The following is a 279,547-nucleotide window of genomic DNA, read 5'->3' on the forward strand; positions in this document are numbered from 1 at the left end:
TCCTTGAATGTTCTTCAAGAAGGGAAAGGCACACACAGGTCTCACACATACGAGCTCTTCAAGCTTCTCCCCTTAATTCAGAACAAAGCTGATGTGGGAGTTACAGCACTGAAACTTGCTTTTGAGCTCAATTTGCTGCTGCAGGTCTCAGTGCTGTGCCCTCTGGGACCCAGCCATGGTGACCCAATGGGCTTTCTCCTGCCCTGCAAAGCACCGGGTGCCCTCTGTGCACAGATACAGAGCTGTGCCTTCCACCTGCTGGGGAACACTGACACAAACACCACGCTTGTACTCGAAATAAATCCTCCTTTAATATCTTACAGTTACTTTAAAAGTCCTTTGAACTCTATTATACAGATCAGCACAAACGTGACACGGGTTTGGTAAGGCTGCACATATATACAAGGACGGCCTGAAGGAACCTTCCACTTCCTTCTTTTCATTTCCAGTAAGCATCAGAGGTCAAGAAATGAGCCAGGATTACAAGTCCCCAGAGGGTGTGCTTGTTTTTCCTCCCTAGTGTGGAAACTCTTCTCCTGTAGTTCTATGGGGCCAGCTGAGACCAAAGAGCTTTGCACCACCGACAGCGGCAGGGATATATTTAGCCACGGATATAGGGCTCACAAATAGCACTGTTTTGACAGGATAAGGTGCTATTTTAATGAATTGAACAACAACTAAAGAAAAAGAACAGCTGTCAAATTTCAGCCCCATTTGAGACAATTGGGAAATGGGAAAAGTCAATGAGAAAACTGGTTTAAATTCTGTTCTGGCTCCTTGGAGCCTATTGGACTTAGAATGCTGAAGTGCTTCCGCCAATGGCACCACATTAGCTGTGCCCAGAGCCCTTAGGATGGAGCCCAGTCTCATTCCAAGTGCAAAGAGCTGCCCAAGCCCCATTTGCTGGAGGACCTGGGGACCCAGATGGAGCAGAGCCCTGCAGCCTCAGCAGGATGGAGGTCCTTTCCTCTTTTCCAGATGCTTCCCAGGGATCACATCCCTGGTGCTGGCATACTCCTAACCTGCAACAGGCAGCATGCTCTTCTGCCAGCTATCGTTATTGCAACCACCAGCCAATGAGAAACAACCTGAGGGCTGTGAAACCAAGCAAGGCACTTCTAGCCTCAATTATTGTTCCTGGGGTCAAAATACTTCTAAAAGCTCCCAGCTATTGCAAATTTCTGTACCTAAGGCCTCATAGAGAGAAGGAAAAGTGGGGAGGAACCTCTCTTTGCAGGGGAAAGGGGATCTCAGAACCTATCGTTGCCTGCAAGCATCACTAGTGTTATTGGTGCTGGGTCCTTCTCTACCAAAGCCACACCCTGAGGTGAGGCAAGGCCATCCTAGCACCTTACTCAGTACTTCCCTCCCTCCTATGAGTGTGAGCATGGTTTCTGCTCTAACTCAAGCACCTATAGAGCATTCAGCCTCTGGGATGTCTCTGGCACTGGTGAGCAGGATGCAAGAGCACCAGCTGAACAGCAGCTCCATCTCCCTCCTGGATGAACTCTGAAACTCTGCAGGAAATGGAAGGTTATCTCCTGCAGGTCCTGGATTTACAGCCAACACATAAGTGTGATGAGCTGCCCATGCCCTGGTATGGCCTATTGCACTGGATTTACTGGAACACAAAGAGCAGTCCATAACTTATGCTGGGCTCTTTCTGGGCCCCAGCTGGGTCATTCTGCACCGTGCTGTTTTTCTGCAAGACACCCATCTCTTATAATTTAAAGCAAACCCTGAGAAAACCCATCCCTATCCCCAGAGAAACATCCCCAGCATTGCCAGCTTGTTGCAAGTATGGCCACAGCACCATTTGCTGGCAGGAAAACATCACTGTCCTTGCCTTGTCCACTCAGTTTGTTGGCAGCCTGGTTCAGCAGGTGGAGATCTCACTTTCCTCCCAGTGAATCTTGAGCTGTACCAGAGCCTGACACTAACATCATTTCCCAAGGATTGGGCTAAGCTCACACCAGGAGCAGTTCAATCACCACACTGTGACTTCAGATCACAGGATGTCTTGGGCAAGAGTGGCTGGTTCCCAGCAGGACAGCTTCGTTTTGGTGTTGGATGCATGTCTGGTCTGATAAGGGCACAGGGTTCTTCTATGGCAGTGCTCCACTGAAGGTGGAAATGGGTAAACACAGGAGAGAATGAAACTCGGAGGGGTCCTGGGGAGTCAAAGAAGACCTTCTCAGTGCGTGGGGATCACTGTCCCTGGGTCTGTAGCACACAGAGATCTCACACCTGCGAGGGAGCGAAAAGAAACCAAGATGTATGTCGGGTGTGTGGCTGAAAATCACAGTCATGGTGTGCAGCGAACAGGAATCAGTGCAGTCTTTAACAGGACTAGAGTTTGAGTGTTAGGGTTCAGGTCCTATTAGCTGGCTTAGGTTGGGATCCATATGGAGCAGAAGGAAATCATGAGTGGGAGATGAATTGTCATGCCAAAGGTGATGGAGAACTCCAGTGAGACTAAGAAGCTGAAGGCTTTGCTCATATACACCTGGTGCTCTCCAAGTCTCCATTTACAATGCATGACTTTCCTCTGACTTATGACTGGTCTTGCTGGAAGAGCTCTTCAAGGAGCTGAACAGTTGACTAGGGGTCACCCTCTAGGCTGTGGCAGTCATAAAAGGTTAAATGCTTTGGGGATATGAGCAGAACCATCCATCCCACATGAACACAACTGCACTACAGAGCTTGAAGCCATGTCATACTTGGGCATCTGGCACAGGTACCCCATGGTGATTGGGACCTTGTCCCTCTTGGTCACCTGTACTTCATGGAGAAGTCCTTACACAAGAGGATGCACCACCCTGGGAGGTCGGTGCCACATTGCAGATCTTACCTGGTTACACTCTGCAGGATCTTCTGCTCATCCTGATCCAGGCACACAGCGAAGGAGGATTGGACACCAATAATCTGGACCTTGTCTACCTTGATCTGGGACACGCTGAGCTGCTGACAGAAAAGGAGTCCGAGTAAAGGATCTGACAGGCTCTGTGTGTTATCCCTATGCAGGGAATGGAACAGGGCATCCCAAAGCTGGGGCTGGTGGCCAACAGGAACTGGATCCCCCAGGGAATTACTGACAGCTCCACAGGTCTCATTCTCTTGCCCTGCTTCCCTCCCAGATGAGTCAGGATGAGCTCCCGTTACCAAATGTAAAAGCCCCTTGACTTAAATTACCTGATTGAAACTCTTTTTGGATTTGGAGTTTTGCCTTTTAACCACCTCTGTCATGGTCAAGTTGAGACACTCTGTCTTTGAGGCTGTAATGAAAAGGGAACTGTTATCACCTGGAGCTCCTGGTAGGAACCAAGCTGGTACCCCTGCCCAACAACACGTCCCAAAGCAAATGGGTCTCAGCAAGACTCCACTCGCAGCGAAATACAGTATAGTTGTAGCTTTCCTACTTGCATGGTAGTAAGGCAATGAATGAGACAGGTTTAATCTTCCAAACACAGCAGCAAAGAGCATTTAAGTATCTTAGCCCCTAAACAGGAGAAAAGCAATGGACCCAGTATCGTGAGCTCTCCCAGCATGGCCCTTCCTGCACTCTGCCTGGAGATGCTCCTGCTTGTCTGGAATTACAGTGACATCCTGTGGCCAAACTGCTGTGTGTGAAAACAGAGACCCCCAGGAGACCAGGTGAATGTGATGGGGTGTTGCTTCTCCATCAGCAAGCTAACAGACTAAAAGTCTTGCTGCCTTTAAAAGCTTCAAAGTCTTATTCATGCCCCCCCCCCCAGGCAACCTGAACAGGAAAAAAAAGGGTAATTTTGAAACAAACCCACATGGCAGGCAGATATCTGAGAGGGCAGGAAGGAAATGGAGCTGCAGTGAGAGCCTGCAGAAGGCTGGATATAGGGCACGGCTGCTGCGATGGCAGGACCCAGTACAAGTTCTTCTTTATTTAGCAAGGTTAACCTCTTCCTAATAGGCAACCCAATGCAATAGATTTCCCCAGCTTGAAGCTAAAGGATAATGGGAAATCAAATGTCCTACAACCCTGGCAAGGTGCTAAGGAGAGCCAAAGGGTGCCCTATCTCTTGCCCCAGGGAACAACAGGCACCTCCCAGGTGTTTTATGCAGTCACACATCCCTGCTTTGCTGTGCCTAGAGGAGCCATTCCACCATTCCCTCCCATTGCTTCCCACCCCGAGCCCCAAAGCCCAGCTGTACCCACCCAGCTCTTCGTACTTCTTGCAGGCTTTGCTGAGGTTAACAGATGTGCAGACCTTCTCAACGTCGTTCCACTGACTCCTTCCACTGATGGCTGTCTGCAGTGACAAAGTGAAGCCTGTGAGAGGCCACGCTTCAGGCTGTAACCCTGCTTCCCACTTCTACTCCATCAGTACCTGTCTCTTTTAGCCCCCTGCTGAGACAACACTGGATTTCTGCCACATCTGTGCAGTGCAATCCCCATGTGCTCACCTTGCTGTAGGCGATCTGTAGTGTTAGTGGGATTGCTTCTCTGTCTCCATCTATGCCCAGCCTTTTGCTGCCCGGACCTGTACAAAACAAGGAGCGAACATCACTGGTTGGCCTTTTCTGCCCAACCTTCAGGGCTATTAGCACAATAAGCAGCCCTGCAAAGAGCAGTGCAGCAGGGCCAGCGCTCTGGGCAGGGCACAAAGCAATAAGAGGATACATGGCTAACCCAGCTCCTGTTTTTCAGGGCATATTTGTGCCCACATCAAATTAACCTTGAAATACTGTGCCTGACACTTTTTAATGGCTTTTTTTTTTTCCTTTTCTTTTTCTGGGTAATTTTTTGCAGATGTTCAGTGTTGTTCCACCAGACAGCCCAAGGGAAGGATCAGTCAGAGAAAGATTGGTGGCTTCCTGAATTACTGGGAATAGGGCTTGGCCTCTGTGGGGGACTGGGGTGGTGGCAGCCTATAGGGGAGGGAGTGCTCTGTGAGCTCTGTTCAAATGGACAAGGAGAGATGTCAGCAAAGCTGCAGGTTAGAAACATGATGAGAAGCTTGGATGCAGTACGATGGTTGGCCAAGAGATGTCCTGCAAGCTGCAGGCTTGAAACTGATTTGCAGCTCATACACTTGGAGAGTTACAGAAGTAAAATGAGCTCTACTCCTGAAGGCGAACACAAGAACCTGAAGCCTGGCTTCAGAGCCCTCCTGCAGCCCACAATGGGGCCAAACCCCTTCCCTTCCCCACACCCTCCCTGCAGCCCTCCTTGGCAGACGTCTCCCAGCCTGGCAGTGTGTGGATGCCCACCCCAAAGCTGCAGAAATGGGGAGAAGGAAGAAGGAACAGTCACAGACCTGACGCCTTGATGGCCCGCGTGGCTGCCGAGTGGCCCAGCTCCAGGGAGTGGATGAAGACTTCAGTCATCTTCTCCCCCCCTATGAAGGTGAGCTGCCAGGAGAGGGGAGATGTGGGGATTAAATGACCTCACAGGGCCATGGAGCTGGAAGATGTAACCCGCCCCTCTCACTCCTTTCTACAGGAAATGGGGCAGTTTGGGCAAATTCAGCTTTCAAAATACACGTTTTGACCACTGCCTTGGGTGGCACTTGACTGGAGAGACTTCCAACAATGTGATCGATCTGCCAGCACTGACTGGAGTCCCTCTTGTGTGGGGCAGAAAGATATTGGGAAGGAAAACTGCTTGTGTCAGTTGACAATGCAAACCCTTGACCCCCAAGCCAGAGTGTCAGCCCAAGTGCTGTGGGTCCATATGCACAGGTCCCCAGGGGAATACAAGGAGACCAAGCTCAGCCCCACCAGCACACAGCCTCCCTGGTGGGCCCCACATTGGTGGTACAGGTAGAAGACCCCTGCTGAGCTCCTGTGCTTACCTCGGTCTGGTAGAGCTGCAGCAGGACGGGGCGCGTGGCAAAGCGGCAGTAGTAGAGGATCATGTCGGCCAGGATGGGCAGCTGCTCCTGGGAGTCCTCCTGGGGCTCAGCCTCAGGCTTGGCAGACTGCAGTGAGGAGGGGAGTCACAACACTGATGGATATGTGGACCTATAGCCCAGCACCACCAGCTCAGGGATGGAAACCCATCTCCTTATCACCAGAACCACCCATTTCCATCCCATGCCCAAGTAACACAGTGTGCTGGGCAGCTTCAGACACAGTGTTCAGCACATGTACCTCAGGGAAGGGGACACCAGGTTCTCCCAGCCAACACGTTTATACCTGACACAGGACATCCATGGGCAGGTTCATCAGCCCCAGGACGTTCCGCTCGTACCATGGGTCCAACATGCCGATGTAGTGGGAGACGTCGTTGGTGCTGCTCTCTGCCCCAGCCAAGGTGGGCTCCTGAAACCAGAGATGGTGGGGTCACCCCAGAGCCCCCAAGCTCTTTTTCCCTGCCTTAGGGCTGGTGGAAGAGACACCAGGGCTGTTGCTACCTGGACTGCTATGGGATGAGCAGGACACGTACCGCCTGCACCGAGGTGCGGAGCTGCAGGTCGCTTGGGGATGGAGGAGGATGCATCAGCAGGGCTGCTGGAAGCAGGCAGCTCCTCTTCACGGGGACATAGAAAAACTGCAGCTTGAAGTACCTTGTCAGTGTAGGGCAGGTGCTCTCCTTCAGCCTAGGAGAAGCGAGGAGAGGGCTGGGTGAGCAAAGCCCTTTGGTACATCCTGGCAAGGCAGGACATGATGTGCAGAATTAAACTCCAGTGGTAGCTGGAGGATCCTGCCTCCTCTCAGCGCAAGGCAGTGATGGAAGGAACACATGGGAAGTGGGCTGGAACACCTGTGTGCCACACTGACTTAATGACAGTGTCCCCACTGGCAGACAAGAGCAGCTGGATGTCCCCCTGCCACACCAGCAGCACTGGACAGCCCTGAAGGCAGCAGCCATCCCACACCAGGACCCTGGTGGCCACAGCAGCAGACCATCAAGGCATGAGCCCCATCACATCCCATAGCCACGTCCCCACGCTGCCCCACTCACCTCAGGTTGCTGTAGGCTCGGGCTACTTTCCCTGAGATGCGGTCGGAGCCGAAGACCACCACACGCATGGTGGCCACTTTAGCATCCTCATCGTAGCTGAGGAAGGGCCGTCGGGGCACGCTGAGCAGCTGTGGGGTCTGTGGGCTCTGCAGCCTCTGTCCCAGCCCGTGCTGGGGCAAGGAGTGAGCGCGCCGGGAGCGTGCCGGGATGCGGGGCTTGGCCTGGGGGTGACACAGGCTCTCAGCACGGCGCAGGGGGAGTGAGCCTGTATCCGGATAGTCCTTCAGGTCTCTCCTCAGGACCAGCTGGCTTTTGCTCTTGAAAAGTTTGTAGATCTTGTTGGTCAGCGTGTGTCTGTATTTGTAGTGGGTCTTCTCCACCTTCAGTTCTGGTCTCCCAACCATGTCCAGAGAGCTCTCGTCGCTGTCCTCTGCGTACCCGCTGTCCATGCAGTCCTTCAGGCTGGAGACAAAAGACCTCAAGGACTTCTTGGAGACCACAGTCAGCTCCGAGATGGAGTCCTTGGAGCTGCTGAAGAGGGACACGCGTGAGTGCTTGGGTCCCTCTTCTGACAGTGCTGAGTACACGGAGCCTTTGGAAATGGAGGAGATGGGGGACAGCAGCGAGTCCCTCTCTGGGGAACAGCCATCTGTTTCCACGTCCTCCTCCTCCTCCTCTTCTTCATCCTCCTCATTCTCTGAGGCCACAGGCTCAACAACGCTGCACTCCTTGCTGAGGACATCATTGAGGACATCTGAAAGGCACAGGAGGGAGATGAGGAATGTGAGCAGGGCACGGACATCCCAGGCAACAGCCCTATGGCAGCATGGCCAGCATTCTCTCTAACCCCACGTGGCTTCAAACAAAGAGCTAAAAACCTCTTCCTGAGCATTTTTATGTTTCCATAAGGTGCCCTGATTTGATGACAAAACAAAACTGGTTTGAGGTCACATTCTGTTTGGGTTCTCTAAAAACAAACAGTGGTTGGGGTTTTGCTTCCTTCCCATGCAGAGTTCCCAACGTACCCTGCATCCTATCTGGGTTAAATCAGAGGAGAAGAGGGATGCAAAGATACTCAAACCCTCAATGGACCATCAGGGAGGTGACAAAGCCCAAGTGAGAGAGCAGGTTCAGCACACTGCAGCCAATGAGCAACGAATGCTTAACATTCATGGAGCCAGAAGAGGTTTTCCAGGAATGGGGAAGCCAAAGAGATCAACTCAGCAAAAAGGGAAGCTGTGCTTCCCCTGAAAAACTGCTGTGGCTGGGTTGAGAGCACAGCAAAACCTGCTCAGCCAGATACTGTGGCCACTCCAGAGAGATGCAGTGTCCAAGGGGTGTTGGGATAGAAAACCCTTCTATGGGTTGGGATAGTTTTTGCTCAGTTTTTGGACAACGTTTTGGCACAGCTGGGCTGTAGCACGTGCTACGCCTTGCAGAGGAGCTTTTCACATGGGTATGGGGACCCCTCTCTACTTACCAAAGTTATCCTGGTCCCAGCTGTAAGTGTAGCAGCGTGATGTAGGGATGGGGATGGGCTGCAGCCTGCAGGGCTGTGCATCTCCTGTGGAGAGAGGAGAGGAGTCAGCTTGTGGGGACCCTCCCTGTGCTGCAATGGTCAGAGCCAGTGGGAGGTGCTGCCCACCCCATGCTGGTGATATGGGCAGTTCGTGTAATGCAGAGAAACAATGCTGTCATTAACCATGAAGTCACATGTGGCTCTCAGTGCCACTGGGTCAAGCAGCAGACATTGCTGCTACAGCTGGTTTTCTGACTGAATGTTCTTGTCTCAGCCACAAAGGCTGGAGATGGTTTATTGTTGGTTGACAAGAACAAACATCTGGCTCATCATGCAGCAATGAAAGAGAAAAAACCAAACCCAGTCCCCTTCTTATTGTGACAGGTTGAAGTTTTGCTCAAAACAGGGTTTCACACTTGCAAGCATAGCTCACAGCACAAGGGGAACCCACCCATGGCTGATGGTGGGATCAAGCTGGCACCGAACCCAGGAAGCAAGAAGAGTTCAGGGCTTCTCACCTGCAACGGTAGGAAGTGCAGCTGCCCCAGCAATGTCCTGCAGAACACTCTGCAGCCGTTCCCTGGCCAGCACAGGGTCACTGCTGGCAGCTGCGATCTCCTGCGCTTCAGCAGCGCTGGTGTAGATCTCAGAGAGCTCTTCCAATGTCTTGGCCTGGGGAGAGGTGGAAGGGAGCACAGGTCTGTAGGGGTGGTCACAAGTCTAAATCACTGCACCTCTCTCCCTCCACTACCCCTCCAAATCATACCCAAATACAACAAGAATGGAGTAGAATAAGTAGAGCCAAAGGAGTAGAGTGCAATTAATATTTTTGCTCTATTTCACATCAGGGGGCTTTCCCTCTCTCCAGTTGGGGATACAGCACCAGAACCCAGACCAGAGAACAGAAGGGAAAGGCCGTGCCTACCTTTAGGTTGTGATGCAGGCTGCCCAAGTCACAGCGGGTGCCGAAGGTGACCTGGTAGAGGTGCTCCAGCAGCAGGATGAGCGTGGCGTGCCGGGGGGGCTCGGTGCTGCTCAGCTTCTCTGCGATGGAGAGGAACTCACTCTGCACCTCAGAGCGGTTCAGCAGCAGCACAGTCCTGGGGACACGGGATGGCAATTAGAGCTGGCAGCGTGGCTGGCACGCTGGTGGACATGCAACCTTAGGTACGCTAGATGGCAGCGTCCCCTCACATGAGCTGCAGCTGTGGCTGTGCAGGAGTGCCAGAGCCATGCTGCTGGGTGTGAGCATGGGTGGGAATCCTCTGTCCTGCATCTCCATGCATCCTTGGCATCATCCCTCCTGCCATATCTGCAATATCACCAGCCCCAGAAGGGCTCCAGACTAGTAGCCATTTGTCTGAACCAGCCATTCAGCATTTATGATGAAGGAGAGGGGAATAGAAAATCAGAAAACATCTTCTTTTGTGAGGTGAACATCACAGCATTGTGGAATCACACAGAATTACAGAATGGCCTGGGTTGGAAGGGACCTCAAGGATCATGAAGGTGTTGTTGCTGGAGAGAAGAGCCACATCTTCCAGCTGGGAAGGGTTTTTGCTCTGGACCACAACATGAATATCAGCAGGCTTTAAATTCCCAAATCCTGGAGAGCATGCAGTCATGTGCTTACATTTATGGACAGTGCACATAACTGAGCAAAACCAGCTCTGAATTAAGGATGGGCCTAAGTACAGCCAGTTCTAGAAAGCTCAGGCAAAGGGCACAAGCTTACAAAAAGCCTGAGGTTCAGCTTGTGTGCAGCCTTGTGCCAAGTTTTCAGGGTTTCATGCAAATGCAGCCACCTCGCTGCAAGCCACAGGTGATTGCACTTGCACTGGCACAGAGCAGGGCAGCTGTAATAGGAAAGCAGCACAACAGCACCAGTGCAGCTGGCTGGGATACTGGTGCAGATCCCAAGCTGTGCAGCATGCATAGGGAAGCCAAAGCAATGGGACAGCCCTCCCATCCCAAGCAGGAGTGGCTGTGCAAGGACTGTCCCTGCAGCCAGGATGGGCACGTACCTCCTGGGCTCATTTCCCTATTTACAAATGAGGTGCCAGGGCAGGAAGAAACATTCAGCCCTCAAGTAAGGTGCAAGGTTTGACTGAACCAGTGAGCCCTGAAATGATGCACTGGCACGAACTTGCTCCTGTTCTGCTTTGGCCTGGTGGCTCAAGCCTTTGCCTTCCATGACTGTTTGCTCCCCACATCCCTGTTTGGGGATAACCAGCACAGGATGCCTGCAGACCCAAATACGTAGTTGCGGAAATGCCACAACCTTCCCCTCCCCTTCCACTGCCCAGCTCTGCCATCCAGCTCTTCTCCCCAGTGACCATCACTACTTTTGGGATGCTGACTGTTGCAACTCCGCTGCTGCTGCTGCAAAAGTAGCAATAGTATAGGATAGTAGAAATGCTGGAGCAAGGCCAGCAGTTCCTGCACTTACACAGTCGAGCTCTGGTAGTTCTTCACGGGCAGCCCCTGCTCCGTTCTCACCAACCTCTGGAAGGAAATCCCTGGAGGGGAGAGCAGAGGACATAAGCAATGGGGGCACCACAGGCTGCCCTGCCCCAGGTGCTGTCTCCTAATGTGTCCTGACCTGGCTGAGCTGTAGCAGGAACAGCAGCAGCAAAAGTCTTTATGGACACAAAGCACAACTTGAATGCAATGGGAATGAACACAGGAACGAGGGAGCAGTGGGAGAAGAACAAGAAGGTGGGAAGGAGGAGCAGTTCCATGTCCAGACCCTTAAAACCACCTTAAATCCACTGCTGCTGCTGTGGATTACACCAGCAGCCTCTGCCCCTTTCTTTATCCTCCCAGTCCTGGATGTCCCTATGGCCAGCAGGTGACAGCCACTGTCCCTCCTTCAGGGACAGAGCCCACTATGGCTCTGGTAGGAATGAGTCCAGTGTGGGCAGCCCATGTCCTCAAGCTGCCTCCCCCATGGTGCTATCAGGATGACATCTGCTGGACCTGAAATCATAGTCCTTGTGACTGGGAGATGACAGCAAAGCCCACCCTACCCCTAAACAGCAGAAGGGTCATACTGGGAAAGATCTTATGGCATCAACAAGATCCAGCACTCTTAGCTCCATGGGCAGCCATATCCCAAGCTTAACTGCTGCTTGACAGCCCCAGAGCTGCACCAACATGGGAGCAGCACCTACAGCCCCCTCAGCTTGCAGCCACATTCAATCCTGCAGAGACATCAGCCCCAGCTTGTAGATAAAAGAGATAAAAGCTATAGCATTCTTGGCAAATATTGACAGCAGCTTGTTCTCAGTTAATATTTACCCCATCTCAATCAAAACTGTTGCTTCAGTCTCTTGTCAGGTCACAGAGGCTGTGAGGTCCTGGCCAGTGTTCCAGCAGAGGACTCACTTCCACTGTCCCTGGCTGCTCTGTGGCAGCCAGCCCCACACACCAACACCTCCCATCAGCTGCTTTGTGCAGTGGTGGGGGAATCCCATTTGTAGGAGGGGAAAAGCCCTTGGATCAAAGTCCCCAGCTCAGCAGACCTGGGCGCTTGTGACAGCATGTTAAGGGCAGAAGGTAGCGACATCCCCAGTGCTGGGGCTTTCCCAGTGGTCTTTATAGCAGGGTCCCAAGTGATGTCACAGCAATAAGTGGCCAAGGAGGAGCTGGGAAGCCTGCAGCTGCAGCACGGGACAAGCATCCCTGTGACCACATCAGCCCTGCTGCTCCTGCTGGAAACCAGGAGCTGTGTGATGGCCCAGACACACCTCTCCAGGTGGCCAGGGTCTCCTTAGAGACTTGCAAAGGGGGTTTTAATGGTGGGCATCCATCCCTGTCTTCCCTTGGCTCATTAAAAGATTAACAATGTGCCCCTTGGGGCTTTGCATGGATGGAAACCTTGTGTTTCACATTCCATCTCCAGACCAGCTGTCTGTATCAAGGACACAGGGTGGTATCACCAGGCCCAGCTGCAGCTCCCATCCCCTTCCAAGCCTTCCCCAGCTCTGCTCAGAGCAGATCACAGCCCTGTGCAAGACAAAAACAAGGGCTGAAATCTGCTCTGTGCAATGACAGCTCTCCATGAGCCACAAAAAGATGGGGAGATTAGGAGAAAAGGCTTTTGAGAAATAATTGGAAGAGCCGCTCCATTGGGAACAACAGGATATCAGCAAAGAGTCCCTAATTAATTGGGGCGCTGCTGCTGCTGCCACTGTTCAACATGCCCAAAGCTGGATCACAAGGCAGCATCCACACCAACCCTGGGCTGAGATCAGATGCTCCCACTACTTTGCCCACAAGGCAGCATCCCAAAAACACATCCCCAAAATCCTGCCATGCTCCTCCACAGAAACCTGGTTGTACTCTCCATGCACTGGGGGGCTTTTGCTCACGACCTGTGTCACATGAGAGCCCATGGCAGGGCAGGAGTGCTCACCTGGCGCCTTGAGCTCATCACTGATGAAGGTGAGCAGCTCACGGAAGACGTTGCAGTAGGGAACAGGCCAGGTGAGGAAGCTGTGGTAGATGCTGGCAGCTTTCAGGAGCAGCTCGGAGTCTGGTGGGATGTGGGGAGCCTGCAGGTATGGGGAGGGCTGGTGAGGAAGGGAGCAAGGAGCTGGTGCTGGAACTCTGCAAAAAGCCCAGGGGGTGATGGATGGGATGGGATGGGATGGGATGGGATGGGATGGGATGGGATGGGATGGGATGGGATGGGATGGGATGGGATGGGATGGGAGGAGGAGCAGATGGGATCAGGGCTCACCCTGTGACACCCCATCCTTTTCCAAGGAAGAGCCAAAGCACCTCACTGGGCACAGCTGCAAAACAGCTTCCTCCCCTGTGCCTCCCCAGGCTCACATGCCACAGCCTATATATAAATTCCCTTTTAACAGCCACAGATCCATGCAGATGAATCACATTGAAAGTCTGTGCTTTTTTCAAGACCTGGCAGCAATGATTTCCTCGGGATAATGATGCATTGTGCTAATAATAATGATAATAAAAAATACTTCCTGTGAATGCTCTGCTCCTTTTCATTAGCATTGTCTGCACAACTCTACGGTGTAAGGAAAAGAATCTGCCTTCTCTGCAGATACTGCCTCCCTTTCTGAATGACCCATCTTTAAATGCAAAGATTAAAAGCGCCAAAGTGCATCTTTGTTTCATCTCCCACAGCTCATGCAACCATTCCTTGCCCTTCATCCCTGCAGATTCGTATGGGATCTTCAGAGAGGAACGGATGGGAGCAGAGTGGGACCTTGCAGATGGCAGCTATTGGGGGGTGGGGAGTGCTGAGTGCAGACTTACATAGAGGACTGCGTAGTAGAAAAGCAGAGCCAGGGGCATCACCAGGTCGTAGTCACACTTCTCCTGCACCTGTAGGAAACAGCAAAAGGGAGAAGGATGAGCATTACCATGGGGGTGCCAAATGTTCCCCCACGAGTGTATATGCTGCCATCCGCAGCAGGTGGGGACGGCTCATCTCCATGGGAAAACCCCCCTAAGACACCCACAGAAGCAGCAGGTAGTGACACACGCTGCCTTTGAGAAGCTGCATTCAACTGAGCTCCTGACCCACTGATGTTCTCGATCCTTGCAAAGCTGCATGAAGTTTTATGCAGGCAGCACAGCCCTGCTTAGGGATTGCAAACGGCAAAGCACAGTGCAAAGCACGCACTTCTGTCCCAACCTCAGCAGGATTATTTCAGCAAGGGATGTAGGGAGGGCTCAAGAACAGGCTTGCAGACACTGCCTCCCTTTGCTTACAAGCATGGCATAAAGTGCAAGAAAAATTTACATACAGCATAACATAATACAACATCATTGTAATGAGATCAGTCCCAGCCACTGAAAACAACTTGTCAATTAAACGGAGTAGCAGCAATCAGGTTAATGTAATAGCAAGGCAGCCTTTCTTCCCTCAGAAATGAAAGGCAGCATTTACCCCATCACATGAACCCCAGGCTTCCTCCCACATCAAGGCATTCCCCAAAGTCCTGCAGCCCCGGGCGGCCCTGAGCGCTCCCACACAGGGCTGGGCATGGCAGCCAATACAATGAGCCCCACTGATGCTTCAGCTGCCCCAGCTCCATCCCTTGCACTGCAGGAAGCTGGGAAGAGCCTCAACAAAATCTCCATCACTTTGGAGCTGCTGGACCAGCACTGCCCACCCTGCATTCCAATGGGGTTTGAACACAACCCTGAGTTGCCCACCAGGACCTGCAAAGCTCCTCCCCACAACCAGCAGACCCCACTCACCTCCCTGGCCTTGCCGAGGATTTTCTCCACCAGGATGAGGTAGTTGCCAGCATCCCTGCTCACCAGCTCCTGCAGGCTCCAGCAGTTCAGGCACAGCCCTGCTGAAAGGGAGACAGAGTACCATGACCAAATGATGCTCACAGGAGGGATGAGCAGCAGGAAGGGGTCAGGGGGAGGTGTTTGACGTCTGGGTCATATTACTATGGGAGAAAAATAATCACAGCCCAAATCTGGACAGATTTAAGCTTTCCAAACAGTGCTTGTCACAGCAGCATCACTTATTACCAAGCTTCTCAGCACTCATGTTGCAGCACGGTGCACCAGAGGCAAAGCTCAGATCCCAGTCTCTCTGAAGCCAAGGGATGATGCTCACTCCCTGAACAGCTTCCCAGGCCCCAAAGCTGCATGGTCAGAGCTCATAGCAGCATCACTGCAGATGGTGAACACATCAGCATCACTGCTAAGCCTACCCAGCATTTATCCCGCCTCCTCAGCACCTACAAACTGTCACAAAATACACATAATCCCATCCAGAGTAGCCAGATATTGAAAGAGAAGTGCAGAAGGAGTTGTAGTTCCTTCTGTCCCTCATGGACAGGTGCTGGGACACCCATGGTTTTCCTGGCTTCATGCCCTGTTTGTAGCTGAATGAACAGGGCAGTTGCCCATTGCAAAGCTTCCCTGCTGCCATGTATCTTTTATTTTCCATAAATCAGTGTTCTCCAATGCAACCTCTTGTTGTGGCACATGACCAGTGAAGGCGTAGCCATAATGGACAGCAATTCAGCTCTGAGTTTTTCTTTCAGACAAGTCAGTACAATGGCACGAAGCCATGTCTCTGCTCCGGAGGACCCCAGCAGACCAAACAATGGTGTCCTAGAGCACAGCATCCTCCAAGGGAACACCCAGCATCTGAGAGATGCAACGTGCCCAGCAGAGCTGAGCAGTGCAGCACCAGCCATGGGGCAAGTGGTTTCCTGCATGAACACGGCTGTGAGCACGAAGGGCAGTGCCAGGCCTGAACCTTTTACTTCCTAGCACAGAGGAGGAAGCAGCAGTGGCTCAGCAGAGAGGTACTGGGATGAGACCCTGGAGATGTGCTGGGCTGAATGCACAGCGAGCTGGGAGCAGCAGAAGGAGGCAGGGACAAGAGCAGGGCTGGAGGGAAGCACCGTGCCAACACAACTTGGGGCTGAGGGCTCTGACCCATTTCTGTGCGCTCTACAGGAAATCTGAGCTAAAGCACAAGGATGCAGCAAGGCTGAGTTAACACTGCTCTGAGCAGAGGAACTCCTGTGAGACTCACAGCCACAGCAAGGTGCTGGGGTGACCCACAGCAAAGCAAACAGAGCCGGGAAGCAGCAAGCTGCAGGGGCTGGGCTCCTCAATTTGGCAACACAGCGGTAACCAAAAACACACCAAAACAGCTGCATCCTTGTTAACAATATTCTCCAGCAGAAAAAGCAGCTCGGAAATCCTGGACACAATAAACAAAGACTGTGCAGCAGAGCATCGGTCAGGACACTGGGTGGGAATTCCCTTTGGTCCGTGCACGCTCCTGGTCACAAGCAGCACCTTTCTGAGCACTGGGAGCAGAGTTCAACCCTGTATGCAGGGAAAAATAAAGGCTCTTTGAGCACTGAAGGTGATGCTCCTCACATGCACAGGTCATGAACAAGAGCCCCAGATGGCATGAATAGCACATGAGCCACCTGCTCTGCAAGTGTCACCTCCATCCCTCAGCAGGTGCCCTGTGGGCAGCCAGGACACAGCTGGGCAATGCGGTGGCATCAGGGAGCTTTTATGAACTGCAGAACAGCACTCGGTTTATGAGCAGAACAGGGACAGGCTGCAGCCAGGTGGGAAACCACATCCAGAAGTTTATTTGCAGCTGCTCGTCCGTCTCAGTGCAGCTCAGCAAATGGACAAGGGGAGGGTGCACATTGAGTGCCCACCGAAAGCTCCAACCAGGCTGTCCTGCACACTGCACATGCTCTTTGACTCACTAGAAGCACATTGCTTGCTATGAGATGCAAAGGAGGCCGGCTATCTGCAGGGAGGGTGCAGCTTGGGGGCACCCTTGTATGATCCTGGAGTCTTGTTCCCCATTATCTCTTTCCCAGTGGAGCTGTGCAAGCACTGGTGGGGGGAGGTAGGAATATATGCCCATAGGAAGTGCTGCAAGCAGAGACCCGGGAGGCTTCGATCTCTATCGAGTTCTGGCCCCGTGGGCGGCCTCGGAAGGATGAGGCTCTATGAGCAGCACTGTCAGCCGCCTCCTCCTGCAGCATCTCCTTCCTGACCTCAGCTGCTGTGGCTTCTGCTTCCCCTGCGTTACTCATAGATGGGGAGAGCATCAAATGGGAATAAATAGATAAATAGGAAAAGAAGAACTTTTGCCCACGGTGGTCAGCACAAGCATCCCGGTGCTGTCAGAACTGATGCAGTTGGAGGGAGAGAAAAGCAGAACCTTGCAGCCCCATTTCCAGGCTCAGAGCCACACAAGTGGAGCCCCACAGCACATCCTGCACTGGGTCCAGCCGTGGTGCTCCCACCCAACCAGGGGGTGAGGAAGGCAGTGATCCCAGCCATGAAACACCATACCAGGCTGTGAGATCAGCTCCAGGGTTACAACCTGTGAGGCTGATAAGCCCACAGTGAGAGCTGGTATTAGTTCAGTTATTAAACCGGAGCACCCCAACAACACGCTGCTCGTCTCTCCCCATGCTGATATTTAGATGACTGCATTCAAGCAGTGCTTTCAGTCTCCCTTCATTAGAGCTGAGCACACCAAAGTGAGCCCTGCTATTGCATCACTGGACACTCATCAGGCTCTCCAGTGACCTCCATCCTTCCTGGCATCAAGCAACCCCACAATAGAGACACAGCACCCACCTCTCCCTGGGACCTTTGGGGCACAGGGTTGCCCTACAGCTTCCCCAGCATCTCCCCACCCATTGCGGTCCTCATCCTCCCTGCAGCCCTTCTCACACCTCTGATTCCCGCAGCAGCCAGACCCAATGCACTCCTCCACCAAACCCTTTTTTGCTCTGCCATTTTGCTCCCTGTAGCACACCAGGACTTTCCTATCATCCCCATCAATGAGGGAAGAAGGCAACCAAGCTGCGTCCAAATGTATCTCCATGAAGGAAAGCACATCACATTTGCTAGCATTTTCCCTCTTGGTTCCCCCCATAAATGCAGCAGTTCAGGAGGGATGCTCAGTTTAGGCCCCTGAGCCCAGCATGTGCTCTGGGATGTAGATCTGCGATGCCAAAGCACTCTCACTTCTGCCCTTTGCTGATTCCACAAACCTCAGCAGCTCAGTCACGAGGGTGAAAACGTCACGTCGGAAGTGATTATTCATCCTCTCCAGAGCAACCTCCTGCAAAGTTACTGTGCAGACATTAACCCCCCAATAATTTAAAGCCGAACAGAACCCCAGCAGTGCTTCAACTCCAATGAGCTGCAGAGTGGAACACCTTATTTTGGTGTATTGCACTGGGGAAAAGGAGGGGAGAGCAAGTCAACTGGGAAACAAAAGTGATATAAGAAGTTGAAAATGAGAAAGGAGAAGGATGCTGCCTGGCTAAGAATGAGACAGAGATTCAAGGAAAATAGGAGGAACAGAGCCCTGCCATAAATAGCAGCACAGCCCTGACACGGGGCAACCATAATAAAATCGGCACTTGTTGCACAACAAAGGCAGGAGAACATGAAAAAATCCCCACTCTGTTTGTGAAAATGAATAGGATATGTTCTATTATGCCCTGTTTTCCCTAAACCACCTTATTGCAATAACAAAGTACTTCCTATTCCGACCGCAAGCGGGTAGGACACGAAGGGGGCAGCACCCAAGTCGGCCTTATCTTTGCTAACGAGCTGGAAACATTACAAAGTGGTTTTTAAAAGGCTGCATCATGCAACCACCAGCGCTGAGGAGCAGGGATTAGTGAGTGACACAGGGACTGATGAGTTGTAATGATGGGAAGAGGTAAGCTCTGCGTGGCACAAAGAGTTGCCCGGGGAAGAGGCATTGCTAAGGGCACAGCCACACTTCCAGGAACCAGGAATGTAGGTCATAATTCAGGGACTGGTGCCCAGAATGTGTGGAGGCCCAAAGGGCTCCTGTGATGGTGATAACTGCATGAAGCAGGCCCTGCAGTGATGCTACAGCTGCAGAGCCAGCATTGCTCCTGTGAGTCCAGCACTCAGCATCAGACAGCAGATGGTTTGCAGCTCCTTCTTGACCCGTGATGGAAAAGCAGAGGGGTGTGCAGAAGAATTGCACAGACACAAAGAAACAACCACTCATGTTCATTTCTTTCATCCCCAGGTGGATACAAGAGTGATTTAATTGCAGCCTGGAAGTGCAAGTAATGAGGATGGGAATTCAAAATGTGATATATAAGAATGGCTTCTGCTCATTGCTGCTCTTCCCTCACCTTTGCCACCTGGAATCCTGTCCCAGTGCTCTGAATGAGGCTCCCATCTTTATGGCCAGCAAGGCATCTGAATCAGATTAAACAGCTGATAGCAGTATCTCAACAGTTGCTTCTGACAATGCAGCAGGGATACGCCCAGAGGTTCTGAGTTCTTTATGCCCCAAAGCATGGTATTCCTGGCCGATTACATAAATGGGCCTTTACTCAGAGTGAATAAAGAACCCTCCTCTTGCCAGTTCATGCATGGGCACCTGGCAGAACACATGGCTGCTCTGCTCAGGGTGCATCTCTGTATGACCTAACCTGACTTGTTCAGCCACTGAGTACAACTTCCTATTGCTATAAGAAGCTCGGAAAGATGGACTGGGTTGGATCCCACCTCTAACTTTGAATGTTGGAAGGGAGAAAAGGACACTCAAACCCCCAGGAGCACCAGCAGGTCTGTCCTGTCCAGGTAGGTCAGCAACAAGAGGGTAAAGCACACAGACACAAAAGAGTCTTTCCCTGTCAAGGCTGCCATGGGACTCACAATCAACAGGTCACCTACCAGCCCATCTGCTGGAGACAGCATCTCTGCTAAGCCCGTGCAGACATCTCTCCAGTGCATGGTAGATCCTGTCCTCTGTGCACGTGGTGTGCTGCATTTTAATTCATCTCCTAAGGGAAGAGAAGGAAGAAGGTTAGCCATTAACTGAGAACAAAGAAGACAGCACGGTGACACTTCTGTAGCCCCTGGTAGAACATCCTGCTGTTACTGCCTCCTGGCACCTTTTCCAACCCCAAAGCCAATGACATTCACTTTTCGTTGTCCTCTTCTCTCCCAGTCCCTTCCAACCATGGCAAAGAAAAGGAGATGCACACATCCATGACCAACCACGAGTGGCTGTAGCACCAAGGCACCCAGCCCAACCCACTGCAGGCGTATCTGCTGCCTCATTGCTTCCGTCTATGGGATAGATAGAGTCTCACTTAATTATTTGTGGGTTAGCCTCCACCAGAGATTGCACTGCAGGGGCTCACAGCTGCAGCACCTTGCAGGGGAAAAGCAATGGCAGACTTCGAGATTCCATTCCTGGCCAGGACAGTCAGACATTTCCCAAAGCTACCCCAACACGTCTGATTTCCTGCTATATGGTCAATACTCGATGCTCAGCAGCCACCTCCCCAACAGCAGGAGCAAAAACTGAGGGATCTCAGCAGAGGGTCCCCCAGTCTGCTAATAAATAGCCCCTCATTGCCACCAATTAGTTCCCCCAGGGCCGAGGCTCTGGTCTCACCACTCACTCATCCCTCAGCACCAAGCAGATGAAAGTGAAGCCATAGGGAAGGACTGACCTTCTGCACGGGAGATCTCTCCTTTGCCCTGAGGAGGCTCCTGCCTTGCCTGCCACTGCCACGGTTTGTTATTACATCTACTAAAGCTTTGCACATCCACAGTGTGAGGAACGCCCGCGAATCGCGCTGCTGCGGTGCTGGGGACTGAATGAGAGCGGAGCAGCACAGCACCTTAGTCATGACTTGTGGTGAAAGCAGTGACTAAGAGCACGGCGTGACTCACCAGCACCGTTCCAACACCCAGCTTGCAGAAATACACCTCCTGCACGTCAGTTTGCTCCAGAGCACAGCTTGGCTCTCAAAGGGAAAGAGCAATGAGGTGAGCCCTGTGCCAGCCCAGCTGCCTCTTCCCAATGCCTCAGCACAGAGCAGGCAGGGAATGTAAGGATGAAAGATGACAAAGATATTATCATTACGTTTTAAACCAGAGAAAACACAGAGCCTTTGTTTTCTTCTCTCTGGTGTGCTATGGACCACACAAGGATTCAACCCAAGGGGTGCTTACAGAGGCATCTTTCATGGGAGAGCACTGCGTGTTCACCACAAGCAAGAGGGAACTTTTCAACCTCTTCTGCTGTTTATTCCCCAAACTCTCCCTTCCTTTCCACCCACACTGGGCAAAATGACACAAGGCAGGGGACAGTTCTGGATGTAATCGGACTTCCCACAGAGCTGGGAAGAAAGCAGGGTTAAGGTCAAGGGTTCAGATCGGTGGGAGGGTGGGTAAGCATTGATTAAAAAAGAAAACTAACAGAAATCTGTCCTCTTCCCCCCACCCCCTCCAGCAGGTCTCCTAGCAGCAGAGCTGGGATCTTGATCTTGATCTCGCTGCAGGCCAGCCAGTCAATGTGAAGTGCTTAGAAGGGATGGCACAGACACTGAAAGCTGTGGTCATGTTTTACAGCACGCCCAGGGTGTCCCAAAACTCTCATCACCAAGGCTGGCCGCTGCCTGGCTCACATCTAAGCAGAGCAGCATGTTGCAGAAGCAGTGGGTTTCCCTGCCTTCTTGCCCTGTGCTCACAGGTTGGAGCCCTGCCCTACAGCATCAACTACAATGGGACTTCAATGAGATGTCCTTAAGACAAGATTGCTTTCCCTTCTCCAGTAGTAAGAGTGAAAGCAGCCTCCCAGCACTGGGCAAGCCGTCATCACTGCTTAAGAGAGAAGTCAATGCTTGGAAACGCTGAGCAGTTTTTCTGCTGTTCCACAGTGACTTGTGGCACAGCTGGGAGGAGAAGGCAAACCTTCAGCTCTCCAACCACACCCCTTATCCTCCATTATGTCCCCCCCAACATCAGCAGTCAGAAGGGGCTGGAATTTTTCACAGCACTTCTAGACCTCATCCAATTGGTGCCCTCTCTGCCTCCCATCACCCTGTCCATGGCTGCTCAGCAGAGACAAACATCTGCCCATAGAAACACCTCCTCCATCATTGCCCCAGCAGAGTGGCAGGAGGAACTGACACAGACCAAGAGCAGAACCAGGAACCACAGCTTGGATCTGGGCACAGGACCTCGCAACAAGAGTACAGTTGGCTCTGTCAGCCTTGCATCACACCAGCAACATTACCACTGTGACAACACTGAAGCCCTCTGGTTTCCTTCAGAACACAGCATTCTTGCCTCATGGCTTTGTTGTGCTTTGGAGAAATGAACAACAGTTTAAGCAATGTCACGAGCACGGGGCAAAGGATCCTGGGGCGCTATGCCAGAGAAAGCCCCTGGGTACCTTCACAGCAGGATAACTCCCTTTCCTGCCCTGATTGCTTTGAGGCTGTTGGCCAAGCATCCCAAGCAGGAAACAGGAAGGAAAAACAAGCGCTTGACCTACGGGAGCAGGTCATGAATACACTGCTCAGGTCCATGGGCAGTGGCAGCGAGTGGAAGGACAGATGTGGACCACCTTGCAAAGCTGCTGACCCATGGGTTAGCACAGTGAGGGACCTCAGCACTTGGCTTGTTGCTGCTGCATGGCTTAGGGCAACTGGGGACAAAAGGGCATCAATTCTGGTGAGGATAAAGGGAAAAAGAGCTTGGGCTGATGCTGTAATAGAAGGAAAAGCACTTAATTGGGAATTAAAGCGGCTGGATTTTAAGCAGAGCTGTTTTTCAGGGCAAGGCCCTCATACTGGCACATTGGCAGGGACCTTGGGCAAGGTCACATCCCTCAAGCAACACTTCAGCCTGCTGCCTCCTTGGAGGGTGCAACAGGAGCAGAGCCACACTGGAGCCATGGGAGTTGTATCCCCATTGCACTGCAGCAGCCGGTGCCCGCATGGTATCTGCTCCACCACCAACAACGTCTGCTTTTCTTAGATTACACTGAGCTTTTGGTTTTAACTATCCTTAGCTTGCAAGATTTTATTGCCACCTCTACCCCGTGCACAGGAACCAAAGATAGAAACTCAGAGCCGAGAGAGGGAGCAGCTGGAGGAAGTCTCTGTAGAAATCAGGGCAAAGGGGGGAGGAACCTGCGAGTCTGAAGGTTCAAACTTCAACCATCATGTATTTACAGCTCAAGTGAGCGCTGTGCATCAAAGAGCAGCAAGATGGAGGTGATAAGATGCTTGTTCGAACCGCACAGAGATGGCATATCAGAAGATCCTGGAGGCAACTGGTTTGACAAACATCCTTTTGGGGTGCTTGTAAAGGACGGCGTACCATGCAAACACCCTGACACCACATTATTTCCTTACAGATCCACAGGTTCCTGTCCTGCTGAGCAAGCACAAAAGCTGCTTTTAGCCCAAGAAGCAACAGCACTCCATGCCACAGTGGGGATGATGACTGACCTTCACTCCTTGGGCTGCAAAACCTCACCTGCAGGGAGCCTCGCTAGCAGAGAAGCAATGGAAGGGCAGTGAAGCTGTGGTTACAGGCTACTCATAGAAGCTGTGGATGCCTCATCCCTGGAAGTGCCCAAGACCAGGCTGCCTGCCCAGAGGGATGGTACTGAGTGCGTTTAAGGTTCCTTCCAAACCAAACCATTCTGTGATGCAATGACATGGAGAATCTTGTCAAAAAACTGGCTGACAACACCCAAACCGAGATCTTACTGAATCCTGGCATAGAAGAACCAATAAAACCAACCACTGATGAGGCCACAGAAGGCAAACGCAAGTGAGATCTGCTTGGGTGTCAGCACCCACATCCCTTCAAACCACCCACACACTCACCCATTACATGTTGGCTTGCCCAGAGCACCACCTCTACTGCTGCCAAGTAAAAGCACAGGCTTGAGAATGATCCCTTGGGTTACTTGAGAAGTGCACCCTGCAGGACTGCCCACCCTCACCCATCAAGCACAGAACTGAACTACTCAGGGCAGCCTACAAACATGAATGACACCAAGGTCCCCATGAAGCAAGGAGCTGAATTACTTAGGGCAGATGACAAACATGAATCACACCAAGCCACCCCCCCCCCCCCCCCCCCCGATGCTATCTGCTGTACTTACACATAGTGAAAGACAACCAACAGGCAAACAAAAAAACAACAGGAAAAAGGATGTACTGCTATCCTCTCCCTCCTTTTCAGGGCTGGAAAGGCAGGCTGAGGAGTGACCAAATGCAAGTGGGGCCACTGATGTGAATACTTGCTGCCATCAGGGTACCAGAGGATGAACCAGAGCAGAAACAGCTTCAAGGAGCAATGCAGACTTGGGGATTTGGTGCTGAGGAAGTAGGATGCACAAAGCAAAGGAGAAAAATCCAGACAGAGCGGTGAACTTGTGATAGAGACATCGAGATAAGGGAGTTTTTGAGACAGCCAAAACCACATAAAGATGAAATAGCTATTGTATTAAACAAGCAACACAGGAAAACATGGAGGCAAGGAGTGTGCAGAACTGCAGCCAGGAATAAACATCCCTCCATCACTGACAAACTCCACCTTTGAGGTTTCTAGATACTGGGATATCACTGGGAAGGACAGGATAGTGCTGAGAGCCCATCAACATCTGGAGCAGCCCATGTCTGAAGGACAGTGATGTCCTGCTGAGCTGCAAAGGCTCATTTCCATCAGCAGTCATGAGAACTGGAAAGCTTACTAAGACATAGAGCTCACAACTTGCTTTCACTGTGCCTGAGAACGGGGCTGAATGAGAGACTCCCACCACAGACAGGGGAAGCACCTAACGTGCAACAGTGGTTTCAGAGACCTTTTAATATTAAAGAGCACCTTCAGAAGGTAGCTAAGCAGATCTGGACTGGATGAGGCAAACCATAGACCCAGACATTAAGTGTTTGCAGAACACTTTGGCTTCTTTACAGAAAGAAGTCCAGACAAGGACACAGATTTGCACAAGGAAATGGCTCAGTGGGTATCTCATAAACCCACAGCTGGGACTCAGCATCCTTAAGCAGCAAACTGCAGGATGGTTCAGGTTCTAAGCAGCTCCCAGCAGCTGCATGGTCAGCACTTCTGCTGCTCTCTTGGCCCAGGGGCACAGCACAACACGGTGCAGTAAAAGAAAACATCTCTGGTCAGAGTGGGGAGGTCCTCAGCCCAGAAAGGAGATAGGAAGAGCAAGACAGCCAAGGGCTGAAGCATCATCCTCACTGGGGGTGAGAAAAAGTCATTCAGGAGGGGCAGAATGAAGGCAGAGCCACTTTCCCATCACAAGCAGCTTCTGGTTTCGCATCCAGTCTTCTGTCTGCAACAGCAAGCCCACCAAGAGAGCATCCCAGATGTCATCAAACAGCCAAAACCTGGAGATAGGGAGCATCTCATGCCCAGAGCCGGGCAGGGGAACTAAGGCCAGGGAGGAATTAAGGTCCAGGGCTGTTGCTCAGTGCTGAGTACAGAGGCTGCACTGAGACCAAGCAAGAGCAGGGAGGGGTAGAAGTGGAAGGGAACATCCCAACCACGAAGCTCCCACACGTGCGGTGTGTGATGTCGGAGCCAGCAGCGCTCAGCATCACGTAGCCCCGAGCGACAGCACCAAATAAAGAAACGCAGCGCCCGTCCCGTCCCCGTGCATAGAAAGCACAAGCGGTGCAGCCGTGGGTAGCGGCGTACTCGAAGTGCGGCTCTGCACAGCCGCAGCCCGCAGAGCGAGCCGGGCAGGGGACGGGCTGCTGTCTGCTGGATGGGGAGGAGCATTCTGAGCCTCTGCTGACAACTGGGTTCGGGGCTGTGGCTGTTAATGCAGCTCCCTGCAGCAGTTTTGCCCTGCTCGGCCGTCACTAAGCTCGCCCAGTTCAGGTGATGAGGAGGGAAAGCCAAGAGGAAGCTGAGGAATGCCTGACACGTCAGCTCAGTGCTAATGCCTCCATCTGAGCCATTCGCCTTGCTGCAAAGGGGAATTATTTAATGGGATTTCCCAAATTCCATCCCTAAGATTACCGTATTAGCAGCCGGAGCTTAAGGCTGAGGCTCATGGGGTGAAGAGGCTGAAAACACCAGGAAAGTAAAATCCAGAGAGGCAAAAAACCTCCATCAAACTGCCATTGCTTTGCATTTCAGACTCAAAGATAAATAAAAATGCTCAGCCCTAATACTGCACACCTCTTCTGTCTTTGCCCTGGGACAGGCTGCCTTAGAGCTGATGGAACCTCAGCTGTGTTTCACAACACTGGGAACCAGAATCACATTGACAGAACCAAGTCCATCGCCCCAGTGATGATGGAGATGCTGCCTAGGGTCAAGCTTTCAGAGGGCTGTGGGTTTAACAAGCTAAATGCCAGTAGCAGCAATAAGAGGACTGCAGGAAACTTGGCAAAAAGAATAAAGGAATCAGATAAACTGCTTTAGAGTGAGCCAGCTTCTCAGTGAGTTGGTCTGAACCTCAGCAAAATGAATCTGCTTGGAGGGTGCATAAGGGGAGGAGTGGTGGTGGTGTGGGGGGGTTGTCTCAAGGGCTCAGAATGAAACTTGCCAGCCCATCATTTTGAAAGAGCATTCACACTCATCTGACTGCGACTCTGAAAGTAAAAATTGAGCCTCAAGTAGATGAAAGTTCAAACTTCAGATCAAATAAAACATTTTCCTCCATGCACGGGTATTTTGGTTCTCACTGCTAAGAGACCCCACTGAGTCAGCTCTCCTGGGCCCAGTCTGACACCAGTTTGCCACAGCACTGGGTAGGGACACCGGTACCCAAACAGGCACCTGCCACCAGGGATGCTGCCCCATCCCATCAGCCCCAGGCAGCTGCATCCCCAAGTGCTGACCACACTTGTGCTCTCAGTGGCTCACAAGCATCCCTTCTATTGAAACACTGGCAACATTCAGCTTCCTCAGGGCTGGAGCCAGATACCAACCTGACAACACAGCCAGGAGAAACATCTCACCCAGGTCAGAGTGGTGAACTTGTGGCATCCCTCCCAGAAACACATAGAAGAGGAGAGCCAGGTGCTCTGCTCACAACACAGACCATTTCCCAGCTGGCTTCTCCACTGGGAAGAGCCAAGCAGGACAACCAGGCTCTGCTGGCCCAGTGAACCCCATAGTGAACTCCCACACTGACCTGCCAGATGGCTGAGAGCAGGAAGGAGCTCGGCGCGGCACAGCAGCACCAGCGGATTGTTTATCTGCTGGTTCCTGTTTTTAGTTTTGTCTCTGTTTTCTTTCTTTGTTCTAAAATTGTGTTGCAATGCTGATACCTGCTCTGAATGACACAGGCTCGCTTTGTAGCAGGAACCAGCTCAATACCTCGTGTTGTTCATTTTCTTATCTAATAAAAGAACAGAGACCCCAGCCGTAAAGTAAGGACTTTAACCCTTCAGCTTTTAAGTTGAATTTGGAGCAGAGATTAACTCAGGATTTAACTCAGGCACACAGGAGCCCTGGTGAGAAGGCACAGCCCTGGGCACATACCATCCTCCCAGACCCAAAGCTCTCACCCACCTGTCTTGAGATGAAGCCACCAGCTCCCCATACTGGGAGACCAGTTTGACTGATGATGGGATTTGTCACCAGCACCTATTCAGAGGAATCAATCCACAAAGTGCTGTCCAAATCCTCATTGCAGATAGCAACTACAAGGACACTGCTGGAGTTGGCACAGCATCTGCTGCTGATGGGCAACCAGATCCACCTGGTCCCAGGCAGGAGGTGGGTAGGAATGGTGATACCAGGAGGATGCTGCCAGAAAAGACCTCTCACTCACATCACTGGGAGCTCGTGGTCTAGGTCTTTAGCTCCCATCTGGTATGGGAGCCAAGCTCAAACTTGCTCATTCCCATCACCTTTTGCTCCATTCTCACCTCTGTACCCAGTCACTACAGCCACCCACTGGATTCTGCACCCAAGCCAGGCAGTGCTGAGATGGGCACATAGATATCTAGTAGGACTCTGGACTCAGCACCCCAGAACCACAGTATCTGGTAATTATTCACTCCCTTCACTTCCTCGGCCCAGACTTGTATGTTACTAAATGCCCTGGTTCTCATAACCATATATAACGTATTGTTGGAATATATGAAATACTATCTTGGAAACAGATACTACTAATAGAAATAAAACAGCAGAGGCTCAGTAAAGTGAGATCCCTGCTCTGCTGGCTCACAGCTCAGCGCAGACCTTTCAGATTCCCCTTTAGTGCTTCCCCACCTGTCAGCGACCCATTCCCTTTCCCTCTGACCTCCAGGGAAACCCCAAGAGGTCTGTTTGTTTTTGGCTTCATTGGCTCCAAATAGGTGTGTCTCCAGGTCTGACACTTGGAGCTCACATCTCAAGCCTGCCAGACACCAGAGGGATCAAACGACACAGCAATCTGATCCGGGGAAGTTCCTGACCCTTTGGCAATGGGCTCCACTGGCCAGACCAGTCGGGAAGGTGTAATGAGCTGACTAATTGGTTAGCTAGAGCAGAAATTAGCAGGCAATTTGCCCCAACAGCAAACTGCCGCCAGTGGGACCTCTCTGTAGATAAGCATCGCATCATTTCTGGGAGGGCAAATCTCAAGTGGGTTAAGTGCAAATTGCTTTCCCTCACAGCTATTTTTTCTTCTTCTTCTTTGACATTTTGCAGCTTTTTCTGCCCCCCTCCCTCAGCTCTTACGAGCAAATGCAGCTCTCCAGCTCTAAAGGCTGCCATCGTTGAGAATCCTCCTCTCTTCATAGCCTTCAAATAGTCACCATGGGGAATTAACTTCAAGCAGCAGTGTGGTCGCACCGCCCTCAGAGCATCCCAGTTGCCTGTTTGTAAATAGGCTGAAAGTGATGGCAGCATGGAGTGGTACCACAGCTTGAGCTGACAATGGAGCTGTCTAGTGGTTACAAAAGGAACCGAAAGCCCACAATAGAAACCAAGAGTCCAATGCCATGGCATGGTGAGTGACCTCTCCGTGCCTCAGTTTCCTCCTCCCAGAGCAGAAGCAAGGCCCTGCTTGCAGCACACCCCAGCAACCCCACCTGGGATCCATTGGCAGAGGAATGAGATTGGCACCGTGGTTCTTCTATGCCCTTATTTCTAATTCCTGATGTAGCCTTCCCAATCCCATTTATAACTTTGGCAGGTAGAGCTGGCAAAGCAGAACATGCTGAAATGCATCATTAAATGAGAAAAGAAACAGAGATCTGTCACAGAGGTTATTTGCAACCCACAAAACCACTTGCCTTAACCAAGATATCCTGCTGCGGGCACCTCAGGAGCGCAGCACCCAGACACCCATCCTCGAGCAGCAAGAAACGATGGGAGAGGGATGAGAACAGCTCAGGCAGCAGCGGATGGAAGGAATGAAGCTGTGTGTGAGTGGACACGTGAGCCCAACAGCATCACAAGCACCGGAGCTGCAGATCTGATCGTCGGCACCAGAACCAACACAAAGCTATGGGGAGGTTTAAAAACCCAAATTCCTAAGAAACAAAACACAGAACTGCCTTGCTCAGTCTTGCAGCAGCCGCTCGGTTCTGCAAACCTAATTAATGAGCCAGGGGGGAGGAAAAAAAAGTGTCATTCGTTAGTTAACGACTTCACCAGGGGCTGCCAAATAGACAGATAAAGGATTGAGCTGGGGCCCTATTCCAGCCAAAGGAGCTGGGAACCTGGCAGGGACTGCAGAAGATTAGAGAGGGGTGAAAGGAGAAAAGAGGGGGGAAAAAAAAGAGAGAAATATCTAAACAGATTAGCACTTTCCAAATGCAAGCATGTAAATCAGCTTACGCTCTGTATAATGGCACTGTTGTGAGTTGCCCGGATCGGGGTCTGCTCGTGGCACAGCAGCACAAAGTCCCGGCTGAGCTGCGCTGTGTTTGGGCTCAGCAATCTCACACCACCTCCTCCCTCACCAAAGCAGAGGGTTTTGTTTTTACCAGCTTTGTAAATTCTCACAGGAAGCCAATTAGGGGAAAGCTGGGAACAGAGGAAGATTCATAATTGCAATTAAGGCTTCAAAGCACTTATCCCAAGTGAGGCTGTTAAAATTAGAGCTGGGGGAAGAAAACGGCTTTGAAACCTTGAGCTTTCAGACACCCCCAAGCTGGAAGTGCTCTCTACTCCCATAGCAGCCCATCTCCTGGCACAGCTCACCCAGCACAGACCCAGGCTCCAGACGGGCACCTTCCCCCACCTTCCTCCTGCCCTTGGGAACAGAGTTCAGCCCTGTGCATGCAAAACCCCCCACTCCGACACTGGAAGCCTTTGCTTCACCTCTGATGGCCTCAACTTGCAGGGTTGCTCCTCACCGCTGTAGCATCCCCAGCGAGGTCAGCAGATTAATAGCTCTGCAGATTAAGCTGCCCACTGGGACACAAAAGATCAGCATCCAGTGCTACAGACCAGCACCCTTCATGCTGTCATAAGTGAAAACATCCTCTGAGAGGGTCAGCAGTCTCAGCAGTGAGCTGGATGCTGAGAGGCAATGGCTAAGCAATCCAAATAGCCGTGTTTATTTGGACTGCTCTGCCTGATTGCAATCCTGCATCCACCCCAGCAGCTTGGTGTGAACACCTCCTCTGGGCTCAACCACTTCCATTTGGAGTAGAGCAGACCAGCCCTATGAGTAGCTCAGCCATCCACTTGTAGAAGAACTAGATCAGAGTCTTTGGCATGTTGGAAAACACCAGCAAGCACATGCAGGCAGGACACTTCTAACCAAGGCTATGAACATTCTATATCTAGCATATTTGTATACATACATATGTAAATACACATATATATACACATAGATATGTTCCATAATCTTATATCCAGGCCAGTCCTTCCCCTGGAGAAATACTCACATGGGGAAAGCACAAGTTACAGAAATACCACATCTGCACAGGGACACTTTGGTTGCAGCCTGGCCCACAACAATGTGTTAGAACTGAATATTCTTATAAGTCCCTTCCAGACCAAGCCATCCTATAGTTCTGTGCCACTCTGTGGCTGTACATGGGACTATGGAGCCCACAGCAGCTCAGTGAATTACCCTTCAGCCATAACATCCCTTAAACACACCCACTGTCCCCATCCTGACTTTCTCCCAATGGTTTCAATTCCTCCATCAGCTGCCTCATGCCATGGCTGAGTTGTGCTCAAGGATTTTGCAGATGTGTCTCAGAGACTAATGTAGAACCTGCCATGTGACCTTGGAAAGTCATCTTTGAATCTGGAAATGCACTGGCTTTAGGTGTTTTTGCATAAGATACTTTCCCCATTGTCATTCTCTCCCTACTTCTGAGTGCACAGGGCTCAGTAACCAAATGAGGTCAAAAAAAAACTCCAGCCAAAACCCTGACAGCCTCTGTCCTTCCCCATCAGCTGATGGCATCTGAATGCCCCCCCACCTCACTGCGCACTGAGCATCCTTCCTTCCCACCTGAGGTAGAAGCCATGAGCCCCCCCAGAAGCACTCCCCCCATACACACACACTGGCTGCATCTCAGATCTCGCCCCTTGAGATGGTTTCCAAGAGCAACCTGCACTTCTGCATTTTCTACGGAGCTCTTCTTACCTCACCTTCCCGCACACGCTGCTGCCAAAAGGAGAAGTGCCCTGGAGCTGGGGGGGAAGTTGTGCCACCATTTCCTATTTGGGACAATGATTTCACGCTCCTGCCACATCCGAGGGCCACACGTGGCACCCACAGCACTGTGCAAAGGGCTTTGGTTTGGGCTCGGAGTTCCAGGAAACCTAACAGTCGCATTTAAGCAAGTGCAAAGCAAAGCAGCTTAAGCAGAGGGGTGGAAACCATGTGCAAAAGCTGCAGCCCAGATCTCAGCAGCGACTTTTAGTGCTGCTCCTAAAATGCAGCTTGGTTGGTCTCACACAGCCCTCAGAAGAGCTACAAACCAACCAGGCACTGGGGGAAAGTCTCCTTCAATCCCTTCACTCCTTGGTTTCCATTTTCTTTCCCAGTGCATTTCAAGGCCAGGAATCACACACCCCACCCACTGAGTTTGGGTCTTGCTTTCAACCTGGACAGCAGCTCCAAGGATCGCTCTAACAGTTATACACTGTTCTCATTACAGCTGCAATAACTCGGCTTTCCCCTGACAACAACAGAGATGTCATCTTTAAAGAACAAAATCTCCCATCTCCCTCCCCATAAGGATCTCGCTAAGCCCCACTACAAGAAGCTTCTTCCTACAGTACAGCCAGAAAGTGTTCAGCATATTGCCTGCTTAAAACCTACTGCTGTAACCTCCTTAACCAGAGAGGCACCTCCAGATATTTTTAGAGGCAATATCTACTAGCACAGGAATTACAGTGCATTAATTAGCAGCAAAGCACACACTGACAGTCACAAGGTCATAACGCAACATCCATAATTTACACCTCATTGGGAGTTACTCAGAACACAGGACATGGAGGAGCCAGCACGAGGTGGGATGTCTTGAAGGGCTCTGGGCACACAGGATCCCATCAGCCAAAAACAAACATCAGAAACATCCAGAGTGGATGGAGCAGGATAATCAATGCTCAACTTGTGCTTGTTTGTAAGCAAAACAGTTCTGTTCGATGCCCTTTCTGCTTGAGTGGTTTCCACCCTCTTCTCTGCCCACCAGCAGCCCTGCTGGCATCCCCATGAAGGCTCTTTCCAACACAGTGAATGAGAGAAGTCCTTTACACCACGAATTCGTCTGTGAATCTGCTGTACAACCAATGACGTTTTAAGGCAAGGAATACCAGCCAAAAATCAGCATCTTGTTTCTTACATCAAGGTGTTTAAGGCTGGTGACTTCAGGGTTATCATCCAGTTAAAAAGCAATGGGATTCAAGGCATGAAGCAAGGCAACTGAGCAACAAACTCATCTGGTGACTTTAGAGAATTCACGTCTACTCCATCACAAAGCTCTGCAGTGACACTGGGTCCATCCCAGAGATAGAATTCATCTCCTGTAACTTTACTTGTACAAAAATGAGGTGAATTTCCAAGGAGGCCAACAGCTACAGACAAACAGAACACCTTCACAGCAGTCATCCCATCCCATCCCATCCCATCCCATCCCATCCCATCCCATCCCATCCCATCCCATCCCATCCCATCCCATCCTCTCCAAACTGAACCCATCCATGAGCAGCCATCACGCTTAGTGACTTTAGAGGCCCCAGTTTTTAGGCAGACATCCTTGTGCAAGACAGCTCCCATTCTTATCCCCCAAAGCTGCTTCCCACATGCAAAGCAGGGATAACAACATTTCCTTCCTTACCCAGCAGTTGCATGACCAAACGTTTCAGAGCCTGCAACAAGCTCAGAAAGTGCAATAATGGGAACATGGATATTGCAATACACTCAGCTTAGCTTACACTTCTTTCACCCTCAGACTTGATTCATAACAAACAAAAGCAGAAGTCAACATTTCTGCAAACTTTATCCTCTTGAGATCTCCTGGCTGCTGGGGAGGAGGGCTGGAAGGAGCAGCTCTCAGTAAGTCAATGACCCAAGAAATCCTCACCAGCACGTCACTTGGCCTTCTGCTTTTACAGCAGAGACCTCTGAAAACAAAGTATGTGCTTTAATAAGGTCAATTTCATGGAGCCATTCACAGATGAAATGCATTAGTACGTGTACAGAAGTCAACCACAGTGAAATTGTAGTGACTTCAGAGTAAAACCACCATGTCTGCTGGTAATGAGCTTCTCATTCTCATCACAGTGTTACTGACAAACCTCCAGCTCCAGGGAGCTGCAGCAGAAGATCATTTCCATGTTATGGAGAAGAGAAAAAGCTCCTCCTAAGCCTGAGCAGATATACCAAGGCAAAGCAGAGCACAGTGCTGGAGCTGGAAATGAGTTGAGTTTGCAGCCGTGCTTGACTAGAGGCCACAGCTGGCTGCATGCAGAGCAACAGGCTGCTCCCAGCTGCAGGGAGACAGTCACACAGATACCCAAACCTGAATGGCCTCAGAGGTGGCAGAGCTGATGGCATTGCCAACAGCTTCTGTGCAGTTCTCAGCCATTTAAGAGGAAGATGATCCCAGAAGCAAAATGATGAGCAGCTGTCCTGATTTGAATCAAAGAATCACAGTTACAGGGACTGAATGGGACCTCTGGAGGACCCCCACCACAGTGGGTTCCCCAGAGCACGTTGCACATGAAAGTATCCGGGAGGACTTTAAATATCTGCAGAGAAGGAGGCTCCATCACCTCTCGGAACAGCCTATCCCAATGCCTTTGTCATCTTCCAAGTAATCATCAGCATCAGACCCCAACAACAATGGTGATGGGAAACTGAAACCACAGCAGTGTGAGTGTCCCACATAGAGCTGTCTGCAGAGCTCCCCACTGACTGCCCAGTCTGCAGGCTGAGACTTCCTCACCACTTATGATTAAAATGTTCTTTTTTGCAGTCACCACTACTCAGGACAGGACCTGGTGTACTCGTGGCAAACAGACAGCAGGGGAATTCCACTCACTGCCCCTTTAAAGCCATGATGCAAGAAATAAGAATCTCTGAATTAGTCCCACCAAGCCATCACCGAGAAAAGCTGTGATGGTGCCTTCCTTCTTTCTCCAAAGACATTTCTCTTTTTGCTCACTGCAGTTCCTTTCAAACACAGTTGTTCTAACCATTGGCAAGACCTTGCCTTAGCAAGCTCCAAGCGTGGCCTGTACCCTTTGTAACATTTAGGTGTGATGAGATCTCTAAGGCCATGCTGAAAGACAAGCTTCAAACTCCCTTGCACTCATACCTGCTCCTAGCTGGTCTTCGAGGGCTTCAGAAGGCATCAGCACCCCCAGCACCATCCATCAGCACTCAAAGGACTGCATGGGTTGGCCAAAACTCAGCCAGTGTAAGAAAAGCCTCTGTTTTTCTTATCAAAACCCAGCAGAAATGACACACATCTGAACTGAGTAAGAAAAGACCAGTTAGGCATACTCACTTTTCAGAGAGGAAACGTGCTTGTTCCTGGCATCGATTATGAAAACCCCTCACCACATGATGCAAGAGTTAATTTTAGCTCCTATCAGCCTTTATCAAGAGAGCAAAGGTTGAAGTTTCACCCAGAGCCACAGCTGATGACAGGCAGAGCCAAGTGAAGCCCCAGAAAGATGCAGGTTGGAGATAGCACCGGGCTCTGGCACAGCCCAGCTGAGCTCTGTCATCAGCACAGCAGGGAAGGTAGAAGCTCAGCAGAGAAGCGGCTGGTCGAGTGGTTCCTCCCAATGCTCCCCAGGCTGACTTCAGCCCAGGGGAGCGGATCATAATCTGTCCCTTTGGGTGGCTTCCAAGGATCATTCCATGGGCCAGAGGGGACAAGACTCCAAATATTTCCATGTTCAGCAGGAAGAACCTCCCAAAGACATACAGTTATTTTTTCTTCTTGGGAGGGAGCCCAGCACTGTGGGCATGGATCTCAACTCAGGGGAATCCCAGGGCAGCCATTGGGTACGTGGGGCTCCTTTGGGCATGACCCTCAGGGAAATACCACATATTTACAGTGGAAGGTCACACGTGGTGTATTTAGGACAGCATCAAACATGTGGAAGTGGCAGTACCACAATGTAACAGAGAAAATTCCATTGGCTCTTCTTCATCCCACCAACTCAGCACTTTCTTCTGCCTCTCCAACCTCTCCCTAAGACTTCTTGTTTCTCTCACAGGAACACATCATGTTTCTCCCTACTCTGCTTCACTATTTCTCAGGGTTCCCTTTTATGCCTTATTTTTAATGCTGCAAAACCATTTGTCATCCCTGGTGGGGCCAAAAAACACCCCTGTGCCCCAGCTGAGCAGAGGAACGCAGAGCCCACCCACCCAAGGGTCCCTCTGGGTGCAGACCCCAATCTCTTCCCCTCACTACCTTTCCTCCAACCCCCTCGGGATGAAGGGCAATAAGAGCCCACACTATTTCCTCCAGCCTATTCAGAAAAAACAAGTTTACATGTGAGATTTCCCATTGGCTCCACCTCCGCTTGATTACTCCAGCTGTGAAACAAAGCAAGTGAGAGACAAAGCACTGCACACAGGCAGCGTGATCATTCCAGAGGGCTTTATGTGAGCCTTATGCCAAGCCCACTAAATAGATTAACTTACAGCATAAACAAGCAAGTAAATCTTTCCCCCAAAGCCCCGTGTATCCAAAGGAAGCTTTAGAAGTTACTTCCTGCCATTGTGGAGGCCCTGCTGGGAACCCAGAAGTATTTTCAGTCCCTAGCATGGTTGCCCAAAAAACGTCAGTTCCCTTCCAGCACCGCTGGCAACATCACATGCGACAGATGATGGTGAGGATGGTTTTGACCGTTCCCCATCACACTTGGGCCAATGGCAAGTGAGGCAGTGACTGGCACCCGCTTCCAAAGCTCACCAAGACATGGAGCTTGCTTTGGGCAGAGGGGCTGGTACCACCCTAACCAGCTCCCAAACAAAGCAGAAGTCACCAAGCCCTCCTGGTGTGTCACAGGAGCAAAGGGTGTACAACCCCATGCAGCAAATACATCCTGAGCTCCTTCCAGTCCTTGATTCCTCTCATGATGAGCAATGCCCTCATCCCAACTCATCGCAAGAGCCAAGCCTCCAGGAACTAAATTGCACCAGGGGATGTTCAGGTTGGATATTAGGAACAATTTATACTCTGAAAGAGTGGTCAGGTGCTGGCACAGACTGCACAGGGAGGTGGGGTGTCACCATCCCTGGAGGTGCTCAAGCACCATGGAGATGTAGCACTGAGGGATCAACCCCAGAGTAATTTGCACCTGGAGAGCAGTCGGGTGGGAACATGAAGCTTGTTTGGTTTGCTTGCCATCCAACTGATCAATCCAATGAGGCAAACCTCAAACAGGAGCCTTTTAGATGAGCAGGATCCATGCCCAGGAAGAGGCAGCAGCAGCAGCGTTACCCAGGCTGGACATCATTCAATCACACACAAAGCATCCATAGCCAAGTGCTACTGAAACTTCTTTGCACAGCCCCACATGTACCAACGTGCAAAAGCTGATCAACACAAAGGCACCGAGAACAAGGAAACATTTGTCAAGTTTCACGTGGAGAGACTGCCAGAAACAATGAGAAAAGGGAAATGCCACCTGAAAGGATGAGTGCTGCTTTGCAGAGAAGCCTCAGAGCTGAAGGGGGAGTTAAATAGACACAGAGCAAGGGGGGAAGCAGCTGAAAGGGGAAGCGCTTCATCCTAATTTGAGACCAAACAAGAACGGGTTGTGTGGAAGGGTGAAAAACTCTTTTGCAAGTTTGAGACAGCCACAGTCCTTCCTAAGGGAGTCCATGCAGCACTGCATTTGAACACGGACACGGCTTTAATCCTAAGGCTGAGTACCAGGTATTTCAAACACTTTGATGTCACAGTACAAAAAACTCTAATAGCGAAAGAAAAAAGAGACAGATTCCCCACTGCAGCACTGCTGGGGACAGTCACAAGATCAGGCTCAGAGCTGACACTGTGACCACAGCAGGACAACACTCCTGCATACCCTGTATCCTCATCACGTGTGCTGCTCACTTCTGCTTCAAGCCACCCCAAACAGGGACAAGCAGCATCTCAGGAGCTGCCCTCACCTCAAGCTCTGTGGGAATTTGGGGCAATAAAATGAGGCATTGGAGGGAAAATCAGGCCCTATTCCCATCAAACAGGTCACCAGTGATTGTCTCAGCACCACGGGATGCATCGCTCAGTCAGAGAGTGTTTTCTAATTCCACTTTTAACTCAGCCATGGGGTGAGCGCTCACATCTGTCAGCCAAAAACATCTGCAGCACTTTCCACTGCCCAGCACAGCTGGGAGGCAGCTCTGGAGCTCACTCAGCACCCAGGGGCTGCCCGGCCCCGTTCCGGGAACAGCAGAGTGCAGGTGGGAGCACTGAGCCACGCAGCTGCCTGGCAAGCTGTGACTGCTGGGCTGCTTCTTACCAGCAGGACACTGGAAGCCGGGTGAGCTCTCAGCAGGTGAAGCACAGCTAAATACAGCAGTCCCACTTGCAAAGGGAGCACATCTGAGCAAGAAAGCACAACACACCACGCTGTGCTGCTCCAGGCAGGAGAGCATCCCGCAGCACTGTGCCACCTTCTCTTCCTGCTTCACATCTGCACAGGCAGCCGAACACGGAGCAGATCACCCAGCCCTGAGCCAAAGTGGCTTTTCTGCTGTTCTTTTCCAACGTCAGAGCTTGAAATCAGAGATGAAGAAGTCTGAAGCAGCTCAGCCTGTCCACTCCTGTATTCCAGATGCACGCGCTGTAGTCACTTGCTTGCCAAACAGGATACAAGACCGTAAGAAAATAAAGCATTTTATCTTCAAGCTTTTCCAAGAGGGTATTAGAAACAATAGGGAGGAAATACAAAATTAACACTAGAGAAGAGCAATTGGCAGAGCCCCGTGAGCCTGCTCTTCATTACAAGGCTGCCTATTCAATAGCATTCATTAGGAAAATCTCATCTCGGAGCCATTCCCAACAGTGTCCCTATTTCCTAATTAAGCTTCGCCAAAGAGCCACGTCTTTTAGCTACTGCACAGCACACAATCACAACAATTACCATTTCATCACGATCTGGCTGCTGAAAGCCCTGCAATTAAAGCATCCGAGGAGTCCTACAGACGTGTCACTGGGGAGACAAATTCTCTCACTGCGTTAATTGGCAGCAAAAAGCACGATCCTAAAGAGGAGAAGGCTGTTCTGGGAGGGGGAATTTAGGTATCTGTGCTAAGAAATGCACTAGGGAGCAGCAGCTCCCCAGGCTCCCAGCCTGGGTGCTGTGCAGGTCCTGACCACAGCCCTGTGGGCATCATCAGCTCCACAACCAGCTGTGCCTTCAAGGAGATAAGAGAGGTACACACAGCAAGACAGACAGAGTGCTGGGGGGTGTGGGGGTCACCTGGAGACCTCCAGAGATGGCTTGGAGTGGGTGGGGACCTCACAAGGAAGCGGCTGGCAATGGGGTTGGTGACAGATGTCCACACATCAGTTCCAGTCCTGCAATACTGATCCACTTAAAGAAGCAGAAGGGAAGTCTTGTAGAGAGGACTGAGCAGCAGAGCCCGATCACATCCACATCTCTTTTTCCTTCACTGCATTTCCAGCCCCAAACACCTCCCCAGCTGAGCATAGCTGCAAAGCTGCAGCAAGGGAAGATGCGTCAGGCTGCAATGCAGTGCCTGTGCAGACACATGGTTTCCACAGGAAACTTACATATCCTAACTTACCGCTCAGCACAAGCTTGAAGCAAGGATGGGAAAGGAGTTTAGAAGCAGCAGGAGGCTCGCACAGCTCAAAAACATCAGGGCACTCACGTGAGCAGCTCTCCCCCAGCAAACTCATGCACATTTTCCCCTTGCAAAACGATCATGCAAAAACTGGCAGCTCCAGCACACCCACAACAGCTCAGTGGTCACCCAAAAAAAGAGAAGTTGAAACTGCCCCAGGTGAGCTGCAGGATAACAAGACAGCAGCAGTCCTTGCATTGCTGTACAGGTGTCATAGCCTGGTCCTCACCATGGCTGGAGCATCACATGGATGGCAGTCACTGCCACATCCCTCAGCCCCGAAGGCTGCAGCAGCGTTTTGTCTGGATTCAGTTCTTCTTTCTCGGTTCAAAACTCACATCTTTGCTTTCACGTTCAACAAAAGGCACAAGGTGACAGTTTTGGTTTGCTTTTCTTTAAATGAGGGTGGCCTGATCTAGGAGGGAGGAGGAGGGTCTGGCCAGCTGCACCCTCCTGCAGCAGTGGCAATGAGCCCCTGTCCCAAACCCACCTTGCCACACTACAGCTGCCCCTCCTGCAGAAACACCCCCAGCACTTTTGCCATCCCCTTTCCTCCACCCTGACCTGCAGAGCTGCAGGAGAGCCCCAGAAATGAGTGACAGAGAAGCACATCCCTACTGCCAGCCAGGATCATGGTGCAAGGCTGAAGCACACCTCCAGCTCACAGCATAGCAAACCCAGCTCTGCACCATCCCCAAACCTGCAGAGCACCACCCAGCCCTGCTCCAGGGGATGCCAGCACCTTTCAGCCTCCTGCAGTCACTGCAACCAAGGGATGCACCCTCTGCTGCAGGGCTCTCTTTCTTTATTGTCTCATCGTTCCAGGATTAAGCTTTAACCTGAGCAACACTCACAGCTCCAAAACACTTTGCAGCCGTGTTACAGAAACCAATTGCAACTCCATCCAAGTTTCTTTGCTGCGACCATGGATCAGCCAAACACCAGAGCCCTCCCCAGCATGCACAAAGTGCTGACATTTTGCACATCCCTGGAGCTTGCAACCCCTGCATCTAACCAAGATGTAGAAAATCACTGCAAATCAAGCAACTAAATAAACTGCAGCTGCTCAGCATCAGCCCCACCAGCCACAGGATGAGCAGCACCAGCCTGCAGCTGCCTGAGCATGTTTTCTCTGCACTGAGAGTAACAGCAGCAGCACCGAAAACAACCTGCTCACAAAGTTAATGAGTGCAGAGGGCGAGCAGTGAGATTTTAATAAACATGAAAACAAAGGTCTGAAATCTCTTTTCTCCCACTTTCGTTAGTGATTTGAGTCACCCTGAGCCCTTTCCTCCTATAGGGCTTGCGCCATCCAAAGCAGCTAACCATGTTTTCGGGTTGGCATCTGCAGCGGTGAGCAGAACACGAGGCCGGGCTGTGTCCGTGTGCCCCCCGGGCAGCTCAGCCCACCGAATGGAGCCACCGGGGGCACCGCACCAAGATGCTCCTTCACAATCACGAGCATCAGCACGGGGACATCTCGGGGGCTGATGCGTGTGCGGACACCGACGCCGAAGGGATGACACGCGGCTGGGCTTGTCACATCCCAAACCACATCCTGTTGCCACAGCAGAGCGCTGCCAAGGGCGCACCTCCGCCCTGCCCGGCTGCGGGGCCGGGGGTAGCGGCGTCCCTGCGGGGGGAGCTCCGCGGTGGTGACACCGGGCGGTGGTGACTCAGTGCCACCCCCGGCAGCGACGCAGCCAAAACTCCAACCGGGTGTCGGAGAGCCCCCGGGATTTCCCGGGGAGCCGTGTGTACTGCGGGGGTCCCCTGGGGCCGGGCCCCACACCTGGGCCCCAGGCAGCATCTCGGTGGGGCGGCGGGAGGCAAACAAGCACGCGGTCCTGAAATGAGTCAATGGCAGTGCGGGCCGTCCCCACCCGCGGGTTCAGATGGGGGATCCCGAGGGGCGCGGGGGGTGCGCTTCGCAGGAGGCGGAGATTGGGGCTGCCGGGTGACCCCACCACTGCTCGGGGGCTGCATGGAGCCGCGGGGATCGGTTCCAAGGGCTCAGCCAGCGCACACCGCTCCCGGTTGATCACGGAGCCCTCGATTCTGTGGTCCCCCCTCATCACACAGCGATTATCACCCCCACAAAGCATTTTACAAGGCCATCACACCCCACCAGCTCCTCGTTTACAAGGACGCTCCCGCTATAAGGAGCCCTCCCAGGGGCACCAGGAGTACAGAGCACCCCGGTTACAAGCTGCTCCCGGCTACACCGCCCCCCAGCCACACCGAACCTCCCTCCCCCAGCCCGGGCTTAGGGAGGAGGTGGAATCGCAGCACCCCCGTTCACGAGGTTCCCCACCTGGAGGGCGGCAGCCGCCGGGGCCCCCTGCCCATCCTCGCCGCGCCCCGTCGGGCTCCGCTCCGCGCCGCTCCCCGCCGGGCGGCACCGGCAGCACCGAGGCGGGCTCGGCGGGCGGGAGGGGCCAGAGGCGGGGCCCACCCTCCACGTGTGGTCCGACCGGACCCGCCCAGCCCGCACCTCCGCCCCGCCCGGCTGCTCATTCCTCCAGCAGGGTAGCTTTGTCCTTCTGGACTTTACCAACCACCCGTCCTTCCTTCCATCCATCCATCCATCCATCCATCCATCCATCCATCCATCCATCCATCCATCCATCCATCCATCCATCCATCCATCCATCCCTTCATCCATCCATCCCTTCATCCATCCATCCATCCATCCATCCATCCATCCATCCATCCATCCATCCATCCATCCCTTCACCCACCCACCTACTCCTCCATCCACCCATCCATCCTCCCACCTCCAGCCCCTCTATGCACTTACCCACACATCCTTCTCTCCTAATACCCCATCATTTATCCAACCATCTATCCATCCATCAGTTCATCCAACCATCTGCCCTTCTCACACTTTCCATTCCTCCAAGTATGTTATTCCACACATTGACCTCTCCCTTCAGAGCTTTCTCTAGTAATCCTTCCTTTCACATGTCTACCCATCTCCTAACCTGTCCAACACTGTCTCATCATCCACCCATCTGTTCATCCATCCATCTGTTCATCCACCCATCCACTGCTGGCTCTTCATCCATCCATCCATCCATCCATCCATCCATCCATCCATCATCCATCCATCCATCCATCCATCCATCCATCCATCCATCCATCCATTCATCTATCCATCCACCCAACCATCCATCCATCCATCCACCCAACTATCCATCCATCCATCCATCCATCCATCCATCCATCATCCATCCATCCATCATCCATCCATCCATCCATCCATCCATCCATCCATCCATCTATCCATCCATCCATCCATCCATCCATCCATCCATCCATCCATCCATTCATCTATCCATCCACCCAACCATCCATCCATCCATCCATCCATCCATCCATCCATCCATCATCCATCCATCCATCCATCCATCCATCCATCCATCCATCCATCATCCATCCATCCACCCATCCATCCACTGCTCTGTCTCTTTATTCACACATCCATCCATCCACCCACCTATCCATCCAACTCTGCTGCTTTCTGCTCTGCTGGCACCTGGTAATGTCCTTCCTTGCTGCCCTTGGGAGATCTCCAGCACAATGGCCTGTACCATATCAATTTTGACCAACACTCTCCACATTTTCCTAGCAGTCCATCTGCCTCACAGGGCCAGATTGGGCCCAGCTGATGTCTCACGCAGTCCCAGCAATCTGGCTTTGGGTTCCTTTGCGGGTTTTCATATATCAGATGAGAGTGACCGCTGCTGCCGGCGTTCCGAGACTCGAAAGCCGCTTCAGGCACTGAAATAGTTGTGGGTTTCACTGTGAGATTCCAGTGAATTTCAAAAAAAGAAAACATGCTCAGAGCCAAAATCCCCCATGGGGTGCTGACCCCTGGGACCACCTGTGGTGCGTGTCACCTGCCTCGAGCTCTGCTGCCACCCACCCTATGGCTGCCCCAATGCTCACAGCAGGTGAAATCCCAGTATATCTCCCTTTGCCAGCTGAGCGGATGCATTTTGGAAGAAGACGGGGTGGAGAAAGTCTGGTTTTGGTCATGGTGCCACCTGCCTTACAAAATAGTGCAGCAGCCAGCAGAGCAGCAGGAGGGTGGGAGGGATGCTGTGTCCTGCACTGCCGGGAAGAGCAATGATGGCATGGGGAAAGGATGGTGGGTACCAGCCCAGGTTCAGCTGTTGGGATGCTGATCTGATCTCTCCCAGCCCTTCTTCCAGTTTCCCTCCCAGCCCTTTGTGTTTATCCCTAAAGCAAAGGAACCAGGACACATCAGCAGAGGCCAAACTCTTTGGGGTGCCTGAGCAGCTCATTTTCTGTCCCTCCAGATCCCACCTGTGCATGCTGCCCTGTGTTTGTTTTCCTCCTTGGGGCACAGAGCAGCCTGAGGAAGTTGCCAAAAATGGTGAACGAAGGGGCTGGGGGGGGCGGAAGGAAGCGGGGCAGTGCAGGGAGGTGCCGTGCCACAGCATGCAGGGATGAGGTGACAAACAGCAACACAGTGTGACCCAGCCGGATGAAGCCCACAGGGTGCAGCTCAGCCTTGCAGCTCAGCCCTTCCCCAGCACTGCCCAACACTCCCTGTGCTGGGAGGCTGCAGTAGAACACCAAACCACGGATGGGGAAGCTGGGGTTGTGCCCTGCTGATACATATATTGGAGCTTTGGGTTCTTAGTATTGCGAGTTCCAGAGAACTCAGCTGGAAACCCCACACTGACACACACCAGGTGTGGGGGCGGCTCAGGGAGCAGAGGTCTGAGGTTTGCAAGCACTGTGATGGGATGCTTTCATCAGCAAAGTAATTGTTGCACGAAGCCGCTTTTGCTGTTAGAAAGTCATTTCCATGATGAACATTTCTAAGCAAATCAGGTTCCTGCTGCATGCAAAGGGGCTGTGGTGTGTGGGGCAGCGGGCTGCAAGCACTCCCTGAAAGAGCAGACAATTTGCTTCCACCAAATCCTTTCTCATTTCCAGGAATATGAACTCTCTGACCCACACCTCCTTCTCCCATCTCCTGTTCTCATTCCTCGTCCTCCAAATCAGCACCAAACAACAGCTGGCCAAGGCCCAACCTGGCACTCACTGCCATCTCATGGGGGTGCTTGGAAATCCATTTTGGCCACAATTCCACCTCTCAGTGCCCAACACATTCCCACCAGGCATTGCTTCCCTAACTGAGTCAGACCGAGTTCCCAGAGTGCTCCCAGATGTGTGTGATAAACCCCTGGAAGGTCGTTGTTCTGCTTTAAATATTGCAGCATGGATTTCTTGGAACGCAGTGGTGATCAGCCCAACCTAAGTGTATTTATTATTCACTGTGTGATAGCCATCAAAATTCTGAGCTCACCTGGGGGCATCCTATTGACTACAATGCTGCACATTTAGCTGTGGGAAGGGCTCATGGCTGAGCTCAGAGCTGGAGGGTTCCTGGGGATCTCCTGGTGTGCAGCAGTGCAGGCCTCAGCTGGGTGTCAACCAGGGAACAGGCAGGATGAGGAGCAAACCAGCTATGGGGTGGGATGTTCTCATAGCTAGAGAGCTGCTGGGTGTGCATGAGGGATTCCATAGCCACAGACTGAAAGCAGAATAACTGAGCTGCAAAGGATGCCAGATATCATCAGCTCCTGGTGTGGTGAATCCTGGATGGTGAATGCTGCCCTCCCATGAGCACCCAGGCTGCGTCTGTGGCTCTGTTCAAGACTGCAGAGGCTCTCGATGGACTCATTACTTCCTTCTCTTCACATCACGCAATGATGGAGTTTGCAGCCCCACTCCCTCAGCCTCCGAGGGAAGGGGAAGCAGGATCCACCAAAAAGGGAACCTGCCTCTTCTCTCTGGTTCCTCCCGCCACTCGTGTTTTTCATTTCTCTGGTGCAGTTTAAAGGATACTGAAAGTTTGCTCAGTGCCACCTGAACCTGACCCTTGAGAAATGAGAATGGGACATAAGCTTTGGTAGTAGCATCTCTGACCCCAGATCTTTCCCTTCCGCCTTCCACACAGGAGGTGAAAACACGACCTCAGATGACCCAGCTCAGCTGAGCATCTCATTCTTTGTCTCTGTTTTCTGTACACTCAGAGCTGCATGGGGGCTGGTTGGAAGGTCTCTGTGCTTTGGGCTTCCAGGTGAGCTGAGCACTGCAGTGGGAAGGGGGAGAGGAGAGGAGAGGAGAGGAGAGGAGAGGAGAGGAGAGGAGAGGAGAGGAGAGGAGAGGAGAGGAGAGGAGAGGAGAGGAGAGGAGAGGAGAGGAGAGGAGAGGAGAGGAGAGGAGAGGAGAGGAGAGGAGAGGAGAGGAGAGGAGAGGAGAGGAGAGGAGAGGAGAGGAGAGGAGAGGAGAGGAGAGGAGAGGAGAGGAGAGGAGAGGAGAGGAGAGGAGAGGAGAGGAGAGGAGAGGAGAGGAGAGGAGAGAGTGCTGCTGCCTCCTCTCCTACAAGAGCTGCACCCAGGATTTACTCCGTGTCCTCCTGCTGCAAGGTGCGGCCCCGGGAAGCGGCAGAGCCCTGCGAGGAGCGGGGAGCGCAGCTCCGTGGGCTGAGGCCCCCACCCCGTGTCCTGGTGCGGAACTGCAGCTCGGATGAGGAGCGACATCCGTGAGAGCGATCGTGCACCCAGCAAGCAACCAGCCATGGGCTGCACGGCAGCTTCACGGGATGGGAGCAAAGAAGAGCTGCTGCGAGAGCCGCGGGTGCCGCCGTGAGCCCGTAAGGACTTTTAGCACAGCCCCCCCGAGCCCCCATCATCCTCCGTGTCCCAGATCCCCCAGGTTCTCGATGTGTCCCCTCAGCTGCAGGATGCCCTGAGCCTTCGTGCAAGGAGAGCTGCAGCCGGAGGGTGCTCCGAGCCTTGAGCTCGTTGTGCAAGAACAGCTGCAGCTCTCTGCACCAGCTCATGGGATCACTGATTTCCCATCAGTGCCCCCCCTGCCTGGCCCCCAGCCCCGCGCAGTCACCAGGGACAGGTGTCTGGATGCTGCCGTCATTTCTTTACCCCTAAAGAAGAACGTTCGGGATGCACATTTTAAGACGGATGGACCGGCAGATGGCAGCAGGGGACAGAGGGACAGCGGGTCCGCACCGCGCTGCTGGGGGCGCGGCAGAGCGATGTCACCTGAGGTCTCTGCTGCGATGGGAAAGGTTTGGGGCCATCCCGCTGCCGGCACCAGACACGGATGGTTCCGGCAAAGGAGCCGAACTGGGCCACCAGAGTCTGCTCATCTCCATCAGATCCAGCGGCTCCTGGAGAAGGAGGGGAAGAAGAGAAGGGCAGGGAATGGGGATGGGAATGGGAACGGGAATGGAGATGATGAGAAAGATAGAGATGGGGATGAGATGGGCTGACACAGGGAATGGCAGGCAGCCAACATGACTCCTAAGGATGTAGATGGGGAAAGGTAGATGTGCTGAGCTGGGAAGGCATTGCTACCTACTGTCCTCTTGCAGGAAGTGTGGCAGGGAGATGGAACCATCCCTGGAGGAGTTCAAGAGGAGTTTAGATTTTGTACTGAGGGCTGTGGTTTAGTTGGAAATGGTAGAGGTTGGAGTGGGTGACTCTGGAGCTCTTTCCCAACCCTGGTGATTCTATGATCCTGTGATTCCCTTTCAGGTTCCAGGGCAGGTTGCAAAACAAGCCAGGAAGGTGGGGAGGTGCCATATGAGCCTTTTGTGGCCCAAACTGGGAAGGAACAAAAGAGTTGGATTTTTTTTTTCTTCTGGCAGAGGAAATACTATTCAACATTTCTTGCAGGCTACAAAAATAGACTGTAAGGGATCACACAGCACTGGGAGCTTTTGTAGCTGAAAGCTGTCTGTGCTAAACGATGTGCAGGTGACCCAGCACAGCACCAGGAGCAGCTCCTGAGCCATGCAAGGGGGGACAGGGCAGGAGGGGAAGGGTGAGGGGCAAACAGGGCAGCGCTGGGTGAGGATCAGAGCAAACATGAGACCTCCAGGCAGGAGAACCCCCTGGCTGTTCTGCCCTACATAAATCCTTAAATGTTGCTTTACTCCACCTCCCCCAGGGATAAGTTTCACTCTGGTGCTCTAATTCCCATTTATTTTAAAGCCGTTCTGTGTTTGGAAAATCCTCCCAGGTCCCATCAGCATTTGTAGGCTTGGATTTGCAAATCTACATCTTTAAATGTGATGATAACAGAAGAGAGAATTAAAAGGGGGAGGGGAAAGGAAGAGAAGGGGAAGAGAAAAATTGAAGGGGAAGGGGAAAAGGGAGGGGGAAAGAGAGAGGGAGAGGAGAAAGAAAGGAAGAAAGTGAGGAAGGCAAAAAGTAGGTAGGATAGAGTGTGGTAGGTATAGATTAAATGAGGAGTGTGGCCCCCACCTGCCATATGCCTGTCACAGACTTTCCTGCTGCAGACACCAGAGAATCTTGCCCAGGGTACAAGCAGCATTGCCCTGCTGAGCATCTGGGGAATTCAGTCCCTTACCTGCCTTAAGGTAGGGGGAACATGGCTGGGTTTGGGGGCTGCAGCCCCTTGGAGCAAAGCAGGTGTCTCTGAAAGATGCTCCCAGCCATGCCCAGGGCTGACCCAGCACCTCACTGCTCAGCCAGAGCGCATTCCTACTGCCCTCCCACAGGTTCCCCTATTAAAAGGTTATAGCCACTTGAAGGCCACTTCAACCCGCTTAATACATACTTAATTATAATTAGGCTAGGATGGCTGCCAAAAAGAGAGTGACTGCTGTAAAGCACTGCAAAAACCCATGTCCTGCTGTCCTGTGGGTCATCTGGCCTTGTCACCCCTAGCCCTGTGCATGGGGACATTGCCACCCTCAGCAGCGTCACTCTGCAAACTGGGCACAAATGCTGGAGGGAGCTGTGGGGATGCACACTGCCATAACCCCGCTCCATGAACCACTCTGCTCCTCCTGTCCGGCCCCACACAGCCCCCTCCCACCCAGAGCTCTGCCCAGGGCTGATCTCTGCCTGACATCGGCTTAAAGAGATCAAATTCCTTTTCACGACTCTATTCTGACTCAACGGGGAGGAAAATCCCCATCCAGAACTGTGTGTCAGCTCCCTGGCCTTTCCTGGGTCCCATAAGAAATCGTGGCCTCAGGGTCTCCTGGATGGCCCCTGCTGCACTCAGAAGCCCCTATGTGGGCCACCTCCTTACACCAGAGCCAAAGACACACACACTGAGCTGCTACCAGCCTCATAGTACCCAGAGATCATCCTGCAACACCAGTGAGGAGCTGTATCCACCCCAATGGGCTATTTTAAGGGAGCATTGGGAAGTTCTGGTGTGATGCAGGGCTCCAAGCAGCACCAAGCAGCAAGTCCAAAGCCTGCAAAATCCTTTGCCAAGGGTGGGCTTGCACCCAGCTCCCTGAGATCCAGGTATTCCCAGCAGGCTGAGCTCCCAGTTGCTTTTTCAACCTGACAGCACCTCAGTGACATGCCCAATGTGCAGAAGACAGCCACGATTTCCAGGCTATTCTGCATTATTTTTTGCTCTGCTGCACCTGCAACCACCCAAATGGATTAATTGCATCTGCTGGGGAGCACACAGCTAAATCACAGGGCTTAGCAGTTTTACCACCTCCTGCTGTTCCCATGGGTCCATTTGGTGCCTGCACTGTGGCAGTACCTATAGGGACCAAACCCACCTGCCAGTCCCTGGGCTCAGCCATAGGGTTCAGCTACTGCATGTCAGCCTGTTCAGTCCCAAATAAATCACGTATAGCACACAGAGCTTTCCAGTCTGAAGAGAAAATATAGTATTCCAGGGGCTTATCTCACTTGGTGGCAATTCTGGGTGTATAATTGAAATCCAAGTTGGTCATTAGAGGTTCACAGCGATGCTGAATAGCCCAGTGTTCAGTGGGCTCTGCCAGCCACGGCCAATTTACATTAAAGGCTTGATTCCTTCTACAGCCCACTTCTCAGCCCATGGGAAATCTCTCTGCTGCTTATTCCCCATTTGCAAGGACTGTGTAGGTTAGGGATAAGCCTTGCCTGGCTCTGCTTTCCCTGCTGCCAGCACTCTGCTAAGGGTCTCAGCAGGCTGACCCGGGATGTGCCAGCCGTGTGCCCTTGGCTTAGTGTCAGCCATACCCCCATCTCTGCCTGCAGTCAAGGTGGACGCACTGTTCCCTAAATAGAGTGATTTCTGCTTAAGTGAGAGGAACTAAAGGTGTGCTTTCCTGGGAACCGAAGAGAAAAGTGGATTATGGGATGAGAACCTGTAATGTGATCGAGGGCTTATGTGCAAATGATATTTGCTTGGGAGAGAAGCGTAAATATCAGAGCAGTAGTAATAACAATAACTGCCAAAGAGCTTTCATTGGAGGGATCTAAATGCCACGAGCAGACTGTGCTGGCAGGGCCACAAGGAAGCACCTTATTGCCACATCTCCAGGTGAGCCCACCTGGCAGCGCTGCAGGAGGATCTCCACACCTCTACAAGGGCACGGCTCGGAGTGTGAACACCTGGGCCAGAGTGGGACGGGACGGGATGGATGGGATGGGATGGATGGGACGGGATGGATGGGACAGGCAGCTCCGGCTCTACTCTCCCCCGGGAGCAGCGGAGGTGAAGGAGACCGGGCCAGATGGAGTGGCCGGAGGCACAGATGAGCCCACCAGGGTCACTCCCGGTGCAGCAGCTTCGGTGTAACGCAGGGCGGGGTGTCCCGGTACCCGGCATTCAAAGATCGTTGAGATATTTTCACACCTCAAATCGACGCTCCCCCCCCCCATCGCCCCCCCCCCACCCCCTCCCACACACACACCCCTCCCCTCCAGCCCCCAGGGCCTTGATTTAGCCCTTGGTAATTAATTTGGCATTTCAGAATAGCTACTGGGCTGGATAATGGCCTCATTCATCTCCCCAGCCTAATCTGAACAGAATCTGGAAGAAAAGCTTTCAGAAAGACAGAAACTGCCATTCGGCAACCGCTCAAAAGAACTGTCACTCCGGGGGAATAAATCGCTCCTGATTATTTCAACCCGGGTCTTCTCTGCCTTTCCAGCCGCTCCCGATCCCGCCGGGGGGACGGACCCAGATATTGGGGAGGGGAAGAAGAACCGCTCGGCTTCCACCTCCCCTCCCCTCCTCCAGCCGAGGGCCGGGCGGCGGCAGGGGGAGTGGGCTCGGGGCAGCGCATTGTTCCCGAGGATGTGGACGAGCTCAGGGATCCGAAGCGATTTGACTTTTAAAACAGGCTCCAATCTCCACATTTCCTGGCCGAAATAAAACCATTGGCCCCACTTTTTCATCAGGTTTCTCCCAGATAAACCCAGAGGAAAAGGCCTCTTAGCCCTGACCGTCCCGTCGGGGCTCCCGGTCCTGAAGCTCCGCGTTCCCCGCACTGGTGCTTAACGATGGGAAGAGCCAATCCCAAACTGGGTTTTGGGGCACGGCTCGCCCCTCCCGAGCATCGCTCGGTGGGTTCGGCCCCGGCTTCCCTGCCCCGAGGGTGCTGCAGCATCAGAAGCGGCCCCAGGGAACGTGCTTCGATCTCCGCCGCGCTGCTTACCCGTATTTAATAGCTCGAGGGAGAGGTAATTAGAAGAAAGCCTCTTTAAATCACGTTAATGACCTCAAGAGCCATTAGAAACGCCGGTGGTTGTGAAACGCTGAATACACGCGGAGGGACGGGCAGGATGGGGACGGGCAGGATGGCGCTTCGCGACCGGGGACATCGGCTCGGCAACGATTTAATGTTAAATGAACAGCCCGGAAATGGGACTGGAAAGCACCGCGGGCCGTGGGGGTCGGACAGCCGTCGGAGGGGCACCTGCTGTGCTCTCAGGCCGCTCCCGGGTCCGCCAGGGTGTAGGACACACAGCGCACAGCGTGCCGGGGCGGAGGGGAAGGTCTCAGATACGCGTGGATGGAGAAGCTCCGGGCACGAAACACAGGCACGACGCCCATAGAGTGCAGACAGGGGGAGGTGGGAAACCTCGGCTCTGGCGGGGGCAGCCGGGCAGCGCCTCCCGAGGGTGCCCCGACGGCTCCGGAACCCCGGTGGGTTCGAGGGGTCCGGAGCAGAGAGAGGGAGTCGGGAGCAGAGGGGCCGCTTTCCGAGGAAGAGTTAACAAATCCCAGCAGCAGCGGGGCTGCCGGGGGGGGGACGCGGGGAGCGATGGGGGCAGGGAGGCTGCGGAGCCCCGCTGCCCTGCAGGGAAGGCGGTTGCATTGCCAAAGACGCCCCGCTGGGCTAGCAGGCCCGGGAGCAGATTAATCAGGCACTAATTCAATTTACAACAACCACTTTTATTCAGCTCGGTGGCAAGGAATTCAAAGCGGAGAGAGGGGCGGGCGGAGGGGAGGGGGCGGAGGCCGGCGTGGGGTTCACCGCTGCTCGGGCAGTCCCGTCCCCTCAGGCCGCCCCGTCGGGGCTGGCAGCGGAGGGACCGCGTCGCCGTGCCAGGACTCGGCCGCTTGAGTGACACGACGTGGGCAGCGCTCCGAGAAAGGGCACCTCCGTTGGAAAAATAAAAGTGCCCTTTTAATGAAGGGGAGCGGCTGCGGGAGGCAGGGGGCCGAGCAGGGCGGCCGCTCTCAGGGATGCTCTGCTGCTCCCGGAGCTCCGCGTCGGCCCGTCAGGGCGGCGGGGGGCTACGAGCTTGTTGGGGGCGGGGGGCTCGGGGTCTCCCAGCACCCGGGGTCGAGTTGGGAAGGTCGGTAAGTGTTTTATTTCCCAGACTCTGGGCAGGGACCCGCCGGGACGGGAGTCCCCCGAGAGCAGCTCTGGGCACCTGCAAGGGGAGGGCTTCGGCAGCGCTCAGTCTGTTCATGAGTAGACCCCGCCGTGCTGAGAGGTCTCAGGTTCGTTGTGTCTCGGGGTCGGGGAGAAGTGAGGAACTTGCTGAGCGTGAGGGGCAGAAGGCCCCGTCCCGTCCCTCCCGGCGTCCCTCCCAAATCCTTTCCAGCTGCCGGAGCGTGCAGCCCCGGACTTTCCCCGCACCGTCGGGGTTCAGGATGAACCGTGGAGCGGGGGGACCCGCGGCGAGAGAGAAGCCGGGCCCATCCCCGCTCCCTCGGGGCGCCCATCGCCGTGGAGTCGAGGAGGCCCCCCGGGCTGCGTCTCACTCCCATTCCTCCCCCCTTCTCCCCCTTCCCCCCCCCCGTACACACACCCCGACGCCTGTGCGTGTCTCTGGCTGAGCCGCCAGTGGATGTCGTTGTTCTGTTCCTTGAGCGCAATGTCACTCCTTTAGCATGACCTCAAACGCGGCGGGGGCTGGGACCGCCAGTCATTCTCCGTGCGAGAGCCGGGGCGGGAGGCAGGCGGGACCCAGCCCCGCCGCCAGCGGCACTTTTGTGGGGCCGTCGCCTCTCCGCTCTCCCTTTCTCCGCGGGGTTTGGCCGCGGGGCGGGCGATGCTCCGCGCTCCGTGAGCCGCGCACCGCGCACCGCCTCCGCCGGCCGAGCCGCCCCGCTCAGAGCCCCGCACGATGCCGCGGAGGGGCGCGGAGGGGCCGCTCGCTCTGCTGCTGGCGGCCGCGTGGCTGGCACAGCCGCTGCGAGGCGGCTACCCCGGGCTGAACATGTTCGCCGTGCAGACGGCGCAGCCCGACCCCTGCTACGACGAGCACGGGCTGCCCCGCCGCTGCATCCCCGACTTCGTCAACTCGGCCTTCGGCAAAGAGGTGAAGGTGTCGAGCACCTGCGGGAAGCCGCCGTCGAGGTACTGCGTGGTGACGGAGAAGGGCGACGAGCAGGTCCGCTCGTGCCACCTCTGCAACGCCTCCGACCCCAAGCGCGCCCACCCGCCCTCCTTCCTCACCGACCTCAACAACCCGCACAACCTGACGTGCTGGCAGTCCGACAGCTACGTGCAGTACCCGCACAACGTCACCCTCACGCTGTCCCTCGGCAAGAAGTTCGAGGTGACCTACGTGAGCCTGCAGTTCTGCTCGCCGCGCCCCGAGTCCATGGCCATCTACAAGTCCATGGACTACGGCAAGACGTGGGTGCCCTTCCAGTTCTACTCCACGCAGTGCCGCAAGATGTACAACAAGCCGAGCCGCGCCGCCATCACCAAGCAGAACGAGCAGGAGGCCATCTGCACCGACTCGCACACCGACGTGCGGCCCCTCTCCGGCGGCCTCATCGCCTTCAGCACCCTGGACGGCCGCCCCACCGCCCACGACTTCGACAACTCGCCCGTGCTGCAGGACTGGGTGACGGCCACCGACATCAAGGTGACCTTCAGCCGCCTGCACACCTTCGGCGACGAGAACGAGGACGACTCCGAGCTCGCCCGCGACTCCTACTTCTACGCCGTGTCCGACCTGCAGGTCGGCGGGCGCTGCAAGTGCAACGGGCACGCGTCCCGCTGCGTCCGCGACCGAGACGACAACCTGGTGTGCGACTGCAAACACAACACGGCCGGGCCCGAGTGCGATCGCTGCAAACCCTTCCACTACGACCGGCCCTGGCAGAGGGCGACCGCCCGAGAGGCCAACGAATGCGTGGGTGAGTGGCGGCCGGGAGCGCGGGGACGGAGACCGGGACGGGGTCGGGGACGGGGCGCGGGGCTTCCCAGGACGGAGGGAGGGAGGGGAGGACCCAGCGTGGATCCGCCGGGCAAAGGGAGCGGGAGGCGTGGGGACAACCAGGGACACGAGCAGCGGAAGTGCGGGGCAAAGGAGGGGACGCCGAGGGGCCGCTCGGGGACACGCGAGAGGAGCGGGGGATCGGGAGCGCAGGGATGGAAGCACCGCAACCGGGAGCGGAATGGTGAGGAACTGCGGGACCAGGGGTGTAGAGCGGGGACCTCGGGAGAACGTGGATGGACGGCGGGGGAAGGGAATGTGGGACGGTGTGGGACAAGAGACAGCGACGGTCCCTCAGTGTGAGGCGGGGGGTATGGAAGGACCCGGGAGCGCCGGGTCGAGGGCACCGGGCGGCCGGGAGGTAGCACGGCTGGCGGCACTTGGGGAGCAGAGCAAGGGACAGCGGGCGGAGGGAGGAGCAGGGCAGGGGACTCGGGAAGGATCAGCGCAGGGAGCGGGGAGACGGAGGACAGCGGTCAAAAACCCGTTCGTGAGCAAAGCGGCCCGGAGAGGCGCCGGCTGGACCGGGGGATACGAGGATCCGCAGCTCGGCACGGAGCGGGGAGCGGCTCCTGTCGCTGCGAGAAGCGGAAGGTGCCCGCAAGCCCCGGCGCGGCTCCGCAGAGACTCCGCGGCCCCGAGCCCGGTACAGCCGCCCACCCGGGTGCGGGAGGCGGCGGTGGGACGGGAACCGGCCCTGGGGCCAACGGACAGCGCCGAGCCGAGAGGGTGCGCTCCGTTTCGGGAGAAGAATCTGCTCCGTCCGGGCTGAGAGCGAACTCCGGGTCTGTCCCCGAAAGGAGGCGGCGTGTCCCTGGGCAGGGCTGGGGATTGGGGCTGTTTCTCTGCATCCCCGATTGCCGGCTCCCCGCCGTTCCTCGTATTATGGGGCCGTGGCGGTCCCTGCGTGTCCCGTGGGCTCGGGGTGACCCACTGCGGCTCTGGGCAGCGGCTCGGGCTCGTCTCGGCTCGTCTCGGTTCTCCCCTCCGCGTCCCCCGCATCCCGCCGCCCGCAGCCGCCTTGTTAACGCGGAACACACGGCTCCGTCTCCCCAAACATTCGCAGTTCCGACGATAGGGAGCAAAAAGTCCACACACACACACATACAAAACCAACACAAAACAAAAAAGAGAAACCAAGAAATCCCCAAACCGAGCGGCCGAATTACTTGGACTTTTTTTTTTTTTTTTCCTCTTTATTTTATTGTTTTTTATTTCTCCAAATCACAATCAGATGTGTCCCTTGCACAGAGGGTAATTTCTTCGCCGGCGCCTTCAACGCGGAGGCTCGGCCAAAGCTGGCAGCGACCTCGGGTTACCGGGATCGGGTGGGGATGAGTCCGCCCGGCCGTGTCCCGGTGCCCGGCAGTGCCCGGCTGCGGCTCACGTCGGGGCGCTCCGGGGAGCGGCCGTTTCGCAGCGGCCGGGGTAGGGAAGGTGTGGGGCGTAGAGAGGTGTCCGGGTGTGCAAACAGCGCTGAGCCACGTTTGTCTCCGGGTTTGCTTTCCTCTGTCCGGCAGCCGACAGAGCAGTTTCGCACCGTTCTCACCTCCTGTCTCACAGCCCGGGGCAGGTTCTTTGGTTGCAGAAAACATGCTGTAAAATTCAGTGTCCCGTGGGCACTGTTGGGTCCCTGGGTTACCCCGCAGTGCCCCAAAATGATCCCCGGAATGTATCTGTTCAGTCACTGTGCCGGCCCTGCACACCTACCATGTCCCACACTTCCACTTGATTTCCAGTCTGGTTCCCAGTTTCCAGTTAAGCAGGACTTTGTGCCAGGTTCTGCCGTGCATTCCATGCACAGGTCAGACTTTTGCAAACGAAAATCACTGACTTTGCTTCCCTTTCCTCACGTTTTGTTGGGATACGGATGTTTTACAATGGCAAGACTACGGTAAAACCATTTTCCATCACCCATTTCTGCTGCAGATTCCTTGGGGCCGTACCTATCAGTCTGCAACACCAACAGCAGCCAAACAACTGCATGGCCCTGCCAAGCCCACACTGCCTGGAATAATCCTCCTAGATAAAGATCACAATAAACCCATTCAGCTCCCACCCACTTGCTCATGACCATCGGCCCACCCTGGTTTCTCTCCCGAACCCAGAGGGAAATCAGCCTTCGTTGACCCTCGGGTGTCAGGCAGGGACTGGGGCTGGTGGTGATCTTCACAGTGGGGGAATCTTCAGCCCACAAAGGGAGCACGGACAGAGGAGCCCCGTGCTGAAGGAGGAGGTGAATTCACCAAACGTGCTGAATTTGTCCCCAGCCCATTGAGTGAGAACTGGTTACGGTGTTACCTTTCATTTTGCTCTTTTTTGGGGGGCACAAATTGAGTTTCCAAGCAAAGAGAACGATGGCAGAATGTGTCTGCTTTGCTTGAAGATTGGGGTGTTAACTTCAGTGAGCCCCTTTCCCTGCCAAAATGGAACCTTTGTTCCCATTCATGCTTTTTTGGGGGCTGAAACAGAAACACGCTGCAGTTTGTGACGAGAAGTCAAAATTTCCCACGGGAACACTTCTCGACAGCCTGACTGAATTCTCCTGTATCACCTCTTGCTGCCCACAAGAGCCCCATGCAGGGCAAGGGTTGGCCCAAGGAGATGTCCGCCATGGGCAGAAGGAGCCCTGCCTGCAGTGCTCTGTACCATGGCAGGTTCCCATCAGCATTACCTGGCAAATAGCTGCTCCATGAAGAGCTTGGCCTCTGAGCACAGCTTTGGCTGGGTGCCTGGCAGCCAGCGGGCTCCAGAGAGGACACGGCTTGGAGAGAAGCTGCTGCAATCACTGTCAGGCAGGGAGCTCTGCTCTGTGTCCTCCCTCTCCCCTGCACAGTGCTCAGCCCAAAGCCCAGGTTGCGGCCAACACTTTGTGTCCCCCATGAGAGGAGCCTGCAGCTGGGAAAGGCTTGAGCTGAAATGCCTTCAGAGCTCGGTTGCTGGTGAGCTGGCGCAGATGCACAGAAGTGCAGCCAGGGATGCAGACTTCAACCAGATTTAGGGAAATCCATGCAATGCAATCAACACCTCCCCACAATTTCTCACGGGCCGCTCATGATGCAGATGAGAACTGCCATGAAACCCTTCAGAACTCCCCCTTTCGCTTACACAAAGTGCCACTAGTGCATTTTCCAGCCGGCACAGGCTGAAGGAGCTTTGGGAACCACCTCCCAACGCTGTTCCCAGTGCCGCCCCGAGCACTTCGTGGGGAGATGCACCGGCACCTGCACATGGCTCTGACGTCAATGGGGTCTGCAGGTGCTGGGCTCATCTCGGATTTTGGCCCTGTGTTATGCCTGGAGAGCACTGAGTAATAATGAGTGTGGCTGCAGTGAGAAAAAGGAAACATATTGTGTGTTCAGATATGGGATTTGGCACCCGGCACACGGAGCTGGTGTCAGGCTGTGCTCTGTGGTGTGCACGGTGGTGGGATCCCAGGCTGTGATGTGTCTGTGTCAGAGTGGTTTGTGAGCCAGCCTCTCCTCCTGCTGAAGGGAAACATCATCTCCAGGACTGGGAATTGCCAGGGACCAGGCTGCTGTATTCCCAGTGGGAAACTCTAGGCAGACCTGGGGTGGACCGTTCTCATTTCAGTGGTAGCTCAGGGAGAGATTTGTGGGCAGTCCTACCTATAGAAACCTCTGGGCTCCCCTCCATCCTCACTACAGCCAGGGAAATCAGACCCTCCAAGGCCTTCCTATTCCCACTGGCTGCTCAATGGGATGAGTAGACAACTGGTGCTGACAGACGTTCCCTGGGGATGCCGGGGCAGTCCTGTGCTGTGCTCAGCCCTAATGGTCTTAGTAAACTGCAGGCTGGTTTAGAGGATACAATGGATGCCCAGCATTCCTCATATCCATTTGTCTCATTCCCCCTTGCCTCAGTTTCCCCTGGCCATGAGACCGAAGCACGGCTGTGTGTGCAGGAAAGGTGTGAAGCAGCAGCACAGCATCCCTGCACTCCCCAGCAGCTGGAACGCAGCCTCCATGGTCTGCACCCTGCTCCCATCCCAGTGCCCAGCTCTCATGGGTCATTCTGCATGGGGAATCACACTGGGTGCCGTAGCCATAGAAATATGAGCCCATAAGCAACCAAGACTCCCATTGTAGCCTCCCAAGCAAGCCAGGCATGGGCAGAGCTTTCTCACAGGCTTTTCTTCTCAGGAAGCTTAAAGTTAAACTGATTTCCAACAGAAAGGTTTTTACACCAACAAACAAACAAACAAAAAAGCGCAGTTAAGGCTAAAACAAAACCAGGCTTGGCACTCAGGGTTGGACACTTGCCTTCCCTTGAGCTTGTCCACGGCTAATCTCTGCCCTTCTCTTTCTGGGCCAACGCATGTCATCCTCATTCAGCCAGCAGTGTCCTCACAGTGCAGACTCCCTGTGACCGCCTGGAGGGACGCGCTCCCAGCCCTGCAGGGCGAGAAGCACACAGCCCTATGGAAAGCTCTCCCAGGCTCACACCTTCCTGCTGGGCTGTGAGTGCTTAGGATGTTTGTGTTGCAAATGTATCATAGAGTCACAGGACGGCTGGAGTTGGAAGGGACCCTTAGAGGCCATCTGGTCACACTCCTTGCACTGAATGAGGACACCACAGATCTGTCAGCACTCAGAGCCCATCCCCTGGCCTTGGGTTTGGGGCTGTGATGGGTTTTTGCAGCCAGCTTTGCAGGGTGGAGGAGGTGCAGGTCAGGGTGAGCCCCATATTGCTGTCAAACTGCAGAAATAACCCCAAACCATCCCCAGGACCACAAGGTAGCACAGTGAACCTCTCCTAGCGAGCACTGACAGCTCTGCCTGCAGAGTCAAGCTCTTAGCAAGCAAGGGAGCTTCACCATCCCCAGGCTCGACCCCATCTGTCTCTGCCATCTTCCTGACTGCACCGAACAAGCACACAAGGGATGGACACACAGCCTGAGCACACAACAATTCTCCCTTCCAACCATGCACCAAGACATCTCCCAATGGAGAGGTGACAGGCAGGCTCTTAAGGAGATCTCTCTGTAATAGCTTTCATTTATAGGGGGATTAGGATGCCCTGGGGACTGATAAGGAAGCAGTGAGGCTGTTCCTGTGTCAGCTTGCAGCTTGCTGGGGATGGAGCTGTGCAGCTCTGCCACACACACCCTCAGCTCTGCGCTCCTGCAGGGAGGGAATGTAGTATTGTACAGAATATCAGTTGAGGGAAAGGGTTCTGAGCTGGGAAGGCATGAGGATCTGTGTTGGAAGGGGGCAGGGATGGGGGAGGCACGCAGCTCTATAGATCTGTGGATTTATGGATTTGTTCCATCGGTGTCCAGAATTTAAGAACTGATGGAGTGACCTGGAGATTGCTGTGTGCTGGGGATGGTGCTCAGCTCCCAGTGTCTCCTCTGGCACAGGCAGTCCTGCTGCACTGAAAGGCACCAGCAGAGCCTAAACTGCTGCTGTGCCCTTCCTGTGCAAAGTTACCTTCCCACTGCCCTTGGAGATACATCACTCCGGAGTGCAGTGAGCAGAAAAGCAGGGGAAAAGCCCATTGCCACATCCTGCACACAGCTCCATAGGCAGAGACAGTGCAGGTGAGAACTTCAGTTTCACCTGGAAATGGCAAATGCAGTGTGAGGAGCAGCAGAGCCTTGCAGTGAGGCAGGCTGTGAGCAGCTGAGCTCTGCAGGGTGGAGTGGCACGAATCCATCCTGACCTGCGGCAGGAAAGTGCTGGGATGGAAAGTGCTGGGATGGAAAGTGCTTTCTGGTTGCAGAGAAACTGAGCTGCTGCCCATCTGCTCTGCCCCATCCCTGCCCTTATACCAACCCCCCCCAACACACACACATTTGAACACTGGGCTCATGGATTTGGGTGGAAAGATGCAGAGCTTGTACCACCTTCCCTGTGTCGCTTCAACAGCTGATCCCTATTGGGCTGTGTGCTGCAGGACCACAAGAACCATCACCATCCCTGCTTTATTTCAACCAAATATGACTTGATTTTCATGGCAGCAGTGAGGGAAGAATTAGTGTCCCGTAATGCCGGCCACCTGGATGTTTAGAGTCCAAACTGGATGTAGTGGGTGCAGGGATTGGACACAATTCTTCTGATGGGAAAAGGGGATTTTTGACACCCAGCAGCCCAGTACAGCACCTTGGTTCGCTCCTGCAGGAAGATAGTGGGGAAATGGGAAGATGGGAGGAATGGGGTGCTTTTATAAACCTCCCTTTGCAGTGCTGAGCTGCAGAAGAGCATCCTCGGGATGCGGGACCCCCCAGCTCGGCTGTTTCCCCATCAACCCTCCCATCCTCTTGCAACAGGGAGTTGGTTCTGCTTAATGTTGGAGATCGTACCGCGATTAACAAAAGCCTGATGAAATGAAATCACTTTGCTTCAAAGCATCCCGGGGAGGGGGAGCGTCCCTCTGGCAGCAGGGACAGCCGAGCGGATATTGCAGGCAGCCTGCTAGCCAGCACTGCAACGCGCACAATTGGGCTCTGACAGTGTGAAGGCAAATACAAACAGCAGCTTGTGTTTGCACACAAAGGCTCTGTGCACCAGGATCCCCAGTACTGTGCTTTACACCCTCGGCTCTCGGGCAGAAAGTCCTGGGAGGGTTGAAGGGAGGGAAACACTGCTGAATATTTAGAAATGAATTGAACTGTGCAAACATGCCGCGGGGAAGCTCGCGGTGCAGCGCTTTGGATCAGCTGCTCACTGGGATTGGAACACAACCGCTGGGATTGAAAGGGCGACTTTCACGCTGAAGCAAAGCTGGACAAAAGAAGATAAATGAAACGGGCTCCCGGTGGGGTTTGGTTTGTTTGTTTTTGTAACTCAGCTGATATTCCTGCATGGTTCAGCCCAGCAGCCTGTTGTGTCCTTTGCACGCTGCTCGTAAATTGGGGTGGGCAGCAGTGTGGGGCAGGAGGGGCTGTGAGGTTATCGGGGGTGTTATGAGGCAGGGAGTGGGGAGTGATATCGATTCATCACGCAGCCAAGTGTTGCATATCCCAATTGTTTCTGTGGAGCTGTGGGTGCTGGCAGCAAGTCTGGGGGATGACCACTGGGATAAACTGTGGGTACCTGTGGGGATGGCTCCACCCTGAGCCCCAGCACTGGGTGAGGAGCTGGACTTAGCTGCTGCACACTGTGATGGACTGCAGTCCGGTATCACCAGGCCATCGGATGGCCCAGGTATGCAGAGCAGGGCTAACAGCGCACCTGATGCTCACTTGTTTTCTAAGGCAAAGCCATGCTCAGTGCAAGCCTGTTAAAAACCCATCTATTCCCAGTGCAGTTAGCACTGTGGAAGCTTAGCAATCCACTGCATCATAGTTTTGATCAAATCAAGCTTCTAAAACATTACACAGTGCTTAACCGTAGCATTCATTCCTCCCAAGCCTCCATAGAGCCACCATCGCTCATGGCGATTTGGCAAACCCATCCCTGCAGCAATGAGGCCTCCCCCCATTGAGGCTCCACTTCAGTACGTTCCACCCAATCAATAAAGAAACCCCATTGCCACAAAACCCCAGACAGGCCATCACGTGTGTGGGGCGGCCAAAGAAATCCCCATTGGTGACCAATGGACGTCCCCAGGAATGAAAGGCAAACAATTTGTCGGCAGCCCACGCACTTGAAAACGAATGATCCAAATTATTCAGCGAGTCTCCCCGGATAGTGAATCCATTGAAAAGGGGATGGAGACGGAGCCATAAATTATTCATTACTGAGTAGAGAACGAAATGCATATAATCATAACAATAATAATAACAACAACGCCAATAGCGGCAGCTCAGCTAAGGGAAGCGGGGAGGCATGAAGGCACGCAGGCTTTGTTTTTCCTTTATTCCAGCAGCCCCTTGGAGCAGCTGTCTGATATAAAGGGATACAAAGTGGGTGTACATTTGGAATTAATGCACCTATTGCCAGTTAGTGGGCTGGCTTGCCTTGACCGGGGTGATGCTGTTTGTGCTCAGGTCCTGGGCAGTGAGCAGGTCCCATTCACTCACATCCACCTCCAGGTGCCGTGTGCTGAGATCTGTCCTTTTTCCACCCCTGGGACCTGAGGTCTCTTTATGTCACCTGCTACATGGGGTCCCCCCTTTTCCTGGTGTGCTCCCCATGGGGATCTGGGCCGTACATAAGCCCGAGAGGCATTGACATGCTCCCACCGTGTCTCACAGCACCCAGCTACCACGCTGGCATGACAATGAGTTCCCGAGGGGCTCGGCCGTGGCACGCGGCCATCTCCTGCTGCTTTCCCACCGGTGGCCCTGTGTTGGCAAGGAGGGGCCGTGGGGTCCCTGTGCTACCAGTTGGCTTCCTGCACCTGCTCACTTCAGATGCGTCCCACTGCCGTGTGTCCATTCATATGCTGGGACACAGCAGGTCCGAGCAGGAAGGAGTATCCTCAGAAGTGGGGTTGGATCCCACTGGGAGCATCACTGTGGTTGGATCATGGAGCACAAGGATCCCCACTCACAGGGTGGGGTTCCTGGGGTGCAGTGCAGTGAAGCTATCAGCACCAGCCACGCTTTGGTGCAATAAACCACTGAGAAGTCACAGTTTTGGCTTTGATTCTGCCCTCGGCTATGAGTGTCGGCAACCAGAGGCAAAACCAGTTGCAACCCATATGTTCACCTTTTGGAATTAATTTCTCTTGGTAGTTTCTGTGTAATTACACAGGCTGATTATATGCTTCCTCTTGTGGGCTGCTAATACCGCCGCTCCAGCACTAGAGGTGTGCTTTGCAGCCTGCAAACCTAAAGCCTCCAGCACAATGGGACAGCCTGGGATTCACCCTCTGTCCAGTGTCTCTGGTCCCCTGCTGTGTCCTTGGGTGCAGGTCCCAGCCAACAGCAGGGCACAGTGGGTGCAGGACATGGAGCACTTAAAGGAGCCACCAAAATATGTGGGATGTCACTTGTGCTGAGTGGGGCCAGAACTACCCACTATTGCAATTGCAACAGATGCTCTCCAACAGCAGCTGAGCAGAGCGTCTCATCTCCTGAGCAATAACCTAATTTATATCTCATAAGACAGTTTTATTCTCTGAATTAGCGATGCTGCTGGCCGTGCAAGCAGCGGCTCTGTGTTGCATTGAAGATGCAGCCGTGCTCCAGCTCGAGTCAGGGGGAGTTGGAGGGTCGTAAAGCAGATTCTCACGGCGGGTTATGGTGCCTATAAAATTAGTCCCGTTAGCAGCCGGCTGCCCATTGAAACGAGCAATTTAAGTGGATCACAACAGCATCCCCTGCCCTGACCCCACTGCAGCTTCTGTGAAATAACAGAGTTGGGCTGGATGAAAAGAGTAGAGAAACAGCAATGGCTTTGCTTGTGTCCGGATCAGAGCTTTCTGCTGCGGTGTTCGGGTTTGTTTAGTTATTTCTGCCTCTCCAGTGTCTCAATTCAAACTTAAGGGAGAGAGAAAGCAAGAAGGAGGAGGAGAAATGATTTCCAGCTCCTCTGCTTTGGATGAAGCCCTGCTTTCCCCCTGTGTCATTTGTTCTCCCATTGGGGTTTCGGTGAACCGCCAGCAGCTGCTCCGTGCTCAGATCCACTTGGCTGGGGGAGCGCAGCCCCGCCGCGTGCACATTCCCCCTCTGCGGGAAGCACTTTGTGTGTCACTCCATCACGTCTGAGCTCGGGAGCTTAACACAAATCCTCATGCTCAGACCCAGCTTGAGCCCTTTCTGCCGCAAAGCGCTGGCCAAGGCACCGGTCGTTGTTAGGTTTCAGAGTGAACACTCCCTCACAGTGCAGGAGCAGCTTGTCCTGTGTGCCAGTGCCACCCCATCACTATTGCAGTGCTGCTTAATGTCACCTGGCATCCCCAAACCTCTGTTTTTAGGAGCAGGGAGACAGCACGAGGTCTGTCTGAACAGACCCGTGGGTTCCCTCCTGTGAGACAGCACCCTGAGAGCTTCATTTTTGGGAAGTCTTAACATCCCCGGCTTACCAACCGCTGAAAGAAAGGTCAGCTAATCCTCTGCAGAGTCTGAATGAATGCGGGCCCAGAAGTGAGATTACTAAAAGGGGACTGGGAGGGTGCATGGATACAGGGACCCTTCCCATAGTCAGGCATTGCTTTCTAAAGAAATGCAGCTTTTCTTTCAGTCCCCTTCCCCTGGGAGGAGGGGGTGTGTGCCCAGGTCCCCTCCCCCAGCTGCAGCCATTGCCTTTGGGAATACCCCAGCACAGCACAGGGAGCCTCAGAGAGCTGAGTGCAGCCTGAGGATCCCCACTGAGTACCCTGCCTTGGTTTGGGAAGAAAACCCCCAAAAGCAGGAAACCTGCACTCACACACAACCCCATACACCTCCTTGTGGTACCTGTGCTCTGGGTGTGGGGTGATACTGCTGACCCATGCGTATCAGGCAGTACGGCCATATCTGTAACCTCACCACCCATAGCCATCCTCACCATTCAGCACCCACTGTGCCTCAGGTCCCAGCCCTGCAGGAGGGTGGGCTCTGTGCCCAGGGCCATGTGCTCAGCTCCCTCCTGGGCTTCACCCCTCTGGTCCTTTGTGGACCCCCGGGGTGATGACATGACAGGACCACTAAGGGTTGTTTTTTCTCCTGCAAATCAACTGTCCTCCTCAATGCTGGAGGAGCTGAATGCAGGCAAGGAGCAGCCCCCCAGGGTGTGGATGCACTGCGATGAGCCATGGTAACCTGGCTACAAGTGTGACAGCGCAGACACCCAGACCCCAAGCCTCCCTGCCAGCCTCCCCAGATTGGGTATTCAGCCCACAGGGTTTTCTCTATTGACCTTGAAACACTGTTCTGCATGGGAGAATTTTCTTTCTTTCTCTCTTGGTAATGCAGAATCAAGTGTTTCTGTCGGATCCTTTCGCTACCCCAGCGGCAAGCTGGTGGTGCAGCAGGGGGCTGCTCGCCCAATGGTGGGACTTCATTCAAGCAGAGGGGACCCTTTTTCCAGATGTGGCAGATCCAGGGAGCTGCTCCATGTCCACACACAGTGAACCTGGTGCTGTCACCTTCTGCACAGCCACCAGGTCCTGCTCCGGTGCCTTGCTGGGGACAGCTGATGGAAAACATCCATCCTGACAAAGTCCTTTGGGGCTGGGTTGAAGACTGTGTGTGATTTGGTGTTGTAATAGCAACCATGGGCACAGCTGTACCCATCTGTTACAGGAGACTCCTGGAAAGCCAGGAATTACTTGAAGTCACCCCCAGCAGGTGACATTAGCAGGCAGGGGAAGGTGTGGAGGTGACCTGCAGGGCTCAGCGTGGTGCTGCAGCCACCAGGCAGGGGGAGCACAGACAATCCTTCCCATAAGCAAGGCAGGGGAAGAGGAGCAGGGCATGGCTGTGCCCACGGTCCCTCCCACCCCAGCCCTGCTGTGAGCACATCCCAGCATCCCCATCCGTCCCTCCATCCCTTCACAGCTCCCGCTCTGCAGACGTTGCCCCCAGCTATTCAGCCGCTCTCCGGATCATTAAGCATATTGAGCCATACTGGTCCTGTGACTGGTTAATTAGTAAAGAGTTGACTAATTAGTTAATCATGTTTACCGAGCGCTTTGAAAATGCTCACTGTTATTATTTTTAATTATGAGGATGCCCCGGGCACCGTTCACCTCCCTGCATGCCAAGTCCTGCAGGGCTTGAACCCTTTGTCTCTGCCACCCAAGCCTGGTTTTAAGATGGGAATTTGCCTCTTATCCCCTGGTTACCAGGTTTCTTTAGCAGCCTCTTGTGTGGGATTTTAGAAAAGCCCCTGACAAAGTCTCCGTATACCCTGGCACACTTAACTTGCTCTTTCAAAGCCATCTTATCCACTAAGGAGGCAGGACTGGCTCTTGCAGAGCCATACACAGTGATGGCTTTGTGCACACCTCACCCTGTATCCCTCTCCTGAACTTAAGGAAAAATCAACCAACAGCCAGATCTGTGCCCCATCTCAGGTCATGGGCACCCCGGTCCCATACAATGTGTGATGGATGAGCCAAAAAAAAGGGAGCTGCTCGGGAAGGGACAATTTGCTGGAGGGAAGGAAGAGGAAATGTGCTGCAAAGATTTCATCTGTGGAGAAGAATGTGAGCAGGGTTTGTTAGTCAGGGACGAGTCTTGGCATCACTGAAGAATCAACAGGTCTAATCATCTTGGGGCTTTCTTCATTCGTAAAAATGTCATCAGCTCATTAAGCAATGTCATAAAGAGCCCCAGTCACCCCTTATCGCTGTTCAATCTGAAGAGGAGGCTTCTGGCCCCAGCTGCAGCAATAAGACCCACCTCCACTGCATTCACAGGGTGTCTGGATCTGAAGCAGACAATAAGCTATAAAAATCAGATGGGGATGCCACAGGAGCAGGGCTGGGGAATGCTTCTATCCTCATGAGTTGATCAGGAGGGCACATGGCCATCCAAGGTTTGCTGTATGGGCATGACATACTGTAGCTGCTCAGTGCTGCTCCTTCACCCAGGAGCCTGCAGTCCCCTTCCTGCAGCTGGGGGATCTCCTGTTTCGTTATCCTAGAATGCTTGCAGGGTATGAGTTTTCCAATTAACCCTTGCTTTTGAATGGCTTCTGCCATCCTTGCTCCCCATCCCAAGCTGATGTGGTTATGGAGTCATGGACACAAAGGTTGGGAAGGAGCTCTGAGGTCTCTTGTCTGGACTGTGGGTTCAGCTCAATGCTGCTGCAGGTGGAATAATTCAGTCATCTCCTGGTCGTGTGTGCCCTTTAAGAGAAGTGGGTTCTTCCAGAGGTAATTCAGAAGCATGTGTTTTCCCCACATGCTCTGAATGCCCACCTTGTAAATTCTTGCCTTCATGGCCAAGCAGCTGGGAATGATTCTATTATCTCCTTCTATGGAGCACATATCTGGGACGTTTTCAAGTTGTTTTCATGAACTAACTGGTGTTGACAAGGGGACTACAAGTGGTAGGGATGGTTTGGAGCCCAAACCTTTGATCCTCCATTGTGCAGCACCTTGTCTACCCACTCACAAGAAGGCTCTAAGTTCCCCCTGGCCCTATTTACACTATGGGTCCATTATGCTGATCTTCAGTCCTCACTGTCCTCTGGGAGCTTTTCCTACAGCTGTGGAGCCCCAGGCAGCCTTCCCTGAGCTCCCTATGTTCCTGGCACTGGGATGGGGACAGCTCGCTTCCTCCAAGCCCTCCTGGGGCACAGCTCAGCCTGGCCAGCTGCTGCCTCACCATTTCCACCCAGCCTGCTAAATTTCTCCCTCATCAAAAAGAAAGAGGAGCCAAGGAAGTTTGGAAGGGAGGGGAGACAAACACATCTGCACCTGGGAAATGTCATGTTTGGTTTTTCAACTCCAAATGGGCAGCGACAGCAGCTCCGTGGGGGTGTGAGCAGGGGGAGCAGTGCAGATTTATGGCTGTGGGTCATGCTTGAGCTGAGCCAAGTATTCTGCCTAGCATCAGTTTTATGAAGGAGATGAAGTGCAGAACCTCAAGTGCAGGCATCCTATTAGAGAAGAAACACTGGGTGAGCAGGAACAGGGAGTGCATGATGAGAGGCCATCCTGCCCCAGCTGCAGACTGGGTTTCTCTTCCAAGCCTGCATTTGGGCAGGTTGGGGATTGCAGCCACCAAGCTTGTCCAGGCTTCAGCTGGTCCACGGTTTGGTGCCACAAGCCCATAGAAGCCAATGTCCCAAAAGCTTCAAGCAAAGCGCCTGGGTGCTGAAGTGGACAGAAGTCAAGAACTACCCTCTTTCAAAACAAAATAAAATCCGCAGCAATTCACAGCTCTGCAGGAGGGAGTAATGTGAGATGGAGAACAGAAACCGCTTAGACAACTCCAAATTCAACACCCTTTTGGGCATTGAAATTACCACTCAGAGGGGATGTTGTAGAGATTGTCACAACAGTGCAGAGCATAAGGACCCAGATGATGCCAGGGCTTCCTTTTCTGGCTGGAACCCAGACTAAATTTCTTGTGAATTCAAACCCTTGTATAAAAGATTAAGCAAATTTACCAGAAAGTCACAGTTCTCAATGAGATAAATGCAATGCAGAACTTTCTCATAGGCATGGGTGGATTATCACTTCATCGCAGTCTCGTACTGAAAGCCATGTTTCAGCTGGGCTTTGACATAATTGATGAGTGATGCAATGGTGCATTGTGACTGTAAGGCCCCAAATTGCCTTCTTTGGCAACGCTTTTTGATGTACCTCTTCAAGGATGGGAGGCGTGTCCTTTCCTTTCCCATATGTTGCAGTCATCAGCAATGTCTTTGCAAATAGTAAGAGACTGTCTTTAGTATTTTGGTTGATTCTCCTCCATCCACGGCTTTCAAATTGAGGCATGTGATATTCTTGACTGACAGCTTTGCTGCTGCTCCATTAGACACTGTGGGTTTGATGTAGGTACTGGAGTGGGGGAGTTTCTTCCCTTTGATTCAGTCCTCACGTCCACTTTGGCAGTTATCAGCTTGTGAATCTCTGCAAGAGGCCCCGGGGAGTGGAAAGGATGAGGTTCAGTGGAATACACTCTGGTTCTGGGTTTCAAAAGCTGGTTCTGCAGTTTCTGCCACAAGAGCAATATGTTGGCACTACCATGTCAAAGTGTCTAGAGAGAGCTGTAGAGCTTTACCATTCACCCTTGGAGATGGAAAGAGGAAAAATATCCTTCTTTTGTGTTGTGTTTTGTGGGGTTCAGTTGGTCGGCATTTTTTTCTTGTGAGACAAGGTGAAAACTTCTACTGGGGTTGGAGGAAAGCAGTAGTTGGCAGGGCAGAAGAAGGCAATCCCATCAGCATTGCTGCTTGTTGGTCACTAATGGGGTGACATGTCTGTAGCTGTTTCCCAGTTCTCTCTGGACCAGAGAGAATAATGGTCATATCCTGAGCAAACCAAAGCCTGGACCTAAGAGCTGCCTGGGCTGTGCGTTCTGATCACCAAGAACACATAGTAGAGGCTGAAAATTCATTCTGAAGTCTATTTTTCCTGTAGGTGCCCCTAACCCCTGCTCTCCTACCAACTTTGATACTAAGATATATAAAATCCCGTTATTTATTTATGGGCTTCTAAGGCCTTGCTCCAAGCTGATGGAGGTGGCAGTCTCTTCTCCAGAGTTAACTGAAGCATTCCATTGATCACAGAGGGAGCAGGGCAGATCAGTAAATACATTTATTCAGAGCCTGTCAAGGGCCTTCAAGGATGGCCGAGAAAGGTGGTTATGCTCCACCAATGCAACTGGAATGGGCAGTGATTCTTCGCCAGCCTGGTCAAGGCAGTGATGGTCTTCTAATCCAAGCAGGGTGGGCTGTGATGCTCCTCCAACCCAACCAGGGTCAGCAGTGATGTTCCTCCAACCAGGCAAAGGTGGGCAGTGATGAAGCTGAGAGGAACTCAGTCCAAATCATATGAAAGGAGTTGATTCGTCCAGCACTTGGAGCTTGCCTTGGATATGGAGATGACGGAGTTTTGTTTGGCTTCAAGGGGAAGCAGCAGGGAAAAAGAGATAGGTTTTAGCATGAGGTAGAATGAGACTGGACCAGAGAACTGCTCTAATGACATCAAGGGCTTACCTGACTCTCATTGTGTTTGTGCTACTAGGAGAAAATTGAGCATTGTCCAGACACCTTGGGAACAGAGAGGGGCCAACAACCCAGCCTTATTCCTTGGGAGCAAAGAACAGCGAGCACCTTCAGGCCAAAGGGAGCTCTCTTAAGGAGGACTATCATGGCAGATCACAGGGAGTCCCTGGGTGGTGCTGAGCCTTCTTTGTGCCTCTGGTCCCCTCGGCCTCTGCTGTGCAGGAAACCAGAGCTCCCCTTCCCCGTAGTGCTGACATGGAGTCATTGACAGGTTGCTCTTTCATCCACACCATCCGCTCCCCAGGACCCTTTCCATAGGCATTCTGAATCCCACAGCTTGTCAATGATGGCCCGGAAAAGGACAGATCCCCTCTCAGGGTACGCAGGGTGTGGGGAAGCTGAAGGTCTATTCAGCAGATGAATGCCTCAAGCCAGCAGGTGGGACACAGGAACTCCTAATCCCAAATCATTTTTTTTCCCATCGGCATCCTTTATTTTATATTTTTTTTGGTTGTTATTTTGTTTGGAATTATTATTATTACGGCCAGCAGTGAGGCGTGGGCTCGCCGCCGAGGAGAGTGATATTATTCGCCTCCTTTTGTGCATGTCACCATGTTTGAATTGAGAAACAAAGGCAAGCAGCTTGTGCCTCCTGTTGGAAGCCTTCCTACCCCGCTGGGGATCCGGGACCTTTTCATCTCAGCCCATACACTGTGTAGGCTTCTGCTTCTTCCCATCTTTAAGTCTTTAGTAAATATCATAAAAGAGAAAAGAAAGGCGATCTGCGGGGCTCGGGAGTCCTACCTTCCCTGCTTTAAAGAGAGGGGAAAAAAAATAGAAAGCGGAGATTTAGCTTCATTTCATTATTTTTCATTCAGAGACTGCAAAGAGTAAATATTATTTAGGCCCGTTTTGCAGGCTGGGGGCTCTTTGGAATGGGGTTTTGTGTTTTTTTTCTGCATATACCCAAATTCTGGGGAGATCCGGAGCCATCAGGAGCAAAACCCCACACACCCCACAGTGGAGCAGCACCAGGATGACCAGGGCAGGCTTTGCACCAGTGCTGGCCCAGAGGAACACACCTCATTGCTAATAAAGGAGCTGTCTGAAAACATCCAACTTCTTCTAATTTACTGTTTCAAATTGGATACGAGTGCTTGGAGAAAACTCTTCCCTTCGCATGAAGGTTTTGATTATCTGATGGAAGGCAATTCAAAACAGGACAGAAATATTTCCCTATTTATTTTTTTATTATTTTTTTTTGTTTTAAATCCAAACTTGGGGCTTGGCTCGGCTCGCTAAACCCCAAACAAAATCATCTCCATCTGAAATAAATCCAGAAGTGCTTCTATTGCGTTTCGGTTGGAAAATGGAAACGCTTCCCCAGGAGCCTCCGAGGAAGGGCTCAGCCCCGTGATTTCTGTCTGTGGCACATATACTGTGTGACTGCTTGTAGGTCTGACACCCAGGGAGGTTGGCAGAGCTGCGGTGTAACTTCCTCACTCTTCTCTCGGGATCCAACAGCAACCACAGTTGCACAATCCCTTGTTGTTTCCTATGCAGAGGAACTTCATGGCAGTAGGTTTCTTGGCACGGATTTGGGGGATGGCACTTCTTTGTATGAATAATGATACTCACATGCGGTCATTGCTCGCTTGTTGCTCTTTAATGCTTCCTTTTCCCTTGAAGACCTTTCCAGGCCAGGAATTTGGTTATGTTTGTGTGAGGTGGAGGGAGGCTGTCTGCATCCCCCCAGTGGAGGAATGGAGGGTGGAAGAAGGGCTGGGTGGCTTCAGGTGGCCCAGGAGACCACTGCAAGTGTGGTGATTCTGCAGTGATGGGGTCACCGTCCCACCCTCACCAAACCCAAACCTCAAAGCAGGCACAGGGGGAACAACACAGAAGCCAACATTTGCCCAAGCAAATAGCTGTGTAATTAGGAGCTCAAGGAACAACAGCCGGTTCCTAAGAGCCCTTGGAGCAGGAGGGCTTCGGCTCCCTGTGACTCTCATTTTCAGCCCCTTGTTCAGCTGGCGTAAGCCCAGCTCCCTGCTGGTGCAAACAGCCAGGAAAGAAACAAATTTGCTGCCCCGAGTGCTTTGAACAGTTGCAACGTTTTGCTCCACAAGAGCTCAGGAGGAGATCGGTGCTCGCTCTGCCATCACCTGGCCGCGGCCACCGAGCAATGGGCACCATCCTGCAGGAGATCCACACTGCTGGGAACAAGGCAAACCATGCTGACTGCAGCTGAAATAAGTTTGCCTGGTGTCAATGGGGTGACTTCGAGCTGGGTGTGTGGGCGAGGGATCGTGCGTGCATGCTTGCCAGGCACGAGGAGCTCTGAATGGCTGCTCTGAAGGCTTGGATGCGGCTCGCCGAGCTCTGCAGGTTCCCCAAGGACTCCAATAATTGGTACATTTGGTTTGCTGCTCCTCATTATTTCTAAGTTTTCCAGCTCTAACGCCAAAGGAGTCTGTATTCTATGTAATTATTACTCAAAACTTTGAAAACATTAAGTAGGAAAAATAGGCCATTAAACAACTGAGGAGCAAAGTAACAAGTGTGAATTATGGCTCTGCCCCATGGTTTGACTGTGATGGGTTTGTTCCACCCATGGAGAGATGCTGGAGAAGGGTAGGTTGAGTGGGTTGTTTTGCTTAATCTCTCTGCTGTCAGAGCTGCCGTCCCCAGAGAATGCAGATCTATAGAGAAATGTGCCTGCCCTTTGAAACGCAGCGCACATGCCCAGCTCCCAGCAAAGGACTTTTGTTCCGCTCTGATTTATACAGTTCTCTGGGGCAAAGAGAAGTGGCTGTCATGGTTGCAGGGATTACTCGCTACTGGAGGGAAGGGTGGGCTGCACAGGAATAATTTGTTCTCTTGACAGGGCATGGAAAGCTGCTCCAACCCCCCCGTCCTTCCTCATACAGGATGCCGGGCACCCTTTCTGGGCACACTGCAAGCTCCCCCATGGCAAGCATCTCTTCATGGGGATGAGGTTCCTCGGTGCTGCCTGAGTGCCAGCACTGCCCACAGCTCTGTCCTGTGCCCAATCACATCCTAGTGCTGCCATCCCAGAGCAGTGCTGGCGGGCTCAGGGATGAGGCAGAGCACTTGGTTTGCCCATCCCTGTGTCACTCGCCAACAAAGGCAGCTCACTGAGGACATGCCTCCTCTTATCTGCTCCTTGCATTTCCCGGCTTGTTTGTTTTGTTTTCACCCTCCAAAGAGGAGGAGGGTGGTGCTGCTTGTGCGAGGCCAGCCACCTCTGAACCCCAGCGCCAGAAGCCCTTTTCATGCTCTATAAATTTTATTGGAAAATCTGTTTCGCTCGAGGGGGGTTATTTTTTTTCCTCCCTCGGTAACGCACCATGAAAAGGCTCATTAAAAAGTGAGCTCCTTGTTCTGATTAATCCTTCCAAGCAGGCAGAGGTGACACATGCTAATGACATTTCCAGCCGGGCTGGTCCCCTGGGACACCAGCTCGAAGGAGCGCCGTGTTGGACGTTGGGAAGGTTGCTCTTGGCTGCAGCACACGTTTGTAGTGGAGAAATGCCGGCAGGAGCCAGGCGGCCGCTGTTTGTTGGGCAGGACGAGGAGGCTTTGTTCTCCAGATGCATCTCCCAGCGTGTCTTCCCACGGACACGGGCTGTTCCCAGCATCCAGAAGGGTTTGGGAAGAGGTGGAATGCACATCCCTGGCGTGAGCACGCGTCCCCACAGCACGTCCGAGGGCTGCTGGGATGCACCAGTGCCTGTCTGCACCGGGCTGTTTTGCTAACCCCAGCCTGCTGCTCGGCCCTGCCAAGGCTCTGATGTTCTTGGAGAACACGGAGCTAATGAGGCACCTTTCCCAAACAACCACTGACCTGACGAACCGGGCTGCTGTGGGCTCAGCAGGCTGAGACCTGCAGCAAACGGGAGTGGAGCGATCCTCGTGGACCTTGTGTCACTCCCTGTCTTCATCATCACCTGTGTCTGGTGTTAGGGAGATCCATCTTCAGCCTAACCCTTCTCCACTGCTTTCCTTAAAAGCTAAGAGTGACCTCCAGTCCAGGGATGGGGGTTCAGTTTTAATGTGGTAGGACCCAAAGCTAAAATTTCACTCTTCCCTCTCCTGCTGGAAACCAGGATTCCTATGGCTGGAGAAAGGAAGAGCCAAAACAAGGTATCTACAGTTGGAGAAAGGAAGAACCAAATCAAGATCTCCAAGGCTGGAGGAAGGAAGAACTAAACCAAGATCCCTATGCCTGGAGAAGGAAACAAGCCAAGATCCCTGCAGCTGGTGTGAGGAAGAACCAAACCAAGATCTCAATGGCTGGAGGAAGGAAGAAGAAGTGAAGATCCCAGACTGGGTCAAGGATATGCCCAGGGGCACCCCAAACAGGAAAGAGATGTTGAGAAACCTGAGCTGTACTGATACTTCTCTACTTGGACCCAACTCAGCATGACACAAGGCAGAAAGCCACCAGAACAAAGCCTGTGCACTCTGCCCCTAGAAAGCACCCAGTCCTTAGCACACTGAGTGCCCCACATGGATGAGCACCAGCAAGATGTGACGGCACTGAATCAACTTTGGTTTTCTTGGAGAGTCCTGGCCACTGTGGCCAAGAAACATAGGGGCTCTGTAGTGCTTTGTTGGGCCAGGAATACAGTGAATGTTAAAAGAAGGTTACTGTGTTATATAAGTAAGAAAAGGGGAATTGTATTTAGCCTGGCACGGGGCAGTTGTTTTCACTGACATAGAGCTATGTGTGGAGCACAGCTCACGGCTTCTTCCTGGGTGAGGTTTTGTTCATTTTGGCCTGAGCAGCCCCAGGTCAGGGAGGTAAAGCTGTGGTCAGCCTGTGGGTGCAAGGGAAGGTCAGGGATGCTAAAGGCAGGGCAGGTGAGAACCCCAGTCCAGGGCTGGGGATCTTCTGGACATCTCCCTCATCTCCTGGCTGTGAGATCTTCCCTGCTTTATCTTGGGTGGTGGAAACAGTTGTGTTAAAAGCAGATGAACACAATGCAATGGAATTCGATTCTGTTTCATGGCTGCATGGTTTATTGAGAGGAATCACAGGCGATTTTCAGCCCATTGCCACCTGGAGAGACAAATAGAAGGGAGTGCTTCTTCCAATGGACAACCCATTGAGTGGCCTTGGCTTTGCCAAAGCCTAAGTAGTGTAAGGTTGAAAATGATTTGGGCAGGATTGGAACTGAACAATTGCCCAGAGCAGGGGATGTGTTGGGTGCACTCACTGCAGTCAGCATTGCCCAGCCGTGTTAGCAAAGGCAGGGTGCAGCCCAGACAGACATGCAGGAATGAAACATTAGCTCCTGTTGTCATTGGTGTGGATGGAGAACACTGCAAAGGGCTGTGGCAAGGTGCAGACTTGAAGCTCCCTCTCTCATAGACCCACTGAGTATCCAGGGCTCCTGCTTTAGAAGGCGAATTAGACTTCCAGCCCTTACAATTCTGTGATTCTATGTGTGATTCTCACCTCCAACTGTTCTGGAAGCTATGGTTTTCCCTTCCAGGTGCATTTCCTGCCTTTTGGTCTGATAGATATTGATTCAGGACTGTATTTACCCAAAATAAGAGGCTTTTGGGTTTGTTAAATAAATATATGAGACAAGTAGCAGTGAGCACGGAAGTTGTTCTCCAGGGCTTGTTGTTGATGAAGCCTCACTACAAATTGCATCCTTGGTGTGCCATGCCTGGAATCCTACAGCTCTGCTGCCATGGGCAGATGGGATGGAAGCAGGGCAAGCAGCACCACCTCTCTGGGCTGATGCTACCAAGTCCCAGATCCTCTCAAGCCCAATGGAAATGATCCATTTGGGGCACCACCTCTAGATGGAATCTGGTGGTGAATGAGTGGTGATGGAGGGAGCTGCCCCTGTGCCCAAAGCCACAGCCACGTGCCCACTGCACCCAGCCAAACCCCAGCTGCCCCAGCTCTGCTCTTAAGGCAGATACTCCAGATTACAACTGTCAGTTTAGTTTAGTTTGTCAACAAAAGCAATAAATAAACCCCTCTCACTGCAGCTGGGAAGAATCTGCTCTGCTTGTTTTCAAAGGGAGAAGGGTTTTGTCCATCTGGGAAACGTGCTTGGCCAAAGGTGAAGGAGATTTCAGCTCTGGAGGGGACATCAGAAAGAGCTTTGGGCTGACTGTCCAAGTTTGGCTTGAAAAGGAGAAATAATGTTTGTCCTGGTGGAGATTTGTTTGATTCTTTGCTTGAGAGTTGAGGTTACCAAGGCTGAGGTGAAAAGGGCATGGATGCAGCAGTCATCCCACCTCGGTCAGATTCAAGTCCATAAGAACCTCAGAAGGCTTCAGACTCCACCACAAGGCTGAGAGTTGAGCCACCTTTGCCTCACCTGTGTTGTGCCATTGGCCTCCCCATGGCACACTGCCCGGTGACTGCTCTCCCAGACCCTATGGCAAGGTGATGCTCCATGGGTTCATTTTCCTCACTGGAGCCTCTGTTTTTGTGGCTTTCAAAGGCATTTTTTCCTAATGCAGGAACATCCCTGGAGGCCCTGAGCGTTCCCTGACATCCGCGTGAGGGGAGCAGCCCTTTGCTGTGCAAACATCTGGGCTCCTCGGAAATGCCGCGTGTTCCTGCCGGTGCTCTGCTGCGTGTTAATGCTTACAAAATTATGTTTATTTCCTGCCACAGGGATCAGCCTTCAGCCCGGGGTTATTTCCAGGGCTGCAGCAAGCTTTGTGCCAGAGATGCAAACCATGGCAAACAAGCACTTAAAAGTCCTTATAAGCAACAGCAGCAGAGAAACCACAGACATTGCGAGGTTTGGTTTGGGAAGGCGAGAGGGAATGGTGTGCCTGGGAGCTGCTCAGTGCTGAGTGAGGGATGTGACAGCGGGTGGCACCTGGATGGTGGCTGCCATCACCTGTGGGGACACAGCTGGCCTTCCCCAGGGCTGGTGGTCCATGGCCAGAAATCCTCCATGGGAGGGATTGTGCATGTTGCCCTGCAGTGCTGTGGTTGGAGCTGATGAGTCTCTGGGTCTCCCAGTGGATTCAGGCTTGCTGTGGGGCTAACAGGTTGCTGGTAGGCATAGTGCGGGGCTCTCCCAGCCCTGCAGGCTTTGACCTGTGTTGTTCCCATCCTGGGGATGGGGTGAGCACTGGTGTCTCTGGTCAAACTGGAACTGCAAAAGCTGTTCTGTCCAAAGGTGGGCTGAGCTGCAGCTTGTCTCCTCGTTCATGCCAAAGCATCTGCCACCCTGCACACTTCCCTTCCTCCAGCCTACCAGCTGTTCAGGCCATAGAAATGCTTTACTCGATCCCCCCCCAACTCCCATTTGGTTGGATTTCTTGCTGCTCAGTGTCCCTCCTCCTGCTGCTTTGAGGTGGCTGTGGCTTTCAGCGCCCTTTTGCAGCAGAAAACCAACACGCTGCACTTCCAAAATGCCCAGATGGGTATTTCCAATGACCTAACAGGAAAATCAGCTCCTCTTTACAGCTCAGGACTCAAGAGAGCAGCTCCAGCTGGTCCCAAGATGCTGCAACCAATGGACTGGAAAATGTCTCACAGCCGAGGTGGGATGCCACAGGCTCTGGGTCCGGGTCCTGAGAGCATCGCTGCGGTGAATGTGCAAATTGGGCTCTTAAGGACCTTAATGCAAGAGTAGGGTGCATTGGGCTGCGTTCATGTCTGTGAAACCTCTGGCATCCCATGGAGCTGGCACCATCAGGAGCAGCTCCAGCATCTCAAGGACAACAGACAGGGCTGTCCCCAAGGAGGAGAGGAAGGGCTGGGGGAGCAGAGGGCAGAAGCATCATAGAAATCACTGACACAGCATCCACAGCCCCAGCACAGCCCAGGTCCCACCGCCACCATCTCCCCCTTGCTGTGTATCACTATAGGAAGCCTCAGTGAAGTCATCCCAGCTCGCGGTGCAGCCACGCAGGAATGCACTAACCAGGAGTTGTTCTGAGGTCAGAAAGGAATAAGTCTTCTGCAGACAATTGATGTTGTTATTAAAAACATCCATGCGAGAGAGGGGGGGGGGGGAAGGGAGGTCCTCTCTCTTTCCTGTTTGGGAAATAGTTTCTCACTGCATCCATCAAGAGAAAGAATTCTGTATGAAAAATTCATTTAGGGGAAAAAAAAAGAAAAAGAAAAAAAAAGAAAAAAAAGAAAGTTTCTGGGGCACACGAGCCTGAAAATGAGCAGTAACAGGATCAGAGGTTTGGCTCCAAGCAGCAGCCAAAATGCAAAAGCAGAGGCCAGAGAGAAATACAGAGTGAAACACAGGAGCTCTGCTCCTGGCCGGGTGCTGGAAGTGGAGGAAACGCAGCTTCCTTGGGAGAAATGCAATCCTCTCTCTGCAGCACTTGGGCAAAATTCATGAGCTTCAGCTGAAGCCCGGAGCAGCTCTCCCACCGAGAGGCTCCACGTGAACCTCAGCTCTTGGTGAGGGCTGTGGGGGGGAGGGAAGGAGTCAAGAAAAGGGGGAGCAACCTCTATGCCCAGTGATGGTGAGACCCCGGCACTGCTGCCCCAAGCTGTGGGTGCTCCATCCCTGGCTATGGTAGGCACTGCACAGTGGAGCTGGGGAGGGCAGGGTTTGGAATGGTGTGGTCTTTTAAGGTCCCTTCCAACCCAAACATGTTGCTGTTCTATGAATGCATGTTTGAAACCATTCAGGTCTGCGGACTGCTCTCCAGGGAGCAGTGAAGTTAATTGCCCGTGATAAACTAATTAATGGGGTCTGATAACACCTGCCTAGTGTGCAGTGTCCTGACAGCAGGGGATAAAGTGTTGGCTGAGGGCCTGGAGCCCTGTGGCACCATGGCTGATGCCACATCCCAACCCTTCCATAGCACCTGTGTGAGCTGAGCACATGAAGGCTGCAGGGTTGCAAAAGGAGCACTGGGAGTACATAGAAAGCACTGGGGTTGCATTGGGGGCACTGGGGTTGCAGGAGGAGCAGGTGACAGTGCCTTGCTCCCAGCACAGGTTCTTCATGCTCCCAGCACACCAGCATGTAGCAGCCAATGGCCATATATTAACGGTAGCACTGATAAGAGGGATTAGCTTGCCTGCTTTGATAAAGCCCCAATCTCCAGGAAATCCAAACACAGCAGAGCTGTGCAGGGCAGTCGTGGCACCCACCTGGGTTCTGGGAGCACAACGAGCAGCATCTCCTCGAAGAGCATCCCTGTCCACAGCAGTGATAGTGGTGATGGGGAGGTCAGGCACACAGGGTGGAGTTTTCCTCCTGTCTGAGCTCCCTGATAACCTCCCCTGAGATAAGCCAGCTCTGTTTGCCCAGGCTTAGCCGCACCACAAAGGAGAGCTTTGCACAGCCCTGGAGGTGCAAATAGTGCTGAGCACACAGGGGCATCACGGCCCTTCACACCTGCACTGGGTTTTAAGGCCAGAACAGCACCGGTGCAGGGCTCAGGTTAACACCTCAGAGAGTAAGGAGTGAAAGGAGATGAAGGAGAAAGGGAAAAGGGTTTCCTGCAGCCAGAACATCCCAGGTCCATCACCTGAAAGGGAAACTGAGGCACAGCACTGTTAGATCACTCTGGGACCTGTAGCAGTGCCATGACAGCACCTTCCCTGTGCCTGCTGGAACCTGGGGAGCTCAGGAGCACAGATTTTGGGGGCTGTTTGCTGCTGAGCTGAACCAGTTGGCTGCGGGCTTGGGCTGCTGCTGCACTGATCTGCAGTGACACTGTGACACGGTGACACAGTGCAATGCTACTGGCTCCATGTCACTATGGAGGGGCACAGCGCTGAGCACAGCGGTGACAACCAGCCACGCTCAGAGGCTGCAGGACTGAAGCTCCAGTGGCGGATCTGCCCGGCTCTGGTTTAACAATCCCCCTGGCCCTGCTCCAGATGGGATTGGGAAATGAGCTGGGGTTAAAACAACACAACACGCTCCTCAGCATGCTCTGCTAGTGCTTCAACCCCAGCTCAGCACAACCTGACCTCACAGGCAGAGGGGTAGGGGCTGCCCCAATGGCATCGCAGCTCCGGGGGTGGGGTAAAGCCGCTCAGCATCCATCACCCCCCGGCATCACTGTCACCCTCTTGGCACTGTCATCACCCCACTTGTCTGTCAGTCCATGGCTGCTGGTTCCCAGTGTCTCTGCTCCCCAGGGTGGTGCAGGGGTGCAGCTGGGGCTGTCTGTGTCTCTGTAGGCTGAGCAGATTTCATACAGATTCTTCAGTCTCTGCTGGGTTGGTTGCATCGTTGCGCCTTTTGCATTTCAAGTAAACTTTGCTCCGAATGTGCAAATTCTTTCAATATCTGTTTCTGCTGTGGCTTTAACCCTTATGTGTCCAACACAATCCCTCACTGGGAGTGCAGGAAGCCTTGTGGGACAGTGACTTGGTGCAGGAACAGTGCTGGGACAGCGGTGGCCCCATGTGCTGTGTGTGCTGGGTCCTGGCTCTGTGCTGGGGCACCTCGGGGTCATCCCATGGCCGGGGCTCCCTGCTGGATGAATTATGGGATGCAAACAATGCATTTCCAAGCATTTATGACCGTAGGAGGCCAGATACGGATGGTGCAATTACATGAAAAAAAGGCTGATGACAGCCTGGCATCATCTCCCCAACTGAAATAGAGAGCTCATTTCTTGACTTTTCCTTTCTAAAACAATAAGTTAGTTGGGTTCCTTCCAGGCTGGAGCTTATCTGCAGCCTTTCTCCATCATACCTGGCATAAAGAGAAAACTTCCTGCTTCTGCTGCAGGAAAGGAGCTCCTGGGTATCAGAGAGCCTTGATCCCCACTCCATGGTGGGCTCAGGATCTGGGCTATGGGGCTCAAGCTTCCATCTCTGGCAGCCTTGTTTGTGAGTGCCTCAGCTGAAGAGCAGCCAACCCCAGGCTGGAGAAAGCAGGGGTGATTTGCAGCCCACCTCCAGGCACACTGTGCACTGTGTGCTGCACCAGGGCTCGGCTCACTGTCATCTGCATCCTGTGTTGAGTAAGAGCGCTTTTGTCTTGGGCTAAAAACGCTGTGGGTGAGGAGCTGCCACACATCTCAACATGTCAGTACCACACGGCAGGCCCACAGGTTTCTATCCATCCTCGCTGCTCTGAAGGGGCTGCTGGAGGTCACTGGGGATGTCCCTGAGGGTTCGGGCAGGAAGACACAGAGTAGTGGGATGCATCACGGCCAGCAGCTGCTCACCACGTGTGCAGTGGGGAGACCTCTGCTGCTCACAGCCTGGGCAGATCTGGCTCCTAACCCAGCAGCGTGGCTCCCTGGGGTAAGTCTAGCTCAGCTTGTGGTGCTTTGTAGGGGGGGAACACGAGCAGCAGGAAATACCTGCCGAGACTCTGGTGCTTCAGGTCGGCCTGGAAAGAATCAGTGTGGGAGCAGTTATGAACAAATGTCCTTGCCTGAAATGAGGAAGGATGGGGTCACGCTGCAGTCAAGTCACAGCAGTGCCCGGTGCTGCCAGGATGGGCTCTGTGCCTCGTGGCACTGCAAGAAGGTGATAATGCTGAGTGCTGGCAAAGCAACCTACAGCAGCTGATCTGATGGGATGGGTCTTTCTCATTCTGGGCTTTGAGCAGCTTCGGAGTTTCTCTATTTAACTCCCAAAAGGACATGCCCAGTGACCACAGCCATTTTGGGTGTTGTTTCGGGATTGCTGGGCTTTGCCAAGACTTCTGATGCTCCCCTTGGCAACTGGTGTGTTAACTGGGTGCTGGAGTTCAGGTCCTTGCTCCTGAGCTTGTGTTGACCACTGCAAGAGAGATCTTCAGTGCAGCCTGCCAACCTCTATGCCATTTCAGACCAAACATTTCCCCCCATTTTTCAATGACTTACTCACATTCGAATTGGACTCACTCCATTTTCAGTGACTTAAAATTCAACTAAGTTTGCGCAGTTCTTCCTAGAGACAGCACAAGACCCATCCCTACCAGGGAGCGATGTTTTTCTTTTTAAGCCTTGGCCTCAACCATAAGGGCAACAGATTTTCTTTAAGGAAAGAAATCCCCAAACTTGTTAGCGTTGGCACGGCGCTGTATTTTTCGCTCACTTCTCCTTAGCAGCTGAATCATTTTAGCAGGAACCCTTCCAAAAACATTCAGCCTGAGTCAGACACCCAGTCTCAAATATTTAAGCCCAAACAGTGAGTTTGGCATTTTCTTAATGTGAGAGCAAACAAAGCTCTTATCGGTGGGGATGTGGGGTAGGGACACGTTGCTGTGACCAAGCTCCAGCTGCCGGCTGTGTTTGTGGCTGTGTGTTTTGTGGTACTTTTATCCATCTCCTTGGGTTGAGCATCAGGATAACCTGGGATCTGTCACAGACCTCATGTCTCCCTCGTGGCCACAGCATCCCGTGGGTTTCCCCTTCATTGGGTCATCCCTAGCCAACCAAAGTGAGTTCCCACCCTCCTCCTCACTCAGGCATAGCACACACATATGGTGCCACAGGGGACCAGGAACCCTCCCATTCCACCCCACACCACTGGCTCCAAGTGCTCCATCCCCATCATCCCTGCTCTTAGATTCGAGTGTGGCTGCTTCTTCTACCCATCAACTCATAGAACCACCAGGGTTGGAAAAGACCTCTAAGATCCCCAAGTCAAACCCCAACCCACCCTCACCATGCCCATTAAACCACATTCCTGTGTGCCACATCTCCACGGTTGTCAAACAGAAGATGACTCCCCCATCTTCCTGGGCAGACTGTGCCAGTGCTCAACCAAATATGGACCCAAAAATAAAAGGATCCCCCAAACGCCTGCAGGTCTCCAGGGGCTTAAAACATGGACAGCATGGCCCTGGTTGCATGAGGTATGTGAGCCTTGATCCTGCAGGAGAGAAATAATGGCTCAGACTGAACTAACAGATTCCTTTGTGAAAATAAAATAAAATAAACTTGTCTGGGAAAAGGATAATTTTGAGGAGTCTGAGACTGTTCATAAAATTGAGTCAAATTTAGAGATTGTTTTCAGCCCCTGGCTCCTTCTATCCTCTCCCATCCCTCCCCCCCCCCCCCCCCCCCCTTAAATTATTGTTCACAAAAATTAAAACAAAATGTTGTGGGGTTTTCGTTTGCTTAAAAAGCAATTTTCATCTTGAAGATGGCCAAAATATAAGTTTGGAAGGGTGGGGTGATTTGGAAGGGCCACATTGTCATTGCTGAATGAAAACCACAGGGAGGAATGCGTCCAGGGGGACATGGGCATGGGACTATGGTGGCAACACAAAGGACACTGCCAGCCTGCATCTCCAACCACAAATCTTCCATTGCCCCAGTAAGAACATCCTGCCCACCTTGGCCATCTGCTATATAGAGCAGTTTGTCCTTAAGTTGTGTTTTTGTAGAATGATAGAGTCATTGAAAGGTGTAGGTTGGAAGGAACCTTATAGAGATCATGGAGCTCCATCTCCCTGCCATGGGCTGGCTGCCCCCATAGCTCAGGATACCCAGGGCCCATCCATGTCCTTCAGAGCCTCCAGGGGTAGAGCTCACAAAGCTTTGACCAGCTCCATACCACAGGTTTTCCATCCCAATTTCCTCCAGGCTTGTGAATATCTGTTTCATTTTACTGGGTTCAGCAGCAGGGAGGGCCATCTGATGGCCTGTGTGCATCTGTGCTCAACGAAGGCAGGGGAGAGCCTTTGCAAATGAAGGGAAAGAAGGGAAAGGAGGGAGCAGGAGAAAGGAGCGCTGAGTTCAGCTGAGCAGCAGGAGCTAAAACCTTGCACTGGGAGCTCGCAGCACTGGGCATTTGCTCCCCAGCAGATCTGGAGCACCTCCTCTGTGGGGTGAGGAGCAGGGGTGATGCCGATGCTGGGAGGTGACTCCTTGCAGCCATCAAAGTCGTTCATAGAAAGAGAAGATGGATTGCCAAAGAATCACTTACTGTGGTGGGGAAACAAACCCAGAAGCAGTGGCTGGGAACGAATGCCAGGCCAGTGGGTGTCTGAAAGAAGATAAGAGGCTTTAGCAGAGCGGGCAATGAACCCTCAGCAAGGGGAGACCTATGGTGTCTTCTTTCCCCAGTGCCTTCATCCCAGCTCTGCACCCCATATCCCCATCACCAGCTCTCACCGTGATGTACCCAGGCCTCATCCCCAGCAAGGTCTTGCTAATGGAAAGCATCCAAGTGTGTGGGGTTAGGAGGTGACCGGTAACCAGCAAATGCCTCTGCTGGAACTCTGACAGCCCAGGCGGTGCTGTTGGTGTCACAGTTCACTGACAAATCATATTGGAGAGATGGCCCTGCAGCCTCTTGTGAGGTCCGGCTTCTTCTCTCCTCCACATATGACGTCCTTGGTAGCTTAAACACTGCCCTGGGCTGGGAGCAGCTCCATGCACCCCACTTGCTCTTCCCATGCAGCTCTGCCCACTGGACCAGCAGAAATGTTTGCAAAGACCCTGAGAAACCCCTGGGAGCGTTGAGTCCCAGCTTTGCAAACACATCTCTGTTTATCGAGCAACCCAAAGAAATGCAAAGATTTTCACTCGCTCTCCGGGTGGGCTCAACTTTGAGTCATTCAAAGGGACATGCCAATGCAAAATACTGGAGAACCAGCTCCAACTTTCCTCCAACACAAGTGGCGTGGAGAAGAGCTCCTTCTTCCCCAAATCCAGCCAACGTGCATATTTTCCATGAAGTGTGAAAGCTCTTTGGACACAATACAACTTGTTGGAGGAGGTGAGCATTCATGCTTCTTTGGAGAATATTCATGTCTTCTGGCTTTGGGGAAGAAGGAGCTCTTCTCCATGCCACCACTTGGAGAAATATTTCCGTGTTGTTCAGCTGGGACCAAGCACAGAGTTGGCTGAGTGCTCATCCAAGCGGGTGCAAGCCACAATTCAGAGCTGCGGCATCAGGAATCGTGTTTTAACACCGCTCTGCATCATTAGGGTCTGTGGGAGGTGAGGTCGGGCCCTGGTGTGTTCCCTGCAGCAATTGGGGTCGCATGGGGGAAGCAGGGGAGCGGCTCTGCGTCCTGCTGGGCGGACGTGGCTGTGGGACTGTGCTCCCCATGATGGCTTTGCACTGAGAGCGAGCCGGGGATTGTTCCCGATAAGTAACCCGGAACTGCACTGTAAATTTCGAGGCTGAAATTTGATAATTAAGCAAATATCGCATGCCTTTGTCTTGGGCAAGCACCATAAGGTAAACAGGAAGGAATGAGGGATTAAGACATCTCCGTTCAAAAGGAAGGTGACAAGCGCAGAGCCGTGACACCTTCGTGCCGCGTGGGGGGCCCAGCTGCGGGCTGGCATTGCACAGCTGCATTGTTCAGGGGCAAAGAGCAAACAAAAGCAACGGGGAAGGAAAACAAGCTGTAAAACCCTGCAAAGCGCACAGCAACCGCCTCCTGACGGCCTCGTGACAGCCCCGGGGTCGCGCTTTTGAAGTCTTCCCTTTGCCTTTTGCCAAAGCCCCGTGTTAAAGTGGTGTGGTGGTGACACTGGGGTGTGCAGGGGGGACACGGGACACCTCCCAGAGGGCTGGCAACAGTGCATTTCAGTTGGTCAGAGCAGGCTTTGGTGCTGGGTTGGCTGAGTTGGAGACAGAGAGGTGAGGGCTGTGGGCTGCATAGCAAAGAATGCCAGGAAAGGAGAGGATAGGAAAGGTTTTGTAATGGTTCATAGGACTCAAATGTGTGTTTTGGGACTCGTGCAATGGGAACTATGGGATGGGATGGGAGGTGGTGCTGGAAGCTCTGGGGCAGGTGGGTTGGGTGGAATTGGCAGTGGGGTGTCCTCAAAGCCCCACAGTGCCCAGGGATGGATGCGGGTTGGCAGCTGCCACCATGGGGTAACACTGCATTGATGCTCTGTGCTCTGTGCCTCCCACAGCCTGCAACTGCAACCTGCACGCACGGCGCTGCCGCTTCAACATGGAGCTGTACAAGCTGTCGGGCAGAAAGAGCGGCGGGGTCTGCCTCAACTGCAGGCACAACACGGCCGGGCGGCACTGCCACTACTGCAAGGAGGGCTTCTACCGTGACCTCAGCAAGCCCATCTCCCACCGCAAGGCCTGCAAAGGTACCTCTATGGAGCCCCTAAAGGCACGGGATGGCACTTCAGCATGGTTGGGTGCCTACAGCCCAAGCTCTGCTGTTTTAAATAAGAGCAAACCCTGCAGACGCAATGCCATAAGCCCACGCTTCCCAGATGCGGGCTCATCCATCCTCTCAAACAATTGTTCTTTCCTCTTCCCCCTGCCTTCTCACACCGCTCTTGAAACTTGAGCTTTGCTGCATTGAAACGCTTCTCCAAACCCCCCACAGGTTGTGACAAAATGTGGCCGTTGGTGCTCCCAGATACAAAGCACTGCAATAAATATGCCGGTGCGCCGGCGGCTCCCCGACTCGCGGGCTATTAGCACAATTTCACACTTGTTGCAATGGGTTATTGTTGGTGTAATCCACCATCCTACACAACAGCGGGTGAAATGGAGTTTCCTCCAGCAAAGGCATCCCTTTGAACGCCGGCTTTTCCCGAGCCCTGGTTATGTCACTGTGTTTTGTGTAAACCCCTGTTATACGGCCCCGATTCAGGGCCTGCTCTGAAATAACTGTTGCGAATATGATTTTTTCACATGTACCCTGTTTAACCCAATACATACCGGGCAGGGACCCACTGAGGGGTCCCAAAGCACCAAGGCTATGCTTCCATTTGTTGTGCTTTCTTCTTTTTCCCATTGGTGCTCATGGTGGAACCCCACATTTGGCTCTTTCCAACCTCCACCTGCTCCTCCCACTGCAGATCAGTGCTGTATCAGCTCATGGTATTAAACTCAGCTCTGGTAACTGACGGGCTATTGGCACTGATGTCATCTTCTTGGAACAGAACTCCATGTGGTTGTACAGCCTGGCCATAAAACAGCCCCATATTTTTGAGGATGGGTGTGCATGAGTTTTGAAGACAAATGATGGTAAATGATAGACATTATGGGCACACCTGGGAGGAAAGCAGGATTTGGTTTCTAAAGGAGGGGGAACAGAGCTCTTGGCAGGGACAGTGGGCCATGTGCCCCGTCCCTCTCCATCAACTATAGAGGGAGCTGCGGGACCAGCTTTGAGTTCAGTGAGCATCTCTTGGGGTCAAACTGGAGGAGATGAGCCCTTGCAGACCTCCGCCCCCCACCCCCCTAGGGATGCTGGGTGCTCTGATGCCCGCAGCACTGTAGGGTTAGGGTTACAGTTAGGGTTAGGGTTGAGGTTGGAGTTAAAGTCAGGAATAGTGTTAGGGTTGGGGTTGGATTTAGGATTAGGGTTAGGATGCTGGATGGCAGTGCAAGAGATCTGTCCTTGCTGCCCACATTAGAGGGAGGTGAGGTGCATCCTAAGAGAGATGCTTCCTTTCCCCCAGCCACTTCTCATCAATGCTCATGTCTAGCCCAGCCCATTCATGGCTTCACAAGGCTGTGTCCAATGCAAGACTTTCTACAGATTTCCTCCAAGGGAAGGAAGGAATCTGTGGTTTTCCAGCTTCCTTCTCTTCAACTTTTTTCTTCCTTGAAGACCAGTTGTTGTCCCTTTGCTATGTGAGATGAGCCAACCCCTGGTGCTGGTGGGCTGGGGTCAAATTCTTGCATCAGGGCTGGGTTGATTCTGAGTGATCACATCTCTGGAGAAACCCTGAACTTCCACAGTATTGATCTGCCCAACACAGGGCTTGGTTTGTCCATGGGTTTACTCTTCCCTGTGGAACTGCATGTGAATCATCACAATCGCCTCCCACCATGGCTGTCCCATTGACCTCCCATTCCTGTGCTGAGCTCCTTGCTCACCTGCTGCCTGCGCCTTGGGTTTGTGGTAAGATCATCAGCTCTGAGGCATTGGCTTCACTGACAGATTTGATGGAAGTATTATTAGTGGTAGAATCCACCCGCAGGAGCCTCATTTCCCAGGGACCAAGCTAAAAACACATCAGGAGGAGAGACTGTTTGAGTTTATTTCCTCAATGAAAGTACTTTCCAATCTGCTCTCCCTCCTGTTACCAACCCTTGAACTTTGGAAAAAGCAATTTCTCCCACAGGAGCAGGCTCAGCTCTACATTGCTTCAGTGACATGAGGTCCCGTGCCTGCTCCTCTCTGCCTGCCCACACCTTCCCCTTGGTGTCTTTGATCAAAACTGATATTTTTCAATGAAAAAAAAAATAATAATAAACCAGGTTTGCCAGCAAAGTCAGCAGAAGGAGGCAGCGATGCTCTGGTCCTGCAGGTCTCAGCATCCCCAGCAGCTCTCTGCAGTCACTTCAAGATGTACTCAAACAGCAGAGCTCATAGACAAGGAGGGAATTCCAGCAGCTCTTACCAGGAGGAGAGCACTTGGCTTCTCCAGGTGCCAGCTCAGGAGGAGGAAATGGGAGAGCCCTGAGAAGCAGTGCAGGAAGGCAGAAGCTGAAATGCCAGGAGATTATTTGTCTTTGCCTGATAAAAGAGGGAATTCATGTGCTGCTGGTGAGAAAGGCTTTAAATCTCCAGGAGAATGTGATGAGGAACACTCTGCGCGAACATGATCCCTAGGCAAAGTAAATCCAGTTCACAATATTGCAGGCAGGGCAGCGATCTCATGGCAAAACTCTGCACAGCACATCTTGAAAGCCATCATTAGGGTTCAGAGTTAATGGAGGAAATGTTTCAACCTCTGCTTATAGTCAGCAATTGGGGTGGGTAGGGCCAAGCCAGGCTGGCTGGAGGCACATCAGGTGCACAGCTTTTTCTTCCCCATGGCGTAAGTAAGTGTGACACGAGCTGAGATCACACCTTCTGTTGTTCACTCAAATGGGATTTCATTGTTCTGAAAGCTTGTCCAGGATGGAGCTGCCCAGAAAGCAGGAAGATGCTAATTCTCCATCAGGGCGGTCCTTTCAGATCACCTCGGTCACACCTGAGGGAAGCTAAACCCGGAGCTTTGTGCCTCTGTTTGCCTTTCAGCACACGTGTGTGGGGAAGATTAGCAGCTGGCAGTGCCTCTGACCAGCATTCCAGGCTGGGAAAATGTTTGCATTTTTGTCATGCTACACCGTCTGCCTTTGGTGGGACAGAGATACCCCAACAAGTTCCAACATTTTGCCAGGTTATTTTACATCATTTCATGCACAGTCTGAAGACTTCCTGCAGATTTTCTCAGTCCCAACCCCCATATCCTGATATTGCTGATGCTCTGGTGGATGTTGGTGTGTCTCAGCAGCTCTACACAAGGGGCAGTGATTAGTCCTGCAGCCCAAGACAAGGACACAGACCCCCAGTTCTGCACTAGCACATCCCCAGGGGAAATCTCCTCCTAGCTGCAGGCAGAGAGGAGCTGGCCAGGAGTGCCTATATCTGTATAGATATTAATCCCAGCTAATGTAACTACAGATGTTCTCATTCACGGGCCCATCTAATCCTGTTGGGTCTTTGCCATGGTGTCTCGTAGCACGAGGCTCTACGAGTTAATTATGTGCGGTGCAAGGAAGCGTTTCCTTTGATCGCTGGAATAGGTTCCTCTTTGAGAGCACTGAATGTCCCTTTGTGCCTTCCTGGAGGAGCAGCACCTGTCTGACCCGGGCATGGCGCACGCCTTGGCACCCCTCCACCATCTCTTGGCACCGCTGCCGCCTCCTGGGTGCTCCTCCTGCCTTTCACTCAGGCTGAGGGCCCGACGCTGATTTCTATAGCGTCCTGATGTGCTATTCAACGTGGCTCTACCCCTCTCCAAGCACAACCTGCTATCTCCTGGCTCTTCTGTGCTCGGCTGCAATCAGCCAGATGTTCGCAGGCGGCTGGAGCTGAAGTGCTTGCAGCTGGCGGGGACCCTCCAGTGCTCCTCCCACCCGTGCATCCCTCAGGCTTTCAGCTGCCAGCCCAAAAATCCTCTGGCCACATTGGGCAGGTTCCACACTTGGGGCAGGGCCTGTGCACGCTGTGGAAGGTCCCACATGTTGGGCAGTTTCCATGCACTTTATTTTAAGGCCCTTTCCAAGTCATCCAAGGCATTGAGTCAGGGGGAAGCCATTATCTGATGTTGTCCTCAACCACATCTCAGGCACCTGCTGCAGTGTGCTGCCTTTCCCTTCCCTTCCCTTCCCTTCCCTTCCCTTCCCTTCCCTTCCCTTCCCTTCCCTTCCCTTCCCTTCCCTTCCCTTCCCTTCCCTTCCCTTCCCTTCCCTTCCCTTCCCTTCCCTTCCCTTCCCTTCCCTTCCCTTCCCTTCCCTTCCCTTCCCTTCCCTTCCCTTCCCTTCCCTTCCCTTCCCTTCCCTTCCCTTCCCTTCCCTTCCCTTCCCTTCCCTTCCCTTCCCCCTTTTCTCTTTCCTCCTTTTCACCCCCCTCTTTCCCCCCTTTTTCCCCCCCTCTATTTTTTCCTTTTTTTCTTCCTTCCTTTCTTTCCCCCCATCTCATTTCCCTGCCCTCTTTTTGATTTCTTCCTTTCTTCCTCTTTTTTCATTTTTTTCTTTTCCTTCCTTCTCATTTCTCTTCTTCCTTTTTCCATTTCCATTTTTTCTCTTTTCCTTGCCTTTTATTCCTATTTTTCCTTTCCCATCCATTTCTTTCTTTTCCCCACCCCCTCATTCCTCCTTTTTTCCCCCCTTTTCCTCATTTCCTTTCTTCCTTTTTTCCCCCTTTTCCTTCCTTTTGCTTTTTCCCCCACTTTCCTTATACCTTTCTTTAATCTTTCCCCTTTTCCACCCCCCACCCCCACATTTTGCTCACAGTGTCCCCCCCACCCCAGAGGTCTCAGCCGTGCTCCCCAAAGCCCTGCCTGCTTCCTGTGCTCCCGGTGCCCTTTCCCTCTCCTTGTGTAACCCTGCCCTCATATGCTCACTTTTGCATTAACTGCTGTGCTGCTGCTCTGCTCACACACTCTGCCACCAGCCCACTCCCTTTGCAGCCCTGCTAACTCCCCTCTCCACCTACCCTGTGTGTATTTTTCCTCCTGACCCCCCTCCTGTTGTGTTCCCCCTGCAGAGTGTGATTGCCATCCCGTGGGCGCTGCCGGCCAAACCTGCAACCAGACCACAGGGCAATGTCCATGCAAGGACGGCGTCACCGGCATCACCTGCAACCGCTGCGCCAAGGGCTACCAGCAGAGCCGCTCACCCATCGCGCCCTGCATAAGTAGGTGCAGAGAGGGAACCCTGAGCACACTGAGCAGCTCACACTGTAGGGTGCATTGGCCAACAGCCTGTGTCGGATCTCACCAACAAATTATGGAGCAGGAATCCTTTCTTCACTTTCTGATGTAGAAAATCCATGTTCCAGGCTGGTTTTTGGTCACTTCTCCTTCCCCGTGCTGCAGTGGGGTGGCATGAGCCCAGCCCAAACGCTGCTTTCCCTCAGTGCCGTGCTGTGCCCTGCAGACACTGTGAGCAAAGGGCTGTCCTCCCCCAGAGCCCGCGACCGTGGTGAACCAGAGGGTAAATTCCCCTTGCGTCACCCCCTGGGGATGCGCTGCGCTAAGCAAAGACAGACACAGCATTTCAGCACAGCCATGAGCTCACCTCCCTTCCTCCAACACCCTCCCAACCACCAGCAGTGATCCCAGGGATGCTCCAAAAGTGCCAGGAGCGATGCTGGGGGGCAGGCAGGGCTCAGCTGCTCTGCACTGGGACTAACCCTGCATCTCTAACATCTAACCTCTGTCCCCTCTTGTCCTGCAGAGATCCCCGCCGCGCCGCCCCCCACAGCTGCCAGCAGCACAGAGGAGCCCGCAGGTACGTGTGTCCCCCTCCACAGCCCCTCAGTGCCACCATCTTTTCTTGCCTTAACATGACAAATAGACCAAATTATTGCGCTGACCTGAGAGACTCAGATAACTTCTGTGCCCCCGATATTGGAGTTTTCCAACCCAGGCTGGGCTTATGGGAGCACATGGGGTGATCAGGGGTAACCCCAAGAGCCCATTCCCCTGCCATGTCTCTGCACCAGCATCACTGTGGTCCCCTCCATCCCTATGGTTACCCAGAGTGACCCCCTGCTGCCCCACATCCCAGTGAGGGATCCAACCCGACCCCTCTAACTGAGCACGAAGGCAGAGCTGGGGTGGAAGCATCGAACTTTTGGGGGCCCTGCCTGGTTCTGCTTCATCCCAATGGGAGAAAATGGTTTACAGAGCTGCCAGTCACCGCTGTCTGATCTGCTTTAACCCATACCGGGGTGGGAGTGATTACCGGAGGTGGATGATTTCAGCAGGAGGGTTTAAATAGAACCAGGTGATGGGATCGGTGCAGCTCCGTCTGGGTCTGCAGCGCTGCGAATGAGGAGGGGGTGTCAGGTTGGGATGTTATTGGGCAGCCAACACTGCCGAGCACCCGTCCCTGCTTTCCATCCCCAGCGCTGCGGGGAGAGGCTTTAATCTAATTACATGCTTTATTTGCGCCAATTTGTTTTCCAATCAATCTTGCTCAGCCAGAAGAAAAGGAGGTTTCCACGGGGCTCGTTCACACTCCTTGTTCCAAGGGAGAGATTCAGGCAGTTCTCCTGGGTGGGAGTGAATCCTGCTGCCCCTCGCGTGGGGCAGATGGCCCCATGGCGCGGCCATAAGGCAGCTCTGGGGCATCCCAGGCACTGTGCTTTGGGAAGAGGCTGTGGGGTGGAGATCCTGTGTGGGGTTGGATGTGGGGCAGGGCTGTGGGGCAGAGGGTGCTCCATGAGCTTTGGCACCCCCGTGCTGGCTGTCAGCCCACAGCGGCATTTAGGGCCTGACCTGGGGGAAATCAATGGGAATTCAGCTGTATAAATCAGGATTAGAAATGTAAATCCCATGGGGATTCGAAGCCTCAAACCTGCAGTTTGAGTTACACACCCCAGCCAAGAAATGAGGCTGTAATTGCTCTGTCATGTCAGGATTGAGGACCATTCATTTCCGTTCCCGACATGTGGCTTTGGTGGAGTATTAGAGACCCTTTAGGAACTGCGAGCACTGCAATTTGCAGCCCCGAGCCCACAGCCTGCATCCCATCCATCCCACATCCATCCTATATCCAACCTACATCCATTCCATATCCATTCCACATCCATCCCAAATCCAACCTACATCCATCCCATATCCATCCTATATCTAACCTATATGTCTCTGTGCCATATGAGAGACAGAACTGCTGTCAGCCCCGGCCCCACAGAGGGGTGTCTGGGTACATCCCCCCACAGCTCCTCTTCATGTTCTGGCCCATTAATGGTGTTTCCCTGCCCCTCCTCTGCCCCACAGACTGTGATTCGTACTGCAAAGCCTCCAAGGGGAAGTTAAAGATCAACATGAAGAAGTACTGCAAGAAGGACTATGGTGAGTGCAGCTACCCCAAAGCCAGCTGTGCTGTGGGGCGGGCAGTGCTGTGGGATTAGTGTTATGGGATAAGAGATGTTATGGGATAAGAGATACTATGGGAAAGTGATGCTGTGGGATAGAAGATGTTATGGAATAAAGGATACTATGGGATAAGAGATGTTATGGGTTAAGAGATGCCGTGGAATAAGTGATGTTGTGGGATAAGAGATGCTATGGGACATGAGGTGTTATGGGATATGAGATGCTATGGGATCAGAGATGCTATGGGAGAAGTGATGCTGAGGAATAAGAGATGCTGTGGGAGAAGTGATGCTGTGGGATGGGATAGGCAATGCTGCAGGGTAGATGATGCTGTGGGGTAGGCAGTGCCATGGGATGAGTGATGCTACAGAGTCAGCAGTGCTTTGAGATAAGGAATGCTTTGGGATCAGTGATGCTCCAGGACAGCAATGCTTTGGGATAGGGGATGAGCGATGCTGTGGGACTGGCAATGGGGCGGCTCAGTGCTGGGACAGCTCACATTTCCAGTAGAGCTGAGAGGGAAGAAAGGGCTGAAGAGTTGCAGGGGGGTAACGTAGCCCCTCTGAGTGACACCACAGCGGGACGCCAATTAGGAGACTCTTTTCCTCACTGTTCCATGGCACCACTACACTGAATGTCCTAAAAGGCCCTAATGAGCTGAACGGAGCTGCTGCTCCTGCAGGCTCTGCTGGCTGCTATCACCCCACGCTCCTCAATGGGGCCTTTGAGCTGCCCGCCCCATTCACGGACTGAAAGGGGATGTTGTCCCCGATTCACTTCCCCTATCTCTCCTCTTTGGGTCCCGTGGCGGTGGGTTTTTTGTTGGTTTTCCTTTTGATAAATCGGGCTCTTTCCCACAAGTGCAAATATTTGCAGTGCAGCAGTGATGGGGAGGGAGGGGGGAGTGGGAAGGGGGGGGTCCTGCAGCACTGTGCCCACTGCCCCACTACAGGGAGAGAGAGCCCCAGCAGAGGTGTGGGGCTGGGATGGCCCTGTGCCCCACCAGGCTTAGGGGCTGTAAATCCCTGATACTGAGGCAGTAGGAAACTGGCGGCTGGAGAGGCAAAGCTCAGTCAGTGCCTTTGCCAACTATGTTAAAAGAAATAATAATAGTAAAAAGGAAATATATATATATATATCCCATATGAACGTTTTGCTCCAGCGGGGGAGGATGCAGCGCTTTCCATTCCCAGTGTCATCACTGCGGTCCCAAAGGCTCTGCCCTATATCCTCTGCGTGTGGGATGCAGTGGGGCTGAGCATGGGATGCTGTGGGGCTGAGCATGGGATGCTGTGGGTCTTCATGTGGGATGCAGTGGGGCTGAGCATGGGATGTAATGGGGCTAAGAATAGGACACCATTGATCTCCATGTGGGATGTAGTAGGACTTTGCATGGGATGCAGTGTAGATCTGCATGGGGTGCAGTGGGGATCTGCATGGGGTGCAGTGGGGCTGCACATGGAATGCAGCAGGGCTTCATGTGGGGCTATGAATGGGCTGCTGTGGGTCTCCACGTGGGATGCAGTGGGGCCACATATGGGATTCAGCACAGCAGTGGCAGTGCCAACCTGCCCCTCAGCTTCACTCCCTCCACCCCACAGGCAGAGGCAGTTCTCCCCACACCATGGGTCAGTATGGGGTGCCCTGTGAGCTCCTCCTGGTTCCTTCCCAGTCACTCTCTCCATGCTGTCAGCGTAGAGCCGGGCAGGTCAAAGGTTTAATCTCTTTTGGAAAGATTTTGTTTCCAAAAACTGAAATTTGGCCGATGTTCACATTTTGTTACCTTCACACCAGGCTGGGAAATACGCGGTCAGAGCTTTCGGGTGTTTGTTTAATTCTTCTTCTTCTTTTTTTTTTTTGCTTTAATGAAAGCAGCTGGTGTTCATGCCATGCTTAGCAGGAAAAGTACCGATACTCTGTAGTGTGCAATGGAGGGGTGTGCAATGTGGAGTGAAGGGGTGCACAGTGTGCGTGCAAGGGTGGAGGGGTGAGGCTGAGCTCCTCTTTAAGCTCACACACGTCACAACCTTTCTCCTCTCCCTCCTCCTTTTCCAGCTGTGCAGATCCACATCCTGAAAGCGGAAAAAAATGCCGACTGGTGGAAGTTCACCGTCAACATCATCTCCGTCTACAAACAAGGCAGCAACCGGCTGCGGCGCGGGGACCAGACCCTGTGGGTGCACGCCAAGGACATCGCCTGCAAGTGCCCCAAGGTGAAGCCCATGAAGAAGTACCTCCTGCTGGGCAGCACTGAGGACTCTCCAGACCAGAGCGGCATCATCGCGGATAAGAGCAGCCTGGTGATCCAATGGCGGGACACATGGGCACGGCGGCTGAGGAAGTTCCAGCAGAGGGAGAAGAAGGGGAAGTGTAGGAAGGCGTAGGGAGGAGAGGTGATGGACTGAGAGCTGCTGGGGGTGGGTGGGGGGGTGGGAGCGGGGGGCTCATGGCGTGTTGTATTGAGGAAATGGTAACAAAAATACATGAAACCCAACGATGGAACTGCAGATGTGGCGATAAAAGCGCCGGGTGGAGGAGGGGGTGTGGAGCAGTGGGGTGAAGGGGGTAGTGGGGGCACCCAGGGGCACTGAGATGGCACCGAATGGACAGCTGGACATTGAAAGGACAGACAGCACTGTGCTGCTGCCAGGCACCAAACCTGCACCGAACCGACACTGATGGCACCGGAGTGGCTCAGAACCGATGTGGAGCTGATAACAAACAGGCACCAAACTGATACCCAACATCAAACCAACGCTGAACCAGCACCAAACCAACAGTGAAACAACCCGACACCAAACTGCCAGTGCTGCACCCACACCAGGTATCCAGGAGCACAGATGCTGAAGGAGCCCTACCCAGAACATGGACCCCAGCTTACAGCAGCAGCCCAGCACAGGAGCTGGCACAGCCATCCTGGGCCCCTCGGTGCTGCAGTGGGTCCAGGGCAGGACAAGGTGCAGGCTGCACTTTCACCCCATGGAAACACCCGACCATGGCTGCCCCATGACTTCCATGGGCTCATTCCTGTGCCAGGACAGCAAACACAGCCCCCAGAACAAGGCCAGATGCCGTGGCACTACTCAGCCCCATGGCACAGCCCCATGGCACAGCCCCATGGCACATTAAGGGCTCCTGGGGTCCCTGGTCCATGGCTGTGAGGGCAGCGCGGTACCTGGGGGGGAAGCAAACATTCAGTCGCTACGCAAAGCAAAACCTCCCTGCTCTTTTTCCTTTCAGGAAACTTGGAAACATCCATTTTATGACATTTTCCAGCCGTTTTTGCCTTGTTTTATAGCAATCGACAATATTTATGTAATGACATAAACCACCATAAAGCGAGGCAGCCGTGTAAATAGGTGCAATGCAGAGGGCTCCAGGGCAGCAGCCGCCACGGAGGGAGGGAGGGGGGGAGGGAGGGAGCTCTGCGGAACCCCCAGCCCCATAGGAAGGGGTCTGGTGGAAAAGCAGCCCCTCAGCCCAGCTCTACTCATCCCCTCACCCAGCATGGAGCTCAGTTTCCCCACTGCAGTGCCCAATGTGAGCCAGCAGCCATGCATCCAAAGGGACTGTGACCACCAAGAATCCATCCCCAAGTCCTTTTCTGTCCTGCACAGCAGGGAAGTGAGCACAGGGCACACAAGGATACCCACAGGGATACCCTGTGCCCCCTGAGCACCTTCCCCAGCCCCCAGCACAGCCACAGTGCTCCCAGCTCTGCTCCACCACCAGCCAGCTCCCATATGGCTACCAGGGCTTGGTGGCCCTGGGGTTCCAGCCCCATTCATGGCCCTGTAAGCACGACTGGGGGAGCAACTGGTGCCACTGGTGTCACTGGTACAATTCATGCCCTTGGTGCAAATGGTGCCACTGCTGCCACTGGTGCCCATCCCTTGGGACATCCCCCAGCATTAAGGTGCCCATGGGTGCAGCCCTTCCCTGCATCCCCCACAGCCCCAGCATCACCCCAGGGGAACCCATGGCCATCACCCAGCAGGGCAAAGCTTCAACCCCAAACATCACCAGCACGGCCAGAGCTCTGCCGTGTCACCATTACACACCAATCGCACACTCACCCCATGAGCCTGGCACCCCTCGGGGCACCAACCCACAGCGCTGGGATATGGGGACAACCCTGGGGGCATCAGCAGAGGTTGGGATGGGGCCGAGGAGCCGCACAAACACCAAAACCACCATTAAAACCACCACCAAAACCACCACCACCACCTCCTGCATCACATCCGTCCCCGTGCAGCCGCCTCCTCTCGGTCCCGGAGCTGTCACAAACCTGTGTTCATTTTTTTTTTATTGTTTCATTTCGATTATTTCTGTTAATATCTTGGAATTGTAAATGTTGTTTAGTTACGACCATCGCATACGGCTTTGGGCAACGTCTCTTTACGATGCATACTAATATATTATGGTTATTATATATGAATATATTTAATGACACGTGGAAAAAAAAAAAAAGAGAACAAAGTTGTGGATTTTCTTCTTGTTTTTGTTACTGTCGGGGTTTCTTTATTTTAGTCCCTTTTTGGGGGTTATTTTTTTCTTCCTTCTTTAGACTGGCTGTAACTGAACCCAAAGGAGCCTGTAACTGCCCATTGCCCACTGCTAGAACTGAAGTCAGAAACACATTGAATAAACTCTTACAAACCGTCCCGGTGTGAGAGCAGCTCTGCTTCCCATTGCCCCCATGCTGTGGGGACACCTCTGGGCGCCAACCCATGGCTGGGATGGGGCACAGCAGAGCCCCACAGTGCTCCTCATCCCTACATGGATTGGGGATTTCAGCCCTAGAGGACGAAAAACCCCCAAGCAAACGGTGCTGTTAATGGTGCTGCAGGCGGCCCCGGGGTCAGCCCGTGTGACCCACGCTCTTGGTGGCTCCATTGATTTATTCATTCCAAAACATCACAGAGGGCAGAAATCTCAGATCTTTACTGCGGGGACAAATGGTGCAGTGGGGTCCCATCCCACCCCACATTCCCCCAACCCCCCAGTTCCTGAGATCTCAGCGCGGTGTGAAGCAGCAAATGGGCTCCTGGGTTGACCCCCATGGCCACAGCCAGGGACGGCAATGTCAGATGTCACAAAGCTGGGGGGTCTCTCTGGGAGGCAGCAGAACCCCCTCCCCAAAGTCAGCCCCCAGGTGCTGTGTGCCATGGGGTGAATGCGAGCACTGACAGCAGGCAGACAAGTCGTATAGAAATGGACCAGCTTTTATTCTGTAGTTATTGCTTGCTCTACCAAGTCTGAAATCAAATTGGCAAAGATAACAAAATAACAACGTTTTATTTTCTCCTTGTTTGGCCACGTGTGAGTGTCCAGGATCGCTTTTGTAATAAGTCATCCTTCCCTTCAGTTTAAAGGTATAAAAGAAGGAGGCAGATCTCGGCCCCGAGATGGGAGCACAGACACCAGCACACGTCCCAGGGCACAGCAGAGCAGCAGTGGGTGTGCTTTGGGCACGGCCATGCACACTGTGCACCCAGGGGCCCAGCAGCAGCGGGCAGACAGGGAACACATCACCCATTGCATGGCTGTGTCCTCCTACTGTATGAAATCCAGGCAGGGAGAGTGTGCTCAGCCGTGTGCCGAGTGGAGGGACATCTGATGGACACGGCTTCATGCTGACGCTGTGGGGCTCACTGGAAGCACAGGGGGCTTTGTGCAGCACAGGGCTCTCTGCAGAGCTCAGCTGCAGCTCCCACCGGGCCCCCCCTACTTGGTGGGCCAGACAGCGACCACGGCGATGGCAATCAACAGCAGCACGATCACCACCAGCATTCCTGGAAGAGATGAGACCAGGCGGTAAGGTGGCTGCCTTCATCTTCTACAATTGCTCTTTTGCAATTACACCCTCTCCCTCCTCCCCCCCAACACCCCGCTGCCCCCCCCCGGCACGTCTCCATTCTCATGAGCCCCCGACTCACGTCGCTTTTCTCTCACTGACCCCTCAAATTAATTCTTTAGCTGTGCCTGCGGAGTATCGTCCTGCTCTGACATCTGCCTCACAAAGATTACAGGGGATACGTTCAGCTCATTGCGAGGGCTGCTCTGGAATCCCTCTGTACCGTCCCGCCGGGGGAAAGGATTATTGGGGAGGAAACCCAAATTGCATCAGGAAATTGTTTCCAATGCAAACTACTCCCACTTCCAGGGAACTCTGCAGAGTGCGAGCAGAGCTGTTGGCGCTGTACCTGCCTTTGGAAAGCAAACATGGAGCAATGCTGGTGGGCACAGCACAGCTCTGCCCCACGGTGAGGACACTGCCCCACATCCTTGAGCACAGCCCCACTCTGGGCCCTCCAGCATTGGGCTCCAGGTCGGTGTCTGCCCGCAGTAATCCCAGCAGAGCTGTGGGAACACACTGGGGCTCCAAGAGCGGAAAATAACCCATCCCCGCTCTCAGTCCGCGAGCAGATGACGATTACTCAACCACTTACAATATTTACAAGTCCAGCTCATGGCAATTAAAAAAGGATGTATTAAAATAAACTCCTCTTTCCAAGCTGGAAAAGGATATTAGAGACGGCTCTTTGTCAATAGTGTCATGTTTTCTGTGCAGGAACCATCCCAGCGCCAGACCCGACGTGTTTTTCCAGCAGTGCAGTTACCACCAGAGCTCCTCCAGCTCTGCTCAGCCCCATTCGGATCCGCTCTGCCCCCCCAGGCTGTGCTCACAGGGCTCAGCCCTGCACGGGCTGTGTGCTGTGTGTTGTGTGCAGACCCCCCCCTGCCACGCTTTGCACTGGGGGGGGAGGAAGGAGTTTAGAGGGTGCAAATCCTTTGCACGGTTTCAGTGCAATGGGAGTTTATGGACTTGAGTAATTAATTAGACGACCCGAGATGGAACACGCCCTGTTAAGTGTGAGCTATTAACGATACTGGGTTAATGGGGCATAATTATTCCTTGACAGCTCCCAAGAAGTAGTGCACGTAAACGCGGCAGTGCTGCACACGTTGGGGACACACAGACTGAGGCTGACGGGCAACAGCAGGAAGCTGCAGAGCAATGCAGGGCAGCAGCAGAAGGAAACATGCTGCATTTCCTCCTGGACAGAAATTGTTATTAAACCCAGAGCTGCTGCCCTGTCCCCAAAAGCATTGCATGAGGATTTTCTCCCATAGGGGATGGAGGGGATGGGATGGGTCAGTGCAGCATGAGCTGGTGCTCAGAGCCCGTGTGTGCTCTGTGCTCCCTCGCAGAGCCCTTTGGTGTCAGTGCTAACAACAGCCATAGCCCAGCACTGATTGCTGCTCCTCAGCTGACACCGATGCCTTCACAGCCCGCTGCTGCTCGTGCCAGCTTTGTGACAAGGCAATATTTACCGTGAAATATTCATTATTGTGCTGAATGCATCTCCTGGGGATGTGAATGCATTGAAGATCTGGCAGGGACTCGAGTGCCTTTGAAAAAGCAGGCAGGAACTCCGTCATAAATACATCTTGTTTTGACAACTCAACCCCAGCTCAGGTTGCCCTGGGCCATCCATTGCCCATCACCAGCAATGGGGCACCCCAACTGTGGGCAGCAGCGCTGGGCTCTCTGGGTGCAGCCCAATGGAGCTGGCAATGGAAAGAGGTGAACAATGGGGAGAAGGTCCAGAATGGTTTTGCAGTATCATGGGAAAGCTGATTAAAGCAAATGCGGGGTGAGTTTGCTTGTGACAGCTGAGCTCTGGACTCAGTGAGCAAGGAAATCTCTTCCAGTCCTCACTGAAGTGAATGGGCCTTATAAATAGGAGAAGTAAATCCGAGCATATGCAGAGGGATGGCTTCTCTCCTTCCATTTCCAATTCGGTGTAGTGCCATCCTCAGCACTGGCGTCTTTTATAGATAATATAAAAATAATAAATAGCATGTGAGGACTTTAAAGAGCCCGGTATAGCATTACATTTTCTGGAAAAAGCCAAGTTTTGTGCCAAGGAAGTGAAATTCCCACCAAACTGTCCCTCCCGAAGTTTATGAACAAGTCTTCTTTTATACCAGACACGGAGTGCTAACTTATAAACACATAATGGCTGTTTTATAGGGCGGGGGGGAAGCAGGGAGAGGATGGAGCTGCAACCAGAGGCCAGGCTGCTTTCTTTATGGACACTGTAACCTCACAGCGTTAGAAAAAAGCAAAAGCCAACACCTTTACCTGCATTTTCATTGAGTTAATTCATTGCCCTGACTGTCAGGGCAGCAGAGCTCCACTCCTGCCCATGACACACTCATCCAGCACAGCAAGAACTCAGCACATTCATCCTGCTCCCCTTCACCTTCCCTAAAAGAAGCCACTTTCTCCCCCAAAAGCTATAAAACCTCTCCCCCTAACATCCTCCTGCCTTCAAGCGAGACGGGGCATGCAATTTGTATTGCATTAAGAACCACTTTAGCACAAATCCCACGCTATTAAGCCGGCTTGTATGTAAATACACTCCCCAATCCCTACACCTGCATCACTGAAGCCATCTCCCCGGAGGCCCCGTTCTTTATTAGCTCTGTGACAGCCAAACCTGTGCTGGGGCCTTGCAAAGCGCCGTGGCTGTGTGCTGTCCCACGCCTGTGGGAGCCCGGCATTATTGCTTCTGACCTCCTCTGGTCAGCCCAGAAATTCAACGCTGCATTCATACCTCTCAGCTCTGACATGGAAATCATTGGCAACGCTCACACAAATCAAGACCAGGCTCCAAGATGGGTTATTAAAGGCTCCAACGCCCATGTGCTTCATTGGGTCTGAGGGAAAAAAGGAGACACTGCTCATGAAAGCTAAGCTCTTTGGAAACAACAACTATTGCATTATTAATTCCTTGTTTGGAAGAGAGACAGAGCTAGGTCATTCCTGTGTAGGACGAAAAGCTCAGGAGTCATTCTGACTTGGTCTTACCCATCCAGCCATAGGTCATTGTGAACAGAACCACAAAGTGCTGCAGAGGTGCCCCAGAACAGTGGAGATGTGACCCTGAGTGGGCATGGTGGGGTGGGTTGGGATGATCTTAAAGGCCATTTCCAACCTTAATGACTCTGCTGTGCTATGAGAAGCTGCATTTTGCTGCCGTGCCCCTCTCTCTGCAGTGTGATGCTGTTAGCACAAGCTTTCCATTGGGGCACAAGGCACCTCCCCGCATTGACAGCAGCACCTGCTGGCAAACAACAGCGAGATAGAAACAAATGGCAAAGCCAGCCCCAGAAGAAAGGCAAAGTGGGTTTAAATCCAAACCTTTTATTGCTTCGGTGATCAAATGATCCCCAGCGTTCGGGTCCCAAACCACGTGCACAGCCCAATGGAACGACAGGAAGTGAGATAAGTGTTTCCCTTAATCCATTATTGTCAGACCTCAATTTGCTTCTCTTCTAATCTATTTTTCAAATTACAAACGCATGCCAGATAACACATTGAACTACTTCCAAGAGCTTTTGCAATGAAATCCCATCTTCTTTCAAGAGAGAAATGTATATTTTGTATAAGCCCAACCTCAAATGAACTGCCACGTCTGGAGGAGCAGCAGAGCTGAGTGCAGCCCCCCCACCTGTGGGCTCCCACCATTGCTCACATCTCCAGCACAGCCACTGCTCACTCTGCACCAAGGGAATCTGTGCTTCTGGCACTGCTTGAAGGTTGCAATGCAAAGCTCAAGCTGCCACGTAAATGCAAACGTGATAATTCTGTGGGTCTCCTTAAGATACAGATGATCCAGCTCCTGCATCAAGGGGAGACACAGGCAAAAGCAGGCACAAATGAAGGTTTCTGCTGGAGCTGAGGACCAACCTGCTGCTGCTCTCCCTGATGCTATTTTACTTCCACTCAAACCTGGCAGCTTCCACTGAGCTCTGCTTCCCTGCTCTGTGTGCACACAGTGCAGGACATCACCCAGACCCCAGCATGCACGAAGCTGGAACCATGCTCATGTTTATTCCTTTTGCTCTTGCTCGAGTGACTTCACAGACTTTCCTTGCCTGTCCTCACACTGCTATTATCAAACTATTTCCAAACCCAAAGGTCATCAACAGACACGGTTACTGGATTTTTTTGCACGCAGCTTATTTTTCTTCCTTTTTCTTAACATTAAGTAAGCACGCACACTTTCCAACGTTCCCTTCTCCAAACTCTCTAGCATCCTTTCCCTTACATAAGCAATGCCAAGAAACAAGATCAGTCAAGAACCAGGCTGCATTTCTGAACAACTGTGTTACAGCTTGGAATGGGACTTGTGAAAGCCTGACAACCAGCAGCGTGCACCGAGCCTTCCCAGAAAAAGGAAACAAGACAAGCCTGGGTGGGATCCTACAAGTCCCTGCCCTTAGACAAGGTTCACCCATGGGAGTCCAACCTATACATGGGTGGCACCTGAACTCTTCTGGTATATGCTGTGTGAAAACCAGAGGGAATCATACAATGGTTGAGTTGGAAGGTTGTTAGGGTTGGGTTAGGAAGGGCCTTGGTTGGGTTGGGTTGGATTGGAAGGGACCTGGGTTGTGTTGTGTTGGGTTAGAAGGGACTTGAGTTGAGTTGGTTTGGGTTGGGTTGGAAGGGGCTGGTACCCCCCACCCCAAGCTCAGGCTGCCCAGGGCCCATCCGTGCCTTTGGGGACCTCCAGGGATGGGGCACCCACAGTTCTGGGCAGCAGTGCCAGGGTCTCACTGCCCTCTAAGTAAAGAATTTCTGCCTCACATCCAACCTAAATCTCCCCTCATTTCACTTAAAAACTTTCCCCAACCTTAACCAACCTGCACAGACAGCAGGGCTAAGACGGGTTACATCCTGGAGCTGCAGCTCCTCCTCAAATCCATCCATCCTTTGCTCCTTCCCCAGCAGCCTGCATGCTGGCACAGGGCTGTAGCCCAGCTGGCAGCCCCCAATGGATCCCAAAAGGAACCGCCACCCCAAGCCGCTACCTGGGGCAGCACTATGCAGGGACACGACAGATGATCCCAGTGGGGGGCTGTTGTTCCTCCAGTAAAAACAAATGGGAGAAAAAATAAATAAAATGAAAGGACTGCTCTGCTGGCCTGGCACAGAAGGGACATCTGCCTGTGTCCATCTGCCACTGTGCTGACACCCCGGCTTTGTTTTTGGTAGGGTCAGTTTTCTGCCATTATAGCTCCCTGAACCGGCTCACCAGGACGCTCTGCCAGCACAAGGAAAGAGATGGGAGCGTGGGGAGAGGGAGCAGGTAGCCCCAGATCTGCTCAGACACATCAGTAAATCGTCCCATAAGGCTCTTAAATCACTGGAGGAGGTATTATCTTTTGCCTCCTCCTTTGTTTTTCACTCAACCAAATGCTGTGATTACTGGGTGAGATGGATGTAATATAGTGCCAGGATGCTTCTGAAATGTTTAAAGCATCAACAACTACTGTTACGCGTGAAGGCAAGAGTAAAACAAGTAAAACAAAGAAATCACAGCCCAAGTCAGCCCAATGAAAGGAACAAGAAACAGAACTGCAGTTTTAATGCTCTATCTGAACCTGCAAGAGGAACTTTACCAGCAAGGCACTGACCAAGGAGGGTGTTATAGCACAGACATAATATAGTGCTCATACCAAGTCATTTCAGGTCAGATTAAGTGTTCTTGAAGTCTGGTCCATGTGTCTTTTATTTTATAAAGTGCCCTACTTGCACAGGAATTGTAAGAACTCCTGAAAATGGGATGCTGGCTCCTAAGTCACTTGGATACTTAACTGCGTGGTCAGAAGGGCTGAGATTTACATACAAATTGCAAAGCTTCTAAATGGCTTCCTCAGAGCAAGAAACGGGGGTGGAAACGAGAGAGTATTTAATGATTAGTTCCTTATGGGTCCGACATTCTTGAAGCATATTTCTTGCAGTCCCTGGAACACTCCTGCATTCTTGATTGCAAAATGGCAATAAGTGATTTCCTTTGAAAGCCTTGTCTTTTATTGGAATACTAAAAATACCCCACCAGCCCCACTCTACGCCACTCTCTCTCTTTCCTGGACAGGCACCATCAACCCTGATGTATTCTATTTTGAAGAAGGCAATAAACATTTCAGCATGGTCTGTTCAATCCCACTTCGTAATAGATCTTGCATTTCCAGTGGAGCCCCTAGTAGCGCCATAAATCATCTTTACATAGACTGAAGTATGAGAAACTCAAGCTCAAAGGCAGCATGGATTTTTTTCTTTTCTCTTAAAAAAATAAAATGAAATAAAAATTACAAATGGGCACAAAAGAGTCGAGAATGAAATGGGAACCCACTGGGATGCCCCCATCAGACAGAACTGCTGCCGTGGTTAACAAACCTGCACTGTGCAGCTCTGCTCCAGCCCATTCACTTGATGTAAACCTACCTGGAAAGATGATGCTTTGTCGGGTGAGGCTTGGAAAGAATTTCCCCCCGCATCCATTACATCTGAACAAACACGGGTTTCAAATCTGGGATACTCTGGCTGTTGCTTATTTAAAAAGCCGCAGATGAAGATTAATTGCGTACCGTGTCTGAACTGGTGACACACATCCACCTCTCCTTTGTTTGGTTTCTTCATTCCATATTGACTTAAAGTCTGAACCATTCTTCCAACTGCTTCACTCCTTGTGTCCGTCTCCATTTGCTACAGGCCTTGGAGAAGAATCTCAAAGTACATTCAGGTACACGACCAGGTGACTACCACGTTAGCTAGTTTTATCACTGATGTTCTTGGCTGAAGCCAGGAGCTCCTCCAGAAACAGCAGAGTGCCAGGAGGCTCAAGAACTAAGGCCAGCTAAGGGCAGGATGCTACCAGCCTTCCTCAAGCCCTCAGCATTAAAGTCTTATGCAGTCAAGTGCCAGCAAGGACGTAATTCAGAGTGATGGCACAGACTGCAAACACAAGTCAATGGTGGACAACAAAAACTGCTTCCCAAGTATGAATCTGCCCACCAGGAGCTTGGTTACACAAGGAGAGCTGGGTGAATCCAGCACTCAAACAGCAAGATCTGGTCAATCCAAAGAGAAGACAATAAGTCCTAAATCATAAAACCTTCAAGAGGAAAAGCAACATTGGTTTCCAGTGCGACGCAATGCTCAAAGTGCGGTCAACATCAACTCAGACCAAGTTGCTCATGGCTTTGATAATATAAGGCTGGTAAACCTCCATGAATGCTCCTGGCTCCTTCTGGATGAAGCCACAGCAGCAGATACTCTCAGCTTTGCAAACAGGCCGTGCTGCTCTGAGAAAGGTTCTCACTAATGACTGTAAGAGCCTCCTCTAAAGGCCAAGGGAAACAGGCCAGGTGAAGCAGCCTCTGTCAAAGCACAAAGCCAACAAATACAGAGCCACGATAAGAAATCAGAGCTGACTTGTATAATCACTTCTAGAAGTTTGCGGTAAATGGAGCCTGAAGAGCAGAAGGCTGATAGAACAACGTCGTTCGGAAGCAGCATGAAAGTTTCACGTCGATGAAGGAGGGAATTCAATCTGCGCCGAATTCTTGAAATTATTTAGATGCTAAATGAAGTTCCTCCTCCAAAAAAAGAAAGGAAGGCATTTCTTAAAGCCCACACACAGATCTGTGACTGCCGCATGTTAGGGGCTGACATAGAACTATTCTGGTTTTGGAAGGCTGCATTGTCTCCTGTGTCAGTGTGGCTGGTTTCCTTCATTTCGTATTTTGAACTTATCCCAGTGCAGCACACGAGGTTGTCTTTCATTTTGGGTAAAACTGAAAGGAAGGGGGAAAACTCTGATATCACTTTATCTCAGTACCTTCTTAAACGTGAGGAGTTTGTAAGCTCTTGGCTCCAGTTCTTTCCCTTTGCCTGCCCATACAACAAGGAGGAGCTGTGCTCCCAGCAGGGAATGGCAGCAGGACCCAAGAGCACCTGCACAGGGCAGGATGGTTTCCTCCTGATGTTTTGCATCATTTGTTACCACTGGAGAACAATTCCCTTTTAGAGCTCCTTAAGGCATTGCTAGATACAGGACAGGTCTGTGTGAGGACTGTGCCCCTGTTACCAAACCATCAGCGAGGACAAAAACACCACGGAACAAAAAGAAGCTGCCTGATTTACTAATGACTCCTTCTCCTTCAGACTGATCCACTCAGCCCGGTGATCCCCTCACACTTGGAGGTGGAGAAGAAGCACGCGCTGCAGAGGGGCCCATAAATCGCCGCGGTCATTTGTCTGAGCCCCAGCGAGGGACGCTCCAGATGCTTTTGCAATAGTGCTGTTTTGATAGCATTACCAGCAGCGTCCCTTATTAATCATGTTGCCACTAAACGTCCCTGTGGACTATTTGCTGATGCTGAGTTTTTCCAAACCATCCCAGTTTCCTCTGAATTTACGGAAAGCTCAGTGAAGATGTCTGCAATGAAAACGAACCTCACAACCGGGGAAAGGAGGGGAAACAAACTCACTTTTAACCATGGCTCGTCCTCTGCTTAATCCTTTCCCAAGGTAAGCATTTGGCTTTTGGGGAGGCACATCAAAAACGGAGATGAAAGGAAACGTACCCTTCTATTTCTTAGCACAATGATGTTTTGGTGCAAGATGATCCTAAATACAACACAAGAATCAATGCTGCTGACGGGACACCCTTATTTGCCTTCCATATGGAAGCCTGGATGTTGTGTTTTCCTGCTGGCATTCATGGCTCTTTCTTTTAGCATCGTCCATTGGAGTTTTAAGGACTTTGAAGGAGATTTTCAGCATGGTCAACTGCCAAGAGCCATCTCCCAGCTAGCTGCTTCGCTCATAAGTCAGTAGCTGACATTACAACAGCAGATTCTATCTGCAAATCCAATAATCCTCCAACTACCAAACATCGCTTTCCCCTGAGATTACTTTTGATGGGGAAGAACATCCTTTGCGAGGCAAAACATTTTATTTAGCATTTTAGCTAACAAAACACATGGCAAAGATACAGCCCTCCCCACAAAATCCATTTTCCAGCTCCCCTCCTCACTCAGCCCTCCTGTGAACATGGGAAACCATTAACACAAGCTGCCACAATTAACTCCCAGCATCTTCTTCAGCACCTCAGACAATCCCGAGCTACTTGTCATGCAAACAACCTGCGAGATTCATTCTCCTAGCAGGGAAAGGAGGGGTAAATTACAGAGTTAAGTAGATTACTGGGCAAGGAGTCACACTCTGCAGCCTTATGAGATGATTAGACCCTGGGAAATCCATACACCAAATCCCCCGGCTCCATAGTGCACATTCACTACCAGATTCTGGATAAATCGCAATCAAGAACCTTCCCTGGCAGCACTGAGTATTCCCATTCCAATGAGCTTTCATAGAGCTATCCCCCAAAAAGGAGACTGTATTTAAGATGTTAGAGAAAAAGGATCTCACGGCTGCATTTAGCAGCTCGGGTGTGAGATGCCTGTTTCTCTTTCTAGTCTTTGTGTAGCAATGCTACCAGTATCACCATCAGCACTGATACTAAAGAAGAACCGTTGTTGCTCTGTGGGTGTGTGAGCAGCACCGCCAGCAACAGGACCCAGGGACTACAGAGGGCTGTTGGCAAATGAGACAGAGAGAAGCAGTTCTCTGCCACGTGCATTCAATAACTTTGGCCTGACACCTCAACTTTTTCAACCCAAAAGAGGAAAGAAATGTAAGATTTGCAGTAAGAAAGCCAGCTGCTCTAACAGCAGTGGGGAATGGCCCATAGGGAGCTCCAAAGAACAAGCTCCCAGTGAAGGTCCATTTGCTCCATAGTAGATGGGTGATCCCATCTCAGGACTCTCCCAGGAATACCTGGACTGACATTATGGTAACCCATATGGTGACATAAATGGGCAGCATTTGTCCCCTGCTAACATCTTCTTGCAATGAGCACCAGCTGCAGCAGCAGTCCAGGGAGAGGCTGTTCCACAGATGTTCCAGACTTCACTTTATAACACACTTCATTTTCTTTTTAAAAGACTCCTATGCAGCATTATTCAGCAACCCTCCATTATCTAAAGAATTACAAATTCCCTATTTTCTTGATCTATATAAAGCAAAGGGCGTAACCCCATCAAGCACATGAAGGTGAGAGTTTGCTGCAAGCTCTCCCTCCCACCTGGGGTATTTTTACCAAAGCCACGTCTTTAAAAATAGCTCTCAGAGAAAGTCTCTTATGCAAGAAGTTAGTTCAGGACTGTGAACTGCAGCCTGCCCCCATCCACAGAAACTCCACCACAAGGACTATTTTGTGCCCTGGGAGCTCAGTGGAGGCAGTGAGAATGGGAAAAAAAGCCAGCAAAGTGGATTCAGCAGTCAACCTGATGCAGGGGTCTCATCTCATGGATGGTATGCTAAGCTCAGGTGGGGATAGCAGCATCGCAAGCATTAGGGAGCTACCAGGTAGGGCAGCTGCTGCAGGACAGAGCCAGCAAAGCAGAGCGATTCCTTGCTACGATCACTGCACCACTTCCTACCTCCACCTCTCATGACCACGTGGGTTTTTTTTAGCTCTCACCTTCCAAGAACCTTGGCAGAAGAGCACAAACCCCAGAGGGAAAACAGAACCGGCCACGTGAGCCCACAGAGATGGGAAGCCTGCCTAGAAGTTACACGTTTCCTGCCTTCCTGACGTCCCACTTTTTTCTCAGCTAATGCTGAATGATGGCTCCAGAAAGGTGTCCTCCCCTCAGCTCAGCCATTCTGTGTCTCAGGTGAGCTGGACCACCACTGCACCCAGTCCCTATGCAGAGCCGAGCCAAAACTACCCCTTACCTCACGCTCGGTCCTCCCACAAACCTTGCCAAATTAAGCAAGGAAGCAGACGACTGGAGCTCGTATGTTGTAAAACTTGTTCAGTCATAACCCATAAAAATACCTGAATGCCCACCTACGGACATGTGCTGCTGCCACCGAGGGCCCCACGCCTCCCATTGGGTGCTGCTCAGGCTGGGATGCCATTCCATGTCCAGATATGCCCAACTGCAAATGCTGATGAGAATCATTCTGCTTTGTGCTAGAACTTGCAGGACTAAAGATGAACACCTCTTGACCTTCTCACTCAGCAGCAAAGGAAAATCAGTTCTGATGAACCCCTCCTCCCTTAGAAGATGAGCCCCAGCATCTGGATCCTCTGGTCATGAAAAATAAGGATCTTTCAAAAGGAAGCAAGCCACCCAGCCAGCATGAGCAGAGAACCCAGCATTCCTTATCTCAGCTCCCATAAAGCAATCCCCTCTCCTGCAGGACTCCAGATCCACCAGCTCCCCATTCACTTCAAGCAATCAGCAGTGCGATCCTCCGCCTGCAGCCCAGGCTGGAGCAGACCCAGGCACAGCATCCCAACACAGGAACAGCTTTTCATCGCCATGCAACGCTGGCTGAACTAAATCCAAGATATTCCACGATATGGTTTCTCTCCCAGAGCATTAACCACTAAGATGTGTGCACAAATATGTTATGAATGCCTAAATGCAAGCAGCTATGTACACAGGAAAGGAACTTATTCTGCTCTCACCTACATCACTGCATTCAGCCACCAAAGCAATGAATGCTTGTGAAGTGCTGTAGGTGATGGCAAACAAATGAAGCACTCCAGAGCTGTTAGGAGCAGCACAGGACACAGCAAAACTGTGCACCAAGTGGGAATATTTGTAATAAGCAAAACAAACAGCAGAGCTGCAAATAGTGACACTGGGAAGGAGGTGCAATGAGGAAGAGATGGAGAACAGAGTGTGCAGGCCATGCAGCAGTCCATGCAATAGTAACTGCGGCCATGGTGGGGATGGACAAGAGAGGAAAGGGAGCTCTCAATGAGGCGAGGCAAAAGGCATTCAGCATTTCATAAATTCACTGGCAACAACGACGGCAGCAAAACAACAAGACGCAAAAAGCCGTTTCCAGTCACACCAAAACTATTTACAAATCGAGGTCAGATTCGTCAAATAGTTCCAGGGTAAGAAAGCAAAACAGAATGAGGTTTGTAAAATGCAATGAGGGAGGGGCAGAGGAGTAACCACCACATCCTTCTTGCACTGTGTACTGCAGGAACGCATCCAGGCTTCAGAAAAGAGGGTTCCAATGCCTCAATGTGAAGGGCAGGGAGCACTGGGTGTGAAGTCTGGCCTGGTTTGGGCAGCAGGCTGAGGAACGTGGGAAGCTGAGCAGGGCAACACGCAGCCCAGCACGGCGCGCCCCAACCTCACGCTCCAGCAAGAGCTGGGGATCAACTTTAATTAAACACTGATCCAGCTCCCACGCCACCGCAGCGTGCTCTCAAACACTGCCCCTGAGTGAAGCCGTTCTGAATCAGAAAGCACAAAGATCAGACAAAAAGCTCTAAATTCACAAATAGGAACCCAGAGCCCCTTCTCAGGACATTGGAAACGTCAGTGTTTACAGTGCTGAGCTGACAGCCTGCCCCAAACCATCCCCTCCGAACCACTTGGCACCGCTGCTGTTACCCAAACGTCGGCCTTTTCCCCCTTGCTTTGGAGCCTTCAAGTATTGAGGAGGGAAATAAACAAAATGCAAAAAAAACCCATGAAAATGCCAGAAAAACATTTGCTGCTCCTCGAGTGGGAATGAGTCACTTTGGCTCTGAAAAGGTGCTTTTCCAAAACTTTCTAGCAGCGCCGTCGCCTCGCTAATGCTCCAGAGCTGAACACAAAGCTCTGCCTGCTGGGATCCCCACAGACATTATAAACGCTGCAGCACTACAACAGGCAGCCCTGCAGGAGCTGGAAGCCTGGCTGTGTTACACACAGCCCATGAATGCAGCCAGAAACCTCTGGTTGTGCAGGGTTTATGCTTTCCAGACTCTCTGAACCTGGTGGCTCTTCTCTTGCTGATTCAGGAGAGTTATACAAAGACGTGTATAAAGGGACTGTGCTAAAATCCTGACCCTTGTGCTGCGCAAAGCACTCACCTGGTGGGTTGCTCTTGTGGGCAGCACAAGCACATGATGAAGCACTGCAAAGAACAGCAGCACCACGGGCTCCTGAGTGCAGGTGAGCAGGGCAGGAGGGAGCAGTTATCACCTGCAACCATTTCCCATTATCTACATCACACCTGAACTTGAGCCACAACGTGGGAATTGCTCAGCTGAGGAAGTAAAATGAGTTTATAGAAGTTCCTGATATGAGAATGTTATTCCCACTCTGCTCTGCCCAATAAACCCCCTCAGTGTGCAGCTGGCAAAGCCTCAGCTCAGCACCTGCCAAGCTGACAGCATCGCTGGGTGCTCTCCAGTGGGTGTGAGGCTGCACAGCATCCAGCACCAAGCCCTGAACAGGCTCACTTCAGTTCTGTGTGCTCTGCTCCAGGTGAGCTTATTCTGCTCTCCTGCACAGGGATCTGGACAGGCTGATCACTGGGCTGAGGACAATGAGATGAGCTTCAACAAGACCAAGTGCTGCATCCTGCATGTTGGCCACCACAACCCCATGCATTGCTGCAGGCTTGGGGCAGAGTGGCTGGAAGATTTCTAAAGCTGTAACAACCAGCTGCCTCGTGAGCCATTTCCCTGGCATCTCATTGCCCAGCCAGCCCATGGCATTTTACACCTATATCCCTCCCTGTGTGCACACCCATAGCATAGGCAGAAAGAACCAGAGATCACCTTCTGCTTCAACCTCTGCTCCCTGCAGGGCTGAGGATGGCGGCTCTGTGCCACCCATGCTGGGTTCCCAGTCACAGCTCCCCATGGGCTGACCCAATGCACCCAACCCACACTGCTGCAGACACAGTTTGCCTACACAGCCAGGCCCATTCACACACAGAGGGCCTCCCAGGGACAAAGCCCACTGTTCCTTAATTAAGCCTAAGCGAAAGGCAGCCTAACAGCATCCCATTTCCATCTGTGGGTACCTCAGCCTGCACTTCAAGTGCACCACTGGCAGAGCCAGGCTGAGCTGCACGACAGCTTTCCCTTGTAGGCACAGCCCTGCAGCCCAGCCTGCTGTAGCCCTGCCTGTTATGCTGGATGTCCTTACAAACAAAGGGGCTGCTGTGCTGAGCACTTCTGCCCCAGCCTGGAGAGCTCTTCAGAGCTTCTCATCTCATTAACGTTGCCCTAAATGCAATCCCTGCAGCAGAACAAGGGTACACATAGAAGCAGGGCCCGTTGCATGCCTGCAAGGAGCTCTGCTCAGCCCCTGCACATCTGCACGTGGATGGCTGTGCACCTGCCTGGTGCAACAACTTCACCTCGAGTGGGACCTGGAGCTGCAATTCCTCCCTGCTCATTAGCAATGCCCGGCAACACACAGCAGACAAAGCTCTGCAAACAAAGTGCAGGGGGAAGGGGAGAGAGAGGAGGATTTTTTGTTGTTTTCCCTTCTCTTTTTTTTTTCTTTTTCTTTATAAAAAAAGAAAGCAGTGCAGAGGAATTCTCCATTCACTGATCTGTAGAATGCATTAATATCCTGAGCTGTTGGCACAGCCTCCCGCGCTCGGGGGGACCAACAATGAGAGCAATGACTCCGAGTCTGGGATCCTCAAATAAACCACCCCTGCTGTCATGGCCACCGGGAAGGAGAATAACAGCCATAGGAGCTGACCTTCATTTCGTTGTTTCTCCAGCCCCGACTGCTAGACCTCTGTTTGCCTGTTACTAGGATCTCCTGGCTGAAAAATGTAAGCATTTCCTACATGATACAAGAGGCAGTTTATTAGGTAAATAAACCAGGCCCCGAGCGGTCGCTTCTGCTTGGTAATGAGGAGGGCAGGGAAGGAGCAGACCTCCCCGCGCCACCTAGAATAACCCCAATCAATGCTCTATAACTAACACCACATGCATATTTTTAAACAGACAGTTAATGAACAAGAGAAGGTCACCGCAGCCCGGCCAACTTGTGAGCAAAGCCATTTGCCTCAGAAAACTCCAGGCCATAAAAATCACAGCAGGCACAGCCGGCATCATATCAAACCGTCCATCCATGGAAGCAGAAAGCAGGTTAAAAGAACCATTTTCCTGGGGCTGTTTACAGAGCCAACCTCTGCCAAGGGCACAAAGAAGCAGCAAAGGGCACCCATGGGGGCAGCCCACACTGCTCCTCCTCAGCCCATCCCCAGGAGCCCAGTGATAAAGAGTGATTTAATCAGCAGGCAATGGCCCAGGTACAACAATTAAGGCCATTAAGACACCCACACACACACAGGCACACACAGCTTCACACCTGCAGCTGCTGGGCCAGCCCCAGTGCTCAGCAGAACCATACAGCAAAGCCAGAGCACAAACTGCAAACAAAAGCCCTTCTTCCTTCCAGCCCCAAAGCAAAAGTTACAGATGCATTTTAGCTGCAGGCGGGTTCCACTCTGCACAGGATGCTGCTGCTGCTGCTGCATGGTCTGTGGGGCATCCAGCTTGGGTTGTAGAGCAATAAGGTGCCCCTGCTACACAGTGACACCGTACTGACATGGCCACACTGATGTCACCATGAGGGTTTAGGAAGTGGTACAAACCTGAGCTGCAGCGCAGGTCCTATAGAGCAGCAGCACACTGTGCCCATCGCTGCAGGGCAGGGGGACACCCAGCAGCACCATGTTCATCACAGGGTGCAAAGCACGCCTGCAGCCTTGGGCTGCTGCTGGCCCTCAGCAACTATACAAACACTGCCTTGAAGGCTCCATTCAGCTCAGTCCCACCTTCCAGCTGTGTCAGATCGGTGTCAAAGCCATGGACTGCAATCTGCAAAACCTGCACTTGAATACAGCATTCAATGGGGCTCTGACCCCTCCATGCATACAGCCCTGTGCACGGCTCCCCGTGCCTTCCCAAACCACCCAGCCCAGATGTGCAACATGCTTTAACTAACACTCTTCTGGATTTATATACTCCTCTTGATTTATATACCCCACTTCTGGTGGCACCAACATCCTCTATGCATCTCAGAAAGCCCTAAAGAGACAACATAACCGCTCTGCCCCTCGCAGGCCCACTACTCCACTGACCACATCCTTTGTATTGTTGTGTGCCACCAATGCCTGGGGCAGGCAGTGCTGTGCTCCAGATGCAGCCCCGCTCCCTGCCTGGTGCTCTGGGTACAGCTGCACATGTGGGTCCCCCCAGTTTTGCTTTATGGCAGCACAAAGTCCCCAACCCAGAACTCCGCTGTATTCCATCCCCAGTTCAGACATTGCAATTATCAGTCGCTAAGTGTAGCTGGGATGGAACAGGCAGGAGGAGGCGAGTTTAGCTGTACAAATTATCACATTTCAGCACCGTTTTCAGAAATACAAATTTATGATTTAATTCTGCAACATGTATCCTTGGAAACCTCGCTGTAAAGCAGTCGCCCTGGGATATTTCACACAATTCTTAGGGTTGGTTTTTTTTTACTCTCCATACTCAAACACAACTAATTGCTAGGCCTTTTGGTGTGATGGACAGCCCGGGCACACAGCCTGCCCAGGGGCTCATTTCACCACCAGCCTGGTGCAATATTGCTACATGGGCTGACAGCAGCTGCTCTAAATCTCCTGATAGGTATGAACAAGCACTGATGAAGTTGGAGCTGTTTGAACAGCTGCATATGCAAATGTAATTAAGAAGATGTCTGCTGCTGTTGGCTCTCCTCTTCATGCCCCCCCCCCCTTCTCCCTCTCTGGCACATTAGGTGCTTCCCAACGGGGGGGCATTCAAACTGGTTGCTACCTCCCAGCTTCAGGCTTGAACCTGTGCCTGATTTGTGTGCTGCAAATGAGCCCCAGAAGTGCCACCCTCCGGCTTCCTCTCCCATCTTTATGGTGTCTTACACGCGGGGATCAGCTCCCAAAGAGCAGATGATTTGGGGGTATTAACGGGGTCTGAGCATTGAGACGACACTGCTGTATTTTCAGCACGTTGAGCTGGGCTGGGTGTCACAGGGAACCAGGTGGTTGGTGAGGCCAGGAGGAATGATGCTTCAAGTCACTCCATTCCAAGTGAGCACCTCCAAACCTATGTGGGTACAAACCCCAACGCAGAGCAGCATGGAAAGCAGTGGCTCCTGCTGCACCCAAACCAGGGTGCCTGCCCAGCAGTGGGGAGCAGAGCAGATCTGGCACCGTGGAAGAAGAGAAAAAGTGATGCGAGCATTTAGAGCCTCCTTGATTAACCCCAGCAGGATGAGGGCTGCAGAGCAAACTGCAGAAAGACTAATTAGAGCATGAAGCTAAATGGTAAACAGGGTAGAAAACAATGGGAATGTTCAGAAGGGAAATCAGATCAAACAGAGCTAATCAGGTTAGGCCGGTAAGATAATGAATTTTCTAGACAAAGGAAGTGTGATGGATCCTATCCACGCAGACTTTGGCTGAGGGTGTGATGCAGAGCCATGTGGGAAATGATGACATGAAAAAAAGCAGGGATTAGCAGAACTGTAAGGGCAGGAAGTGGTGAAAGGCAAAGCGGCGTTGAAAGAGGGATTGGGATGGATGGAGGTCACTGGCTGAGCTCCTCGAGGAACGGACCGGAGGCTGATCTTATTAAATGGTTTTATTAATGACCTTGGCACAGAAAGTAAGTGTGCTAATGAAACGTGTTGATGACACAAAGCTGGAAAGAGCTGTCGGTACGGAGGAGAGCTGGGAGACCAAAAATGGGTGACTATGAAGATAAATAGAGAAAGCTGAACCTGACAGGACAGGAGGGGAAGGCACACGAGTGAGACAACCACCTATGTTTTGTCATGAGCTGGAATGACAGTGAACTCAGGTGGAAAATGCTTATGAATGAGAAAGGTGCAGGGAGATCTCCAGCACAACCAGAGCGCTGCTGGGACACGTCGGGCATAGTGTAAGAGAGGTAAAAATTCAAGTAGGAAGAAGCACAAAAGAAGGGCTTGTCAGAACAGAGGTTATTTTAGTAGATTTAAATGTAATGATGCTTGTCCAGCCCCAGAAACAAAGCAAAGGGGGAATGCTGAGTGATCTTTACACACACATCTGGGGGAGTAATATAAAAAAGAGGAAAGGACTATTCAAGGCACAACAGAACAAGGGCTGCACGAGGGCTAAATGAAGTAGCCCTGACAAGTTTAGGCTGCGGATAAGTTTATGACCACAGTGAGTTCCCAATAGGAGTAATGGGGGGGAAGAAACAAGCTTGTTCTGGGAAATCTATCTTGAAGTGATGCTATGACCCAGAAGGCTCCTCCCGTCCTTCAGTGCTCAATGCAGTTACAACAGCAGGGAGTGCTGAGCCCCTCACCTGGGCAGCAGGGCAGCAGCTCCAACCCCTGGTGTTGCTCTAAGGCTGTTGTTGTGTGTTTAGATCCAGCACCTCCAATCAGCTGATCCACCTCAATGTCTCAACACGAGCAGATTTAAGCCGAATGCTTCAATGAACGACACTGAACGCATGAGGACGTGGCTCCTCTGGGCCTCTGAGCTACTGAAGGAGGGAGAGGCCGTTCATCTTTTGGGAAAACAAGATGGTAAGACAGCAAACAGGAGTCTCAGAATAGCTCAGCACCAAAACCGCCAGGCCTGTTTCAAAAGCTGCCCTATTAACATAATTAACGAGCCCCACTTCTGCCACATCCCTAAGCTCTTCTGCTTTGAGGTTTCCTCTACGTCTAATGAACGCAGCTCCCCCTGCGTTCTCCTCCTCATTGGAACCCTTAATTGGGTCTCTCTGCTAACGAGGAGACATGGCCAGGTGGACCTGGAGGAAGAGCCTATCTCTGTGACCTCCACCTCCTGCTAATGTCAGCCCTGCTCAGCTGTGGGCACAGCGGGGTGAGGGGGAGCACAGCAGCATGTCCCCCCACAGCACACACAGCATGCTGCTGGCACAGCCCTTCTCCAGGCTGTGTTATCACATGGAGCAAATAGGAGCTAGGGGAGAGGAAGAAATCACTCCTTTGCAAAGTTTTCTCACAGCAGCAACAGCCCAGAACAAGCTTGTCAACACATCAGTGCTTTACGGGAGAAAATGAAGAAAGGGGGAAAATATAAAGCAGGAAAATAGAGCTGCCAGGGCAGGGGTTTGTCCCATCCAGGAGGCTCTGAGCAAATACAGAGGGGAGGAATCCCAGAAAGCAGCAGGCAGGAAAGGCTGACCTCATGACTGCACTGCTCCAAAGAAAGGACAGCACTTGTTCCTGTGAGCACACAGTGTGTGTCAGGGGAACAAACCCCAGCGACTGCTTCCACAGCCCTGACTGCAAATTAAACCCATGGCAAAAAGCAGTCATTAAAACAGGGCGGCAGGAGAGGCCTGGCATGCATGAATCACTGTTCTCTAGAGGAAACCCTGTACGGTTCGGATACCCTGCTTTCAAACTATGAGACCTCCTGAGAACTCGCACTGAGTTCACTCAGGTATTGGGGTGATGTGGGATAAGGTCAGGGCCAGGCACTGCCACGGCACTGCAGGAGATGTGGGATGGGGGCACGGGGAGCAGGAGGCAGCTGGATTGCATTGCCATCTGGTGGAGCAGGGGAAAAGGGGATGGATGGGAGCTGTAAACTGCGTGCTGTGTACAGATATGGGTAGTGCTGAGGTACCACGCTGCAGGTGGGAGCTGATGTTGGAGCCAAGGGAGGCTCAACACTGCACAGGATGCAGCCCGGGGCTGGGAGCACTGACAGCAGCAGTCGGGGCGGTCCTTTTCCTCTCCACACATTTCCTTTCCACACATTTTTTCCTCCTAGGAACAGGAATGGATGAGATCACAGCTGGGCTACCTCTACCAAGAACAAACCAGAACTACGGAGGGATATGAGTGGATTGTATTGTGAAGGGACAACGCCGTGTGCCACGTCATTGGTTTCCTATGGGGCACGTTTGTTTTTCCCCCAGCACCTCAATTGGAATCCCACTCCCAGTTGTTTGTTATTATATTTGTATTTGTTTATTTTTCAATGCAGTTCTTCAGAGGACATCCTGAGGGTTGGAGGCTTCTAATAAAAGAGGTTATTGAGAAATGATTAACGAGCGTTGTTCTGCACAACAAACCCCCAAAGGTACATGAACTGGGAGAACACGGGGACAGGCAGACAAACCCCAAAGAGCCGCTGGCAAAACAGCCGTGCCCGAATGGCACAGCCAGGCCTGGAGAAGGCAGCCCAGCATCTGATGGATGACTTGTGTGTATGGTTTGGTGAAAGCTGCAGATGAATTTCGGAAATCTCAGCAATATGTAGGCCCTCAGATCCCATCTCAATGCCCGGCAGACGCTGAAAGGAAATCAAACAATGCCAAGCAGGGTGTAAGCATTTGCCTGCAGATGACTGATGATTTTCAGCAATAATTTCATAAATACGGCACATAAACTATTCCATGGCCATTCTTGCACTGCAATCAATGGGACTTCCACTGCCACCAGAGCGGGGCCGCCCGGGGCCACCAAGGGAGACCGGCCCACACTCCATGGGCAGCGTCCCGGGGTGAGACTGTCAACAGCTGGCAGGGAAATGTCACTGCAAACAAGCTGCAAATGCAACAAGGCATCCGACACAACCTGCAGGCAACGGCCAGGAGTGTGGGGCTGGGCTGCAGCTCCAGGTCTGTGCTCCCTGCTCTGGGATGTGGGGCTGTAAGATGTCACACCCATCCCTGAATCTGCCCCAAAGCCTCAAGTGGTGTTTGCATGAGAGCGAGCCATTGAAATATTGATGGGAATTGGATTTCATCAGTAATACTTTGATTTTATTATTATACTGGCTGCTAACAAAGAACGCCCATTAATGTGTTACATTCCTGCTCATAAAAGGGTGATTATTCCACTGCTCATGCCAGGGTGCTCTGCTTGGATCCGCAGCCCATTGCTCCAACACATCCACTACTGGGGGAAAAATAAAAGATGAAGATTTCAAGTGAGGAAACACAGGAACAGACACTGGAGCAACACAGATCCAGGTCCGGACTGACGTGGGGTGCAGGGCTGAGCATATTACTGATGTGCAGTGCAGAAAACCAACAGTTACTGATGGTTTCATCAATTTAAACAGTGTTAGTGGAAAAATGCACTCTGAGAAGTCACCCAGCTGATGCTCGTCTTCCTGCTGCTTTGCTCAAGACATGATCTTACATATGGGGAGGGTTTTACTGGACCTCATAGGCCTGGCACTGAAAATTGCTGGTTTAAGGTTGGAAAAGGGATGGGAATGGTGCCATCAGAGCCTTCCAGTATCACTGTTCTGAAACTCAGGATTAGGCGGGGTAAAACAGCTATCTGAGGCAATGCAGCGTTCATGGATATCCAAATTGTTATGCAAACACAGGAAGATCCATTGCAGCACACAGAGCAGGCACTGAGAGGCATCGCTTCTCACCACCCCTTAAAGAAAAATGTTTTTCAATGCTGAAAGGGTGAGAGAGGTCACCCCCAAGGCATCCAGCCTGGGATCCTCCCAGCTTTCCCCTCTCCCATCCTCCTCCTCCTCTTGAATTCCCCAATGCAGCCAGCACGGCCTTTAGAGTTAAAGAGACAGGCTCATTATCTAGCAGCATTGTTGGGCTCTGCATTTGCATTAAGAGCACAGAAAGGGTTAGAAACACCCAACACACAGAAGCCATTCCCAGCAGACATCCTCTTGTCCCACCGTGGGTGCAGGTGCAGGAATGGAGGGGCTGCACAGGGCGCCTGACATCATCCAAGCACATCTATTTTTAAATCAAATCGATCTCGAGTCAGCATTAGAGATCTGAAATAAATGATCAGTCACGAACCCTGCAGTCACATCTTCAGCTCTGTCTGTACTTGGAATACGAGAAATTGGTGACAATTGTCACTCATGAGTTTGCTTTAACCTCTAGAAGAGACCACAGACCTCAATTTGCACCAGCCAGGCTTACAACAAGCTAAATGTGATGGAGAAGCAAATCGATCCCTCAAATATACCCTCAGTGCCTGAGGGACACCTCCGTGCTGCTGAGCTGGTGCCCTCACTGCTGCCTCTGCATTGTCACAGCACAGAACAGAAGCTGCCACAGGCAGAAAGCTCCGCTTCACCCAGCTGGTGGACAAGCCAGTGTGTTTTCTGCCATCACCCCCAGCGCCCTCCCAAAGGCAAACCCAGCACTGCAACCCGTGCACAGAACAAGCTCTCACTGATGGGAGCACAGCCTTGCTTTGGCTATGGAACAGGCAGCCTGGTGGAGCTCTGCTCGCCTGCATGCAACTTGGAAGTGTCAATGTGAAGATTTCACGTCTGGCAGCTCCGAGTGCCATTGGGTTGGGACACATTCCTGCAGGACACCACCAGGAACGCCCTGCGACACCATTCCCTGCTGTGACTGTTTCTTCTTTCTGGTAGCTAGCAAGTTTTTAAACCTCATTAACACGGACCACACTAATTTCACACAGTCCTACAATTTCCCATCAGAACATTGTGCAACACCAGAGTGAAATGGCACAGGGAAGCTAACAGTACCAACACGCAGCGAGCCTGCAGCACTGGCTGAAGGCACATGGAGGTTGGAGAGGTGGCTTCCTCCCTTCATAGGGACTGTACATATGGACTTCTGCCATTGCCATTTAGTAACAGCATGTGTTTTGTGCTCATTTCCTACCGCAGGACGTTGACTTTCTGTCCACCATCTTCACGTGCCGTGTCTGAGTGCGAAGTCTGCTGTCCGTGTTCTCCACCAGATTCGTGAGGTCATCGATAATCTCTGGGGAAAGAGAAACACAACATTAACCTGAGTCCCTCAGGCCTGAGGATCCAGCAGGGAAAGCAGCTGGAGAAAGTCCTTAGGGGAAAGGGAAGCGAGCAAAACTTCCCCTACATCTATTTCTAAGCGAGGGGAAAGGAAACTTCAAGGCAACCCACCCTCAGCCTCACACACCAAACGACATTATTTGTGTCACAGAAATAGGACTGGGTAAAGGCTCAGACCAAGAGCCTGGTGGGCTGATTGACTGGGGTTTTCTGAACTCATAAAATGAAAAACCACATTAGGGCACCAGATTTCCTTCTTGCTGACTGCGATGCTTAAATCAAGTTGCAATATGCAGACGGTGCTTGTTCCTGGGAGCACAAACCCACAGCGTTTGGGTGGTTTCCTATCTGCAGGTAGGAATGATTTTGTGTGCCTGAGAAATGGAGAGGAGGACAGCAGCCAAAAGCTGAACGCTATTGCCAAATGCTTTCCTCTGGTTCCACTGCCAGCACCTATTGATCACTGTCCTGGTAAATCTTTTTGGAGGAGGTTATTCTGTGCTCCTTCAAGCCTGACTTTGCAGACCTCTATGCCAGGAGCAAGGTGATGGCACTGATGGGACCCCCCTCATGCTTCCAAACCCTGCTGGCAGCTCCAGGTGGGGAACTCATGTCTGCAAGGGATGCATCCATAATGCAGCACTGACTTTGCAGCATCAGCTCGTGCTCCAACAGCTGCACATTGTGCCAAAGTCAGAGGAGATTTCAATGATGTTTTACCCTCCTGGAGATTTAAGAGAATTAAGCATGGTCCTCCTAAGAACACCCCTCCATCCTGCCCCACAGCGCTGCAGCATCTCCTGTGCCCAGTTCCCAGTTCAGGTGTTTCATCCCACCCCACTTTCCCAGGTCCCACATCCGCAGGGCAGCAGCACTTTGAGGAATCGTTATCTGTTCCGTGTGATTCAGCACATGGGAAAACCAGCTCAGCTCTGCCTGTGAGGGCGGGCTGCCGGGGCTGCCTCTAAGTGAAAAGAAGTGCCGAAAGTTCCCATCGCCGTCAAGGACAGTGTGATAAGCACGCCTGGGAAATGAGAGCCTTTCCCTTGCCAGCGCTGATCAGACCCTCCTTGGAAAACATCCTGGTGCACACACAGCTAAATGAGCACAGATGCGCACAGGAACACTTCCTATCATTTCCTAGCCCAAAGGGTCTCAGCAGGGATCGTGCCTGAAGCAGACCCACCTGCATACAGCTCCTGCCCCAGGCACAGCACCCAGCAGCACAGCATCGGCACCATGGCCAGCCCTGCTCTGCCACGCTCCATCTGCATGGAGATTCTTCTCTGCTACAAAGCTAAAGGAAGGCAACGGGAATGCAGGATGTGCAAAAGCAGTGATGTGGATTCTCAGGTAGGCAGAGCTGCTGCCAGAGCAAACCCCCACATAGGAAAGTCATAAGAGCACTGAAGACCTTTGGTGGCTCTCAGTATTGCTCCTTGGCATGACATGCCAATGTCCAGGCTGCCAATGACCTGGAGAACCAGGTTCCCTTCCTTCCCACCCTCACACATGGCTTTACACTGATATTCTGCTTTATCTAATACACCTAAAAAGCTTCATTTTGGTTTTGGTAACCCCTCCTTTGGGTCACACTCGCTGTCTGTTGTAGGGAACCCAAAAGCCAGGCACCAAAGGAGCACAGAGGGAAACCCACTCAGCCTGGGGTCTGTGCTCTGTGGAGCAGCACGAATTGACCAAACACCTCCTTCCCAGAGCTTTCTTGAGTGAGTTCACAATTACAGACTGTTCAATAGCATTTATCAGTGTGTAACCCATCTCCATGGTAGATTCCCACTGTGAGTGTTGGAAGACTGCAGTCAGCCTCAAGAAAAACACAGAGAGAGCTGAAGCCATAACATTTTATGCTATGCAAAGGAAAAAAAATAATACCCTACAATAAGGCTGGAATTCAACACAGCAGCCAAGCAGCCTTCCTCCCTCCGTCAGGTCTCAGTGCTTCAGGAGGAGGTAAATACCAAAGAAATGAATCATATATCAAACGCCAACCTCTATACGTCCAAACCCTGTAGTTACATGGTAATAGGAAAGTGAGCATTGTTCAAGATGCCAGCGGTATGAAGACTGCAGCTAATGTACGCACATCGGAAAGCCAAAGCACCTTGGTGCAATGTGGCAGCTGCAAGGAGAGAAACAGTGACAACCACAGCACCAAGAATGGGAATCTCTCTGCACCTCTGTGGACAGCACCTGGTTTTTGAGGTCTGCAATGCAGCAGCTCTCAGCTCAGCTCCAGGAACCCCACATCACTGCCCTCACACCAACCTCTGCCCTGCACTGCTCCAGGACATTGTTGCTTCCCTTGGAGTCTGCTTCCAGGATGAGCCCTTCCCCATCTTTCCCAGCTCAACCGATGCTGTTTCATCTGTGTTTTGGCAGAACTTCATAAAACACTTCCCAAAGTGGAGCAAACCATCGTGTTCCTCTTTACATTTCTGCTGCTCTGCTAATTTCCAGGGGTTTGATGGTGTCTGGGGCCAACTGGGTTCCAAAGGGATCTTCATCCCAGGAAGGATGGGTTTGTAATGAGCCACGGGGAAGAGGGGAAGGGAAGAAGGGGAAGAGAAGGAGAAGGGAGGGGGAAGGAAAGAGGGAATAAAGGGGAAGAGAAGGGGAGGAAAGGAGAAGGGGTGGAGGGGAAGGAGAAGGAGAGGGGAAGGGAGGGGAAGAAGAAGAGGAGGGAAGGGGAATGGGAAGGGGAATGGGAAGGGTAAGGGTAAGGGAAAGGGGAAGGGAAAGGGGAAGGGAAAGAGGAAGGGGAATGGGAAGGTGAAGGGGAAGGGGAAGGGGAAAGGAAAGGGGAAAGTTGTCTCTGTGTCCAGCTCTGACACTGCCATGCCAAACACAGCACCTCATCCTCTCGAAGGCAGCTGTGGTTTGGAATCGCACACTGGTGAGCAGGAGCAGCTCCAGGCCATCAGCTGCAGAACTGCTCACCGGGTTTTTCACATAGAGCAGCACAGAAAACAAACAGCAGCACCGATCCCAGCAAACAGTTATTAGCGAGAGTTGTTTTAAAAGCACACACTGAGAAGTTTTCCCTTTTCCAGCTGCTTATTTTTGTTTTATTAGAACAAAACCCACGGACATTAATTTTAGTTGTACTTAATTGAATAATTTCTCTGGGGAATAGTTTGGGGCGAGTTTGCGAGCAGCCCCTTTCCAAGAGCCATTACTAATTGGCATATACCACCGTGTCAGTGTGCCAACCAAAACAGCGTGCTTTAATGTTACTGGAAGCACTCTCAGCCCAGATGTGTTGAGAACTCGCGGTGATATAAGGCAGGCAGTAACTGTGCATGTGATAGAGCTCTTGCAGCATCCTCTGCCAGTTATCTGGAAGGAGATAAGTCTCCTTCAGCAAAAGGAGACGCAAAGCCAGGTTATCTGTTCCTCCCCTTTGCTCCCAGCAAGTTGTATGGCCTCAAGTTGCACCGGGGGAGGTTTTAGGTTGGATATCAGCAACAATTTCTATTCAGAAAGAGTGGTGATGCACTGGCACAGGCTGCACAGGGAGGTGGTGGGGTCACTGTCCCTGGGGGTGTTCATGAAGCTTGGACAAGTGGCACTGAGGGATGTGGGCAATACTGGTGCTAGGTGGACAGTTGGACTGGCTGATCTTGGAGATCTTTCCCAATCTCTGTGATTCTCTAAGATACAAATCCCTTTACTCACTGTGTTCAAGGCTGACTGACGCGGCCACCCAGTGCAGCACTGCTGAACGCTGCCTCCTGTCCCTGTAGTATGCACTGCCCCCAGGGAATTGCCATCATCCTGTGGTTCACCTGTATTCTAATCTGGAATCTGAGCACTCCAGCTATACGGAGGTGAAAATGTATAGGCCACACTGTGAGCACTTCCAGCAAAGGAAGGAAGGGACAACACCACGTAACTGCTTTTTGACAGACTGAGCTTTGAGCAGAAAGTCAGACTGCTGGGGGACAGAACAACAGCCATAAATCAAGCACCTCTAGCAAAGCCCTGAGCACAACAGCACTGGAAGCTGCTCACATTCATACAACAACAGGCTGCCAATCAAAACACATCTCCTGTTGCGGCAGGTTTGTTTTGTGGAAGCCTGCGGCATGGAATGAAAGGACAGAAGCTCATTCCAGCTCTGCTCTTGTTTGTTTTCCCCTGATCCAAAACCTAAGCTTGGTCTTTGAAATACTGCATTCAGGACTTCTGCATGGCAGCCACTCTCTGCTGTGCTGCCTGGAGGTAACACTGCAGAGCAATGGGGCAACAGGAGAAGCCCACAATAGCCATCCCTGTGCAGGTGGATGACCCCAAGCAGAGGGGTGTCCTGAGTTACTCAAAGCTCATTTCTCACAGCATTCCTGTAGGACAGCCCCAGCTCTAACACAGCTTTGAGCAGTGATTATCAATGGATGGAGCCAGCATTCCTGGGGGAAAAGCAGGGAATTGCTTTTTCACCCAGAGGGTGGTGACACACTGGAACAGGTTGCCCAAGGAGGCTGTGGATGCCCCATCCCTGCAGGCATTCAAGGCCAGGCTGGATGTGGCTCTGGGCAGCCTGGGCTGCTGGTTGGTGACCCTGCACACAGCAGGGGGTTGGAACTGGATGATCATTGTGGTCTTTTTCAACCCAGTCCATTCTAGGAGCCATTCACAGGCCGTGGTGCCCAGCAGGATGCAGGCTCAAGGAGGCTCTGTCCAAAAGGCACAGCTGAACCGTTCCCCAAGTGTTAACTCCAGCACTGCTTCCAACCCGCCACAGTTTTCAAGGCTTAAAAGTTAGTGAAACACTTCATTGCTGCCACAGTCCCAAAAATGAGAGTTCTTTCATAACTGGATATGAAGTGCTCTGCATTTTGAAACAGATTAAGGGAGACTGGAAAAAATGACCAGCGGTGTACGAGAGACCAAAAACCTATTACACGGTGTGCAACTTGAGGAGCAAAAAGGGAATACCGCTCAACGTGCTGATGTGATGCTGACTTTAGGGATGGGGTTAAACACTGCAGGTTCCTTCCCTTCCAATTCCTTTTCTAAGCACAGGGCAGTGAGCTCAAGGCATCCAGCGTGAAGGACACGGCTGTACCACAGCTTGTGCACAGCCACTTGTCCTCACCCCCAGAGGAAGGAAGGCTCTGTTTGCTTCTTTACACTAAAATATGCTATAAAACAAATCTGCCTTTTTAGCAGCCATTGGCGCTGGGTCCAAGCCAACTGAGCATCACGGCATCCAGCACAAGAGCATCATGCTGCGGCCAGCTGCATGGCATTATCCTCTCGGATCACTAACAAGGAGGAAAGACACTTCAGAATCGGTCTATCAATCACAGGAGGAACCAGCAGACTTGCAAGTGCTTCATGGCCACACTATTGGAGGCAGCTGATGGAGCTCAGGTCAGCTCAGGCACCTGGGACTCATCTCCTGCTGACACACTTCATTGGGCTCCTCTGGAATCAGTGCTGAATGGAATCAATTAGCAATGGGGACGGTGTGCTCAGAGCGGGCACCAGGAACCAGCTGAGCTGCAGGGAGGAATATTCAGTGTAGTGTTGCTGCAGCATTCCTACCTGCTCCTCCTCACCTGAGGCACAACGCAAACAAAAAGGTTCAAAACCTTCATGTCTGCAGCCACAGAAGTTCTGCTTGCTTTGAGAAGTGCTTAAAATTAAAACAACAAGGAGGGGGGAAGAACAACTTCCACAGATAAAATGCCGCGTCCTGGGCAGCCCCAGCTCAAGTTTTGCTTCCTTCCCCCTTCCTTGCAGCCAACACTGGGCCAACCTTTCCCATCCCTCCCATGGATTCCTGCAGATGTGGCTGTGACTGAACAGCGTGTTTGGTGTGGCTGCATGCCCACGGCTCTGTGCTGAGCTAGGGGAGGCTGCTGCTCAGAGGAGCCCTCACCCAGCTACTCCTCCACGGCCTTCTCCATCCCCCAGTTCATCCATTACAAGGAGCAGGAGTGATTAATCGGTACAAGCTGCAGAAAGCAAAGGGCTTGGTGCCACCGCGCAGCGTGCCCAGAGGACACTTCACACCACCGTGGCTAAACGCTGCTTTCATCTCCGTGCACGACTTTGGAATTCCTGCGTGACAAACTCCAGCACAGGAAGGAAACCTTAAGCCTCCACTTTATCAAACTGCACAAATACACAGTTTATCAAACCAGAGAGATTAGTGCTGCTCACTGTGCTTCTGCTGCAGCTGGTTGCAGGGCTGGCTGTTTGCGGGCCGGCACAGCACCTTCCATTATACTCCTCCTGCAGCCAAGCAAGCTCTGCCCTGTAGGATCTGCCCTTTCTGACTCGGGAGGCGAGGAGCTCTGCTTTAGGACATCTGGTAGTAGGGGCTCCTAAGGTCTGATCTTTCCATATGGGCTGGGAGAAAGTGATAGATGTTTTCATCTTTTCTTTAAAAGGACAATGAACGCTTGCTGGATCATTTCCAACCCAAATAATTCCGAAACCCAAAAGGATATTAATTGATAGATGCATTGTACAAATCTTCCTCAGCACAAAGGATCAGATTCAATAGCCTGGCCGAGGCCATTGTGCCTCGCTCTAAAAAAAAATGTTTTGCACCCCATTATACCCTCTCCCAATTCATTCATGCTTTAAAGATTCCCTATACCCTGTGCTGTGGATGCTGATGAACAGCCGCTGCAGTCGCCTTGCACCACCTGGACCTTCCTGTGAGCAGGAGAGCCCTGGGAACAAGGAAAAGCCCATCTGCAGGTCCGCTCTGAAGACCGTGCAGGGGTCAGTTTGTCAAATCAGAAAGAATGGGGCAGCACAATCAGCACCTTCATCAATTAATATGGGAAATTGGGACTTGGATCCAAGCGAGCCCTCACCATTCTCTACCCATCACTGCAAAGCTGCATGCACCGTTTGAGCAGAAACAACACCACAACCATCCCTTTCCTGCACTATTTATGCAAAGATTTGATTACTTGATATTTCCAAAGAGTTGATGAAGCGTTTGCTATGTGCAGAAACAGGTGCACCGAACACCAAAATGCTCCCTGCACCCTGGCCAAGGATGATATGCTTTCAAGTTCCCAGCTCCTGAAGCTGAGCCTGGCTGCTAGCAGCAGTATTTTAAGACCTCAGATGTGAGGCTCCAGGCCTCAATCTTAAATGATTTTTTTCAAACCCTTTTAAAACACATTTAATCCTTTGTTTTCTTTCGAAGGAGAAAGGTTTCACATCTGGACTGTCAACCTGCATTCCAAAGCATTAGCTTGGTGAATTAAAGCGGCCGAGCTGTAAATCTCTGAGAAGAGGACTTGTCGGGGCAACAGCAACTCAGCATTAACCCCGGGCCCAGTTCAGAAGGAAAGCAAACAACAAAAGCCCAAACAATGCAGAGAGTCCCAATATCACTTGGGAAATGAATCCCATTGCCCAACAGAGCCAGGCGCTCTTACCTGTCTCTTCCTATGAAGCACAAAAGCCCACCAAGAGCTACCCCTGGTTCCATGGTCCTCTACAGCCACCATCAAATGTCTTGAGAAAACTGCAGCCTTCTTAGAGCCGGCCTTTGGAAGGGTCAGTGCCTCCATCCCTTCAAACTCCAATAGAGCCAAAGTCCTTGAGCTGCCATTTCTCATGGCTTTGACAAGGAAAGCTGTCACAAAGCAGATGGAAAGCTACAAGATGGGCTCCAGAGAATGAAACTCTTCAAGCCACATCTCAATGGAAAGCAAAATTTCATAAACACAGATGGAACCTATGGCAAAAGGGTGCAGAATGGTAAAAACATAAGCAGAAGTATCAGTCCTGCCAGTGCCCCCAGGATAACCACACACCATTGAAGCATCTCAGCTAATGTAACCAGTGTAACACTGAACATCGTATTTATTCATTCAGATTTGTAGATGAGCTGCTAAAAAGCAATTTCCATTTTTGCTATTATATATATATATATTTCCATTTTAGAGTGAAAAAGGCTGACCTGGGCTCCAGAGGAGCCTGCAGTCAGAGCAGCCCATTCCCAGCAGACAGCTGGGTGACCACGGCTGGCTGGTTAACTCTCATGTCAGCGCCCCATTCACAAAACACCCTGCAGTCCAACTCAATTACTTCTTACCCTTTCTACTGAAGCACTTTATTAAATCTCTCTTCCTACCAACCGCACAATTCAGAGCTTTGTGTTGGGCTCTTGCAGATTACTTCGTACTTTCAGCTCCGGTTTCCTGACCCCTGCACCGTGAGCTCGGCTGCACCCTCACTCTGAGCACCTCGGCAGATCCCTCCTCCTCCTTCCTGTCTGGTTCCTAAATGAACAAGAACACACACAAGTTTTGCTCCAAACTAAAGCAAGCCCAAGGAGAAAACACGAGGTCGGAGCACTGCTGCTATCAGCACTGTGGGTACCTCTGTGCTGCTGTCCCACCACCTCCTGAGCATCCATGCAGCAGATTGAGCCTCTATCTGCAGGACCTTTCAACAAAAGACACTATTATAAGATTAAAACCTAGTTGAAGTAATTGTGCATGGAAATGCCTGTTCTTAGGGCTGCAGACCGGCTCTTATCAGGTTTCATGGCTCAGAGCACAGCAGCCTGGCAGCAGGCTGGTTGCTAATCACTATCCCAGCTGCAGTGCAGTGTTTCTGCTCACCTGCTTCTTGTCACACTGAAATGAGACACACAGCAACACTTTGTGACAGATATTTTCATCATAGTGACACATTGCTCCTCCACCACCTAAGCTGGGCAACACAGCACCTCTGCCATCCAGCACTGCAGATAAACCACTCACCACTCGTGGCAATCAGCTTGCATACTCCTACCACAGACCTCAAAATTGAGGTGGAAAGCCCCCCAAAAGGCTTGGATGGAGCCCTGGGCAACCTGGTCTAGTACCTGATCTGGCGTTTGACGGCCCTGCCTGTGGCAGGGGGCTGGAACTTTATGATCCTTGGGGTCCATGGCCTTCAAAGCAGTCTGGGTCCTGGTGTTATCATGGTGTAAGAGAAAGGCCGCCTTCTCCTCTGGCCTGACTCTGGAAGTTGGAGCCATCAGCCATCACGATGCAAGGGTCAGAGCTGATGGTTTGTGTGGGTTCCAGGAAATCCAGAAGGATCACCCCTTTTCTATCCCACAAGACACCGCACGTCACTTTACCTGCTGACAAAGTCTTGAGCTCTTTCTTCAATGGGCAATCTCCATGTCACCACTCCATGGGCTGCCATTTTCACTCCGACTCTCATCACCACAGGAATTGCTTCTTTATTTTCTTGTCCTCACCCCACTTACAAAGTCCAGTGCAGCTTTGCAGGGGCTGTTGCCCCCATCAGCTGTGGGTATGGCTGCTTTAAACATCTTCCAAGTTGGGTGTTTGCACCTCCAGCAACTTCCTCACCCTCCTGCCTTTGGGTTTGGAAGGACAGCACACAACCCCCACAGCACTGCTATGACATGGCAGATGACACTTGGCTATGAACAACCCTGAGCAGCCCCAAAGCACCACAAAGGCCATACCTGAGCTGTGCTACTGGAGCTGGATGCCATTAACTAGTGTTTCAAGCTTGGAGACTTCCATACCATGCAGCCTCAGCTAACCATATGCACAGCCTTGGAGGCCCTCAGAACCTTATTACCCACGCACAGCTGCAGTTTCTACAATGGTTAACCTAGAGATGCTCTTTCTTGCTTCAATTTTCCCCATTTTCTTGGCCAAAGGAGGACTAGGAACACACCTGGGGATGTAGAGCAAAGACCAGCACAGCCCCAGCCCCACAGGGCCCTGCTGTGCACTCACTGGTGTGCCCCAGCCCTGCACTAAATGAAAGCCAAACCCCAGTGCGAGGGGTTTCTGATGTGTGCAAAACATGTCTCTTTCACAGGGCAGAGCACAGTGCTTACAATGAGAGCTTCTGAAGTCCGCTAAGAATTAGAATAAATGCTAATAATTAAAGAGAGTTTTGTCTCGCTGTTTTTTTTTTTTCCCCTTTCACTTCTGAACAACGATACACAAATGGGAGGTGATCTCATCAGCCCATTGGCCCTACTGAAGCAAGGCCATCGCTCGGGAGAGATGTGCTGAGTGTGAGCAGCATGAATACAGGGGTACAGACGCAGCCCTCATTACCAGGCAGGGCATGGCTCCCAGCTCTCAACCCGCCACACACATGTGCTGTATTAGAAGCAGGGCTCTAAGAGCTGAGCAGGCAGAGCACAGCCGGGCTCACACCTCTATGACAGAAGGGAGTGACCAAGAAACACCCCATGCATCGCCAGCTCACACGGCACAGCCGCCCTGCACAGGTGAAAGGAGGGAGGAAAAGCACTTGAAAATGCAGGAAGAACAGTAAAATGTGGGTTCAAAAGCTTTCGCCTTTCATTTCTCATAAACCAGATCGCATCTTTCCCCTAAGTTCCTTTTGATTTCTTTGTTGCCGAAGGAACAATGCTTGAAAGCAAAGAACGCCTCATTGCTGAGATGCTGCTGTTTCCAATCGAGCAGCAGAGCTATTTATTTTCCTAGCTGGCGAAGGAATTAAACAATTTGTCTTTGCAAACCCTGCAAGCCTTCACCCTGACAACCCCCCATCTGCTTTTCAGATTAAGGTACTTTGATTTTTACCAGCTAAAGGTTTATGAACTGCCGTATAAACCCAATTACTCTCATAGTAAATTATTTAAAGCTTACACGTTACACTGTAAATTTCTCCCCACGGAGCAACTCTGGAGATTCGTTAGAGGAAAGGGTGAGCTGTGCTCAAATGAGCAGCACTGAAATGCATGGGGCTTCCAGGAACTCCGAGCAAGGAAACTTCAATGCACCGACCTGAGGATGGGATGCTGCAGGAGAGCCATGACCCCAGGTAGGGGATGGAGGGCACTGGCTAAGGCATGGCATTATTTAGTCATCACAAGTGATGCACCTTTCTCTTCAGCCTGTACATAAAGAGAAGAAACATCCCCAGATCCCATCCTTAATGACTATTTCAGGACACTGAGCCATTGTTCACATAACATCAGCACCCGCCACACGCAAACCACTGCAGTTACAGCCCCAAGCACGTTGCAGCAGTGAGGAGCATGCAAGGAATGTCCCCAGGGATGCACCCAGGGCAGGGCACACAAAGGCAGCACACTGAAACACACTGAAACACACTGAAACACCCACTGCTGCAGCGCTGGCATTCAGCGATTCGTTCTGCGCGGCACTTTCCCTGCTATGTTTTGTCACTGATGCACTCAAGCACAAAAATAGTGTGTTCCAACAGCGTGGCAGCAACACTGAGCAATTCACTTGGGACGTCTGGGCTGCGTGTGCCCACCGTGCCAAAGCCCACAGCGGGACAGCAGTGCTGCCTGCACTGAGTGCTGTGGGCTGAGTCAGAGCGAAGAGCTGATGCTGTCTCCAAACTGCTGCATCTTTTCCTCAGTTAACAAGCTTTGTGTTTGTTTGCTTGTTTTATAATGGTGTTCTTTGGTGCATTTTGTCCTTCAGTTCATTTAAGACAACGCATCCCTCTGGCTGAGCCCTGACATCCACCAGTGGGATCCAGGCCCCATGAATCCAGGACATGCAGAACACAGCACTTGTCCTGTTCAGGAGAGGAGTACATGGCACGTTATTGCCCATCCCCAGCACAGATCCACTCAAGATGATATGGGTGTTGTTGCCTGGCTCACTTCCCAGCTCCTACAGCAGTGTTCTTTAGACCATGGACATCAACACTGCTCCCATCCTTTTGAGACCAGTATCCATTGGTCAGCCTTCAACATTTCTGCAGAACACTGTGCATGCTCATCACACTTCTAATAAAAGCCATGACATCCTGCTCCTCGGAGCAGTTGCACACCTCCTGCTGGGGACCTGATGAGAACCAACCTCCACTTGTTCCATTTAAACCCTCTTAACGTCATATTTTCAGCAGTGCAAAGTCCATAAGAGTTCCTATCATGAGATTCTTCCTCAGCTCTCATCATCACTGCAGTCCTTGAAACTTTGTTCCAACAGAAGCTCATCTCCTGCCCCGGCTCATCAGCATCTCCTCCATTACCAACAAAATGCTGACAATCTGCATCACGAAGGTTGTTCTGTTTGATTTTAATTAAAGGTTGAGATGCCCGTTGGTTCCATCTCTATCAGCCACCCGGCATTCAGGGATTTATCAGCCTCTCCAGCCACATCTGCAAAGCACGGCTGTGTGCCAGCATCCTGCAGGCTCATACCTCCTCCTGCTGCTCCCTAGATTGGGCAGAGCCATCGCTCTTGGTTCCTTTCCATCATGTTTGTGAGACCAAACTGCACCTCTAACTTTTGGGATGTGCAATGAGCCTTCTTTATCACCTGAACCCCCAGATTAGTTGCAGAAGGTGCTGCTCAGCCCCCCCACCCCCCCTTTGCTAACAGGAGTGGTATTAAAACAACATTTAGGAAGTGTTAAACACATCGGTGCCATGGCAGCACCAAAACTCTCGCCTGCACTGTTTACCAAAAGGATGCGCTGTAAAACATAATGTAACATAGAGCCGCATTTGCTGAGCAAAACTCTGTATGCAATGCAGGACACAGAGCTTCCCAGGAGCTCAGCAGCAGGACTGACAGCAGCAGGTCCTGGTTATAAAGCCCAACCTATTAAGAAACCTGTCAGACTATGAGAAAACAAACAAGCAAGCAAATAAAAGTTGCTCTCAACTGGGGGATGTTGGGAACTGGAGTCTCTACAATAGGTTGGTTTAACCACCATCGTAACAGAACATTTTCATTATGCTCTCTTGCAGCCAATATCAGTGAGGACAGCACCCATCCCACCCTGCAGAGCCAGAGTTATTGGATATGAAGGTCCCTCCCTGCAGCCCAACACACTGCCTGAAACCCTCTAACAGGCAGAGGTACAGCAGACAGAAACCCTTTAACACACAGAAGTAGTTCTATTGATCTGGGGAGCTGACTTGCATGGCAAACATGGAGTGAACAAAAATAACTCCCACTTCTTGGAGGAGCACAAAGACACCAAGTACCCAGCCATGCCCTGAGCTGCCATCAATGAGCTGCGGTCGTTAATTCATTAAGACAGATTAATGCACCCACGATTCCTACAGCACGTGACCTCCCCAGATCGGCTGCCAATATGATATAGATCCAAAAGAAATGGCCCCTTTTCTGCTGCCACGGAACAATAAATTGGCTTCTCTGAATACAGTGGTTAAAGAATCCGAGTTCCTGACCCTGAATGTTTTACTAGTAGTGTGCAGTGCTGTAGGGAACAATCAGGATGACATCTGCTGAAATGTGTGGGATTTATGATATAATAGGTTGTACATATGTGCCAAAAGAGAGAGAAAAAAAAAATAACCCACCACCCTCTTAAATCCAACTAAATCAAGATTAATTAGCTATTAAAATAGCTGAGAGAACACAGCGCAACACAGGTGGTACAACAAACCATCCCACCTTCTGAACACGGCGGCTGGGATCGTTCTGCACACACATCTCCTGTCTCACTCTTGCTGGGAGAAGCACAAATAGCTGCTCCTTCGTAAGCTTCTGCTCCTTGTAATTCTCATAGCTTTGCACTTTCATAAACCAGCATTACATAGGAAGCCTCACTAAGCCCACAGGAAAACCCTGTGCAGCCTGGCTTTGATCACCAAGGTACTGGAGGTGCCATCCCTCTGCCCCACGCTTTGCCCTCACTGCATCCCTCCAGCAGCAGCACGCAGGATCACAAAGCAAACACTCTTCCCACAGCATGCCCAGAGAGAAAGCACAGAAGCCTCACTTTGCCTTTTTCCTCCTGTCCCAGCACTGCGAGCGAGCCGCTAATACCCTGCAATCTGCTCACTTTCCCTCTTAATCCCCATTTGAAGCAACCTCTCCTCGCAGGAGATCATATCAATATGTCACTAGCAGGAGCACAATGCAGCCAAGAGCCAATGTTATTGTGTGCCTGAGGTGGAGTGGCTCGAGCCCCAGCAGGAGAGCAATTTGTACGGGGAGTCAGTGAGTTCTTCTGGAGCAGGGGGAACCACTTCACACAGCCGGGCTCCCTGCAGCAGCAAGCAGTATTGTGGACATAGGGGCAATGAGTGGGCACTGGTGTGCAAAGCAGCACTTGGGTCTGCCCAGCAGCAGCACGAGGCACACAGCTCCTCCTTCTGCCCAGGTCATCACAGAATGGCCTGAGTTGAAAAAGACCACAGTGCTCAGCCAGTTCCAACCCTCTGCTGTGTGCAGGGTCACCAACCAGCAGCCCAGGCTGCCCAGAGCCACATCCAGCCTGGCCTTGAATGCCTGCAGGGATGAGGCATCCACAGCCTCCTTGGGCAACCTGTTCCAGTGCATCACCACCCTCTGTGTGCAAAGCCTCCTTCTAATATTGAGTAGTCAGTAATCTTCAACTACAACAGGCTGCAGCACACCACAGGCATCCCAACACTCAGAGCATGGGGCCACAGGGCACAAAAGCAGAGCTACAGCTTTGGCTTTGGTCCATATCAACTCACAATCCTGAAATCCAAACTGCAGACCTCTCCTTCCAGGTACCCCCACTGTAAGCTCGTTATTGTGCAGCATAGCAAACCATTCTTTAGGTTTACCAGCTCTGCTTTGTTTTGCTCACACACACACTGTGTTGGCAGACCTCAGTTCCCCATGGATGACGTGGTTCAGTTCAAACCCAGAGTGCAGCATTGCACCCACCCTTTGTTCATCGTATACAGCAGAACTCTGACAGTGACCAGCCCACTGACACAGCTCTCACATGTCCATGTGTGCCTTTTGTTACGTTGGTTTCCCATCCTGGAAAAGTGGAGTTACTTACAGGTGAAATAATTAACATGGAATGAATGCAACGCAGAGCAGATTCACCACCTGGAGGGGGAAGGAAGGAGAGCAGCTGGGGCAGGACAGCCTGGTACCCATCAGCACCGCCTAAGAGAGAGAAAGTCACTCCAATTCAGGCTGTTGAAAGTCCCCTTTGATACTTACTTCACTCAGCTGTTTACAGGATATTTGAGCTATTTGTTAAAGCCTCAACATCTTCCGCCACTTAACTGGAGAGTGGAAAAACTGCCTAATCCACTCCTGTAGGTACCAAAGGACCCAGAGCAGACGCCGGCTTCATTTACACAGGAAAGGAGCTGCTCAGCAAAAGCCTCCCACATGAACAGCACTTATCCTGGCTAAGAACATTGTCAGGCAGAATGAGCATGGAAAAGCTTTACATTCACCCCAGAACATCCTTCTGTAAAGCTTCCCTGCCTGGCCCAGAGCGGAATGGATGCAGTGACAGCAGCCACAGCTCTGCGACCTGCATCCCAAACGCTGTGTGAAGATGAACAAGGAAACATTTGGTCGCTGCTTTTTGATTCCCAAGGACATAAAAAGGGACCAAGGATTCCCTATGACTCCACTGCTGAGCAGACAGAAGGACAACAGCTACAGCAGCACCAACACGCTGGGGCTGCCATGTTCTTAACTCCCTCGATTGACAGACATATTAATTGGAGACAGCTGCAAGGAAAAACATCCTAACGCCGTGATTCATTAGTTTTCATAGATAATTACATCTGCTCATGGCCTCGCAGTGAATCATTCAGTGAGGGAATTTTGGGGGGTATTAAATTTAAAGGCAGTAATCAGATTTGTTAAGCTGCAGGACGAGGCAAACCAAACAGAATTTTACTCCAGGAATTGTTTATACTTCCAACGTTGCCATTAATTGAGCAGCAGGAATAGATTAGCAGCGTGGTGTACGTCCATGTAGCTTGAAGCTCACTGTGTGCAATGCCCTCTGCTCACAAGGCTGCTGCACACAGTGCTTTGAGGCTGCGAGTTTGCTCCCTTGGATGCAACCTTAAGCACTACACAACCCTGCAGCCTGTTAAAAATATATAAATCAATACTTCTTTGCATCTGAGATGATGAGATTGGAAATAACATCAGGTTTTGCCACTCTCCAAACTGAAGATAGAGCTCTATTCGCTGCTAATGGATTACACACCTTACAAAATACTGTTTTTAATGGGGTTTGTTACTCCATGTCCTAGATGGGAACCCCAAGCACGCTCCCAGGCCCAGCCCCATTCCCTTCCCATCAGCTCACAAACTCTTCAGCAAACCGAGCTCCTCATTAAAAAACAAAGAGTTTCTGCCTCCTGGAAGCTACTCTGGAATTTCCTATTTCTCAGTTCAAACAAAAAGGTCTTCTGACCTTAAATAGCACAGGCCTGAAATTTATTCCCGTTCTTATTGAAGCAACGTTGCTCTTCAGCTGCAATGCTTTTTTATTCCCTCCTTGATCGCTCAGTGCCAAACACGAGCAGGAAGCACACAGCCCTCCTACAGGGCTGCACTTGGCCAGGCTGCACATCCAGCATCACCCTCCTGCTCTGCCCTGCTCTGCCCGCTGCTCCTCCATGCCCAGCTCTCGCTCTTTGGGACCAAGGACCTGAAAACCGAGCCCAGGATAAAAGGCACAGACTCCCACATCAACCACAACTATTTCATAGCGGCCACAAACAAAGCTTGTCCTACGTGTATGGCGGAGAGCACCTTTGATATCACAGCTTGGGTTTCTCTGAAGCCACATGCTGCTGCTGAGAATCACAAATTACAGTGCAATCCGATAGCTCCCGCTCTGAGAGGTTGCACCTACGCAGTCGTATTTTTCCTCACCAAGCTTTGTGGGACAAGGGCTTGCTCCATGGAAGCTGGAACAAATTAATATTTCCCTGAGAATTATTATTTTAAGAGAAAGACCCGGCAGGACTTGAAAAGGCAAGCCAACATCTTCTATTTACTTTGAGCGAAGCTTGTGACAACACACAGCATGTCTGATTTGGGATGAGGACGGCGAGCTGCTCTTTGGGCACACAGCTGTTGTCCTGTACACTGCAGAGAGCTCAGATTGCTCCAGCAGCAGCAGCGTGATGCCCATGCAACAGCCATGCCTTGGAGATGGACCTTCCTTAAGAACAGCATGTGAGGTCTCCACTCACCTCTCCCAAAAACACTGTGTTGGGTTCCAGTGAGTGCAGCGCTGTGTGTTTGTGTAATGGGAGACACGTCAGGCCCTTTCTTGCAGTGATTTAAATTTCCCCCTGTCTTAGAAGGAAAACAAAGAACAAAGATGCTAAAGTATTAATCACTGTGCTCAGCACCCACGGGGAGTAGCTGGAGGAATGCAGTGCGTGGTGATCTGCCAGCCCTGCTTACAGGATGACGCCTGCAGACCCCATCCCAGTACCCTGCCCAAGCACAGGACAGCCCTGGGTGCACAGCCATATTGGTCCTGGGAAGAATGCAACTCCCAGTCATTGCAACCTGCAAGCCCGAAAGCCAGAGCTGTTCACTACAAAGGTCTTTGGCTACATAGTGCAGAAACCCCTATCATAGAATCATAGAATGACCTGGGTTGAAAAGGCCCACAGTGCTCATCCAGTCCCAACCCCCTGCTGTGTGCAGGGTCACCAACCAGCAGCCCAGGCTGCCCAGAGCCACATCCAGCCTGGCCTTGAATGCCTGCAGGGATGGGGCATCCACAGCCTCCTTGGGCAACCTGTTCCAGTGCGTCACCACCCTCTGGGTGAAAAACTTCCTCCTAAGATCCAACCTAAAACTCCCCTGTCTCAGTTTAAAACCATTCCCCCTTGTCCTATAACTGTCCACCCTTGTAACAGCTGTTCCCCCTCCTGTTTATACGCTCCTTTCAACTACTGGAAGGCCACAATGAGGTCTACCCTGAACCTTCTCTTCTCCAAGCTAAACAAGCCCATATATTTCCCTTTTGCTCCCCACATGAGCACGTCAAGCAGGATCCTGTTCATCACTGGCAAAAATGCATAGCAACAATGGTCACCATGTGGAAAAATAGTGTTTTGTAGCTGAGAACTTGCTCCATCAAACAGCATTACGGGGCTCTTTGTATCTGTTGTCATTTCCATGGAAATAAATAAGATGCACTACTTTCGGAGTGACCTGTGTAGATGTGGCTCAAGACAACTCCCCTTCACTCAGTGAAACATGTGATGCACTGGAACAGGTTGCCCAAGGAGGCTGTGGATGCCCCATCCCTGCAGGCATTCAAGGCCAGGCTGGATGTGGCTCTGGGCAGCCTGGTCTGCTGGTTGGTGACCCTGCACACAGCAGGGGGTTGGAGCTGGATGAGCACTGTGGTCTTTTACAACCCAGGCCATTCTATGGTTCTATGTTCCTCTGACACAGGTTCACTGCCAGACTAAGGACTGTGGGGTCACCAGACCCAGAGCCACGTGCTGAACCTGTGCTTACAAAGCACCTCCAATAACACATACCGCTCAGCTCAGGCAACGTTTAAAGCCAAAAGAAAAGCGGTGGCTTCTTTCTACAAGGGATAAAATACACCTCTTGATTTCCAGCTCTCCTCTCTAAATGGTTTTATCCTATGCTTCTCTCCCACGTGGAAGGATGAAGAATTATCAGGGAGGGTGGTGGTTCAGGACAGTTTAAGTGTGCATGAAACGGCTGTTCACTCTCAACACACCGTTTGTGCTCTGGAGAGACCACCACAAAACCATGACACCACTCATTTATTCAATAAAGTTTCATGAATTCCAGCTGGAGACTCCTTTTTTCTTCCCCCGAGGCCAAAGGGAAGCTTACTGTTATTTTTCATGTTTAGGATGTGGGGAAAGACACACGGGGACATTGAAACATATTAAACTGTTGGTTTTCTCTACCCCCGCTCCTCCCCCTCTTATCCAGAAGAAGGGAGGCTTCCAATCCTCAAACATATTAAACAAGTGGACTGAGTCTGAACAGCAACAGCCAGCGCCGAACTCATTTATCTCCCCCAACCCCATTCAACATATAACAGTTACCATACAGCAGCAGCCACAGGAACAGCTCCCAGCTCCTTTAGCCAGCATTAAACAAGGTTTTGTTTGGGAGCACAAGAGCACCCACACCACTGCGGGGAGAAACATGAAAGGACACTGACACAACATAGCGGTCAATCCAATGCTTGCAAACAGCTTCAGGCTGTCTGTATTAGCAGCTCATCCGTCTTCAGCTTCAGGCAGAAGGAGAAGTGCTCACCAGCCACTGCCAGCAAGGAGAGTGAGCAAGGAACTCCTATGCAAAGTTGGGCTTGGAAAGGATAGCAGTCACCATTGTCCATCCAGAAATACCTGAGGATCTGATGGGAACTCCAGCAGAGCAGCAATCAGCACCATGAGTTATCAAGGACTACAACTCCTCAGTGTCCACAGCTTGTTCTCATATAAGAACTAAGAGTAAGAGCTATTGGAAAGCTTCATCCCTTTCAAGAACACAAACCTCTTGCTAAAGCCAATAGTGCCACTCAGCTTATGAAATGTTTTTATACCACAACTGAAGAATGGCTTTTCTGCTGCATTTGTTTTTGGTGACGTCACCACCCCCAGATGACTTTAGGCAGACAGTCTCTGCTGCTTTAATGCCCAGCTGCTCCATTTAATCCCCGCTAAGACTGTTTTTCCTCTTCAAACATCTCCAGGCATTGTGCTGGGAGACTCGTTTAAAACATATCCCCATACAAAGGCTCCTGGCAACTCCGAAATGAAAGTGGTTCTCAAGTCTTCCTACTGACTTCAGAGGACAAATGGTTCAGCTGCAGCATGGAAAACATTCAGGAGATGGAGGAGAAACCAGGCCACAGAGCTCCTGCACCCCACAAAACACAGACAGGGGAAGTTCTCCCTCCTCCATGGTCAGCATCACTGAATACCAAGTCTCTGCCTGGAAAATCAGCACAGCCGGCTTGAAGGAAGGCTTCTCCTTTAAGCAAAAGGAGGAAGGTGCTGATGGTGCACACAAACCTTCAGAGCTTCCCTTAGAAAAGTCCTGTGGTCTCCTGCTATGAAAGCCGCCTTCCTTCCATTGAAAAGACACCACCCACATTACCCGTAAGAAAAACGACTGCAGCTTCTATTGTAATACAGCATCAAATGGAGTTTTTCCGTTAAGAAGTGAAGTCACAACAGTTTAACCAGAGGGAAGGACTACAGTTAAGCTAAATGGGCTCCAGTGAAGCACCCCTATAATTACATATGAGTAAGGAATAGTTAAGCAGTGGGAAAAACCCAAGTGGTCTCACACCAACCCCAGGTGCACATAGACACCAAGGTCTGATCCTCAGCACAGGAACACCCCACACACTCCATCCCTGGGCTGCTGCTCGGAGGCAGCTTAGTCCCAATAATAGTTTCCAAGGAAAACTACTTATTTATAACGGGAACTATTACATAAAAACCAGTCTATGTCATAAGCTCGACCAGAAGGAAGCTTTCCTCCCAGCTTATCTGATTTTCTATTCATTTTAAATACCACGTTTCGGAAGGCCACTTCAGAGTTCAATTCACACTGCTAATTTTCTTTGGCAAAAACCCACATTATCTACAAACCTGGGCTGTAAACCCAATTACAGTAACGTGATATCCACACCCTGTTGCACAGCAACGGGATAACAGGGGGATACGGAAAATGCCCATGTTCCAAACTAACAGCAGGTAGCAGAGCTGCTTGCTAGTCACGAGCACAGCTACATCTGGGAAGGTGCCCAAGTGGGATGAAAGACACCAGAAGAAGGAACATCCACACTGCTTGGGGCACTGTGCTGAGCCCCCCCAGCACCGCTGCTCTGCAGTCACTTGTTGCAGGTACCCCCGAGCTCCTCACTAACTTGGCCAACATCAGGCCCAGATGTTTCTGACTGAAGGCTCTGGATTCAAACCAGCATATTTTTTTTCAACAAAACTTGGTTGCATGAGAAAACTTCCAACAAAACGCTGAGATCAAATACTGGAGTTATTTCAAAACAATGCGACTCGTGCAGCCAAAAGACACAGCTGATAATGCCCCCCACTTTGATGCCAGCCGGTTCCTATTACAGTATCTGTTTTGAAGTATGTGATTTACTCCCTTGTGCTACATTGGCCATAGTAGTGTTGGGAGAGCCTTCTCTGCTTGCATCTCCAGGACCCCAACCAGCACAGTGAGAACCACACTGGTTCTTGATGGATTCCCTCCATCCCAGCCCCAGCAGCACCTTGCCAGGGTAGAAGGCACATCATAGGGCAGCCAGGCCAAGAGCTTCCCAGTGTGTGGCTCAAACAGCACTGATCTTATTTAGGTTGGGCTGCACAGGGCCAAAATAACACATCATGAATTCACAAAGGTTATGCTAATATAACTTATTCCACCTCAAACACCAGCTTGCAAGGAAGTCATCTTATTATTCACAATAATAATTACAGTACAATTATTTTACCTGTTTTTTAAGCAATCTCAGGATGCTTTCAGATATTAACTTCAGCAGCTTAAAAGCATCCCATGCCACGTTTATGTCACATTAACTTTAATTATGTTTGACTGAAACATAGTTCTGTGCAAGCGATTGTTCGCAGCGCTCAGTTCTGCTGTCATCCCATTGCAGTGACTGTGTTATGCCCATTGTACAAGCAGACAGCTGTGGGGCTGATTTCAATGCTCCAGCATCACCAACTGCTACCTGCCACTTCCAGGATGCACCTAGCAGCAGACTTTACAAATATCAAAGTAGTATTTAACCAAGCCAGAAAGCCCCACTTGCTATTCAAACACAGCACAATAGAACTCCGTCTGCACATACACAGGCAGCACAGCAACCAGCCCCAGCCTGCTGCCTGCCCCCCACAATGCTCAGAGCATTACAGGATTCTCCACTTCATTCTCTGCTCTGCAAGGTGCTGACCACCGAAGTGACTCCATACGTTACGTTTGTTTATCACAAAACAGATCAGCAAACCTGAGGCTGCCTGGCCAGTGCACAGCAAGCTCAGCCAAGAATCCAGCACAAGCTTTGCAGACAGATTATGTTCTGCTTTGTATCCAGGAGAACAGAGGGAAACAGTGAGGGAAGTCCTCCGTTCAGACAGGAGAAGTGAGCTAGAATCTGCTTGAGATAATGGGAAATGCAGGACAATCTGCAAGAGGGAACTCACAAACTGACTCAGTGGTGAGTAAATTAACTTCAAAGCACTCTTCGGATTCCAGCAGGACAACGTGCCCAAAAACGTGGTTTTCCTGCTCTCTCTTGTGTTGTAACCATTCAGGCTTTGACCCTAAATGTTTTCTGGGAAATCTATTACGAGGCCATTTAGCATCCAGCAGCCCATTCACCAAATCACCGTGACGCAAGAGCATATGGTTCCTCCCAAGCATGACTCCCTCTGAAGCCCAGCACTGCCTTCCCCCCAGCAGCACTGAGGCACACGAGGGTTTACCACTGCTTCCCCACAGACCCCCAACAAACCCGCTCTGAAAGGAAAGGGATGGAGGAAGCACTAAAGCTAAAGTCTATTCAAGTACAAACTCTCATGCTGCATTTCACTGCCGCAATGAAGAACACTGGCTAAAAATGATGTTTGGTTTTATGAAGAAGTAGAAGGTTTGAGACTGAAATACTGCCCAGGGAAGGTGATCTACCATTGAAAATGCTGAAGCAGAACATGCCATCCTGCTCACTGTGACCACAAGCTCATGGAGAACAGGCCAAAGAGAGTCTAAGACCCAGTACCTATCATGCAATTAAATCCTTCATTGATTCAGCCAAAAACAAGAGTGACAGCACTCAATGGACCAGATAGGTAACACCAAAGCTATGCGGGTAAACTAAGCAGAACTATACAAGAAGTTCATGGCAGCCCCCTAGGTCCCTCACCACAGGCATTCTGCAGCAGGCAGCAGCTTATTGCCTTTCTTTCCTCCAAGCAGACAAGGTGCAGGCAGGAGTCACACCTTCTGGTGCCCACTGCAGGTACAGCATTCACCTGCAGGAGCTGCGATGGATACAGGCTGGGGCTGTGCCTCTATGTGATGAATGGCAGTAACAGAGCAAAAAGCAGGTGAGGAAAATCAATCTCCTTTCTATGGTCTCAGTTTGAGATTCTGAACAGAGGAAAAGCTGAATTAACAGGGGAAAAAAAAAACCCATCATCAGAGCATTGAAATACCTACAATTACAGTCAGGTTTTGTTTTCTTTTCAAACAGCTTAAATCAAACGACCGAAGGAGCAGACAGGGGAAAAGAAGTCTCTCCTGCTACAAGCTGAGGTTTAGATCCCTATTAGAGCTCTCCTTAAGCCCTGCTTAAAATTAACGACGAGACTTCACAATTGAGACGGTTCAGATCATAATTCTTATCAAGAAATCCGGCGAGGTTTCACAAGAGTTCCGAACTCATTTTCCCCCCCCCGCAGCACTTTCCCAGCACTCCAATGGCCGTGAGGACAGCTGAAGGAAGGCAGCCTCCCCCCACACGGCGTATGGGTGAGGTAGGGGCTGAGTAACCGTGGAAAAATCCACATAATTGAGAAGACAAATGTTGAGCAGTTATTTTACGGCTTGAACTATTCAAGGAAAAAGGCGGTGCGTGCCAAGAGGCCAGACAGGCTCAACGGTGCGTGTGTGTCAGCGCCGAGCTGCCTTTCATCCCCATCCAGGTTGTGCTGCGCTGCTTTATCTGGTTCTGCGAGCGCTGCAGAAAGCTATCAAAGATACCAAGGGAAAAAGGAGCATCTCCCGTTATTACGTGTATATAGAGAGCAATACAAAAGCACACGCAGCCTCAGCCGTACGACCGCTATTGAGGCCATTTGTTGCTTCCCAGGAGAAGGCCCTATTTTCAGTTGTTTAAAATGATGAAACACGTTAAGGATTCAAGCTTAAGATTCCTGACTCGGATGCTCCCTTCCAGATGAATGTTATAAAAAAGAATATCTTAAAGTTTCAGCCAAAACATCTCAGCCATTTTCAGAACGCTTTTTTCCCCCTATGAAGGCTCTCCAGTGGCCTCAGGAGCTGCAGTCCCCCAATGCTTTCCCATTAACACAAGTTAGAGGGAGAAGGAAAAGGATGCAGACAGAGCCATTTCAGCAGTGAGGATGAGGGCATACAGAAGGGGAGATCAGCTCAATAAAAGCAGGAGAATGAGAAGTTTGAAGGAAGCTAAGCTGCAAAGAAGAGAGAAGGTAATACCAAGGTGACCAGCCCACCTCCTGCTCCAGCACAGCCCAGCAATGCAACCAACAGGAACAACACCTCACCCCTGCTTCACCTGCCCACAACTCACCCCATTGCTTCTGCCCTCCCCAGGGGCTCATTCCCTCCTGCAGAAATCCTCTGCTCCTGTCTCATCATGCTCTTCTTCCAGCCAGACTGTCCCAGCACTCCCATGGTAAGACCTGTGTGCTTTAAGGCTCACCTTGCCTACACCCTGGCTGCCCTACCTGCTCCCCATGACCTTGATGAGCTGCTAGCCAAGCTGCTGTCCCTTCTCCACACCAAGCTTAATAAAGGACTGCCCAAACAACAGTGGTTTGTCAGAGCCTTTCACTATATTACACTGTTCAACCTGTTAAAGTTGTGACCTGGACACTGTGCTCCCCAAGCCCTTCTGCTAAGGGTTAGTTGCTCATCTTGAATCAGCTTAATCCTCACACCAGTGTGACCCTTTGCTTGTAGCCAGGCTGAATTTCACTCTCATTTGTAAAGGTCATTGGGAGGAATTCTAGTGTTACTCCCAGCGTAGCTGCAGCTTTCTCTGCCTTTTATGTTATACAAGAGTTGAGTAAGCACACCATGCACTTCATCCTCTGTGCCTTCAGCAAAAATGCTGAGGAGAACCAAAAAGAACAATGCAGCCCAACTCAATTCAGCCTTGTAATCTAATTATGAATCACCAGTCCTTAATTTCTGAGCATAATTATCCAATCAACTTCACATCTATTGAAGATGACTCACTTGAACCCATGCGGCCATGGACAGCTCACAAGAACATCCTGTGAGACAGAATCAAAACCATTCTTACACCAAGATGGCATTGAGTTGTTTTTCTCCCTACTCATGAAGCTCTTCCATGGAATGAATTCAAACTCATTCGACACAACAGATTCTTAACGGGGACTTCACAGAGAGCCACAACAGCTCCTGCATCCCACCACTGCTCCCAACAGTCTGACTACCATAAGCATCCCCCCCACCCCTCCAGCAGAGCCCAAAAGGGATCACAGATGCTTACGCCTCACTCTTACTGCTGCTGTCAGCAACTGTCCACGAAGCCCACAGGCAGGACATCTCACACCTCTCACATGCTGCTCCCCATCAGCCAACACCAGCAAAATTGCGCTGTCAGCCCGAGCTGCACAGGGCCCTGCGGAGGTGTTCTCATCTGGCCGCTGACCCGCGCTGGGCGGTGGATCCATTCTGCACTTTCCAGGCCTTTTATTTATTTATTCTTTTTTATTCCAGTTTTCTTTTTAAAGATACCAGGAAATTTTACATACACACAAATACTGGAAAGACTGAAGCAGCGAAGCGATGTGTTTAAAAGGTTGGGAAATGCTACAAATAACGCTGTTTTGTGTGGACACACTTGTTCGATCCAACATAAACTCAACGTAACCTAAGTTCTCATTACATACATCCTCCAGCAGTCAGCAGGGCAGGGCTCACTTCCTCGACAGATACGGAATAGTTTGTTTTACCCTCCTCACCCAGCACAAGGCTGTGTCCCTCACAGGCCACGCGCTGCTCCAGCTCCGCATCTTCCTCCTTAGCCCTCCTGATGGTAATAACAAGTGTGTTGTGACTTGAGATGAAACACTGCCAACTTCAGCTCGGAAGGGAAAATAAGAGAATTAATCATTACATTTTATTTGGGGTGCTCAGTAAATGAGGATTTGAACCTCTTTGGAAAGAGGCAATATGCCAAAGCTTCCTAAAAGCAGGGCTCACACCACCTTCTGTTCAGCTCCAATGCCCAAAGCTCATCAAACAGACCCTACAACACCTGGATGGATGCACAGAAGGGAAATTCTTTGGACAAAGCTTGGCCAAGGAGTCTTAACCAGCATCACATGGCTCCCAGGAAGGAGCCATTAAAAGACACTTTACAAATAACTTTGCCACTACATACAGTTATTGCCAACCTAACCCGAGCCCAGATGAGATCAAATCCTGTGCACTCAATGAGGCGCAGCCTGTAGAAAACACTGTGTGATTGCTTTTAACCATAGAAATACACACAAGCAGTGCCATCTCACCTCAGATTTGGCATTCCCTTATATCTAGGTGCTCACACCGAGACTGAGTATTCCCCCATTTAGATGGCTGACAACAAAAAGCAACATTTAACACGGGTGTTAATTTTTCCCCTAAGAAGGGTTAACTCTGACTAAGCAGCGCGCAATAAAGCCGGAACGTTTCACCAATAAAACTGAAGTCATTCCTACTCCACACAATAAGCTCAGGAAGCAAAATAAAAAACCTATCTGCATAGCATGAGGTCAGTCAAGCTATGGATGGTTATTTCAAATCTAAATATTAAGAACAGATGCTTCTTTTTGGGTGTGTTTTAAGAACCTGGAACCTGCCGGTGCTCAAGGAATGCTGCTTCAAACCCACAGCAGAGCCATCTCAGCTGGGCTAAGAGCACTGTGCTCCACACAAGATGAACGTTCTTTCACACGGAATCTTCAATCTTTTCTTATTTACAAGCTAATCCTAACAATGAGGTAATATATCCACAGCCCTGTCGGTTTTTAGCCTCATAACTCATACATATTCCATACACAATACTAATTAGTTTGTATTATAGCAAAATGTTCCTAATAAACAGAAATGTGAAACTATGTCGTATTCCAGGGCTCCTTTTTGATGCTGGCTATACAATAGACATGTAGAAGAATCTTTAGGAGAAGCACATTACTGTCTGCATACCAACCAGGCTGCACCAGGAACTATGGACTTGACTTGCTGGGACTGCTGGGCTGGCACCAAAGGAAGGGCTGAGCTGAGCCCTCTGTTCCATGGAGGGACCACGGTGATGCTGCAAACTACTGCAAAGCTATCAAAGAGACAACGAGTGCTTGAAAGTTGGGTTGGTTTTGGGAATCTGGCTGACAAGAAAGAAAATATATTGCATAACCAGGTTGTCAAAACATCACTCTGATGGATCGTTTAGTTAAAAAGAGCCATCTTGACTGGATGTTTGCCCTGCATCCAGCATCTCCTTGACCAGTAAAAGGACCAATGGTGGTCTTTCCATTGCAGCTCATCATTTATGAACGTGTTTATGCTCTGATGTATTTGCAGTGGGCAGGAAGCAGAAGGATCCATCCTGGATGGTCTGCACCAAATGGGAAGTAACCTGCTATAAACATCCAACGCTGTGAATTTTGCAGGCGATTTCACTGAGAGCTGTAATGGCCTCATGAGAGCGTGCTGCAGCGAGAAGGCAGCATCTCTATAGGGGTAAAACAAACAGCATCCAGAACGTCTGACAGCATTCCTCCAAAATTATTGCACTAGATTAGATTGCCTCATCAGCAGGGCCAGAGGACATTTGCACTATTTTCCTGCTTTTTCATAGAACAGATGAAAAGAATACAGCAAGCTTTCTGGGGCCAAGATTGGAATTAACAATGGGAAAATTCTTTTGCTAATCCCCCCCATCTCTCCCACTGCTAGCAGGCTCCCAGGGCTGGAAAAACACAATGTCTCCCTGTACCCTGCTTCTCATTGGTGCAGCATGCCGTGCTCAGGATGTTGGGATGGACCCACGGCTCAGCTCAGGGCCCATAAAACCTCCAGGACGGAGCCCTAGGGAAAGTCTGAGTACAGAATGACATGAGACTCCAATTAAAACCTGGAAGCCCCCGGTGGGCCCGAGGAGGCCCAGCTCTTCCCAGAGCCCACGGCTCACAGCAGCCACCCCACGCTGCTCATCCACACTGTGGCACAGCCCCATGCCATGCCTGCCAGCCCACCAGCGAGGGAAGAGCAGACACAGCCAAGCAGCCGACCCACTCGCAGCGGCGTTTAATCATTGTGCAGTCATTTAACAAACACAAAAGAATTCACACGTACCGACTCGACTCGAGAAGTAAACTTTGCATAATGAATCCGGACGCCTCCAGTGCGGGCTGCGCTCAGAGCATCCGCAGCAGCACAGCTACACCCACTGGCACATGGGGGAAGTGCCCGATGATGGGAGGTCACCGATTGCAGCAGAGCAGGGAAGGAAAAGAGCCGCTGCCTGGGATATAAATGCACTTATCCAGCTCTTTAAGTGGCTGCAATAACTACAAGGCATCATCGGCTATTTCTGAAGCAAGCCGTGCTTTATCAGAGGGTCAAGCTCCAAGGCAGAACAAGGCACTGCTCACCTGCAGGAGGTGGCAATGGCAGGTGAGCAGTCAGGCTGGTGGGAAACTGGAATAAAAAGAAGTATTGATGCAGCGCTTAATGAAGATGAACTTCCACTGCCTTTCCCTAAACAGACGATGCCATTCTCACTCACCACTAAGAAGGAAAGAGAGTCTGAGTAAGGGGAAATTACAGGGCAGTTACACTCGTCAGCCTGACAGTGTAATAACAACGCGATGTTGGCAAGGCGCCGGAGCAAAGCCTGCAGACAATTAAGCACAGGGCATAAAATAAGGTGGGTAAAGTAGCCCATTGGAAAATATTGCTCGGGATTTCAGCTTTTCCAGCATGAAGCACGCCACCATATCCCCTGTCATCTTAGGGCAGGGAGAAGCACAGGCAGCTCCGTGGCCCCAGCAGCCAGTCTGCTGTCAGCTGCAGCAATCCTCACTTGGGAAAGCTTTGGTTTTGAGGAAGAAGTTGCCCGTAGCTCACAAAGAGCTCACAGGGAAACATGAATTTTGCTCCAGGCTTTGTAAATTATCTGCAGGACAAGAACGTCAAACAAAACAGGCATTATTTGCATTATCTGTAAGAAGGAGAGCCAAACGCATTCCTGGTTTCAGAGATGTTTCAAGGCTTGGTTGCTACTAAAAGCTCAGCATGGTCACGCAGCACTGCAACGGCACAATACACAGAACCTGCAGTCCCAGGAGCATAAGGATCTGGGGAGCTTCCCCTGCCCCCAAGAGAGGAAAATGGGACACAGATTCTATATTATCCTCATGAGAAACCAAGGTTTCACTGAGGATTAGTAAACACAATCACGAGTCCCACCTGTTTTCTATTTAAAGGGGAAAAATAAGCAATTAATGTGACTTTTTAAACAACAGTTAATAGAAGAAACTTATGAAACTGAGGTTTCTCATTGAAAGTGTCTTTGCTCAGATGAGGCAGAGGATCACAACACGACCAGAGCCCTGCAATTAGTTTCTCCCAGCTGTGCAAAGCATTTTCTAACGACCTTAAGATGAACAAAGACACCTTCAAGTCGTTCCTCATCCCTCCAGAGCATGGCAAGCATGAGAAGGACATCCCATCTCCCAGCAGTCAGAGCGGAGCTCCCAAGCAGATTATGTTGTGCAGTTATTAGGATGGAACCCCTTGCTCCGAGCAGCATGCAGAGGCATACAAGGGAAAAATATCAGCCCGGGAAGAAGTTGATTTCAGCATATCGTTTATTAGCAAGTGAAAGGACGTTTACCTTCTCAGTGGTTAAGTACAACACAACCCAAAGACAAACCATATGGCTCAAGTCTTTGTGCAAGGGAGACAACTGGCAGGGCTCCAAGGCTCTAATTGAACTATTACCATATTGTAAGAAAGGAAGAAGTCAGAAAGACTGGAGGATCTGCTCTCCTAGGGACAGCTGATGTCAGGCAGGCGATTCAGGCGGTAACAAAGCATATTTATCAGGAGAGCAATTCCACCATTTGGATACTGGCTCAGTTTAAAGGAAGAAAAAAGTGCTCTTCTATTTCAATATTGCACTTAATTTGATCCTACATTCAATTCATGAAACCTTCAAAATCCAAATCGTTTGTAGCAAACAATACGCTTCTCTTTTAATTGCTGGCTCAAGGTTTTCCATTTACTTAATAACTAAAGAAGCAAAGCAAGAATGTTCAAATGAAATCCAGCAACAAATAAAAGATTACCATTAAAAAAAAGAAAAGGGGGGGTCATTAGAACAGAACCACTAAAAAGGGCAGAAGATCCAAGCACAGAATGGTTTTGTACTGCATACAATTTCCCATCTTTTCTTTCAAAGGCAGCCTTCATGAAAACATCCCAAGTGTTACACGTTTCACACACAGCTGGGTTATGCAGTAAGACAAAATACAACAGCAAGCTCGTGAGCAGACAGAGCTGCTACAGAAACCTTTGCAGTGTTGTTGACTGTGGGCAAAAAGGAATGTAGAAAGACAACAATCTTACATTAAAATGAGTGAGATGAGTCTTTGTGGCTCTTGTTCTTACCGTTCTGCTCGTCCAGTTCATTCCCAATCTCCTGTCCCATTTGCTTTTGCCGTGATATGATTGAAGAAAGAGCATCAAGTCCGGCATCTTGCTCTGCACCAGAAAATACATCAAGTTACGTTAAGTCAAATTGACAGCATGCCAGATTGCGTGCAATAGGAAATGCAGAAGCAGAGAGAAAAGAGTGCTTTAAGAGTTAAAACATACTCAGAAAAGGACATCAACACAACAGGAAAATGAATCCTTATGGCAACAGTACTCCTAAAACAATGTGAATGATGGGTAATTAATTTGTCTGCTCTGGCTGGGACATTAGCTGAAGGTCCCAAAAAAACCCAAGAATTCAACCTCCAGCTGTTCCTCAATCATAAATGCGGGAGATTCCTGGCACACACACACATCTCTGATTAGCCTTTTTACGTTTTCCAAGAAGCCTTGAACACAAATACAAGGCAAACAGGTGATGCAAGCACCAAAGAATTCAAATAGGTTTTTAAAGCTGCAAGAGGACACGAAGCGCATGGGAGGCAGCCTGCAAGGAGGGGACCACAGCTCACAGTGCTCCACCAGCCCTGCAAGCACTCCTCTAGAAAGACACATGTTGTCTCTGCTACATACAGGCCGTGCACGTCCTCAGCAAGCACCTAACAGACACAGCTCTTCCACTTCGTGACGTGCTCAGCTTCACTAAAACATGGGCAAAAGGCAATCCCTAAATTACTTGCATCTGACTGTGAAGAAGCCCCACAAGTTTACACGGTCACAAACAAGGTATGCTAACTGTTTCATAGGTCTTTCCTCCCCTGCCACGGGAAAAATTACTTGCTTCAATCAGCATGGAGATTATTTGGAAAAGCTGCTTTGAGAAGATGTTCCCAGTAAGGAATACTACAAGCACAACAATGCTCCTGCTCAGACAGAAGTCACCCACAGCTCGGACTGACAGCCCGAGCTAAAAGGGTTTCAGCACAGCTTACTGCACTGACGTTCTCATGAGGACTCATGCCTATAACACACAGACAGGCTCTTCTACCTTCTATGATCCTCCGCTGCTGCTGTCTGATTTCATCGAAGCCAAGCCCCCTGGTTTCCTCAGACTCCTCCAGGAGCCACGGGTTGGTCACTCCTCGTTTGACACCTCCTGCCATTAGGCTGGATCTGAAAAGAAGTTCAGGAAACAAATTTCAAGCTTTAGACATAAAATCTACTGTAATTTGTGCACGCGAGGCTGGCTGGCATCACGTTCCACACAATTCCCTGCAAACACTGAAGAAGTGAGCCAAAAAGAATCCAATTTTCTCCAGTAATATTTTGCAAGGTCCATCCCACTGCCTAAAAGCAGCGAAGTGGGGAGATTACTTTGCACTGAACAATTAAGCTGCATGTGAAACACACACCGCACTTGTGTTCTTCAGCATCCAGACCTGTCGCAATGAAAAATAAAGGTTTGCGTGAATACATAAAACCCCTCATGGCTTTGCTCTGGGATCGAGACACAACGCACACAGCCCCACTCCTGCATTCCTGCTTTGCCATGGACACGAAGCAGCCACACATGCATTTCCCAAGAAAAAGCCGTCAAGTTACAGGTTTCCTTTGAAAAGAATTATGACCCAAGGCTGCTCACACAACACTGCACCGTTTACAATATAAAGCAAGTTTGCCATGTCCAAGGAACATAAATTCCAGTTGTAAAGTGAAATGCCACTGCAATATCTTCTCTCCATACTAGATTCCTGCTTTCCTCCTTGCAGCTCTTCACTGGTTTCTGGTATGAGATAAGTATGACATGGCAGCTTGAAGGACATTCAGGCCCCAAGCTGCAAAGCTGCCCCAGTGTAGGAGACACTGTGAGACCAGGTCCTCAACTGCAGCTCAGCTGTAGGAGTTTCTCATGTCCACTTGTCTTTTTCAACTCCATCTTTTATTCCCATTTTATCTTTGCCCTCTTTTTTTTTTTTTTCCCCAAACCACTTTCAGAAACAAAATGAGAACAAGGAGGATTTTTGGTACCTCATGAAAACTTTATTAAACCAAGACTTGTTTTTTATCTTTTTAATTGACTCTATGTTCCTCCATTCCAACATAAACTGAAATGCTCCACAGCAGTAATATAAGTCCCATATTTCGGGTAATGATGCAGTAGTATCAATGTAAGCAGTTCTACAACAGAAGGATGGCTGAGGATTTAGAGCAAAGGTACAGAAGCAAAGGGCTGAACTTGAGCTTGGAGAGGAGCTGTGGTGTGTGGAGACACCTCCTGGCCGTGCCATGAACCAGCACTGCTGGGAGGGATTCCTCTCCAGCACATGAACTTTGTGCTGCCCATGAAACAGATGCATCCACACACAGAGCATTACATGTTCTATGAAGCAAATGGGGCAGTTCTACAGTTCAGCCCTTTGCACCTCCATTAAAATCTCAATATATTTATCAAGCTCGTGGAGCAGCTTTGCTTAAATAAAGACAGACCCGCAGTGCTGTTTTACACATTAGCAAGACTTCTTCATTGCTTGGGAGGTTGAAATCCCCTCCTGTATCCCCCTGGGCTCACATAACAGGAGCACGATGCACCTGAAGACACAAAGATCATTACAGCAGCTCAATTAGCAAGCACTCAAAACCCAGTTCTAACAACAGCTGACCAAATCACTGCAATGGAGCAAAAGGAACATAAAGCTCCTTGCTTGCCAGGGAAAAACAACTATTTCTGCCTGCTAAAAAAGCCAAGGCAAGCAAATGTAACATAATTTGCACCGCTCTCCCCCTCCCATGATAATCTGCCCTATTCTTTTAGGTTGGGTCATGACAACAGGCCCACTCGTTACAATAATCTTTTTGACATGTTTGGTAACTGCCTCCCCACACAACACAGCCCGACTTCCTCCTTCCTCTGATCTTACCACGTTTCGCTTTGGCGGTGTGAAGATTAAAGCTTATCCAATTAGCCACCCACGGCCTCCGCCAAGTTAATCACGTAAATCTTTCAAACCATCACAGAGCAGTGGAGTGTGTGGATCGCTTTTGATTATAGGAGCAGATTTAACTAATTACGAGGCTTAGCGAAGTGCCCAAGTATAAAAGATGATGGGGTTTAAAATCGGGGAGCTATGTCCTTGCCTAACAAGGGAGGGCTTATCTTTCTGAAGGCATTGTTTCCCTGATAATTCTCATACAACTTCCCCAGTAACTTAGATTAGTCACCCAACGCTTACTTGAGACCAAGGCCACACATCAAGGCTTTCGGCTTTAGGGGAGCGATCAGCAAGACCAGCATTTTGAACAAAACCTGGGTCATATGACAATTAGTTGCATGAGCACTCGAACGTCCCCTTAACGATACGGTTATACAGTAGGTCCCTTTGAAGTGCTCACAGCACCTCAGCTTGGCTCCACAGGTCAACCTCTGCGGCGATGGCCAAAACCAGGGCATTCTCTCACTTACGGTTTAATGGCTCGCAGAGGTGGGCGGTGGATTTGGGGAAGATCTGAGCTAGGAAATGAAACAACATGAATTGTGTTAACATATGAAAGCTGTCTCTTGCCCCAGAATGGGAGAAATACACATTGAGATGGCACCGCAGCCCTGACCTCAGTGAGGTCGTTAGGAAATGCTCTCCAAGAAGGGAGATGCACCTTGAGCACAGAGCCCTACGTTTGGTGCCATGACTCAAGCATGCCGCTCCCGATGGATGACTTCCTCCTCCTTCCAGCTCTCTCAGAAACCTGATTGGCACATCTCTGCACACTAAGACCTCACAAAATTCTGGAACTGGAGGGTTGGAAAGGCTCTCAGGAGACCCCACAGTGCAGCCCCACTAACACAGGTTCCCTACTGCAGGTTGTACAGGAAGACATGAGCAAACAGCCTGCTGTGCTGTGAGCTGCTGGGACAGAAAGGAACCCGGACAAAGACACTGCCACCAATTGGTATTGAATGAGAACCAGAACAGGACAAAACACGTGTCACAAAAGTAAATACAGAGAAGAAGGATCTGTGTGGAGATAGGAAATGTGTGCAACCTTTATTTTCACAAATCTATCAGCTGCACAAAGAACAGTCACTGAAGGATGGAGAGCAATGTAGGCCCAGCCTGGTGCCCAAATACACACAGCCCTGTGCTGCCAGGTCACCGACCAAGGAACTGTGACAGCAGCGGGAGATGGCTGTGACCTCACCGACCCCCCCTGCAGAAGCTGGGGCGCAGCAGAGCCCGGCATCACTCGTGCCTGGACTCCGGTTGAGCGCAGTAGCGAGACTTGGAGCCGCCAACGAGATTTTGTTTGGGCCGTGCTGTGGGGCTGCCGGCAGCAGTTCCTGGTGCTCAGCCCACAGCATCGCCAACGTTCCCCCGGCCCTGCCTGGCTCAGGCAGCCGGGGCCCCGCGGTGTGCGCTCGCAGCAGCAGAGGTGAGCGGTGTGGGGACACGGGGCTTTGTGCTGAGGGACTGGGGCATCGCTGCTGCTGCTGCTGCTGCTGCTGCCCCGGGGACGGTGAGTGACCGCAGCCTCTTCTCTTTTGCAGTTGCTGACAGCTCCTGCCCGCTGCAGCGCCAGCCAAGGGAGCAGCTTTCCCACCTCGGCTCTCCCCAGCCCACCGCACAGCCCGGGGCCATGGAGCTGCCCTCGGAATGGACCTGCCCCATCTGCGGGCAGAGCCGGGACGAGGCGGCCTACGTGATGCCCTGCCTGCACCAGCTGTGCTTGGGCTGTGCGCTGCGGTGGGCAAAGCAGCAGCCCACCTGTGCTGTGTGCAAGGAGAGCATCGAGACCATCCGGTTCTCGGTGCGCTCGGAGGACGATTACCTCGAGTGCCCCATCCCGCAGCCTGCACAGCACTCCGAGGACGAGCAGGAGGACGAGCAGGGCTCTGCACAGCCGCAGCTCGTGGCTGCCGAGCACGGCTTCCCAGCCGAGGTCTGGGCGGACTTCTTCCGAGGAGATCCGGGAGACCTCGGCCCACTGCTCCAGTGGATCCAGCAGGAGCTGCAGAGGATCACCGAGGATGAGTGGTGGGAGGTGGCTGCAGCACGGACTGCCATCATGAACTTCCTGTGCGCATATGGGCTGGACGAGGTTGCCCTGATCCTGACTATGGAGACCCACCTTCGAGAACACACGGAGCAGTTTGTGGCAGGGCTCATCGACACCGTGACAGCCCTGTATGGCCCAGAGCTCCGCCGGCAGCAGCACAGCCAGGCTGCCCGTGAAGCAGGAGGGCAGGACGGCCCCGCAGACACCCCCAGCCCTGCCACCTCCCAGCAGGAGCCTCCTGCCTCCGTCCCGGGCCGCTCCGCCAGCCCTGCAGGCCCCGGCGCTGAGCAGCTCCCCGGCGTCCCTCATGGGGGGCCCGAGCCCCAGCCCGCCACCCCCGTGTCCCCGCAGGAGCCGCAGGAGGAGCAGGGGCAGGCGGCGGCAGCGGGCCCCTCCACCCAGGGCACGGACCGCTCGCCTGGGGGGCCCCAACGCCCCCCGAAGAGGAGGGCCAGCAGCTGCCCCCCGGATTCGTCCCCATCCCCCAAGAGGCGGCGCTAGGCTGGCACCCACTGCGGGGATGAGCAGGTTCCCCAGAGAGGCTGTTTAAGTGCACGCCGTGTACTGATGCAGCAGTGACCTGCACCCTCTTCTAAATGCTGACTACTGGAGGAGACGGGAGGAGCAACACTCTTGATTCCTTTGTTGCCACAAACCGAAGACTCAGAAGTTTGATACTATTTCACTTCCAGATTTCCATATGCCCACAAAGTGGACATTTCTAGTCGCTTTTAACGCATGAAATCACAGGACTTACTACTTCATTTAAGTCTCTCTTTTAACAACCTGCACAGATGTCTTTCCAAGGCAAATGGAGGAGAGAAGATACTAGAATTGCCAATTATAGAACATTTAAGTAACCCTGCACAGGCGGAGTCATGTAAACATCATAATCTTTCCCCTGGAAAATTCCAGTTGCATCTTAATTAAGGCCGACAACGCCGGAAGGTAAACCAATGTTATACCAAAGTAATGTAGTGTCCTGCCCTGTGTTCCGGCCCAAGTTGTCAGTTAGGATAAATACCAAGAGCATTAAGGCCACTGTACTTCACAATCAGAAATAGCTTTACAGCAGTTTTCAAAGGATGTAAAACTCACTGAATGGTGACCAAATATAAACGAAGATTAATTCTAGCGAAACCTTCACAATTACAGGCCGTGGGGACAATAAATATGTGATCAGTGGTGCAAGAAGGTTAATGAAAGGAATGACTGCTGGAAAGAAAAAGACTTCTGAAAATACGTGCTGTCACATCAGAGATGGATTAGATACAGAAAACCAATACAAAAGCAGAGAAAAGTGTCACTGCTAGAAATTAATCAAACAACGCGTGCTGATTTTTCTAATGCGGTGGGTAAAGCTGACTTTGAGACTCCAGACACACTGAAGAGTGGCCTTTCCAACCTACTAAACCCACAGCAGGTTGCTCCGCAAGTCTAACGGCTTCAGAGCAACTCAGTGCTGTAAACAGCAGCTTAACCCTACCAAGCAGCGCTGTCTTCTGGCCCCCAGGAACAGCAGGTTGGTGAGGAAGGCACCCATCTCCCCTGCACACCCTACATGCAGCCAGTTCCAAGCAAGGAAGGTTGGAACAGGCACTCACTACACCTCTGCCTGTGCCATGAAGAGCAAGAGCTGCGAGGGAGAGCATGGAAGGGGTGTGAGTTCACCAGCCAGCGAGGAGTTTACAGGATTTTGTCCCTTTTTCATTAAAGAGAACTAATAAACTTTAAGCCTTGCAACACAAGAAAATAAGCACTGTGTCTCTGATGTTATCTCCTGCTGGAAACTACTGGTTTCCCTGATCATTCCTAATGGAGCATGAAATTATCATGGGATTTTGATATTTTCTTCCTGTTGGCTTCAGTACCCCATGCCAGGGCAGCTGTAGGCCAGGCTCTGACTCGCTACAGCACGGATGGGCTCCTCTCACTCCAGGCCAGTTTTCAGGCAGACACACTCACCCACATACCGGTCTGAGCAGGCCCCAGCCTCCTGGCATCACCAGGCCCTGCAAAGCAGTGCCTAGCTGCTATTTTAAGGCCCCAGTTGACTCAGCATTGGACATAAAACCTATAACTGACGTAGTGAGCAGCTTGGCACCACAATGCAGGGGAAGTCAAGGAACAAGGAGTGGATGAGACCAAAGCCTGCAGCTTCACCCCCGTGAAGTCAGACACGACACTCACCCTGGCACCCCAATTTTTACCCTAGAACAGCATCAGAGCACCTCTGCTTATTTCAAAAGCAAAAAGCACAGGGCTGAAAAGCAAGGAAGGGCATAAAGCCCAAACAGCTGTATTTCAGGAACAGTTCCCTAAGAAGGATGTGCACCTTTTAAAAAGCAATGCTTAGAAATGGTGCTGCCATTTATAGGCTATGCTCAAGTAATTTAACTGATGATGGGAATACAGCAAGCACTGCAAATGCAGTCTGCAGCTCTGCTTCTGTCCTAAGCTGCTCTGAAGGCAGAGCATTACCTGAATCCACAAAGGAAAACTTAAGGAGATAAGTGCAGCTCTCTATGCTGGAATCTAGCCATAACAGCAGCACACAGGGCACACATGGAGTCAGCACAATGGCAAGCCAGGCTTTTTGTTTTGTTTTAATAGAGCCTTTTCCTTTTTCTTTTTGCATGAATGCCAGCTCAAGGCTCATAGAGATCAAAGCATGTGAAGCTTTCAACCTGTCTTAAAAGATGCCTTATGGACAGTTCTAAGGACATATCAAGTCTGTGCCTAACATGGCGTGTTACAATACACACAGCACCTGCAAAGCTCCCACTTACACTGACCCACAGGATGCTAACAGTTACCCTGGGCAAGAGGCCCAGATCTCACTCTCCAAGGTAAAGCTCTCCCTTTTTTCCTGATCAGAGATGGCCAGGGATGGATTATTTCTAAGAACACATTAAAGATGACAACTATCAGCCATAATTATTTCTTCCCCACCACGAAGGAGCTCATATGAGGCATGAAAATAACTCAGACTGCCCTTCCCACTCAAAGACAAGCTCTTAGATATTCAGAATTTAAAGCCCCATCCTGAAAGCCTTCCTTCCAACAATTCACCACAATTAGTGGCACCTAATAGGCCACCTCTGTGACAGGCTCTGCCAGATCATGGGCAGCTATCATTTCCAAGCAACTCTCCCTTGTTCCTCCAGCTCTGGAAAACATTAACGACATTATCATTAAAATAAAGTACGATTCCTAAGCAAATCCAAGTGCACTTGGATACATGTAGAGGTAAGTCTATGGATGCATTTAACATCAAGTTCAGCCAACCCCAAAGCACAAGTCACACCGCTCACAAAGGCAGCAGCATCATACCTGATCACGTCTGGTTCTGTGCCTTCGTTCTTGTAAGATGCCTGAAGTTGCTTCTGCCGTGTGAGAAGGTCATCCACTAAGTTCTGCCTCCTGTCTCCCTCCAGCCGAGTGCTAAATGACTCAGTTAAGGAGAACATTTCAAAGCATGGAAAATCTTAACGTTGAGTATAAAATAAAACCTGTTATATGTTCTTATAATAAACCAGATCTCCCGATCAGGAAAATAGCAAGAGCAACTGTAACTGTAAGAAAAGGCTGTAACACCTAACAGAGGAATAAGCCACGTCCCTCAATGACACCTATTTTCATTCAGAACACTTCTCCAACACTCTTAAATTTCAAACACTAGGATTCATAGTGACTGCAGAGTGATCTCCTGGTCATCATCTCAATGCAAGCTGTAAAACCAAGAGGTTCTTTACTGCCACGTTAGTGTAGGCATTACAAATTCTACCTCCAGCACAACTCCCCTATCAGTAACCACTCAGAAGTGCTCTGCAACAGATCGGTTCTGTCACACTGACAGCACACAGTGTGCTCAGGGAAGGGTTAACCCTGTCCTGTTGTGATTGAACCTGGGCAAGCTCCAAAAGAACGGAGCTCTGAGGTCAGCAGGGCACAGTGCATCTTATTTGCCAGGAGCTGAGGCTCAAACATGATCCAGATCAGCAGCTCCCTACTAAATCATCAGCAAAACATCAAGTTTTCTTCAAGCAGCTGTTTCCATTTGCAACTCATCAATGGGACACCCTGAGAGCCACTGGGACAGAAGGAAAACAATTTCTTCAACATGTCTGAAACAGAAGATACTCAAAGCTGTGAAGTTTTAATAGGTGACATACCTATCTATACTTATTTATACTTAATTCATCTTCGAGACATTCCAAAGGACTGTCTTCCAAGCACTGGTGCACAGATGATAAACTAGCCATGCTGATTTCTGTATGTTTCTGCTACAGCAGTAGCCTCCATTTGCCCTGAAGCACTCCCTTGATGTGAAAGTTTTACCCAGGGCCATCAGCTCAGCATTCAGAGGCCTCACACTTTGAAAGGATTTCTTCTACTGTAAGCTTGAAATTAAACATCCATCCACTCAATCAGTAGACACACCTCTGGGGGGATGGATGTGCTTCCAAATCCGTACACCTCACCATGTAACAAGAAGAGCAAATCCAAGCTAGGCCACAGGGCAGCATTCTTACAAAAGCAGTTGGGATTCATATGTTATATTTTAAGGCATATCAACAATGTTTTGCAGAGGCTTTGCTCCTTCTGCCAATACAAGTTGGGGCTGGCATTTCCCTGCCCAAACACAGCTTCACCCCTTAAGGGCTAAAGTCAGCCAACACCAAAGTCAAGAGAAAATAGTTATTTATAACAGGGTTTTCTGCTAGGTGAGTGAATGTGGCTCATGATCGAGCTGTGCCATCTGCAACTGCCTGCCACAACTCAGAGAAACCAAGTCAGGCTTGTGCCCACTACACTAGAAGTGCCCAGGCTCTCAATTCTTCCCATAATACAGCTGCAATAAAAATATTACCCATCATCACTAACAAAATTATAGTGGAAAAAAATACCTTCACAAAATCGAACAAGAAAAAAAAGCCTCCTTGCAATTACAGCATGTTTCCAGACCCTCTCCTACAACAGGAGCAATGAGACGGTGTTTGTGCAGATACATCTGGTGCGTTGACACAGCCCGGAGCAGGGAGTCCTTCAGCTGATCAATCTTCTCCTTGAGATTCTGCAGTGACGATCTGATAATCACATTGAGCTGCAAGAAAAGAAACAGATTCTTTGTCTCAATTGTATTTGCATCACATTAAATGCTACTGCATGCAGGTAACAATGCATTCACTTTCAGCTATACTGGTGGGAGGGACCCTATACTCAACCAGCCCACCTCAGAGCTCCAAAGGGATCACCACAGTTAATCATTCTAGATGCTTACAACCCCAGATAAGTACAACTAGTTTCACAAACACTGTTCTAATGCACTGATGCTGTTTAATATGGAGAGCTTTCTTTCAAGTCTTTCTAAACAGATCCCTTTAATATGGGCAAAGTATTTCAGCACATTTTAATATTTTCCAGCTCCTTTTCCAGCCCTTTCCTCTGATCTCCAGTACAAATAAAGGCGCCAGCTCCCGCTGCCACTGGGTTTCTTTCCCAGCTCCCACAAGGGAGGGAAGTTGACTACAGGTTCAGACATTCCCTCTGCTGAGCTCTTCCAGACTTTGAGGATCCCACAGGCATTCAGCTTCCCCCAGTGCCACCTCTCAGCACCATCTATGACACCTGCCCATCTCCCTGCCCAAGGCTGGGGTGCATCTGTTCCTACTAGAAGTTCAGTTAAGCTGTTTGCATTTTTCCCTGCTCCGAGCAAGCTGAGGATTGCAGGAACTCTCCTCCTCTTTCCTCCACACTTTCCCTAATTAAACCTGCAATGTCTTGGGCATTTTTCCTCTTTAATTCTATTTCTTTTCATTCTAGTTATCTAGCATACACTAGGAAAGAACACTAACTGCATTTAGCTATGCAGGTCACCCTTATTAAGGCAGCAGACCTGCAGTGGGTTACAACAGCCAGCAATCCCAGCAGCACCGTGCAGTGCTGTGGTGGCAGAGCAGGGGAGCTGCCTTGACTCTCATTCTCAAAAGCACAGAGGCAGCAGCCAAGCAGCACATCCCACTGAGCAGACCTGCCCACAGAGAAAGGCATCAGAACAGCAACAGAGCAGCCTGAGCAAAAGCATCAGACTCCATCAGAACTCTCAGAGCCTCGAGCTCATTGGGACTCACTCTCCAACACCTCTAAACGCAGTGATGGAAAGCACAGCCACGTTGGTGCAGTTTGAGAGCACACAGCCAGAGAGCTACAAAGCCAACACTCCAACGCAGCCAGGCACTAATGCAGCATTCCCGAAGCCACAACAGGGCACGAGTGCTTCAGGAAATCCAGAGTGCAGTGTACCCTCCTGCTCTGCAACATGGTAATGAAACAGCTTTTCATTCCACACCTCCCTTTCCTGCACTCGGAGAATGCTGCATATAGTGAGAACAACAAAGTAACAAAGGAATATGCATCCAAGAATGTTGCCCAACACACAGATTGCTGCTATTCTGGCCAGAAACTGTGCTACAAATGATTCCACTTTCATTAAAGATAAAAAAGGGGAAAAAAAGAGGGGAAAAAAAGGAAGTTTTAAGATCAGCTCAACTGAGCAGAGCTCACAGACCATAAGGGCAAGAGAAACCATGTAGGTTTCTCTTCCCCTTTTCAAGTTTCCTGCTCGATGTTTACTTAGCAATTAGCAATGGGGCTTTTTTTAGCCACGTTAATGGCAAAACAGGATGAAAATAAGAGCTTGGTCACGTTCTCCCTGCCAGGCAAATACTGCACACGTAGTTTCACGCTGTTGAAGCTCTCAGGTGTCACGGAATGCAGCACTGCTCAGCCGTGTGTTATGAAAACAACTCCTCATTCTGGGACACTTGTTTGTAGTTGAACCAAACGCTGCCAAATATTCACCTTTAACTGCTAATGGATTAAGTGAAACTGCACTCAGAGAACACCGGGCATGGAAGGAATGACGCTGTGAAGAAATAAGCAAACCACGTCATGTTTCCATAACACACAACCCGGAGGAGCTGCGTTACCAGAAGGGTTTCAAGCAGCACCAATACAACTCGTGTGTGCTTTTATTCCTCCTGGAACATCGCAGACCACAACGACACAAACCAAAGCACTTTGTCCTCTATAAACACAGCGCAATTAAGCGGCGCTCTGACTGCCAGCCCCCTACTGCTCCAACACAGCAGTTCAAACGTCTCCCTTTAGAAAGCGGAGTTCAATCGCCACCATCAGGCGCTGCTCCCTTCCAGCCCTACAGCTGCAGAGATCGCTCCCAAAGCCTCATTTCAATCCGTGCCAAACCCGAGTCCCTTCCACAGAAGAATCGTTGCGCAAAGCCCCACAACAGCGCTGCAACTTCAAAGCAAGTTCAAAACGCCGCTTTGTAACAACAGCCGGCAGCAAAGAGACCATCTCGCGTCCTATTACAGCCCTACCATAAAGATGGGCCTCTAAGGGAGCCGGGCGCCGGGCCGTACCTTAGCCGAGCTCTCCCCGTTGCGCCGGTGCCGGCTGCGCTCCTGGATCCGCTCGGCCACCTCTTGGGCCAGCTGGCAGGCGGCGTCGTACTGCGACAGCCTGAGGGACGGGAGGGGAACGGAGTCAGTGCGGCTGGGCCCGGAACCGACACCGGGCAGGCCTCGGAACCCCAGCCCTCCAGGCCTAGCCCCAGGTCCAGGCCCAGGCCCAGGCCTAGCCCCAGTCCAGGTCCAGCGCTCCAGCCCGCCCCCCGCCCCGCCGCGGCCTGCCCTCACCAGGGGTCCGGAGCCATCACAGCCACCCGGAAGTATCACTAACCCGGAAGTATCCGCGTCCCCCCTCTGTGTCGCGTGACGACGGTGGCCGTCAAGGTTCAATCCGCGCCGGCGCGCGCGGTCCGCGGTGGAAGTGAGCGCAGTAGTGCTGGCAGTAGGAGGGCTGGATGCAATGCAGTGCGGTGGTACCAAACCCCAGCCCCTGTCCTGTACATCCCCACGGCATGGGATCCCTATGGCTGGATGTTGGCGTTGCTATTCCTATGGTGTTAGTGTGGCCATGGGATAAAGAGCAGCACAACCCCTGGGTGCCTTATGGCAGGTATGGGGACAGCAATAGGGAATGGACAGGGCAGGGATAGAAGGCAGAGAAGGGGTGAGGATATCCCTTGGGATCCCAGGCCATACAGAGCAATGGAGAGGGCTGGGCAGTGACATAGGCTGAGTCCATGTGCTTCTTCCCCATCTTCCAATGGGCAGAGATTTGCTGGCATTGAATTTTGCAGGCAGGGTGTGATGCTGGGAAGCCGTGATGCTGCCGTGTTGACACTGTCAATATTTGGGCTGTGGATGGCTCGTGAGCGCCCTGCAGTAAAACCAACAGCCCTGGCATTTATAGCAGCCCTCTGCCAATGCATGCGGGCACTGGGGCTTGGTGTCCCATTGGCCACAGTTTTATGATGCATATCACTGCCGATATGGGCAGGTGCCCTAAAAGCAGTGACAGTGTGATAGTGATGTTTTATTGGCCTCATTATATGGGATTATTGCTTCATTTAGCCCAGTGTGACACACCTTGCATCACTGCCATGGACCCAGCAGGTCCTGCTGTGGTCATCCTACCCTGCTGAAGTACAGAAACATGCCTGGAATTGTGGTATTTGGGGCTCTACGAAGCAGCTGCTGAGCTGGGAGGTCCAGCAGGGGATGTTCGAATGTGCTTTGCCATCCCTTCACCATTCTTTGCCCACAGCAGTGGTGCCCCATCCATGGAGGTGCCCCAGGCTGTGGATGGGCCCTGGGCAGCCTGAGCTGGAGGGTTGGTGAGCCCCCACATTGGGATGGGGGGCTGTGAGGACCCTTCCAACCCAACCATGCAGCGGGGTCTCTGGTTTTGCTTTGTCCCCAGATGCCCCCAGTGCTTTCACCCACTGACACCCCCCAGTGCTGCTTGTGGCACTGCCCAGCTGAGTGCACCGTGCTGCCAGAAGGGCATCGTTTTGTCCTCACAGCCCCAACCCCTCTCAGCAGCTGGCTCCCAGCCCTTACCATTCACATGCTCCAATTCCCCACTCCCTGAGACCCGCACCATCCAGCAGGAAGCGGTTCCCAAACTGTTTACCATGTTTATGCTTCCTCTGCTCAAGGACGGTCCTCCCTCACCCCCTCACACCTGGGAGTGAACGTGAAATAAAGGTTATCCTTGGGGAGAAAAACAAGCCATGTGGCTCAACGGCTGTGTTGCTGTTTTGATGCCTATCTCATTACCTCCCCGGTCTCAGAGCTGTGTTGGGCACAAAGGGGTGACCGAGGCGTGGGAGCTGCTCCACCCCTCGTGCTATTTACACCAAACACGTGCCCTGCATGCAGAAGGTGCATTAAAGGCAGGGCAGCAGCTGCAGCGAGGCAGCAGCACTGGGGCTGTGTGCAGTGTGTGCATGCTGCAGGTGGGGCTCAGCCTGCCCCATGCCCCTGAAGGGGCGGCCAGAGCCTTCCCTGCAGAGCTGGATGGGGATGGTGGAGATGGCAGCAGCGCTGAGCAAGGTGAGTGAGCACCATACTGGGGATGGGGCCTGGGCTGGGGATATCTCCTAGGCCAGGTGCCTGCAGCCAGGTGGGCTCAGTGTGGTGGTACTTGTGGCTTCTCTCCTACAGCAAGTACAGGGGCAATTTGTGAATCACGACAGTACTCAGGCGTATGAATAACCCTGCTCCATCCCCTCTGTTTTATCCTGTTTTTTTATGGCCATGTGGCTGTGCTGAGTGTTCCTGTGTGACCCCCCGTGTTTTCAGCCTGGTGTTCTGCCTGAGTCCCAGCCCGGCTGCTCAGAGCAGGATGGGATGCCCTGCAGAGCTGAGCTGGCTGGGCTGAGCCTGAGCAGGAGCCGAACTGAGCCAGCACGGTGCAAGCAGACCCGGACCCAGCCACCTGCGTGTGGCTCTGTGGCTGTGGCCAGGCTGTCCCTGGGTGTCCCCCTCGATCCAGAGCAGAGAGGTGCACAATCCCAGTACCACAGGTGGGAGCTGAATCCCCCTCACATCTGAGTGAGCACATCTAACATGATACACCAGAGAATTAAGGTGTGTGCTAACTGGCTGTATCCTGTTGGCTATTAGGTTCCTGGCACAACTCCGATGGAAACAAGTGGGATGCAGGGCTGAACCCAGCATTAACCCCAAGGAAAATACCTCTGCTTTCTCCCTAGGAGGAGCTCAAACCCTGCTCACAGCGCTGCTCTGTGTGAAGCCATTCCCACCGCCAGAGGCTTCGCACAAGACCGTGCTGGGCAACCTGGCTGGGTTCATGGGGCACACGGGGACATGGAGAACATGGACCTGCTGAGCCCTCAAGGGATGGGGGCCATTCTGTCCTATCTCTTAGCAGGGAGGAGGTGGGTGCAGTGTCAGATTAAAGCTCTTTGTCCCACAGTGCTGCTCAGCTCCTCTCCCATCACCGTGGTGGTCACACCAGAGGATGACTCATGGCATATTAGTGGCTCCTGTGCAGGCAATGGGCAGTTTGTGGACTGGGACCAGATGCCAGAGGTGGAGCAGCAGGCAGATCCACCCGAGGACACGCTCAGCCGACCCCTCAAGGAGCTGAAGAAGCTGGCGAGGGAGGGCTGCTGGGCCACCAGCCGCACACTGAGAGCTGCAGCTTATCAGCAGCTGTGCCAGCGTGTCGCCTGCCGCCTTGTCACCCCTGATGCCCTGGTGTATGGGGATGTGGCCATGCGGCTCTTTGGAAAGCACAGCTCCAGCTCCCACCCGCTGCCCGATTTCCTTGGGGGGTGCCCCCTGCCCACGTACTGCCTTAACATGGATGGGGTCGTGGCGCTGAAGAAGATCCTCATCTGCATCGGCAACTTGTTCCCTGACATCACCTACAGCCCCGCGCTGCCTTCACTGGTGGCTCTGCTGCTGCACTACAGTGAGGACGAGGCTCAGTGCTTCGAGAACATCTCCCGCCTCATTGCCAGCAATGCCCCTCACACCAGCTACATTGACCAGTCCTTCCTGGCCCACCAGGCTTCCTGCATGACGTTTGGGGACCTGGCCAACAAGCACTGCCCAGCAGCGCACAAGCTGATAGCCAGCGTGTCCGAGAACGTCTTTGAGGTGTACTCTGAGTGGCTGTCCTGGCTCTTCCGTGACCTCCCCTTCAGCTATGCCATCCGTGTGTTTGATGTCTTCCTGCTGGAGGGGCAGAAGGTGCTGTACCGCATCGCCCTGGCCCTGCTGAAGCAGTACAGGGTGTCAGTGAGCTCTGCAGAGCAGGAGGGGACCGACACCAAGGCAGAACTGCAGGCCTTTGTGCAGAACATTGCCCAGCACATCACTGTTGACAAGCTCTTGGAGAGAGCGTTTGGCATCCGGCTGTTCTCCCGCAAGGAAATTTGGTTGCTGCAGATGGCCAACAGGAAAGCACTGATGGAGAGGGGCATCACCATGGTGCAGGGCAGGTAGGAAGCTGGCCTGTTTGCCTGCAGCGCCAATGATGCTTTTGGGGTGAAGTGGGCAAGCAATGGGTTCCAGTAGGAATGGAGCACAGGGGAGCTCCAGTGGGATCATGGTGCATAACAGCACATTAGGGGTATGCCAGCTGAGCACTGACCCACTCCTCCCTCCCACAGGCAGTCCTTCCACCTGGCTGTGGACATGCAGAGCTTCAGCTCCAGCATTGTATCAGCTCAGGAGATGCGCATCATCTGGTCCTGGATCCCCGAGCGCTTCTCCCTCTTCCCCCCACTGCTGCTCTTCACCACCTCAGAAGATGGGTACAGCCTGCAGAGGTGAGCACCATCTGCCTGGGGGGCTGGGTCAGACAGACAGACATAACACTGGGTAAGGGGCTGCTCTAATGCTTGGCATAGTGGCCATGCTTGCACTATAAGCATGCCCTCAGCTCAGGGGAGATGAGCAAGAGCCCCACATCTAAATGTCCCAGCCCCATAGAGGGAAGCCCTGCAGTATTTCACCTTACCACAGCAGCACTGGGGCTCACAGGGTGGGTGTCAGGCAGGAGCCTGGGCTCCAGGTGGATGAGAAGCACATAAAGAATAAATGCAAGCTTGCTCCATGGGGCATCCCCCCGAGCCTGGTGCTGAGAGTACGTGGGTGGATTTAATGTTTGGATTTATGTGAGCCATTACCCGCACTGCTGAGCAAAACCGATGCCTTGAGAAATCCCAAAGCCAACTCCCCAATGCTGGCACCAACAGAGGAGCTGCCTCAGCTCAGTCCCTGGTCTCAGCCCTGCACCAACGCAGCTTCCTTGTGCACCCCCAGGTTTTACTCATGCTGTGAAGGTTATGAACCGACGGTGCTGCTCCTAAAAACAACAGAGGGGGAGGTAAGTATTTCCTGTGCATTGAGGTGGGCTGTGCTGTGTGACAGGGGAAGGTGCCCCCTGCCACCAATGCTGGCTCCACCACAGTGCTGCAGGGACACCAAGAGGCGCCTCAGACACTGGCTTAAGTGGGGGCTGCAAGTTAAAGAGGAGTATGTGAGATGCAGAGAGGCTGTGAGAGAGGCTTTATTCAACATGGAGACTAAACCATGAAGCCTTTGCTAAGCAGACTGCTCTGAAGTCAGCAGATGCTTTGCCTTAGCCAGGACTTCCTTTTAGTGCATTAAATGCAACAATCGCTCCTTGACTGTGAGAGTAGCTACATGAGGGAAATGGAGTGAAGTAAATACAGCCCTTAAAACATTTGAAAGTCGTGGAATAGCTGCAGAATTACCTGAGCCAGGCGTCTTCCCAGGGACTTTGAGAGTGGCTCATAAACCTATATTTTATGTCTGCACTCTCCATCAACCAGCTGAGCTGAGCTCTGTAAATAGTTCAGGCATCCTAGAGATTTATTGGCCAAGTCCCGACCTCCCACACCCAGCACTCGAGTGCAGTGAAGAGAGAAACACTGCTGCCCCCAGGGCCTTGTGCAGACAATGAGAAGCGACTTATAAAACCTTGTCTCCTGCACATTTTAGCTCGTTTTCTCCCCTATATTGTCCCAGGGAGAGGCAGAGCCTTTGCTGTGCTGAGCTCCCTGTGCTCTCTCCCACAGGTGTGTGGGGCTTTCCTCTCCTCTGATTGGAGTGAAAGGAAGAAGAACGGGCTGACATCGGGCTTTTTTGGGACAGGGGAATGCTTCGTGTTCACTGTAAGTCAATTTTATGCTTATGGGCTCGTCTTTCATTGCTATGTTGTTCCTCTAACTCCAGGCATGGTGGCACAACCATCTTTTAGGATGTTCTGTTGGAGCAGAAAAAATATCAATAAATGGAGAACCATCTCCCAGAGCATCCTAAAGGGATGGCAGTGGGACAGCATGTGCTGCAGGGAGGGGATCCTTAAGCTGTCCCTTCCCTGCTGCAGGTCTGGCACACACCACTGTGGTCCCCAGGCAGCCATGCAGTGATACCTCCAAGGATGGGGCTCACTGTCTTTCTCTTGCTTTCCAGGTGCGCCCTGAGATGGAGAGGTACGAGTGGGTGTTCATCAAGAAGCCAGAGCTGGCCAAAGCCATGCCACGCTCACGCCAGCGGTCACCATCACCCATTCCCACACCCCCGCTCAGCTCCTCCCCGCACAGCCGCAGTGCCAGCCCCAACCTCCTCACTGTGCCTGCACCGCAGAGGAAGGGCCGCCTGTCCCCATTCCTGGCCATCAGGCATTTCCTCCTGCCATCCAAAACAGCCTCCATGTTCATGTCTGGCTCTCGGGATGGGATCGTTATTGGTAATTATCTAAAGGCAGGTGCCTGTGTCCAGCAGGCAGCTGCTATGACTGAAAAGAGCCCCCCTCCAGGTTAAAATCCATAAGGCAGAGACCTCCTGTCTTTGCACTCAAAGTCAGGGGAGATGAAGTCAGTCCCCTCTTCCTCAGATCAGCAGGAGAATGAAGGGCTGCATAAGGGCTCACATGTCCCTTTTGGGAGCTCCAGAGCAGCTCCCAGCTGAGCAGGAGCCCTGCATCCCAAACCTCCCAGCCAGATGTGGACCCTTCCTGGCCCTTTCCTCTGCATCTTGCAATGACTGAGAGGAGATGTGGGTGGGGAACAGCTTGCAGAAGAGCCAGGCACGATCCCCTGGGGCAGATGCACCAGCTGGATGTGACAGCTCTGCAGTGCAGCCACAAGAAACATTGCTGAGAGATGGGCAGCGTCTGCTGGGGCAGCAAAGGGTGACCACAGATCCCAACACCTGATGTGCTTTTGCAGGTGGAGGTGGAGGCCAAGCACTGTCCCTGGACGCCAACCTGCTCTGGGGACGCACAGAACCCTGCGAGACCTTTGACAACCCTCCGCTCTGCCAGGAGAACTTCAAGGTGCAGCTCCTGGAGGTGTGGGGCTTTCAAAACACTTAGGGCCCATGAGGTCGGCTCCTCACTGTGCTGCTCACCAGGATAGGAACAACTCAGCACCAGTCATGGCTGCAGCATGACTGCTACCATCCCTGCCAGCAGCTCTGTGTGTGTCTGTGCTCAATGTCCTCCCTCTCCGTTGTCACCATCCAGGTTTGCACAAGGAGGGCTGTAAGTGTCCCAAACAAGGCTCCTCTCACAGCTCAGATATGGCTCCACCTGCTCTGCTCCCATTCAGGATGCTGGAGGGGGCCTCAGTGGGAGTCTTGAGTCTAGACAACACCCAAGGTGCAAAGTTCACCCTCAGAGCTTTGCACATCTCGCTTCTCACCCCAGCCCAAGTGCCCCTTTGAGATGTGGGTGGGCTCTGAGGTTAGCAGGACTCACCTGGGTCAGGCACTGACTGCCATCCAACGTGCTGCAAAAGGCTTCTTGTTTGTTCTTGTTCCAGCCTGCAGCAAGGCACTGCCTGGCATTTATACCTCTGCAGCCCACACAGCCTTCTCAATTTAGCATTACACCAGAGACCCATAAGCACAACAAGTAGCCTGTGTAAAACTGCGAGCTGTTAATAGCCTTAATTAGCACAACCCTGATTACCTGGCTCCAGGTTCCTCAGTATTTTCTGCTGCCTGACCCCTGCAGGATATTCCATCCAGCTCCACATCCCTCACAACTCCCTCTTTCCTCCCATAAAGCTGCTTTCCCTTCTGCAGTGAAGTGATGCACAGCCCTCCATCGGCCATCCAGTCTAACCTGCCCCCATCAGCAGCTGCTTTGGGCTCCAGCACAGATACAAGGGCTGCTCTGGGGTGCCCTGGGGGCAGTGCAGAATCCTGCAGGTCAATTCAGTGCTGCTGCCTGCAGGTCGGAGCTGTAAATCACAGTCAATGCTGAGACGCTGGTTGCACACGCTGCCTGTATTGCCGCTTCTAAAGAGATACTGCAGTCCTTTCCTCCCTGTGCTTTATTCCGTTACTGCATAAAGCTCTAAATTCTCGGAGAATAAAAGAAATAGCAGAGACCTGGAGGTTCCAAATGGGTACAAACATCCCCGTCGGGTCCCTCGAACCCGGCACTATAAGAGGCGGAGCGCGCAGGCTCCGTTACCATAGAGCTCGAGACGCCGTCGGGAAGCGGTGGCGATGGCGACCGCGACGCCGGAGGAGGGGGAGGCGGGGAGGTTGGAGCTGAGGGCGGCCATCGGCTTTAACGGTACCGGCATTACATGGGGTGGGGGGCAGTTAGGGGGGTATGGAGCAGATTGGGGCAGCTGGAGGGGGAATGAGGCACCCTGGGGGTGGGGGGGGCGGGGGGGGCAGTTGGGGGCCACGGTGGGGCAGGTTGGGGGGCAGGTTGGGGGGCAGTGGCTGGATTTATGCTTGTCCAGGAGCAGAGCTGTGCACCACGTCCCCATATGGGGGCAGGAGCTCAGGGAGAAGAGATAGAGGCTTCAGAGCAAGCAAATTCAAACTGAATAGAGGGATTCGCTGCTTATGTATGTCTAATTGCCCAGCTCAGTGGAATGAGAGAAGCTTCGTTTCAAAATAAAACCAAATCCTCCGGCACAAAGCACAGCTGAGAACAGCCCCATGGCCTGGCAGTGAATGGGGGCAATGATCGTGCTTTGCAGCCACCCAACTTGCTGGGAGATGTGCAGCTGCTTTGGGGCAACACAAAGTGCAGATGCAGCCTTCACAAACCAACACTGCTCATGCAGGACCTGCAGGGATGAAGGGTTCAGTCCTTAGGGCTGGGTGGATCTTCTGTAAAGGGCACCCTTGAATTGCACATGGGATTGTGCTGCTCTGGGTGGGAGCTGGGAGCTGGTTTTGCCTTCATTGAGTATGAGGAACTGTGATCAGGTCTGCCTGCAGTGCCAGGGTGCTGACAGTCACCATGCCTTGTGCTTTGCCCCTCTGGTAGGACACGTTCCCTCAGGCCTGATCTGTCACCCTGACAACAAGCACCTTCTCTACCCGCTGGGATGCACTGTGGTTATCCAGGACCTGGCCAGCAAGAAGCAAACCTTCCTGCACGGCCACACCAACAACGTCTCCTGCGTTGTCGTGTCAAGCAGTGGGAACTACGTTGCCTCTGGACAAGTCACCTTCATGGGCTTCAAGGTGGATAACCCTCAATGTTTAACCACTGAGCAGAAACATGGAGTTCTCACCAAGCAGCATCAGTCATTTTCACTTGTTTTTAATCTGCTGGAAAACAAATGCCTGTAGTGGGAGGGCAATGCAAAGAATGGAAGACTGTGTCTGCACCTTCATATTAGAGATATTAGGATCAGGGTAACCAGATTGGGGGATCTCTTAGTCCTTCTTATTGAAAGTGCTGTGGACATGTGGCAGCCTAAATCCCATTAGATCACATTTAAAGTTGTTAATGGTTTAATAGTTTAATGCTTATTGAGCTGAGGCAGTGGGGAGACATCAGTTATGGCCATGGGGAGGCATCAGCTATTTGCTTTATCAGCACTTTAAAATGTCAGTCAAATACTCTTCCAACACTGGTGTCTCATAGTAAACTTTGATTCTGGAAGGAATCAGATCCTCATGGCTGGCAATTGGAATAATGCTTTATACAGCATCTAATGTGAAGCACATCCCTATTGCAGTGCACTGGGCTGAAATAAACTAACCTTCTGCTGGGCTGCTTCTGAGAAACTCCCTTCCTATCAGAGCTCTTAGTGTGTCTCAGCTAGCGCTCTGACTTGTGCTTTGCGCTGCAGGCAGACATCATCCTGTGGGACTTTCAGAAGAAGGAGCTGCTCGCTCGGCTGTCCCTTCACAAGGGTAAAATTGAAGGACTGGCATTCTCTCCAAATGACCTTTATCTCGTGTCACTGGGAGGCCGGGATGATGGCAGGTAAAGCTTTCCCATTCTTAGGCACAACTCCTGCCACGTTGCGGGGCACTGAATGATGTGCTAAGGGGAAAATCCTTCCTCCTCCTTCAGGCACTTTGATGGCATCTCTTTAGAGCATCCCATCTGGGTTGGCACACCAGTGTGCAGGGCAGGGGAAGATGAGGGGAGAAGCTAATTCTGAAGTTGGTTTTGTCACCCAGAAATGAGATGACAGCTGCGTTGTTCTGAAGGTCAACAAGTGGAATAAAGGATATTTTAGACTAGATTCTATGGGAGATAAGATTCGACTTATGCTCAGGAGGGGGAATACAACAAATACACATCCCCACCTCCTTAACAAGAGACATAATCCTCGATTCCATGCCTTAATGTGAAGGCTTTTCTTGGATAAACTGTCTGCAAGGTGACTTTTAGTGCTTATCTTTTGGGAACAAACAGCAGGCAAACAGTCTTTAGTGCTCATCCTTTTGGGAACAGACTGCAGGAAGAAAAGTTTGGGGGTTGTTTTGTGTTGTTTTCTTTCTGGTAAGTTTTTAAGCAGCATTAAAAAAGCAAAGTATTTTAACACCCTTCCTTCCCTCTGCAGCGTGGTGGTGTGGAACATCTCACAAAGGGAGGCTGTCTGTGGGAGCCCTGCCGCAGCTCGGAGTGCAGGCGCTGTGACTGTCGTGCAGTGCTCAGCATGCAGAGATGAGATGTTTGTTACTGCTGGATGGTAAGGCTGTGTTGACTACAAGAACCCCTACGAGGAAAAATCCCCCAGACCCATCTCCTTTTTCAGAGCCTTGACTTAAATAGGAGGCTTCTTCTCAATGGGCTCGTGAATAACCAGCAGCTTGTCTCTTTAAAGCATATGTTCTACACATAAGAGCATGCTTTCAAAGCAGCACGCATGGACCTGAGTGTTTCATTTCTGTTCTTTATAGCAGGATTTTTGCTCAACATTCCCTCTGCAGTCCTTAAAACATTTAGTTCCCAGTGTCTGCACAAGAAAAGCAGCCAACGAGCAGCTCAGTGCCTTATTAATGTAAGGAGAATGATATCTGATGGACTGTTGGATCTTCTCCTACCCTTGGCAGATGCAATGCACAATTGGCCTCTGGCCTGGATCACAAGTTGTTACAAAAAGCCACATTTCCCATGGATTTGAGACAGCCCCCATGGATCTAACCTGGCTTTTAAACTTGCCAAGATCCTGCAGCTCCCTTTAAATCAAGGAAAGGCTTGGATGCCCTTGTGCTTGTAAGTGCTGGTCTTTGCAGCTGTAACACTCTGTGAAATATAAGGGTGTTAAGGCACTGTATTGCTTCTTAGCTGTCAATCAGACTGTGCTAGCAAATAGTGTCTGGTGCTGCTCATTTCCTGTTCTAAAAAGCAGGGCTCCTACAGTGCATGTCTCCATTGGGAATGAATATCCAGGTTGTTACACGCCTTCCCTATCATTCTAGAGTGAATTTTTGCTGAGCCTTGAAGATTTTTTACTTATATGGGAAAAAAAATCTTCCATAAGAGACAGCCAGGATTGCTTCTGGCCTCTCTGGTATTGTTCTTTCTCCTCCTGATCAAGATTTCAGGGTAATATAACCTTATAAAGGTTGTCTCATTCTCCTAATAACGATTGAGTTATTTCCAGCATCCATTCCATACACGGATTGTGTTTTCCTCTGTGTTTTTCTGCAGTGAGACCATTCGAGTGTGGGAATTGGATCTACCAAACAGAAAACTGCGACCAACTGATTGCCAGGTGGGGCAGCTGAGAAGAGTGGTCACAAGCCTTAAGGTGAGTGTCAGCCAAAGCAACTGGGCTGAACTAAGCAGCTCCCACAGGGTAGAGAAAGGCTCCGAGCTTTTATAGTGATGCTAAAGATGGTAATTAGAACTGCATGATGGCACCGTGGTCGCTGCATCTTGGCTGATGGCAGATGGTCCTCCACAGGTTCTTTATGCTGGGAAAGTCTTTTGAATGGTGCACTTTGTTCCAGAGAATTCACCTTTTTGCTTCCAAGTATTTGCTTGGAAAACCTTTTACACAGAGCAGCATTACAGATCCTGGTGAATGCTGATGTGAGAGCACTGGCTGTGTACCCTCAGGGTAAATCCTGGCAATGGAATAAAGCTATTTAGGCAGCAGACAGCAAGGTGTTGGGACAAGAGCATCAGTATCTGGGCCACAATCTCGTTTTCCACTCTTTCTTATAGATAACAGATGATGACAGTTATTTCTATGCTGGCACATCAACTGGTGACATCCTGAAAGTGAACACAAAGAACAAGCTGATGACTGAATATGGGCCTCAAAAGAAGTTTTCGTTGGTGAGTAGAAGCTCCGTCACTCCTTTCTTTTTCCTCTTTATTAGTGACTGAAATTAGGACAATCTCCAGGAGAACCATTAGAAAGCTGATGCATGAAGCCCACCACAAGTGGAATGGGAGTCAGCGTGGGTGTGTGTGATATAGTGGATATCCAGGTGAATGGAGCACTGTGAGTCATTGAGAACAACACAGGATGGGAACATGGCTGCAGAGGAGCAAGGACCAGAGTAAGGGCAAACTGAAGAGAGAAAAGATGAGGGGAGAGAACAGCCTGTGTCCTGTTTGTGTGGTTCTGTAGTGCAACCGGAGAGTCTTGGGATCATAGCTGTGCCAGCACAGTCACCTGTGGGTTAGGGTTGGGTCAAGAATGGATTCAGCTGAATTTAGTTGTTTTGCTCCTCTCTGAGGTCTTGTCTCCATCAGGACACTTAGTTGATATCCAGCTATCCAATACTTAATTTAAAGCAATGTGACTAAGATACACCAAGCTTGCTGTGCTGAGTGCTAACATCACGACTCAGCTTGAATGGTTACGCTTGGTGGGTCCCACCAGGCTTTGCTGGGATTTCTGTGGCACTACAGAGAAATTAAAGTGTAAAAATGGCTTATTTTTGGCTCCTGTTTTGAGGGAGGTTTGGTCTTTACCCTTTTCCCACAGCACTTGACATGACGTGGCTCTCACAGGCAAGGCTCCAATTGACGTTATTCACAGATTTCAGTGTTCCCTACTTTTGAAAGTCAGTCCCCAGAGTCTGTGTTGGCACCTGTGGAATCCACAATTAGGTTCTGCTTGGAAGAATCTATTTCAATGACTTGCTCAGCATCGCAAAGAGTTCAGGCAGAGGCTGCTATCTCCAATTCAGTTCTTCTGGACCACGTTAAGGTTTCTCATCTGAAATGTGATCTGTGCTCTTCCCTTCTTCATTGCAATTATTCTCCCATCACACGTTACTACATTATACCCCTTATGACCAACCTCTGTAACAGCTTCATCTTCCCCACTCATGAGGTCAGTGCAAATAGCACTGTAGGTAATAGAACCAAAGAGTTTATTATGGTGCTTATGCACAGCTGGGACAAACATAAAAGCATTGTGCAGCGTCCATTGGCTCTATTGCTTTATGAGCCTCCTCACCTCAAGGTCCCTTCAACAAAGTTTCTTTGTTTGCTTGCAGTTGAGCCTTGCAGGTCTCTGTGCAATGATCCACAGGCAGGAATGCTTCTGGAGGAGGAGCTTTTTGTTGGCAGGGAGTTGTAATGAAAAGCAATTGGCAACTGTTAGAATGCTTGTTCTTGCTTTCTCTTTATTTGTTGCTGTATTTGTGGCTGTTTGGTGGAGGGGGTGATACCTTAGGAATTCAAACACTTTCCTGATGGTGTCACAACAGTTTTCCAGCAGTCATCCTGCAGTGTTTTGCATCCATGATGTTCCCATGTCCTGGCCAAGGTCTTGATGATTGAATATCCCTTCCCTTTTCAAACGCTGGCATGATTTCACTCCTATATCTAACATTTCACGTACAGCCTGGAGCACCTGGCTGCAGCCGCACAGCGTTCTGAACTCCCTTGCCTTCTGGAGTGAGGGAAAGGTGCCAAATGCCTTTGAAACAAACCCTCACAGAAGATGTACCTTCGAGTCCATCACTGAAGCAGCAATCAGCTGGGGTTGTTAGCAGGAGGCTGTGCAGTTTGGAAGTCAAAAGACAGCTCAGGGCCCCTTAGTGAAAAGCAGAGGCTCAAGGCCAGACCATATCCCCATCCTTATTAAGAAGAACTTTGGTGTATCACTAGCTTCAGCTGGCATTGCTTCTAATAGTGAAAACCTGAAGAAAAACAAGCATGCAAGAGGCTGACAGGATGCTAGGGAGAAGGTAAGATCCCAAAGTGGATGTCACAGCTGTCAGCCAGCCCTGTGGATGAGACCTGAGCTACCAGGCAATAACCCAGCTTACATTTTGTTTTATTCATGGTTGGTTGAGGCAGCTGGGTGAGAGATACCGTGTGTGTTTTGGCAGGGGGAGAGGCAGGAAGGCATTCACATTGCAGGGCTATTTGTTGTTTCCATCCAGCATCCTCCTCTACCATGTTACTCAAAATGAAGGTGAGTTTTTTGACACTCATAGGCTCTTCAGGTGCTCCCTTCCTTGTTTCCTTTCTGCTCTCTTCCATGGCTCTTACCAATTTAATCCAATTCCCATTTTAGAGTGGGAAGTTCATCAGGATCCCAGAGCAATACAGTGTTGTATCAGTCAATGAGGGTGTGCTGGTGCATTTTTATCTCCAGCTGCTCTCAGACTCACCCTCGTACTTCCAGTTCTCCCTTTCTGGCTGCATGCTGTGATCCCCCCTTGTACCCACCCAGTGCACATCCCTGCACACAAATTGCACGCTGTCACTGCACTGTCAGCAAGCCCTCTTGGTACACAAGTCAGTTCTAATGTTATATGACAGACATTTCCAATTGTAGCACAGCCTTCAACATCAGAAGAGCAAAAATTCATAGCTCCTTGCTATACCTCCTTGCTTTGGAACCGCCCTGGTGGCTTTGCTGCAGTTCCCCCTTAAAAGCTGTATGTATGTGGACGTGTGCATCCCTGCAAGCCTTGGCAGCAGTGTCAGCAGGGAACCACAAGACCCTGAAACTCCATCCCACAATGAAGATGCCTTTAAAGAGGGAGTTTAGCTGCTGCCTAATTGAGGGGGAGGTGTTTATTGAAAACAGCTTTGGTAGATCTTAGAGGGATGTTTCCTTTAGATCTGTAATGATGTGTTTACTCTTTAGACGTGATCTGAAGTTGTCTTTGTTTGTGTTTGGAAGAGGAGTGGCACTTTTAAACAACTTGTTTCACATCTCAGTGGAGTTCAGTGCATTCCTGTCTGTAAAGAGAGTTTCACCATTTACCCCATTATCCCCACTGCAGCCTCGAGGAGCTGTAGGGTAACCAGTCAGACATGGAGTGGGATGTGGAACTGCAAATGGATGTTCAGCAATAGACAGACATATTGCACTGTAAACAGAATATTGAACTAAGGTGCAATGGGTTTCACAGGGCACCAGAGAACTCTGCAAGAGATCAGAATGGGACAAAGAGCAAATATCCCTGCAGGGAGGGAACACACAGGCTGCGTTTGTGCTGGTATCTTTATTTATCATCACACTTCAAAGCAGTGGTTGCTTTTCCTAAGAGGTAAATAATGAATGGGGATATTTTTAACCTACGTTTCACCTACAAGAGGACTGCCAGTGTTATAAAACAGAGCTCTTGCTGCATCCTTAATGTGAACTGCTTGACATGGTGAGTAACAAGAGCAACTCCCAGAGCTGTGTGCACTTGTGGGGATTCCAAGAGCAGCCTGGATGAGGAAGAAGCACTAAACCCAGGCTGAACTAAACTCTGATTGTGAGAACTTTGCAATGAATCCTGGTCAGTTTGGGATTTTGCTCCCTGCAATGCACGTGGGATTGATCCCAATGTTACTCAGTCCTTAACACAGTGCAGGCACAAGGCTGATGGAATGCCAGGCAGAAACAACCAAAAAGCCTTGGTGATATTATGGAGGATAAGGAATTAATCTGTTTTAAGCAGCTATCCACATATAAGTGTAATTTATCTTTTTTTTCCACCGAAAAAGAATAGAAAGAAGAAAACATCACTTTGCTTCTGCTTGTTTGGGCAACAGAACCAAAGTAATTGGCCTTTCTCTGTAGCTTTCAGAGCATCTTTTCCAATAGCACTGACCTCTCAATAGCTCAAATGTCACTTCTGTTTTCTCCTCTGCCTTGATTTCTTTCTCACATTCCTTAGAGCTTCATTCCTTTCCGCAGAGAAAATGGACACTTTCTGGCTTTGATTCTTTTTACCACTCCTGCAGTCTGTAATCCTGAAATACCCCAGGGATGGGCCAGATTAATGATTGAAGAGAACAGAAGTGCTGGATGCTACTGCTTAGATTTCAAATGCTGGCTCCTATGTACATTCAAAATTCAGAGGTCGAGTGCATGGCAATGATTCCTTCCTAAAGTATAAATGTATCATTATTCTGATTTACTTGTCGGTTCTGCTTTGAGAATCCATTTCTTTTTGCTGTGACAACATGAAGCACAGGGATTCTTTGTCCAGGACAAACCCCACTAGTCAGAAGTTGTGTTCACAGAGCAATGGGAGCTCAGTCTTAAAGGAAAACATCACAACAAGGCTGTGAAACTGCATCCAGTACGAGTTGCTTTGTGATAGAACTTAAGTTTCAGTCCAAGTTGGCATGAGCCTTATGGCATAAGGCTCCTCTGTTTTCTTTCAGTTCCACCCCCATTACCCCCCAGAGTGTTTTGTTGAGTGAGAACAAGATCTGACCCTAGACAAGCACTTTCACCCCTTTTGCAACCAGTTTTCAACTGTCAGAAATGGTCAGCAATGGGTCTGTTGTATGTGTATGAAAGACCAGCACTACTTGAGGCGGAGCAGAACAGCAGCAGGATGACTTTGTGAGGCTGGAAATGTTGTGGTAACACTGGGGATTGATTTCTTTCTGACCATAGCGTGGTGGTACTTTAGCTGTTGGAAAAGCATTTCTGCTTTTCCTAATGGCTGACCCCCTGTTGGTTTACTCAGCTAATAGCAGAAACCTGTTTTGATGGGCTGATTGATTTCCGAAGCCTTACTGCCACCAGTGTGTTTTATTGGTGGTTTCTGTGAGGTGGCATGGGGTACTTCAGACAGCGAGAGGAGCCTGGAATGCAGGGGGTGCATCCTAAGAGCAGCTTTGCCAAAGGGTGCTTAGGCCGAGTTTCATCTGCTGTTTTCATCCTTCTGTTCTATATCTATAAAGCACCAGTGGAAGGAAAAGTGGAGGTGCTGATGTATATTGTATATTGTATATTGCATATTGTATATTGTATATTGTATATTGCATATTGCTTGCTGGAGCAAGGTAAGGATGTGTAAGTTCCTATGTGATCCCAGCTGCACAGAGGGCTTTGTGCTGGTGCAGTTCCTTAAACTCTCCCACTGTAGACATCCACACATATCTGTAATTAATAACTCTTTTCTTCCCATTCCATCCATAAAACCACTTTTTAGCCTAAGTCGGTCAAAGAGTACTGCTAAAGCCATATCTGAGTGATGTGGACAACACCATAGGGAGCATCATTAATACCCCATTGTGTTATTCAGTGTGGCTGTGCTTGCAACTGCTTCCATCCGGTTGTGCTTTAATTCCCTTCTCTCTTAGGGAATCACGGCATTGCTTTTGCTGAAGACAGGAGATGTGATAATCGGCACAGGAGAAGGGACTGTAGCACTGTGTAAAGGCTCAAGCTACAAAGTGATCAAGTGAGTCTGCAGATGGGGGGATCAGAAGGGTGGAGGTGAAGGCTCCCCAAAGGCTGGTGGACTAAGGACCAGTCCTTCCTTTGGAATGGCACAATCCAAATCAACCTCAGGTGTTCTGAAAATGGATCTTATGTTTGCAGCATAAGGAATGTGAAGTAAATTCTGTGTGCTTCTGCATCAGATGGCCCTACTCATAGGTCACTTCAAATGGCCATTTTCAAACGGCATTAAGAGTCAGATCTCAAAGTGATGTAAAGTGGGACAGGTCTGTTGAGGTCAGTGAAGCCACGTTCCCTTACACCACCTGAGGGAGATGAGGATTTGCCATTTAAAAAGTGTTTGCTGAAGAAAGTGCTCTCACTGATTTCACAGGCGTGTCTTAAAGTGCTGGAGTGCTCGCAGGGCTTCTTTCCGTATATGAGATTGTATATGAGATATATGAGATAGCTGCAGGCTTCACTTTCCAGTAGTTGATTTGGAAATCAGGCTTGCAGCTCATTGTTTTACACTGTTTGTACAGCCAACTCCAGCACTCAGCTCAGTAAAGGCAAAGCTCTGTATGAGTTTAACCACTCCAGAAGTTCTAAGCTGAACGGGAATGTTGCTCAATACGTGATATTTAAGTGCACTTAAGCAAAAGAGGTTTTTCCATTCTCTTCCCAGGAGTTTTCAGGTTCAAGGCGATGTCACTTCCCTGACACGCAGAGGTCATGGCCACCAGTTCTTTGTGGGGACCAAAGCCTGCCAGATCTATCGGGTGAACTTCACGGCGTTTAAAGAGGAGCTGATCACCACCTGCCACAGCGATGCTGTGAACGACATCGTGTTTCCTTTGTGAGTACAGCTGGCTGCGATGCTTTGGGCTGCCAGGGGAGCTGCAAGGAAGGTCAGGAGCTGGTTGTTTCCTCTCCCCACACAGAGAATGGCAGCTTGATCCCAAAGAGAGCATTGATTTTGGGCATGGTGTTGTTGCATTGCTTCTTTATCAGATCAGATCTCATCAAGGTGTAACACAGCATACAGGGAAGGTGCAAAATGCTCCTCCTCCTTTGTCACCAGCCTGAAAAATCCACTTACTTCTCATTCAATGAGTAAATCATTTGGAGCTTTAGGGTAATCTGATGCTAATATTCCCAACTGGCACATCTGTGTCACAGAGGTATTTGGATGAGCAGGCTTTAGTGTGAGGACTGCAGTTCCACATCTTTACATGCCTGTTTTAAACATCTTATTTGCTAACTGCTCTCGAGCAGTGCCTGGCACTGAGCAGGAATTACAGGCTTAATTTCCCTGTTCTGGTGTATTTCAGGATGCTTAAATCACTGACGTTGTTCTGCTGTGTGAAGCACCTGCGCAAAGCTTGGCCTGAAAGAGGCTGCACTTTTGCTGGGCCGATTTTCCTTGGCCTGATTTGCTTTGCTGGTGACTCTGAACAAAAGCATGCGGTGCTCTCTAAATTTCACTCTCTGTCATATCCAGAGGATATGTGGTTTGGTTGTCTTTGTGCATAATTGATGTATCGCTTTATGCCAAAGTGAGTTAATCTCATCCTGCAGAAAGCAGTGGTGGTGGCATAAAGCCATGCCCACATATGCCCACATCTCCTTTTGTTTGTTGCTTATTTTAAGAGCTTATTTCAAAGAATTCAGCCCCATGGTCTTTGAAACATTGCAAGTCTTCTTAATTCAAACTTCTATACCGACTGTACTATGAACAGGCTTTTACTGCTTCCCCCATTGCCTTCAGCAACATTAAACAGGATTCATCCAGTAAGCAAGATAAAAAATGACATCTTCACAATGTGAGGCTGCTGTTGGTTGTTGATGTCAAACCTGGGCAGCCAGCACCTCTACCTCCTCTTTTCTCTCTACTGTATACAACACCTGAAGGTTATTAGAGGTTCCATCTTGGAAGTCAGCATCCCAACATCAATAAAGTTCTTTATGCCCCATTTGAAATTCACTGTACCAAACCAGGGGAGATCTTTGTGATAAAGGTCTTTCAGCCTTAACTACATTGATCCCTATGGTGAGGATTACAGCTGAACACCACCAGCTGAGCTTTAAGGGATGAATTACGATCCCATGTAGAAGCTGCGTTCTCCTCTCATTAGCTCTTCTCTCTGATCACCCCAGTGGAACTTCGGATTTGTTTGCAACCTGCTCCAAAGATGACATTCGGGTATGGCACACCCCAGAGAACAGGGAGCTCCTCCGAATCGTCATCCCCAACATGACCTGCTACGCCATCGAGTTCATGAGGGATGGCAAGAGTATCATTTCAGGTAACGTGCAGCCCCAGCCCATGGGTGAGTCCAGTCTGTAAGTGCTACCCGGTGTAATAAGCATCATCAGTATGTAAGAATGAAGTAAGACAAAAGCTGGGGGCTGTTGCAGGTGATTGCTGTGACCCTCCTCTATCACCAAACCAGTTTGCCCACAACCATAACCAAGAAAAAGTATTAAATTTTAACACTTTATGTGAGGCTACACAGTATAAAGGAATGTAAGAAGGGTTTGTTTGTAATGGAAAGTAACGAAGGCATGAGGAACGTCTCTTGTGCCTGGATAATCTGTTTCTTTTTGTTCATCAGGTTGGAACGATGGAAAAATCCGTGCCTTCTTGCCAGAGAGTGGCCGGGAAATGTATGTCATTAACAATGCCCACAGCATGGGAGTGAGAGCCATCGCTGCTACAAGTGACTGCCGGAGGATCATTAGTGGAGGAGGTAAAGGGCAGGTAAATTCTTGCTTTGAAAACCTGGCGCAGCTTTGTGCCTCATCACAGGACCTGGGAATTGTCTGAAACTGCTCAGTCAGAAAGGGAGCTATTCTGAGCTTACACGGGAGCAGAGAACCGAGTTTGAAAGTATTAGCCTTTGATATGTGCAAATCTCTTGTTCTCAGAGGGCTTCATGTGAAACAATGCCCCGATTTCTTCTGGCATGTTGGTCTTGAAAAATCATTCTAACGTAGAACGTGCTCTTAATCCTTTCTGTTCATTTGTCTCTCCCCCCTGTTTGGCTTATCTGCATTAGTCATTGCTTGCAAGCCTGTGTCTCACTGTGCTCTAGCACAGATTTGCTTCCTGGCATTGCTCTGATCCAGTCAAATACAACCTGTATGAACTCAGTTAACAGCACAACATTTGCTTCCTGTGGCTGTATTGTCTATGGGCAACTCCCTGATCCTTTGGGTTCAGTATTACCTGATTTAGGTGGTAACGCTTATAGAAGACTCCGATAACTTGACTTCCAACACAGTTATGAGAACACCCCAACATGAAGAACAGAACTCAGAAGGCATCATACCCGTGCACTCCAACACTGTTATTCCAGCTGTATATTAAGTATATTAAAATGGACTTGGGAGGTTCATATTCAGTTTCTTGCTTCACTTTGCTCTTCCTCCCTGCAGTCTGGTGTGCTCTCAGAACCAGATGTTTAAGTGCATCCTGATGGATTTAACTGCTCACAATGCTCAGTTTCTGTACCCTGATCACTGTGCATGCTGAAGATTGCACAGGAAGTCTTGAACAACGAGGCACTGAAATCTGGTCTTGCAAGTCTCAGGCAAATATCCCCATCTTTCAAAATCAGCTTGTGCCTCAGCTCTCCTGCAGAGTGATAGAGAGTGGTAGCAGCAGCGCTGCCTTGTCTCACTGCATAAAGACATTAGAGATGATGAGCCACTTCAACCCTTCACTAATAAAAGCACAGTGAAGTACCTTGGATGATTAGTGCTGGAGGATGCAGGAGATGGAAGACCTAGATTCTGTATGAAGGCACAGAGTGGCACAGGCTGTGGTTAGTTGCTCTCTGAATTGAAAAAGACAGCTGGGACAGAATTAAAGCTAGAAGGTTGGTTAAGTAGAAATGAGAACTGCAGGGGGGCATTTGCTGCATTCATTCAAAAGGGAAAGGAGTGCTCTGAAATGCTAATGGTTCTGTCAAAATCAATCATCTGAAAGCTCTGACGGCCGGGGTTGCTTGAGGTATCTGAATGCTCTGATCATTTAGGCAGCAGGAATTGGCCGTACAGATCCCATAGGTAACTCAGCATCAGACTTGAAAACACGGAAGGTTAACATTCTCTGCTTTGGATCTCAGTGCGCAATACTAAATTCGCACTAGCGTTTGACCTTAGTGAAATGTAAAAGCAAATTGATATCACGGAGCTTGGCACTTATGGGACAGCAAATGCAAGGTGTGAAGGATCAAGTCCTCGAAGCAGAAAGATTGCTGCCCTTACCTCCCCTGGGAGAAGAGACGCTTTCAAGGCATGTATTCCACATCAAAGATTTAAAGAGCTGTTTTGTATTTACTTACTAGCATTATAGATGTACCACAAGTACCAGGTAGCTTTCCAAACTCAGTTTCAGAAGCCTTGCTCTTCGATCTGTAGAACACTGCTGGAAATACATCATGTGTTAGGAGCTTATTCTCAATGGAGAAACAATGAACTGAAATTTGTGTGAATGGGGTTCACCAAAACATTCATTTAGAGCTGGAGAAATAGAGAGCAGCCTGTTGAGATTCCATTGCCGTGTGAGTTATAAAGGGGATGGAGGGTTTGGGGGGGTTCTGAGGTCAAACAGAACTGGATGGGACAGAGCTGATGTTTGCTGCTGATTTGCAGGTGAGGGTCTGGGCAATTGGTGAGAAAACTTACAAACTGGAAGGAGTTCTGAAGGAGCACACTTCTGCTGTGTCTTGTATTAAGATTAAGAAGAATGACAAAGAGTGTGCCACAGCCAGCCTTGATGGGACCTGCATCATCTGGGATATTGGGTAAGGAGATGGGTTGGTATTGCGAGGTACTTAAAGTGTCTGCGCTGGGTCACTGTGTCCTACTTGGGACACCACGTGGTGAGAATAAGGGGGAAAGGAGTTTAGACAAGCATTGGTCCCGAGCTGTTCTGTTGTATCAGATCCTGTTTAGCCGAGGGGATGGAGCAGACAGTGATTCCTGCTGGCTGTTTTCCAGCACGGTGTGATTCTTCACAAGCTATTGCAGATCTCCAGTTGTTGTGTACTGTGATAGGGACAAGGACACTTTTTGCATAGCACCAAGATTCTGGATTCAAAACCTTTGTTTAGTGTGACAACAGATCAAAAGTCCTGTGATACAGCTGTGGTGGGGAACAGAACTGATGACCCCAATAGGTATCATGAAGCCCTGAACTCATGCTAACACCTGTTAATGATCAAGTAGAAAGATATCTGGAAAGAGAGAGAGTTCATGCAATCAAAGTTTGGGCTTTGACCTTATTGCTTTCTCCTATTTTGGGGTGTTTTGCAGACGTTTTACAAGAAAACAAATGATTCTGGCCAACACATTGTTCAAATGCGTGTGTTACCATCCTGAAGAGTATCAGCTGATCACCAGTGGGACAGACAGGAAGGTAAGCTGAACTAGAGCAATTCTGTTGGTAGTCATTGCAGAACACAACATCTGGTTATGGGCATTTCACAGTCACACAAGGCTGTCATCAGACCAGGCTGTGCCAGCTTGGGAAGCTTTCCTAGGGAAGCAGAGGCTCATGATGAAGCTCCTGTACGTCTGCAGTAGTTCATAGTGCAGGACAGAGCTGACATCTTTGTGCTCTTTATGCACAACTGAACTTCTGTCTCTTCTCTGCTCTCCAGATTGCATACTGGGAGGTGTATGATGGCTCTGCAATCAGAGATTTTGAAGGCTCGCTATCAGGTTCCATCAATGGGATGGACATCACATCAGATGGGGCATACTTTGTCACAGGTGAGTGAGTGGATGAAACTAGAAAAGAGGAGGCCATGTTAGGGCCAGGAAAAGCAAGACAATGAAACAGAAGTCTCAGTAGAGCAAGAAAAAAATGAACAAAGAAAACACAGAATAAAACAAATCACTGCAGAAAAATACTCAGGAAGATGCTGTGATACAGACCTGGATGATATTACGGTTCAGTCTTGCAAGATGTAATTTAGAGGTGAAGATGAGGTTTGAATGTTCCCAAGGGAACACAAGGCTGCACCTCGCCCTGCTCCTCATTTGTTTTCATCATGTTTGCAATGCACTTGACTGCTTCTTTTCAGGTGTCCTGCTGTCATTTTCCTGGTTACACACGGCTCCAGGCTCCATCCAGCCTCAGGCTCACATGTTCCCAACTGTGGTGACATCTCTTCTGGGAGCCTGCTGCTATTGTGCATACCAAGCTAAGCCAGCAGGCTTTGTGCCAGCACCAGTTCCTTTAGGTTAACCCTATAGCAGTGCTGGTGTAGGGCGTTTGGAAGGCCTGCCATACTGGTAGCAATTGCTGTTCAGAGCTTACTGTGAGCTTCTGGTTCAGGTCCTGAGCAGCCTCATGGCCACCACCTCTCTGCTGCAGCTGAACAGAAGTAGGCTTTGCTATAACACTCAATACAGCACATCCCACCCTTCCTCAATTAAAGAATGCCCGAGTACTCTCTGCCTATCAGCTGGGAACAAACAGCAGCAGGACTCCGTGTAATCCTTCATTCTTCCTTCATGCCCAATGCAGGAGGTGACGACCACCTGGTGAAAATGTGGGACTACAACGAGGGGACGGTGACTCACATTGGAGTTGGCCATAGTGGCAACATCACCCGTCTGAAGATCTGCCCTGGGAAAAAGTACATTGTGAGTGTGAGCGCAGATGGTGCCATCCTGCTCTGGAAGTACCCAGGCTGTCCTTAACACAGGAGCTGCTGTGCTGCTGCTTCCTCAGCCAGCCCTGAAAGTCCTTTCTTCTCAGAGCTGAGGTTTTCAAAGCACTTTTATTATTAGAGGAGATACTATTTTTCTACTCTCCGGTATGAATTTATTGGATCCTCCGGATATCGTTTCTAGCACTGAACACACAGGCCTGATTTTTAGCAGGGAGGCTGATTTCATATTCCACTTAGTTTGGAATGGAAGTATTCACCACTTCTGACAATCCTGGGCTGTTTGGTTACTGCCACCTTCCCTGGCAGCCCCCCATTCTGCCCTTGTTCATGTGGCCTCTCATTTGTGTGTGTTCTCTCTCTCCTTTCCTCCCTATCCCTTTCTGTCCCTTTCCTTAATGAATAACTTGTTGTGTCAATTCAGTCTTCTGTGTCCGTTTTAATTTCTCTGGTCCTGATTAAGGAGAAAAGCCCTCAGCTCCAGCTCAGCTGTTTGACTATGAAACTCTTTTGAGTCAAGCATTGAAACCAAGGTCGTTCTCAAAGGAATTTGGGGTCTTTGGGGCTTCTTCATTTGCACTTCCCAATTTAAAGCTCTCTTCAGAGGCCTGATTTCCAAGACTGAGAGCACAGCTATTACTAGTAATGCCAGCTGGATGCATGTAAATTCCTGGTCATTGCCCTAATTTTCTAAATGGGCTCCAAATATGCATGAAATATGTGTTTTGTCCCAGGATGAGTATCTGGGATCACATCTAGTGCTGTAAGTGACAGCTCTGATGGTACAGCCTGCTCCAAGATCAGTGCAGGCAGCCGGTCTGTGAAATGATGCCAGCAGAGTGAATGTTTCTATTGCAGGCACTGATGGCCTGAGGGAGTTGGTTCATAAATGAAAACTGGTCACAGTGTTGGATTCTTAATGTAAAGACTTACAGAGACTGAAGTTAAATGATATTTCAGTTGGGTACCATCATGCCCAGGTTGACTTTATTAGCTGTTTTGATATGCAGAGGGGGATAGGGACTGAAAAGTAGAGTTGCTCATCATTCTTTCTATGCCACGACCGATGTTTGCTGCTCATAGCACATCCCTCTGCTCTGGCTCTGGTGGTATCTGTGCACCATGATGTTGCCCATCAACCACCACGCAGCTCATCTTCCTTCTGCTTGAAATATCCCTGCTAATAAGTAACAGAATCTTGAGCAAAGGAATCAAGTCATTCCTTCCCCTTTCTCTCTGGATTCGAGGCTGGTTGCTATGCAGCTGTAAACACTCCAGCAGGTTTTACAAGCTCTGCAGCAGCACTCAGTGTGGCTTGGAAGGCGGGATCAAACCACTGGAATGTGGGATGGACAGGCAAAACATTTGTGCTTGTGTAGGAGAATGAAAACAAAGCTGTGAGTGGGAGCCAGGCAGGCAGCCCAGCGACCCATGTCCTCCCTACCCAGCCAGGAGCAGCCCAGGTTACAGCTGTGCCAGCCCCAGCTCACACCAGTAGATGTGGAGCCCAGCAGAGCTTGGCCATGCCATGCCAACACGCCAAGAGCCCCAGCTCACTCTCACTTCAGCAAAGCAATTCTATTCCATTCATTCCACTCTCATCAGTGATGAAGGACAGCCCTGTGAACGATGGAGATCTCTGATGCTTGGGGTGTTGGCGCTGTTACCCAGCAGCGTGGCGGAGGCAAGCAGAGCTGCTCCCATCACATCAGCAAAGCCCAGAGGTGTCGGTGCCAGCAGCTGTGTTTGCACACACGCTGCATATGCTGCTGACATCTCTCCCCTGCACCGCTGTGTTCCCGGCAGGAGGAGCAGCAGCAGCAGCAAGGCAGAGCAGCAGCAAAGCGTGGGCATGCGGTCGTGTTGTGATAGAGCCCTGTGATGTTAAAATGGAGCGAAGGTGAGGTCCCTGGAGGGGAGAAGGGTAGGCAGGGAACGGCAGTGAAAATGAAACACACACCGGGGTTTGGAAATGGCTTTTCTTTCATCCAGAACAAAGTGAGAGTTGTGTTAAGCAGACCCAGCACTGCCCAGCAGCAGGTTGTTGTGGACTGGTGCCATCAGCACTGAGCCAGGAGGAGCTGGCTGTGGGGCTCCGATGGTGCAGCAGTGGGATGCCGCAATCACAGCCTTGTACCACCCCGAATTTTGCCATTGCCTCTGCACAGTGGGCCTTCAGTCCTAAAGAAGAGCTCCCATCACCATCCTTGCCTCGCTCTACCCCAGCACAGCAGCTCCTCAGCGTGTGTTTTCAGCACCTGAAATAACCTCGCAGCGTTTGCTGAGCTGCAGATCCCTCGGAGCCTCGGGGTGCTGCAGGTGCACGGCGAGCACCCCGCTGCTGGAGCACAGCAAAACTGCCGCGAGCAAAGAGCAGCTCGGGGGCAACACGAAGCTCTTTGCTCAGCTCTTATGCTGGGATCCAACGGAGCATGAAGCGGCGTGGTGCTCCCCGGCACAGCAGCACTTGCTCGCCTGCCTCGTTCCCAAAAAGGCAGCGCCCATCCATCTTTAATGCGGGCACTAAATAACTCAGCGTGCTATCTATAATTTAATTAGATGGATGAGAGCGAGCGAGGTGTCTCCTACAGGAGGATATCGCACCCTCCCCGGGCAGCTGTGCCAACGCATCGCCACTCAACACTCCTTTGGAGTAGAAGTTTCCCCCCTCCCGGTGCCCTCGCTTTCCCCCTGCGCTTCCCTCCCACCCACGCCCACAGCAGCGGGGATCACGCAGGTCCGGCCCACCCCGCACGAGCCGATCGATGCGCTGAGGCCAATTGCATGAGGTCCAACAGGAGCCCCACGCTCCTCCCTCTCCTCCTCCTCCTCCTTCTCCTCCTCGCCGCTTTCCCCGTCCCTTCCTCGGGTCCAGCCCGGCCCGGGGGGAGGAGCCGCCCGCGCTCACAAAACCTCCGGCCCCGCACCAGCCCCGCACCGGCGGGGGGCACCCAGCGGGCACCTGGAGCCCACCCGGAGCCCACCCGGAGCCATGCATAGCGCTGCGGGGCCGGGTTGGGGCGGGGGCCGCCCGTGGCCATGAGCGCGGCGTGGGGCGGCCCCGGGCGGCGGCGGCGCGGGGTCGGGGGGCGGCGGCGGGCGCTGCGGGGGCTGGGGGGGCTGGCGGGGCGGCTGATGCGCGTCTGGACGCGGCTGGCCGGGGGTCGAGGGGGTCGGAACGGCCGGCGGCAGCCGCAGCACGAGGACGACGAGGGCGGCTTCGGGAGCGCGGGGAGAAGGGAGACGGCGCGGGGCGTTGGGGTCGGGGCTGCGGGGTGCGGGGCGCGGCCGCCCGGAGCTCAGGGGCTGCGGAACCACGGCAACACGTGCTTTATGAACGCCGTGGTGCAGTGCCTCAGCAACACCGCCCCACTCGCCGAGTTCCTGGCGCTCGGCCGCTACCGCACCCGCGGGGCCCGCGCGGAGGTCACGCACCGCCTGGCGGCTTTGGTCCGAGCCCTCTGGAGCCTGGAGTACACCCCGCGGCTCTCCGCTGAGTTCCAGGTACGGCCGCTCCGGGATCCGAGTTAACCCGGGGTGGGGTCGGGGCGCTCCACGGGCGGTTCCGCGACGGGGCGGGCGGCGGCGGCTCCTCCCGGGGGCAGCTGCGCTTTGCACCGAGCTGGATGCGATGGGGAGGGATCGTGGGGACCCCCCGCTGAGCACGGGATGGGAATCTCCTCTTGCCCCGCAGAGCATCGTGGCCAAACACGGCGCGCAGTTCCGCGGCAACGCGCAGCACGACGCCCTCGAGTTCCTGCTGTGGCTGCTGGACCGAATGCACGAGGACCTGGGCAGCGCCTCGCCCACAGCGGGACCCCGCGCTGCCCACCAGGTGGGTGTCCCCGGGGGAGGGGGCAGAGCACCCAGATCCCTCCACACTGAGCTGGGGCAGCCCTGGGAGCACCGTGCCCGCCTGGTCAGCTCCTGCACCGTGAAAGCAGCGATTCCCCCCCTCCATCCATTCTGTGTCCTGGGAGGACAGATCTGCGCACTGAGGGCCATAGGTTGGATCTGCTGGGGACAATACAGGAGGAGGAGCCCATGGGGAGTGTGGGGAGGTTTGGGGTCCTGCAGGGTGCACAGGCACTGGGTACATTGAGTTCCTTCCCCCGGCTCCCCTCTGACACAGCAGATGGGCCCTGGCCCCCAGTGGACTGCAAGGATGTGTCAGGCTCAGCGGGACCCATTGCCAGCAGATGGCTCTGGGAGAATCATTGTCCCTTCCAAATATATTCAGGCTTATTCACTGCATCACCACAATGTCCTGCCTCCAAAAGCAGCCTGGTCCTTCTGACAGCACCTCCTGGTGCTCCTCATCCCATTGCTGCTGTGTGTTGGGTACCTTTGCCCCAGGTGCACCCATTTCACAGGACAGCAGACTGAACACAGTGGGACTGGGTTGGGTCCCCATGCCACGCAGCCTGCGGGGACCCCACAGCAATGCCTGAGGATGGTGGGGACCACGAGGGCCATGCTGGTGTTGGGCTTACCCCATTTGTTCTGTGTCCCCGCAGCAGAGCAGTGCAGAGCAGAGCAGTGGGGAGAGCTTTGTGCAGAGCCACTTCCAGGCACAATACAGGTGAGCTGTGTGGGCAGGATGTGGCCCTGTGGTGTTGGGAGGGGGGCTGAGCTGCACCTGGTTTTGCTGTGGCCAACACAGCACTGAGCCACGTCCCTGTATGACTGTGCAGTAGGGCTGACAGTGCACAGCTTCTGGCTGTGCCTCATGCCAGGCGCACACTGCAGGATGTGGCTGTGCCTTGTGGCCACCCAGCCCCCAGGGTTATGCCCCCATGGCCCACAATGGTACTCAGAGATGTGCCCATACGTGCAGGTCCTCCTTGACATGCCCGCACTGCCGGAAGCAGAGCAATACCTTCGACCCATTCCTGTGCATCTCTCTACCCATCCCCGTGCGCCAGACCAGGTGAGCGCATGAGTGTCCAGCTCCAAAAAGGGCCATCTGTGCCATCTGGGGAGAACTCAGAGCATAGGAGGTGGCGGTGTTCAGCAAGGAGGGATGGATGCTGGCACTGCCACACCTGGGGCACGTGTGATATCCCCACTGTGGTGTCCCCAGGGCGCTGAATGTGACGTTGGTGCTGCAGCGTGATGGCGGGCGCTCGCTGCGCGTGGGGCTGGCGGTGCCACTGCTGGGCACGGCTGCGGAGCTGCGGGAGATGGTGGCACAGGAGGGGGATGTGCCCCCACAGCAGGTAACGGGGCAGCCCACAGAGCCCCTGTGTGCTGGGCCGGGTGCCGTGTTGGGCTGTGTTATGTGCCTTGTGCTGCACTGTGTGCTATGCCGTGTGCTGCGCCTTATGTGCTGTCATGTGCTGTGTACTGCACCATGTGCTTCGTGCCATGTATTTGCACTTAGTGCCATGTCCAGTGCCCTGTACTGCCTGCTGCCCACAGGTCATCCTGGCCGAGGTGTCCCCTCAGGGCTTCCTGCACTCATTGGATGACACCAAGGAGCTGAGCATGGCTGGGCAAGGGGCACCCCTGTATGCCCTGCAGGCCCCCCCCGAAGCCCCCCCAGGTACTGGATACCACATGGTGGCATTGGTGGCATCCTACCAGTGTCCCCATGTCATTGGTGGGAGGCAGGTGTGCCGTGCTGGGATTGGTGGGATGCTGGTGTTTGCTGTGCTGGGATTGGTGGCATCTGTGCTCACCTCCCAATGACTGGTGGGAGCTGGGATTGATGGGAGGGAGGTGTGTTTTGTCGCGATTGGTTGGAGGCAGGTGCATGTTCTGCTGCAATTGGTGGCACCTTTCTCCCCTTCTGCTGCGATTGGTAGGAGCCTGTCATGGTTCCCGTTAGCGGGAGTTTTCCCACACCCTCCTTGTCACCCCAGTGTCCCCATCCGTCCCCCCGGGGGGTTCCCACGGGCACGGCCGCACCGCGCTCACCCTCTGCCCGCAGGCGCCCACCCCGTGCTGCTGCTGCTGTGCCACGTGGCGGGCACCGGCCCACACCGTGCCAGGTACCGCCATGCCCTGCCCCACATACAGCCCCCCTGCATGTCCCTGTGCCCCCCAACCACGTCCCCATATCCCCAGGTTCGGCCCACCGCTGGTGCTGCAGGTGGAGCGCGGTGCCTCCTGGGCACAGCTGCAGCGCGACGTGCTGGCCCCGCTGCGCGGTATGATGAGGAGCACCGTGCAGGTGGGTGTCCTATGGGGGGCCCTGTTGTCCTATGGGGGGCTGTGGTGACCCCACCAGTGGCCGTGGTGTCCCTGTGAGCCATGTCCCTGTTGCCCTGGGTGGCTGTTGTGTCACTGGATGCCACAGGTATCCACAGGGTTGAATGGAGCCCATGGCAAGTCACTGCAGCTGTCCATGGGGCCCAGTGCCAGTCCCCGTGGTGTCCCATTCATGGGTGCAAGAGCAGAACTGGGGCCACTCGGGGACACCGAGGTGTGGGGTGGTGCTCCGGCCCCACTGGCACCCCGATGCTCCTTGTGGCTGCTGATGTGTCCTCATGTCACCTCACTGTGCTGCCCTGCAGGGCACAGCACCGCAGTTCCGCATCCACGTGGCTGGGGAGCCTGGCACCTACCTGTCCCCTCAGGACCCACACCCACTGTACCACGCAGCCATTGACAGGTGAGGGGGGGCCATCCCAAAGCCCTGCAGGGACAGGGTGGCCCCATTCCACACCTTTCCCTTTGGGATGCTCCATTCAGGGTGCTGCAGCAGAGCCCTGCCGGTGGGCCCCCCCATGTGGTGCTGACAGTGGAGTGGGACATTGGCACCAAGGAGCGGTGAGTGCAGCACTGGGGGGCACCACAGCCCCGTGCTCCATCCCTGACCCCCTCCTCACCTCCCACCCTTCAGGCTTTTTGGCAGCGTGCAGCAGGAGGAGGTTGAGGACGCAGACAGTGTGCGGCTGCAGCAGGTGGCACACCAGCAGCACAGCTGCACACTGGATGAGTGCTTCCAGCTCTACACCAAGGAGGAGCAGGTGGGGGCACCCAAAAAGCTGTGCTGGGGTCGGGATGGGGGGGATACACACTCATTTTGGGGTGCTCACAGTATGTGCCCCCAGCTGGCTCCGGATGACGCGTGGCGCTGCCCGCACTGCCGGGTGCCGCAGCAGGGCACGGTGCAGCTCCGCCTCTGGACGCTGCCAGACATCCTCATCATCCACCTGAAGCGCTTCCGACAGGTGGCCCAACGCCGACACAAGCTGAGCACGTTGGTCCGCTTCCCCCTGCGTGGTCTGGACATGGCCCCACACCTGGCTCCGGGAGGGGGACGATGGCAGCACTCCTTGCGCCCACCCCGGAGCTGCCCCCCGGATGCTCTGTATGACCTTTATGCTGTCTGCAACCACCACGGCAGCATGCAGGGCGGGCACTACACCGGTGAGCAGAGGGTGCTGTGGGGCAGGGAGAAAGGCACAGCCCTGGGGTGGGGGGCTGGGAGTGCTGCATGGGGTGTGCAGCTGCATGGGGTGTGCAGTGGGGTATGGCGTGGGATTGGGGGTTGCCGTAAGGAGTATGACTTGGGCATGGTGTGGGGCTGGGATTGTGCTGCATAAGAACAGCCAGTGGGGGAAGGGTGTGGGGCTGGGGTGCATGGTGTGGGGTCACGGGCATTGCAGGGGGTGTGCAGTGGGGCAGAGCAGCGTGATGGGCTCCATCTCTGCTGCGGGGAGGGGTGGCCAGGGGGGGCCCTGCCCCCTGCTCCCCCCTCCCTCACCCCTGCCCCAGCGTATTGCTGCAACTCCATGGACGGGCGCTGGTACAGCTACGATGACAGCACGGTGGAGGGGGTGCGGGAGGACGAGGTGAGCACCCGCAGTGCCTACATCCTCTTCTACCAGCGCCGTAACGCCATCCCTGCCTGGTCGGCCAGCAGCGCTGCTAGAGGTGAGCGGTGTCACCCTGCTGTCAGCACCTTGGCAGCACCCCCAGCCAAATGCACGTGCACACACAGCACGATGTGCCTGCACACAGCACTGCTGGATGCACATGCATGTGCACTCAAAGTGTGTGCATGAGCTGTGTGCAGGTATGTGTGCACCTGGACACCTGTGCATTGCCACACATGGGCAGTGCAGCAGGCAAGCATGCATTCACATGCAGCACAGCTCCATGCACACACATGCTTGCATGCACAGCATTATGCAGACACTGCACACATCCCTATGCTTCCGTGCACACTCCCTGCATGCCCACATATGCACATTGCTCACTGCAGCTCCCACGTTGCTGCAGCCCCCAGCAGCCCCCAGCCCCACCCCCTGGCACTGTGCCCCCCTTGCAGCCCCTGCTCCCCGCAGGCAGTAACAGCTCAGCCCCATTGAACCACTGGGCGGCCCGGCTGGGGGGCACCAAGCAGCACAGCGCAGAATCGCAGCCTGCAGCTCCCCGCCCATCCCCAACCTGCAGCCCGGACCTTAACATCGCACAGGAGCAAGGTGAGCCCCCCCTGCTGCCCTGAACCCCGCAGCCCCCGTGCAACCACCCGCACCTCCCTCATGCTCCCTCTCCTTGCAGGCGGCTTCGAGGCCCGGCCCCCGGTGCGGGGGGTGCAGAGCCGCAGCCTCAGCGTCAAGCTGCCGCCCCCCACCCGCTGCAGGGTCCCCCCCAGGGCTGTGCCCATGCGGTGGTCTTTCGCCTCTCGCCCTCGGGCGGCCCCTGGGCAGCTGCTGCCGTACATCGCAATGGGGCCGGTAGGTGGGGGCGGTCCCCGTGTGCCCCATGCGGAGCAGAACGCCGTGCTGAGCGATGCGGTGGGCAGCACACAGAGCACGGAGCCCCCCCACCGCACACCAGCACCACGCCGGGCACACAGCGCCGGCCCCACTGGGATCTCGTGCCCCAAAAGCCCCACACGGAGCGGAGAGCAGGAGACGGGACCCCCCCGGCTGCGACAGGAGGGCACCCCTCAGTCACGGTACGGACCCGGCAGCCCCGACGGGACCATCCGGCGCTCACAGAGCTCGGCCTGCCTCCCCCCGCGGCTCCCACACCCCATGCGGCGCTCAGCATCGCTGGGCCGGGCCACTGCGGGGACACGGGGCAGGGAGCGGGCAGCGACCCTACGGCACGGGGCTGTGCCTGAGTCCAGCTTCTGAGGAGGGGCGGGGATGGTTGTGGGGCTGAGCTGGCAGCGGGTGGGACCCGGAGCATCGTGCTGTGGGGTCAGGGCATCCCTGTGCCATTGGTGTCCAACACCTGGCTACCCAGAGCCTGGAGCATCCTGCAGCTGCATGTATGGCTTTAGGAGCATCCAGCACCGAGAGCATTGTGCAATGGGGTATCTGCAAACAGGGCATCTCTGTGCTGGGAGCATCCTGCACCTGGGTACCCAGCACTGGGAGCATTGTGCCATTGGCCATATGCAGTCAGGGCATCCCCACATCATCAGCATCCTGGGGCTGGGTGCACGGTGCTGGGGGCATCCAGCAATGGGAGCACTGAGCTCTGGGCTATCTGACAGCAGGGCATCCCTGTGCCAGCAGCATCCTGCATCAGGGAATCCATCACCACCTGCACTGGGATCATCATGCAACGGGGTGCCCAAAGTCGGGGTGTGCCTGCACTGTGAGCATCCTGCACCTGGGTACCAGCCCTGGGTGCGTTGCACTCAGGGATCACTTTGCACCAGGCTGTGCTGTGCTGTGCTGAGCCTCAGCATCCCTGCACCCTTCCCATGCCTTACTGGGAGCAAGCAGGGGGTTTGTGTGTGTGCAGAGGGGCTGTTGGGAGGGAGAGTATTTATTCTATACAGAGAGTTTTATGCAGAGATGCCGTTTTCTACAAGCTGCTGGCAGTGAGGGCTGGGCTGCGGGGCTGCTGGCACACTCAGGGCTATGCATCGTGTGGTTCCCCCCGCTGCCGTTTCTGTTAAAGACAGGAAAGGAGCGCGGTGTGCGCCGGGGGGGGGGCAGCACTGGGTGTTTCTTGGTGCTTTTTAATGACCTTTTTGGGACCTTCCAGTGCGGGTGCTTTGAGGTTTGGGGGTGTCTGTGGGCTGAGCAGCCCCTGTGCTGCCTCAGTTTCCCTCTCTGAGTGGGTGAGGCACATGGAGATGGGGGTTGGGGGCACGTTCTGTCCCCCAACCCTCACTGACCCCGTCCTGGAGCAGCCCCTTCCCAAGTGCTTGCAGAGCCGCGGGAGGCGTCGAATGAAGGCAGGCTGGGGGCTGAGTTCCACAGCGATGTGCACGTTTATTCCAGCTGCTCCTGCCCCCCCTGCCCGGCCCCGTGCTGCGGGTGATGGGTCACATCGTGGTGGTGCAGAAGCAGTGGGGATGGGGGGGATGGAGGGGGGGGGGTCGGGGCAGTGCAGCACACGGGGACAGAGCTGGGCCACGAAGCGTTCCCATGGACGTGGTCCATTTGTACACCAGATTGGATGGAATGGCTCAAAATAAAACAAATATATATATATATATTTCTATATATACAAATATATAATATATATATATATCTATGCCCACCAGATATATATATATGTCATCTCTCTGAAAAGGATAAAAGGTGACTTTGTCTTTGCATGCACAACCAAAGCCTCTGCTCCACGCCACCAACCCACGACTACAGCAAACGGGGGGCAGGGCCGTGCCCCACGCCTTCCTTATTGCTATGGGGCCGTCCTCATATCCCAGCCCTGGGGGGTACGGAGCGGGGAGACGAGACCCTGGGCTGCTGCCCCAAATCGGGGTGGGGGGGAAAGGGGGGGGAATGGGGCACCGGTGCCTCTCCAGCCCCGCTGCCACCACGAGGACGTGCCGGGGGGGGACATAGGCACCGAGTCACAAGGCAAAGTCTGGATAAGGCGAACCGAACCCAACTACAGAGCGACAGCGCCCGGGTTGTGGGGCTGGGGGCCGCAGGGACGGGCGGAGGGGACGCCGTCATAGGGCCGTGCTCTCCGAGTCCTCCTCCTCCTCCGCGGGGCCCTTCAGCTGCACTCTCTGCGCGGCGTCCAGCGGGTCCCGGCGCAAAGCGGCCTCAACGCCCCCCAGGTGGATGGACGGCAGCTCGAAGTGCAGCAAACCTGCGGCGGGCACAGACAGCGGCGTGAGGGGCGGCGGGGAGCGGCGTTGGGGAGGGGGGGAGACGTGCCATCGTGTGCCATGAGCCTGGAGAAAGCCACCCCATGGACAGCTGCTGCTCCTGCCTGCCTCCACCAGCTGCTGCTGGCTCCAAGGCAATGCCTGCACGCAGTGCTGGGGTGCAGTGCCTGAGTGCTCCAATATGGGAATATAGCACTGGGGAAGCACTGGGTGCAATGCACTGGGGATGCACCAGGCACACAAGAATAAAATGCTGGGTTGCAATGCTGGGGTTGCATCAATGCTTGGATGCAATGCCGGTGTGCAGTGCCTGGCTGCACCAATGTGTGGATGTAATGCTGGGATTGCACCAGTGCCTGGGTGCGCTGATGTGTGGATGGATACAAAGCTCAGATGCAACGCTGAGATTGCACCCATGCTTGGATGTACTCCATGGGGTGTGCTGATAGAGTGCAATGCCACCCATGTCTGTGTGCAACACTGAGATGCAGTGCCAGGGCTGCATTTGTACATGAGTGTGCTGATGTTTGGGCACAGTGTCTGGGTGCACCCACACCTGGACAACACCAGGGATGCACCAGTGCTGGGGTGTGATGCCCAGCAAAGCCCAGCCTGTCTCCACACAGCTCCCCTGTTCCATCCACCCTCACAGGCAGAGCCACATGCAGTGGGCACCACAGTCAGCCCAGCTGCCAGCCAGGTGACTGGGACAGCATTCCCACTGCCAAAGCATCCCCATGGACAAGGCAGCACTGCGTGGCCCTTGGGGACAGTGCTGCTTAGGAGATGGGGCTACTCCTGCTGACCCTGGTGCTGCCCCCCACGCTCTGCAGCCCTGCATGGCACTGCTGCATGGACAGCACAGGAGATGGGCACAAAACCCAGCACCACCAGGTTGGCACACGGTGGTGTGGCATCGTTGCTGTCCTTGCCACCTTCCCCAGATGCTGCCATCCTGCTGGGGACACTGCCACCTTCATGGAGGCATTGCCACCTTCCTAGGGGACACTGCCATCTTTCTTGGGTCACTGCCATCCATTCCCAGGCACATGGCAACCTTCTGTGAGGACACTGCCTTCTTGTTTGGGAACACTGCCACCCTCCCAGCAATGTCACAGCCTTCCTGAGGACACCACCACCTTCCCAAGGATGCTGCTACCTTTCCAGAGTCATTACCACCTTCCTGAGCACACTGTCACTTTCCTGGGCACACCGCCACCTTCTTTTGGCACTGCCACCTTCCTGAGCGCACTGCCACCTTCCCAGGGATCTTGTCACCTTCCCAAGGACACTGTCACCTTACCAAGAACTGTGCTGTCCTCCTAAAGACATTGCCCTCTTATTTGGGCACACTTGCCGCTCTTCCAGGGGACAATGCTGCCTTCTTGAGGACACTGTCATCATCCCATCTGCATTGCCACCTTCCCAAGGTCACTGTCACCATCCTGGACACACTGTCACCTTCCTCAAGGATGCTGCCACTTTTCCAAGCTCATTGTTGCCTCCCCGGGTAACACTGTTTGGCACACTGTCACCTTTCAGGGCACAATGTCACCTTCACATGGATCCTGTCACCTTCCCAATGTCACTGTCACCTTCCCAAGGATGCTGCCACCTTCCTAATGTTGCTGTCACTTTCCTGGGCATAACATCACCTTCCCAGGGTTCTTGCCACCTTCCAAAGCCTTGGCCACTGCCCAAGGATGCTGCCATCTTCCTAAGGTCACCATTACCTTCCTGGGCACATTGCATCCTTCCCAAGGACCTTGTGACCTTCCCAAGGTGGCTGGCACCTTTCTAGACACACTGTTACCTTCCTAGGGACCCTGATACCTTCCCAAGGATGCCGCCACCTTTCTGAGTACATTTCCACCTCCCTAGGGACCCTGTGACCATGCCAGGAGCTTTGCCACCTTCCCAAGTGCACTGCCCCACTCCTGAGAACACCATCCCTTTCTCAAGGAGACCATCACCTTCCTGGACACATCGCCACCTTCCCAAGGACTCTTCCACCTTTCCAAGGTGACCTTCCTGGACACAACATCACCTTCCCACAGACGCTGCCATCTTCCCAGCCACGCTGCCACAAAACCCCAGGGCACAAGCAGCCATCCCGCTGACTCGGCGGTGCCGCAGGGTCCCCACGGTGTCCCTGGGCAGCAGCCGTGCCCAAGAGCGCTCTGAGCTCCCGGCGCAGCCCGGCTGCGTCCCGCGGCGGCTGGGTTACCTGTGGGCACGCTCTCCCCGGGGGCCACGGCGTCGAGCAGGGGGGGCTCCGTGGGCTGGGGGCTACAGCCGGACGCGCTGGCCGTGGGGGGCTGCGGCGGCGGCAGCGAGGGCCTCTGCCTCGGCTTGGGGACGGGTCGAGATTTGGTTACAGAGCTGCCCAGGGGAGGAAGAGGAGGAGGAGGAGGAGACGGGGAAGGTGCGGCGGCTGGGGACAGCTGACCTGAGGCCAGGCAGTAGCCTTGCGGGTATGCGAGTCCATAGGGAGCGGGGGTGCCCGGCGGGGTAGGGGACAGGCTGCCGGGGGACGGCTGGCCCGCCGGCGGCTCCGATGCGCCCCCCGAGGAAGGTGCCTTGGGTGGGATGGGCGCCAGCTTCTTGGAGGCTGTGGGAGAGACAGACAGACAGGAGGATGGAGAGATGGACACACAGCAGTCAGGGGGCCAGGGGGTGACACACAGCTGGGTACCCACCTTTGCGTGGGGCACGCGGGCTCTGCTCAGCGGGGGATGGTGGTGTGCCCATGGGCTGCTGCCCGCCGCCCTTCTGCGCCGTGGAGATGGGGGACAGCTCTTTGGGCTTTAGTGTACTGCAGGGACAAGGGATAGCAGTGAGAAGCTCTGCTCCCAGTGCCCTATGCCCAAAGACCAGCAATGGCAGCATCCTTGTGCAAAGCACACAGCCTTGCGTGCCATGGGGCCATGGTGCTCAAGGGCACCCATTGATCTACTGTGCTTTAACTGCAATTTAAAGCAATTTCTTAGCACAAAGGCCATGCTGCAGCCAAGCCAACACATGGCCAGCAGCCATATCCCTGGAGACAGCGGGGACAAGGGACAGCCACGGTGGCAGGGGTAGTTACCTGGCCAGGTTGGCTCCCGCAGGCATGCGGCCGCCCCCAGGGGGAGAGGGCAGTGTGTGGGGCCGGGGGGTGGGGAGGAGCAGAGGGGCAGCGATGGGGAGCGGGCAGTGCCATGGGGCAAGAGAGCGTGGTGTGGGGACCAGCAGGGAGCAAGGCTTGGGGAGAGGGTGGGGGGCAAGTGGCTGAGGGGAGCAGGAGGAAGAGGAGGAGGAGCGGGAGGGAGGAAGGCTCTGGCTGCAGCCTGGCCAGAGGCGCAGTGCAGGCTGTGTCCAGGGCAGGGGACAGGGATGGGGACCAGGGGCCAGGGACCCCCGCTTGTCCTTGGGGCAGGGGAGGCTGTAGCAGCAATCCGGCCAGGCGGGCGGCACACCACGAGTGCTGCAAAATGTCCAAAAAGATCACAGAACAGCAAAATGATAGAACAACAAACTAAAAAGAGACGTGAGCAGAAGCATCAGCAGGAGGGGGAAGCGAGAGCAGCAGCAAGGCAGCAGCACCAGGGGAACAAGTCCTGGGACTGCTCAGAGGGGAGGACAACATCAAAACAGGGGGAGCTTGAGGGACAGCCCCTTCCCCACGGCTGCAGAACTGCTTGGGGTGGGAGCTCCATTACTGGGATCGAGCTCCTGGCATGTCCCCCTGCTCTGTGGGTGCCAATGGCAGCCCAGCACAGGGATGGAGAAGGACAGATGAGGGGAAGGCAGCAGCACCAGCATGGGTCACCATGTTACAGATGACAAGAGCAGTGCAGAAGCAGATTGGCACAAAGGACATTGAAGCGAGGCATCAGCGGCACAGTGGAGGGGTCCTGACAGGCACCCCTACTGCAGGGAGAGGCTGCGGGGTACCCAGAGCTACAGGTGGGATTGCTATAAGCACGGCCCTGCACCAGAACACAGCTCTTGGGTGCTCGGCCAGCACTCTGCCATGGCACACTGCAGCCCTGCAGGGTGGCAGGAGAAGAAGGCTCCCCATTTTGAGGCAGGATGGCACAACTTCGGTGCTTCCTTCCATATGACCTACGTGAACTGCAGGAGGACATGGATCTTGGGTGAAGAGCTTGGGGAATGCTAGACTCCTTTAGGATTTCACTCTGATCACTGCCAGCCCAGCAGCTTACAGCTCACCACTGTGAGCAGTGCAATAGTCCCACGAGGAAACCCAGTTCAGCTTGGTCCCAACGGGGACACCAGAGGGACACCATGGGGACAAGCCACAGACATATAGGGACATGGGTCCATACCTTGCCCGCTCGGCTGTGGGTGGGAAGCCGAAGCTGGTGGCAGGAGATGAGGGGCTTGCTGACACATCAGGAACCTGCTCAGGGATGGGAGAGTGCGGCGTGGCGGGCAGCTCGGCGGGTGGTGCGGGGGGCTGCGTGGCCGGGGGGGTGGCGGGTGTCTTGCGTGCCCCTGAGGTGCCTCTACGTGCCACCCACGAGGTGTCCATCACCCTGACGCCCATGCTGGGGACAAAGATGGGGCCTCAGCACCCTCATGGCAAGATGGGACCACGCTGAGGCACTGCTGGTGTCCCCCACCCAATGCTGCTCCCATTGAGCCCCTGCAAATGTCTCCTCCACTGCGAAGCTGCTGGGAATAAACCCCCATGGCAACAGGGTGGGATGGCTTTGCATGACATGGTGTCACCAGCCGTATCACCCATTGCCTTGGTATGAGGGCACCAGCATCCTCCCAGCACCCGCCTGGAACTGCCGCAGAGAACATCATACCTTTGGATTTTCCTAAGGCTGCATGGACAGAAACAGATGGTTATTAGTGGTAAATAAGCTAAAGCCTGACATGGGGTGCAAAGCTTGGAAAAGGAGCTGAGAAGACTTGGGGCACTGGTAGGAGGAACATGTACTGGAGATGGGGAAGCCTCAGAACTGGGTCCATAGCACCAAGAAGGGCACAGGAGGTGACACAGAGGCCAGCCTGCTCCCACTACCAGCAATGGGGGCTGCGACAAGCCCAGGTCTCATCCAAGCACCCTTAGATCTCATCCAAGTGCCCTCATATCTCATCTCAGCATCCCTGGGGGAAGAGCGCATCCCCAGCACGGGCAACAGAGTCCTCCCATTGGAACCACCCAACCTCCAGCTCGCACACAACTCCAACCCTGGGGAGGAATCCCAGCTCCCCATCCCACAGCCCCAAACAGGCCCTACCCATCCTTCTTGTAAAACTCCAGCATCATGTTATCCGTGGCCACGCTGAGCGGCCGCCGTGCCTGGTCGTGCTGCTTGCGATCGGCATGGTCCATGTCTGGGGAGGGCATGGAGCTGTAGTTGGCGTTGTGGTTCACATGCATGGGGCTGCCATAATTGCCAGTGATGTTGAATTCAATGTCTGGGTAGGAAAGTGAGAGAGGGACATCAGTCTGTGTGTCCCCAGCAAGGGGCTGGGATGCAGGGTGGAGGTGCTCCTGGTGCTATCTAAACCACAGGATTGCCCACAACAAAGCCATGGAGTAGCTGGATGCATCCCACTGCTGGCGTAAGTTATGTTGGTCCTCTCACCCACCCAGGATACATGATGCTCATCCAGTCCTATCCCACCTCATTGCATCTCATTGCATCCCATCCAATCCCATCCCATCCCATCCCATCCCATCCCATCCCATCCCATCCCATCCCATCCCATCTCATTCCATCCTATCCCAACCCACCTCATCCCATCCATTCTATATCATTGCATCCCACCTCATCCCATTCCGCCCCACCCCATCCCATCTCACCCCAACCCATTCTGCCCCATCCCAATGCAGCACGGGACCCAGCCTACCTCCAGGGAAGAACCAGTCAGCATGCTGGATGAGCGGCTCAATGATGCCCACAATCTGCAGAGAGACGGTCGTCATCATCTCCGTGATATTCCTGCAACACAGCAGGGAGTGGCTCGACAGCTTGCCATCCCACCATGCCCCAACCCCACTTCCTACTGGGATTTGCAGCCCCCCATCCCTTGGCTCTACCACCCACATCATGGGAACCAACCTCCTGTGGTTTCACCCCCCATCACCCCCTTGCACCCTCACATCATGCATGCCCATGACCATACGCTACCCTTCTGCCTGTGGCCACAGAAGGTTGGGACCCAGCACAATGGCCACATTGCTTGGTGTCATTTTGTTCATGTCCTGGTACTCGGTCAGCTTGGCCAGGAATTTGATCAGGTACCTGGAGGGGTGAGCACAGACATGGTGAGGTGGGATGTGCCCTCTGCAGCCCCAGCACAGCCCCTCACTGCCCCGCACTCACCTGATGTTGTTATAGTTGGCCTTGGGCAGCTTCTCGCAGGCGTTCCACAGGGCCTGCAGCCTCTTCTCCTGCTCTGGGATGCTACGGGAGGGGAAAAGCTGTGTGTCCCCAACTCCCCAAAACACCAACCCACTGTGCTTCACATCAGGGCATTCATTCCTTTACCACTGTATAGGAGAGCTTATACATCAAGGCCATTCTTGCTGCTAGGGCATGCCATGCCCAAGGAACATCACACAGAGCCCTTGGACCCAAACACAGGCCACTGGGTCAGAAATAACTCAAGGAAAGTGCCCAGATGGGTGCACAGGAGTGCCAGCAGCCTCTGCACGTGGGCTGCAAGCCCTTGTGCTCAGCACCCTCACCCCAGGGGAACTACCATGGGTCAAAAATCTGCTTGTTAGGACCCTCCTGAAATTCAGTCCCAAGACCACTTCCCATCCTGGACTCACTTGGAGGCCTGGATCCACTCCTCGTACAGCTCGAACGTCATCAGCGGCTCTGGCAGCTCACGCAGGTAGGACTTGAGTGCTCCTGCAGCACATTAGGTTTCATGGAGGCTCCTTGAAACCCAGCACCCACTGAATTTCCACCCCACCGCTCCCCATGTAGCTTTCCCCTCTCACTTGTACCTCCCCCAGCGCCTCTGTCTCCCTTTTGCCAGGCACATGCCCATCACTGCCCCATGCTCTGGGCACCCCATGCCCTCCAGCTCAGCACAGCCCCATAGAGGCCCTTGGTGCCTTCCCTGATAGGGAACCAGAGCCCACACCTTGCAGCACAGCAGGGAAGTGAAAACCTCATTTGCATTTAAACCAAACCAATACTTAACAGCACAGCAGGCTGGGCTCTGCATGCAGGGAGCATCCTGCACCACTGCAGAAGCAGCAGAGACAAGACTGCAAACTCCATTAGGACTCATGTGCATCCCTGACCACCCCTTGCTCCTGCAGAGCATTTCCTGCTCAGTGTGGGGAGGGAGACCTGAGCCACTTGAGGTGCATGCACCCGGTGAGATTTGGGCTTGAAAGCAGCCTCTGGGTGCAAGGCAGCACCCTTTGGGGCCCAGGGCACCCCCCATGCAGCAGCCCCCACATTCCCCACCTGCAATAGCATGTGGATCGGCCGAGTACTCCTGCACATCCACCACACAGCAGTCCAGGGCAGCCTTCAGCTTCTTCAGCTTGGATGCAGAGGGAGCCACACGGAACAGGCCCTTGGCACAGCACACGGGACAGCGTCGGCACCAGGGAACAACCCCATGGTCCCCCCTGGCCACTCATCCCCGTGCCATGGGAGGCAGCTGGGGCTGTCCCTATGGGCACCCACCTCCTCCTGCATGCCACACTCCAGCAGCATGGTGACACAGGCCTCCACTGGGAAGGCGATCTCACGCCCGCTGACAGACAGATGCTCCTCCAGCGGCTTCCCAAAGGATGGCTTCTCCATCCACGCTTCTGTGAGGGCACAGGGCTGACAGGATGCACCCTGCGTCCTCCCCACCCTGCCCTGGGCTTCAGCTCAGGGGTTCAGCAGGTCTTGAAGTGTTGTTGCAACACCGCAACCCTGAGTTTCCAGCCCAGACAACTCAAAAGTGCCTTATAAAGGTGTAGTCCATGCAAAATGGGATCACATTTCCTGATCCTAATGCATAGGATCAAAAGGGAAGAACACAAAGATGACCTGGGTGGCTGCAGGGGGGACAGTGTGGTGACCCCAAGGGATGGGGACATTCCCCCAGCTCAGGGACAAGGGGGATGCATTGCTGCGCACTGTGGGGTGATGCCTCAGCCTGCTTGCAAAATCATCCTGCAAGGTGAGGTGATGGGCTCTGCACCCCCAGCTCACACCTTGCCACCACCTGCCTTGAGCTCTGCGTGCACTCACCCTGCTGGGCCTTGATCTGAGGCAGCACATTCTGCAAAAGTGCCAGTGACTTCCTGTGGTACTCAGCTTGCACCTCGATCAGCTGCAGAGAGATGGCACAGACTGCACCCAGTGTCACCACCATGGCAAGGGCACGGGGTAGGGCAGCAGCAGTGAGCAAGGGGATGGGGAACCAGCACAGTGCTCACCGTTTGGAAGTAGTTTGCATAGTCTATTTCTTTGGCCACGAAGCTGTACATGTCAGCCGAGAGCTGGTCCTGTGGGAGCACGGAGGCAGGAGCTCACATCAAGCACTACAGTGGCCACCACAGCCCAAAGGCTCCATCCTTAGATGTGCAGCACAGAGGCGTGCCCAGATGCCACATAACCAGCAGCATTGCTCAGCTCTGCCTTCTGCTGCACTTCATCCTCCCATCCTTTGGTCTTTGCAAAGACTCCTGCCCTCGTGCCTTCTCAATACAGCTCCTTCATAGAGCCACAGAACATCCCATGTTGGAAGGGACCCACAAGGATCAAGCCCAGCTTCTGGCTCCTTGCAGGACCACAGCCAGCACAGGGATAGAGGAGATTTCTGAGGCCACTCCAGTCCTGGCTGTGTCCCTGCTGGAGGAGATCTGTCCCCACAGGGCTCAGTGTAAGCAATGAGGAACTCCCTGACCCCCAGGGACGGGATTCTCTCAGGCTCCTGAGGACCATAGGATGCAGGTGACAGAGGAGCCACGAGTGGCAAGCATCACCCAGATCTGGGATGGCACCTACTTTTGAGGGTGGCACATGCTGTGTACAAGCACCTTACAATGCCCAGTGAGTGCAGGAAGAAGGTGGGGCTGTGACGGGGCTGCTCTGGGCAGGGAATGAGCAAGGGGAGGGGTTTCTGGTGGGCAATGGGGTTGGCAGAGGCAGTGGGGTGATGCTGCAGGCTTCCCACTGGGCTGCAAGGGGATGCTGCAGCCCTGGCTGTCCCCAAACCACACTGCCCCAACACTGCCCCCTGACCCCCCCACACCCCCACCACAACCCAGGCTGATCCCATCCCAAGCCCTGGCCAGCAGTACCCTGCAGATCTCCACTCTGTTTGCTGCCTCCTCCATCTCCTCCCTGAGAGCATCGGCTTTGGCACCCGATGGCTGCAGGTTACTCGACAGCCCCGAAGACTTTGCAGACTGCTGCCACCTGTGGACACAGAACTGTGTCAGTGGGACACACAGAGCTCGTGGGCAGCCCCGGGACCCCCTGCCAGACTGTGGTTTTCCCCAGGGCTGAGAACCAGGGTCTCAACCTGTGCTGGATGCATGAGCTAATCCCAGACACAAATATCTCCAGCTCCAATTCAGCAATCATTTCCAGAAGGAGCCTCAGGCAGGTGGGATGAGAAAGGGAAGTAACAGGGCAGCAATGAGGCATCGATAACCCAGCCCTGCAGACACCCCTGCCCTTGTTTCCTTGTGCAGGAATGGGCAAACTCAACAGTTTTCCAAGTGTTTGCAAACTGCCTCAGAACAGCCCCCAGGTCCCACCACAGCATCACCTGGGACATGGGGTGACACCAAAGGACATCCCACGGCCCCAGCAGAGCTCTGCCTACCCAGCGCTGCTCTACAACAGGAGGAGCAACCGGCTCTTTGCCTCCATGCAACAATTCAATTCCAATGCTGCAGGGGCAGCACTGGAGGAGCCCCACACAAGGAGTGATGCCAACCCTGCAGCCAGCCCAGCAGCAGTTCCCACCTCGTCCTTGAGGAGTCCATGTCCAGCACCAGCTTTGCTAAGTGCTTCCTCTGCTTCTGGATATTTGGGATTTCCACCTGCAGCAACACAGGGGTGGGGGAGGATGAAAAAAGCCATTGACTCACTGCAGCGTTAGGAAGGCAATGCAGCTCATCCCTCCAACAACTTGTTTGGAAATGTGTTTCAGCAACACAAGTGCTGACTCCTCTCTGCATTCAGGAAAGCAGAAAAGAGCAGCACAAGGAGGCCAGGAGAGCCCATAGTGGGGCCAGCTGGCCGTGCCCACCTCAGCCAGCATGAAGAGCGGCTCGATGACGTCCCTCTCCACCTGCAGCTCAAATTGGATGAGCTCCTGTGCCAGCTTGTCCTCCGCCTCCCCGCACAGCCGCAGCATCTTCCTGCAAGGCACAATGGCTGGGGCAGGGTGGGCAGCCATCCTGACCACAGGCAGCGGGATGTGGGATGGGGATGGTGGTGCTGTAGGGACACGGTGACACCAGCACCTCTTACCCCAGCAGGGAGTCATCACCCAGCACAGCTGAGCCCTCTGTCAGACACTGCGCCAGCGTCGTCAGCGGCAGCTTCTTCTGCAAAGGGAGCATGGTGCCATCAGGCCCTGCACACTGCAGGGCAGCCCATGTGCTCGGGCATGGCACACGGGTGTGCACCCATCCACACAGCTCACCGAGCGCTTGTCGGCATCCACACCCTGCTGGCCCTGCAGACATGCTGTCAGCTTCTTGTGGGTGCTGTGGGAGACCTGCTTCACCAGCTCCAGACGCTTCTCCACCTGTGGGCACATCACTGTCACCGCCCTGTCCCGTCCTGTGGGACTCTTCCAACCAAAGGGAGTTTGGCTGAGAGCTCCTCTCCCCAAGGACGGCTTTGCTTAATCCAATCTGGTGAACCCCCACACCCAGGGCTGAGAGCTGCCTGGTTTGTGGCACGGCCTTGGCTGAGCTGTGAAGATGATCCCAAAGCTCAGTGAGATGAGTCACCGAGCGTCAGCATCTGCCCAAAAATGAAGCCGGGAGCATCAGGGAGGCGGGGGGGAAACACACAGTGAAGCAGAAAGCACAACATCTGGAGGATCAACTGGGAGAGCAACCAACCCACACAGTGCCAATGTCTGCCAGCATCCTCCTCCCCTCCCCAGGTGTGACCACCCCCCCCAGGGGACAGCCATGAGGCAGCCCAAGAACTCCACCCAAAGCTGATACAGTCATATCCCACACCCAGCACCAGGCAGCAGCAATTCACCTGCAGGAGATCTTCGCTCAGCACCTCTGTCTTCTCAGCCCTGTGGGAAAAGGTAGAAATTAGAGGTTGGTGATGGGATGGCCAGGTGTTCCTAAAGGAGGGGACTGTCCCCCTCTGCTCCAGATGTGGCACTGTGCCCAGCCCCGGTGCTGTGCTGAGCTCCCCTGGGGATGGGGCTGTTTTGCTGCAGAGAGACAGATGTGCACAATTTACCTGCAGACCCAGGAGGTCCTGCATGCAGTGATGCTGCACCACTGGCATGAGGGGAACAGTTACACCATGGCACAGTGTAATCTGCATTCATAACCTGAGGGGCTTCTTGCAGCTTTGGTAATGTGCTTGGATAGAGCACGGAACTGAGCTGAAATGCAAAGGTAGGTTGTGCTCTCCATGTTCAGCACTGGTTAACAACAAGCTGCAGCACAGCCACATCCTCTGACCTTACAAACAGCACCCAACCTGCCCCAGCTCTCCTTGCCTTCCAATAGCCAAGACTGTTTTCTAAGCAGCGAGAAACTGAGCTGCAGAGATGAAGTGCTGAAAAGGTGGAAGCAGAGCGAGAAAGAGGAAATAAAGAATGTGAAAGTGGAAGTGAACCATAGAATCACAGAATGGCCTGGGTTGAAAAGGACCACAGTGATCATCTCATTCCAACCCCCTATGTATAGGGTCACCAACCAGCAGACCAGGCTGCCCAGAGCCACATCCATCCCTGAATGCCTGCAGGGATGGGGCATCCACAGCTTCCTTGGGCAACCTGTTCCAGTGCAGTGAAGAATAATGGAGAGAAAGCTGCAAGGCCGTGGCAGCAGCACAGCTCCCAGCAGGGCAGGGATGTCTGTGAGGTCGCTGGCGAGCACGCTGAGCTCAAAGCCTTTCTGAACTAACGGTGCTAAATCTGGCTTGCATACGAAACTTGTCATAACGTCCGATTTAAGGCAGTTTATTTGAAAGAGGCACAGAGAGCCCATCTGGTTCCATTCAAAAAGAATTGGATTTAAATGTATGAATCACTATCTCCTGTACTTGGAAAGCAATGGAACAGCTCTTCACCTGCAGGGGGTACAGCCACAGGGGTCTGGATGCTCCTTTGGGACACCCCCAAACCCTTTCATGGAGCTGTCACTCTGCCTTCCAGAGCAAAATCCCATCGGTCATCCACACCTTGCATTATTTAAGCACCTCCAAGGCACCGTGCTAACACCTGTGCCCACCTGTGTGCAGATGGAGATGGGTGAAGGCAGCAAAGATTTTTATGCCCAGCCGTGATGGTAGGTGAGAAATGAGACTCTGGGGAAGGCGGTTGCTTTGGATCCCTTGCATTTAAAAACAAAACAAAAGCAAGAGCTAGTTGGATTTTACTCCTCTCCTGCAGATCACCTTCGGCTCTTTTGGGCAGGCTTGGAAATGGTGCAAAGTTATCCCAAACGTGGGAGAAAGCAGCAAAAAACCAAAGGCAACAGAGAGCAAACCCACACACAGCACCCACACAGTGCTCCCCATCCCAGGCACCAGGAGCAGAACACGTTCAGCACTGTGTATCTGCTGTACAGAAGCAGATCGAGCAGACGTGGTGCTCCATCTATTCAGCATCCATGGAGAGGAAGGAGGGAGCAGAGAGACGTGAGAGCATCGTGCACATTCACATTCACATTCACACATGCACAGCTCCGGGAGCAAAGCATCTCTGCCACCTCCTCTGTGCTCCATCCCCACTGCAGCCCTGGGGTGCACTGAGAACCCTGCTCCTCACTCACATCCATACAAACAGCCCATCACCATTCAGAAAATGCTCCAAACATTTTTGTGTGTGCTTTCTCCTTTTCTGGACAGCCAAATGGTGGTTAGCACGCCTGGGGCTGTCCAGCTTGGGCAGATCTCTCCCAGCCGTCACAAAACAACCACGTGTTATAATGCATGTGCAGGAAGCAGAAAACAACACTGCACACGGGCTAACAAAATCTGGCCTCGTTCTGCTTTCAAGCACATGCAGCACAAGAAAACCTCCCTTAACACTCAGCACAGCACCCACACCTTGCCCTACCACAGGGCATTGGGTGGGTTGGGAGCCCACCAGCAAACAGCCCGGCTCTGCAGAAGGGGAAGAAAAGAAGCTCCTCTGTCTGAAGGAAACAGAAACTGTTCCAGAACACTGAGAGAAACCCACAACCAATTCATCTCATCCCTGTGTTTGCTCCAACATGTGGAGATGACACCCAGGGGTGTGAGAACCAAGCAGCATCTCCAAACGCACATCAGCCTCCCAGAACAAGCCGTTCCAGATTGCTGTTTTACACATAAAGACTATAAGGGGGAAGGAGGGGGGAAATCACATCGTCTTACTCCACTGCCATCAGATTGCATGGCAGCTCTGTGCTGGAAAAATCCCATTCAACCTGTGATGTTTCCAGCACCTCAGTCTATAATGAACACGGCTTTGGAAGGGCTGCTGTGCCACCTCCTTGTGGCTTTACTGTCCCCCACGGGTGCCTCCAATGCTTCCCTACAACAACTCACTCACACCCAAAGAAACCCATTGGGAAAGCAGCCTGGCAGCAGCGCTGCCGTCTTGCAGCCGAACCCTGTGCCCTAGGAATGCCCCCCCCCTGCAGTGCCCAGACTCTGCTCTGTGTTGGGCAGGGGGGATTAGCAGCTCTGTGCACTCTCCCATCTTTCCGCCAGGCACAGATCACGCTCCTCCCCTTCCCCTCCACACTCCCACCCCAGAGCTGTTTTTCTCAGCACAAATCCAGGCAATTCTCAGCCTCGGTCACCGTGCAGACCCTGAGAGCATCTGGGAGGAAGGGGACAATTAGTCCATGGAATTGGAAGCAAACGAGCGGGGGATACAGCTACAATTTGCTTGGCTTCGGTGCAAACCAATTGTTGCCACTGGAAATCAACACCAATGGAGCAAATTAATTTGATTTAGTGATAAACACTGCGTAATCTTCCAACATGAAATTGCGCGCTGACCCCGGAGCTGCAGTGAGCGTCTGCTTCCCCATGAGCATCCCAGCCCAGCAGCAGGAGGCAGAATCCAGGCTTCCACATCACAGTGTGTTCCCAAAGCAAAGTGAGATGGCTTCCCCAGGGCTGAGCAATGGGAGGGGTGGAGGAACGCCCCATATCCTGCTATGATGCCCCCACGCATGGATATCCCCATGTATGGGCATCAGTACACAGCTCCAGCTATGCTTTCACAACAGAGTGAGCTCTGGGGATGCACCAACCCACCAACACAAGAAGCACAGCCTCGATTTTTGACCATTTCAAATCTCATTCAGCATTTTGCTGCAATATTCTCCCCAAATGGGAAAACCATCCCCCAGAGTCGATGCAGCTGGGACGTGGTCTATCAGCTGTGGGGGCTGTGCTGCATCCCACAAACAGCCTGGAGTGCCAAGGACGGGTTCCCAAGGACAGGAAGGAGCATCCCGAGGGCAGAGCTGAGCAGCTCCCTGCCCCACATCAGCCCCCAGCAGCTCCACCTGCACCCCTGGGTGCCAGCACCCCTGAGTGGGGTTTTGCCATGCACAGATCAGCGTGCAGCTCGGGTACCCCAGGGCACTGCTCGGCTTTGCTGATGGGGAGTGAGTCAGAAGGAGGCTTTAATTAAGGCACAGCCCTGCGTGCAGAGCTGCTGCCAGGAGCACACAGAACCAGGGCTGGACCTTGCGTGAATCTCCTGCCCCCACCCCACAGCACATGGATTTGGCAGATCCCTGTGGGTTCAGGGAGCCGGGAGGAGTGACGGTGATTTATGTGCAATTTGGGGACAAAACATTCAGACTGCTCCATTAATATTTCATTGCTCCATTCGCCAGCGCTGCTGGCTGAGGAGGATAAAAATACCCGGCTGGCTGCCTGCGCCCGCTGCCACCACATCTCTGCTCCCTGAGCCCAATGAGCCCAGGGTCTGCCTGGGGTGGGCAATGGGATTGGGGGCTGCAGGCTGACAGTGAGCTGCACCCCACAACACACATCACGCTGTGCCCTGCTGCAAACCCCATCAGAAAATCCCCGGCGATGCAGCTCATCCTTCCTCCCCCCATCCTTGCTTCTTCCAAGGCTGCATGCAGAAAAAAGCCTCTCTATTTAAAGCCTGTAGCTTGAAGCGTAGGCATCCCGATGCTTGAGGAAAAGGCTCTGCCTAGGAATAGAGCTTGTTGCCTCCCAAAGCCACCCCAAAACGATGCCAAGGAGGACACATCCCCCTGCTCCCCCCCCATCCCTTCCCATGACTGCATTCCCAGCTGCCTGCTGTGCCTTCAGGCACCCAGGAGTGTCACTTTGCATGAGGCTGCCGCTGCCCGTTCCCTTCCTGACAGAGAGAAATCGGCACTCAGACAGTTCTGGAAACCAGGCGGGTGCTGTATGTGCAGGAGCAGCATCACAGCTGCTCCCCACGGCCTTGGCAGCCCCACACATGGAATGGGGAAGCACAGGAATAAAGCAGGAGCACTCAGCGAGCATCACAGCCATGCACTAATCTCTATTCCTTCTTTCAATCCCATGGAGATGTATATTACATCCCCCACAGACCAGATGCATCCAGGCTGGGTGATGCTCCAGGCTGGGCACCAACTGTGTCCCAGGGATGAGCACCTCTGGTTCTCCACCTCCTTTAAGCAAAGCCAGGATTCCCACAGCCCCGTGTGTGATTGTGAGGGCTGGGAAAAGGGCTGCGAGGGGCAGCAGGGACAGAGCCAGCCCTGGGACTGGGCACAGTGGGGCACAGAGGGGAGGTAGCAGAGGACAGCAGGAGGGGATGGCAGAGTAGTACAGCGCTGTACCAAGTGGCCATTTCCTTCCTCCCTTCTGCCCTCTCTTCTTGCCCTTCTCCTTTTTCTATCGTGGTAAACAAAAGGAGTAAATGGCACAGAGCAGCCTTTGGCCCCCACCCAAAGTTCGAGGTGCTGAGGAAAGGGCAGCTGTATGGGGAAGGGGCAGCGCTGCTCCTCTGGGTGCTGCTGCTTCCTGGAGTGGGGACTGGAGGGGTTTCCCCGAGGCATGGCACTATTCAAAACATGATTTTAATACAGGTGCGTGGCTCAGGGGCTGGCCAGACAATGGGGACAAGTGTGGGAGTGGCAGGATGGATCAGCCCGTCGGCCCAGGCTGTGAGTCTAACACAAGCCATGGCAGTGATGTCCTTAAGAGGGGCACAGCCCCCAGCTGCCCCCTGGGCACACCCTGGCGCAGGAGCACGGAGCTGGGGATGGCAGCTCTGGTCCCCTGTCCCCAACCCCAACCCACACTCACTTGGGGAGAAGACAACTACACCCACAGGGCTTGTTGGGAGGAGTGGGATCAGCTGGGAACCCCCTCCCATCTTCACGGCACAGCGCAAACTGCCTCCAGCATCCCCAGTGTCCCTTACAGCAACTTGAGGGATGGCCTCCAGACCCTCCAGCACCCATCCAGGACACTGTCCCCATCCCCAGGGTGCCAGCACCGCAGGGCTGCCAGCCCCGCACCCACGGACCCAGCCGGTCACAAGGCAGTGCTGCAGCAGAGCACGGCAAAGGATTACTTATTTATTTGCCTGCTGAGAAACCCGTGCATGAACGGGAGCGTTGCAAACATGGGCGACAGGCTGGCTGCCTTACTGAGCCCTACGGAGCAGAGCTTCCCCCTGCCCGGTCCCCAGCCTGGGGAGCAGAACACAAACAGCCCCGCAACACTCCGAGCTGTGAATTCACGCTCCTGCCTGCGTCACCTGCCGCGAGCATCTCCCACACGGCCGATACCCGGAGCTCCGCACCCGCCCCGAGCTCAGCAGCGAGGCAGGAGGGCTCTGGGGCTGGCGGTGACCCCATTTTGAAGGCTGACGCGTGGGGCACACACGGGGCTGGCAGCAGCTGTGTCCCTCCAGCCCAATCCCTGCTCCTCTTGATGGATCCGAGCCCGGCGCAGCCCCCTCCATCCATCCCCGTGCTCCGGCTGCTCGGTGCCGGTGGGGACCTGCAGCCATCTGCGGCCGTGCTGTGGGATGGATGAGGCACCGGGCTGCAGCCACTCGTCCCCATCGCTCATCTCAGGAAGGAGGAAGATGGAGGGATGATGGATGGAGGGATGGAGGAGTGGATGCGGGGAGCGATGCAAGGAGAGAAGGAAGGATGCACGGAGGGATATAATCACAGCCATGGGAGCACGGTGGCAGCCCCATAGAGGACACAAGGAGCAGCCCCCAGTAACGGGGTGACCGCACACAGCCCTGCCCCAGCCCTGGCGCCGTGCTGGAGTCGCAAAGGAAGAAAAGGAGAAATCCTTCCACCCTCCCCCCCCCAAACCGCTGCAAAATCTCAGGAATTACACAACAACCGCCGGCAAAGCCGCGGGTCTGGCTATGGGCCCGGACAGCACCACGGCACCCACACACCCCCACAGACACCCCAACGTGTGCCACCCCGCACCACGCCGGCCCCACAGCCCCGAGCTTCAGCCGGGGGGAGCCCTCGAGGGATGGGTGCGGCTGCACGCAGTGATGCTGGGGGAGCACCCGAGGGTGATGGAGAGCTGGGGTTGGGGAGCATTGGGGAGCGATGTGCTCCGGTGCTGGGGGGCAGGGCAGGGTGCAAGCAGGGCGCAGGTGGGGAGCGAGCAGGGTGTAAGTATAGAGCGGGCTGGGTGCGGGGCAGGTGCGGGGCAGGTGCAGGCGGGGCGCACGGCCCGTCCCCGTCCCTACCTGCCCACGGTCTGGTTGGCGAGCTGGCGCATGCGGTTGAATTGCTTCTTCATGGTGGCGGCGGAGCGGACGCCCCTTTACGCGGCCGCGGGCGGGCAGAGGGGAACCGCTCCCGGCGCCCCTCCCGCATCCCCGCCCGGTGCGCACCGGGCCGAGCCGAACCGAACCGGGCCGACAGGGCCCCGCCGCCCCCGCGCCTCCCTCCGCCTGCGCGGGCCCCGCCGCCGCTCTCCGCGCCCCCCGCTCCGCGCTGCCCGCCCCGCGCTGCACCGCCCCGACCGCGGCGGAGCTGGGAAATGTAGTCCCGGAGGGATCGGATGGGAGAAGGGAAAGCAGCCGCCTGGGCTGCCCCCCGTGTCCCTACGGAACCTTGCGGCGTTCCTACAGCATCACACCGCAACCCCGGCACCGCCCCGCGCTCAGGTCTCACGAGGAGCGGCGGAGGGAGCTGAGGTTATTTAACCTGGGGAAAAGGAGGCTCAGGGGGCACCTTATTGCTCCCTACAACGACATCAGGAGGTTGTGGCAAGGTGGGGTCGATCTCCGCTCCCAAGAAACGAGTGACGGGGCAAAAGGGAATAGCCTGACATTGCATCAGTGTAGGCTGTGCATTGGGTAATGTTTCTTCATGGAGATGGTTGTGAAGCGATGGAACAGGCTGCCCGGGGACACAGCTGGGTCCTCGGGATCCCTGCAGGGATCTAAAAGCTGTACAGACGTGGTGCCTGGGGACTTGGTTGAGTGGTGCACTTGGCAGTGCCAGCTTAATGGTGGGACTTCATGTTGGAAGCCTTTTTCAACCCAAATGGTTCTATGACTCTATGGATCCATTCCCCTGCAGCCCCCAGCATCCCACCAGCATCTCTCAGCATCCCCCACTTCCACTGTCGGAGCCCCACAGGTTGGAGTCCTTGGGATGACCCAGAGCTCTTGTCCCCGCATAGTGCAGGGTGAGCTGGGCATTTCCCCTTGTTGGGACACACAATCTGTGCAGGAGGGTGGTTGGGTAGCACAGTTCCTAAGTGATGATCAATCCCAGCCCTGCTCCTTCCAGCTTCTGGAAACCCAAGGAAAAATCAGTGTTCATCCAGTGGGAATAGATGAGAACTGCAGTGCTAATGGGCAGCATACACATCTTGGCACAGCTCAGTGTGGGCAGCACCAGCCCTGGGAGCCCCACGCTGTGCACTCTGCCATCCTCCCCTGTGTCAGGTGCCATCTGAGGACATTTCCAGGTGGGGGGCTGAGCATGTTTGCCAAGTAACTGTTGTCCCTCCACCCTGTCAGCCCCTGCCCCTGTTTTTGGTTTCAGGAGGCAGAGATAGAGGTGGTGAGAGGAAGCAGTGCCCTGCGGTCCTGCAGCAGAAGGGTGGGAGGACAGAGAGGGTGGTGGGGAGCATGGGCAGCAGAGCTTGCAATAAGGCTTCCCACTGTGTCAGCATGCAGTGTGACCTGCGTGCTGCAGTGAGACCTGGACAGGCCTGTCTGCATCCATTGTGCAGTCAGATAACAGACCCTGCATTGCCCTGGTCTGGGAGCAAAGCCTCTGCCTGCTGCAGGGCACTGCTCTCCCATACCAGGGGCACTGGGCTCATCTTTCTGCTTCACTCCCATGCAGTTTAAATAACCATCAGACCTGTGGCCGTGAGCAAGCACTGTCAAGGCATGTTCCCAGCCTGCAGCAAGCATCCCTTCCTTTCCTGTATGCCTGGCCCTGCTGTGCCCAGGGCTTGGCCCTGCCATCTGCTGTCCTGGCTGGAGATGCCCTCCCCACTGTGCAGCACATGGCACTGCAGCCATCACCCTATGGGCATGTGTGCAGGAACACAGCCCCTCTGTAGGAATCCCACCCACCCCACGTGTCACCAGCAGCCACACAGGAGCCAGGACCAAACCCCTGGCAGAGGGCTGCTCCAGGAGCCCCATTCCCAGGATGTTTTCTATTACAGAAGTGCAGAGGAGGGTGTTTGTGTTTCCAGCCAAGGCTGCAAAGCCTCATTTAGCACTGCCCTGCTCCCAGCACCTGCATTGTGCCCTGCCACAGCTGGGCAGCACAGCTCACAAGCGCACACAGGGCTGCACGCTGCACCCTGCTGCTTGCAGAGGGGCAGGGAGGCATTAAGGTGCTTTGCAGTTGGTTTTGTTTTTGCTCTGCTCTGCACAGCCAAAGCCCCAAGCAGAGCATCTCCAGCGTGCCCTGGCTGTGGGCAGCTGGAAGGGGAAAATTGCATTAGAATGGTATTAATTGCCTTAGTGCAGCATGACAGCTCACTCAGAGCCTGCAGAGCCAAAGCGATGCATGAGGTCAGGGGAAGCCAAAGCTCTGCTTTGCACCAAGGCTTTGCACCAGCATTGGAAACAGGTTGTCCTGGAGTCCATCCAGACCCCATCCTTGGAGATATCAAAGCCCAACCAGGTGCAGCTGAGAGCTGCATCACTACAACCATGTACTCTGAGGTTCATATAATGTGGATGGCTCACTTCAGGTCCCAGTCCTGCCAAGTGCTGAAGCAAAAACGCAACGAGTGTGAGCTCTGCCTGCAGAGAAGCGTTTCCCACTGCATATAAACTTTGCTGCCCACAGTAATCCCCTTCCCCAGGGCTGTTCTTGTCTGATTCTTGGGCTGCTGTGGGAAAAGCTGTGCCAGGCACTGAGCAGCTGCTCACCCTGTGCCAAAACCCGGATCATGGCATCAGCTCCCTGAGCAAAGTCCCCACTGCAGGCACTGGAGCCAGCAAAGCAGGACGTTCTGTGGGGCTGTGCAGATGGATGGGATGGGGTAAATCAGTAACTGCTGGTGACTTGTAGCGCAAGAGAGCACAACCTGTACTGCTCTCTGGCTTCCTCCTCCTGCAGCAGGATCAAATGAAGCCAGTGCTTCCATAACTTGTGCAAGCTTTGTGGGGTGAGCAGTAGGTCCTGACGGCAGCTGTGCCTCAAATACCCAGTTCTCACACAGTGAGCCCCTCCATCTGTGACATCTCTTGTCTGAGAACAACATGAATTCCTGTTAGCCATCAGGACAGGCTTCCAGTTTTGTTCTGATCTCCACTAGAGCCCCTCAGCCCTTCAAGGATGCTGCACACACATCACGGATGTCCCACTGTAGCACATGCCATTGGGTGCATGAGAGGTCCTACCACCTCCCTCAAGGCTTTATCTCTCACAGTGAGACCCTGCCAGCACATCCATTAGTCCCTGGTGTAGGTATTGGTGGAGGGCAGTGAGAAACCTGCACAGAAAACACAGCCTCCTCCACGTGCCGGAGTCCTGCAGCCAACGGGAAGCACATCAGAGCCCTGGCCGTGCCTTTGCCCAGCACACACGGGGCAGCCGTCCGTCCTGTTGGGGCCGCCTCCGCCCCGCACGGATGATGCTCACCGGACCGGACCGACGCGTCGCGGTTCCCCGGCAGCGCACAGCGGTGTCCCGGCAGCGCGGGGCGGGGCGGCTCCGGATGGCGGCGGAGCGGGACCGCCGGGTCGGTCCGAGGCTCGGCACGGAGCGGGGCCGGGGGGAAGCGGGGACAGGCAGCACCGAGCTCCTCCTCCGGGCAGGTGGGAGGATGGGGCTGTGGTTTACCCGCTGTGTTTGACTTAACGTTATATGGGGGATGGCGGGGAGGTCTGTCGTGCTCTTTCCTCTCCTACCAAATGCTGCTAATTGGGAAACATCCCATTTGCAAGGAGAAAACTGTAGGACTGCACTCCCACCAAGCTCAGCTCTGGCTGCACTGACCGCAGGTCCATCACTGCCTGTCCCTTCCAATGTCTTATAGGTGGGCAAGCACCAGCAGTGCGCTTCTGCTCCCCAGCTGCCAGCTGCTTCATCCTAGAGGGTCCCAGTGCAGATTCTGCCTCACCTACTGCATCCTCAGCCCATGCAGATGTCCCTTCATATCCTACATCTCCCCTGTTGCATTCTCTTGTCACATACCAGGACTTCATTCGTTGCCTGCCGGTTCACCTCTCTGAGCACATCCTCGGTAAGGCGACCCTCATTTTCCAAGTGTGGTTTCCCCTGAGGATAACAGGTGGCTTCTCATGGGGTTGTTGTTCTCTGCTCTGTCCTCTTTGTTCCTCAGGGCTTTTGGATACCAAATCCCTTAAAACATGTGCCAATGTGAATGAATACTGGGGTTTTCTGGCCAAAGAAGTTGAGAAGGAACTTGTGTGCCAAAAAGCAAAACAGAAGATGATCCTGTATTTGCAGGTACGGTGCCTGGACTTCTGCCATCACTGTGCCCTTATTTGGTTCTTTTCCCTGTTGTTGCCCAAACCATGAGATGGAGGTGCCTTCCTGGTGGTTGGGATGCAGTACATCAGAGCTTGGAGGAGAGATTCACCCTGGTTAGTACAGACCAAGCTCCGCTGTGACTGTGTTGCCTCTGTTGGTTTATTCCAGGGGTTGTGCCCTCGAGGAGCAGCTTCCAACTATGCTAAAATAGTCGACGTGACAATTCCACTGTTAGATGAGAAGGGATGTGTCATCAAAGTGAGAGACCAAAGCTCTGAAAGTGAAAAGAAGGTATGTTGTTTGCGTTCTGTATCTCTTCCATCTCAGGGAGAAGGGCAGACATGGTTGGCTTGGAAAACAGAATCTGGACTTGCTTTGCTTTTCTGCTGCTGGTTTGTGCCATCACAAGCAGCTTGTAAGGACCAGTGCATGCTCAGGCATTTGTTGCACAGAAAGCAGCCAGCATCCGTGCCCAGATGGATGCCTTGTCCTAATGCTTCCCTGCAGACACAGGAGCAGCTTTGAGGCCGTGGCACTGCCAAGGCTGGGCATCATCATGGGGGCATGGCCTTTATTCCAGTAGGTAAAGAGTGGCTGCTGCCACTGAGTGAGGCAGAGGGGAAGAAGCCTTGTTTCTGTGCTAACCAGGGAGTTACTGATTGCTTTACTGGTACTTTCTATTTTGTTCCTTTTGGAGAGTGAGCTGATATGGCTAATGCCAGGGACTAACAGTGTGTTCCCCCCATGCTTCCCTATTTCTTTCCACCAGCAGGCCAAGAAGGAGGAGGAAAAAAACCAGCAGGCAGCCTATTGTGATCTGCAAACTGACACAATCCGGATGGAAGAGAGGAATGTATTCTGTGGCTCCTACAATATCCGTGTCCTCACTAACCGGTACATGGGCTGCACCTGTTTCCTGCATTACTTCTGTAAGGCCAAACAGGGCTTTTGAAACCTGTCCCCTTCCATGCAATCCTTCTGTGGGCATCTACGGCTGGAGAAGGGTCTTAGTGTCAGTGATAAGCATCCCACACTATCAAATATTTCTTTTCTTTAATAAAGATGCCAAATGGAATCACTCTTGAAGACACAAGAGTTAGGACCCATGGTCTATTGTAAGGGATATGGAGCTGGAAGGAGCCATCTCCCCTTTTCAAAGCTCATCATCCAGATATGAACCTGGGAATGCAGAACAAGGACCATGGTTATGGTGCTCTGCAGAGGATCCACATCCTAAGCAGGCTGCCCATCAGGTTGCTCTTTGAGGATCACACAGCATCGAGTACTGCTAGAGCTTGTTAATCATCTCAGTCTCATCTCAATCACTCTTCCTTATCCAGATCAGACCCAAACAGAGTATTCCACTATGCTGGGGGAAATTTAGTAGCCATTGGCTCTGAAGACCGAAAAGTGAGGATCTTTGATGTGTTGACAAAGAGAGAAGAGCCACCTCTGCTCTCTGGGCATGTTGGGAGCATCAAAGCACTGCATCTTGATGAGAAGAAAGGGCTCGTTCTTAGCGCGAGCTGCGATCTCACCATCAGGTGAGCAGCCCTGGCTCCCACCTCCATGGAAGATCTAAAACATTAAAGCTTAAATCCTTCCACCCCAATCTTTCTGAATCCTCCTGACCATCACTTTCACCACAGAGAAAGTAAAGCCAATAAACTAAACATATCCACCATAGGACTGCTTCTGTTTGCCAGTTTCACCCATGGTAAAGTAGGAAGATGCTTTCAGATAACCCGTGCATCACTGTACCTTAAAGCACCAGGGATGTGTGTGGTAGGTGCCAGCAATGAGCTTCTGTGTCTGCTGAGGTCAGCTCTAAGTTCCTCCCTGATGCTGCAGGTTTGTTGTACTGAGCAAACCCTGCAGCCTCCTGCTGGTGTGCAGCTGCTCCTGCCCAGGTCCTGTATGTTGACACAAGGGGGTGGAGATGAGCAGCTGCTTCATCTTATTTACCACTGAATGTCAGGAGTGTCACCACGAGGAGTGAAAAGCTCGACAGCTCTGGCATGGCACAACACACACAAAGACAGCATTTAACAAGAAGGGAAGAGTGATTCAGGCTCTCCTGGCTACCCCCCCCCCACCCCCTCAGGAGTGTTATTTGTTGAGTTCTCAAGGCAAAGTCAACAGGAATCAAACGGCAAAGAAATAACCTTATCTGTAAAGCTCTCCATCTGAAGGTCAATCCAATGTAGCCACGCCACAGCTGAAATCCAACCACACATTTCTGGGCAGCTTGGAGTTGAAATTCAATATTAAGCCTGATTTGATTGTACTGAATCCCTCGTTAACTCACTGGGATGTCTCCTGATCTTAATGTAGCGTGGATTTGAGAAGAGCTGGACCTGTTAAGTAGGAAGTAATGAATCATCCATAAATTACATCATTAATCACTGTATCTCCTTTACCATATAGATGCTGGAATATACACAGTGGTGCTTGCATGAAAATCTTTACTGGTCACAGTGGGATCATCACCTGCTTGGATTTACACAACAAGAAGTTTGTGTCGGGAGGCACAGATGGGATGGTGAAAGGTGAGAGCCAAAGTTAGGAGCTGTACAGCCAAGGGGGAGCAGCAGAGTGCCTGGGGAGTTCTGGAGTGATATATATGGTGATAGCCTGAAGACAAGTGTATAAGGGTGGATTTTTATTCTTATTGTTGCTTTTGTTTCTTTAATGTCTATGTGGCTACAAGGCCAGAGCAAATCTTATGAGTGGCACATCTAACAGCTCTGCCTTGTTCTTCACTTGCAGATTAAGTAATGAAAGGATGTGCCACAGTCAGGGCTTTGCATGTAAGAAGTTTGCCATGTAGTCACACTCTTTATGTCAACACCTGGCTCCAGGCAGAGCTGCAGGTACAAGGGGCAAATCCTGCTTCAGAAGCATCATTAATTCATGCTGCACTCAGGAAAAAAATCAAAACCATACAACAGGGACAGCTTATTTTCAGCATATCTCCTCTTTAACCCTAACAGTGTGGAACTTGGATAGCAGGTTATGTCTCAGGACCCTGAAACACAGCAATATTGTTTATGCTGTTAAAATGGATGGAACCCATGTTGTCAGTGGGTGTGACAGAGGGCTGGTGAAAGTCTGGCATGCTGGCACAGGCACTCTGCTCAAAGTAAGTTTCTTAGGTGGATAATCCTGTGCTAGTTTACTGTAGTACTCTACCATAGCCCCCTTGTTATTTAATCTCTGTAGGTACGTTTATCTCTGCTCTTGTAGAAGCATTCAGAACCTGAGAGGGGTGTGGGAGGGCTGGACTAACAGCTTCCAGGGTTGGAGGTGTCGTGGGTTAGCCTAGAATGGGAAGTTTGTTGCTGTCAGATGCAGCAGCAGTTTATAAGAAGCCGGATGGCTGCTCTGCAGTGTAAAGGTTGAGGTCAGAGACTGATAGTTGGCTTTGCATGTGTCCAGAAGCAGCATGAATCCAGGCTTCTGAGAGGAATGGCATTGAGATGCATATTGAGGTACATCTTGGGAGCCAGATAACCTAAGCTAAGACTTAGAGCTAAGACTGTAATTGCCCCTTCCTACCACAGTCAGTTTCTCACCTGTTTCTTTTACTCTCAGGTACTAGAAGGGCACCTAGGCCCGGTGAGGTGCTTGTCCTTTGATCAGTGGCACCTTGTCTCGGGAAGCAGTGATGGATATGTCTTGGGATGGAGCATGGTGGGAGACCTTAAGAGGTGCCTAATAGCATTCCGCCACCCGAAGTAAGTGTCAGTGCGATTCAAGGTGTATTCTACAGCATGCTGTAAAAACAAAAGATAGCTGTAATCACAGTGGTTACTCTGAGGATGAGCATCAGCTTTGTTTGTTGGGATGGTCACAAGGGTGGTTATAAAGAACTTCTGCAGGTCTTCCAAATATCTTGATTGCTCCCGCTGTGTTTTTAAGTCTGTTGGTAGAGGCAGGCCATTGCATCCCCTGCAAAACAGGAGGCAGTTTCTTGTCTCCTTGTGAAGGCACGGTGACCATACCAATGTTTGCATGTTGTGTTTTCAGGGATGTTCTGTCTCTGGAGTTGCTGCATCTCAGAGTTGTCAGCGGTTGTGCTGATGGGAAGATCCGTGTGTTTAACTACCTGACTGGGAGCTGCCTGAGAGTGCTGGTAGGCAGCAGCAGTGGGGACCCCATATCTTTCTGTGTTGCCAAAAACAGGTTGGTGATAACAGCTGCAGTCAGACCCTTCCAAATTAGGCAGGTTAGGTTAAGAAATCATGTATTCATCAGGCCTTTGCTTGCCCCCTGACCTGCCACGGTAGAAAAACCAACAATGGAATGCTTCTAGGTTCCTTCATATCCACACCTCTAAAGGTGGTTTCCATCTTCTGGATAAGTGGGAGCTAAAATACCATTGTGTTGTGAACACTCTGTTGATCATGACCCTAAAATGCAGCACTGGGTGAGCTACTAGGAAGAAAACTAACTCCATCCCAGCCAGTCTCAGGATACCCCTCTGCTTGAGGTTTAAAGCCACTGATAATATGGCATCTCCAATTCCTTGTGGCATTACATTGAATTCAGTCCATTGTTGGGGCATTTTCATTTTGTTTCATTAACTTTCATCCTTCGTGGCAATGAATTTACCATAGAGTGGGATGAGAAGAGCTGCACAGAGCTCAGGCAGACTGTGTGCATTAGAAGTACAGTATCTGATTGATGGGACTAATTGCTCCTGCTTTCTTCTTTCTCCAAGAAGTGATCATTTTCTCAGTTCTGTTTAATTACCCTCAGGGTTTGTATTCCACAGAAGCAAATGGAGCCGTTAGGCATTACCTGCTGCGTTAATGATATTCTTGCTTTTAAGAGCTTCCCCTTTCCTTCCCCAGGATGGTGATCAATGCACCAGGCAGCCTGCTGATGTTCCAGTTTGAGGACGTCAGGTGGGACTACACACTAAGTGCTGAGAGAGAGACGGTGTGGAAGGAGAAGCAGGAGAGATGCCCTTTGGGCACTCCCTCCCAACAAGCCAAGAGCCACACTGCCAGCCAGATGTGTCGCCTCAATTTGGAGACACGAGGTGCTGACCTGCTCACACTGTCTTTGCTTGATCCACTTGCCAAAACATTCTGGAGTGCCCCCAAAGCATTAGATACGGCCATTGCAATGCTCCGGCATGGTTTGCTAAAGTGGGTTAGAAATAGCATCAGGTACCTGCTGTCTTCATATACAGACTCTTCACTTTGTGAAGTGCAGCCGGGTAGACATACTGCTGCATTTCAATGGGTCTGTCATCTCCAGGCTTTTGTAAAACCTCTGCACCTTTTTGGAAAGGTTTGATATAAATTCAGCACGTTTAAGACAGTTGCAGTCATTTTCCAGCTGAGTAATCCATCAGTGATATTATTCATGTCCTGACAGCTGGTGTGCATTGGAAACACGCTGCTGATTCAGAGCTTGAATTATTAAAACCCCCAGAAAATCATAGGACACCTGCATCCAGAATTTGCCATTGCAATTGCACATAAATAGGCACCTTATAATCATCATATTGTGGTGTGATGTTTTGTACATCAGCAGTTATTTAATACAGTACCACAATCTCTAACTCTATGATCCAACCACACAGAAGCAGATGGGTTAGGTAAGGAAGTTTTCATAGCATGGATTGCTAACTTGCAGCTGTGCTTGGTGCAGGACGTGCAGTGGGCAGAAACAGGAAGCAAACTGATCATTTTAACTGTAGTGGCAAAAATCTGGGTGCTATACATGTACACTTCATTTTACAAGTCAGCATTTACTGTCACCTTTGGCTTCTGTGATGTTTTCTGTTAATCAAATACATGTGGGTTGTTTCTAACACCCAGACTTCAAAAGCTGTGATACGAGGCAAAGCAGTGGCCAGAGGCTTCAAATCTCATAATTTTCAAAGATCTTTGTTTCAAATGGAAGTTTAACACCAATTAGAGATGATGTATTCTTCTGCAATGTCTTCTAGATGTCTGCAATGAACTGATAAAACCATCAGCTTCTCAGCAACAGGAGCATTTGCTTGGGAGTAGGAGGTCTCTTCGTATCCAGGCAGAAGAGCAAGAGCTACTTGCTCCAGGTAACCACCAGCCCCATCCTTTTGCTTTGGGACAGCCAGCAAAGTCATCTTCTGTAATGAACCTGGTAGATACTGGTGAGAACTTGTCATAGCATGGTAAGGTGTTGGTACTTTGAATGAGAACATCTAAGATAAATGAATGGATTAAACAAGAAGTCATTATCTGTAGGAGATAGATATTCTGGATGAGAGGTTTGCAGTGGCAAAATGGATCCTTGCAGAGGGTGCAGTGGTTAAAGAAGCTGCATAAGATCAGTCAAATAGGGAAGGCAGTCCAGTCCAGGACCAAGGTGGTCCTTGTGGGTCCCTTCTGACTCAAGATGCTCTGATTCTGTAATTAGTCTGTTCTGCTGTGTTCTGCCTTTGCAAACGAAGCTTAATATTCTCTGAAATATCTTTCCAGAAGGCAGAAGTATCAGTTAACCAGTTTGAAGAACAAAAAGCAGCCAAGCAATGATATGCAAATGGCATGACATTGCTTTGCAAGGTGACAAATGAAGTGTTACAGTGAGGCCACAGCACTCAGTGTTATACGGTCTTTGCTGAAATCCTAATTTAGCTCTCAATTAAGGGTGCAGCAGCAAATCCATCCCGATGTGTCAGTTCAACACGCAAGTCACCCTTGACATCACTTCAGACATCAAAGCTAGAATGCAAAATGTGTCCTGTGATTTCCAGGTCAAATGCAGGTCTGGGTAGAAGTAGTTCATAGTGGTTCTCAGATGTTGATTTCTGCTGGGAACTGACTTCTCCTAAAGCCATTTCCCAATACACAAACCAGGACAAGAAAGGGGTGCATGAGAAGCCAAGTTGGGTACCAGGCCACCCCCAGACGAATATGATGTATATTATAGAATTTGGCAATTCATTTGACTGGTACGGACTATGGCAGTGATCGCTCCTCAGGTCACCCGTACAGAATTATCTCTGATACTGGCAGACTTGCTAGCAAGGCTAAGAATGAACAAGCTGAAATGGGAATTAGTGGCACATTGCTGCCTGTGTTGCCTGTTGCATAGATGAACTTATACTGTCCATATTCCTACCAACCCAGCACCTGTCCCTGCTCTTACCTCAGGTACTACCATGCAGTTAATGACCTCAGACAACATTCTTGACTCCATTTATGCTCGCTGTTGTTTTGTTTTTAAAAGCAGATGGCACATCTGAATATGGCACTTCTGTACGTGCACGTGCTAGCAGAGAGCTGGGAGAGAAGAAGGACTCGCTGTCCTCTTACAAGTTCCTTTTGACTGTCAGCATGCTGCAGAGGAGTAGTAAGCCGTCCTTTGTCCGCTCCAGTACAAAGCAGTCTGTAATAAGTGGGGAAGCATTGGAATACCTGCTTCATCAGCAACAAAAGAGACGAATACGCATAACCTCTCTGCAACAAAAAAAGGATATGATGGCCCGGCTCCAACGTGTGAGATCTTGCAGCGATTCTCTGGCTATGAAAAGGATTTCCGTCCCCTTTGAAACTAAAATGCTGCATCTCAAGCTGAAAAATTCTTTGCATGGGCCCACTGTGAAATCCTCCATTCCTGCTCCATGTGTCGTACGTCTCAAGGCTGATGGTGCTTTGCTACGAGGGAAGAAAGCTCATGGTGCTCGCAGTAAAGGCACTTCTCTCCCTGAGGACAGAGTTCAGCACAGCGGTTGCTGTACAGCTTCTAAACTGATCAAATCAACACGTGAAATGATGCCACAAGTGAAACATGAAGCAGTTTCCAGGGAGAAAAAACCCTTTTGGCCACAGACTGAAGATCCTTCCCAGCCTGAATGTGGGTTCAGGCTTCTGACAGGACAGCAGGAGGAGGCACGTAATGTAACTCAGTGTCAGGCAAATCAGGCAAACCAGGCAAAGCTCATAGAAGATCATGAAAGAGCACGCAAGAAGGCCTGGTTAAGGAAAACTAAAGGCCTATCTACAGTCTCTTTCACTAAGGAGGGGAAGACATTTGCTCCTGAACTTAGACCTAATACATTTATATGACATAACCCATTAGTACAATAAATCACCAGCATCTGAGGACTCTGGGACTATTCAAGATCCCTATGGTTTCCATGGGGCTACTCAAGATCCCTATGGGTTCTATGGGGCTACTCAAGATCACTATGGGTTCTATGGGGCTACTCAAGATCCCTATGGGTTCTATGGGACTACTCAATATCCCTATGGGTTCTATGGGGCGACTCAAGATCCCTATGGTTTCTATGGGGCTACTCAAGATCCCTGTGGTTTCTATGGGGCTACTCAAGATCCCTATGGGTTCTATGGGGCTACCCAAGATCCCTATGGTTTCCATGGGGCTACTCAAGATCCCTATGGGTTCTATGGGGTACTCAAGATCCCTATGGTTTCCATGGGGCTACTCAAGATCCCTATGGTTTCTATGGGGTACTCAAGATCCCTGTGGGTTCTATGGGGCTACTCAAGATCCCTATGGTTTCTATGGGGCTACCCAAGATCCCTATGGTTTCTATGGGGCTATTCAAGGTCCCTATGGTTTCCATGGGGTACTCAAGATCCCTATGGGTTCTATGGGGCTACTCAAGATCCCTACGGTTTCCATGGGGCTACTCAAGATCCCTATGTTTTCCAAGCATGAAAGGCCTCTCTGCTGCTCTACTTCCAATGGGATATTATTGGTACTATCAACCCCTTTTCAACACAGCCAATGGAGTGACTCCTCTCCTGGCTTTTAAATCGCTATATCTGTCCTTGAACTATAGACACAGCACATTCAAGGGCAACAGAACACAGATATGCCTCAATTCTTGGAATAAAAACACTTATTAATACAGTTTGTACAGACTGAATTGAGTTTATAAGCTAAACACCCCCCCACCATCACGGCCTACATCTGACGTCAGAGCCTTATCCCACTGCGCATGCGCGGCGCGGCGCCTCTCGCGAGATCGGCCGCAGCGGTGACGTGGCGCTGTACCCGGAAGTGGCGCTGCGGCCATGCTGCGGCAGGTGAGGGCTGGGGGCTGGGGGGGGGCTCTGAGTTATCAGTGTAAATTGCGTTTGTTTTAATCTCAAGGTGCTGTCCCGGTACTTCAGTGTCATCAAGTGACCAGGCTTGAAGTCCAAAAGCGATTCTCTTCCTCTTCTAACTCTGTTTGTTCCTCTCGTCAGGGCAGCAGTGATGACATTGAGGATGTGTCTCTGTTTGATGCTGATGATGAAGTATCCAGGAGATCCAAAAAGTCAAAGATAAGGTCAGTGATGTGGAGAGATGGAGTTCTGTGCAGGGTTATGGAGAAGGGGGGGCTGCCGTGTGCTGTTGTTGTGTTGCTGGATACCACCAAAATGAGCCTGGCCCCGTTTTCTTGGCTGCCATATTATGTTAAAATACGTAGCACCAAATACCTTTATTTTGTTAGAAATAACACAGAGTAACTTCTGCTGAGAGCAGCAGTTGTAGAAGCTCAGCTGGAATCATCTATCTGTGCCTTTGTGCTTCTGGGTGTCCCCGTGTTAAATGTGTGTACACGTTACTGACACAGTGTCTGTGAGAGATCTCTATAGCACAGAATCACAAAATGACCCGGGTTGGAAGGGACCTCAAGGATCATGTAGTTCCAACCCCCTGCCTGGCAGGGCCACCAAACATACACCTTTACTAGATCAGGTTGCCCAGGGCCCCGTCCAACCTGGCCTTGAACACCTCCAAGGACGGGGCATCCACAACCTCCCTGGGCAGCCTGTTCCAGGGCCTAACCACTCTCCTAGTGAAGAACTTCCCCCTAACATCCAACCTAAATCTTCCCTCTTTTAATTTAAAACCATTTCCCTGTGTCCTGCTATTATCAGCCCTTTCCAAGAGTTTACTCCCCTCCTGGGAGTAAGTTCCCTTCAGGTATTGAAAGGCTGCAATGAGGTCACCCCGCAACCTTCTCTTTTTGGGCTGGACTGTTATCTCTTTGCCAGTCTCTGTTCCCTAGTGTGAGTGGCCCTGCTCTGCTGCCTGCCACATCCTGATATGGTCACACCAGTGTTAGGCAGAAGCAGCAGCACTTCTGCATAAGGCTTACCAAGCCTGAAAGACAGTACGTGAAGGTGAGCTCACCACGTTCATTGATTTAATAGGGAGGTACTTGTTACTGGCAGCAGCTGACAGTCAGTGTCCGCAAAGCCCTTAGTACCAACCACTGTTGTGTCTGCCCTGGGATTTCCCCTGGCACATAGTGGTAGTGGCAGGCTGGCAAAATGTCCATCGTGACCCCTTAGTACTGTGTCCATGTATATAACAGCCAGAGACCAAAAAGCATCAAGTATCAGGATAAGCAAGCATTCATAGAAAGCAAGGAGAATAATTTACAGCTACTGAGTATTTTCTCATTATTAAGCTTTTTCTAGCTATATGCAGAAGCTAGAGGTGGTATACTTGTATTCTCAAGCTAACATGAGCCCTTTCCTATGGGCTAGTCAGGCTGTTCAGGCCACGATCTGTGTTTTCCCACACAGCTGATAGCTGAAATCCTGGTGGTGTGGTGATGTTACCTCTACTGCATGTTCCTGAATGGGGACCTGCAAGTCAGAAGGGAGGCGTGTCTGCTGTGTGATGCAGCTCAATTTGCTGTTTCTTCTGTCAGAGCCCTTTTCAGATTTACTTCATAAAAACTGGCATAAGATTCTCATGTGTTTGGGTTATGTCTGTGAATGGAACATTTCCTCCTTAGGATGAGCTCCCAGTGTGTTTTTTTACCCATATTTTTAACAGTAACACCTTGGTTTTGTGTAGTAATGCTGATTATTATTCTTGGTGGGAAAGGATCACCTTGCAATGTTGTTTTCTTCAGTCCTGTCTGAAGGAGCCGTGACAGTGCTGTACTTCATTCCAGGCATCCAGTGGCATCATTTTTCCACCTGTTCTTCCGAGTCAGTGCGATAGTTGTCTATCTGCTCTGTGAGCTCTTAACTAGCAGCTTTATTGCCTGCATGGTGACAATTATCCTTCTCTTGTCGTGTGACTTTTGGGCCGTAAAGGTAAGTTCCTCTCATGTTTTTTGTTACCTTGTCTGACTATATAAGAATAATTAAATAGAGTGATATTCATGCCACCAAAAATTACCTTCTTTGTGCCATTCCAACAAAACGATACCTGAGATACCTTCAAGTACTGCAATTCATTAGGAAACAAGACTTTGTAGCTGATTTCTTTTTGAAAATCAAATGGAGAACGTATAGCAGACTTATTTTTAAGGCAGCACAAGCTTCATTTTTAGAAAGGTCACTTCTGAGTCACCACCAGGATGCGTCATTTATGTTTGTACAACAGTTTGTTATTGTACTGGATGCATCACAAAATGGGTTTGGACATGAGAGCCTTGTGATCTTGTTTGCCCACATGTGAAGCAAATGAGCAGCATTACAAATAGCAACCCAAACAGCCGAGCTTTGGCAGAATCAAGAGCAATGAAATACAGTATCTATGCAGAGTGTGATGTCTCTCATTCTGAAATACAGCTAGCATTGATAACTTGTGCAGCCACTGAGAGCAGATTGCTGTGAAACCATCATTTGCCAATGTAAAGAAGGGCATTTGCTGCCTGGAGAACTGCAAGCTTCTCACAGAGCTAACAGCAATAAAATCTAGGACTGAAAAATCCATCATTTTTTGTGGGTCTAGCATTGGGATAGAGTATTCCCAAGGATTTGTTCAGCTAATAGTTTTTCTTAGCAGCAAATTGAAACCTCGTTGCTTTTTGTCTGTTTCAGAATGTCACAGGGCGACTGATGGTTGGCCTTCGCTGGTGGAACCAGGTGGATGATGATGGTAAAAGTCACTGGAAGTTTGAATCTAGAAAGGTAAGGCTTCATTTAGTTGTTTCAGGTTTATCAACACCCTGTTAATTAACAATTACGCTTGTGATGGTAAACTGCACAGTTTAGATGCTTCCAACCGCAGATCTGTAACTGCTTGCTTGTATCATGGTGGTACTGAATGAGGATAACATCATCTATTACATTTTTGCTTTATTTAAAGCATTTTTGAAGTGTCAGTCTGGCTTTATGTGAGTAGCTTCATTTTCACATAAAATGTTGTAAAGGTTCCCATGTCTTGTCAATAACATATATGTTTTTTGGTGTGAGCACGGAACAGCTGACATATCTTTTACTTCCCATAGAAGATCGTTGGAACTAGGAAAAGAAATTCAGTATTGCTCATAGTTTTACTGCTCCCTTGTGTTCGTTGCGGCTGCTGCTGTGTATCTAATATCCCTTCTGTTGGCACCTCATGTCCTGTCATTTACCCTTTTGATCCCTACCTGTTATCTCTGTGCATGGAGGTAACAGCACTTGTGGTGCACAGATGTGGAGTGAGGTAAAAGTCATCTCCTGTGCTCACATCAGAAATCCACAGTGGTGCAGAGTCTGGAACCCCAAACTTTCTCTAGCTGAATTTGTGCCTTTGCAGACACGTTCTTTCTCAAAGCTGTGCTTGTTGGAATAGCTAGAATATGTTAGGGAGAGGATAAGAAGCATCTAAACTGCTGGTAATGCAATATATTGAGCCATGAGTTTGCTCAGTTCAGATCTTTTAACTATTCATAAGAAGAATGAGTGCTTTCTTGGGATCTTCCCAATAAAGGAAATCAGTAGTGCAGTGTGAGTCATATCTGTGTAGAAATTGCCTGGCTCGACGGCTGTAAGTATCAATATTTAGTTCTGGCAGCACTCAGTGAAATTCTGTTTGTCTGTACAGTGATGTTAAGGTAGAAGATGTTCCCAGTTTGGGTGATTCTGTGCATTGAAACTGAACCATGCAACACACGTAACATTTCTCAAACTTACTGAGGCTTTTTAGCCCCTTATATTCCAAGGCAATTTGTTGCTACTTCCTCCCCAAATGGAAACATCTTCTCTCACAGTGATATCTTCACAAGGTATGGAAGCTGGCCTGCAAAGCACCCAGTAGTGCTGTGTGGGAGCAAAAGCTGGGACTCTTGTAGGTTCTGTGCTGCTTGTAGCGATGCTGAGATCTGTTAATCTCTGTTTACTTTGTGTTTCTAGGTATCAGCACAAGGGCATAAAACCTCCTCAGAATCAGAGTCCCGAATTTTCTGGTTAGGTCTGATTACCTGCCCTATCATCTGGGTGATCTTTGCTTTCAGCGCTCTGTTTTCTTTCAAAGTGAATTGGCTGGTGAGTTGCCTCCCTCAACTCAGTAATGCGTTTTGTGTGTTACCAGTAAGGTGATGCAAATCAATGACAGCATTTGCTTGTGTCTTAGGCAGTAGTGATGATGGGAGTGGTTCTACAGGGAGCCAACCTTTATGGTTATGTCAGGTGCAAAGTTGGCAGTAGGAAGAACTTGACAAGCATGGCAACCAGCTACCTTGGAAAGCAGTTCTTGCGGCAGGTAAGATATCAGGGTTTTGAAGCCCTCTAGTTGTGTTTGCTTTTGTCTATAGGCTTCCTTCCTACCTGAGCCATGAGAAGAAGGATTGAAAAGGTGTTATTTGGAGTTCTCTAGTGAGACCCTTCACACATTGCTTATTTGTAATTTGACCTTGCTGCTGCTTGTGAAGTCAGACCAATTTGCTAATTGTGATGCAAATGGAACTCTATGTCAACATCATGAGCTTGTGTTATTTACTAGTGTCATGGACTAATGCTATAGAAGATACTGGAATATGGCTGGTCTATTAAGAACATAAGTGGAGAACAGTGACCAAATGAAATGGTGCATAATATAATGGATAATACACTGCTAAATTACTCCTTGTATTGCAATGCTTCCCCTTCTGATTATGCTGGCCACAAAAACACTCATCTGGAGGCATGATTGGTCATTGTGCTTCTGTGCACAGCTGCACTGTGCATATTCCTAACCAAAAGGGCTACTATTACCTTTTCTATTCTTACTCATTTCCAACCAACTCTTGTCATCAGGTCATTCTCTGCCCTCTGTAGCTCCCAGCAGCATTAGGCACCACAGGGCACTGTTCAACTTCTAGGCTGTCATTTAACTACTTCTTGTCCCAAGTTTCCCAACTGTGGCTCCCCATTGCTCACGTGTGGCTGGGAGCAGGTGGGGTTGGCTGTCACAGCTTCCCAAGTCTTCATTGGACTTACTGCCATCAGTGTGATAAGAAGCTTAAATATTGACAACACAGTCTGTGTTAGGTTTGTGTTCACTGGTAGCTTCTGAGTGCTCACCAAAGGCCCAGACCAGTCTCAGTCTCATGGAAAACATGGAAGTGTTGCTCCAGAATCATGGCAGTGAGTCACACAGTGATGTACTTCATTTTTTTCTTTGCCTGTTGCAGACTGTGGCTAAAGAGGACCAAACAGCATCCTGAGCCTGGTGGAAACCTCAAGCTGGGTTGGATTCACAGTACTGAAGCACAGCGAATGTTGCTCTGACCTTAAGATTTGGGAGCTGCTTAAATGAGGTGTGAATTAAAAGAAGTAAATACATCGTGCAAGACTTCCAGTTAACACTCCTAGCAGTTAATATTCAGTTTTCCACTAGCGGTTTGTGTTTAAGTCCTTTCTTAGTTTGATTAATTAGAATTACATTGCCTGAACTTTGAATCAGAAGACGTCCTAGGTAGAGCTCTGATGCAGGTTTATACTCACTGGATTTGTTAAGAGAAAAATGGCAGGTATCCTTCTAAAAACCATCCACAGGGCCTTCTGTTTGAGAACCATCCCCACCTCCCCCAGCGATTGGTACCTCAAGTAGTTTTCAGTTGTAGGCTTAGCAGCATTTTGTTCCTGGAGGTCTGTTTTGAAGTTTAGATAGCTCTCTTTTGACTCTACATCTCTCTCATTCTGTGATTTGAATGGCACTGAGGTTGTTGCAGTGAAGGAAATCTGAAGGAAGTGTTGCTGTTGGCTGTAGGAGAGTTTCTGAAGTCAGGTGGAAACTGCAGCAAGTGCCTGCTGAGCAGCTCCAGCCTTACTTTTCTGAGGTGGTGCTGGCAGTCTCAGTAACATCTAACCAGGACCTTGATTAAATCTGAGTTTATGGAAAACCCCTCTTTCTCCTGCAGGCCTGTGTCTGTACGAAGAGCACAACAGGACTAAAAGTAGGTTGCGAGGAAAGCTGCACACACAGTTTCAGAGGTGGAGTGAGTGTGAGAGCAGGTGATGGGCAGAGCTGTTAAAATGATGCCACCTGGTGAGAGCTGGTGAACAGGGCAGCAGGGAACGTCACTGCAGGGGTACCAGGACAGGATGTTACACAAGCAAAACTTCCTTCCACTCGTTTATTCACCTGTGCAGTGGATTTGGGGGTAACCATTTAAACAAGAGCTGAGGCTGAGTGCAGGCTGCTTTCTACTGTTCCATGACCAAAGGGTGTTTCACATAACGGAGCTGCCTGAAGAGCTGGCATCAGCATGCTGACTTTGCAAGACTTCTGCATGTCTTGAATCCATGCAGCATACTGTGCTCCCCAAATGGGCTGGGGAATAAAAGCTTTTGTCTGATTGTGAAATGTTGGCTTGCAGTGTTCACCTCAGTGGCAGAAGTTGTGTGTTCTGTGTGCAGAGCTGTACGAAAGGGCTCGGTTCCTTCTTGTCACGTAGTGCTGCTCAAGGCAGGTTGTGCTTTCACAGCAGGAGATATTGTAAACTTCTGATGAGGTAATTTAAATTAAGAATGTGGTTTCTTTTTGGATGATGGGTATTGTCAACTGTGGGATCGCATTAAGGCTGTGTCTCCCTGGACTGTAGCAATACTTGGGAGCTGTACATTTGTTTAACTCTGGATCGATACCTTTCTTTTGTAAATATATATTTATAAAATCTTGAGATTAAAATAATGCTTTGTTTAAACCAGACCGTGTGTTCCGTCTGTGATTCATGGCTGAGCTCTGCTTATATACAGCGTTCCCGTTTATAGTGCATTACGTGTTAAGTTAAACAGTGCTAATGAGCTCTGTCACGGTTGCTTTCACCCCAAGAGCCCTGGAGAGCCTGGCTTGTGTAAACACAAGTGTGCTGGGATTGCTGTCACACACAGCAGGTCCTTCTGTAAGACTTTTGTGTGCTGCTGTGCTGCTCCTGACTGCAGGTCCCCAGCTCTGGGCTGTGTTCTGCAGGTGGCAGCGTGTACCAGTGCCACCACACGGCTGGAGCTTCTATTCCTCATTGATCTGGAAGAGGTGATTTCATTCTAACCAATGGAGGTTAAACAGGTGAATTAAACCACAGGAGCTGAGGTGCTGCTGCAGCCACATGGGGACACATCAGTGCAACATCTGTGGCATGGAGAAAGGGAGATCCTTTGTGCTCCAGTTGAACAAGTCCCCATTTGCCCTTTGTGTCCGAGGGACTGCACAGCCTCCAGCAAAGCTGCAGCCGCCAGGAAGCTGTTCTGAGATGTGTTACAAGTTTTGGCCTTCGTGTTTATTCCACTGTTGCCAAAGCTCCCTACAAACTGTTCCTGGAAAATAGAGAGTGCTTTTCTGGAAATTGGAGCATGATTCATCAAGGACAGAGGTATTTATTAGTGCATGCCTTTAAGTAGAGCCCTCCGTGGCTTATTTTTGGCTCTTGGCAAACATTCTGGCTTCTGAGAAACCGGCGTTTTATCACATTTCTCTGTGGTGTGGATCAAGACCAAGTTTCTTATCAGTGCTCCACTTGGGTGTGATGGTCCTTTGATTATTTGTTTGCTCTCTGCTGGAGTTTCCTGTGAAAGGGGGAGGAGGGAATAGCAGCGGAAGAGGGAAATTCTCAGTATGTGCTTTTTCAGACAAGCCTTGGGAATCCATGCTCAGCTGTGCTCTCCAGCATTAGCTGTGTCATGCAGGGCCCTCCTAGCACCTCCCTGCCTGGGTGGGGGGCTGAGCTGTCAGGGCTTACAGAAGCAAAAAGGATCCAAGAGCAATCATAGTAGGGGGGGGAATACTCTCTGCTCTGAAATAGCCATGTGTGCTTCTTGCACAGCTGTAAGGTGGGCATGGAGTCCAGTCCTCCCCATTCAGGACTCAGAGCCATTCTGAGTTCTTGGCTCCCCACAGAGGTGGCTGCATTTCTGTGCTTGTGGTCCAGTGCTTTAACACAATGTGATGCACGTATCCTCAAAACACTGAAGCTGTACTGGCAGTTCTGCCCTGCCTGGTGTGTCCCCCCCCCCATTTCATGTGTGCCACCCTACCTACCCCAGGGCAGAGCTGCAAGGAAGGACAAAGAGGATGCGATGCAGGAGGAAACTGCACTGAGTGGGCACTTGGAGCCTGGCTGTCTTCTCCTGCACTGTTCTCTTGGAGATCTGCCGGGCCCAGAGGGCTGAAGGGAGATGTCTATTGTAGTGGTTTGGCAGAGGCTGTGGTCAGAGCTGTTTGCATGGGACAGGACATCCCCACTGGTATTTCCTAAACAAAAAGCTGCAGTGAGTAATTGAGAATGACCTTTGGGGAGACCAAAGGGAGCAGGGATGCGGGCAAGAAGGGTGGATGCTGGCAAGGGCCCAGCACTGCTTCCAGGCCTCCTGGCAGGAAGGAATTTCACGCTTCCCTCCTGCTGTTCTGTGCAAGCAGAACATTTGTGAGCCAGCATCCCACCTTCCTGCACACAACCCTCCCACCCTACCAGCCTGCAGCAAGCCAAGAGCCTCCTGCTGCCCTGATAAGACAGACAAAGGATAGAGAGCAAGGAAACGCTATTTCTGGTCTCCTGATAACAGTGTTTTTATACACAGAGGGGGCACAGACCCTTTGTTGTCTGCCTTTGTGTGCTGAAAGCAAACTGTTGCTTGGATGTGATTCCAGTTCCTCTGTCTCTTACACCCAGAACTGCTTGGGCATCAGCTGATCCCATTCTGGTTGTGCTCAATGATGCTGATGCTTAACCTGCTTGTAAGTCTGGCTGTTGGTGGGACAAGATCTCAAAGGTTGTGTCTGCATCCTTGTGTTTAATAGCAACAAACCCCTTGTGCTCCTCCAGGAAACCTGCCTGGTCCTGGGAGCTACTGCTGTTGTGTTCTCCTCTTGCTCAGACCTCTTTCATTTTTGGGTGAGTCTTTAGATATTTTTAATTCATTACTATTATTATTATTTTCATCACAAAGAAACGTGTAAACAACTCCATAGTAACCTCTGGAGTTAATGAGTCACAGCTCTCCTGCCACAGGACGTTCTCTTTGCTCCTGTCTGCTGCTGCGTTTCCAGAACCTCAGCAGCTCGAGCTGTGAGGCTGTTACTCACTGTTTCCTGTGTAGAGCTGTGTGACTTCATCTGCAGCTCCTCTTCACCTGTGGAACCCCCACGCTCGTCATCTGAGCCCGAGCTGCAAGTATTCCAGTTCTAAAAAGACCTGGAGGGTGCTGCCTTTGGCACTGAGCACTGCCAGCTGTGCTGGGTTGCTGTAAGTAGGATAGCAGAGAGCAGCATCAGCACTACAGGAGGACCATCCCAGCACTATGGGTCCTGGACCATCCTGGTGTGTTATCTCTGCTGTGGGGTACAGAGTGCTGGAGGAGCCGGCAGCCCAGGGGTGTCATTAAACCACCCTTTAATTAGCACCTGCCCAGTGATTCCCTGGGTAAAACCCTTGGATCTTGTGTTTAAGGACAACTCCAGCAGACATCTAAAGCAGCACCCTGCTTTGGAGTCCGTTCAGCCTCATGTAATGCGTTCACCCTTCATCTAAGCCCTTATGGCAGCAGAGGGAGCTCTCACGCTTGGCTTTGAAGTGATGAAAGAAAGGAGCAAAGAAAGTTTTCAGGAGGGGCTGCTGCAATCACCCACTTGCAGAAGTGCTCCTCCAGCACTTCCATCTTCCCATCTCTGGGAAGGAGCCCAGTGCCGTGATGGTGTTCTGAGTTAAACAGCTCATGCTGGGCAGTGTTATGTTGGGTCAGACTATGGGCAGTGGGTCTGGCTGGGAACAGGCTGTGGCTGTGCTGGATGCTGAGGGTCTGAAGGTGGATTATGCACCTCCTGGAGTCACCAACCCCTGGGCACTAGAACACATCACAGCACAGATGTGACCTGTGCATCCAGCACGGCCATCCACCCCTGTGCTCACCAGGTCAGCGCAGTTATTTCTGCTCTGTGTGTTGCAGCCAGAGGCAGGGCTGGGCTCAGGGCTGACAGCACTCCTCAGGGAGCCACAGCCTCCAGCTGCAGGGGATGAGCTCAGTGTGCTGAGCCACCACCTTTGGAAGCCTTTTGAGCCAGGGCAGAGCTTGAGCTCCAGTCCTCACCAGGTGGTTTTCTGCTTACAATGATACCTCCTCCGTGCCGGGTGCAGCCAGGTGAGGGGTTTTGTGGTCACGCTCATGAAGTTGCAATTGCACTGCGAGGCAGTCTGGGTGCAGCAGGATTTGTTGTCCCCATGCACACAGTCTCTAGCATTGCTTTATCCACAGGCTGTCCCTGAGCTCCCTGCTCAGCTCTGGAGCACAGACCTCTGACTTCCAGCTGTAAACGTCTCCTCCTTGCACAAGAGGAAGCAGCCGAGTTGATGTGTATGGGAATTATCCCATGTCCCAGAACTCCTTCGGGCCTTGGAGCCATCTGCACAACCCTGCCCGGGTCGGGGTGAGACATTCCGTTTTTCCTGTGTCATTCGGGATGCAGAGCCAACTGCTGGCTGTGCCTGTGTGCGGGGCGGCTGCGAGCCGTGTGCTGTCAGTGTGATGGAGCAATCCTGCCGTGTGGCCAACACACAGCGCTGGGTCGGTCACGTTCCTGCAGAGAAGGGGCAAAAGAGAAGGAGGACAAGTGAGGGGCTCTGGGATCCTGGGTGAAACCACTGCGTGTCTGCAGGGCACAGTGCAGGAGGGACAGTGCAAATGTTGCAGTAAGTGTTGGTTTGGGGGGTTTGTGAAGCCATGGATGCCAATCTGTGCTTTGTTAATTCATCCCATATGCTGTCCCGTGTATGTGTCAGCAGAGGTGCTGCCAAATGGGAACTGGCGGCCCCCAGCTTCCCAAACCCTCCAGGTCAGGTCACTGAGCCCCACATCACGCTTTCTTCCTCCCACAATCAACATCTTGAGCTGTCACTGGGGAGATGGGGCATCCATAAACCTAAATGTTCCCTCTGAGGGCTCCTTACAGCCAAACCTGGGCATGCAGCACCCATCTGCCATCTCTTACCATAGCCTGCTGGTGCTGGCAGTGCTCCCACGTGCCACGTGCTGCAGTTCCTGATAACCAAAACATCTCTTTGTGAGAGCAGTCAGTGCCATGAATACATGACACATCCATCCACTTCTGCCCTGAGCAGGGCTGGGACACCAGAAGTGACCTCAGCACTGAAACTTGTGGCTGCAATGGGAGGGTTCTGCCCTCACCGTGTGTGCTCTGAAATCCTCTTTATTTACGATGCAGTGGGAAAACAGTGAGCGGCAGTCAGAGAGGCCGCACAGCATCCGCCTTTCCTGTGCTGGCTGGGAAATGGGCGGGGGGCAGAACACACCCAGGGATGGAGATGGGATGGGGATAGAGAAGAGGATGAGCATGAGGATGAGGATGGAGCTTGCGATGGGGACAGGGATGAGGATGCTCCTCTTTCCAGTGCAAAGCACTGCCCATCCCATGAGAGAAACCAAATGATCAGCCCAGATCCCTGCTCCCAGGGCTGTTTGGGTGGAGCTGCTGGCTTTGGCTAACCTTCCCATTGCCTTGGAGCACCCTCACTATCCTGCACCCCTCTCAGAGCCTCCTCACTCCCACCCATCCCACCCCCAGCCTCTGCCACGTGCATTCCACTTCACTGTCTGCAAGCAGCAGTATCACACTCTGCCCCTCAATCAGAGGATGAAACCCTGTCATCCCTCTTACCCTGTTCCCAGCCTTCATCCCTGGATGCTGAGAAGTATCATGCTACAGGAATGGGTCCCTTCCTGCAGGTGACACTAGTGGGGGTGGCAGGGAAGGGGCCACCTCAAGGAGTGTGGGGGCAGGATGGATGCATGGAGTGAGACTTTGTTATCCCCCTCCACATGTGCAGGCTCTCATGGCACGGGATGCACAATGACACACTTCCCAAATTTGCCTGCTCCTTGCCAAGTGCATTACTTAATGCAGAGAAGCTGTGGGCGGTCAAATCCCTTCCCTATGAGCAATGGGGCAGTGAGCGGTGCAGCAGGTCCCCATGGGGCTGCTCTCCCACCTGCTGCAGGTGCCAGCACACAACTTGCTGCGAGCAGCACTGCTCCCATCCATCCCTTCCTTGCCAGGGGTTTGTTGCAAGCAGCAAAGTGGGAGTGCTGGGAGGAACCACAAACTCCCAAACACTCAGTGCAGAAAATATCCATGAGGTCAGCCCGCTCCTCCTGCTGCTATTGCAAAATACTGTGGGGGCTCTTCAGTGCAAGGTGCAGATGCAGAATTGGCCGTGGAACCACGTGTGTCTCGCATGTTGTCTGAAATGCACATGTGTGGATGCAGATTCCCTGCCCAGGTGATAACTATTGTGTGCAAACAATGGGATTGAAGCAGATGACTGCCTGATCCCTGTGCCACAGTGCCCAGGACCTGGTGAGGGCAGGGCCACAGGGAAAGGTTGTGGGGTCAGTGGTGGGAGGGTGGGGATGTGGGAGCAGTATCCTCTACTGTGCTCCTCTGGGACAAGGAGGAGAATGGTCTCAGTATTGGCTGGGAGGGAGAGGGGCAGAGGAGCATCAGCATAAGGTGTTGCTGGGGCTGTGCTGATTGCCCCAGGGCTGCTGCTAAGGTTGGAGGGCTGCAAAGCTGTCCTGTGCTCTATGTGCTTGCCTTTATGGCAAAGCAAAGTCATGTACTTGGGGCTGCAGAGAGCTCAATGCGAGGAAACCTCCCTGTGCCATGAGGCTGCGCTGGGCTGTGTGTGCCTAGCACAGGGCGAGCAGACTCAGCTCAGTTTGAGCAAAGGCAATGCAGCCTGCCCACTGCTGCTAAAGGATGGTGAGCTCTGTGCTGTGTCCAATGCATGGGAGCTGTTCAAACCCTTTTATATCAGTGCACACTTGGGCTCAGTGTTCAGCCTGGGCAGTGTGAGGCCATGGTGTGGCATCTCTATAGAAACCCCACATTTGTTGGCAGCACAGCAAGCTGCTGCTGGCCCTCCTGCTCTTAAGAGAGAGTGAGAGAAAAGGTTTCAACCCTGCAGCCTTTTGAGGATGGTTTGTTCCCAGCTTCACCCGGTGCTCAGTGATGGGTGCTGTCTTGAAGGTAAACCCGGAGCCTCTGTAGCAGAACGCTTCTGATCACTTGATGTGGATGGAGACGTCTTCCATCAACACCTTCAGGAACTCATGTGCAGGTGAGTGCCGCCAGGACTTTGGTGCTATGTATGTGTGAGCTTAAACCTTCTCCGTGTGGGTACTCTAAGCTGAGTGCTGAGCATGGGTGAAAGAACAACTCAGGGTCTGCAGCTACGTGTGCTGGGTGATGCTGAGCTGTTTCCCAGCCCCATTCTCTGGGCAGGAATCACAGCTGCTCCATGTCCAGCCTGGATTTTGTAGCCTTGCTTTTTCCCAGAGGATGAGGCGTGTTGCTTGAAAGCTCTGCTCTGCTCCTCCACGTGGTGCTGAGCAGAGCCTGAGGCTCGCGCTGCATGCAGACACAAAGATGCATACGTTACTTGGAGTGCTGCCCGGGAACATGGAAAGCAGATGTTGGGCTGCGACCCGGGATGAGCCGCGCTCCTGGTTGGTGGGATGGAGCTTGGCAGGGAGTTGTGTCTGGAGATGCAAACAGTGCTGAAGGGGCTGTGCTGGGGGCTGCTGACTGCTGTTCTGGAGCGGGCTGAACCCTGGGTATTTTGTCCGTGTTTCCAGATGAGGGTTTCTTTGCTTTGCCTTCAACAAGGGAGTGTTTCTGCCAAAGGTTTTGTTGCATCTTAGTGGAACATGTGCCAATGGAGCTGTGGAGGTAATGTGGTAGATGCAGCAGTGACCGATCTCTATGTGTGTGGAGTTCATCTAATTGCTGTTATCATCTATGGCAAGATGGGGCTGTTCCAAAATGGGACTGGGTGAACCCAGCCCATCCCACACCTCCTTTGTGAGCACTGGGTATCCCAGAGCTCCTGTGGGATATGGAGCATGACATTGGTGATGTGGTTTTAGGAGCATCCTTTGGTCCTTCCCAGTGTACCCTATGAAGCAGGGAGAATCTGGGAAGCTGGGACAGACCTTCAGATCCATATGAGCTTCAGATCCAATGGAAGGACTCCATGGGCTGGGCACTGAGTTCTCTGACCCCAGCAACGGGGTGGCAGGAGCTGCCTGACTCTGTCATAGAACCATAGAACAGTTGGAGTGGGAAGGGAAGCCACCTGGTCCCACCCCATGCACTGAGCAGGGACACCCACAGCTCCATCAGTGCTCACAGCCCAACCCCTGACCTTGGCTGGCTGCAGGGATGGGGCACCACTGCTTCTCTGGGCAGCCTGTGCCACTGCCTGACTGCCTGTAGCATGAACAGTAAGGGTATTTTCTTCATATCCAGTCTGAATCTCTACTCTTGTCCCCTTATCCTACCAAGACTCTGTCCCCTTCTTTCCTACAGCCCCCTGAGATACCAAAAGGCAAAATAAGTCAATACGTATTTACAGCAAAAACTGGAAGTGCACGGCTGAAGGGAGGCTGCAAAAAGTTGCTCTCAAGGAGGCGTGGAGCAGCGCCGTTGGGAAGGAAAACCACTCAGTTCTGGAGCAGCTTCCCTTTCTTCTCACTCACACGTCACACATCACAGTCCCCTTCCTCAGCTATATTTGGCCACCCATCCGCACAGCACTTCCTTTAGTGCCCAGCCTTTGCTGGCCCACCCGCTGCCGGCCCCATCCCATCCCAGGCCATGCGCTTCCGCAGGGTGCGCCAGGACTGCTCCCTTTACAGGAGGATTAATGCACGAACTCGGTATTCCTGTCCCCAAGGCTGCCTGCTGGATGCTGAACATTCCCGCATCGCATTTCCAGCGTGTCATGGCCTCACAGCATCTTCCTGCTCGGAGCAGACTCTATTTTGGCACGGGGTCACATTGCACGCTGCGCCCAGAACAGTGCACGGAGGGGGAGGTGTGTGTAGGGTTGGGCTGCATTTGGGGCCAGGGGTTCCCCGCTGCAGCAGGAGCACCTCAGGACGGGCAGGGAGGGGTTCTCCTTTGCTAAGGAGAATCTGATGACAGAAAGCAAACAAACAGTGCTGTTTTTTTCCACTTTGAGGGCTCATCCTCTGCTCTCTTGGCTGATCAGATGCACGGTGGATGCTTTCCAGTAGGTGCTGACTTTTCTCCAAAAAGCAGATTTCTTCCAGCAGAATAGTTAGAGCTGCAGCTTTCCTCCTCCCAGCTCACATCCAGCTGCTCCAGCTCGTTACTGCTGCTGAGATCGGATGGTGCCCGCTCGGAATGCTTTGGTCCGAGCATCTTTTTCCATGCATAGCGATAAAAGGGTGGGCCCTTAGAGCAGGAAAGCACAAGACTTTGTGAAGTCTCCATGCTGAGTTATACCTAAAGCTGAACAAACAGCCCTGAGCCTGCACTGAGCCTCCAGCTCAGCAATGCCACAATGTGCTTGCAGGCCCAGGGTTTGCCTTGTGGAAGGGAAATACTGGCTGACCTCTCGCTTGGCAAAATTCCTTCTGGCCACAGCTGGAAGTGGGGATTTGAAAGTGAAGGAAGGAACTTGTGCTTGCAGAAGTGGGCTGTCCTGCAGCAAGAGGGGGTGTGCTGCAAGCTCATAGAGTTGGAAAGGACCCATAAGGATCATCGAGTCCAGCTCCTGGATGGACACAGGACCACCCAAAAATCAGACCACATGTCCGAAAGAATAGCAGAATATAGAGATCATATATCTGAGCTCAGTGCAGTCCTTCCCCAGACAGTTTCAAGGCTGGCTGGGCAGGAAAGAGAGGAGAAGGTATGGATGGAGGTTTTGCCTCCCCACACAGGAGCATGATCTGTATCTCCACAGATACAGGAGCCTGTTGGTGATGGATTTATATGCTGACACCTGGACCAGAAGATAAATAGCCTGCAGGTCTGCAACCCTGTGTGATGGCAGGACCCGTGGCAGCTGTCTGCATAGTTGTGTTGTAGTGTGTCTTAGCAAAGGGAAAGTATGTGGCATCCCTGAGTGACCCCCTGCCTCTGTGGGAATGCTGCTGGGGCTGCAGATGACAATAGAGGGAGGGAAGTGCAGGAAGGAGGGAAGCAGGAGCCTGGAGCATCCTCCTGCCCAGCAACACTCCAGTTAACACTGCCTCCTCCAAGGGGGCTTTTGGAGCACTGTTGGGCATGGCAGGGGCTGGATCCCCTCGCTGTGTGATGGCCTGCATTGCTGTGTTTGCTTTGGTGTTGCCTGAGCACAGCCGGGAGCTGGTCTTGGGGAGCAAGGAGGGAGGATTACTCTACTCTTCCCTGTGCAGCAGGGTTTTGGTTTGGTGTTTTTGTTTTGGTTTGGCTGCAGGGCTGTGCAACACAGGATCATAGAATCATAGAATGGCTATAAAAGGACCATGACGATGGTCCACTTTCAACCCCCCTGCTATGTGCAGGGTCACCAACCATTAGATCAGACTGCCCAGAGCCACATCCAGCCTGGCCTTGAATGCCTCCAGGGTTGGGGCATCCACAAGGATCCCATCCACTGGGATCACCAGTCTGATGTCTGCAGGGGGCTGCAATTTGCTTCTGGTGAGAGTGCACTCCAGGGGGATGCACACAGCCCTCAGCACAGCCCTGAGCTCAGCCTGCAGTCCCAGGCTCAAGCCAGGAACCATGACATTGTTCCATCCCTGTGACACATCCTGGGCTGAAAGGTTCCCCTCTGCTGAAGCCCTGAACCTGAGAGCAGTTCCCCTGCAGAGCTGTGGGAAGAAGATGAACTTTTGACTCTTTCTGAGTAATGCTGGGAGCTGCTATCCCTCCTGAACCACACTGCCAGCCTGCTTTCTCTCCCTTCGCTTCTGTGAGTTCATCTGACCCCAAATCCAGCAAACCCAGCCCTTGCTGTGTGCTTTAACCACCGCCTGTGGGGTTTGTAGTGCTTGCTGAAGCCTGGATGTGCTGGGAGGGGAATGGAGGTCACTATATTGCAGCATCCCCAAAGCAAACTGCCTGTGGAAAAGAGGCATGGTGACAGCAGGAAGCCCGGTGTTTGCTGTCCAAATATCAGCCAGATTGTTTGGGGACGGTCTTCAAAGAGCTTCATTGCCAGGAACAGGGCATGGTCACAGGGAGTGCGCTTCACTCCTTGCCATCATGTGTCCCAGTGCTGTCCCAGTGCTGTCACCGCTGGGTGACACTGCCAGCCAGAGCGTATGGGAGGGAGCCACAGCATTCCAGTGGGATTAACCCAGGGGAACATGAGAAAGCATAACCCCACATGGCTTGAAAGCTGCTCACCCTGGTATGTATGGTGGCATTTCCAGCAGACCTGCCATAGGAGTGTCCCATGCCTGGGCCATGACGTGGTTGCTGGAGAGCTCTGAAAGCTTTGCCTCTGTGCAGACTGCAGCGTGCATGTGGGTCTGTGCGTGGAATGGCATCTCCCTGACTTCCCTGGCAATGCTTGGATGGGTGAAGCTACACGCCTTGCTTTGCTTTTTGCACGATCCAGCTCAATGCAAAGCTGGCTGAGCTGCTCTGTTGTTGTGAGGGATGGGAGGTTTGCAAGAGCCATCACAGGAGCTGCACTACAACAACACCCCCTGGCAGCTCAATGCTGAGGTCACAGTCATGGTGTAGCTCAGACTTCAGGGTTCTTAGGACTACATTTATTTACAAACACATGAAGCTTTGTGGCTTTTATCTCAGGGTAGAACTGTCCATAGGGCTCCCACGGGGGTTGCTCAGGTATACAGTTTGGCTGCAGAGGGTTTGCTTTTATGGCCAGGTCATTTAAAAACATCAGAATTGCAATGAGTGAATGAAGACTGCAGTGTACAAACCCCATCCTGCTGTGCTGGGGTTTGTAGATGAGGTGTGAGGTGTGAGGTGGGGCAATGCAGGGTGCAGGGGAAGGTGGAAGATGTGGGGATGTGGTGCTGGCTGCACCCCTTCCCCACCATGAGCATCTATGCCTTAATGAAGTACAGTGGTTGAATGGATTCCTGCTCTGCTTCCTGGTCTGTGTGATGTGTTTGTCTTTTCAAAATAGACAAGATTTCCATGGCTGATAGATTTCTGTGGATGCCAAGCTTTGCTTGGCTTTGGTTGCTGCTGCAAGCCATGCAGCAGCCACGCTCCCACCCAGGCACTGTGCATGCTCACAGATCTCTGCAGGGCGCTTCCATCCCTTTGCACTGCAAGAGCTTCTTGGTAGGCTGTGCATCTCAAGAAGATGCTGTGTGGTAGCCTGGGGTTACAGCATGGGAAGGATGGAAGTTCAAGCAAGAAAATGCTGGAGGTTATTTGCTGATTGCTTAGGGCTGCAAAGGGTTAAATCTGCCGTGCTCATAGTGCTGTGGAAGTTGAGCAATCTTGTCTTTATTACAGAAACTCAGACTGGGAATTAGGAAGGAGACTCCAGCCAGCCAGGGAGCTTTCCCAGAGCTTTGGAGCCTGAGTGCTGACTCCAAGTGGAGGGGCCTCTGGAACACAAAAGGAGAGCAGGCTGGGCTGTTGAACCACCCCGAAGCTCTGCGTGGCTCCTGTTGCAGAGCTGTGTGTCCCCCAAGTGTGGGGCTCATAGAGCACCCATTGTTTCCAGCACCGCTTCCTCCTCTGCAGTGATGGAAGCAGCAGTGCCCATTTCTCATCACCTCCCTCCTTGTGGCCATAGATCTGAAGCCCCCACCCGAAGATGCTCAGAGCATAAGATCTGCCAAAGCAGTGGCCTATGGCTGGATAATGGGGATGGGGAGGGCTCCTTCACCAAAGCCCTTATTCCTTGGAGAGCTGGAGGTTTCATATTCATTTGGGTTGGGTTTTCGGAGGCAATCAGGGTTTAAAGATCCATCCCCACTTTGTCCCAGGGCTGCTCTCTTGCTGCTGCTGCTGCCATGGGGGGCACGAGAATGGGGCTTTTATTTCCCGTTTTTGTGCAAAGCTTGTCCTGAAGTGACTTCAGGGCTGTGCACTGCCCTGCAGGAGGAAATGTGGCAGCTTTCCAAGCACACTTGGAAGGGCTGTTTTCCCCTTGGTGCTGGGTGGGTGAGGTGGGGAAACGCCTGTGAGCTGCACCGTATGAGGGTGCTGATGGGAACCTCGAGCTGCTGCATCAGGGCTGGTCCTGCCTGGCATTGTACGGAGCAGACATCAGCTTTCCAGTCTTTCCTGGCAGTTCTGCAGCAGCAAATGAACTGCCTGTGCAGGACAGGCTGTTCTCCAGTGCTTTGGGATAAGCATCCTGCTGGGGCTGTGAGGGTTAGTAGGCTCATCCTTAGCAAACCTGGGGAGATCTCTGTGTCTTCGCCATGATGAGATGAAGAAGATCTCTGTGTGTTGTATCTGCAGCTGTTCCTATGCCTGGCTGCTTCAGGGCTGGTCCAGGACCAGGTGTGAGTCCTGTGCATCTCAAGGCTCTGCTTCTCTGCCATGAGGGCCTCTTGGGGACAAATGATGGCAGCGGGGGGACAGAAAGCATTGGAGAGTCAGATGCAGATCCACATGTGAACATCTTGTCCTCTATGTCCTGCTTTGTCCTGCGCTGTGGAGCACAGGCCATTGCGTCTCCAAGGGGAAAAAAATGCCCAGAAATTCCATAGACCCTTCAATGTCGTTTCTGTTCTGCAGCGAGACCAAAAAAGCTCCCTTTGTGCAAGGGCTGAAAGAAATAGCCCAGTCCCACAGCCTTCCCAAAGCCTTAATGTCAACTATTTGCCTCTTTGTACTTGCACATCAACAAGCATTCTCCTGCCTGTGCACTCCAGCTGCTCGCAGCTCGGTGTGCTTGGGCATGCTGGAAACGTGGGCCAGGAGACTGGGAGGATGCAGTGCCTGCTGGCTGCAGCAACTCTGCTTTCTGGTGCTAATATCCCACTGACAGTCCTTTGGATCTCACTGCTATTTACTGCTAGACAGTTTGCCCCATGGTTCAGCCACGCACCCAAAGTCCATTGGACGCAATGGTTGGGCACCCACCAGCTCCTAGAAGAAAGGAACAGAGCTCCTGTGATGCAGTTTGGTTTTCCTGGGGTGTCCTTTGTTCCCAGTCCCCATCCTGTTGTTCCCTTCCTCCTCCAGACCTATCGGAGCCCCTGATCATCTCTTTCCATCTCAGTCACACAGCTTCTCCGTTCTGATGCTCGGGGAGGAGTTTGGGTTGGAAGGACTTCATGGCCAATTTCAAAGAGTGAAGTCAGATGAATGAATAAAGGGTGGTTTTGTTGCTCTTATCCTTTCATCAGCTTTGTTTGGGTTCCAGCAGTTCTTTCTGCAGCTGCTGCTCCATCTGGCTTCTCTCTGAGGGGTCACATTAAGATCCTGCTGAAGATGAGTGAGTTGCTGTTGAGTTGTATAGGGCTGAAGCTGATGTCTGGCAAAGGAGCACTAGTTTCTCTCTGTGTCGTTTAAATGGAGAGCTGAAGTATCTTTGGAGAGGAACCCATAAGGCAGGAAATTGCCATCCCCTGGTGATGCAGGCTGAGCTAAAGGGCTGTAAAACATAGCAGGAAGGTGTGCCTGATGGGGTCTGTTGGCGTTCCTGAAGGGGTGGAGGTGATCCCCACCCTGAGACATGGGGAAGATGAAGGGATGGGCACAGCATTGGAACAATGGCACTGAGCAGCAGGACTACAGAGATCGAGGTTTGCTCAGGTGCTGGGCATTTACCAGCCCATCAATGACTTCTTCCAGGGGGAAATCTGATACAAAGGGGATGTCTTCCCAATCCCACATAGAGATAAATGGGAAAGCCTTGCTGTTACAGTAAGCTTTGGTTTAACACTTGCTGGCAAAAGAGCCAGAGCACAGACAGATGAAAACAAGATGCTCATCCCATTAGGGAAAACAGCTGCTGATGTCTTCTCAATTCAGACAAGCATTTAGTGCTATGCTTCAAAAACAACATGACCTCCACCCCACACGCTCTGCAGGTGAAACCCTTACCACCAGCATTGGTTGCTGCAGGGAGACATGTGTGTGTGTCCCCATGTGCACAGTGACTCCCATGTGGCATCTGCTCCCTTCCCCATCCACTCTTTGGATGGGGGTTACTGTACCCTGGCCCCAAATGTGGGAACCACACTGCTAAAGCTAAATGAATGGGAAGCAGAGCCTGGGGGCCTGTCAGCAGGGGCTGGCTTGGAAGTAAATGAAAGAAGAGAGGGGAAAAATAGTTAATTACTGCGAGCTTCTAAAAACACAAAATAGCCGCTTTTTATCTCATAGAATTCCCTTTGCAGGGTGTAATTCCATTTCCCCCCCTCCCTCCCTGCTTTCACGGCGCGCTCCGGCTGCTGTCAGAACAGCCTGATTTACACCACAGCTCTGGCTGTTGCTCAGGCGGGTCCCTCTAAATATAATGGTGTGAAAGCTGTCCCTCTGCCAGCAGTGCCTGCACGAGCTGCAGTGTGGAGCAGCATTGGGTGCTTTGTGGCTCGCACGTCTTTCAACAAGAGCAGCCCTCCCTCCTTCCCCTTGGGAAACTTGTTCTCTTAATGCACTGAATGACTCAACCCATTGACTTGACGTGCCTTGCTGGTGGCATCTGAGGATTGGGGAGGGTCTGAATGGATGGACTGAGCAACACCTAGTGTGTGTTTGATGCGCTGGTTAATGAAGGCAAGGTGTACTCCAACCACCCCCATGGCCAAGAAATTGCTCCCTGTTTAAAACTGGTCATACATCCCAACTCTCATCACTTGAGTCCCAGACCCTGGACTTACATTTCAAGGGGAAAAAGTTAAGCTAACACGAGGTGTTTTTCCAGCCCCGTTCCAGGTATTACATCCTTTGGGGCCCTCTTTGGAAGCCATCCAGGTAGGGGATATTTTGGCTTTCTGTTCTGGAGTTGAGACTTTCAGTTTAAATACCTAAAGTTTAATGCTATCAGGGTGAGTGCTGGCCCAAGCACTGGGCAGCATCCAGCTGGCAGGGGGTGCAGGGGAGGTGCCCGGTGCCCCTGACCCTTTGGTCTCATAATTGGCATTTTTAGTCATTTTATGACCTTCTTTGCTCAGATTACATCTATCTGATCAGCACTGGTTGGGTGCTTGGAGCTGCTGAGTTTGCATGTGTTTGTGGTTGGTGGGACACAGCTGGAGATGGGATGGGATGTGATGGAAGCCCTGTGGGTTGGAAAGCCCGCTGCATTGGCTGCATGCTGCTGTGGAGCCAGGCTGGCACTGGGACAGAGAGGAGCCCCGGAGCTCTTCCCCTGCTCCATCCTCCTTCTGTAAGCCCATGAACTGTGCTGGCCACTCCCCAATGGAAACACTGAGCTTGGGGCAAAGGGTTGCAACTTCCAAGTGCTGCATCATATTGGACATTGAAGGGATACGGACCATCCTGGCTTGTCAAAACAAACACATCATATTCACACAGTGTGTGCCACCCTCTGACAGCCCATAGCTTAGAACCAGGCTGAGTCTGACACATCATTCCCAGCTGCAGAGTGGAGTGTGTGCAGCATAGGTACAGAACAGCAGAACATTATAACAACAGCATTTCACTCAGACTATTTCAGGCTTTTTTTTTGAGTATGGAAAATTTTCCTGCTGCCACGTCAGGCTGCTCCTATTTATAAGAGCCTGTGGGGCTGCTCGGGGCCCGGCCGGGGGTGTGGGGCTCATCCCCACCACACAGAGCACTGCAGGATGCAGCTTGGGGCAGGACCATTAAAATGCACTTTCCCCCTTTCCCTTCCCTATGGTTTTGGCAGAGGATAACCCGAGGCAGCTCACTTTAAATGCTCTCACTTCTCAGAGCTCCGAGCTGCTTTAATATGTACCAGCAGGGCTCGAGGGAAGTGCACTCAGCTCTGTTCTCTACCATCCTCATCTCTGAGCACCCAACCTCATCTTAACACTTCTAAGGATGGGGCACCCAGAGCTTCTTTGGGCATCCTCTTCTGCTGACTCACCACCTCACCAGTAAAGATTTTTTTCCTAACATCTAATCTAAATCTCCCCTCTTCTAGTTGAAAGCCATTTCCCCTTGTCCTATCACTATCAGACTGTGTAAAAAAAATCTTCATGAGAAGACCTGCTGTGACCCCCAGCTATTTCTACAGCCATAGCTGTAAGCCCAGTGTAGCCTCCATCTCCTTGGTGTCAATGGAGGCACCCTTCACTGCAAGCATCCATACCCCACTGGAGGCATCTTTCATTGAGGCATCCTTCACCAGAAGCATCCTCCATTGGAAGCATCCTTCACTGGATGCACCCTTCATGGAGACACCCTTCCTCCCCAGGATGGAGGAAGCCAGGAGGTCCCAGCTGTGTCCATGCTCTCACCATGTCTCTTTTTTTTGGCTTCCAGAGCACTCAGAGCCCTCAGCCAACGTGGGTCTGCCCAGCCACCTGCTCCAGTGCCACCTGTCCCAGTGCCACCGTGCGTACCCTGCATACACCACACACACGACCCCGGTGGTGAAGATGCTCGTGGAGCAGGATGAGAGCAGAAGGACCATGACCAGCTGTCCAACAGCCACTGAGCGGAGCATGGCATCGCCAGGAGCTGCTGCTGCAGGGATGTTCTCAGTGCCATCCACAGTGAGCGGAGGCAGCAGTTATGAAGATATGGAGAGCTCCATGGGGAAGGCAGTGCCCGGGAGCAGATTGCAGTCACCAAATGTTTACAGCAGGGTTATCTTTGCCAGAAAGGCTCCGCTGCGCGTGGCACCGTGCAGCAAGAAGAAATGAGCCCCATGCAGCTGAGAACAAACAGAACAAGGAGAATCTCCACCTGTTTCCCAAGTGTATTAAACTACAGGTGTAAACAGCACTCTCAGCTTTTGGAGCCTTTCCCTCAAAGCCTCGTTGGAATGAAAGATAAGCACAGATGCTGCTTTTTGCAATCGTCTGCTTCCAGCTCTGGACAAAACTCAGCCCTACAGCCAGGCAGTGCCCACAGCTGGTGCAGGGCAGGGCAGGATGGAGATGTGGATGCCTTTGTGCCCACGCAGCCCAGCACACAGAGCCCTGTTCTCTGCTCCTCTGCAGCTCATCCCCCTGCTTGCACTGCAGCTTTGCATGCCTCTGGTGGGGGCTGGGATGGGGACAACATCCCTGGGGGGCTCTGTGCATCCATGTCTGCATCCCAGTGAGATGTGGGGCTGCTGTGCAGAAGATGCAACGAGCAAATCTGTGCACCACTCTCATCTTGGGGCACAGACCAGAAGGGAGCAGGGCTGGCTGCTGACATTGAGGACTTGTCTTTGCACATACCACATGTATGTATGTATATACTTTCATACATGTCTATACTTTCATGCACAAGTGAACCAAAAGCAAAGCAGTTGCGAGGCTGAGTGTGCAGCAGGTGGATGAGCCACTTTCCTTTCTCACTCACAGCTGATGTTGTCTCTGTTGACAGAGATGCTGAGGTCAGAAGTGCAATGTGAGATGTGCTGTGTGTTGCTGCCCAGATCTTTCTGTATTCATGCTTCAGCAGCTCCATCTCTGCAGCAGTGACCGATGTTTTGATACCAGGCATGTCAAAGCTGCTGGAAAAATGCTCTGAGGGAGCAGCTTCCTGCAGCGCTATGGCTGGAGGTAGGAAAGCATCGAGGGACTTAATGGTTTTATAGTTGGAAATGCATTGTGTCTTCAGCAAAGGGGGAAGGTTTCCCTCTCTATCAGTGAAGGAGTTGGGATAAACTGGGGACAGGTGAATAAACAAGTTGTGAAAAGCACTTGTAAGGAGGAAAATGAAAAGAGAAACTGAGCTGGCTTTGGTAATTCACCTGATGGGCAATCCTGACTTTTCTGTTGTCCAGGGGCCACCCTGGAGCTGCAGTTTCTCAGCACAGATTTCAGCTTGTTCTGCCCACTCACAGTAATAAAGTTTTCTGAGGGCTCTATTTAGCTCCGGGTGAAACCCATGGGTGCTATTTTGGAGCCTCATCGTGTGATGTCAGAGAGCCCAGGGCTGCAATGTGCAGGTGGTGAGCAGCGTGATCCAGTCGTGATGTCTGCCAGGCTGAAACCCATCAGGTGATGTGACCTGGGTGGGCAGGGGCTGGCTGCACAGTGCCCCACACCCATCACTTCCCTGGGGTCCTTTGGGGATGGCCACACACAGGACAGCAGCAGGGCGTTAGATGCAGCACAAGGGAACTCTGGGGGTGTGAAATGGGAGGAGGTCTGGGGTGATGTGAAATTGACCCCCCCCCCTTTTGCTGTCAGCAGACCCAGCAGCACCCACTTCATTAGGATAATATACAACTGGGGGCCCAGAGCTAATCGCAGCTCTAAACGACTTCTATTATGCTGTGACTGCTCCTCTGCCTGCTCTATTGAAACCACATGCTGAGGTCGTTAAGTAGAGACAAGCCAGGTGCTGACTGCCTCGTTTAAGCCAAACTCGGAGTGATTTCCTGCAGGAGAAATCTGCAGCGTCGTGTGTTGGCACCCAGGAGCAGGAGGAGAGAGCTGTGGGGAATGGCAGCTATACGGCCCTGGGACCCCTCCTCGTGTGCTGCTCCATCCATCCTTCAGGGCTACAGAACTGCTTTTCTCCCTCCCCTGGCACTGCAGCGCGGTGCAGTTGTGCTGCTCTGGGCCTGGGTAATGGCTCGGTCTCAGTAGGAGCTTGGTATGATGTCAATGTTTCGAGTGGGTGAAGCAGAGGAGGCAAAAATAGACATTTAGACATTTTTCCACTTCTGCCTTTTTTGAAAAGGAATATTTATAGCTCGGCACACAAACACAGGCGCTTTGTGAACCCGCCACCCATTGCGCTGTGCTGTGCTGCCCTGTGGATCCATTCGGGGCACCCCGGGGTGCTGGAGGATGGATCCCTTGCAGCAATCTGGAGTGTGAGCCTTGACTTTGCTGTTAACTCTGAAGCCTAATGAGGGCTGTGACCGCAGTGTTTTCCCCAGCTCACCCATTGCTGGGTGCCAAAGGGCTGAATCCTTGCATTTAGCTTCATGGTCTGCTCTGTGCAATGTGGTAATGCTGGTAAATTAGTTTTAAGGTTGTTTTAAGGTCCCACAGTTGGAGATGCAGTTCTGCCCCCAGAACTGACCCACTCAAGGGAAGGAAACCATTGCTTCCATGCTTCCATGCACTGAAGCTCAGGATCTTTTGTACATTGCAACAGAGGGGACTGCAGGAAGGAGAACCCAGATGCCAGAATTTCTGTCTTTTTAAGTTGATCTTTCATCTGTTTCTCTTGCTCCTTGTCCCTCTAATTTCCCTCTTCCAGTTGAGCTTCTTGCTAGCACAGTGAAGGCAGGAGCATGGCTGAGACGCTGCTGGAGGTTTCCCAGCTCACAGCTAAGGGTGAATCCCTGCACCTCACCCTCACAGTGCAGGGATCGCTGCCTTTGGGTGCTGCCATCATTGCATTGGCTTCCCTGGGCCTCACTTTGGTCCTACAGTGGGAATTTACTGTGCAAAAAACAAAAAGATTTGGGGCATTTTTCTTCCTGGCCAAGTGAAAACTGAAGGTGTTTTCCTAAAGTTCTCTTGGTGCACAGTAGGTGCTTTCTTAAAGACCGAACAGTTTCTTGTTAGAAATCCAAAAGCCACAAACTGATTTTGGTTTGGTTCTGACCACAGATTTTCAGTTTATAAATATATAAGATAAAAGATCTCTCCAGTGAGCCCAGGGAAGGAGAGCTATGCTGTCATGTAGGGCCTTTGCTGTACTGGCATGAAGCTTCCTTACTCAGGCAGGACAGCACTGCCAATAACTAATGCCTGCTCTAGAAAATAATGGTTGTCTATGGTTGTCAAGCAAACCTTGGCAGTTGCTGCAGGGCTCCTGCTTGAAGGGGTTGCCCCCAGAGCTCCTGTGAGCACACAGGGCTGCACATGCTCCACTGTGAAAAGGTTTTCCCCCTCGGTGCTGGTTCCCTTTTTGCAGCCTCAGGAGATGGATGGCATTCCAGCTGCCCACAGGAATCGTCAACTGAAAGCAGCCAGAAGTCTGAGGAGTTTATGAAAGCACATGTGCCTGCCTGCCATCGCATCCACAGCTTGGTGCTGCAGAGCAGAAAGGAGCTCCCCCTCTGTTATATCTGTTCAAGATGCTTTATTCCTTCACGTTCTTCCTGCAAAGACACTTGACTCTGTAGGCCCCTCAAGAGTGCAGTAAGAGCTTGAAAAAGACATTGCCAGTCTTACTGGTAAAATGCAGGTAGCAGGTGCTTACCTTCAGGTGTTGTCTGGAGGCACAAAGGAGAGCAAAGGGAACAGGTCTGTTCTCCACCTGCAGCCATGCCCTGTGAGCTTGGTTACCTCATCACAACACAGCATGAACTGCACTGGGAGCTGCCAGCCCTGTGCATGGACCAGGACCCCTGTGTGCCTCTGCAGCACGGCACTGAGCCCTATGGGTCTGTGATGTACCAGCTCTACTGTGACACTCATCACATCACTCCTCTATTTTCCTTCTAACCATGCCCAGACCCAGCAGCACATTTCCTGGAAGATGCTCTAGCTCTCTCCACATTAAATTACTGTTGATGTCTCAGAGCTGGAAGCAGTGTCTGCTATTAGCTGGTGCTGTTAGCAGGGCCGTGGGGAGCTCAGCATGGTGGAGCTGAATGTATGCTCGGAGAACAGAAACTCTCTGTGGCCGCCCAAGCTGATCTGGGCTGCTGGCCAGACTCCTTCAGGGGGATTAATGGAAAGTACAATGATGGTAATGAGAGCTATCCTTTCCAATGGAGAGCTAATCCACAGTGAGCAGGGCTCTAGACTTGCTGATTCACTCCCTAATGGATAAACAGGGATGCACCCGTGTCTAGATGAAATGATGTGCGTAGGGAAAGGTGCTGCTGTGGATGGTGGTGGGGCCATGTGGACACATCAACACACCTATCTATTGTAGCTTAGCATGGGGGAATGCATCCAGATTGGGCAGGCTGCTCCAAATGGCCTCCAGCAATGGGGAGGTGGATGCTTGTAGCGTGCAAATTCTGCTTTCCCCATGGTGATGCAGAAGGGTGGGTGAGACGCATGATTTCCCCTTTTGGAACTGATTTCCACCCATTAAAGAGGTTTTGTGGTGATGGTGGTGGGTTGAGGAGCTGAGTCGGTTCCTGCCCTGGTGGTTCCTCAGCTGATGTCAGTGTTTCTGGGTGGAAATAGACCTGGTCTTGGCAGAGGTGGTTGGCATTCAGCTCATCTCTGTGCAGAGGTCATTGCTGGGACATGGGCAGAGGCAGCAGCTTGGTGTCTCTTGGGGAATGGACAGGGCCAGAACAGAGAAGGGCTGTTGGTTTGGAGCTTGATGGTAAATCAGGAACCTTCCCAAAGCCAGAAACACACCTGGAGGTCATTTCCAACATTACTTCATTGCCACAGCCTTCAAAGCAAGTTTGGAGGACTGCTTTCTCTCACAGTGTCCAACAACAAGTGATTTTTGACCTAACGAGCTATTTTAGAAGGGAAAAAAGGTAGTTTAAATAAAGGCAAAGCTCAGTGGGAGGCTCTCCACTGCAGATGGCCATGAGGGGATTCCTGGTCAGGTTGTGCTCAGCTCAGTAGATGGGCTGTGCGTTTTCATGTAGAAATGAACCCCTCCCCAAGATGTGTCCAGACTGCGTTATCTAAGAGACACCCAACAAGAGCCAAGTTCCTTTTTGATACCCCAAGAAGCACCAAGTCACCACATGCAGGAAGTGCTGGTTTCCAGCAGTCAGCACATCTCTCTGTGTGCCTCTTATCTGTTTATCTCCCCAAATGTACAGCGTGTGCAGCTTTGGGGATGTTTGTTGGAGCTCTGGAACAAAGCCTGTGTCCTGCAGGGTGCAGTCCATGCTCACCGAGGTGAGAGGTGCAGCCTGCTCTCGCCTTTGGCCAATGCTACCCAGCAATGAGACAGTGAGAGCTGGGACATGAAGAGATGAAAAAACTTCCTACAAATTATGTCAGAGCAGGGACTGGCTTAGGAGAAGTTTCACTTCTTCAAACAGCCTCAGTTGGAATAGTTCCAAATGAGCTCTGGTGATGAATAAGCACTTTCACCCTGGAAAAAGTCCTCCTCTCCCTCCCATCTCGCCACGTGGTCCTCCACAACAAATTAACTGCATTGCCCAAATTCCAGGCAAGTCACCCCGCCTTCCCCATGTCTGATGACTGGTGGCTTTTCTGAGGGACAAAGGTCCCCTGGGGAACACTGTGTGCATGGCCACAGGGAGGAGAACCCTCTGTACACTTCCAGCCAAAGCTGGAATGCTGATGTGTATCCCATCCAGACCAGGTCCCTTCCCTGACCTGGGACAACTAAATATCTCACTCATGTCCCAGTCAGGCCACTGAAGAGATGTGTTAGAGGATGCTCTCTGCATGCATCACCCCACCCTGCAGCCATCCATGAGTTACACCAATGCACTTAAACATTGCTAGGGTTGGTTGGTCTCCAAGGCTCTCTTTCCTTCCTGCACTTTCCAGCTTCCATCTCTGCCTTTCCCCAACTTCTGCCCATTCATTTTTGCTCATGAACCAAGAGGATGACTTGCAGCTGAGGGAAGCTTGCAAAGACATGACGAAATCCAGTCCTTTAGAAAAAGCAATCAGTAAGGATCTACATGCACTGCCCACTAAAACTGGAGGTGATTGAACCGAGCCATGGGCATTGCCTTAAGAGGCAGAGTAAAGCAGAATGTCCATAGAGCAGCACAGCTCTGACTGTACTGAGGCTAAAATTTGGCAGGAAAACACTCACAGAGTCACTCCCTGCCCCGAGTCCCAGCAGATCCCTGTTTTCTTGCAGCATGCCTTAAGCATTAATGCTAAGGGATATTTTGGACCGAGAACTGGGAACAAATCCCAGCATGCTGTAGTCCTCAGGAGAACTCCTGGCAAGCACTTGCTCTCCCCATACACCAAGATATTTACAAGTCCCACTGAGCTGCCTGCTCTTGGGGCACGGCCATGGCCCCTCTCTGCTGGATGCAGCTCCCGGAGCACCCAGCCCACCTCATGCATTCGCTGTGGGGTCACGCAGCCAAATGCCAGAGGTTTGCTCTATGAAACACAATCTCCTTCTGAAGCACGGTTTGCACGATGCGGATTAGTTTTCCTGCTGCCTTCTGCCAAGCTGCAGGTTTTGATCCATGCTGCGGGTTCGTGAGGTTGGGAGCTCCAGAGGAGGAGGGAATGTGGCATGGGCTGCAGAGTCCTCCCCCTGTTCCTGCCTTGCCCTGAGGGAGACTTCTACAGTTGCTCTAAGAGTTTAAACTCTCACTTTGCATCAGTCTGGAAGAAAATGTGTGTCTCAATCTTAAAACCTGACTTGTTGTTCATAGTATCATAGAATGGCCTGGGCTGAAAAGGACCACAGTGCTTATCCAGCTGCAACCCCCTGCTTTGTGCAGGGTCACCAACCAGCAGCCCAGGCTGCCCAGGGCCACATCCAGCCTGGCCTTGAATGCCTGCAGGGATGGGGCATCCACAGCCTCCTTGGGCAACCTGTTCCAGTTGTTAGCTGAGTCCCTTCCATAAGTGGGTCTGTGGTCCTTCTGTCCATGATGGAGCAGAGCAGCCTTGTTTTTGACAGTCCACAGGTTTTGGGTGCTCTGCCATGGGTAAAAATGTCCACCCTTGGAGGGTGAATGCCCCACGTGGGCATTCCTATGAAGCTGGTGAGAAACTCAACACCCAGGACTTGGGCCCAGACACAGTCTGTGCTTCAGGAGCTGTCTCTGAGAGCATCCCTGCTTTTGCTCAATGGAAAATTCATTAGCAGCATATTTGAATGAGGCCCTGTTACGACACACACATGTGTCTCACAAACCAGAAGAGCCCCGTTGGGTTATATAGGATTTCATGATGCTATATAAACACGGGAGCAGGCGAGCTGGTGGGTGGTGCTGTCAGCATGGGGCTGCTCCGTGCGGCGTTGGCTGTTTTTCCTGTTACTGTTTTAGACTTCCTGAAGCTCTCGTTGCTGTGGCAGCGGGGTAGTTCTGCTTGCAGTTTGTGAATGAGCATTTGGTTTGGGAGGGAAGGGCTGCCTGGGTGGGTTCTCCTATGGTACAGGTAGGTGCAGCCCCATGGGAGCTGCTCTGGTGCATGGGAGGCTGTTTGCCTCCATGGTTTTAATTGCAAATTCCAATCAACTCGTGTACATCTCTTTTTCCATTCTTTTTTTCCCCCTCTGAGGTCCAAAGGTTCCCTTTATTAAGGGAAACAAAATCTGGGGCCTGAATTCTTTGCTTTTCCCAACAATTAGTTACATATTGACTTAACGAGAGCAAAAATGCTCTTTGCAATCCAATGTAAAGTCCTGTGGAGCCAGCATTTCCACAGCATTTCACAGCACTGAGCTGAAGGATCATGTCCTACACGGTCCTACATCGGCTCCCCATGTGCACAGGGCTCAGCATGGCTCAGTGTGTGATGGTGCTGAGCAGGGCTGAGTGGAGCTCAGCATGGGGGACGTTGCATCAAGGGCAGCTCGGGGCCATGCCAGTGGCAGCTCCGTGTTTGTGCAGCATTCACTGAGAGCACCGCGGGGTGGTTGCGTTACCCCGACCTTCTCACGTTACGCAGCTTTTTCTTTGCTGCGAACTATAAAAAGCCAGTCGTGACCTTAAAACCGCAGCGTAGCTCCTGCCTCCACTGCAAGGGCCATTTCTTTCACTACGGAGGGCGGGTTTGCACGGCGGTGCAGTAGGGATGGGCTGCTACGCTCCCCTCCTGCTCCCCTTCCTTAGCAAAACGTTAGGCGAGACGAATCTGGATGCATGAGTCACCTAAGAGCAAACTTCCAGCGTTGCATAAGCAGAGGCCCTTGGAGGTGCTGCTGGGCGTGTGCTCCCCAGCCACGCTCTGCTAATCCAGATTTGCCTACGTCTGCAGATATTCATGGGCAGAGCTGGCTTCTGCCCTATGGGAGGGTTGCCATCACTTCTGTATGGCTTCTGCTGCCTCCCTTTTGCCCATCCCTTCCACTGATGTTTGCTGGTTGATTAGCTCTGTGGGGTGATGCAGACACCCACAGGGCTCCCATGTCTGCCCATTGTGTGCCTGTGGCCACCACCAGTTGGCCATTGTTGGCCACAATGGGTACAGCAGGAGCACGGCTGGTAGGGCAGAGCATGTGAGGATGAGGGAGGTGCAGAGTGGGGTCAATTAATGGAAATAGCAATGGAGAACACGGGGCGCTGAGAACCAAAGGGTGGTGGGATGTTGTGCTGAGTCTTGTGAGTTCCCATGGGTTGGAATTGGTGGCATCTCTCGGAAATGAGCCAAAGAAACCAGAACTGAAATATTAAAGAGGTTTGCTAGGATTCCTCAGCTTGGGAAATGTCATTTTCTTGAACTCCTTCTGACCTGAATACAGATCAGGATTCAGAGGAGCCCATCAGAGTGGGGGAGCTGGATGTCCTGGAGTGTAAGCCACAATCCGCCATGCCCACTGCTATGAATCACACACACTGCCTTTAGGGAGGAACAGCAAGAAGGTCTGAAAAAGGTAAAACTCAGAAGTCCCAGATTTCACCAAAAAAAAAGCCCAAAGAACTAAGAAGAAAACCAAGCTCAGGATCCCCAGCTGGTTCCCCCCAGGGACTGTTTCTCACGATGCTGTGACACCACAAGACAAGCCAGGCTTGAGGTCACTGACGTCCTCTCCTCTCCTCTCCTCTCCTCTCCTCTCCTCTCCTCTCCTCTCCTCTCCTCTCCTCTCCTCTCCTCTCCTCTCCTCTCCTCTCCTCTCCTCTCCTCTCCTCTCCTCTCCTCTCCTCTCCTCTCCTCTCCTCTCCTCTCCTCTCCTCTCCTCTCCTCTCCTCTCCTCTCCTCTCCTCTCCTCTGCTCTCCTTGTTGCCTCCTGTTTCTCCCTGGGCTGGCAGGACATGGCAGTGCTGTGCTGAGACATCTTCTCACTTTGTGGATTTCCAAGGGTTGGTTGTGCTCCAGAGCCCATTCTGTTACTGGAGAACTCTGGCCTCCTCTGAAATTTGCTTTTTCTCTCCCTTTACTTCTAATCTCTGCTGTTGTTTATGGCCTGGCTGAGCACTGGAAAGGGAGCACAGGAAGGATCTGAAGGACAGACCCTCCAAAGTTGAGATTTGCCTCTTCTACTCATCTTTTCTCATTCATGGTATCCAGTGGCCTGTTGTTCTGCTACACCCCACCAAACCTTTTAATCTAGATCCTCTTCCTTTCTTCTTACAAAGTATCTTGAAGTGTCAGCTGAAAATACCCTGGCAGGATGTGGATTCTGAAGAATGCTTCAGGGTGGCTTCATTTGCCACAGCCTTGGGAGATGTTACAGAACCAGTTCCTCAGTGTGGAGCTAGGGGGAGGTACCGTCTTTCACATGAGATAAAATCAGGATCCTTGGGACCCTAAAAAATTCTAAGGTGCTTTTTGCAAGAACAGAGATGTCGGACTGTTTGCATGGCTAAATGTTTGTGCACCTTCCCTACAGTCTGTCTCCCTGCTTTGGGCATCCTGTAGTGTTAGAACATCCACCTCTTTAGTGATGTTTGTGCTTTCTCTGTGCATTGCTGCAGGAGAGATAGCAGATCCAGTTTGCTTCAGCATCTGGGATGAGAGATATCAATTGCAGGCATGAATTTTGTGGGAGATTTCCAGGGACAGGAGCAATGATTCACTGAGCTTTTCCCTTCGATGTCGCCCACCCATGTCACAACGGGCTGTAGAACCACCAGCACTTAATCCAGTTGAAATGGAAGCATCTCCCAGCTGGAGTTGTACTGCCCTCATAACAACTGGGCCTCAGCCAGTCTCACCAGGTCTCCTGCCTCTCCTTCTGGGGCTGAAGGTGAAGGACTGGTTAACAGGGGTTGCAAGGACTCCTGCATATGAGATACGATGGGATATTTGGAGAAAGTTTACAAGGCTTTGGGCTGGAGCAGTGCTGCTGCAGGTAGCAGTAATGGGAAAGGTGGCAACCATGTGGCAGTGTGGGATGGGAGCCACTCAGATCCTGGTGGCAGCCCTTAAGGGTAGAACTCCATCTGCGTTCATGTGAGGACACCCCCAACCCTTTTATCACTTATGCCCTCCTGGCAAACCTCCTTTTCCTCCAGAACCCCCAATTTCGACACGCAGCCATTTAATCTCATGCACAGGAAGAAGAAAACAACCAAAGATATCCTCGTTATGTGCTGCAGTCTAATTCACGGGCTCTTTCCACTGCAGTGTTGCTGCTTCACACCTAAGGCTTCTTGGCTTGGATTTTCTCTTTCATGAGGCGGTCTCAGGGGAGGAAGCTGTTGGGTAATACAGCCGTTTGTTTTGGCGAATGCATGCGGGTGCTGGCCCTGCAGCCTTCCTGAATGCACACTCAGACATCAGCTGCTCCGTCCAAAGGGCCGGATCTTTCACCTTAACAGAAGGCTGGTGGAAATAACAATGAGTAAAGGCACCAGCTTGCTGGCATTTGTGTGACCTGCCAGCTGGGAGATGCAGAAAAGGGACAGGAAGGGGACACCTGTCCTCACTGCAAGTCTTCCTCCTCAAGCACTGTGGAATAAGACACCGCAGCATCTTCACAGACCTGCAGAGTTCTCATCTCACAGCTCTCTAATTTTTTGGGTAGGTTCCCCACCTCACTGCATCAGGGGCTGGGTGCCAAGGGCACCTTGCACTCATTGCCAAGGTCCATTGGTGAGGTCCCTCTTGCTTGGAGTCTCCCCAAGATGCTGCATGACTAACGCATTTACAACACTGCCCACACCTCAGGATGGTATTTCAGGGCCAAGGGATCCAATGAACCCGAATGAATGGGTATAAAACACTGATGAGACACGTCCCTCCCTTGCAGGTGCTGGCAGGGAGCTTCGATGTTTCTATTATTTGCTGACCCTGCGGATGGTGCTGTGCTGTTATCGTGCTGCCTTTGTGCTAAGTTCATTTTTTCACCTAACTTTCAAGCAGGGAAATCCTGTTGTTACATGACTGAATAGCTCCATGCTTGAATTCCATCTCCCCTTTGGATTTCCCATGCTGTACCACTGTCTGAGGTGTGTCTGCAGGGACAGCATCGTTCTCCTGCTTCCTGTACATGAGATCAGACAACCATCTCTCCCATAAGTTGATCTGTGGCTGATGGGATGCTGTCGTGAGTGATGCCCCAACCCCAGCAGTGGTTCTGCACAAGACCTACAGTTGTCCCAAAGCCTGGGAAGGTTCCAAGCCCTTAGAAATCACCTTCACCATGTGGTGAGCTTGGTGGCTCAGCTCTGGTGTTGGAGATAATGGCAATGTGTATGGCAATGTTCCCATGCATCTGGTCAACCTGTGGGTTGAGGAGGATTCAGAGCAGCATCCATGGCTGCAGAGAGCAGGCAGGAGGGGGCTTCACTGTTGAGACAGGCAATGCTTGGGATGGTTTCATCCTGCGCAGCACCAGGGATAAGCTGGCACACCCCAGGTGATGTCCTCGTATATTTGGCTGAACTCAGGGCCATCACTCCCTCAGGTGGCAGAGACCTTTGGAGGCTCATAGCCCATCTCTGAGACATGTAAGGACACATGAATCACAGACAGGGCGTGACCCTGAGCATCACTGAAGGCCCCGCAGTTGCTGTGACACCTACTGGCTTTCTCTTTCCCCATGACACACCACAGGGATGTGTCACATACAGGATGATGAGGCTGTGAGTCAAGGTGACATTGGGTTCCCCTGGGGTGGGGCTGTGGGCTGCACCCTGGGCTCCAGCTGCTGGCGCTGCCCATGAACCTTGGAGGTGCTGTTCATTGCAAAATATGTCTCCTTCTGCTGGGGAAGACTTTATACAGTCTCCCTGTATAAAGTGGCCACTGGTCTGGATCTGCAAGAGTGGCACAGACCCAACCAGGGTCTGCGTTTTTGATGGGTGGAGTTGTGTGAGTGTCTGATTCCATGCAGGTCAGGGGAGAGCAGCACAGTTTGCACCTCACAGGGGGAAAGGAAACACTTTTTGCAGTAGTGCTCCAGATGAGCAGAAGCCAAACACACACCTTTTGAACCAGAGCCTCTCCAATTACATAACGAGTATATAGTATTTTCAACTCTGAAGTGAATTTCTACATTATTTCCATTTGGGATCCTTTGGTGCTTTGCAAAGATCACTTTCCAGCCCCCTGAGGCTGGTCCTGCTGGGCACATGGGGGTCAATGATTGTGATCACAGCAGGATTGGGACCTCCAGCCATGGAGACACCCATTGGGTAAATCTGTGCACTGTACCCATAGGAAGATGTTGCTTTAATGCACAGAGAGATGAACTACTTCTGCTTTATCCATCACAGAGCTGGATGTCTCACCCACTCTCTCCTTCTGGATTTGCGATATAGTTCCTGGAAAGAGACAGGCATCTCCATCCAGCTCTTAGCCACCTCCATCCCCATTGGTTTGCTCTGCCCTTGGGGCTGCTCCATCCCCAGGTTTGCTTTCCAGACTTTTGGCACCACATCCTCCCACTCCCAGCACTGTTTGGCTGCTGGGACAGCATCCCAAGCATCCCCAGCCTGTTTTTGTGATGCCATACATCACCACTCCCCCTGTCCAGGCATCCCGGTGGGAGCAGTTGGGCAGGGGCAGCAACAAGGAAAGCCCTTGGCTCTGCAGGAATGCACTAATTGCTGCTGAACAAAAGCTGCTTCTGTGTGTGAGCCTTGGCCAGCCCTGCGTGAACGCTCCCAGTGTTTTCTGTTTGGGTTTTGCACACACTCCTGATGTATTGGCAAAGGACTTTGATTTATCTTTTCTTGGGCTGTTCTGTTAAATGGCACATTCTGGCCATGCCAAGAACTCACTCTGGTGCACTCAAGGAGAAAACATTTCCCCCCCCTCATCTTCTTTTCAGATTGAGAGCTTCTAGCTGTGATCTACCTTGAGTGGTGCTACCAGGCAGCGTTCAGCTGCAGAGCTCGCTTTGGAAGCATCTGGCAGCTGCCAAAGGGAGCGCTCCCCTGGTGCCTGGTATTTCTTAACAAGAAGTCCCCAGCTGATGCCTGCTGTCATGTTTACCCAACTCCCCGGTGGATGGTGACTCAGCTGCTCTTTGATTCCTGCAGCACTTTCTGCTGAAGCGGCATTATGGCCCTTATCAGCCCCAGTCTGATGGGCAGGCACAGCACTGGCGCCTGCGTGCATCCCCTGCGTGACGCCGGGCTGCTGCGCTCCCAGGGCACCCTGAGCTGCTCCCTGTGCTACTGCAAGCAGCCCCTGCACAGAGATATGCTGCAATGATCTGGGTGCCAGCCTCTCACCCCAGGCTCATTACCAGGACGTGTGTCCTTGCAGCAGGAATGGATGGACAGAGCGATGCGATCGTTTGTTCCTTTAAATAAAGTTGAGCCAAAGCAAGTGTAGTGTAAGCAGTGCTGGAAATGCTCACTGTCATTCCTGAACAGCAGAGAGAAAGCAGCAGAGTGTGCAGGAGACAGAAGTGGCACCGATGCTGGCACAGCTCCGGAGCCCTCACGATGTGTCTTCATGCACTTGGCACTTTATGAGCCATCCAAACAAGCTGTCACTGGCCCTGAGGACAGTTTTTATTGCAGGTGGGGCCACCTAACAACGTCCATCATGGTTTTATTTGATTATAATCTTAATGAAGCACGGCCATTAAGGTTTACATTTTCCGTGCCATGTGCCGTCTCCCTTTTCTATTCTGGAGGATTTCCAGGGATGGGTTGAACCCCTCTTACATCTGCCCACGTCTCCTTTTAAGCTCATCACCACCAAGCAGGGATGGAAAATGCAGGGGAAGGGTGCAGACCTTTTGCTGGCTGGCTGGTGGCAGAGCAAACCTAAGTGCAACTTATAGCACTGTGTCTGCACCCAAATCAGCCCTGACTTATGTAGGGGATGGGTCTTTTCTCCTTGGGATTAATACAGAAATGTCTGCCAGCAGCTGGAATAAGCTGCAGGAATCCAAACCTGTGCAAAAGATAAAGATTTAGCTGCAGGATGAGGTGGAAGATGCTCAGTGGCTGAGGCAGAGCAGATGTGTTGGATGGATGGCAGGAAGGCACCAGCCTGGCCTGGCTTCACTCAAGTTCATCCTGACAAATGCAGCCTGACAGGAAGGGATAGAAAAGCAGAAGATCACAGCACAATGAGCCTGTTGGGATTTGGTACTTAGTAAGTCGTATTCCACGTAGAAGAGAGTGAGGATGGAGATCTCAGAGCCTTCCTTCAGCCTTACTGTGCCAGTGTTCAGGACAGGAATACAAAGCTGGGGAAGCAAAGTCTCTACTTTTGTCCTTTGTAGCTTACCTGTGGGCACAGCGTTTTAACATCAGACCCCTGAATAATTGTTCTCAGAATAGAGACAGACAATCCATCTGGGTCTGTTGTGATGGGACAAGGGGAGATGGTCTCAAACTAAAAGAATGGAGTCTTAGATTGGATATAAGGAAGTTTTTTACATTGAGGGTAGTGAGGCAGTGGCACAGGTTGCTTATAGGGGAGGTGGTGGTGCCCCATCCCTGCAGCCAGCCAAGGTCAGGGGATGGGCTGTGAGCACTGATGGAGCTGTGGGTGTCCCTTGTCAGTGCAGGGGGTGGGACCAGGTGGCTTTTGGGGGGGTCCCTTCCAACTCCAACCATTCTGTGGTTCCAGTTTTCCCTAAGAAAGATCAGGTTAATTGAAGTTGAATGTGCTGACTCCAACCATATTTTCCAGCAGCAAAAAAGGAAGTTGCAGTGTTTCGCTTGGATGGTATTAAAACTTCAGCAGAGGGAGAATATTTCATTCTGTAACTTAATTTTGTGTAGCGTAGGCTTTAAATTTTAATACATTGTCTTTATAGTTTGTATAATTCCAAGTGGACGTAGCACATAATTCATGAAATACATAGGAAGGAAAGGAATGATGAAGAGTTAAAGACCAACCTGGTGATGGCTTGAAGGCCATGGCACTGAACAAGGAGTGTGTCCAGGTGTCAGACACTTGTCATCAAGCAACAGCTTCACCACCAACTGATTGGATTTAATGGTGAGTTCATTCCATGAGGACTGCTGGTGGCTTGGCCAGCATTTGCCAACAAGGCAAGTTGAACACATGTGGTTTTGTGCCGTTATTCAGAAGCCCTGTTGCTCTTTAGTCCTATAGCACTGTTATCTGGGAAAATCATTTAGGCTTTAGGGACACATTGGAGTATCCACTATGCAGCCCCATGGCTACCTACAGCCCAGGGGGAAGCCTTGAGAAGAAAAGTGTTCTTTGTTCTCAGCATCCTGAGCATGGTTCTGAGAAGGACCAGAGCTGTAAGGCTGTGGGGTGGAATCCCAGGGCAGCACAAAGCAGCTGTGGGTGCTCTCCCACCATCTGCACCATCCCAGAAACATATGAAGGAAGAAAACACCTTCGGGTTTCTAATAGCAGCCTCCTGAGTTAGCTGAACAGGTTTTGCTTTATTTTTCTTTCCTTCTCCACAAAAGGCTTCATTGTGTCCCAAAGTGGTTTTCTTTCCAAAAATAAAAAAAAAATAAAAAGGGTTTTGATGGAAAATATCTTACTAAATTGAAGTGAGGCCAATTACCAAGAAAGAGGGAATGAATAAACCCTGAGCAGCAGTGCATGGAAGGAGAAATATCCCCCCTGGGGATGGGCACACTGCGTCCCCAATGGGCGTTAGCAACTAAATCTGCTTCGCTCAGCAGCTGGAACGTAGGGCCTTTAGATTGAGTCTTTTTGAATATCCCTTGGCTTGTTTTCCTTAAAGGAAGGAAAGATCTTAATTCCAGCATTCCAGCCTGGGTCCCAGAATAGTCAGCTCTAAGAATAGCCCGCTGCATTGGGGCAGGATGTGTGGGGAGGGAAAAGGGCTGGGGAGGTGTGAGGTGCTGGCCTCAAATGGTCAGACCTCACTGCTGTGTGACGGGTTTAGCTCTGACATCAGGCTGCCAGCCCTGGCATCTCTGGTTATGTTGGTGGGCTTGGGGCTGTGGGAGGGCCCTTGTGCTGTGAGGCGGCATCACCTGAACACTTTGGGTCCTATTAGTTCCCTTTTGTGGTCACCTTGTCATGCTTTTGTAAGCAAATAGGAGGTTTAAAAAGCAATCTTGGAGCGGGAAATGGGTTCCTGGTATAGCCTTATGACCCCAGCAATTGTGGCTTTAAGTATTTCTCCTAAAGCCACAAAAAACTTAGCTTTCACGGAACTCTTAATAAAGCAATAAATCTGACAGCTCATGCAGGTCCTTCCGCCCCCGTTTCCTTTCTTTCAACACTGGCAAAGGAGTGTAATTGTCACAAGTCATACACACCCCAGAATCCAGGAGCTCTGCATCTCCAGGCCAAGCTCATGGACAAGCCAGTGTGGGACACAGCCTGGCTCACCCATGTGTAAAGGCATAGAGCAGGTTGGCAGAATCAGTCCCTGCCATGTAATGCCCAAATGGGTCAATGAGCAGCTTATCCTTTTACAGCCCAGTGTTACAACGGCAGAGATTTATGTATATTCAGTTGGGTTTGAAAAACGTTGGCCTGACACCATGCAAAACTCCCTGGGTTTGGCCATCGCTCATTCTGTACTTTGGGCTTTCCTCAAGTCAAACCCAGGGTGGGTGTAGCAAAACCACACAGCCCCACATCTGAAGGACGGCTTGAACGTAACATGGAAGACCCCCAAGAGTTGAACTGCATGCTTTGGAAAGAGAGAAAAATAACATGGAAAGATACGTGCTCCACCAGGCTGCAAACCTGAGACCATTTGGAACTGTGGTTGGGAAAATCAGGCTGGATAGTCAAGATGATGCCAAAATTTCAGCTCCTGCGGTGGGGCAGGCAGCAGGGGAACACTCCTGTTGTGTGTAAGAGCAGATAGATAGGTAATGAAACACACAGCGGCAGAGAAAATGGTGTTTCTATGAGGAAGTGAAGATTCCTGCTCCAGTTTCAGCCCAGTGCTCAGCCAAGTGAGTTTGGCTGTGTTGGTGTCCTGACCCAGCAGCTAGACTGGGTAATGCCAGCCAGATAGACCAGCTCCTATCATACATCGCACATTGGAATGGCTCTGAGCTACCCATGCTTAATGCTTATCAGAGCTTTCAGTGGCCAAATCTGATAAAAGGAAATTTCCTCTGGAGATAGACAGTCCCTTCAGCTACCAGGAGATACTGAACAATAACAGCCGCCTGGAATTACCGCTTTGTTGCAGCAGAAGTCACTTACAGGTGAGCTCTGTGCTCAGATCAACCCTGCTCAGGCACAGACTGCAGGGTGGTTGGAAAACCCAAGCAACAGCAACTCGTGTCTGCAGGGCTGAGTTCTGGCTGCATCTATGGGAGGTCCCAGGGTGGGGTGTGCAGATGGCAAAGGGCAGGCAGCCCCTTTGAATCTGTCACCTCTGCAGCCAAGTGCACCCAGAGCCCAGTGAGGCAGAGGGAATGGGATGGGGGATGCGATGTGGGCTGGCAGAACCCTTCTTGCTGCCTGCACACAGCCTCAGCATTGGGTATTGCTGCTGGAGGAGCAGAGCTTCCTGGCTACTTCCATAGTGGGACTGCCTTCAGCCCTCACCGTTTCCTGAGCAGACAGAACCTCAAGGTTGCTCCCATCAGCTCTGGAGACTCCGTGATCCTTTCTGTGTTAAACAGGAGCCTGAATATGACGACAGAAAAAGAAATACAAAAAATTTTCCCTCCCCTTTCCTGCCCGAAGCCTTGCCAAAGCAATAAAAAGCTTTAAACAATAGCCAATGACATGAGCCAGTCCTTGAACAGCCTGCCAAGATTCACCTTAAGAAAGTAGGTCCAAAAATAAACACGAACCTATAAAGAGCCCCACAGACTTAAAGATAGCCTCCCCATTGTGCTAATTGCTTTCACATCTGGCTCAGAAACGAAGAGTGTGTATGAGCACAGAGAGGCCACCAATAACTCAGCGCAGCTAAGCACAAAAGCATGTGCCTAGCATTAATCACACCAACCATCTATTTCCACTCGGCAGATCTCAGATGCTCGGGCTTACTTTTAGGTTTGTGTTTAAAGCGCGGTGAAATGTTGGGGCTGGCAGTGATGTTAATGAGCAGCACATGGTTAAATGCTTTCATGGGTGGGATGCTTCAAGGCAAATGCAGAGGAGCAGAACTCATCTCAGTTCCTCACCCTCCCATCAGTTGCACAGCCATGTGCAAGGTTGGTGCTCAGTGGTTTCTGCCTGGTTTCCTCAAAACAAAGCAGTCCTGGGGTGCTGGGAGATGCACCTTGGGTAAATCCAGGGCTGCCCATTGGCACAGGGTGCACAAAGGTGTGGTTTCCTATGTCATTCCCAAGGGAGATGGCCAAATGGCCAACTCAAAACATGACCTGCTGCAAATATTCCTCTTTTATTTCCAATGGCAACATGGATGCTGCTGAGAACATCCCCAGTAAATGGAACTGTTAGGTGTTAGGCTGTGAGGAGATGAGTAATCTGCACCCCAACCTTGTGGGAAAGGAGCTGCGGTTCAGTGGTTGTGAGTCATCCCAAGAGCTCAGAGAGGGATTTGTAATGATTTATTCATGCCACTGTTATTGTTTAGAAAGCTCGCTTGTGCTGCTACGGTTAACCTAAATAATTCATCCATCAGTCTACTTTCTAATCTTGATCGGCTGCTCTCTTTATGAAGAGCCTCGAGGTGAAGATCACCAAAGAGGCAGTTTTCCATGCTTGATACCTTTAGAAAGCAGAATTTGGAGGTTAGTTTGCAGCAGGCCTGGCCTGGCTGAAGGCCTAAGGATGGAAACGGCGTTCATCTGGGAGAGTGGGATTCATCTGCCTTGCCTCAGTTGGGTGCCTGATTCTTGTACCCCTTTGGGGATGTGGGAGAAATGCTCCTTCCTTGCACCTCTAATCCTTAAGAAGCAGCTGGGGCAGTTCAAACAGTGGCTCTGAAGATGTCTCTTCCCACCAAGCATACAAGAAAATGTGTTAAGTTGAAACACCTAGATGGGATGCCTCCTGCTCAGCACATCCCCATGGGTCAAGCTGAGAGAAAGGAGCTATTGTTGTACATGTCACTCCATCCCTGATGGCATTAGAGTGTGTCTTGTTGGTTTAACTCATTCATTTCTTTGGTTCATTTAACAAATGCAGCGACTTGTCTTCCAGGAGGGCTGATCCAACAGCACTGGAGCAGGGCTGCAGGTGGGACATGCTCATCACAGTGGGACAAGGGCACAAGGAGGTGCACATGGCCTCTCCAGCCTTTGCACCAGGACAAGTGGAGGGCAATCAGCAAGGCAGGGAAGGACATAAGGTTTGTTTTTGCCCTTGTTCAGCTGTGTTTGGTGCAGAGCTACAGCTTGAGTTTCCTGATAGGAATGTCAGGGCTTTGCTAAGCTGAAAGGCAGGGTGGAAAAGGAGACGGGAACTCCAGCAGGTTGTGGGAAAGCAATCACTGACCCCTCTGAAATGTGACCAAGTGCACACGAAGAACGAGATTCTCTCACATCATTACCACTGATTTGTGCAAAATATTTGGTTTATGGCTCACACCTCTGTCAAAGCAGCAAGGTATGTACAGCAGGCTTCCACCTCGAAGCAAGAAAAGGTTTCACAACACATGTTTTTAGCAGTTTTTTCTATGAATAGCTCCTGTGTGACAGTGCGGGATGGGTCTGCACGTACACATTCTCAAGGCTTCCCTATGAGGGTCACCTGCACTGCAGCATCAACAGGTTTGCTATTGTTGCAGAGTTCATCCTACTTTAAAATAGACCAAAGGAGAGGACTCTGGTCTTGTTGGGACCACATTTTTGTAGCTGTTTAAGGAAACCAAGGAAGTGACTAAAAGGAGCTGCAATTAGCCACAAATTTGAACTTGGCACCACCCCCTATTTAGGGGAGGACATTTGCCTTGCTGTTCACCTGCAGAGTGCAGAAAGGTTTCTCCATGCATGGGGGGAAGGACATGAGTTCCTCTGGTGGAGGAAGGGCAATAAGCCCCAGATGTTCTCCAGTGGCTGTGCAAGTTCAGAGCCATGTTTCTCCTTGCCCAGCTGCTCAGAATCCTTTCTATATCCTTCAGGTTTCCAACCTGCAGCCCTCCTTCTGCAGGTCCCACCTCTGGCACAGCAGTGGGCAATGACCAGAACCCTAATTTCCCAATAGTCATGTGCAGAGAGCGAAGAATGACAGGACTCATCTCAAGAGACCCTGGTCCTTCATCTTCCATGCTCAACCACAGTTGCCACTGGAGCTGAACCCCAGCAAAACCCTGGGAAGGGCCACCTATTTCCCAGCCATATGGAGTCAAGAGCAGGAGCTGTGGGCTGCACCTTGTCCTTAGAAGCCAGCCTTGCTCTCACAAGTAGATCAGATCTTGAAACCTGTTGGGATCCTGAAATAGCCCTGGGCCAGGTGGAGCACCCCTTCAGCATGACAGCACAGCACACACCACACCTGCTCTATTTATTCCTTAATTCTTCATGAATTGATGCGTCTTTGACAAAGTATTTGTAGACAATAGGTCTCTTTCAGGCAGACACGGTGAAGGAGAGAGAGGAACACCCAAAGCAGTTTAATTGGGCAATGCTGTGTAGCTTCTGACAGATGCTATAAGAAATCTGGATGTGGATGTTTTCAGAAGGGTGGCTTCCAGTCCCAGACTAGTGCTACACTGATTTGAATTCAGAATGCAGAGCTGTGACAGAAAGACTCAGCTTTAGGCAGTAGATTTTGTACTTGGGTATCCAAACCCAGCTCACAGCAGGGAGCTGGAGCCCAAAGATCTTCAAGGTCCCTTCCAAACGAAGCCATTCTGCAACTCTGTGATTGATTCTAAATGTGTTCCCTATAATTCCAGTTCAGGTGAACCTGTGCTGGGCCCACAGCACCAGCCTCACACTCCCACCTTCATTTTCTGTTTCATTTCTGAGCTAAAACAGTCACAGCTTTGGGACAAAAAATGCTCTCACATGTCCATCAAAACTGGGGGTTCCCCATGAGAACCTGCAATGGTGGCTCAGTGATTTTCACCAGTTTTACTGTTGTTCTCCAGGAAGCTCCTGCCCTGCATGCTTCACCATCTAATTACAGCACCATTTAATTATTATTGCTCAATATCAGTAAATGCCCCAAGGGCAGCAAAGTGGCCCACAGCAATGAATGGCATCCTGCAGTGATTCACTGCAGGGCGTGCAATGGGGATGGATGTAGGGTTGTTGTAGACTGTGTGTGTCCCTGCTGATCCAAAGCAGCTTTGCTGTTCTTGGGGTTTCTCTACCTGGTGCAGCTGTAGAAAAGCAGCTTTTGTGCTCAGCTTTTTATTTCAGTTTGATGAAGATGATTCTTCACCCTGCTAAAGCGAGACGTGTGTTTAAAGTGAAATCAAAGCGTGCTGAGCTTTGTATACACAAAGCAGTTGGATGGGATCATTTATGACGTCAGGTCTTTGGCAAGGCATTCAGCTCACGAGATGTCATAAAGCATTTTGGTATAGTCCCTGTCCGATGCTGAGATCAGTGGGAAAATGAGGAGAAACTGAAAAAAAGAGGAGAAGGACAAAAGTTTCAGCCTGAATATTTGGTGAACCATCCACCTTGTGACAGTTTGTCAAAGCAGTGAAATAGAGCAGCAGAAAAGGTTTCCTCTGATAAAATCATGACACAAGGCTGGGCCAGAAGCACCAGCACTAGCACTGTGTTGTACAGTGAGGGCATTGGTTTGCCCATCAAGGACACTGGGTTGCCCAGGACTGGCACTGGGCAACCCAGGGGTGGCACTAGGATGCCAAAGGACAGCAGTGAGTTATCACTTGTGAGCCATTTTGTTGCCCAGTGGTGGGATCAAGTTGTTCAGCAAAGTTACTACATAGCCCGGGGCTGGCACTGGGTTGTCCATTAAGGGCATTTGGGTTGTCCAATGGCTGTCCTGAGCTGCCCAGGGCCAGCACCGAGTAGCCCAGGGCCAGTAGTAAGTGGCTCAGGTCCAGTACCAAGATGCCCAGTGACAGTAATAGGCTGCCCAAGGCAGGCACTAGGTTCCCCATCCTAGCACTGGGTTGACCAACAGTGATTTGGCCAGTACAAAGTTGTCCAGTGATGGCAGTAGGTTGCCCTGGGCAGGCATTACGGTGCCCATCCAGAGCATTGGGTTGCCCAATGCCATCACCAGGTTGCCATAGCAGCTGCATGAGGTTGCCCGGGCAGAATTCAGTTGTGGGCAGCCCAGTGTCCATAGCAACGTCCCTCCTGGTGCTGTGCCACTGAGGGCAGCTGGGTGCTGGGGATGCTTCACACCCAGTGCTGCTGCCACTGAGTCTGACAGCACAGCGACGAGGCACAGCCCACAGGCACCTCTTGAGTACCCAACTGCGTTACTGAGGGTGAGCATATGCTTTGACTGGGAGGGGTGCTAGAAGGCAGATATATCTCATAACTCCCCCCACTCAGCACATGGATGACATGTTGTACTCAAAAGGATGTGCTCAGGTGGTGGGGGGTGCAGGATCTGATGTCTTTATGTCTCCTATGTACCTCTTTTTAAGCTTTTGGGCAGGAAATCTTGAGCTGTTACTGGCCCTGCCCTTTGTAGAGGTGGTCGTTATTGCTAAGGTGACTAAAAGTGGAAAAACCCTTCTCTTTCTCAGAGATGTTATGATTTTAAATACAAGCCAGCCTCTCAGCTTGCCTGCAGAAGCAAACAGCTCAGGGCAGCCCAAGAGGAACAGATAACTCTTCAGATGATTGCTTGCACTGATGCTTTGCTGTAGGATAAAAGCAAGTTCATTGCATGAGAACATCCCATTTCTTCCTTTGCAAGTCAAGGGAGATAGCTCTTCTTTTAGGTTGAAATAGGTGTGGGGTTTTTATCAAGTCCTGCACAGCTCAGCTGGCCTGCAGGTCCTTGCTTAAGCATTTGATGCCAGTGAAGGCGCAGGGATGAGGATGCATCCCCTTGCCCGTAGATCTCACTGGTTGGGGTTGGTAGCAGTTGTGTGTCCACAGGATGCAGCTATTGGGCTGGCAATGGAATTTTTAAAGAGAAAATCACATCTGGAGCACTGTAAGATCAGCAGGTCTGCTGGCCAAAAGAAACAAAGGAGGAGCAGGGAATCCAGTTTCATTGGAATGACAGACAGATTGAAAATGAAGGCATAATATCCATCATTGTCCTTAGTGCCATGATTTATTTCTTTCTCCTTCTCAAGTTCTGACACTCGATATTAACAATGAAGCCAAATCCCAGTATATACAAATACTCTGGATGCTGTCTAAAGGGATTTACTTTTGAGAGGTCGAAGCCTGTGTGGGCACTGCCTGGGTGCTGTGTGTGTGGCTGTTTGTATGACAAGTTGCACATCTTACTGCAAGAAGTGATATTCTTTTCCTCTGCCTCCTTGCTATACAGGACCCGGACCCAAAGAGCGGTGACCATGGAGCTCGTTGGCTCACCCTTATCGGCGGTTCACTCCCATGTGCGACCAGCCCCCACCAACCTCCTGCCTGCCATCAGCACCATGGCTTCCAGCTACAAGAACCGTTTCCCTTACTACCCCTTATCCCAGCCACTCAGCCTGCCCTGGCTGCCCAACTCCTACTACAGGACGGCTACCAACCACCCCATGTTGGCTCCATTCTCCAGCGGCTCCCACGGGCTGCCCCCCAGCAAGATGCTCCCGTTCGTGTCCAACAGGACATCCCTTTTCACCCGCTACACCCCGGACGACTGGTACCGCTCCAACCTGACCAACTACAGGGAGTCAGAGACCTCACGGAACAACTCGGAGAACCTCAGGGTTGACACCTCCCGCCTGATCCACGACAAGTACCAGCAGACAAAGAAAACCCAAATGGAGAGCACCAAGAACCTGGGAGAACGGGTCAATGACATTGAGTTCTGGAAGTCAGAGCTCTGCCATGAGCTGGATGAGATGATTGGGGAGACCAATGCACTCACGGACATGAAGAAGCGACTGGAAAGAGCCTTGGCAGAGACAGAGGCCCCTCTGCAGGTGAGCCCTGAGCTGCTGGAACATCTGCAGCCATTCAAACGTCTCATTAAGTTTCATTGGAGCTCTGTAACGTCTAGAAAGTTTTTACTAAGAGACCATTAGTTAAGTTAGCAATAAACAAGCCCCTCACCATCTGCTTACAGCTCCTATCGGCACATGCTGAGCGCATCAGAACACTATTTGCTAAACCAAATATTTTTGTAAGCTGTATATCCAAAATCTCAGATTGGGATGAGAAAGCCCATGTCTTGCTATGAGAATCGGGTGAGGTCAGCATTCAGCTCTACAGAGGTCCCCATATCCAGCTGTGGGTGTGCAGGGCCATGCATGCTTCCTTGTAGGATTCAATGCTGACCTTGCAGCTTAGCTGCTCATTGCCAGCCAAGCCCTGCCTTGGACACATTTTTCTTCTCTGTGCTCCATGCAATTTGCTGTGTCCTCAACAGGTTGCTCAGGAATGCTTACTTCACCGGGAGAAGAGGATGGGCATTGACCTAGTCCATGACAATGTGGAGAAACAGCTCTTCAAGGTGAGTCTGGCTAAAACTCCTTCTGCCTAACCTGCCCTAAGCAGGTGTTTTAGCCCTGTCCTATATCTGGCTCTTGGGCACAAAATGCTTCAAACCCCAAGCTAGGAGATGACATTTCCATCAGCAGCACATTTTGGGGTAAGATTTTCCCTTTTATCTGAAGACCCTGTGTAGTATTTAGGGGGGTCCTTGGCCCCTTCAAGCAGCAGAGTGTGCCCAGCATCTTGTTTGCTTTTTCCAACCCTATTAGTGAGTTTAAGAAAAGATACTGCATCTACCCCCATCTTTGCTCTGCTTGGCTGCAGTTGGACTGCCACTCTGTGTACTTAGGTGGTGCATTTTATACCCTGCCTTTACACAGTCTGCTTGGAACTATGAATAAAAAGCAAACAAGATGAGAGCTGAAGATGGGATCCTAACCCAGGGTACAGTGAAATGCAATCACGGCAAGGGCCTCGTGAAGCTGGGAAGGAAGTGGCAGCCCCTGGGACTGTGAAGCCACTGCTCCAATTAAAAGATTTTTTCTTATGAGTCAGGCCCTAAAAAAGCAGATTGCCTTAAAGGTCATGAGATTTTAAGGATAAAAGATTCAGAGTTGGTATCTTCGTAATGGCAGCGGTGTGGTCCTGTCTTTGCTCTGGGTCACTGCACTGAAATTGGAGGCCCAAGGGGATGTGTGTGACTGGGACCAGTGGGTGTGGACACTGACGGGGTGATGCTTTTGTCCCTGTCCAGGAGGTGGATGTGATCAGATCATGCCAGGAGAGGATGCAGCGCTACCTGGACAGAGCCAGAGCCCAGCTCGCGTAAGGAGCCCCCAGCCCACCCCACATGGCTGAAGTCATAGAATCATAAAATCATTAAGGCTGGAAAAGATCCCTAAGGTTATCAAGCCCCTCTAAAGTCATCAAGTCCAGCCCCAACCCATCCCCACTATGCTCATCAACCATGTCCCTCAGTGCTACATCTCCACATTTCTCAAACACCTCCGGGGACAGTGACCTCCCCCCAGCCCCACCTCCCTGGGCAGCTGTACCACTGCATCACTGTTCTTTCAGAGACTAAAGTCACTTTGTAACATGAACTCACAGCAGACCTCTGTCCTCTGCCCATCCAGCAGCTATGAAAACCCCCTAGGCTCCCTGGGAGCATCCCCACGCCTCCCCAACAGTCCCACTGACAGCTGCCATGCCGTGCTGCAGGTCCAACAGAGCAGCCCAGCACGA

General features: G+C 51.9%; 11 protein-coding genes and 2 long non-coding RNA genes across 56 annotated transcripts in view; 8 read left to right on the top strand and 5 right to left on the bottom strand.

The window, feature by feature from the left end:
- Positions 1–286: 286 nt before the first annotated feature.
- Positions 287–41,489, bottom strand: PIK3R5 (phosphoinositide-3-kinase regulatory subunit 5). 6 transcript variants are annotated; one of them, XM_085522435.1, is made up of 19 exons: positions 41,381–41,489; positions 19,695–19,804; positions 14,703–14,800; positions 13,752–13,820; positions 12,880–13,018; positions 10,912–10,981; positions 9,388–9,562; positions 8,981–9,134; positions 8,424–8,507; positions 6,944–7,697; positions 6,425–6,578; positions 6,175–6,300; positions 5,832–5,957; positions 5,295–5,388; positions 4,441–4,517; positions 4,193–4,286; positions 3,193–3,275; positions 2,852–2,961; positions 287–2,247 (listed from the first exon to the last, which is right to left on the bottom strand). In XM_085522435.1, the coding sequence occupies exons 2-19, from the start codon at positions 19,789–19,791 to the stop codon at positions 2,106–2,108; spliced, it is 2,646 nt and encodes an 881-aa protein (XP_085378561.1). In that variant the 5' UTR covers positions 19,792–19,804; positions 41,381–41,489; the 3' UTR covers positions 287–2,105. The 6 variants fall into 6 exon arrangements, with proteins under 6 accessions (XP_085378561.1, XP_015735646.2, XP_015735645.2 ...); XM_015880160.3 differs by having other exon boundaries at positions 2,852–2,964; XM_015880159.3 differs by having other exon boundaries at positions 14,703–14,803.
- A 9,928-nt stretch (positions 41,490–51,417) lies between these two features.
- On the top strand, positions 51,418–96,844 carry NTN1 (netrin 1). Its single transcript, XM_015879925.3, has 6 exons — positions 51,418–53,505; positions 84,926–85,114; positions 90,028–90,177; positions 90,720–90,773; positions 92,267–92,341; positions 94,421–96,844. The coding sequence occupies exons 1-6, from the start codon at positions 52,482–52,484 to the stop codon at positions 94,747–94,749; spliced, it is 1,821 nt and encodes a 606-aa protein (XP_015735411.2). The 5' UTR covers positions 51,418–52,481; the 3' UTR covers positions 94,750–96,844.
- STX8 (syntaxin 8) lies at positions 94,420–163,912 on the bottom strand. Of its 7 annotated transcripts, none has more exons than XM_015879927.3 (9): positions 163,879–163,912; positions 163,603–163,702; positions 161,170–161,264; positions 159,491–159,601; positions 152,157–152,281; positions 151,124–151,216; positions 120,763–120,864; positions 100,993–101,095; positions 94,420–98,160 (listed from the first exon to the last, which is right to left on the bottom strand). In XM_015879927.3, exons 1-9 carry the CDS (start codon positions 163,893–163,895, stop codon positions 97,452–97,454), a joined length of 1,455 nt encoding a protein of 484 aa, XP_015735413.2. In that variant the 5' UTR covers positions 163,896–163,912; the 3' UTR covers positions 94,420–97,451. The 7 variants fall into 7 exon arrangements, 6 of the variants coding, with proteins under 6 accessions (XP_015735413.2, XP_015735416.1, XP_015735417.1 ...); XR_014936743.1 differs by lacking the exon at positions 100,993–101,095 and adding an exon at positions 131,708–131,817 and having other exon boundaries at positions 97,573–98,160; XM_015879930.2 differs by lacking the exon at positions 100,993–101,095 and having other exon boundaries at positions 97,573–98,160.
- On the bottom strand, positions 153,127–154,565 carry LOC146757314 (uncharacterized). Its single transcript, XR_014936744.1, has 2 exons — positions 154,339–154,565; positions 153,127–153,697 (listed from the first exon to the last, which is right to left on the bottom strand). It is a non-coding gene; the product is annotated as an uncharacterized LOC146757314 (long non-coding RNA).
- LOC146757315 (uncharacterized) lies at positions 155,727–156,658 on the top strand. The gene has a single exon (XM_085523239.1). It carries the CDS (start codon positions 155,738–155,740, stop codon positions 156,656–156,658), a length of 921 nt encoding a protein of 306 aa, XP_085379365.1. The 5' UTR covers positions 155,727–155,737.
- Positions 163,913–165,463: 1,551 nt separating the features above from the next.
- On the top strand, positions 165,464–171,488 carry LOC107322252 (TBC1 domain family member 24-like). Its single transcript, XM_015880106.3, has 7 exons — positions 165,464–165,642; positions 166,529–167,561; positions 167,733–167,891; positions 168,388–168,451; positions 169,167–169,262; positions 169,564–169,840; positions 170,322–171,488. Exons 1-7 carry the CDS (start codon positions 165,537–165,539, stop codon positions 170,465–170,467), a joined length of 1,881 nt encoding a protein of 626 aa, XP_015735592.2. The 5' UTR covers positions 165,464–165,536; the 3' UTR covers positions 170,468–171,488.
- Positions 171,489–171,517: 29 nt separating this feature from the next.
- CFAP52 (cilia and flagella associated protein 52) lies at positions 171,518–188,071 on the top strand. The gene is made up of 14 exons (XM_015880107.3): positions 171,518–171,679; positions 172,391–172,590; positions 173,205–173,341; positions 173,928–174,056; positions 175,022–175,121; positions 175,541–175,654; positions 180,884–180,984; positions 181,648–181,818; positions 183,120–183,268; positions 183,578–183,723; positions 185,622–185,773; positions 186,285–186,387; positions 186,632–186,743; positions 187,504–188,071. Exons 1-14 carry the CDS (start codon positions 171,610–171,612, stop codon positions 187,677–187,679), a joined length of 1,860 nt encoding a protein of 619 aa, XP_015735593.1. The 5' UTR covers positions 171,518–171,609; the 3' UTR covers positions 187,680–188,071.
- A 2,483-nt stretch (positions 188,072–190,554) lies between these two features.
- Positions 190,555–198,060, top strand: USP43 (ubiquitin specific peptidase 43). 5 transcript variants are annotated; one of them, XR_014936624.1, is made up of 15 exons: positions 190,555–191,152; positions 191,343–191,483; positions 192,166–192,230; positions 192,486–192,578; positions 192,732–192,867; positions 193,070–193,193; positions 193,581–193,641; positions 193,718–193,823; positions 194,167–194,264; positions 194,345–194,422; positions 194,496–194,622; positions 194,707–195,025; positions 195,411–195,532; positions 195,946–196,083; positions 196,163–198,060. XR_014936624.1 is itself a non-coding variant. In XM_032448323.2 (15 exons), exons 1-15 carry the CDS (start codon positions 190,688–190,690, stop codon positions 196,741–196,743), a joined length of 2,688 nt encoding a protein of 895 aa, XP_032304214.2. In that variant the 5' UTR covers positions 190,556–190,687; the 3' UTR covers positions 196,744–198,060. The 5 variants fall into 5 exon arrangements, 3 of the variants coding, with proteins under 3 accessions (XP_085378568.1, XP_032304214.2, XP_015734999.3); XM_032448323.2 differs by having other exon boundaries at positions 190,556–191,152; positions 192,169–192,230; positions 195,374–195,532; XM_015879513.3 differs by having other exon boundaries at positions 190,557–191,152; positions 195,374–195,532.
- Positions 197,815–216,868, bottom strand: ARHGAP44 (Rho GTPase activating protein 44). Of its 11 annotated transcripts, XR_014936622.1 has the most exons (23): positions 216,606–216,868; positions 209,915–209,954; positions 209,340–209,444; positions 209,165–209,241; positions 208,941–209,052; positions 208,655–208,731; positions 207,982–208,099; positions 207,115–207,183; positions 206,927–207,008; positions 206,369–206,496; positions 206,144–206,255; positions 205,492–205,573; positions 205,040–205,120; positions 204,845–204,958; positions 204,564–204,655; positions 203,948–204,128; positions 203,510–203,527; positions 203,021–203,242; positions 201,778–202,155; positions 201,389–201,504; positions 201,139–201,300; positions 200,917–201,040; positions 197,815–198,670 (listed from the first exon to the last, which is right to left on the bottom strand). XR_014936622.1 is itself a non-coding variant. In XM_085522441.1 (22 exons), exons 1-22 carry the CDS (start codon positions 216,656–216,658, stop codon positions 198,528–198,530), a joined length of 2,562 nt encoding a protein of 853 aa, XP_085378567.1. In that variant the 5' UTR covers positions 216,659–216,868; the 3' UTR covers positions 197,815–198,527. The 11 variants fall into 11 exon arrangements, 8 of the variants coding, with proteins under 8 accessions (XP_085378567.1, XP_015735599.2, XP_015735596.1 ...); XR_001558875.3 differs by lacking the exon at positions 201,778–202,155; XM_085522441.1 differs by lacking the exon at positions 200,917–201,040.
- A 2,550-nt stretch (positions 216,869–219,418) lies between these two features.
- On the top strand, positions 219,419–228,947 carry FBXW10B (F-box and WD repeat domain containing 10B). 3 transcript variants are annotated; one of them, XM_015879731.3, is made up of 13 exons: positions 219,419–220,163; positions 220,385–220,591; positions 220,691–220,818; positions 221,011–221,133; positions 221,612–221,736; positions 222,183–222,386; positions 223,270–223,391; positions 223,836–223,984; positions 224,437–224,579; positions 224,872–225,027; positions 225,699–225,889; positions 226,808–226,918; positions 228,076–228,947. In XM_015879731.3, the coding sequence occupies exons 1-13, from the start codon at positions 219,977–219,979 to the stop codon at positions 228,909–228,911; spliced, it is 2,682 nt and encodes an 893-aa protein (XP_015735217.3). In that variant the 5' UTR covers positions 219,419–219,976; the 3' UTR covers positions 228,912–228,947. The 3 variants fall into 3 exon arrangements, with proteins under 3 accessions (XP_015735217.3, XP_085378569.1, XP_085378570.1); XM_085522443.1 differs by having other exon boundaries at positions 220,054–220,163; positions 228,073–228,947; XM_085522444.1 differs by having other exon boundaries at positions 220,054–220,163; positions 221,615–221,736; positions 228,073–228,947.
- Positions 228,948–229,862: 915 nt separating this feature from the next.
- Positions 229,863–236,721, top strand: TVP23C (trans-golgi network vesicle protein 23 homolog C). Of its 2 annotated transcripts, none has more exons than XM_085522469.1 (7): positions 229,863–229,898; positions 230,061–230,143; positions 231,728–231,914; positions 232,647–232,736; positions 233,943–234,074; positions 234,163–234,291; positions 235,202–236,721. In XM_085522469.1, the coding sequence occupies exons 3-7, from the start codon at positions 231,867–231,869 to the stop codon at positions 235,232–235,234; spliced, it is 432 nt and encodes a 143-aa protein (XP_085378595.1). In that variant the 5' UTR covers positions 229,863–229,898; positions 230,061–230,143; positions 231,728–231,866; the 3' UTR covers positions 235,235–236,721. The 2 variants fall into 2 exon arrangements, with proteins under 2 accessions (XP_085378595.1, XP_085378594.1); XM_085522468.1 differs by having other exon boundaries at positions 231,770–231,914.
- The window catches only part of TEKT3 (tektin 3), a 46,221-nt gene continuing 3,018 nt past the window's right edge, over positions 236,345–279,547 (top strand). Inside the window, exons 1-10 of one of the 16 annotated variants that reach the window (XM_085522449.1) lie at positions 236,345–237,382; positions 238,832–238,900; positions 239,952–240,143; positions 240,258–240,429; positions 243,049–243,139; positions 253,246–254,158; positions 277,188–277,791; positions 278,238–278,321; positions 279,057–279,127; positions 279,524–279,547. The exon at positions 279,524–279,547 is cut by the window's right edge and continues 120 nt beyond it. In XM_085522449.1, coding sequence (XP_085378575.1) covers positions 253,860–254,158; positions 277,188–277,791; positions 278,238–278,321; positions 279,057–279,127; positions 279,524–279,547 — 1,082 coding nt within the window. In that variant the 5' untranslated portion in view covers positions 236,345–237,382; positions 238,832–238,900; positions 239,952–240,143; ... (1 more) ...; positions 243,049–243,139; positions 253,246–253,859. The other 15 variants (XM_085522446.1, XM_085522450.1, XM_085522451.1 and 12 more) reach the window with 15 other exon arrangements.
- Positions 242,986–244,098, bottom strand: LOC146757316 (uncharacterized). Its single transcript, XR_014936629.1, has 2 exons — positions 244,014–244,098; positions 242,986–243,429 (listed from the first exon to the last, which is right to left on the bottom strand). It is a non-coding gene; the product is annotated as an uncharacterized LOC146757316 (long non-coding RNA).

The sequence above is a fragment of the Coturnix japonica genome, chromosome 23 (assembly GCF_054131305.1).
Source record: "Coturnix japonica strain WE chromosome 23, WE-NBRP24, whole genome shotgun sequence".
NCBI classification, from domain to species: domain Eukaryota; kingdom Metazoa; phylum Chordata; class Aves; order Galliformes; family Phasianidae; genus Coturnix; species Coturnix japonica.

Excerpts from the sequence above, each read along its gene's own strand:
- PIK3R5 (XM_015880158.3), bottom strand. The coding sequence starts at position 19,791 with ATGCAGCACACCACGTGCACAGAGGACAGGATCTACCATGCACTGGAG. Across the intron at positions 14,804-19,694 it reads TGTCTCCAGCAGATGGGCTG|CAGGGCTGTGCCTGAACTGC; the intron begins GTAGGTGACCTG and ends TCTCCCTTTCAG. Across the intron at positions 5,958-6,174 it reads CCATGGATGTCCTGTGTCAG|TCTGCCAAGCCTGAGGCTGA; the intron begins GTATAAACGTGT and ends TCCTCACTGCAG.
- NTN1 (XM_015879925.3), top strand. The coding sequence starts at position 52,482 with ATGCCGCGGAGGGGCGCGGAGGGGCCGCTCGCTCTGCTGCTGGCGGCC. Across the intron at positions 85,115-90,027 it reads CCACCGCAAGGCCTGCAAAG|AGTGTGATTGCCATCCCGTG; the intron begins GTACCTCTATGG and ends TTCCCCCTGCAG. Across the intron at positions 90,774-92,266 it reads CAGCACAGAGGAGCCCGCAG|ACTGTGATTCGTACTGCAAA; the intron begins GTACGTGTGTCC and ends TCTGCCCCACAG.
- LOC146757315 (XM_085523239.1), top strand. The coding sequence starts at position 155,738 with ATGGAGCTGCCCTCGGAATGGACCTGCCCCATCTGCGGGCAGAGCCGG.
- STX8 (XM_015879927.3), bottom strand. Across the intron at positions 159,602-161,169 it reads GCTGTGTCAACGCACCAGAT|CACTCGGCTGGAGGGAGACA; the intron begins GTATCTGCACAA and ends TGAGTCATTTAG. Across the intron at positions 101,096-120,762 it reads CAGAAAGTCAACGTCCTGCG|ACCCAATGAAGCACATGGGC; the intron begins GTAGGAAATGAG and ends TTTTTCCCTCAG.
- LOC107322252 (XM_015880106.3), top strand. The coding sequence starts at position 165,537 with ATGCTGCAGGTGGGGCTCAGCCTGCCCCATGCCCCTGAAGGGGCGGCC. Across the intron at positions 169,263-169,563 it reads GGGAATGCTTCGTGTTCACT|GTGCGCCCTGAGATGGAGAG; the intron begins GTAAGTCAATTT and ends CTTGCTTTCCAG. Across the intron at positions 169,841-170,321 it reads TCGGGATGGGATCGTTATTG|GTGGAGGTGGAGGCCAAGCA; the intron begins GTAATTATCTAA and ends GTGCTTTTGCAG.
- CFAP52 (XM_015880107.3), top strand. The coding sequence starts at position 171,610 with ATGGCGACCGCGACGCCGGAGGAGGGGGAGGCGGGGAGGTTGGAGCTG. Across the intron at positions 173,342-173,927 it reads GGAGGCCGGGATGATGGCAG|CGTGGTGGTGTGGAACATCT; the intron begins GTAAAGCTTTCC and ends TTCCCTCTGCAG. Across the intron at positions 183,724-185,621 it reads GTGGAGGAGGTAAAGGGCAG|GTGAGGGTCTGGGCAATTGG; the intron begins GTAAATTCTTGC and ends GCTGATTTGCAG.
- USP43 (XM_015879513.3), top strand. The coding sequence starts at position 190,688 with ATGAGCGCGGCGTGGGGCGGCCCCGGGCGGCGGCGGCGCGGGGTCGGG. Across the intron at positions 193,824-194,166 it reads TGATGAGGAGCACCGTGCAG|GGCACAGCACCGCAGTTCCG; the intron begins GTGGGTGTCCTA and ends GCTGCCCTGCAG. Across the intron at positions 194,623-194,706 it reads TCTACACCAAGGAGGAGCAG|CTGGCTCCGGATGACGCGTG; the intron begins GTGGGGGCACCC and ends ATGTGCCCCCAG.
- ARHGAP44 (XM_085522437.1), bottom strand. The coding sequence starts at position 216,658 with ATGAAGAAGCAATTCAACCGCATGCGCCAGCTCGCCAACCAGACCGTG. Across the intron at positions 209,445-209,914 it reads TGAGCGAAGATCTCCTGCAG|GTGGAGAAGCGTCTGGAGCT; the intron begins GTGAATTGCTGC and ends ATGTGCCCACAG. Across the intron at positions 204,656-204,844 it reads CTGTGGCCACAGGCAGAAGG|GAATATCACGGAGATGATGA; the intron begins GTAGCGTATGGT and ends GCTGTGTTGCAG.
- FBXW10B (XM_015879731.3), top strand. The coding sequence starts at position 219,977 with ATGATGCTCACCGGACCGGACCGACGCGTCGCGGTTCCCCGGCAGCGC. Across the intron at positions 224,580-224,871 it reads ATAGCATTCCGCCACCCGAA|GGATGTTCTGTCTCTGGAGT; the intron begins GTAAGTGTCAGT and ends TTGTGTTTTCAG. Across the intron at positions 225,028-225,698 it reads TTCTGTGTTGCCAAAAACAG|GATGGTGATCAATGCACCAG; the intron begins GTTGGTGATAAC and ends TTCCTTCCCCAG.
- TVP23C (XM_085522468.1), top strand. Across the intron at positions 232,737-233,942 it reads GGAAGTTTGAATCTAGAAAG|GTATCAGCACAAGGGCATAA; the intron begins GTAAGGCTTCAT and ends TTGTGTTTCTAG. Across the intron at positions 234,075-234,162 it reads CTTTCAAAGTGAATTGGCTG|GCAGTAGTGATGATGGGAGT; the intron begins GTGAGTTGCCTC and ends CTTGTGTCTTAG.